The sequence below is a fragment of the Echeneis naucrates genome, chromosome 5, assembly GCF_900963305.1.
Source record: "Echeneis naucrates chromosome 5, fEcheNa1.1, whole genome shotgun sequence".
Classification (NCBI taxonomy): domain Eukaryota; kingdom Metazoa; phylum Chordata; class Actinopteri; order Carangiformes; family Echeneidae; genus Echeneis; species Echeneis naucrates.
In genome coordinates, this window is record NC_042515.1 from 9,775,464 (window position 1) to 10,063,821 (window position 288,358).

The following is a 288,358-nucleotide window of genomic DNA, read 5'->3' on the forward strand; positions in this document are numbered from 1 at the left end:
TGGTTACAGCAGATGGAGAAAATTGGGGGCCAACCCAGAGTCAGATTTAGTAAACAGTTACATGTCGGACATAAACATTAAACACAGTCAGATTTAGTAAACAGTTACATGTCGGACATAAACATTAAACATTAAACACAGTCAGATTTAGTAAACAGTTACATGTCGGACATAAACATTAAACATTAAACACAGTCAGATTTAGTAAATAGTTACATGTCGGACATAAACATTAAACACAGTCAGATTTAGTAAACAGTTACATGTCGGACTTAAACATTAAACACAGTCAGATTTAGTAAACAGTTACATGTCGGACATAAACATTAAACATTAAACACAGTCAGACTTAGTAAACAGTTACATGTCGGACATAAACATTAAACATTAAACACAGTCAGACTTAGTAAACAGTTACATGTCGGATATAAACATTAAACATTAAACACAGTCAGATTTAGTAAACAGTTACATGTCGGACATAAACATTAAACATTAAACACAGTCAGACTTAGTAAACAGTTACATGTCGGATATAAACATTAAGCACCCTCATTTATAATGATGATTGAATTAAGCTAATGTCATTAATCTCTCATTCAGTCCGGTAATAATGGATGTGCAGCCACAGCACCTCCAGGTAGAACACCTGTTGTGTTGTGTAGACAAGTTGTCTAATACGGTGTTTTGAATTTTATGGTTACAACTGTGTGTGTGTGTGTGTGTGTGAGAGAGAGAGAGAGAGAGAGAGAGTCAGGGCGACAACAGCAATGACTGTTAAAAACACTGATGTTTCGTTCTCTTTAATTGATTATTCTATTTCAAGTTTTTAGTTGGAAAAAATATATTAAAAAATTGCCTGTCCGATCCGATCCATAAACCCAAACTATCACATCGGTAATCAGTTTCCGTTACGGTTGCCGCAGTAACGGCAGCCAGTCGTGTGTTTGCACGACGTGCCGTAAAAAGAGTCGCAGGTGCAACTTGTGCGATGTAAACAGGAGCTCCGGACAATCGATTCAGTCAGCTGCGTGGAGATATTTTCCACGGAAAGAAAGCCGAGAAGAAATGTGTGTGTCAGGGCGGCAGCAAAACTGGACGTTTTATTCACACCTTAAGAAGGTATTGACCTGTTTCATGCAGCGGTTCACTGATGTTTGGAAAGATAAACCAGGTTTAAAACCTTTCTAGAAAAAAAAAATCAGTTCCCTAATAAGTTTTGAGATCTTGCGGGAGATATAATGTAATGTTTTCCTGAACCAAACAGGAAAAATTCCCCTTTACTTGCCATCCTCCTGTTAATTAGGTGTTAGTTCACTGACAGGTGGGTGGTGTCTGTAAACAACGTGAAGCCTTTCCTCCAGAAAAAAAGTTTACAGAATCACTAAGGCACATCTGAATTACTTCACAGTGTCTCATTAATATTGCAGCAGAGAAATTGAGAGAGCACTTCATACCTTACTGGACAAAACAGGGACTCTAAGACAGACTAGCTGCTGTAGTCTGTTGTTGAATTAGGTAATCAGCACCGGATTTAACCAGAAGCCATTTTCAAGAATAACTCCGAAACATACTCAATTGCTCATCTATGAAAAGATGGGTTGAACTAGCTGTGCTAAACCAGCAGATGGCACTATATACATGTGGAAACTTTATGTAGACGTTGAGTGTTAACTTAAGACAGAGATAATAGATGTATATGTATTGAATATTAAAAAAGATATATAAATAATGTCAATTTAGGCCAGATTATCATTATTAACATTATTTTTATTATCATCGTGAGCTTGGAAAGATAAGGCCATAAGGTGGTTGTCATATTCATAATCCAAATTACTTTTTTTAACATTTAACTTTTAAATGTGTACATCTGATCTCTCACATTCAGCATGCTGTAACACACTTTCATGCACTCATATACAGTAAATTTCACAAACAAACATCACACATCAATGTTATGCAGTTGAAGACTACATATTTTACTCTCAACATCACAACAGTTTTGTTACACCTGATACCTTTGTGTTTTTCTTTCTTGTCATGTTTCAATTATTTGATGCCTTCCCACTTAAAAGCCTGTGCTATGCCTTCCATCTTTGACATAAACCACACCATTTACATGTGAAATTAGCTTTCCTGTAATTTTGATTGTGGTCAAAAACTGACAAAGTTACACATACGGTTACTACCAAACAGGAAATATTTTAAACTGACTCTTGAGTACTGTTTTCTTATTATGTATATTTATTACAGATAAGGTCAGTGCACATATGCAGATGCACTAGAATACACAACACATACAGAGAAGAGAGGGGAAAAGCACACTCCTTAATTCTTGGTCCATGGGGCGAGCCCACAGCTGAGATCTGTGGGAACGTCTCCATCACACTGCTCATAGGGAAAAGGGTGTGGGTGGCTAATACACCAAAGTGAGCCTATACTTCCCTAACCCTGTTTATCTTGGTGACCATCCCAACCTGCTGGAGCCAAGCTGACAACGAAGGCCGACGATCATTACGCTGCTTTAACGTCATGATATCTAGATTTAGTTCTTATATCATCTAATATATATGAGAATCCTGCGACCCGGAAACGGAAAAACCAGTAGAAGATGGATGGATATATGAGAATGAAGGGGAAGTCGAGCCCTCTTAGCCCATTTCCTGCTGTCTTGAAACATTGCTGATGCTAAGGCTTCATTTTCATCACCACACTTTGATCTTTAATAGCTTGTTGCTCGCCTACTGTAAGACATGTCAGTACTACTCTTTAGCTCTTATGGAAAGTGTAGGAGAGTCTTGTAAAGACGCACTTTGACGATGAACATTTTCAGTTACCAGAGCTTCAGTCCCCTGAGACTCAAATGTATAAACAGTGAAAAATTATTTCTTCATTTTGTTTGTGACAGCAAAGCTCTCAAGGGATTCATTTGCATGGGGAGGACATGCACAGCAATAAAAAATATCCTGCATGTGAGAGACTGCGAGAGAGAGGAGGAAAATCTGTGTGTGTTTGTGAGAATAAGCAAAGTGTGCCAGCTTCCTTAGTTCACAGCATTGAGTTATGAAAGATCAAAGAATGATTTCTGTGCAGTGAAAGTAACATAACTAAACAGCATTTACATTTTGCTGCACTGAAAATGATCACAAGACTGTATGGGAACTTTCAAAACAGTGTGCAGGTGTGTTTCACATCTCCTGTGTTATATTTTTTACAGGTTGAAGAGAGTGAGACTTTAGCTTGGCCTTTGGGCAGGTGTGCGCTCTCTTGCATAGTCATCGTCATTTGTACTCAGAATTGAGCACTAATTTATTTTTTGTTTTTTTAACTACTTGAAATCTTAGATTGTTATATGAATTGCTGAAATTCAAAAGCTGGATTTTGTGTTCTTATTCAGTATGAATGACTTCACTTGGGGCAATTGAAATTACCTAATTCTCTTTCTATAGCAGACCGTAGAAGACCATTGATGTGGACCATATTTTTTCACAGTTAATCAGAAATGATGGCCTGCTTCTCTGAAAATAATGTTCTGTAGAACCCCAAATCCTTTCGCCTACATACCAACATCATTCAGCGTCATGTAGGAGCTTCGTGACTGGAGCAGACAGGTCAGAGTCTGGTCAAGTGACACAAACAGTAACATTTAGTTCTTCACAGACTTAACCATTTGGTTGTGGAGGCATTTCCTCAGAAGTAGTCAGCTGTCTATATTTGAAACCAAATCTAACTCAATTTTGCCATTTTGTTTTATATTTAACAAGATTTAGCTTTTGTTATGCCTCATCTTGTCTGTGCAGCCTTACAGCTTCATTCCCTTAATAAAAAACAAAGTGTCCAGAAATACAGTAAAACAGTAAATTTGGACATTTGAATTTGTGATCTTGAGAAAACCTATTTCTCTTTAGTTGATTAGAGGTTTGGGCTTGGTTACTATAAGGTGTAATGTCCAACAAAGTCTATCGAAATTCAACCTGGTTGCAAAGGGCTATTTATTGTGCATTTCATTTCCACTTCATGAGTTTGATGAGTTTTAATGGTTGAACAGTAGGTCGCATGTTAGCAGAATGTCTTCCTGATTCAAAAAACAAAAAAGACATTTTAATTTATCCACACACAGCCCTTAGATGGCTAAACTGTTTCTTGTGATTTTCACAACATTTGGTTTATTCAATTGTTGGAACTTCCAAATTGTCTCCCCTAGGACAATATATCTGGGGATGAATTCAATCAAACTTCATGCATCTAACCATGAGCTGTCTTCAGCAGAGGAAATCATCACCAATGTTAACTCGTCTTTCTCTGTCCCTTGCTGTCTTCCTCTGAAGTTAGCGTGCTAAAACGTCTAGACCCATACAGGATGGGGCTAGAAGTGATTACATCACTTTGAATAGTCAATCATTGTCTTCTTCAGTCTGCCCTCATTTTTCTTTAGCTGACAGATTCAAGACACGCCTCTGATAAGATCTCTTTTTTCGTCTAATTGTTTTTGTCTTAACTGGATAATTTACAAAACTACTAAAGTAAAAATGTGACACCTTGCTGTTTTAAGGTCACCCATTTCCACTCTTTAGCAAGCAATCATACAGAGTCAGGAAATTAATAAACCACAAAACATCGACTTTAATTAGATAAACTAGTGAGCTTTAACGAGATAAACTGGTGAACTTAAATTAAGTAAACTGATGAACTTTAATTAGACTGGTGAACTATAATGAAGTAAAGGGGTCTATTTGTGGATTTCTTTTTGGTATAATAGTTTATTTACAGCTCCCTCCGGAGGAAAATAGAAAGAGTGAGTGTACCTGCCAAAAGTTCAAACTTCCTTTAACCTGAATTAGAAATTCAAGAGTTGAACAGAAAACGAACAACCGAAGAAGTAATTGGGGTGGTTGGCTGTAAATTTCAGGGGAATGTGGAAAAGGAAGAAAATGAGCGCTGTGGAGGGTAATTTGATGCCTGTGTGTCCTCCGGAGCCGACAGGAGGAGGAGAGAGAGGCAGACCCGCCGACCACAGGGGGAGCCGCGGCAGCAGCGGGGCCGGGGCCGGGGAGCTCCGCGGCGAACGGACCTGCCCACATCCACCGACACTCCGCTCCGGTGGAGGCGACACGACTGGAAGGCGCCTACTGTTGTTGAAGGCCGGCACGGAAAACACGTTTTCACCGCCGAAGAAAAACGGCCGAGCTCCAGGGACGAAAGAGTGTCTGCTCCGCTGAAAACAGCTACCAGGTCAGTCACCTTCCGCCCGGCTCTGTGTGCGCTGTGTCCGGGGAGGGGGGGGGGCAATGTCCATGTATTAAAACAAATGGTTTGGATATACTTCTTTGAGGATTTATTATCATCATCATCAGTTAATTCTTCTAATTGATGGAAACTGTTTGACAAAGAGAAATGAAATGGGAAAGTTTGGTCGTCAGTTTGCCGCCTCCATCTTCCTGTGTGGCTTCATGTACAGGTGAACACCTTTACCGGTTTGATAGATTATCAGTGGGGTGTGTGTGTGTGTGTGTGTGTGTGTGTGTGTGTGTGTGTGTGTGTGTGTGTGTGTGTGTGTGGTGGGGGTGGGGGGTGCGGCCACAGGACTGTCAACTGGCACTCAGTCTGATGTTGGTGTTAGTGTGTCAGCAGACCACAGAGTGAGTGTGAGTGTGACATGCAAACACCAGGGAGAGATTTTCACCATCAAAGTGGTCACGACTTCTCAGGTGAGTCCAGCAGACCTTCAGTGCGTCTCTCAGTCCTCATGCTTCTCTCTGATCAACACAGATTTCTAGGAATAAGATTCACATATCTGGCGTGCATTTTTCTCCCGTGCCTTTACCTTCAGTGTCGTGTGAGGGATTTTTAGGTGCTGCTTAATGTTCAGGCTCTTTTCGTCTTTTAAAATGAATGGAAACACTTGGCCGTGACTCAGCAGTCAGTGGGCACAAGCTCAGGGGCCAACAGTGATTTATCGCTGGGATTGCTGTGAGGTGAAGAAAGGCTGAGTGTTGTTTTGTTATGATGCAACAATGGCACCTGAGAGGAGAACTTATCAGTTTATAGTACAAGGCTCGGACTGTCACTGCCAACACTGAGGTGGTTTGTTCACCCACTCTGCCTCTCCTTTCGTCCATAATCTGATAATACAGTGACCGAATAAAGAAAAGTTACAGAATTATTTTGATATTTCTAAAGATAAAAAATGTTTATCAGTGTTTTAGCATTTTGTGTATGTTTGTATGTAATCTTTAGTTTTTATATTTTGCATTAGAAGTTGTTACGTCTAATGTGACACATTCGCTTTTTTGCGATTAATTCGGTTAGTAGTGGTTTTGTCCGCTCATAGTGATTAATTTGGAATAATGTTATTCTTCCAATTAAAAATATCTTGTGGTCAGTATATTTGATTTTGATGTGTATTCCTTAGAGCTCTTTATTTTAGTTAGATTCTATGCGTTAAAAGTGCAGGCATAACTACATTGTCACACAATAATCAACCTAATTTCAAAATATACTGCAAAACATGATCCATTTCAGGCAAGAAAAGTTTATTTTTAAAGGGTATGCATTACAAAAACCAAACGCTGCTTCAAAGATGAGCAAGAGCCTACAAAATCAGTCACCCCGAAAGCTGAACTTTCGAGATAAATGGCAGAAAAAGTGAATTTGCTCACGTCTACTTAAAGAATGTTTTAAGGTCTCCACTGTGAATCCCATAATGATGAAGGGAAAGGAACATTCAGGCCATGAATCACCATCAAGGTCAGATTATTTTTGACAGTGAAATAGTAGGTGTTCAGTGTAGTAAATGTTAAAATGTCACCAATGATGTAACATGGTTATTTTAAAGTAGTAGAACTTATGATGAATTTGTGGTTGAGAAATAATCAGATATGAAGAAGGAGAACAATGCTCATCTGGATACATCACCATATGCGTTTCACATTTTAATGCTGTTTGATGAACTGTCTTGTTAATTTGGTAATAATTTGTCAAGAGGGTGTAGTTATATGATATATATTTGATATATATTTTGTATTGGATCGTTAATGTACGACATGTCAACAGTTGCAAAGTTAAATCAGTCACCGGAAAACACGTGTTGGTAAAACATTTTGTTGTCTCTGCTTGAGTCTGACCAACTATGGGGATATAGCTAGAGTCAGTAAGTTATTGCTTATGAAGTTATATAATTCCTGGAAAGTGTGTGTGTGTGTGTGTGTGTGTGTGTGAGTGAGTGACTGTGACAGATTTGGACTTTGTTCTGTTGTCATAAATGAAAGGAGTGTCTCAAGATAGCTTGCTATGTCTGTGTTTATGTTGTCACTTGAATTGCCTGGAAATCACTCTCTGTAGACAACAAACTTCACCACAAAGTTTTCTTCGAGTTGCTGTAAAGACATTGTTAGGTTTAAAAAGAAAACCTCTACAGATTCACCTCACTTTTTTTTGTCGTTGATGGTTTGTTTTTGTTTTTTTTTTTTCTTTCCACTGTGCTGCTGAAATACTTTAAGGAATCGTTGTTAGCATCTGTTGTGACAGTGGTTACAAAAAAGCATCGGTAAAACCTCTGTAAAAGCCAAACATAATCACTGCATGAAAGGAGAGAAAATACTCAACTGCACGTTATTATCTGTGTGAATATGCAGATAAAAAGAAAGTGACACGCTCCTGTTCAGCCCACAGAAAACCAACCACTTTTGCCTCTGCACCACTGACATCCTGGTTTGTTTACAATAATTTAGGTTTCCCCCGTGTTGCCGTTATATGAACCATTTTTCGAAAAGTTTAGATTTGATTTGGACTATCAGATGACTTCGATGTATTTGAGATTGAGGGTTATCCATTTGTTTGTTAAATTAGGGTGTAGTTATTAACTTCAAGTTCAATCTTTATGCAGTTTACTGCATTTTTGGCCGTGCAGTTAGATTTCTGCAGAGAAATACAGCACATACTGTACCCAGAGTGTTTACAGATGGCAAATTCCACCAGTTAATCTTGTGTCTCCTTGGCAATTTCTTACAACACAAAATATTGTGTGTTCTTTTTTAATGATAAACAATGAAGATCAGGGTTTTTTGAGTAAAATGTGGTCGGAAGAATAATTTTCATAAGATTATTTTGTGGTTTAGAGTTAGATTTCACTTACAGAAACTAATTTCAATTCTTCCCTCATGCTTCAGTAGAAGTTAAATTGGTTTTCATATCATATCATCCCTGGCCATGGCTGTGTGCTGCATGTCATCCTCCTTCTCCTCTCTCCTCCTATGTCTCTCCATCAAACACTAATAAAAAAGTAAAGATAAATTATGTGCAAAAAATTCAGTTGCCACGTGTTTTGTGATTTTATTTTTCTTTTTTATATCTCATCAACAAACATTTTACAAACCAATTGTGACTTAGAGACTACCAGCTCAACATGTAAGATTTCCATCCATTCAATGACGTTCTAATACAAGCGAACTAATAAACTTAACATGATGCATACGTCAATATAATGTGTGTATGATTATATGTAATCATACCAATAAACACATTGGATTTGAAACACACAGTAATCATTTTATATTGCTTAAAATTAATGGCTGAAATTCTGGTTTTCACAGCATTTTTTGGGTGAATGATGACAGTATTTTACTTTTGTTTTTGTGTTGTGTTGATATTTTCCAAATTTGTTGATGCAATTGTGATTGCTCCTGGGGGCATCACGGCAGCGTAGTGCTTAGCTGTTGTGGGTTTGGTTACCGGCCTGGGGCCTTTCTGTGCAGTTTGCATGTTCGCCCCGTGTTTGCGTGGGTTTCCTCCGGGTACACCAGTTTCCTCTCACCGTCCAAAGACATCATGTTTGGGTTGACTGGTGACTCTAAATTGTCTGTAGGTCTGAGTGTGAGTGGTTGTTGGTCTCTGTGTGTCTCCTGTGTGTTGGCCCTGTGATGGACTGGCAACCTGTCCAGCCTGGTACATTGGCTCAGGTTGGCTCCAGCACCCCCCGTGACCCAGAAACGGATAAGTAGAAGATGGATGGATGGATTACTACTGGCAGCACAATATTTGCCCCTGTGGGGACACAATAAAGTTGACCTGACCTGACTTGGCAGTGTGCAGAAAAACATTATTCTCATTTCCCAACTTCTTGCACTTTGTTTTTAAAACAGTCTCTGTCTGGATTAGACAAGAGCATATTTTAATGCAAGTTCCATCAAGCAGCATCATGGCTCTCAGGTCTTGCTCACATTTAAATTTGATTTGACTGAAATCTGATTTAATTTGAAAACACATCTGGTATATCTTTCTAACTGTTTCTCATTCCCACTTAATATAAGTGGTCTATTTGTTACTCCTTAATGGTGAAGAAGTTGCAGCAGCAAAAATAAAATTTTGTGTCTGGTTTCATTCTAGCACATTTCAACTTCCTTTTACTAACTTGCTCTTTTTGGACTGTAAAAAACTGTTTGAACTACAAGGGCATTTACTGTCATCAGTGGCCAACCTGCTGAAGATATTTTTGATTGATCGTTAATTAAATTAATTGCTTGTTTATAAATAGGTTATAATAAATTGAAAGAAGGCCATCGAAATGTCTTGAAAACAAAAGAAGTTGTACCCGGGCCATTTTTGGCTGAAGTGGGACAGCAGTGGCAGCCCAATAAGGTCAAAGGTCACTGACTGACTGATCACATTTCCACAACTGATTACCCAAATGCCATGTGACTGCACAGTGTATGAGCGCCAGCTGTGGGCTTAGGTTACCATCTCTTACTAACTGGTTACTGTACTGAGCTGCTCTCGTCTTCAAGCTACTGGAGGAGAAGTCAGGGATGTGACAGTTATGGATTTAGATGGTATGATTATAGTAAGAGAAATAATCATGGTTTCACAATTATTATGGATGTTGATGGTTTGATTCTCAATTGTCATTCATGCCTAATGATTTGAATAATTTGTAATAGTCATTTGTTAAATATGCACGCACACACACGCTCACCAGTTGTAAACCACATGGTGTTGTAGGGTCGTTAAACTGTTTACCTTTAATTGTGAGTGCCTCTCTGGATGGTGATCATATTGATATTGCACCAAACTGGATGTGTTGAACCTTTCTTTCACCGGGTCATTCAGATTGGGCGGTTGTCATCTTCAACAACCTCCTGGCTATCCTTTGTACAACCGCAACACGTCACACTAATGGTTTCACAATTTTTTTTATGAGAATAAAGATTGCTTGCTGCTTCTGAAATTGTTCTTGTAGCATAATTAGCTTTGAAGGCAATTTAGCTAGTTCACGTGTAGCAATTTAGCCGGCACGTACAGAAAAGTTAAACATAATTGTTGAACATAATCGCTTTGCTTTTTTTTTTTTTTAAATCTCAATATTACTTAGCCTCTATGGCTGAATAATTATGACATTTTAAATCTTGGTTAACTGTAAAACTGGTTAATGCTACCATCCCTACTTCCAATACACCAAGCTTTGCCTTTATTACAGCTAATAAACGTCTTTGTTAGGGTAGAAGGCAATAGGATGTGATGATGTCAGTTGTTAACTGCAGTTCCACAGCACTTTTTTTCCACTGAGCTTTTTTTTTTTCCTCAACTTAGAGAAACTATTAGTTTTTAAATAAGTTGCAGATTTATTTCCTGTCACTGTACAAGTTTCAGTTTTTTTCTGTGTGGATATAAAACACAAATAGAAGTTCAAGGAATAGGGGAAAGAATCATGTTAATCATTCTTCACAAACACACAAATAAGAATAATTTTCTTGCCAATGCTCTTTCACATAGATATTATTCAACAGACAGCCAAGATGTCCACCAAACTTTGCCCTGATTTCCCTTTTTGAAGATGTGGGGGCAAACAGCAGCTCTTTGGGTCAAAGCTTCTGTCTCTAGAGGAAACTGAAGATTGACTCAGACTGGGTGTGCACAAGCTTCTCCATGTATTCACTAGTTGGAGTACTGCTTGAGACATCACAAGTTCAGGTCCTTTCAAATGTTATAGGATGAATGAAATCCACCTCTTCAATTTAAAATTAGCAAATATTTCTTAAATGTCAAATGGCCATGGTGGTAAAACAGGAACTAAGTGTGTTAGTGACTAGCCCTGTCCAGAAGCTGTTGTTTTATTCTCTTTGTGTTGTTCAGGCTTCTTGTAGTTCCTTGTCTTTATTATAAGTGTGAATTAACAGTTTCAACAGTTTCCTAAGATGCACCACGTTTAGTTATCATTTTCATTTGTGTCAATTAATTGAATATAACATATGTACACTTTACAATGAGTATTTCAGTGGGATACCAACTTTGTTCTTCGTTTCAGATAAATTAGGCTTATAATTTGTAGCAACTGTCAACAGTATATTTATACTGTTGGCACAGAAGAAGGCCTTAGTAATGTAATGAAAAATGACTGAATGAATGAAAAATATAAGATTGCACTGATTTTTATTGTAAATGGGATTTTTATTATCAGTCTACTGTTGAGCTACGTGAACAAGCAGACGGATGTTATGCTTTTTTATTGTATCTATTTTTAAACATTTATGGCTTGAAGATGAGAGCGTTTTAAAGTGCAGGATAAAAATGTTTAAGGTGACCATCTCATGTATGGGTTTACTGGAGAATCAACTTCTTATTCCATTCCATAAGAGTAGAACAAAATTTCAACTTAACTCTGACAGCAGCCAAGATCAGCTTCCATAACAGCACAATACTACACAGTGGATGTTAATGGGACAACCTACCAACTAACTAACTAACTAAGGTTAGTTTGTGCTTAGAAGCACCAGAGTAGTTAGTTATCCAGCCAGGTCAGGGAGTCACTGATCGGTCAACTGCTGAACCAACTTTGACACTTATTTTGCTCATTTCCCAAACCTTTCTTTATCATATACAATTCTAGATCCGTTTCTTCTGCGTAAACCTTTCCCAGAACACATATTTCCAGTACGTTCTGTGAATGAGATTCACGTCATGTTTTGTTTTGTTATTGTTCACTCAACCTGCAGCTGAAGGCAGCACACTCCTAGCTTTTCCTCTTCACTTTGAGGAACAGGGTATGACCCTTCCCCACATTGTACCTCTCCTTCTTCCTACTGCATGCCCCCCCCTCCCTCCCCATATCTGTCAAAACACAAGTTTAGCTGTAAATCACTACCACTCACACCACAGAGTTTGTGCTAGCATAAAGAGATAATTAACCTGTGAAATGTTTGCATAACTGATAATTGTATTGACCCTACAATCTGTCATTTATCTGAGTCTACTCTCAGCTTTTCACCCTCATCTTGTTTATTACCCTTTCTTACTTTCTTCCCCAGTTTCATGCTCAGAATTGTGTATAGGGTATGACAAGTTGTTCAAGTGTGGGAGACAAGGATCAATGAATTTTGACACTCATCTCTTCTTATAAATGGAAGGAGTGCACCATCTTCGCTTTATTTATCCTTGGCACACGTGTCCTCACATAGATGTCTTTCAGTGCGAAAGATTGTGCATATATCTCTATTTGCACATGTGTGTGTTTGTGGATGGGGGGTGTGAGGCCTTGACAGTATGCACCACTCCTTTCTCTTATCCAGCAGGGAAGCACTTGAAGCTCAAGGGGGGCCATCAGCTATAAACTCAAAACTATTTAAAGGAATTAGGTGAAAGTTCGTGTCTTTAAACTCAGATTATTAGATTGTGAAAAGTGCACATTCCCAGATAGCAGCATATGGAGCAGACGTATGTATGCCATGGCGGTCAGTGTGCTCGTGTGTGTCCATGTTTTTTTATGTATCTCCATCTCCAATTAAATAGAGAGTCTTTATCTTTCAGGTGCATGCATGCCCTTTCATGTGAAAATATACGCAGCATAATTTGTGTTCCTTTGTTTGCATGAAAGGTTCCGATATCTTTCTCGACAATTCTCCAGAGTGTTGTTTAGCGGCCTCTTTAGTGACTATGTCCGCCTGTTAAACAAGGCCCAACTCACGTCCCAGTCGCATTATGATCCTGACAGCCATGTAGAACACATCCTGAATATCAGTGTTTGTGAATCTGGCAAGCTCACTCTTCTTAGAATCACAATGGATAATTAAATTTTTAGGCAATGACTAAAAGGCAAATTTGACTGATTGAATAGCTAGATTAGCCCCTTTTGTTTGAGCATTTTAGCATGCTACATGTATCAAATATACTTGGTGATTTCTAAATTACTACTGGGAGTTAGGAACAGCCTAAGGCAGAGACACCCATTACAGTTATTGAGCTAATTATAAATGTGACTAGAATGATGGTATGACAGCAATCTTTGTGACCAAGATCAGAAACATAGCCAGATGGTCATGATAAGGCTGTTCCACTCTGGGTGAGGAACTGTTGGCTGAGTGGTTTTAGGTGATACAGTGCTTTTATGTATTCAGCCTACCGCTTTCATGCCAATTTGAATATTAATAATGTCACATTGTCCAGTTGCCTGTGCAGTAGTGAGAGAATTACTGATGCTTTATCATTGATATCAGAAGGGACAAGAGCTCAACATTTTGGGTGCTATCCTCTCCTGAGTTTGATCAACGATTGATACCATTATCTTGTCTATGCCACCGCACACAGAGACAGCTGTTTTGGCAGAGCATGTTAATTTCTGAGCTTTAGATGAGCTGGTAGTACTATTTTTGGACTTCACACTGGCGAGGAAAGTTAGCTAAGCAAAAACATAGTTATGATAGTGGTATTGATGTTCTTGTCAAACTTTCAAAAAATGTAAAATGTTTATATTTTACAAAATGGCAAACAATTCCTTTTAGGTTTGCAGCCTCTTGGTGAACCTGTAAATAGCCCTTCTTATGTGCCTTTAGTGCGAGCACACCCAGTAAAGTCTCAAAGGCGCATGCATCTTGTGGTTCAAACCAGGTGTGCAAATGTTTTTTTTTTTTCACTTTGATCTAATGAAAACACTCTTGCCACTCAACGCTGACACTAGTCATAGGGTGTCAAATGTAGAGTACAAATCCTCATAGTTAAGCCGATACTAATCCTTTGAGGTGTGATTAGTTTCAATAACAATGAACAGAAACACAAAGAACTAGTCTCTTCACAGATGAAAAAAAAAAAATCATCTGATGAATAATTTTTCAGTTTTCCCCTACAACTGAGGTTTTTCAGATTCACTTTGCATCTGAGGTCTGTGGCACCACCTACAGCGCTGTGGTGTCTTCAGGCTGTTAAGCACAGTGCTACATTTGTTTTGCTGTGGGCAGCTCCAAGTGCAAACCTTTGTGTGGCCTTGATATACTGAAGTGCATGTGTTATTCCCAGAATTGCTCAGTGTTGGTTACATTCATTTCTATATAAAAGACAATAAGCTAAGGTTTTATCTCCATGCACATTTGTGGTGTTGGAGTGGAAGAGTGAAATCTTCTGCCAAGCTGACGTGATCACTTGACCGTACCTGTTCAACCCCGATCTTATCTGCCAAAACAACACAGTTGCAGGCGAATGATTGATGGCAACAGACAAGCCGAGGCTCTCTGTCTCCCAAGTCTACCTGACTTTTCCGTCTCGTTTCCTTTATTTCAGGGCCACTTTGGTCGTACATTTTGCTTTGTCAGTTTTTGTGTTTCCCCGCAGAGTCACATAACATAACTAGATATACAAATGAAAGTAGAAATATTCTATTGACACAGTCAAGAAACCACTTCTCTATTGTTTGTCATGGGAATTATGTGTCATTTATATGTGCTCTGCAAGATACGTTGCTGTGGAGAAATTCTTTAAATAATTTTTGAATGGAAGGTGCGCATTAATCATTATTGTTAAAGTATAATAATTAAATCAAGTTTTAAGTTTATTGAGTAAATAATTATTTATATTTGATGGTTAGAATTTTTAACCATGATAATGTTAAAAATAAAATCAGAGCACAAACAAGCTCATATTATGCTGGTATTGCATAAGGAGGGAGAAGTGAGTGTGTCACTGCTGTCACACAATGAGTGACTGGGCTGCTGGAGAGAAGTGCAACCAGAGAGGCATGATGAGGTCGCCTGTCAGAGTTAAGCAACAGGAAATCATCTGCATCTGATGTCTACCACCTAACACATACATGCACACACACACAAACGCACACACTTAGGTTCAAGGAAACCTTTCGAGACAGGAATTTGTAATTTGTAATTATGTAGAAACATAAAAAATGAGAAATGAAAAAGACCCACACAATTGCGCACAGTCATACTTGCACTCACACACAAACATGGACCACATGATAGTTAGCTGTCTGAACTTCTGCTGAGCCCAGACTGTTAGAAAGAGAAAATGTGTGTGTTGTTCCCTTTCTATGGGTCATCACTTCCTGAGGAAAAGCATGACTACACACATGGACACACAAGGGCACACACACACACACACACACTAGTCACTTTACTGCCATGGCCATTTACTTGCAGGTCAGTGAGCTGACACTGAACACTCGTTGAACACGGGAGAAACAGGGTGAGTGGGCTTTCCTGCACCCTTTGTGTGTGTGCTTGTTTAAGCATGTGTCAGTCAATCAGTGTGTGTCAGCAGTGTGTTTGTACAATGAAGCTGAGATCTGTCTACACTTTGCTCTGATGAAGAGCTTGAAGAGCTAAGTTGGCAGATGTTGTTAGAGCTGTACATTGAATCACAATGTTGGGTGTTTTCCTTTACGCTCTTAGTGCATTAGAACAGACATCAGCGCTTAACAGTGAGATATAGCAGGTCAGCTAGTTTTGTCTGATATGCAGCATGCCTTCTCTCAGACAGTTTTCAGTTTTTTCTTTCTTTGTGAGCTAGCTTGGGTTTGTGTTCAAAACAAATGTTTCATTTGGTGGCACCAGTGAGCTCAAAAACATGCAGGTGAAACATTTTCTCTCTTTTGTTGTGGCCAAATGAAAAAAAAAAAAAAATCAAGTGACTTAATAAAGTGAGGCAGCTCAATATTACCCTTATTCAGTCTTTGTCTTTTTCACTGAGTTCTTGAGCGTCTTGTTTTATGAAATGAAGACAGATGATTTAAGTTAAAAACAGAGACAAAATTGTTATTTATGAATTCAATAATATCCTTCACTGATGATTCAAGGCAAGGTCTGTGTGTGTCTGTGTGTGTGTGTGTGTGTGTATAATATTCAAAGATAACTTATCGCAATATTTTAGGTTTCTCCACCTCAGTTTGACCTCATGGTGACCTGAGCCTGATCTATTTTCCCAGATTTGGAAGTTGAAAGACAAAATAATAGCAAACTTACTTATTAATCATAGAAATCAGAGAGAGACTGTCTGGATGCTGTTTTACTCAGAGCTGTGCCTGGCAGACAGAGATTGAGGTTTGTAACCTCCAACTTTGTCAGTGTTTGAAGTTTCTTGAGTAAATTCAGTACTAACCAAGCAAGTGGGTTTTCAGACAGTGAGGAGACTCTCGTTTCTGTCGAGAGGACAATCCAGACCTCTGGCTGACACCTAGGGTGTGCTTAGTTTTCCATTGCTCTCCCTTTGATCATTTAGTTGCAGATGGGGGAAGACCCAAGCACCTAATTTTGCCCATAGTGGCTTTATACCACCACAGATAAGAAAAAGTGGCAGTTTACTGAAGCGTTAAAATATCCACTGCATGCAGGTTGTCGCTCCCTGTCATTCCTATGTCAAATGCTGGCCCATCATCACGTTTTTTACATTTTAATAAACCGCAATATTATCACAACAAGTGATCCAGTGCCCCACAGTTTCCTCATGCAGGACTACACACTTCACACATCATCATTTCAGAGAAATTGTGGGGGACTGTGAGGCAGACATGCAGGCGGGCAAATCTTTGTTTTAGTCACTGACACTGAACCACATGCCGTTTTGCATGAAGAGGTCAGGAAGTCACAGAGCTCTGAGCACTAACTCACACATACACACAGGGCAACTGTGTAATCATATAAATGGCTTACTGTGCAAAAAAAAAAGAAAAAGTGGGTATCTACAGGGGAGATACAACAGTTGTCAGGTTTTAAACTGAGCTAAATTAAGCTTATTTATACTTAACTGTTTGCAATTTCTGTCATTTAGTCTGGTTGCGTGAACGACCTAAACTGTATGCATTGTACCCAAAATGTCTGTCAGTGCTTCTGATGGCTCAGTGGTTCCCACCCTCAGAGCTTTTATTCAAACAGAGAAGATGAGGGTGTTAATGCCTTTGAATGCAGCAGGACAGGTTTTCTCTTCTGTTGCTCACATGACTACAATCGTGTCATAAACTACAGCTCAACTGGTGGGTTTTCTTTGCCTGACTCCTAAATGACTCCTGCTGTGTAGGAGTGTAGGAGAGATGATGACAGCGCTGGATATTGTCTGACTTCAGAGTGTAGTCATTGTCAACTTTTCAGCTCTCATGCTGTCTTTTTTTTTTGTTGTTGTTGTTGTTGTTGTTGAGCTGTATTTTCCTTCTTTTTGTATACAACCTGACAAAGAGCTTATTCATCAAAATCAATAAACGTCCACATTCAAAAGACTTCCAGCCTTCTCTGGGCAGAAACCTGATCCCCTGCCTTCACTTCAGTCCGCTTTCGACCAAGTCATTGCAGTTATGAGGAAATATGAACATTAAAAAACATTTAATTTGTTTTGCAACTTTGTCCCTGGAGGAAAAGATTTCACATCTCTTTGTTTGACCTCTTGAATTCATCTAATTTTCCAGAACTGCAGCTTTCACGTTGTGAGAACAGAATTATTACCACTCCCAAAGTTAACATAGTAATTTCATTTAATAATCCAGTTTTTGTGTCAGCTTGTACCGTTGCTCATGCTTTTTGTTTTGATGTTTATGCTGTTTCTTGTACATATAAGCCCCAGTGCAAGCCGGGCTCATACAGGTTACATTTGCTTGCCTGACCTGCTTGCCAGTTTTGACGTTAGCCTTTTGTTATTATGTCGTGAGTGAGGAAATAGATGACAGAAAGTACTCCTACACACTGGAAGACAAGTTCTCGCATGTGGAAATTTGAGCACTGGCAGGAGACACTGGCTAAACTGTCACACACATCTACACAAATACTTTCAAACACTCTACTCACTGGATAAAGCTTGCATTCATTTGTCACCTTTTATGAAGTCTGACAAGTTGTTTGCCCACACAGCACATAAAAATGTTGAATTCAGTAGCTTTTGCTTTGCAGCATCTCCATGGACACTCAACTACAAACCTGTTTCCCCTTCAATTACACCATAATTTAAGTACCGTGGTTTAACTGCCAGGCTGCTGCAGCCTTCCTTTTTTTTCTCTTCAAGAGGTGTTGAACGCAGAGCATGAGTTTCCTAAGATAAGGGGTTTTTCCCAAAACCTCTTGGGTGCCATTTAATGTCTTGAAACTGTCTGGGGACTCGCTCTAAGTCACCTCCCTCACTTCATCGCCCTCATTCTTCATCTGTGGAGCGCATTCTCCCACTAGCTATATTTCTCCATATGATTCAATGCCAACAAGGACACAAGTTGCTCCGATTGCTTTCTATTTTAGCTTCGTATCACCTGGCCAGTGGCCAACAAATGGAAAAATAGCCAGGTTTCTCTGGTTATTAATAGTCAGCATTTTTCCCCTCAGCTGCTTCCAGAGCGGGTGGAAGCTACAGCCTGCAGGGAAACACGCACATGCTTTCTCTCTCCTGTTCTGAAACAATGTCACAGACGGTGTGAATTTTAAGTGGATCCCCCGCTGATTTTTGTTGCCACATTCCAATCAAAAAAAAGGAAACAATGAGTAGTTGAGAAAAGAGGATGTTTGCTTCGTGGGGATGTTTTGGCAGATAATTTGGAATCATTTCAAGCAATTTTTATACCTGGTGCTGCTGTGCCATCTGAGTATTGCTATTTTAGTTATGTCCTGTTGCATAATCCAACACTTTTTTTTTTTTTCTTTCTTTTTTTGAGGTTGATTAGAGGGAGTTTATTTTGAGATTTGGTGTACGTTACAAAGGGTTGCTTGGCAGGCCATTAAGTTCAGTACACAGACCTTTTACTCTATTGATTATTTATAAATTGTTGCCACTGTGTCTTTTCCTTTTCATACTTTCTTTAGTTTAAATCAGGGTCAGAATTCAAGCATGGTTTCCTCCCTCTTGAAAAAAGAAAAAAGCGTGGGAAACTAAGTAGTTTCCAGCACTATTTTACAGCCTGATACACACATACAAACACTTACACATATTTACACACACACACACACACGTGTGTGTGTGTATATAAAAGTTTGGACACACCTTCTCATTCAAATGAATAGGAAAGTGTGTCCAAATTTTTGGCCTGTACATGTATATATATATATATATATATATATATATATATATATATATATATAAGGTCTGACAGATGATCAAAAGTTTTTCTCTAATTAATCACTAGGCAGCTGATTGATGATTAAGCATCATTCCTAAACTGAAGAATTTAAAAAAAATAAATTGTTGGGGCGGAAAAGGTAAGTGAAATATATAAATATATATTAAAAACTTTTTTCCAGGCTTACCCTCAAATATAATGAACTGATATGTATCAGTATTTTTTAGAATTTATTTTTAGAATAGCACCAAAATATATATATATATATATATTTATTTTTTTTTTTTGCCAAGTGCAGTTATTTATATTAATAAACGAAGAGACTAATTGGTACGTCACTGCATTTGTTCCGATTACATGATTACATGTTGCCTTCGATTTGTACGGTAGCAACCTCTGAAGACTGGACTTTGACCAACTCGGCTCACTTCTCCCCTCCAATATGTGCCCACCTGGGTTAGATGTTGAATTGACTGATGAGCATTCATACATTTTAAATCAATCCAGAGCTGAATTTCTGCAGTTTGTGAATGTTGATTAAGCTCAGTTTCTCCACAACTGGGATGCATTTTATGTGCTTTTCTGCTTCATAGATGACATGATTCATTACAGGAAGACTTTGATGAAAGGCAGTATTTTTCTTTGTGTCAACAAATCCCATAGGAAGGTGAAAACCAAGGAGCCAATACCTAGTATTGTCTGTGTGCTTGTTGCTTTACAGTGTACACTGGCACTAACATTTGCTAGAGCATCGAATCCACCACAAAAAATTGTTCCCATAAAAACGAAAATGCCCTTTTAGAAATAATTTGGCTTTCTTGTTTATCAAAAAGAATAAATATTAAAATCTAAATAAGGTTGGGAGACGCAGGGTGCCTGGTTTTAGTGTAACACATTTTAGCACTTAGAATGTGCAGGCCTTTTAACTCCAAGAGTCATTATACTGTACATCCTTGGCCTCATACAGACTGAGGCTCAAAGAGTCCTGCTTTCTGTGTCCTTTGGTTGGGCAATCACACAACCCAAACAGAAACAGAGTTAGACAGTGTTTTGAGCAAATGAAGCATTCTTTACTGCCAGAGTTCGTCGTGTACTCCTTGTGACACAATCTGCCTCCCTGTTTACTAGATAACAGATGAGCTGGAGGACCAGGGTTACCCATCCACCCACCGTGCTGTTTGCATGGGAGTGCATGTATCCACTGTTTATGTTATAGACTATTTTGAACTGATATATGTAATCATTAACAGCGTGTACTATGCCGAATGTGAACTTGTCTATGCACATTTTCATTGTTATCTTTCTCCCTTCCTGTTTTTCTCCTCCTCCCATTCTCTCTGTCCCTCCAACTTGCTTTTCCTCCCCTCCTCTGGCTAGTTTTTCTCTAGTTATTTTCTTTTAACAAGGACACATACAATCAACAAAGGATATTGCATCCACCAACTCCTCACTATTCCATCTCTCTCTCTACAGCAGATATGGTGGACACACAGCAGCTCCTAGCCTGGCCTGTCGGTTTCAGTCTGAATGCCATAGAGCTCTCCGAACTGGACGACAGCCCCCACTCCCTCAACATGAAGCATTTGTCTACACTAGACTATGCATCCATCTCTTCCAACTCCATCGCATCTTCACTGTCTCCCCCACTTGGATCCTCCATCTCTTCCGTTAGTGTGGCCTATGACCCCAGTCCAGCACAAAGCGAGGAACACCTGACTAACATGGACTATACAAACATTCATGGCTACAGGATGGAGCTGAACACACACAGTAAGTCCAGTCTGTTTGATGGTGTAAGCAGAGCTGAAGAGCATAATCTAAATTCTTTTTCTTTAGCTGAATAAGGTTAAGCCTGAATCATAAGGTGCTTGTTTGACAAGTTTGACAAAAATGTTAACATGGATCAGGTACACAACAGTAAGAGGAGGGCTGTTTAACATATTGATTTGTTCTTGTGCATCCCACCTGTCTGATCATTATCCTTTTCCTAGATTCAGTCAAGCTGGAGCCAGAGTCACCACCTCAGTACTCTGACAGTCCCGTGTTTTCAAAGCTCCAGGACGATACAGCTGCAGCATCACTGAACATCGAGTGCCGTGTGTGTGGGGACAAAGCCTCGGGATTTCACTATGGTGTCCATGCCTGTGAGGGCTGTAAGGTAGGACTGAAAGATATCATGAGTAAAGATGAAACTAAGACATATAAACAAAGTGGGGAGGGCAATGTCAGCAGTAACTAAAAAAAGCAAATTGCATCAAACTAGAGCTATAACTACATTTATTTCAATTATTTAAATTTGTATCAAGATGGTCCAACCAACATCTCATAATACAAAGATGTTTAATCTGCCATTACAAAAGACCAAGTAAAGAAACAAATCTTTAGAATTGGATGAGTAGATACATTATAACTGTCATCTGTTGTGATATCGTTTATTTTTCTGGCAAAAACATGTTTTTTCCCCTCTTTTTAGCTGAGGAATTTCTTGGCGTCCCGTGATCTGAAAATGCTTATGATGTCCTAAAAACCACTGCAGAACATTGGAAAATAATTGGCTGTCACTTTAACAAAGTAACACTCAAGAAAAAAAAATTGACAGTCATACCACCTTAGCCTCATGTCAGGAAATGGTAAATGTGTGTTCTAAGTTCTACTGCGAAGTTTGGTTTCTCTGCCAGCCTTTCTTTTTTTCACCATTTCTCACACTGAGGTAAAACATGTCAGCGGAATAAAAACCTGATAATGCATTGGAGAAAATGTTGCATTTTTTAAAAAACCTTTTTGATGTCTGTCACTCTAACCACAAGCCCCATTTTCCATCATGCAAAGGCTCAACAGAGGCTTGTGCTTTTACAAACACACAGACAGCTCTGTCTGTATAGGATATAAATAACTAATAGACTGAGGGGGAGGTTTCACATTTACTTCCATTTTCTTTGAAAGATTAAGACCTTATAAGAAGTGTAGCTATTCATTTTGGCATAGTTCTGCATAGACATGGCAGCTGTTCATTGTATCTATTCAGTCAGGTAGGTGCCAGGATGTCTTCAAAGGTCTGAAATTATTCCTGGGAATATATTCTGTCTCTAATACTTTAAGCAAATCTGTGAAGTGTTCCACATTAAATGAGGCACTATAAATGTTGTCATATCTGATACATAAAGACATCTACCATTTGAAAACTTGATCAGACAAGAGTACCTTATATTAATGTCAATGCATAGGTATTAAAAGTAAATTAAAATTATTGTAATTTTTTATTCAGTTTTCTTTAATTATTATTAATAAAATTAATATATGTTCCATCATAGAAAAACAAGCTTTAAAATTATGAAGAATCCACGAGTGGCCACAAAAACATAATCAGCTTAACAATGTCACAGGGAAATACTATAGACCTAACCTAAAGGATAAAAGTTATTCCATTATCAATAAAGCCTGTTAAAATAACAACACTATCTTAATTTTGTTAATTAGTGAAACAATCTTTATGTGTTTTCTGAGGCTGATATTATGCACCCTTCTATGTTGTAGAGCCACTTCATTGTCCCATCACGACTGAAACATATCAACATATTTCTTTATCACAATATACACATTTTTCTTGAGTTAGTGGTGCTTCAGTCTGAGTCATCGGATGTAGACTGTGGGTACAAGGCTGCGATTGCCTGCCACTTTTGCCGCTTAATGCTTTCTCCTACCCTCTGCTATCTGACTTTTACCGATAAAACCCTCTTTGCTACGGGAAACAACGTCTGACACCTATTTGGTGGGTTTTTATATAAGATTTGGATCATGCAGTTACAGTTGCCATGCGTGTTTGTTTTTTTTTTTTTTTTCAACTGGAAATAGACCATTTCAATGGAATTGTTCCAGCAGATTGTCAGGACTTGAATTTTCGCATCTTGGGCTCAGAGGCCTGCTTACCCTTTTCTGAGTAACAGTTTCATAAATCTACAGTTCCTACATATTTTATGTTTCAGTTTAAAAAAAAAATCCAAGTCCATGTTCATGATGATGAGAAAAAACCTGGTGGGCGTTGACATTTCTTATCATTAGAAAAATATGCCTTTTAAAATAATGTCAGCCATATTTACACATAGTAATAAAATGTAAAAAAAAAACCCTGCTAATTGGTTTCATGAACAAACCACTAGACTACTATTGTCATGACTGTTGTGAGTGGATCTACTACAATGCACAGGGTTTTTGTTTTTTTTTTTTTTTTCCCCCCGGTCTGCTCAGTCTTAATGGTAGTGTACCTTCAGAGGCTGAATGAAGCTAAGGTACAGCGGTCATTGTTCTGCCAAAGTCTCAGGGGAGGCTCACCAGAAGAGGTGGGTCAGCCAAGCAGGCAAACACTTAATTGTTTCAAAACAGAAAACATTCTTTATTGAGGTGGGGTCTTGACCCTCTTTGACTTCCTCCTTCTTTAAATAACCTTTGATTAAAAATAAAGTGCTGCCATGTATTGAAGTAATCCAAATGCACCAAGCCCCCAGCCACCTGTGTCCAGATGTTGAATTTTTGCGCTTTGAGTAGAGCTTAAGTACAGAACCTCTCCCCTTAATTGCTTTATTTTTCTGTCCTCTTCAATTTCCTTTCCATTAGCTTTAGTTAGTCATCTAAAACAAATACCACCACAGCTATCAGCAAGCTTTCATGAGTGTGTAGGAGCTTATGTTTGCAAGTTTGACCATGGCTGTGGAGTTTATAGCTGAGATAATCACAGGCCTTATGGCTCCTTTGGTCCCAAGGTTGAAAACATCAAAGCACAGATCCACCCTAAAATACAGTGCTTTTAAATCCAACTAAGGGAAGATACTTCCTCACAGATTAGAAACATAATCTGCAGTTATCAATCAATATACACTTTGCGCTGTATCATTAAATTGCACTTAAATAATGCAATGATACTTTTAAACATAAAATTATCTTTATGCTTTTCAGGAAAAAAAATTATCTAATCTGCACATACTTACTTATGAGTTCATCTTTTCTCTTTTCTGTAACAATCCTTAATCAACTATAACCACTCTTTTTTTGTTTATGAAATACACTACAAAGAACAGGAAAGCTTTTTCAAGTGTATTTTTATCCTATTTTTCCAGTAACGCCAATACTTTTGATTAAAGTATCTAGATTAAAACATATGGATGTATATTTTGAGAACATAAAATCTCCTAACAAGTCTTTGAAAGGAAGTATGATGAGCAGAGTATGAAAAAGAGGGTGTGTTTGCAGTGACAAAATCTGTGAGTAATCTATTTTTTTTTTTTTTCCTTTATCTTTCTTACAGGGTTTCTTCAGACGCACAATCAGGCTAAAGCTGGTGTATGACCATTGTGATCTTCACTGTCGTATTCACAAGAAGTCCCGCAACAAATGCCAATATTGTCGCTTTCAGAAGTGCCTCAATGTCGGCATGTCACACAATGGTAGGATATTGTCATGCACACCTATAGGAATAATGAGTGTATGATTATTCTATGTATCACCTACTTGATTGATCTGTCATTTATGTCCACTCTCTGTATCTATGTTTTCTCTTACCCGTTTTTCACCCATCGAAGAGTCATTAATTTTCCCTCACCATAAATGAGCAAGTGCAAGCTATCACTGTTTCTTCTTTGAAATTGTGACCCAAAAAGTGCCTTTTTGTGGACTAAATCCTAAGAATAGACTAAGTGACTAAGACTAAGTGCAGCTATGTACACCATTTATTTGTTGCCAGTTTCTTCTTCTGTGGTATCACAGCTTTTGGGTCATGTTTCAGTTTCCAGTGCACATACAAAAAAACCTACTTGCAACCCTGACAGCACTATTTCAAGATTCAACTGTGGTTGAAGAGTAACTTTTAACCCACCTCGCCACCTAGAAGCCGCGAATTTCTACCCAGCTTTTTTTCTGTCGATATTAGGCCTCCCAAGATTCATGTGGAATTAAAATGACGATTGGCAACACTGTGTTCACACAAATCTGAACCACAAAAATGCTCAAACTCCCATAGTTTCACAACTGTGTGACAAATACAAGACAAATAAAGGAAAGGATGATAGAATGTGCTCCGTCAGCTTGTCGGTGGAACATTTTGCATTGTACCCAGAGTGGAGTCAAAAAAGGTGTGTTTGTAAAAACAAAACTTCATTTCAACTTCACTTCACTTCAAACTTCATTGGGCTGCAAGTAAATCAGAATTTGAAGTTGTTCCATCTAAACTAGGTGTATTTTTGCAGCCAATATCTGGTTGTTATAAGTTCATCAAATATTTCATTATCCCCTTAAAAAGATTAAATTAAATGAAAACAGAAATCAGAGTTTTTTTATAAGCACACAGTAAGTGTTTTTTTTTGTTTGTTTACACCCAGATGACATTATTATAATTAGATGAAAATTAATTTATTTCATTTGACTGATAAAACACATTAGTCAATCCACATTTCCACATTTACAACCATTAAAAAAAACATCCATAAGTTTTCAAGAGCAGAAAAGGCATGAGGAACTTTTGAACCTCCTATGCCCTGCTCAGTTTTCTGCTACTCCTACTGTGACTGCTGTTCGATTCACAATGTGGCATCAGATAACAATGATTGGAGGTGATCTAGGGTGAGATTGGCTATGGCACTACATACCTTCTGTCCCCTGTTTTAAGCAATTGGAGTTATCTCTGAAATTCAAAGTAAAAGCTATCAGGTGACAGGCTCTTGTTAGCTCCACATCTTACAGGAGTAAATTATCTAGAGAAATTGTGTACTGTATTGTAAAATTCTTTTTTGGGTGGAAATCTTCACCCTCACCCAGTACTGTTCCTCTATAGAGTGGCTTTGTATTGTTAGCCTTTGTTGGTCACTGGACCGCGTCAGCTGGCACAGCTGTAGCCCTTTTCATATTGTCTTGCTCCACCTCCACAGGTGAGTTTCATCATGGCTTATGTGAATGCGTAGGTACGTAGCACTGGTTGTACCCAGCTGACATCACCCTGACTCTCCTGTTGGTTTTGTTGCACCTGTTAGGTTGAAACGACTTACAGCTCTAAAACTTTGACTGAAGAACTCTGATGATCTCTTTAAAGTCTCAGTCTGGTTACATTTACCATCTTCTACAAAAAAGACTGTGATGTTATCAGTAATTAATCTGGGCTGTTTTTGTGAACATCAGATTGTCAAGTGTAATATTGTGTAATATTGCACATAGTCCAGTAAGTCAAACACTTCAGCTGGCATCAGTGAGGGAGAGATGAAGTAAAAATATACGTACGCAGTGCCAATGTAATTGCACCTGTACCCTGTTATTATAAAAGATTATTTGGTAAGACTTATTTGGTGAAATGTGAGCGCATTTTACTAAATAAAGCTAGCGGCTAGAACCTGGTGGAGCTGTAAATTATACAACTCTTTGTCAAAGGTTGTATTGTCGTTATCTGTTATCATTGTGTGAGCACTTACTGTAGCCAAGAAGCCAAGAATCCTTTTTTTCTCTGCTGCCTGTATTATTTAGCCATACAGCTATGTAAAAGATCTAAAGTTGAAAATTGAGAAGTCAGTACTCCTTCCCCATCCAGTCAGCCATCTGGATCTGAGACACCATTGTGAATTTTTAGCAGCAAATTCTTCTCACATTACTACTTATTAAAATTAATAGTGAGAGAAATACAGGGTACTGCAGTATAAAAACAAATATCTGAAAGGTACCTGTGTCTATGTTCTACCTCAGGAGGTAGAGGTGAGTAGGTGGTTTGATCACTGGCCCCTCCAGTCTACATGTCAATGTTTCCATGGGCACAATATAATTGCCCCTGATGCCTCCTAGTATGTGGGTGAGACACATAAATGTGTGAGTGATTTTGTAATGAGTGATTGATTGGTCCCTTACTGTAAGTTAGGGTTTTTGCTTTTTTTTTTTTTTTGTTTGCTCGTTTGTTTGTTTTTATTCTGTCCCTCGATGGAGCATGTATAAATCAGGAATTCATATACACGTGAACCTTCAAAGTGTAGTGTGGTGTGACTTTATTTTTGCATGTGTAAATCAAAAATTTCTGAGGGCACTTCACACTCAAAATTTCGGCCAGTAATTTCAACAGTACTAGATATTAAGGAAACAGATTGTAGAGGTGCCCATAAAGTTGGTTGGTCCGCTAATGTGTTCAGCTTTCATGAGAATAGCTGGCACATGGTTGTATGAACAGGACTTTCTGATTACAGTTATAGTTTGGAAACTGTGCCAGGTAGATTTCCTGCCAGTGAGCTGTTGAGAGTGGATTCATCTTAATTAGAGCTGGGCAGACATATTGCATATTTTCATTCATTTTGTATCCATCAAGTGACCAGTAGGATAGGAGTTCTCACTCTGATCTCACACTGACAAGTGTATTCAAACTGTATTCAAACAAGATGCCCATACCCTCAACATTGTTGGCAGAGAGAGAGAAACTCAGCATTACGGTATGTATTTTTCCGATTCCAGACAAAAGATCTGGAGGGAAATTGAAGGATATGGAGCTGGATGCCAACAACATGGTCCTTCTACTCTGCACAGCTTAGTTCAAGTTCTGTTTGATATTGATACACTTAGCCAGTAAATTACAGGTGCAGGACTACATAAAAGTAAAGCTCTCTACCATTTTTATTTATTTATTTATTTTATATTATATATTTTAGATAACAGCCATGTCCCAAATTGGATCATGGGACTACTCAAACTGCAGACTGTCAGCCAGATAGACAACCAATTGTCACAGGTCCAGTTCATTGATAGTAGAAGGAGTTAATAAGAAGTTGTGCTTTCCCTCGACCTGCACATCAAACAGCAAAACAAATTGAGCCCTTCGATTTGGTTAGGGACCAGACTTCCAAGAATCGCCTTTTGTAGTTTGTTGAGTTATCATGCTTTGTGTTTGAGTATTATTTGGGTTGTTTGTTGTTTTTTTTTTTTTTTTTTTTTTTTTTGGGTTGTTGTTGTATGTATGTATATATATATCTTCTAGTTGAAAAGTTTAAAAGTTTTTTTTTGGTTTGTTTGTTTGTTTGTTTTTACTGTCCTGCCACTCTCCCTGCCTCATATCTCTACTATTATTTCTCAAGGTAAAGCCAGTGCTTTGAAAATCACCTCCGTGTTTTTACTTTGTCAATGATTGACATCTCAGAGTACAGAGACCTCAACTGATTTCTTCAATCTGCTGTGTCACTGCTGCAGGCTGGTTGCCCTGTTTGTGGTCAGGTCACTTTAGTTTGTATTCATTTGCTTAAGGTGTGTATTCATTGCACAGTCAGCTTTACACAAGCATACACACAGACATGCACACTACAATAAACACAGGGCACAGACTTCAATGTGGGGATAATTAATGACTTCCACTAACTGAAGAAGAAGGTTTAACCATTTCACCACTTGCATAAAACGTCAAGTGGAAGAAGACATTTTCATCAACTCAAAATAAAAGAACACAAATTTACCTTTGTCATGCATAGAAGAAAAATATTTTTTTATAATTTGACCCAGAAAAGAAATGAGAATAATAGTATAATAGGTATCCTGTTTCCCTAAGAACAGTAGAACCACTTCAGAAAATCTTTTTATTATTACTATGAGAATTATGAAAAATAAAAGCTAAACTGAAAAGGTAAATCCAATTCACAGCAGTATATGTAAAAAACAGGTTCAACATCAATAAATTTGGCAAACACATCCATAGTTTGTGGGGAAAAAAGTTAAATATTCAAGGTCACCAGAAAAACCTAAAATCTGGACAATCATGTAGCATTAAGCAAACCAATAATTACAATGTTCCTTTGTAAAGTATTTAACTGTCATATATATATATATATATATATATATATATATATATATATATATATATATATATATACACAATAACAACAGAAGAGGTGAGAGGAGTTTTTCAGGTTTTGAAGTGAGCTATGACAAAATCAATACAGCCTCACATGCAGTAAAATGTTGTAATTGCTTTGTGCGACACACCTCATAAAATCACACAATCAACACATCTTGCATGTTGTTGGATTTTCCCTTTCACTCAGGCTGTGTGAGTCATTAGCTGTCTGAGCTCTGTCATATCTGCAGGACAGAGCTATCTTTTAAAAATTAAAAAAAAAAGAAAGAAAAGAAATATTTTCAATAGCAAAGCTGGGAAGTTTTCCATTTTACAAATGTGGCTGTATTTCAAAATTATGTTTAATTTCTTGACATCTGGGTGCTTTAGAGACTTGTTACTAAATACTGGGATTGTGAAAAGACACATTTAGACAAGAGTCCCAAAAGTGTTCTTGAGCAACAGTTTAAGTTTTCACTCATCTGAACTGGATTGTCTGAGAGTTTGATGTCATTTATATTTCCATCTCATTTTGCTGCTGTCTTTAGAAACAAGGTCCTTATTAACTATTAATGAGCTATTAATCACACATTTTGTGATCACTGTCCAAGTATTACAGATAAACTATTAAATAAATTTAGAACCATGCTGTAAGCCTGGAGCAAAAATAAAAGCTTACAATAGAAGCTCACAACTAAACCTAATCTAAACTAAATGTTTAGCAATGAGTGTGCTAAGGGGTAACAAAACACACTAACGCAATACACTTATGCAGATAAATTATTTGTTGTTATATTATATTCACCGATTTTAATGATGCAACAACGCAAAAACTAAAATTCAAAGAAATCTCTTAACAGCATTGTCTTGCAGGACTTTTATGGAAGCGTGTTCAGGCCAATGCTGTACAGTATGAAATGGTTTTGAGCTGATGAACTTCCTCAGTGGCTTGATATGTTCCTGCATGAGCTGGTATTTTGGGGGTTGACATCCAGCAAAAACAAATAGATTTGGATTTGGCGCATCATTTAAGCTGACTCCACTGCTGCGTCAGAGGATTATAAAAATAAAAGGCGGGAAGCTTTCGAACCTTATTTCTCACTTGATGTGGTTTATGTTGCAAACTATGGTACTTTCTAGTATAAAAGGTTTATAATAAAAATCGGTGTGTATGTGACTGGTTGTTTAAATGCGTGTCTTCGTTGATCACTGTGATTATTCCTTCTTTCAGTCATCTGCCTGTGTGCTGCTGTGTATCTGCCTGCCTGGCAACTTATGTTTGTATCTCTCTGTGTGTACTAATGCATGTTTCTGTTTTCTTTCCCAGCTATTCGCTTTGGCCGAATGCCCCAGGCAGAAAAGGAGAAACTGCTGGCTGAGTTTTCGTCTGACATGGAGCACATGCACCCAGAGGCAGCAGATCTGAGGGCTCTGGCCCGGCATCTGTATGAGGCCTATCTGAAATACTTCCCTCTCACCAAGGCCAAGGCCAGGGCGATCCTTTCTGGGAAGACTGGAGACAACTCGGTAAGCAGCACCATCTTACTGCCTTCTACTTCACTTTATTTATATATGTGTCTTGCCTCTGTGAACTCTTTACCATTACTTAGTTATGTCACCAAATTTTCAATTTAATTTCACCATTAATAAAATTTACAGCAATTGGACTGATTGCAAGACTATTTTCAGAATGAGCCTGATTGAGATTAAAAATAAATATCTGTTAAAGATTATAGTATTATTGGAATAGTATAAATATTATATTCAGCATTTCAGCGGATCATTTCAGTTGTGCTTTCATATATTAGTCTTCAGGAGTTCGGTTCTCCTGTTACCTGATTTGACTTTCTGCATTCCCATGATAACCTATTTGCAGTGTGCATTTGGCCCTCAGTTATCTTTGAATTCCAGAGAGACATCAGCCATGTCATCAACATTTACTGTTCTTTACCTCGCACTGCTCAGATGCTGCTGGGCCGGTTGGCCCGTATCGCTTTCTCCACAACTGAAATGTAAATTTTTGTGTTTTTTGGTTTGGTTTATGCCACAGATAAAATATGTCCCAAACCCAAAGCAAATATAAGATTTATGTTTACATGTAATAATATCACAGTCTCACCAAACATGAACTGAGAAGATGTAGTATAAAGTAAAAAGTCTTCCTGGCTACGAAAATATCTGTATGTAGATTTAGATAAGCATTGAATCACAGACTGAATTATATATATATATATTATTATTATTTATTTTATTTTATTATTTTTTTTCAGCTTACAGTTAAAAAAAAAAAAAAAAAAAAAAAAAAAACATCCTTTAAGGAAAAACAAGTTTGAACTAAAGAAGAGGACCATCTTTAACTTGAAATAATTACAATTCTTGCACCACAGCATGTATTAATATTTCTTGCCTGGACTGTGTTTGCATAGCATTGCTGAGGTTAGGTCAAAGCTTTTCATACAGTTATTGCTGCTCTAGGAGAAGTGGATTGACTGGTTTCTACCTGTTGGCTGTTAGAAAATATCTCAGATTACAGTGGTCAAGGTATGAAACAGGATGAGTAGTTTCTCAGCAGTCTGAGAGACTAAGGGCTCCAACTTCCTCACTAAAAAAGTCACGTTAACTGATTGAAACCTTTTTTAATTTCCACAAGTGAGCTGTAGGAAAATGTTGGCTGCAAGAAGGAAAATGTGAGATATCACCTCTGTCCTTTTGAACTTGGGATTTTGAGATATTGGGTCTCAGTATTCAAAAGAGTTCAAAAGAGCTCCTCATTAGGAAATCTACATCAATTTAATTACAAGCAGCAGAAAAATCAAAGAAAACTCAAGTGCATATTCTAAATAATGTGTAGCTGTATATGAAATCTGTAGCGGAACATTGTACCACTTGAATGTTGGTTAACCAAGTTAGGATCAGCAGTGAACAAGTTCTCTGATTCTTTAGTTGAGTCCAGTAAAAACAGTAATTATACATAGTAGTTCTGCTTTGGCAAGACATTTTTGTGAAATTATCAAAAACAAAAATACTAATAATAAGTAATTTTCCTATTTAGACGTTTCTAAAATGTGATAAATCATGGTGATTGATACTTCAGGTGATGGATTTAGAAAGAATCATAAATTGGAAATACTTAAACTGCAAGTACCTGAAAATAACAAGCAAAACAGCATACAAGCAAATGTTTCCTCCTACAGCAGCATTCTGGCTTTCAATTGCCTTAATGTTTATCTGTCAATAATATTAACTTGCTCTGGAAATACCTTTAATATGTGTTAATCATCTCTTCTGAAAGTAAAACCTGCTGTAATTTTCATCACTTATATCTTATTAAAAGTCTAATTCACAAAAGGAGACAGTAATATTTGCAATTTGCAATTCATTGAAATTCATTATATCAAAGTGACAACAAAACTGAAAATGAGATGAAAGTTGAGGGAGTCCTAAACCACAGTGAGCCTCCTGCAAGAATATCAATTATAGCTGAGAATATCCTATAATATACATTTTCTGTTAAACATAAGAATATATAATATATACTAAAATTCATCTATTTTTGGGACATTCGGGACTTGTTAGTTTTTGATTTCTAAAAAGATGGTCCTGTGCTAATGGCGTTTCAGTCAGTTCAGGGTTGTGGGCCATAAACACACAACATAATACCTTTATAAACTTCTGTATAAAAGGCTGGCTTGACAGTTTGGATAGAATATACTAAGCAGTAATCTGGTCATTTATTTATGTATTTATTTATTTTTTGTTTCACTCTTTCAATTGCTAATGCACTTTTGAAAACCTGATTTTTGAAACTTTTGCTAACCTGTAGCCACTTTGGCTGAAATGGCTCAGTCTATTATACAGTCACCTCTAATTTAGATTTGCTGAGACTAGCTGGCATTAGCTGGTCAGAAAGTGAGGCTGGAGCAGCAAACCCCCAAGTGCAATAAGTAGAGCAGGGTTGGGTGCACTGGTCATGATTTACAAGACTGAATGTGATATTTATTCTTTTTACCTGTCCACTTTCATGGATTTACTTCGGATTGGTATTTGCAATGTCCATAATGCTTAAATACAAAGCAAAAAAGCAGGCATAGTTGTGCTAGCTACATTTTATTCTCTTCAGTCAAACAGGAAATTAAGCTGATTTCAGAACATGCATGTCCCTATAGGATGCCTCATTATTCATTTTACTGCAGTGAAAAGGAAGATTTCATTGTATGAATGCTTCTATTCATCTTTCAGGCCGCTGCATGTCTTTACTGTGTCTTAGTAAGCTCGACTTTGACTCAGTTAAGCTTCATTTAGCTGTATATGGTGTTTTTTGTCTGCCCCAGCTTGCAGCTAAGACTTATTTACTTTGCCCATCAGACATATGAGATGTGCAGCGTTTTTGCAGGTGATGAATGAGCCATGGCCAAAGTGGATAGACGGTACATGTGTTTGTATCTGTAGCTCATGAACCTATGAGTAGTTGACTGATTTTTCTTTATTTTTTTCTTCTTCCTCCCAACTTTCTCTGCCTCTTTGTCGCTCTGTAAAATCCTTCTTCTTCCATATTCTTTCCTCGTTACCGCTAGCCTTTTGTAATCCATGACATGAAGTCTTTAATGGAAGGAGAGCAGTTTATAAATTGCAAGCAGATACCCATCCAGGAGCACCAGCCACAGACCTCTCTCCTCTCAGCCGGACAAGGAGGTTAGTAGCACCAAAGCATTGTGTGAAATGGTAATCTTTGACTGATTGTTATTTATTTATTTTTCAAGTAAATCATTTTTACTTGCATTAAATATATTTTAAAACTTTCCACTGGTTGGTTAGTTTGCAGAGACAATTTTTTTCCTTTTTATATCTTGTTTGAATTCAGGGGTCATGGGAGTTCACATGGGTTCAGAGTATGGGGTTTTGGGAATGACGGGCGTCAGCGAACAGGGACCAACAGATGCTGTGGAGCTGCGTTTTTTCCAAAGCTGTCAGTCACGTTCGGCTGAAGCAGTAAGAGAAGTGACTGAATTTGCCAAGAGTATCCCTGGTTTTGTTGATCTGGATCTAAATGATCAGGTGAGAGTCAAAGATGCATCCTTTGCTCCACATTCATTTATGTTTGGCAATAAAGGATGAATGTTTTCGTATATTTTGGTGTTTCATGACCACGAAACCATTAAAGTAGACTGTACAATCCTGCACACATGCTTTGTTCTCAGGTAGCTTTATTTATTTATGTTTTTAACCTTAACATAAGGTAACCGTACTGTCTTGTTGTGTGAGATGGAGAAATCATTATATGGCTTAACAGCTTCATGAATTTTTTTCATTGCAATGTTACAGCAGTTATGTTATTTATGCAGTACCAGTCAAAAGTTTATACTGTTGGTGCCATAACCACTGCTACATAATAAGTACATGAGTACCTGTGTAATGCAGGTTCAAACGTGTTTTTCATCAGATCGAGATTATAATCTGAATCTGCACCAAATTCTAAAAACCCATAGATCTCAACACCATCAGACTGTGTGATGTTTTATATCAAGAGCAGTACAACAAAATAGCCCCAAAAAGCCCCTTTCTTACATAGCATTAGTCCATGTGCCATCCTCCAAGTTTTCATACAATCCTACTGATAAATAAACAAACCAACAAACAGCTAACCAGCTCTCATTCACCATCAACATCACCTCAACCCTGTTTCCTCTCCAAGGTCACTTTGTTGAAGTATGGTGTGATAGAAGTGTTGATCATCATGATGGCACCTTTGATGAACAAAGATGGGACCCTGATCTCATACGGACAGATCTTCATGACACGGGAGTTCCTCAAGAGTCTCAGGAAACCTTTCTGTCAAATGATGGAACCAAAGTTTGAGTTCTCTGTGAAGTTCAACACGCTGGAGCTGGATGACAGTGATATGGCTCTTTTTCTGGCTGTCATTATCCTCAGTGGGGGTGAGGCTCTTTTTGTTTTGTTTTTGCTTAACCATGTCAGCTTAATAATAATTATTATTATTATAAAATATTGTAAAAAATTATTTATGCAATCAGGCATCTCTTCAATTGTTTAGCAAGAAAGTGGTTTTATATATTTTCCCAAAACGTTTCTTAAACTTTTGCAGAGTGCTCTAAATGCAAAGCTTTACACAAGTGACTGGAAGGTCTTCATATTTATTTCATGAACATCTTACACTGTCATTGCAACAAAAATATTTTACAACAGAGACTTTGCCTCAGACTGTGAATATATTGAAAGAAAATATGTTGCAAGGTCAACTCACTGCAATTTACATGCAATTAAGTGCCAGGCTTGGCCTGTTTATCACTTATCACGGAGGAATAGGATATTGTTAGCAAGGAAGTAGAGCAGAACATGAATGAATCAACCTCACATGATGACAATAAACATCAACTGTGTTATGTAGTAAAAAAAAACAAAACAGCAGGAAGTATTTGGAGGAGGCTGTACATTACTCTAATGACTTAATAGTTTAAGTAAACAACTGGCTTGAAATCCAACTTTGAATGCTTGTGTAACAGCAAGCCAAACTCACCTCTGGATCCTTTGCTTCTCCCACTTTGATATTTCTTAACAGGTCCAAACCATTTGATCTAATATTGCTGTTTGCATGTGATAACTTCATAAAACTCTGGCCTTGGACCTGCTCGTAATTAAAATCAGATTTTTAAGTCAACTATTAACTTACATCACTAAGTTTATACCACTGTTTGGAATAAAGATAAGCAAACTTTTGTAAATAACAATAAGTCAGATAGGTCAGGCAATAAGGGACCTTTGAAATGAGCACCAGTGACTGACACCACCATATGATAGGTAGTATATGTTCAGTTATTTTCAGCTCTTATTCCCGTTTGAATTTTGAACATGTAAACTTTGTTATCCATTTCTTCTCAACTTTGTCTCTTATGAACTGGGATCAATTTTTTAAAATCTTTTATTCCTTTCTTCACATTCTTTTAATGTGTTTCTGTGTCTCTGTAACCGTCCAGACCGTCCAGGGCTTCTGAATGTGAAGCCCATCGAGCAGCTACAGGAGACAGTGCTTCATTCGTTGGAATTACAGTTGAAGTTAAATCACCCAGACTCTCTGCAGCTGTTTGCCAAACTGCTCCAGAAGATGACGGACCTGCGTCAGATCGTCACGGACCACGTCCACCTCATCCAGCTGTTGAAGAAGACCGAGATGGACATGTGCTTACATCCACTGCTGCAGGAGATTATGAAGGACTTGTATTAGAATTGAACATGAGCGGAAAAAAAGATACAAGAAAAATGTCAGAGAAAAATAAAAAGATTTTATTTTTAAAATCATGGGTTTAAGCACTTTGGGCCCCTGGTGTGTTGAAAAAAGGGAGGTGGCCAGCCAGACAGGCTGAGTGACTGACTGACTGAAGTTGAGAAAGACATGGGGGAAGAGCAGGGAAAGAGAATTTAAGGAAAAACAGAATCTGAGTCCGAGGTCTTGTCTAGACAGCAGCATGTGAATAACTTGTGGTGCATAGTCATTTAGCCACTGCTGAGCCTGGACATTTTGCTATGAGTGGCTGCCAACGTAAATATGAACTTATTGCACCAATCAGAATAAGGATCTATGAGAAACTGAAAGACTGGGGACTTTCTTATTGGCAAGCTCTAGCATGAACGCTAAACTCAGCCTGCTCAAAGTGCCTTAAGGAGAAACATATCACTGTGAATATTGTGCACATCGTGTCACATTGTTCAAGTGCATCTTATCTACATGTTGCATTAAAACAGTCATGTACAAATGCATGAATGCTCAAGCACGCGCGCACACACACACACACACACACAATGCACACAGTCAATTTTTATTTTGGGGTGAAGGTGCTATCTCTTTTTAATCAACTTTATCCAAAGACAGAAATCAGATTGTTGCCTGTAACATCAGTTAGTGTCAACTGTACAAACTACAAGAACATGTGAAGCCAACTAAAGGACATACCATATGATGACTTTAGGATTTGACGTTATATTTTATTTGAAGTGAATGCCATACAAACAATGTATTATCTATATTATACATATGTAATGTATAATATGTAAAGCTCAATGTATTTTTTCCATATGGATGTCTGTCAAAGTAAATTAGCTTAGTTTTTTTCATTTCAAATTGAGAAATCTGGTTGCTAAAAAATTTTTCTATGAAATTATGTTGTATCTATGCAAAGTGTCAACTATGTCTGACAAATCAGATGTTTTTTTGAGACAGGGTGAGGCTTTTGGCGGACAAAGGGATTGGATTAATACAATTTAAGGAAAAAAGTTGAAATTTGTTATAAATAAAATATTTTCTAACTTTTTTGAAACCTTTTGAAATCTGTCTCTTGCGTGGAGTCATATGAGTACACTTGTTCATGTGCTGCCATTACCAATCAATGTCCTCCTTGAAAGCATTATAGTCACCTAAACTCTTGGAACAGTGTTTTATAGTCATTACATCAATCGCCCTCAGTGTCTCTTCCCAAACACACACGTACACACACATACTCACACGCACACGCACACACACACACACACACACACCCCCGGAATGATTGCAACATGTGAACTCTGCTGAACTGCCAGAAGACTGAAGTCTGAAGTTACAGATTTGATCAGCAAGTAGGGAAGTGTGTTTTGTCTGTTTGTTTGTGGTTTACTTGAATGTTTTTTGCTCATAATGCTTGGGTTGTGTTTGTTAATGTTAATGTAACATTACCTTGCCCCTCTCTTTTTTTTTTTTCTAGAAATATAAGTTTACATTGAGACCTGAAAAAAACAACAGGATTGAATGGGCAAAGCGCAGGGATAACATGAGGACAGCACGGGGATAGCGTGCAACAGCAAGGTCAGTCAATTGATGACATCACACTTCAGCCCACTGAGACATTAGGTCAATGTAACACATGGCACAGGCTCACAGAGCTCTCCCGATTGTCTGGCTCTTTATGTGTTATATATAACACATAATATATATATTATATTTTGATCACTTAGCGTACATGCATGTACGTGCATGTGAAAAAAAAAAGCTAAATCCACCATGAAGGCAGAGGCTCTGAACTGAAGGGTAAGTTGATATTATATAGATGTCAGATGTTGGGGAGCCCAGCTCTGGGCCTTTCTGTGTGGAGTTAGGATGTTCTCCCCGTGCCTGTGTGGGTTTCCTCCCACCGTCCAAAAACATCATGTTTGATGTTAATCGGTGACTCCAAACTGTCCGTAGGTCTGAGTGTGAGTGGTTGTTGGTCTCTGTCTGTGTATGTTGGCCCTGTGATGGACTGGCAACCTGTCCAGGGTGACCCTGCCCTCGCACAGTGTGAGCTGGGATTGGCACATAGATCATACTATATCCATGTTATGTTCACTATGGGATGTATTTTATCCATGGGATACTTTGTGTGGCTCTGACATGCACCGTTTCTAGAGAGAGATCCATTAATATGTCTTAAAAAAAAACTCTTCCTAGGAATAAAAATGTTGACATTTTTTCAATTTTATTTTTGTGCTTTTCCTTTCTGCTGTTTTTGGTCATGAAACAGACAGCAATCACTGTCATTAGAAGCAGATATCAAAAAATATACGGATGATTCTGTAATGGCTTTCAAGAACACATTGTTTCATTGTAATGGCTCTAAACAGGTGAAACCTGATCAGGACAATCATTTTACATCATGATACTCTCCATTGCCTCATACATGGTATTGTCCTGACAAGTAGCTAATCTGCACTATAAGTGAACTGTTGGAGGAAGCGAAAAAAGGAAAGGAAAAAAAAAAAACATGAGAGGCTGACACGATCAGAACGATGACAGTTAATTAAAACAGGAGTTTCACAATAGTTACAATAAAAAAATTATTTAAAAGTTGCTATAGTGAGGTGAAATGGGTAAAAAATTGAGTCATCTCATTCATTTTGAATATAAAAATAGTGATTATAGCCACTTGAAATCATCAGTAATGTATGTAAGTACAGTACCAGTAAAAAATTTGGAAAACGCTTTCCTAATGATTTGAATGGGAACGTGTGTCCAAACTTTTGATTGGTGCTGCGTGTGTACAAATGCATGTTCATGCTTGTGTTGACTTAACGTGATTAACAATTGAATTTATCTTATCCTTCTCTCGCTCGGGATCCTGAGTGGGTGGACCCACCTAAAATGCAATATTATACTCCTTCAGCTGACTTATCAGAAACATATAATCAGATATTACGACACTCTGAAGCGGGGGAGGGTCAAAGAGGCTGTAAGACGCCTCAGAGAAAATCTCTGTCTCCACATGTGTATCTGCAGCCAGTAGAGTAACATAACTGAAACCCATTCATGCAATATAAGCTCAAGTTTGAAGTAGTTCTTGTTTTTGTAGTCATTTTATACTCATTACTGCATTTTTATGCATTTTATTCATATACTAGTTCCTTTATAAGTAAAAATATATGAATATAAAAGATAGGATGAGATGATCAAATATGAAACATATGAATCATCTGTATCTGTCTGTCAGTGCTTTTATTTGGAGTGATTCAGTTACTTCTGCCTTGAGTCACAAACTCTTGTTAACTGTAGATCTGTGTCATCGCTTCCGCCACCAATAACTGAGTGCTCTTTTGCTCGTGATATAAGGATGAAGAAAAGATTAGAGCAGCATGAAGACCTGATTGGGAATATGTGTGTGAGCTGTAAAAACAAGAGATGAGTGAGGACAGAGTCAGGCAGAAGTGCTGAGGGAATAGCTGGAGGGACGTGAGAAAGTAGCAGAGTAAAGGAGAAGTTTGGCCCCTAAAAATAAGCCTTTTAAATTGGCAGATGATAGTAGGGGGTTTCTGGCTCAGGGCCGGATGGTCCTCTTGGATGGCCGATGATGATGGTAATTAAATGTGTTCTTTATGTTGAGTCAGCATATCCTCACTTTGTTATGGCCGGTCTCTGCTGACCGAGCCCTGCCAAGATTCTTGAGCTAATCTGCCAAGTAATATTCAGAAAGTATATTTCTGCCGTTGTCTGTCCACACAGAGCCAAGTCCAAAGATACCGTTAGTGATTTACACAAGGAAGTTGTGTTTTTGTTTGAGTTCCTTCAGAAACAGCAGCTTTGTTTTTGATTCTTCTTTTGTTTTAGTATCAGAGAGGAATTTTACTCCCACCAGCTTTTGGATACCTGATATGTGTGTGTGTGTCCTTGTACAAACTTGAAGTGATACACCTGCCACTGTAAGAAGAATACAGCTTGCTAAAAGGGCCTTGTTTGATCTGGACAACACAACAGTTGAAGTTAAGGCCCTTTATGTTCTTGAGAGCAGTAAAAACTGCACAAGTTTCTATCATGAAAAAGTGTATAACTTAATAAAAACAGGGCATACGTCACTATAATTTCCTTTTTGCTTTACCCACTTGGTTCCTATTTCTTTTCTAAGATATTCACTCCTTGTTTTTCTTTGTCAGATTATAGTTTTGTGGGTTTTTGTAGTGTTTGGTCTTCTTGACTATTCAGAGGTTAGGATTGTTTTTGTGTATTCGTGTATCTCTTCTGAAGGATTGTTTGTGTTAATGTGTAACATTAAGTAAGTGTAATGGTCAGCCTCCACAGGGGCTGACAATTGAACACATCTACATATTTAACAGCACAATTTGTACATTTTGTCCTCGCTGACTAAATAAAGAGGAAGCGCCATTGGATTGAATTATGTGAGATTAGCCCACGCACGAGATGTCACTCCAGATTTCTGCCTGCCAATGTGTGGTAGACATTGTTTCAATTGAGTCAGTGATGCAGCTTGTAGTACATCACTTTACCTTTGTTAGTTGAATGTTTTTCAAGTGATTCACACATTCATTTGCATTTGTAACATGTAACATGAACTGAACTCTGGGTGGAAAGTTTGCGCAATGCTGTGAAATATGAACTGCTTCAATGCAGCATGCGCCGCAATGCGAACATGAACATACCTTCATCGTAACGTCACTAATCAGGTGACAGTGCTGATATTTTTAGTGTCACGTTTTTGTTCCGGTTTTCTTTTTTAATGTTGATGCCATTAAGCAACAGTTAACTGAGCTGAGCATAAAAAGTGTAAGCAAACCTGGCCTCGACAGAGAGGAACACTATCCACATTATTTTGTTTTGGTCAAGCTAACAATGAGTGACAATGAGTCGTTGGTGGGCAAACTTTGTGTTTGCACAGTGCCAGACGAGCTATTCCCTTGTTTCTTGTATTTCTGCTCAGAGAAATATGAATGTGCACTCAAGCTTCCCATATAAGTCTCAGAAATAAAAGTGAATGTGCTCATTCTCCAAAATAGCAAACTATTATTTTCAAAACATATTTTTTCATCCTGAATAAAATAAACCAAACCTAAGAAATATACAGGTTGTTTAATCCAATATCTGCACATTAATGTCATGTATGTTTCCAGCAAAGAGTTAAAAACTGAACAGATTTATTAGACTGGGCTCACCTGTTGGTAAAATCTCTTTGGGGAGGGCTTTAATCCATTTCTCAGGACCACCAATAATAGAAACCAAGTTTGACTGACAGGCGGGGGATTCAGTTTCGTGGTGCAGTATCTCCATCTGCAGGCTGATATAAGCAACTCAGCCCCATAGCAGAGGTAAGGGTTCGGGAGGGGGGGGGGGCGGGGGTCACTCTGCTGCTTACAGTACACCACAAATCAGCCCTGTAGTGTGATGACAGCTCAGGAATGAGACCAGTTTCAGGGGATAGGTCACAATCCGCTCACAGGAGTGAATGTCTTCACATCTATCTAATTATTGAGATTCTCGATAAACATCCATTTCTTTGGAGGAGTCGCACCACCTCAGTGGCTGTTGTATTGTTTCAGCTGGCTAAGCTAAAGAGGGAGAGAGACAATAGAGGCCAATAACAATAATGGAGCTGTCAGGGCTGTTAGGGAGGCAAGGTCAGTGAGGTGATACAGTAAACAGGCCAGCCCAATTCCTTCCCATGGCCTCCTGGTTCCACTCACTTATGATAAAGCGCAGTTAAAACGTACTGTACATGTCACAAAGTATAATAGTTATGATTTACACAGGAAAAAGTCCAAAAGTGAGGAGGTAAAATCATTTTTAACTGTAGTTTTACATTTATTCTCAAGCTTTATAGTAGAGCAAAGTCAATTAACTCCAAATTGACAGATAAGTCGATTCTATTAATATTAACATATTATGGCCTCATCCTCCATGTTGTTTCATGTCATTGTTGCTATGAAAACAAGATACTGATGGAAATCTTTCTGTATAATTTATGAATTGTTTATTTCATTTTATTTTCAGTTTTCAGTCATATATAACGAATGACAAATGTCTATAATGGACAGTATTATAATTTTGTGTTACATTTTCTGTCTGTATTTGTGTGTAAAAATCATTGTGAAATAAATTAAAACATTTTGTATGGAAGTACAACTTTGAAATTTCATAAAAGGAGCTTTAAAAACGCAAAACACAAAACACTAGTCGGCCTACTAATCCTATGATCACTCAGCTTTAACTGCTGCCCCACTGTATAAAAGTCCAAGGGACAAAACAGGAACTTTTTCCTTAGAGCTTTACTAGTTCACACATTTTTTCTGTTGATGTTTTAGTATTTTTATTTTCAATAAATCAGCTGAATGCTTCTTCCACTTCTGATAGAAATGGTGACAGAATATATATATTTTTAAAACCTTGAAATGTGAATGTCAAAAATGATCTAAAATGGTTGGCCTACACATTTATAACAGTTTTGGTCTTGAGCTTTTACCTCCAAATCTCCCCAGTCCTGGAAACTGTCTATTAGCCTACATGTACATAACATGAGGAAGATTTAGGAGGATCCTATGCACATTTGTAATGGAGGAAACATTTGTTAAAATGTGTCTTAAATGTTGGTAAAAATTTTAGACAAAATTTATTTGTGAGCTTGACAGATTTTTGATAATCTTATTAGAAACAATAAGATAAAAATATCCCACCAAAGGAACACGTTAGGGCAAGAGGACGTGTCTTTTTTATCATAACATCGAAAAACTGATTACGTTTTCCCGACGATAACTTTAATTTTGGTTTACAAAACAATGAAGAATACACTGGGACTTTCCATGTTTTTCTACTATAAAAAAAATGCCAAAGATTATAAAGTTAAATAGGTTTAACTTTTTAAAACGCCAATGAATTTCTTAATGAAGTGGTGAAATCAGTGTAGGAATAATCTGACATGTCCTTCACATGCAGCACCTGCCTCAGGGGGACAATCAGCTGTCCCACTGGACTGTCATTGTTTATGTGTTTGATTGCAGGGACTTTTTTCTCCACTGACGTAACCTCGTTGCTCAGCTGGCTTGTTTGTGCAGAAGGGTTGTTAGTTTGTACACTGCTCTCTGACTGTGTGTGGTCTTTGTCCTATATACCGTTAACTTTGTTTGGAAAAAATGACTCTATCATTTTTATTTTTGTACACAGCCTGTTGCATTAGTATTGCCATCAGTATAGAGTCATCCTGGATCATTCCTGCTTTTAGCTCTAAAAGAAGAATTACATTTCTTTGTCATGATGAAAGGAATTAAACAATACACGTAGACACTTTCAAATCCAAGATTTTTCACAACAGTCTCATCTTCTATTGTAACAGAATACAAACAAATAAAACAATGAAAGCAGCTCATAAAATTTCCACTTAAAAATGTGGACAGTTTTACACTTAAAATTGCCGATTGCAATTTTTCATTCCCTCAATCAAATTACATGCTTTAGTACATGTATGCAAAAGAAGTTCAACTGTCTACAAATATGCACAGAAACCATTTTTATGTGTTTCACTGAACAAAACTGAGTTGACTGAATATAATGAAATTGTCTCTTTACATCTTCTAAATATTCTTGCTGTGGCTACATGTTCATGGAAGGGGAAAAGAGGCTGAGGAAGAAGGTAAAGAATTTGACAGAGCCACACTTGTGTATCGTGTTGTAAACCAAGGTCTTTTAATGGAAGAAGCTGATTGAAGAGCGCAGCCTAATATAAGATCAAAAATAAACTTTCAATTGACAGTGCATGTTGCAATTTCAACACAAATAAATTAACTGTGTACACATCAAAGTATATATTAATGTTCTGTACTGTAATGTTGTGCATGCCTCGAAGTACAGTAAAAGTTTACCAGGAAAGTCAACTCTCAGTAAGCTTTGCCTACTTTTGAAATCTGAATCGAAAACCTTCAGTGCAATATATAACAACATTCAGCTACAGAAAACGTCGAGAAAAACAAAAATGCTTTTCACGTCACTGCCACTGGCCACTGACACAAAAACTAGGTTCTGAAATGTAAATGAAATGTTTTGGTTGAATTATTACCTTTACTCACATGCAGTAGAGTTTTGATGTGACAGTTGCACAAAGAGATGAGAAAATGTTAAGACTGATTTGAAAAATGTGTCAAAGCAACTGAAAAAAACCGTAATGCCACCTCTGCTTTTTTAATTGGATAGATAGATAGATCGATAGATAGATAGATAGATAGATAGATTGATTGATTGATTGATTGAATTGATAATTACATAAAAATGATAATCAATAAATTTTTAAAAACTGGACTTAAATAAATGTATAAAGAACATTAAAAATAAAGAGAAAGCATCAAGTCAAAGTAACTTTTTAATACACCCAAATACCACAAATTTGCCTCATCCTTGGTAAAAGAGAGTAAAATGTATAAAATATATCAAAAATATTGAAAAACACAAATATATAGAGGATGCACAGCAAAATAATCGATTTAAATAGGGTGATTTTTGAAGGAGCCAAAAAGCAGGATGTTCCGGAGACAACTAGGAGGGAGCGCTATCGCGACACTACGAAGAGGCAAAAACGCCGAAGAAGAACACATGCGGAAGTAGGACGTTTTTTTATGATGTATTTTTTTGTTTCGGTTTGTTTTTAACGTGGCGGGAAAGTTCACGGTAAATTTTAAACTCGCTGTCTTCTGTTATAAGTTAAGCGGTGTTGTTAACATAACTCTCGCTAACTCGACGGGAACTCGGTCCAAATATTGGCCTGTAATCCGGCTGTGTCCAGGAGAAAGGTGCTAACCAGATTAGCTGCCGTGAATCTCTCAGTTTGTCCGCGAGCAGAGAAACGTGTTTCATTACTTTTTCTGCAAGTGTGTCCGTATTTCCTGCTTAGTGGACCGCTCTTTTAGTTTAGTACTTAACCGTAATTCAACCTCTTGCAACTCTTAGTAATCATGTGCAGGTCCTTTGCTAAAGTAGCTGAAGTAGCATTAATACACGAAAAAAGTGCATGTAGATGTTTGGGCATGGAAACCACCAAAATCTAAACATAAAAAGTAAAAGTTCAGAATGCACCGTTAAATGTAAACTATAATAAATTAGTAATACATTGGTTTAAAAGCAGGATATTACTGTTTCTAGATTGGTTTAGCTGTTTTTGACTTTTGTATGTGATTACAATTAGTGTGGATGTTCATTATGGATTCATGTGGTAATAATTATTCCTTTAATCAATCAAAGCTCTGTCAAACTGCAGTGATGTTTATTTATGTTATGTTAATGAAAGACAACCATATCAACGCCTGTAACAAGAATGACACTTTGACACTTGGCCTTTTTTACTGGAAAAGCTGCGTATCTGTGATGAAATCAGCTAACAATTTATATGTTGTGGGCATTTTGCTTGCTATGTGCTCAGGGCACCATTTAGTATTGTGAGCGTGAAGGAAGGGCTGTTTTTCATTTCATCTCTTGCACCAGGATAGACGCTGACCATGTCCACCAAGCAGGAAGGGAGGAGCAAAGCTAATACCTCTTCAGTTCTCTTCATGACCGCGGATGGTGAACCAATGACTTTCTTCCTGCGACCCGGTCCTGTCAAACGAAAGCTCCAGCCGCTCATCACATCTGGAGGAGGGATGTTGTGCAATGTCCAACAGCCAGGTGCAATCCTCCTGATCGACCCAGAGGAAAGGGGGTCTATCTTTGAATCTACTGCTCACTGGTAGGCACTGCACCACGATGCTGTTCGAAAGTGATTGCATATTAAGACAAAAAGCAACCTGGAAGACTTGAAAGAAAGAAGATTGTTGTGCTTGTCTATGAGTCAGTCACATTTGAAATGTTTGCTTGTGTGCTTTAGAAGCATAATTTGGGACAGAGAATGACTTGTGAATTTGGGCTTGGAGCTATCAGTTTCAGGGTTTACATGTGAAAAATAATGACTTAGAACAAAATTTCATGTTCAGAATCGCCAAGAAGAACCTAAGTTACGCTATTACCATCATTTAGTTCTAAAAGTTAGGTTGACTGAATGCAGCTGGATTCTGATTTCAGTTTTTCAGGTTTGTTACTGTGCATCAGTGTTGATAACACCATTATAGACCATTGAAGGCAGTTTCTTTCTGTATGAGATCCTCTGTCAGGCCAAACATAGCTGATGTCATCAGTGCGTTTGTACACGCCTTCACAATATTCCTTAAATAATATACTGTCACTAATGTAGTCTGACTTGCAGCTTACTCCAGAATTCAGCTCGGTCATGCATTGAAATTTACATGTACATCATGAGGAAGATCATTTAATTTGGTGTAAGTTGTTAAATTAGAACAAAGATTCAAAGCAGAGAAATGAGCGACTGTCTGCTTTCTCCTAAGGTACGTGTCCACCAACTACATTTCCGACTGTACAGAAAGGAAGGAACGGTTAAATATCGAGGACTACAGGTTAAATCCTGAGGTGGTCCCAAGACACTCTACGAGACTGAAAAACAAAGGAAGCTCTTCTGTGTTAGGAGGTATGATGAACACTTTTCATTGGATTTTGTCAAAATTCATATAAACGACTGTTTAAATCCATCTTAATTACAGAATGTGAACGGTGACAATTGGAGTCACATCAGGAAAATATGCATTTATGCTTGCTCTAAATCTTATGGCAAAACTGCCTTCTGCCATTATATTAGGCAGGATTCCATACACGCCTGAAGACGATGCAGCCATTTTGAATTATGTCTGCAACCACAAGAATGATACAGGGGGAAACCAGCTGTGGCAAGCGATGGAGAAGGAGCATGTGACCAACCACAGCTGGCAGTCAATGAAATATCGTTATAGAGTGAAACTTGCTAAGAAACTATCTACAGCAAAGGAGGTGAAAATAGACAAAGAAACCAAGGTAATTTACACACCTGGGGGAGGTGTTGCCAGGTTTTTACAATCTAAGCAATTTCAATACATCAGTCCTGTATAAGGTCTGACACTTTAAATGGTTAGAATTCATTTAAGACACCTTTCAATATATTAATTGTCCTGTTAATGGTTTTCAACTGAGTTGTCTCAAGCTTTTAGATGAGGGCTGAAAACGAAAGTGATATGTGTTTTACCTGACATCTCATATAAACTGTAGGAGAGAGAGCATTTTTAGGTACAACCACTAGAGGGTAGCATCTGAAGAAAAAATCTGGTGTGTGAGCTGAATTTTACCATGATGACGACAACAAATAGAGATTTAACTTGAACCTTCATGTCTTTCCATTTCAGAAAGAAGGAAATCAAGAGACAGCTGTCCAAAAACCTCTCAGTGAAGATGCTTCTCCTCCTCAGACACATTTAGCAGAAACAGATCCCATACAGGTAAACTATTAAGCTGGCCTGCTGCTATTATAACGGATTCAAATATATAATGTTCATATTTGATAGGAGAATTGACAAAAATTCATGTTTGGTGTTTCTGCAGGTAGATGCTCAGCCCATACCAGCTGAAATCACACAACCTGAAAATGTAGAAGCTGGAACATCAAACTCCCATCAATCAGGGATGCTTTGTTTGGACCCACCGACACACGTTCACCCCGTTCCAGCTGAGAGCAAACAGACAGAAGCAGCAGAGCCGATAAAAACTACGTCTCCACAGGAAGAGACTGTATCGGACTACTCTCTGCAGTCCTGTCACTGCAGTTCAACTCCAGAAAATCACAAGCAGCCAAAGCAGAGTCCCTCTGCTGAGCTGGAACAACCACAGCGTCGATTAACACGCAGGCAGCTTGAGCATGAAATGTCCTCATTATCAGAACCTTACAGTAAAAAGCTCAGATCATCAACTTCTGTTGATAAACAGGTGCTGTCACCCCAGTCCACAAAGAAAACTAGACCACCTGTTGTAAAACAAACGATAGATTCACCGCCTCCAAAGAGACCCAGAGTAAACGGTGTGGCAGCAGTGGCAGCAGTGGCAGAGCGTCAACAAGATGAGAGTGAAGAAGCGGCCATTTTTGAAACTCCAGAAGCAGGTTCGTCATTCTTAAATGTACAGTAACTCATCGTAAACAAGCTTTCATACTACAGCAACGTAAGTAACTAATTCTTTTCTGCCTTCTTTACATGTTCTTCAGAACAACCTGAGGAGACAACAGCAGAGGAACTTAAGCTACTGCCACAGACAGTAGAGAAGAAAAAAGGAAAGAAAAAGCTGGGGATTCTGGAGTTGGCTACAAAGGAGTTTGAAGATGAAAGTGAGGTACAACTACACACAGTTTGATTCTCAATGTCAGACTGATCTCAATCAACTGAACTGAAGGATTCAAGTTGTCCTTATTCTTATTGGTTAGTAAATGTAGATTGTTTTATCAATGAATCTCATAAAATTTCAGAATAAAGCAGAAAACGCTCATTACTTTTCTGTTATGGTCTTAAACACAGGGCAGGTTCAAAGAGACATGTTTCAGTTTAGATTCATTCTCTTGTGTTGCTGTCTCTTAGTCGGCTGGGAGTGAAACTCAAGATCTGGAAAACCCAACTGAAACAGCAGCAGCACAGCTCACATCAACAGAGTCCCTCGTCCCTCCTACAGACCAAGCTGTTGGTCCGACCTCCACGCAGTCTGACCCCGCACCTGAGACCGGCTTCCAGGAGAAAGCACGACAGCCGCAGGCCTCCAGCAGTAACAGTGTGTCTGAGCCTGCAGCCACTGAGGCTGTCCATGTCAGCGGCAGGGCCCACAAGTTCATATTTGACCGTGAATCTCAGGAAGAATGCTCGCAGTCCCTCCTTGGCAGCACTAGCTCAGCTCTGTCCAACCCACAGCCACCAGTGGACAAGGATGTTGAATTTTCTCTGACTCAGGTCCAGTTAGAGGAAGACAAACGGCGAATCAGAGAGCTGATGGACCAGACAAACCAGGTAAGCATGTCTGTGTAATAGATACACCTTTATAAGTATTGATAGTTATTTTATGTTTGGTAAAAGAAATAAAACAGAAACTCACATAGGAGGAGTTATAATAAAAAAACTGAACTAACATATCTAAATCATAGTTGTTGTTGTTGTTTTTATTTATTTATTTCTGCTTGTTTATCACCCTCACCATCTATTTCAAAACACTTCTTTATCTAGGACTTGGCTAGTGTGACCAAAGCTCTGTTGAGGACAAGTGGAGATTTCTCAGCTGCGTTGGATGTGCTTCTGGATCCTTCCTCTATTTCTGGTCCATTTTGGAATCAACATGACGACAGTCTTTTGCGCTCTGCTGATCCAGTTCTTCTGCTCCAGCTGAAGGAGAAGTACAGCGAGGAGGAGGTAGCCAAAAGAACAGTGTTTCTTGAGGTGGGGAAATGAAAAAGGATTTAGATCTAAAGAGCACACAGCGTCATCAGAATTGGTGTGAAATCAGTGAACTACTCACCAGATATCTGTAGTTAGAATTTCCACATCCACTCTTTTTCTTCCTTGGTGTCTCCCACTCTTCCCACAGGAAAAATCCAATTTTTAAAAAAAAATTTTTATGCTTTTGTTTCTGTTAAAATACGATACATGTCTTGTTGTATTGTTAAATAAAATGACAGTTATTTTTGTGAATTTATGATGTCATTTATTCCATTGGGATGGGTTAAGATAAAATCTGTATGTGGCAGATTTCATTATGGAAATCTCTTTTTCAGAAATCTAACAGCCTTCCTACAGCTGCAACACAAAGGTTTCCACATTTTCTATATTAATTACAGGACCTACAGTATTGTGTGTGGTATCCTCCATGAAAGTATAAACTTTTATCTTCCACAATGAACACATGAAGTCAGTGAATCAAAATACAAAAGACGGAATCAAAAAGTAAATAGAAACAGGTTTGGTTTTTATCCAATCCACCATTTTATTTCATTTTACCCCGATATCAACTGAGTACATTCATAGTTTTAACCAATCTGCCCCAGACCCATGAATACATTGTATCAAGTGTAGTGTAAACAAAAGAAACAAAAGCAATTTAATTAACCAACCATTTATAATGGATCAACAGGATGTGACCTGCAAAAATGAAACACAAAGACCAGTATCCGTTAAAAGATTTTGGCCACGAGTATTGCTGCACTTTTTTTATCTGCCAGTTGTGTTTGTGAAACCCAAAGGGAACATGGTAATGACAGCCAGGTGAACATGTAAAACCGTATGTGGACAACACCTAACAACCATATAATCCCAGTGCAACACTGATAAAAACCACTCGTATAAAACCCTTTTAGTATGAAACATTCACATCCACCAGGACCTAATTTACATACACTTAGGTCACACACAGGTGGGGACCTGTTGAGTAAAGCCAAACATACCAGTTCTCAATGAAGTAACAGCACACCAAATATCCCTGGATTTAAAAAGCTACATTTTTTTCCTCAGCATTTACTTGTAAGGTGTTCAGAGGATGCCTCCAATCAAGCTACATTCAACAAGGAGGGTTGCTACCGTATTTCCAACCAATATTCCTGGAATCTGACCTGCTTCAAGTGATTAGATAATAGACTGAATGTCCAATAGTTCACAAGAATGAACGCTTCTGCAAACTTAACACATCTGGGTAGGCCTGTACAAATACTGACACTTAGTTAGGATTCATAGCTTGATTTACATCTTTGTCGTATTTTGTGGTACATACTTGCTTTGGTTGGCTGGTTAGTGTGATGGTCAGAGTTATGTGAAAGACGGCATATAATGTTTTTTTTTTTTTTGTTTGTCTTTTTGGGGAGGTGGTGTTACAGCCATACAATTAATGAATAAAGTTTGATGTCACCGCTGCAGTACAGTACCAATAAGAGAATGGCTCTTTGTTAATTATCACGCTGGTTTTACATCAACTCAAACAAAAAAAGCATGTGGCATTTTCTCTGTGGCTGTAACTCCGTAACTCGCTGTTGTTTGATATAATTGGTTTTCATAATGGAGAATCATATACGGCAGTTAAATGACCAAAGCATCTGGAAAAAATACACATTCCTTAAAACATACTAATAGCTGAATATGGTGACATTAACACACTTTTGGGTTAAAACAGAATGATTAAAAACTGTGGAAAATACATTTTCTGCCACAAATGCAATTAATAAATGATTAGGAGCCTTGAATTAGGAAACTTGATTAAAAACATAGCGTAGAGTCTGCATTGCAGCTATTAAGTAAAAAAAGAAATTATAACAAAAGACCCATCGCTCCTTTTCTCCAAAGAAAAATGTTGAAATGATAAAATGTCTGTATTTTGACATTCTGCTTCTGTAAATCTTCAAGATAGAAATAGCACTTATTCTTTGATCTGGCAAACCATACTTTCATTATATTACAAAGAGGTGAGAAGAAGATCACTTCTGCTTCCATGCACCCATCAGTTTCTACGCTAATCCAGTGGAAGCACTGAGAAGCGAAATTGTGAGCCATCTCAAACTGTTGCAAAAGACTAATATGAACAAAAAGGCCTCTGGGGTATACGATCACATGCCTACAGCTCCCTTTGTACAGTCTGAAGAAGCACACACCTGGAACAGAGTCCCCTGCAGGGCAGCGAACATAAACTTCTCTCCAAAAGACGAAGAATAAAGTGTGTATTGATTGAATGATCTGAATGTGGTTAAATGTGAAAACATTTTGAAATGAATCCTTTGGTTTTGCCTAAGAGGTCTCAGAGCCTTGTTTGACTTTGATTCCATTAGTTTGATTGATTTTCGTCATTAAAGTGAAGACATTTAGACATTTAAGCTGAAATGTTTTGATGTGCGCAAGCTAAACAGCACGTGATGAGAACATTGTTTCCCAACTTAAGTACGATTCAGAACCATTCACTACTTGCTTCCATAGAAAGTAGAATCTATGTTGTCATGAATGAAGAGGTTTTTCCCTTGTTAGGGGGGTGCTGTTCCAGTTTTTACTGTTGGTATCCACGGAAAAACAAATGCCCCATTCATATATATATTTTTTTTTTCACACAGTAACGCACAAACACACGCACACAAAATTCTCAAAATGATACATAGAAAACACCTGCTTTGCTTAAAGGCTAATTGAATTGGTTTCATGACAATTGATGACGAGTGTAAGCCAGTCTGAAAGTAAGGCCAGCTAAATTGCATAGAACTTCAGTAGTGCACTGATGCATCAAAAGGCTGTGCTCCTTTTCTCTGACAGCTTTGGCAACCCTGCAGCGTTCCCTCAGAAACCACCAGAACTCCAGCAACATTTGTCTCCACCTCTTGTTTCATCTCCTCGGCAGAAGACAATCTGCCTCGCAAAACAACCCCACCTTTAATAACACAAAAACAAAACACTTTTCCGAGCAAGGGGAACTGATTTTCTGCATTTAAAAACAATATTAAAACTCAAAGATGGATGTGTCTTATTTTCTCCATTAATGTAATAGTTGTTCATCGAACAAGAAGCACAATATGTACTATTTTCAATTCCTTTAGAAAAAAAGGACTTTAATAGGGTAAGAATTTATAGAAAATAGTTCTCGGCCTGTTTAAAACATTTGAGAATTTCTATTTCTCTCCCAAAAAATGATGTGAAGCTCTGGACATGAATCCAGCGAGGCAGCAGTGAGAAAGAAAGCACAGCTTGGACTCTATACGCACCCTTTTTCTCTTTCAGAAGCAAAAACACCCTATCCCCAAATCCTCACACCCCCACCACCATCACCACACTTACCACCACTTTCTAAACAACAGAAATAGTATAAAAGCACCAGTTCTGGGCCTGTGTCAGTCAGCATGGACATCACAACTTTAACAGGTCGAACAGGCCCAGGTTTGATTTGGTCCACCCCTCTAACAGCGTGGAGCTCTATACACATGTGACCCCTGTGAATATAAGGGCCGGTCGGGGGGAGACAGCACGAAGCCCTACTCCGCAGCTATCAACTAACGGAGACTTCGGCCTCTACGTCCTTGTCCGAAATTTCATCCTGGATCTCATCTGTGTTCCCTGAGTCGCTGCTGGCCACAGAGCTGAAAGAGGGAGAGTTCCTGCCACCTTTAATCATCCGTCGACAGGTCTCCATCTGCACGTCCAGGCCTCGCTTCATGCTGCACATCTCCATGTACTCGTGCAGATGTCGGTTCATGTCGCTCTTCGCTGTGGCCAGTTCCATCTAAAAGCATAAACAAAGAGCTTTATGCTACTTCCTGAAGAAATTGCTGCCGTTTAAGAGTATTGCTCTTACTGTAAATTGAGAAATTGCTCATTATTTTGATGGGAAAATATATGTCATAGATAAATAATTTTTCTACCACCTACATAGAATTTCCTTGAGTTCTTGAATTCGTTAATTTGAATTTGCATAAATGGGCATGTAATAAAAGTAATAACTCAAGCTTTATTGACATTTTAAATGAATCTTCCTGACTTTTAGTGAAATATCAGAAAAACCTGCCAGGTTAACATTTGTCCAAAATAACAGCTCTGTATTTTATAGATTTGTACTGCTTCCTATTCTCATGTTTCTATTTATTTTAAACATATTGAATGACATCTGTGTAAATCCAAACTCGATTTAAAAGATCCTTATTCAGCTAAACCCTTCCAAATGATCTTTCCCAATTCTCATATGACACCGGCGGAAAATGAAAGAAAAGATTACACAGACTTAAATCTAACTGTGAGATGTTGATGAAATCCCTTTTCTATGACTAAAAAACGTCTGAAATATGAATAAAATATGGAATGGGTGATAATTCAATATAAGATGATAACTTTTACTGCCTGGATTAAAGATTCAAAGCAATTTAGATTTTTTTTAAAAGAGGGAATCATTTGAGGTCTTTTTTTCACACACAAAGACACATACAGATTAGGGCTGGGACTTTAAGGCGCTTATTTCAATGAGTGAAGTAAAAAATGACTCATTGAAAAAAATGAAGGCGCTTTCATTTGCATGCGGAACCTTCGTCAGTGGAGGAGTTTCAGGCAGACAGATTACAGCGACGCACCGTCTGACATCATGCTGGATGGCTGAAGGGAAGTTTGTTTTGTACTTTATGTAGGAGGGAATGTCGGAGGCCGGTCGGACACCTTGTGGCGGCCTGGTCTGTGGAGTTTGGGGCAGGGATACTTACAGGAGCTTTTGGCTGAAACTGGATAGTTTTATTTCTCTGGTTTTTTCCGACACAATGTTTGAAAAAGTTGAAGTCTGTCAGTACTTTTGGTCAGAGTTTCCACTGTGTGCTGAGTTGAACCTAATGTATATGTTCATTCATCAAAAAAACTTAAATCTCCTTTTTTCTTGTGTCACCAAATGAAATGTGATTAATTTTGATTAATTAATTACAAATTCTCAAATTAACTAGATACATTTTTTTCTTTATCGAGTCCCACCACTAATATAGATTGTCTACCTCGATCTGGCCAATAGTCTCCTGGTACTCCTGCTCTCTGGTCTTAAATAGTGACTCCGTTTCATCAATGAGGCTGCCAAGACTTCCATCCTGGGAATCCTTAGAGAGCACAGACAGTGAATTCATTCATCATGCATGAGGAGATGTCTTACACAGCATCCATAGCAATGATCTACACTCTGACTCGCATGAGCCTGTAAACCATACGGTGAGCAGACGACCAGAAACGCAAGGAACACTCACCGGGTCAGCAGCTTCACCGTTGCCATCACATGGTGCAATGGCCGTGCAGGTTGTTGCAGTAATGGTGCAGGGCACGTTGTAGTTTGTGAAATCCTCCCACAGCAGGAGAGTCTCCTCATTTTCCTCCCATGTCAGACTGTCACAGTCATCGTCGATTTCGAATGTCTCGCGCCTGGCAACAAAGGAGTTATCTGAGCAATGTCTGTGTAGGACAAGGAATGGAAAGAAGAAGAGAAAGGGAGGAGGGGAAGGAGACGTATAACAGCCACCAGATTCAGCAAAGGTCATGCATTCATAAGGACAATGAAATGGCAGAAAGAAGATTTGATAGAAACTAAAAGCATTGGACCACACAGCAGGGTAAGCAGCTGAAAGCTTTTGAATAAAATAATTTAGGGGGCAGTGATTAGTAAATAGGATTAAAGCAGCCATTGTTTGTTAGAGAGAAACAGCTTCAAGAGAATGAAAACACAAGGATTGTGAAAAAAGCTGAGTATTTTCTGTAGAAATGCTGAGTTTTGCTAAAAGAGCAGTGTGTTAGATGCAACACTCGTTATAAACACCAGAGGGGGATGAGGGAATACACCGACCAATCCCATCACCACTTCACAGGAAATGGTGCTTGTATCGCGCAACTGCAGAGTATACTCTGTTTCATTCAAAGCAAAGAACGCTTGTTTTTGATGTCCTGAATTGCTAATGCGTTTGTGTGTGTGTGTGTGTGTGTGTGTGAGGTGATGCTTACAGCTGATTGAGCATGCGCTTCATTTCGTCTGTGATGTTGAGTGACCCGGGGACATCCTCCTCTGAAGGGCTGGGCTCTGCATCCATCTCTGAATTTTCCTCGTCTGATGCTGTTTTGCGCTCTTTCCTCCTGCAGCAGGCCGTGGCCCCCTGCAAAGACAATGAACACAGATCCAATGAACGACGAAACCAACATGCAAAGAAGAAAATCACGATAATTAATAATTCACCTTCCTAAGACAGGGGGGATTCTTGTAAATGCTGAAAATGCAGTATTTTTTTTTTGGTTTGTTTATTGAACTGGTAAAATGTCAATAAGAATAAATGGAGAAGTGTATGATGCACACTGTAGACACATAATTTAGTTCTCGTCACTGGTTCAGTATTTAAAATCAGGTTCAGGTGATTATAAGGCAGATATATGACAACATGTGACATAAGAGTTCGGATTGATACTTGCACTTCAGCCAACAATGTGCACATGATAACCTTGTGTGCAGCAAAGCTACAACATCTGCATTTCCCTTTTCCCTCCCCGCCCCTCTCTCTTTCTGCGAGTGTTTGTGTGTATGTGTGTTTTAGTGAGAGTCACTACTCTGAATGTGTATGTTTGACAATCTATTTGAAAACGTGCAGACATGCATTCCTGCACTTTTACAGGGGTCACTCAGTGCATGATGGTCAGTTGGGAGAAAGGGCAACAATACCCCGGCACACCATCAGACACTGGCGGCTCTGATTTCATTTACAGAGTGCTGACTGCTTCCTTCACAAAATAATTCATATTTTTTCTGCCGTTACAGTCAGCAGCTGATCCAAACCCACCTTCTCTGGGAGAGACCTGACTGGACTGACGTTGAACATCTTTGACATGTCCTCTGAGTTGCGTTGCTGAGCCACGTCACACAGTTTGGCCGTGATGTCGATCCTCCTGCAGATGTCCATGTCCACCCGCCTGGCTTTCTCTTGAATCTTCGTGTCCAGGTCAGACATTTGCTGCTTGGAGATAAATAGGGATTTCAAAATAACACAAATCCGCCAGCTGATTGTTTTAATCCACTAAGTGATCTTGTATGTAACTACATATTATTAAGCTAAATGATTACGTTTTATAAATGTAATCTCACATGTATTTATTATTTGCCATTCATGATGATTTCATCATCTTTTTTATCTTTAGTTTTTTGTTTTTGTTCTGTGTGTAATTTAATTGTTAGTCTACAGTGAGGAAGTGAAAATCCACTTTTGCATTATTTCATTATTTTATCAGTATAACAAATATTTCTAAACATTCAGTTTGGATTGGATTTGATAGGGCAGATATGGGCCGTGCCAGTGTTTTCAATAAATTATTTCTAACTTGGACAAAAAGACCATTAGTTCTTCTGAACAGTGGCAAGACAGAGACCACACTGAGAGACACAATCATAGCCACAAACTACAACAACTATTTAACAATTTCTAGACATTGAATAATCTACACGTCCTAAAAAAGCCACTGGTGCTGTGCCACTCACCTGTCTCTGGAGTCACACGTTGGGGTAAAGCACAGAAAATAACATGAAAAATCTACAATGTGCAAATGTCAAAGTGAAGATAAGCAAAATAAACACCAAGACCTTCCAAAAAAAAACCAAAACATCATCTGGCCATATTTATCCCTGAGCAAGCACAAGCTGTGACTGAGCCCACTGCAGTATATTACAGCTATACGTCACACTGGAGCATATCTGCCAGGGAACAATACAGGGCTGGACAGACCAGGAAATGGGCTTGATCTACAGCTGCTATTTGAGCTGTTTTCAATGAACACTCGATTTGGAGGCATTGTATTTTCCTGAATCCACATAAGGAAGGAAGGAAAGAAGGAAGGAAGGAAGGGCATGTGTGTTGTGTATCATACATCAGAACTGTGTGAGTGACAGGCTTCAAGCACGGGAGTCAACCCAGCATTTACAGCACAAAAAGCTTGGTCAGACTTAGGGAAGTCATGGTGATCACATCCCCTTGGCGCTGAATAAATACTTACATCACTCATCAGGCTCTTGAAGACCACGAGTTCAGCCTTCAGTCTGTCCACCTTCTCACTGAGCTCATCCTGGATCTCTGATGATTCCTGGGCACTCTGACGGAACAACATCCAGGGTCTTAATAAGGCATGTGCGGAGTGGCGGATCACATGTTTTCCAAGAAACATTTCTGACCTGCCTTAATTTGTACAACAAAAGTGTGTAACACCCATTCTCATCACTTTTAAGTGCAGGTTTATTGTCATCAATTCTAACATCATCAACAGTGCAACTTCTCCAGGGAGAGAAGGATCGTGTGACTTATTTCTACCATGGTCCGTGTTTTGGTCCCAGTTTTAGTCTCCATGTTCAACGTAAAGGCAGCAGTGAGCAAGGCTGAAGACAAGTAACTGATATGAATGAACGACTGATGAAATCTTTTCAGAGGGACAGAAAGTACAAATATCAAAATGAAATTAAAAGGAGTCACGTTGTCAAAGACATTGACTGCGTAACGTTGGTAACTACAGTCTCAGTAACTGAAAGAATAACCCTGGTTACGTTCTGATCAGGCCTATCTAAACAAATAAAGATTTTATACAGTTATACTGTTTTATATTACCATGTTTAACTGTTTTATGTGGTTACTGTTTGAGATGATAGCCACAGGTCATCATAAAGTCTCCTCTTTATATGTACTTATTGCAAATGTGGATATTTGCTGAAAGCATGACTTAATACAAAAGATGTTCTATAGCTGCAGCTACCTCAGCAAAGAGGAGGCACTGTACCCTAAATTTAACATAGAAGAAGGTAGCGCTTGTGCAAATGAGATCCAAAGGGTGGAAACATAAACGCACAGCGAGAAGATTGTTATGACCCTCATGTCTGCATCGTAGCACAAAGAAAAGGCATGGGGGGAAGCAGGTAGCCTGGCTCGATCCAAAGGCAAGACGTCCACTTACCAGGACGTCTAACTGAACTAATGTTGCACCTCATTTATTCAATCCATACAAAACAGTGTGAGGTGTAATAATATGACATTTTTGTTTTACTATATCAAAGTCATAACCTCTTCTCACTTTTGTGGCTAATCAACATAAACGGAAATAACTGCAGCCTGATTATGTAAACTTTAAAAAGAGCTTTTTTTTCTTACCTTTTAACATAAACCGTTTCCATTATTTCCCGCTGAATGGATGGCCTTTTACTGTCTTGTAAACGAGGCTGTGCAATGTTAAGGCACAAACACTAAAACGATGTGTAAAGCTGTTGACTTCTACCAGGTTTTGTTTTCTGTAGTATGTCACCACAAGGTAACAGTCCTCTGGCTACGGGCCCACAACAATAACTTTACTGTGTGAGCAGATTTCTTGATCTCCTTTACACAGCAACATCTGCTTGTGCGCTCTAAAAGGTTAAGGGCCCCTTGGGAGGATTGGCACACCACCTCTCCCTCTCTTGGATTTTGCTGACCCAGAATCCAAGACAATCACATAGCTGCCACTGATTGATTTGTGCAGTGGCAGATAGAGGGAAGGATGTCGACTAGATGAGATACTGACACCAGCTGTGATGACGTGCATGTTATGTTGCTGCCTCAAGGTGTGGTATTTTAAATAGATGTTCTCACTACATCTATTTTTGCTCGTCTTCTCTGCACAGAAACACAACGGGAGACTGCTGTGATACTCAATGTTTATATCTACATCTAGGCCAGCTGACTCCTCTTGATGGGTTCATAATGCGGTTTTTCTAATCTGACACACATCCGCCTCGAGTCCAGCTCTGCTGAGCCCACACTGCATAAAGTGCCACAAAGACCTGTGTTATATTTAAATGCTCTTACATCTGCTGTGGTGGCAATTTCCAAAATCTGCCTTTTCAGATTTAGTTTGTGCTCCTTCTCTGAAGGTGGTAAATCACCTTTGAACAGCCTGTGCATAAATATGTTAATGATATGTATTCTATTGTTTATGTTTCCAGACCTGCTGCAGGGAAACCACCGTGGACTCCAGCTGCTCCCGTTTGGACAGCTCCTCCTCCCATCTGCAACACAGAGCACAGAGATGGGTCAGTTACTGTTGGTCCTGGTCCCCTGGGGGGCCACTACACAGGGTAATGGTACTTTTGTGGGGATAATACTCCCAGCTCTGATTAGAAAATGCCCTTGACAGTGAGGGCTTACGCCCATTTCCCCTTATGCAATCATCTTTACAGCTCCACTGCCTAAATAAATACCCCTCCAAATCTGACAAACATTGCTCATGAATAGTTCCAACCTTTCACTGACTGCAGAGAGACATGTGAGCTTTAACACACCCAGAAGGGTGGAGTATCTCTGCTGCAGCCTGAATGCCTTCATGCTCACTGCCTCACATCCCATGTGGTCGCAGGTGCAGGAAGTATGTGCACAAGACCCTGCCAGTAACATTTCGCAGCACACAAAATCTCCCATTATGCTTTTGACAAAGGTACAGATAGAGTTAGCATGTGCTAGAGCCATTCATAGGAATCTCAGTGGATAAGATGAATTATTCATCCCGTCATAGTCGCCAGTTGGGCAGACAAATCGCACAGAGAAGCCAGAGTCTCACATTATTGCTTTAATACAACAGAACGTGATAATGAAGAGTCTCAAAGGTCTTTGCCAATGTTTATGTTTTGCATGTTAAACTATTGTCCTTAGTATGTTCTCGTTATTAGCATGCTAATCCTAGGTTTACCGTTGAGCTTGGTGTTCACACCATTAGTTTCAGAAGACAGTTTTTGCAAACAAAAGTACTGGACAGATTTTGACCAATATTACCATCCTAAAGCCGCACGGCTGGCTAAAAATAAGGCACCTGACCCTTTCACCGCCGATTGGCTCAGAGCTATGATTAGCAGCACTCTTCTATTTTCCTCTGCTGCTGGGTCATATCACGTCTCTGCACCATGGCAGCCATGTGTAAACAAAATTAGGAGCCGCTTAAATGGCACTGCAGCATGTATCACACACACGGCACAGAGGATTGGGTTTGGGCTGCATTCATCCCTTCAGAATGCTGCTAACACACACTCCGCTGCTTCTCTGGGAGATGAGATAAAAAGTGTGCTGAGTCACAGATGTGTCCCAGAGGACTGCATGAAATTCAGAATCGACAATCAACTCATTCAGGAAACGAAGTAGCTGCACAGATTTAGACACCCATGTGAGGATGAATCACATGCGTCACATGCACGGTGACAGTGACAATGAAAAGAGAGGAGGTTTTCTGTGTGTGAGTGAATGAATGAGTGAGAGAGACACTGGGTGAGCTGGTCTGTATTGGTGTGCGGAAGCGCATGTCTGAATATATATGTTTACTGGTAAGGGGAAAACTGACATCTGATGACCACTATTGACTTTGAGCTCATTGGGATTACCCTTAGCTTTTACCACGGAGAAACACAATCACAGCCAGAAATCACTCTGGTACCACAACAGGCATCACTAGAGACTTCATCTCCTGAACAGAACTTAGCTTGTTTCTATTCAGGACCCCTTGAATGTTCAACTGTCTAATTAGAAAGAAGTACTCCTTGGCAGGGCGCGTCAGCTCACATCGTGATTAAAGCCTCGTTCTGAAAATGCTGCCAGTGCTGCTTTACTGTGACCACAACACTCTGCCTGCCTGCGGCAGGACTCCCTAGTAAGGTTATTAGAGTTCATATTTACATCACGTCCTCTGCAGACACAGATCCATTTCTCACAGCAGCTGCAACACGTGAGTTGTCAGTTGTCAGCCATAACAGCTTTTTCTTTAATTGGGGTAACCGGATAAAATGATTCAATCGTCCCTCTGATGGAGGGAAAGCTTGTCCCTGTCAACGATATTTTAATGCTGTTGATGTCACCTACCAGAGGTAATGGAGTCAATGGGGAAGCAACTGCTTCTATGTTATTTTGAGCAGTTACGACTCAGCGGTCCATAAAAGCCAAATGGAAAATCACTCACTGTTTTCAAGAATGCAGATATGAAAAGCTAGTCCAAACATGGATGACACCACTGCACAGCAAAGGTATTCTGTCTGGCCCCTCTGCCATTGTTTTCCTGTACCTTTGGTGTGACTCAGTCAAATGAACACACCCGGAGTCTCCTTACAAGGACAAAGACAGCACAAGGGTTGGAGCCTGTGCGCACTCATAGACTTCTGTACACTGACATAACCTCTCAGATCCTGTTCTGATAACTCTAAAACTGTTAGCTCTGCCTACACACTCAACTGTCACAAAAAAACACACACACACACACACACAAAAAAAACCAAAACCGTTCAGTCACGTGATACGTGAAAGTATAAATCATCCAATTAATATCTTGTTCACAATATATCAAAGAAAATCTAATAATTACTAAGAACTAATTGGAACAAATAATTGCTTTCCTCATTCAGCATTGCTACTTAAGGAGCAATAGTGCTTATTTATGGTTACTCAAATTGAATCAGTGCAAAAGGAAAGGACTTTTACTTGTAAGTGGCTGTCACAAGATCACAACTTTCGTGATCTTCTGTGACAAATGAAGAAATCGAGATTTAACGGTATACTGTTGTGTATTCAAGTCTTTCATCAAACAGCCATTTTTTTAGCATTCCAACAGCGCATGCCAACTAACACTCCCTGTTTTGTGTGGTATGTCTGGGAGTTACGATTGCACGCAAGCAGCTTCAATTTTTATTCCTATCAGAGCACAGAGCAGGCGTGCAGCATGCACACATCTAAATCTCATCCACACGCGTGCCAAAGCTTGATTCTTTTCAACAGAAGAGGTCATTGTGACAGTTATATTGCTCTCCTTCAGGCGTGATTCATTTGTCAGAATTCAAGTGAGGAAAGTGACTATCAAATGATTACTAAGTACATAGCTGAAGTCTTACAGAGCGACCACTAAACTGTTATGAACAGACCGCACGAGCACACAGAGAAAACTGAGGTGTGGTTGGGGATCAATCCCCAAATCTTCTGTGGCTCAGAGCAGATCAGACAACACCCTCTTTAAAATATGTGATGCACTGGAAACATTTTGAGTGGAGTTCCTTGATAACTGCACACTTAAATTCTAAATTCAAAAACTCTTCCCGAAGATCATAGTGCACGCTTTTAATTCATTTACTAAATTAAAATACAGACTTAAAAGCCCCGCATGTCAAAAATGCTGAAGTTCCAAAGATTATGAAAATAACTTGTTATTGTGTTATAGTAAAAATATTCAAATCGCAATGATAAGCACATCTCACCATGAACGGCACTGGTGGTATAATATTAGTTTAACACATCTCTTACCAGATGTTTGACTGGAAATAAATATTCCTTTTTTATTCCATGCCAAAGTATTTATGAAATTTTTGTTGTGTACTGTCCTGAAGACACAAATAATTGGGTGTCTTTTCTGAAGCAAGATTGCGCATTTTTACTTCAGTACATTTTAATAGCACCATTACAATTAATTCTCTTGAGGGCAGGCAATAGTAAAACAGGAAGTGTTACATGACAACCGATAGAGGGATCAATATATTTAGCTACATGCAGGACAAACATGAAATGAGGTCACTGACAGCTTTGAAAAATCACGTCCAGAGTTACCAGAGTGCACACGAGTCCTCCCGTCTGAACTCTATAGGCGTCTATATGATGTCTCCTCTGTGACATGAGAAACCCACATCCTCTACATGCAATTATACAGTGCAGCAGCAGGCACCATCACTCACTTTCAGCACAGCCTGTTCTAATAATATTGTCCAAATAGGAGGAGTGGGATGGGAAGGGTGCATCTGTGGCACCGAGATGTGAGATAGTGAGTAATGTGATGGTTTCCTGGGAGAAAAAAGGAGGTATGACCACAGCAGGTCATCGATTGAATATCGTGATGCTCTGTAATATATAGCCTCCCCTGGCCCCACAGAGAGCGGTGCTAATGATGCTGCCATGTGAAATGGATTGGGCCGACAGGTAGAGCAGCTCAGTGGCTCACCGTCTGGTTTCTTGGGTGTCTCTGCTGATGAAACAGTACTCCACAGTCAGAAGCTCATTTTACTTTACTTTTACCTAAATCTCTACCTGCAGCACAATCACCCGCACACCAGGGCGAGCTGCCTCGTGTCGGTGGAAACGGTGCCATCAGCCGATCATGTAATCTGTGCGCAGTGATGTGTGCGCTGCTTGATGTTCGAAAGGCATGGTCAGTCTCTGATAAGCATCTAACAGGACACAGACTCCATTAGGCCAAAGGCGAGGACTGCTGGTGTTGCTGAGTAACCACAGGCATTTTCCCAAGCTACCATTATCATTAGACCAAATGTTGTCAGTCGCTAACTTAGACAGTGTTAAACACTGTATTATTGACGGCTCTAAATCTTATTTTCCATATTGAGAGACTTTAATTTTTTATAACCTCTTAAGTCATAGATTATAAAAGCTTTACAAATGAATCGACTTCTTGGAATGTATGTGTCATGAAATTATTGGTAAAAACATTCTAATCTGTCAATTATGTGGGTTACTGCAAAAAGGTCAGGAAATAGGAAAAAACATCTACAATGAATTCCTTGAGTCCCAAATGAATTGTTCAAATTGTTTGTCGCTCAATTCCAAAACATTATTAATTTGCACTGATGATAATAGAGCAAAACAGTAAGCGTCACATTGGGGAAGCTTGAACTACGTTTCTGTCGATGGACTAATCAATTCCTCAGCACATCCTTTCAGCTCTCGTTGCATCTTCGCCCTTGTCTGTGCCTCTCATGTAGAGCAGTATAGCATTAGCCTTTGGGTCACAAAGCTAAATCAGGGTTTCTCTTTAAGATAATTAAATGGTGAATTTGTAAAAACCCATGGTTGTTTAAAAACACTTAACACCGCTTGAAATGAATTTCCAGAATCCCCAAAGACCTGTCATCCATCTAACGGAAGAAAATATTTCACCCACCTAATGATGAATAAACATTTTGAACCCATTCCCTCCATTGCTTGTCCGCACCTTGAATGAATACTAATACAGGAGCTCTATAAACTGCGTGCGTGGGTACATACTATCTAAACAGTAAATCTCCAGTCAAGACATAACATACAGCTTGGTTAATTTCATGATTCGATATATGTTAAGGATAAAATGTAGCAAGAAAACCTGTGGCAAAGGGAGAAATCTGCTCTAAATGTGAACATGTATTTACGTCCACCTGTGTATGTAGGCATATTTTTACATTGCGTATATCGTGTGAATCTGTTTTGTTTATTTGAACTGTATTTGCAAACTATGCACCACGCTACAGCTCTTAACCTGCAACCTATATAGCTACCTTGTCGGCTGTCTATTTTTGTGCATGTGTGCTCATGTGTTTGTTTCTCATATCTGCTCTTCAAATGAACAAGGGGGATGGACGCCAGGCCTTCAGGTTATGAATTATAATAATTCTGACCAAAAAAGGTCAGCTTTCCTGGAAAATACAATGACTTCATCCGCACATTTCCTTGAACTTTCAGTCTGCAAAGCTTATCTAAGAAGCTTTTGGAAATTGTTGGCAATATCTTTCTCTGAGAATTTTCCAGTTATGAGATTGTTACTGCACACAGGGAGTACAGACAATTTGGATCAGAGTCTAGGAGGCTCAAGAGGAGAACATTCCTCGGGGTTATTCAACTCATTCATCTTTTACTTTTAGTTTTACTCTTGTCTTTTCTTCCCACAATGACCTTATTTTCAATGAAACACTCAGATGTTTAATAGCTGCAAGTACATGTAGTTATAATATCACACATTTTTATGTTTATGAAAATATTTAGTATTACTTTTAGTTTTTAATATTTAGTTTTAATGCCTGTATGCAACCATGACAATGGTGATATATTGATGTGTGCCGTGCAGTTATTCCTCATATACAATCTATAAAATTATTTTATTTACATATTTGTTATTTGTTGTTATTTTCATTTTTCTTGATGTTACTTCTTTCATTTCTATCTCAATAATTTGAGCATATGTTTACGTGTATATACAATATATATTCTGTATGTTACCACGATTATTAGCTTTTTTTTTTTTTTTTTGCGATAGTTAGTTATTCTCATATTTCTTCTCATAGTTTTATAACGAAAATTTTACTAACTATTACCCACAACCACACTTCCTCATAGTGTGCATCATTATATTGAATTGTAAAGTATTACAATATTACAGCAGAATGAGTGTAGCCTAGTTTGATATGATGCCATGGAGTTAATGTTTTAACACATAAGGAAGCTCAATGTCCAAGTGGCTTCATAAAATTCATGCACGTATCAGCGTTGAAGAGGAGGGGTTGTAGGCGCTGGGAAATGTAAACAGTGATTTTCATGAACATCCCGTGCCTTCTCACCAGCTGCCCAAAATTCACGGCAGGAAATTTCTGTGCACTCAAACACGGATAAAGCTTCTTTTAGTGTTGTATGTCTCTGGGGCGCTTCATGATTCGTCGGCAGGCAAAATCTGATATCGAATGTAATTTACTGTAAATCCTCAAAGTCTAAGTCTTATTTTTCCAGAATTCAACATTATGAGAGGCAAGTCTAGGCAGAACAAGAGAAAACAATAAACGAGAAATATCACTTGAATGATGTTCACGATGTTCTTTGGAACAAGGGTGAGTCATAACAAACTAATTAATACTGATCACAGTGTCAGTCTCAATAATGGATTTGTTACAAAAACCCCTGGAGGCTCCCTTCATGCTGATGTTTAGAGCTGCTGTTTTAACTTGTCTTAATAATCCACCCTAATGACTTGGCCTCACGCCGCTGCCACACAGACTTCTCCATCTATATGGGTGTGAGCTCAACGCTTCCTTTAATTCCTCAACTATCAAAGCCCGTCCTTGTCCTATTTTCTCTTGTCTAGGGGATGCTGCTGTCAGGTTGGCTGCAGACTGTTTGATGAGAGGGGTTGAACACGTTGGTGTTCATAAAAACCATTGATATTAAATATTGCTTTCAGAAGCAGTTATATAAGAGCTTGTGATGCTGAAGTCTTTGCAGAGACTTGCAAAGGTCTTGCCACTGTGAAAACACCCAACATAATCGTTTATCTATGAAACAACTAGAAGCTAAATGGCTGTTACTGGCAGAACAAGGAAAAGTGTTTCTGTCAACAAGAGTTTGCTTCGTAACTTAAGAAAGTTTTTTTTTGCATACACTATTTTAATAAGTCTCTAACTTCACGCAGAGGACCAAGGAGTAATTTATTGCTTGTTTGTGCACTTTTCAGGAATAAAGGGTGGGGGTCAGAGCATTGTGACTGAAAATCTGTTTTCCCTGCAGCCTTCGTCTAAAATGAATCTGACCCCACCCTATTTTACAAAGTAGACCCCTGTGCAGTTATGTCATTATGTTCCCACTGATTTTACTTACTGCAGTATGCATTGTATGGCTGTGATAAAAGCTCCAAGCTCCCGGCTTTGTTCAACATGCGGCATGATATCAGGCATTAGCTGTAGAAAACAGTGAAGACATCACTTGTAAGAGGTCGTCGCTGAAGAGCTTTGTGCCTAACCAATGATTATTATTATGACCAATCCCATAATGATTTTGACATTGGTGTTTTTCATGACAAGTGGATTTATTTCTTGTAAATGTAAGAATGCCAACAACAACCTGCGTGCCTAGGCCATGTTAGGGTGGAGCAGCACTGGGTGTGACAGCAGAAAAGAAAATAACAATGTTCAGTTCTGGCACAAATCCTTACAGTTTAGGGTGTGAATGATGTGACATGAAATAGAGCCATGAGACATTATCACTAGACAAATACCTTTTGTCTGATTACAGACAAAATTACACACACCTGTAGAATGAGCCCCACAAGTAAACGAAGAGTGAAATCACTGTATTAATAAGAAATCAGATTTCTTGGACATGATGTTGCAATTACTCATGTACAATAAAATGAAAGTACCAGCCTAAGGGCCAGATCCAGCTCCCAGGTTTTTCATAATGCCCCTTAGATGTTAAGAACGTGCTCATTTTTTTAACCAATTTCATCATTGGTAAATGGGTTGCATTCATAAAAAGGTTTCATCAAAGCTGCTTTTATCCTCATTCATTCAGCCCAACACAGATGACAGCTGGTGATCACACAAAGCGCTTATCTATCAGTTATGGTTCATTGTCTTGCTCTTTGAAGGTTAGTATAGTATTTCTTCAAAACTTTGAAACGCAACTCCATTAAATATGCAATCTGTACAATTTAAGCTATATTCTGCATTCATTTTTTAAATACTGCTTAAGTATATGCAGTATATGCATGTAACTTAAATATTATTTTTCCAACACTGTTGACCATGACTGAATTATCTCTGTACTAAGAGACTTTTGAGTATATTGAAAGGAACCAAAGAAAGTTCAGATCCTGTCTTGCTGCTTTTTGCTATGTGGATTTCTCTTTCAACATGATTATTCTTTTTGCTGTAAGAGCCATAATGACACCCCTAGACACTAGTGCACTTTACCTCTTAGGAGATAAAGACGTCCTGAGAAATCAAGGGAGCAACACACCTGGGTGAGTTTAAAGTTTCAGTCATGCCAGAGCTCAGAGGGAGATTTAATTCCCACATCTGGCACATGCCTGGCATTACACACTGTCCAAAGATACAGTATATATCTGTGAGTTTGTTTGTTCTTCATGCTGTCTGGCATTCCAGCCTTTCTGCTGGAATAGTACGCCGGATTACAGCATATGCTTTTCAAACAGAGCTGGTATGAACAGAAAGTCAGAGACACTTGTTAAATTTGATGGGTTTAAATGAGGATCAGGGCTGATTATTATGGAGTTAGCAGTGATATTCACCTGACTGCCTGACTACCTGACCTGAAAAACTCTGCATCTGAGGATTTGCAGCAGGCCACAACTGCTGCAAAGTGTAGCACTGCTTTTCCAAACCAGCCCATGAAACAAACCTCCCATCCAGCTGGTGCACTCTCCCTGTGCAGTCAGTGCAGGCAGGTGCATTCCTGCACTTTTTAATATGGCAGTGCACCACTGCTCTCAGCTGTATCGATACCCATGAATAATCAACCACAGCTGCAGCCCCAGACACAAGAGGCACAAAAGCACAAGTACAGTATCACAGAAATTTTCCTTCCAATGTGATCAATACAGAACCCAAATGGTATGCCTTTTTTGATGTTACCACAGTTGTTGACTTTTTCTTGTCTTGAAAATGTGAGAGGGAGAGAAAAGATACACATGTTGATGATGATAGGGTGGGATTTTTTCTCAATCTGGATTTTTGTCTTTGTTTACAAATCCTGATAAGACCCAAGCCACAAAGATCAGTTCAAAGTCTATTTGTTCCCACTGAATGTGAACAAATATACTGTTTCGGATTCAAAACATGCCAAGTAACTTCGTAAAACAGCTGGCCACTTTAGTTTTTCGTGAATTGTTTGAGACTATTTTCTGCTACAGATTTATACACATTGCATCGTGCAAGTGCTACACCCTTCAACCTTCGGTTTGGGCTGTTATTTCAGAAAACAGCGCCTTCTCCGTCACTACACCCAATTCCAAGAACCATATTTCTGTCAGCTGTAAACAGTTCAACCAAATAGTTTTGTTTCTCTGAGGAGCTAAAACTTTTCCATATTTCACACAAAAAGTCATGATTGGAGGAAATCCAGAAAATAACCATTTTATTTTGCAGAATTGTATTTTTCCCTTTTCTCTTATTTGCTGTTTATTTCAAGGTCTTGCAGATTTATCCTGTAAACCCTCTGACCCCCCAGAGTCATGCATGTGAGAGTATTTACACCAGTGAGACAGTTTATGCAATTATACCCCCCATGTCTTCCAAAACATTGTGGCATTGACATATCTTTCATTCTTGGACATCACTGTACGGCAGGAACAAGCTTTATCTGTGGCTGAGGACACTCCAAATTTGTAATGGTGATCTGGAATATATTCACTTTGTCTAATGGTCTAAATAAAACTTGAGTGTAATTTGCTACAAGAAAACATTCTATGAGTTTAACAGTGGAACGGCGCATAGACAGGAAGAGCAAAACAATGTAAACTCTAGACACTAGTGCTCAATCGTTTTAGCTCTCTCTCTCTCTCTCTCTCTCTCTCTCTCTCGTTGTGTCTCCGTAGCAGGACAGGTCCTCAGTTTGAGAGGCCTCCGTTCAGTACAGCGGCTGTGTGCCAGGTTGTGGTGCAGGGCCGGGTGGAGGTTGGAGCCTTGGTGCTAGGTGACGGCTTAACGAAAATCCCTTTCCTGAATAGACGGCCTGGATTATATAGAGGGCAGGTCAGCAGCAAAGGCAGAGAGAAGCTGAGGAGCTCATCAGTAAAGCGCATTGCACTTCATGGAGAAATATGATATTTGCAATACACAATGCAGCCTCCAGCTCTGGATTTACACTTTACTTCACCATGTAATTAGTTCTTTATTATGACTAGCCTGACTCACTTTCAAAAGAGATTCTCAACTCTGCTTTTCACTTCTCTTTAACACAGAAAGCGAGATCAAAGCTGCAGCAAAGAGTCTTTACTCAATTTTCAAAGCAATCATCCCCACGTAGCTAAATTCTGCTGTACGTGAATTTTTCATGTACAGGCAGAAAATGCCCAGGAGGCCAGAGATTGTTCTGGCTCTATAAAAGTCTTGTATCACGCACAACAGCCTGTTCCCAGTGATGGATGGTGATATAATGATGAAAACGTATTACTGAAGCACTGCAGTACTCATTGCACTGCCGTCATTTCAATACTAGCTACCATTCTTAGCATCTCCATTCCACAGGAATCCATATCAACTCCAGTGGCATCAGTTTACATCAACAAATAACTACCGGTATGTAGTACTAGTTCTGATCTCTCATATCCTTTTACGTCTTTTATCCTATTCCACCCGCTTGTGCAGTAATCTGCATAATGGGCGACGCTGTCGGCTACATCTCTGCACCTCAAGTATAAAATGTAAATATTAAACAAATGGGGACTTTGCCTTCCTGACCACATAAAGGTCACTGTCATAGGCACAAAGTAACAACAGTTTCTGGTCATAGTTAACATGCAGTGTGCTGATGACTATGAGATCTGTTTGTTAACGTCAGCCGCTGCGTTTATAGCCTCTTAAGCACTATTGCATGTCAGTGGCAGTTACTGGCGCAGCCTCACTGACCCCTGAGTGACACATTTCACAGTACTGCAGGACAGTGGGATGAAAACAGTACGGCTGTGGACACTGGCGTTGACCTTACCCATTTTCTTTTTGCGTGGTCGTTTGTTAGTGTGAAAGATATGTAACCTCACAGTCCAGTCAATGAGGCGCTAAATGGACATTCATTTAAGCCATCTGATTTATGAAGGCTGGCTGTAGTGCAAACAACACAACAGTGTTCTGAAAGTGAAAAAAAAAAGAGAAATTACTGAAGGAGCTGGATTAACTTATTTAGAGGGCTTTTCCAGAACAGGAAGTACACCCAACAACTTTGAAAGAGCAGTGTTGTTCTCAACCAAAAATGTAATCAGGGGGGAGCACCGGATTATGAAACATTCATTCATTCATTCATTCATCTTCTACTGCTTATCCATTTCCGGGTTGCGTGGGTGCTCGAGCCAGTCCCATCTCTGATTATGAAATATTTGGGAAAAATTACCAAAAACTGTAGAGGGAAATAACAGAAATAAGAGCATACAATAACCTAACCTAACCCTCTTTTTAGGATTACTTGGATTGGATCACTTTCATGTCGCTGTGGGGCAATTAAGTTTGGCTAGGGTGTGTATTAAATAATATGATAACTCCTCATGCAACTTCAAACTGCTTTAACGTTTTCTCTTTGTTATGAACTGGGTGCTGTATGACAATTATTACATTTTTTCCTCACACCACAGCCATCACCCCCCCCACACACACACTTTACTGCTGTGTGTTCAGAAGGATCATAATTATTACACATTTTAAGGTGACTCGAGGTGCATTAAGGACACCTTTAAACTTACTTCTAAGAAGTGAGGAAGCACAAAAGAAGGTGAAGGGTTCAAGAGTTTAATCTCTTCCTGAATTTCATACATTCTGAACTTTGTCCTGAGGAATATTTATGAATCTGGGCCCTCGTCATTTATATCTGCAGGTTTTTATACAGCATACTATCCAGCTGTATAATACTGGTGAGTACTGTTTGCCATTATGTTGTTGCCTTTATTTATTCTAACAATAAAAATAAATGAACTTCAGAAAGAAACTTCATAAGCCATTGTTACGAACCACAATGCGTGGCAAATCAAGCTGTTTTGCCTCATTCTGATCAATAGTCCATTGCAAAGAATAAGGTTTACTGTGAAATGATAAAAATGGAACTGTAAATGTATCTACTTTGTACTTTAGTGTAAGAGCTAGTGGCCAAGTCCGAAATGGGCAAGTTGGTCATCCATCTCCTTATGTGTGTGTCTGCACTCGTAAAGCTGTAATAAATCACCAGGGTGTGTGTGTGTGTGTGGGGGGGGCTCTGTCGGGATTGAGGATGCCTTACAAAGCAGTCTGCATGTCACAGGGAGGAGTGGTGCTGTGGGGGGTGGAGTGAAGGACGAAGGAATGGCTAAACACAAAGAGCACAGAATAGAGAAGCTATACAGGATGGGCTCAGGGATTGAATGCTGAAACGTGACTATAGTAAAGAGGATTTAGACCGCGAGACAGAAAGAAAACAACTGGGTTGAGAACTCAGTGGTGACGCAATTACTGTGCTCAGAGCAAAAGGGAAGAGAGTGGCAGAAAGATAACCATGATCAATGGCCAATAAATGCAAAGTAAGAATGTGTCTTATTCCGCAGATCTCTCCTTGTAAAGCCATTAAATTGAACACATCTGAAACTCTTTGATGAAAACATAATCATACAAACACAACATCCACAATGCCTATTAGTGGACACAAAATAAATTAATGGAACAGAAATGTTGCTCTACCTTTTTTGTTTACCAACAACTTAATAATAAGAACAGCTTACATTCGAATGACTAACTGATTGACTTCAACCCTTATTAAAAAGCAACTGAGATGGCTGTTTCAATAAGTTGTTAAGTCAAAAGCTCCTGCTTTTGACAAAGGGGATCCACATTTTGACTTAAGCTGCAGCAGTTTTTAATTTGGCTATTGTCCCAGTCACTGCTGTTCATCTTCTCAGGCCAAAGTGCACAAAAAGGGATATGCTGGTGACTAAGAATGACTGGACGGGATGTCCAGATTCCCAGAGGAGTGGGAGAGCACACACATTCTGTGTCACTGAGTCAGTGAACTCTGTGGAAGTTGGTATTCGTCATAGCCGACCTCACAGAGCAGACAGAGTCCTGTTAAAATGCCTCTCAGCTTGAGTCATGACAGCAAACAGAAGCAAGCGGTTGCTTGGCATGTCTCCTTCCAGTAGCTAGCCAAGCCGACCAGAAGGGATGTGGGTCAGCTGGGGATGCTGAGTCCTCAAGGAACTAGAAATAATATGACTAAAGAAGGAGAACAATTGGTGGATGATGAACTATGCAAAAGGATTTCCCCCCAAGTGTGTGAGAAACAGATTCAGTTCAATCCGGGAAAAATTCTGTGCTGAGCAGCCACTCAGTTCTGACATCCTTCATGCTAAATGCTGCCTCAAGTCCAACTCTAACGTGATATCTGCCATCTCTATCAGATGAGTTAGGAAACATTTGCCAGTCGAAGAACCCTAATAAGTGATAAGTGACTGATAAGTGGTAAAGTGATGGGTAGACAGTGTCATGATTACACTAATTGGGTGTTTCAGCTAACTCTGATCACTGGAAAAATGGTCATCATGGTTTCACAGATACATAATATACAGTCTAACCGGCCACATAACCTGAAAAGAAAAATAAGTCGTATTGTAGTTATGTTGGCATGCGTAGTGATTATGATGTGATTTTGGTTTGAATGACTGTTTTGAACTAAACATTTTATTTTTAAACAAAATTCTAAATTGTGTGCAGTTTGATGGGTCTGGCTGATCGTTGGGTGGCTTGTTTGTCTTTTCCATGAGTGTGTTTGTGCTTATTTTCATCCAGCTTTTGTGTAGCAGCAGTGATCGCAGTTAGGCCCATTGGCTGACAAGAAAACCGGGCCCCTCGTTGTGACTTCTGTTCAGGTCTGGCTATTCCAGTGCAAATGGTTTATACGTGGTCAAACGAGGAAGGACTGAGGCCTAAAGCTCCTCGTTTCTCCCACGAACGATGCATTTCTAAATTCCCAACTTCTGCAGAGCAGCACATACATGAGCAGTAGTTTCACACAAGCAATCAAAGGTCTGTAAAGCGAACTCACTTTCTCCTGTACTCGTCCCTCTCCCTCTTGACTTTGGCCAGCACGTTATACAGAGCCCTCAGCTCTGGGGTGATGGTGTCTATTTGGACCCCGACTCCGTCCGGGTGCGTCCACGTCACCCCGGGCCCGTGCACCGTCTCCAGCCGCTCCCCCTGTCTCCGGACGTGGGTGAAGCTCCAGATGGTTCCTGGCAGCCGGGACTCGGGACCGTCGGTCTGCACCGCGACTTCGCGGGCGTAAAGGTGCCGGTACTGCGGTCTCTGCACAGCCTGCTGCAGCTGGCTCTCCAGCAGTTTGTTTCGCCTCTCCAGCTCGTGGACTTTGGCGAGGAAGCAGCGGAAGCGCAGGTTGAGCGTCTTGAGCACATGGATGTTGGAGCCCAGGTCGTTTCTCAGGGCGCTGGTCGACCCGGTGGGGACGTTGCAGACCGGACCGGGCGGAGTGTCCGAGAAAAACATAGAGCTCATGTCGGTAAACAAACAACACCTTGTAATCCGACTATGGCTCTGTCTGGTCTGGATGCTAAAATAAAGATTTTTTTTTTTATGTTTAGTTTTATTTCTGCATTTCTCCTCCAGGACGAGTTTCTCCTCACAATGCAGATGCTGACAGTGACTGGGCGGCTGGAGAAGGGGTGGCCATCACTGTCCCTGCTGGATGTTTACCCCAAGATACTAACATGGACCCCCACCCACCCCCCCCTGCAGCATGGGGTGTTCACAAGAGACTAATAATAAACCCAGAAAGTCATTTAGGACGCACCGAGGGCATCATCTCCTGGAGCAGCGAGAGGTTTGACGCAGACCGCAGTGAGCACCGGCGTTACTTTCCGTCATCCTCATCTCCGCTCGCCTTTTCTTTGTGAGGAGCAGCTGATGCTGAGCGGGTTCATGTAGCCGGCCCACACAGGAAAACGGCCCACCTTCTCTCGTTGTAGAGATCCATTCAGTTTCCATGTGGTGCGGTGAAATGGCAGGACGCAGGACCGCAGAGCCCGGCCTCTCTGTGGCCTGAACGGATCATGTTGCAAAGTGCTAAACTAGGCACTATCACCTACATCAGCACCTCCCACCTCCCTCCCTCTGCCCCCCCCCCACTGAGGGACACGGGCCTGATTAATACAATGAGGTGGACTGTGACAACACATCCTTTCCACTTGATTTTGTTGTCATTGTATGGATTATTAAAATGAACTTTACAAAAACAACAACAAAAAAAAAAAAAACAAAACAATATGAAGGAGTATTCTTCTATTTCATAATATAAATAAGTACAAATACGACACATTATATATGTCACCTTAAGATCTATTATACACCACCACATATTTTGATAAGTTTGAATTTTATGTTCCTCAAAAATTTATCAGAAAAACTAGAGCAAATATATATATATATAAACAAAGTACAACGTTATAACATAATATACAACATATATAACATATGTGTGTGTTATAAAGAGCAATATTTTTTATTATTCATCTGATTTTTTTCTGCTGTTTTCAAACAACAATAAATACAACAGATGTGTCTCGATTTGATTCTGAAGAAGGGACTGAACGTTACTTTCACAATGACTTCCAGTCCACCTAAAATGGATCTGAGCAATTTGTGAATTGGCCTTACCTGTTGTATCTCGTAACCTACTTTTATGTTGTTGTTTTGACACAGGAGATCTCTGGTGGGTTAATCTGTTGATAAACCCTATTAGTGTAAACCAATGTCACATGGCTGTTCATGGCTTGTTCATCTAACATGAATTACTAGAAGCAGCAAATTCACAAGCATGTGGTGACAAATGAAATGTTCCCCAAAAGAAATACTAAAAAAAAGTAATATAATAGTATAGTATGGATTTTAATCACACATCTGCCTGAGGTTCAATATTGTTGATTAATCGGTATATTTTAGGCTGCCTTAGCTAATTACAGCTATCCTACAGGTCATGTAGAGACATGAGTTCATCAAAAGATTTTAAAGATGAATACAATTAGGTTGAAGTTATAACAACAGTTATAATACATTTAGACGAGCCTCGTCTAAATGTATTATATATCTATTTGTGCATTTATATTGAAGCAACCTATTTTATCATTAGCAGACACAGCGATGCGTTACAAATATTTCGGTTAAAAAGTCACGAGAACTATTTAATTTCATTCGATTTTTATTTTTTCTCAGGCACCACGTGGTCAGCCTCCGCAGACAGAAACATTTGGGGTCCTTTTACTTCACGTGTGCGTCTGCTGCTCCGCCGCGGTGAGAGGAAACCATGCCGAAATCACGGAGGGACAAGAAAAGTAAGAACCGTCCGGTTGTTGTTGTGTTACGGACCAACACATCAAGCTGATTGTTATGCCCTCCAGCAGCTTATTCGTTGCAGCGATTTACGATCGCCAGAAATGACCGTAAGCGAGGAAACAAGCTAACGTTAGCGTCTCCTGATGGGGGAGATGGTGAACATACATTTAACAGAAGTCAGTACAAAGTCACCGATTTACCGAAGCAGAGAATATTTTCAAACACATCAAGTCTCTTTGAAGTTATGTGATCCAGTTTTGTAAAGTTCAAGTATAGTTGTTTTTTACTTAGTTTTGGTGTGGATGGGATGCAAGCAGCAAAAGAGACCCTTTTGAATGTATCATTATTTTACTGCTTTCACTAACAATAATGATCATAAAAGTATGGGTGATTATTATTTTACTTAAGAAAATAGGTGTAACTCAGTGCTGTTAACATGATCTTTCCCCCAGTTTCATTAACGAAGACAGCCAAGAAGGGACTGGAGTTGAAACAGAAGTTAATTGAGGAAGTGAGTCTCTTTCTCTGTTTTTCTTTAGTTTACCAAAATTTTCTGAACCTGTTGTCCTGTATCTCACTACACTCTCCTCCTCGTTGTTGTTTGTAGTTGCGGAAATGTGTAGACACCTACAGGAACTTGTTCATATTCTCTGTGGCCAATATGAGGAATAACAAGCTAAAAGACATCAGGACAGCATGGAAACACAGCAGGTAATGGAACCATAACCAGCATGTTGGGTTGACATTTGAGTGAATTTAAAATGGTGCTCTTCAGACTGTAAATGCTGAGGCCAATTTACTCTAACTTTCTAAAGATAATCCTGATAAGGTCACAATTATCTTGAAGGAATTTGTCATATAGCTTTAGGGGGACACAAAGTCTGAGATGAGGGCTTTTAACAATCTTGCAGGATCTAATTTATATTGCTATGAAGTTGTATGGCATGATTTGCCGAATGTTTTAGCTATTGTAGTAGGTAAAAATAACACTTACACTCCTCCACTTCGATCATTTATTAATATTATTCTGTTCTCCCCACTGGACAATTGTTTATTGCTAAATGTAGGTGTACCTCTTGAACAGGTGTCATAAGAGAAAATTTAAGTGGACTCTTTTCTTTTCCAGATTCTTCTTCGGCAAAAATAAGGTCATGATGGTTGCCTTGGGTAAAGGAGAAACAGATGAATACAAAGATAATTTGCACAAGGTTTGCAAGATCTTAAAGAGTGGACGAGGAATAATGGAGGAATTAAGCTAGAAAATGTCACCATGATATAGTTGCTGATGTCTTCAATTTTGCATATACTTCATAATTCTTTTTGTCTTTTGATGTGTAGGTCTGCAAGTATCTACGAGGAGAAGTGGGTGTACTATTCACAAATAAAACACAGGATGAAGTACAAGAGTGAGTATAACTGTGGTGTCCTTGATGAATCCTGTTGCTCATAAATATTAATAAAATGGTTTCCTGTTGATAGGTATTTCAGTCATTTCAAAGAGACTGATTACGCACGGTCTGGCAACCAGGCGCAGATGGACATAACTCTGGATGAGGGACCCCTGGAACAGTTTCCTCACTCAATGGAGCCCCAGTTGAGGCAACTGGGGCTCCCCACTGCTCTCAAGAAAGGCAAGTACAAAAAGCATTTGAGTGGGGGGGGGCAACTTAGCAATGTTATTTTAACTGTCAGTGTTTCATATCAGCTGCAACAAATAACTTTTTTTAATACTGTCATTCCAGGAGTGGTAACACTGCTGAAGGACCATGCAGTCTGTAAAGAGGGAGATGTGCTGTCTCCTGAGCAGTGTCGTATTCTGGTGAGTTTCTGTTTCACTTTAGGAAATGCCCACAGTGATGCAGTGTTGTTTTTGCCTGACTTTCCAAACTGGCTTTTATTTGTCCACAGAAACTCTTTGGTATTGAGATGGCTGAATTCAAGGTGCAAATCAAATGTATGTGGAACTCAGAAACAGGCGAGTTTGAGAAGTTTGCTGGTGAAGAAGAGTCTGTGGAGAAGAATGAAGATGATGAAGATGACGATGATGATGTAGAATAAAACATCTGCATGAGTAGCAGTTTGTACACATTTTTTCAGTACATTTTTTGGCCAAGCTTACCATCAGAGGTACTTGCCCCTGGACTCCCATCAACTCTCATCTGTCACACTTTCACCCCAAAATATCAAGTTCTGTACTTCCCTTTTTAGCTTTGGACTGAACTGTAATTCAGGAAACACGAGTGACCTTAGTGAAGTCGCAGTCTTATTCATGTAATTATCTTGATGCAATTTGCTCTGTCAATATTTTTTTATTGTACTAAAAAAAATATTTGTATGGCATTCAAGTGCTTTGACATGTGGCCAAAACAAACAAGTAGTGGTGTATTTAGTGTTTATAAACAAAACAAAACAACACACATTTTGTTCTGAGGGAAATTTGTCTTCTTTAATCTAACAGTTTAATTTAACCTCCAGAAATAGTTTTTTCTCCTTGAAAATTTCATTTTTACATTTATACATTAACAATGAAATGCTATGACACATTATGGTTCCTAATTGATCTATAAAAGAGTGATACATTCTATGTGTAATTTTAGAAAGAGTATGAACTAGAAGAAAAGGGGCTTGTGATATTTGATTGGACTGTAGTGGAAATAGAGCCTCTAATTAAAAAAAAAAAACTCAAAATAGTGGGTCCTCATCGAAAGTAGTTTGGACACTCATGGGCTACGAGATTCCAGGCTTCATTGAAGGCAGTGACCACTCTCTCATCCAGAGGGCCCTCTTCTGCAGCAGCCAAGTTTTGCTGAAGTTGCTCCAAACTGGACATGCCGATGATGACTCCATCTCCACGCTCACCCTGTAACAACAGATGATGACGTAGTCAGGTAAAAGTAAGCTGTCATTCACAACATGGCTGTTGATGTTTCCTTTCAATCTGACACAATCCATTTTAGCATCCAATTCAACCTTTGTCTCTGGATTGTTGACCACAGATACACATTAACCACATGCTTTCACATGGTGAAGTTTTGTTATGTGGATTGTTTCGGTTATTCTGGAGTTAGCCAGTTGATGTGAGGTAATTATGTAAATCCTTAAAATTACAGTGAATATTCATACAAAGTGTGGAAAATGGAATATTGAATGATTCTGTTTTCATTTGAAGGATAGATTTTAAACACTGGTGCCAAATTTATGCAAAAGCAGATACCTCAGCTGAATACTAAAGAAGAGCTTCATATCTTGATTAAACATTAAATAATTGGCCATTTATTGTACAAAGGTTGGAGCTCAAGGTAAAGTATCAGTGTATTTGATGATGTTCTTTGCTTTACAACTGACTTAATGAATAGATGTTTCAAATGTATAAAGACAATGGTGCACGATAAAAATGCAGATTTTTGAAAGGTTTAGTCTGGTTAGCGAGTTACCACCTCTGTTCAGTAAATGCATAAAGTATCTCAGGAATAAGATATTGTCGCCAAAAGTTTAAAGTTTTGATAATGTTATATTGCAATCTCTTCCACATTAATAACTCAAAACATCTTTCTGTGCACAACAGGTACCTTTAGATGGGAGTGGTGGTACATCCATCGCATAGCAGCAGATGTCAGCGTGGGTTTTTCTTTGCCATATACTGTCTCAAGAGCCTTTTGAACCACCTCTATGGCATGGAAATGACTTTCTTTCCAGTACCTTACACAAGAGAGGTCAGTCACAGGGACCTGCTTAGCTTCAGCAACACACAAACGCAAACGTTTTAAACATGTGAGACTTCTAAAAAAAAACAAAAACCATTCTGCTTACCTGTCCCGATAAGCTGCGGCCCAGTTGTTGCCAAAGAACCGTCCAGCAGGCTGGGAACCATCTTTGTCTTCGTAATGATACTTTCCTGTCAGAAGTCCACCTGCCAGAAGTGATATTAGAATCCAGGTTACATATATGAACTATTTATTACCATTCACATGTTACAATAGTCAACTTGTTCTAAACAAACAAACAAAAAAAAAGTTAGTGGTGGGTGGGTGCTGATCTAGGCAATTAGATTTTTTTTTTATCTATTCAAAAAAAGTACTGGACTATTGACACTGAAGAGGTCATACAATATGCCTGATCAAATTCTAGTGATGTTGGGACATTTCATGGCACTACCAGAGCAGATTATGCAAAATCAAACTAGTGAACTGACAAAGTGACTGACTATCCACAGTGCCATCATGTTAGCATGGTATAAACAAGGACATTATGTGACATTAGATATCATTATAAATTGTAGATATGAATTTTTCCTTTTATTCAATCATTGTCCATCTTTTATCATATTTATCTGCCAGGGTTTGAATGCAGGACCTTTCTGTGAGGGGGCACCGGTGCTCACCACTACCCTGCCTTCTAAATAAAATGTATTACATGCTTTAAGGGCACCACTGAAAGCAGATGAACAGCACCTGCTAGAGGATTGTATGCGTAGAATCTCATTCCATAGTTTCTCAGACATGGCAGCAACTCTGTCTCAACCTGTCTTGTAGTGGCATTATACATCCCCTGTGAAAGGTGAGAGTCTAAGTCAGGATGCAAATAACAGATTAAATTAAAGTGAAGGATCCTGAGTTTTGCACTATGTAGGATGCTGCTGCAATTTCTAACACGCAGCTACTTGTACTGAAAGATGCAACAATACTCAGTATAGTAGGAATCTGCCTTACTCTTACATGATATGTGATTAGAGATGATCAGATGATACCTGGTAAACAGTGGGAGTGATCCAGTTGTTGTGTCTGCAGATGCACACAATTTCAGCCACTTCCCATGATGCATAGTTTGACAGTCCAAACTCCTTGAATTTTCCCTGAAATGCATATTTTATACATAGTATTATGTTTATTGAAATAACAAATAAGATATCAAAATGTAATAGGTACACTACCATTGACTGCATAATTTGGACCCAACAGAAAAAAGTGCTTCCAACATGTTAGGAGTTTAAACTATGGCCTCTTCACCTCTTTGTGGAGCTCATTGCAGGCCTTCAGGGTATCTTGGATGGGGTTTTGGTGGTCAGGGGCATGGAGGTAGAAAAGGTCCACACAGTCAGTCTGTAGCCTCTGAAGGGAGGTTTCCAGCTGCGAGCGCACACTTTCTGGCTTCAACGTCTTCCCATCCCAGGGGTTGGCCTTGGTTGCAATACTTACTGGCACACAAAAACAATGAAATAAAAAGATGATATAATAAAGGTATATTAAGGCTAACATATTTGGGTTATCTTATTTTGACAGTATATACCTGTCAGAAGAATATGAAGAGAATGCTGGAAGTAAGTAATGGCTTTTAGAGCATAGGTTTGGGATCAGCTTTGCTTCGTTTTTTAAAAAAGTATGTCATTTTAATTTATCCAACGTGTGTGATGTACTGTCATGCGACGGCATAACTTTGAGTTGGACATATGGGGGGGGTTGAGATTTCTGAGGCCCCTATCAGAGACGCTGCCCCTTTATACTGTTTTGTGTTCAAGTTTTTGTTTTTTTTGTTAGAGGCTGTAAGCTTTGAATATTTGATCAACTGTAATCAATACTGATAATATTATTATTTATGGATTCTGCTCTTTTTTGAGGAATTAAAAAAAAAAACGTAATCAAATTAGGAACATAAACTTAATTTTTTCCAACTAAAAAATTTAAATAGAATAATCAATTAAACAGAACGAAACGGCAGGGTTTAACAGTCATTGCTGTTTTCGCCCTAACTCTCTCACACACAGTCACACACACAGTCGTAACCATAAAATTCAAAACACCATATTAGAGAACTTTTACAGGTGTTCTACCTGGAGGTGCTGTGGCTGCACATCCACAGTGACCTGTTATTACCGGACTGAACGAGAGATTAATGACTAATTTAATCACTAATTCTGACCTCCATTTTTGCCGTCATCCTGCATCTATGACATGAAGTACTATCATAAAAGGAGGCAGATGAGAAACTGGACATGTAGCACACAGGAGTGTCTATTGATCAAGGTGAGACAGAGACAGCAACACAAGGTAACACACAGCACAGCCAGCAGAGACTGGAACCCCCACAGACCCCCAGAGTTTGAGACTTTTTATTGTGTCCATATAAAATATGTTTTGTACAGACCAGAGACTGGACCCATCCAAAGACTAGACCAGAGGTCTCCAAATCCAGTCCTCCAGGCCCTCCAGGACCGGAGCTGGAGACCTCTGGACTGGACCGGATCCCTCCACAGACCGGTTCTAGTCGGGCCTCTTTGACTGAAGGTATTTTTGAGCTATAAACATGTCTGTAGCAGAATCACATCAGTGTATTGTATAATGACAGTAAAGCTACTTTCCTGTATTTCCTGAGGTTTTTTTTTTTTTTTTTTTTTAACTTTTACTTAAGTAATATTTTCACAAAGCTACTTTTACTTGTATTGGAGTAATATTTGACAAGGAGTATCTGTACTTTTACTCAAGTAGTGAAGCTGTGTATTATGTCCCTCTGGTTGTTGGGCTTTCTTTTTTACTCCTGCCCTTTTCATCACACCGTGTCACCTCCAGGTCGCTGATGTTTACATGAGGGGAGAGACACAGGTCTGAGATGGGCTAAACCAAATCTGATGGGGAAGGGGGGGTCTCTATTCCTTCTTCCCTGCTAAATTGAGAGAATCTAGCGCATTGTGTTTTATAATAGATTTGTTATTGATCATTAAGATACGATATTGGAGGATTGTTGTGTGTGGTTTGCATTATTGGCTGGTTTTTCAACCCCCCCCCCCCCCCCCCCCCACACACACACATCCACATAAATTACGCCTGTGCTGTCATGCTTAATCATGGCTTGAGTCCTTTTAGTTTTACTGCTAATCTGTCAATATGTGCGTGTTTTAATTGTGATAACCTGGTGAAATGTATTAAATGGTAAAATTTAGGTTTCATATTCTTTAAGTACACAGCTTCCCAAAACAAACTAACTAAAACTATTTGGGGCCCTAAAAATCACGTAATGGCTACAAATCCACCAGGACCTCCCCCTGAGGTGTCCATCATCGTTTGGACCTGCTGTTGTTAGTGTGTTGTGTTTGTTTCATACTTGTGTTAACTTATGCCAATAAGTTACTTGAACAATGAATCAATTATGAAGAAGTAAAAAAAAAAACAAAACATAATTTGTTTGGAAGCTGTTTGGGATCATGTTGTTATTCTATTATTCCATCTGCAAACCACCAGGGAAGGAATCCGGTTTACCTGTTTTGGGGAGACCCATGGCTCCTATCACGGCCTCTGACTTCCCGTCCACGTACATGAAGGCTGTGTCCAGCTGCTCGTGTCCCCGGTCCAGGAAGGTCCGGACCATCTCCCGGCTCTGCTCGGCGTCAGCTCGTCCGCCAAACGCCATCGTCCCCAGCACGGAAACGGGCCGCTTCGCCTGAGACGACATGATGCGGTGAGACACAACCCCCGGAGCCCTGCTGACGGTGAGTGTCCTTCGGAGTGCGCACAGTCCTCCTCCGATAGCGCACCGCATGCTCCGGTCCTGCGCCGCACCGAGGTCAAAGGTCGTGTCGGAAGGGAGGTTCAGGGAGCCTCGTAAAGTCCGGTTTAAGACGGAGCGTGTGTTATAAAAAAAAACAAGCTGTCAGGCTTCTTTGTGTAGCTAAAACGGTGCAAGGTTCAATTTTTTTGGGACTACTTCCTGCTGTTTAAGGTCTGCAAGTTAATATTTGTTCGTTGTGTCACGTGTTTTGGTTGTTGTCAGAGTAAATGTGACGCGTAATTCAGATTTTGACCACAAGGTGTCAGCAAATCATCTTTTGAAAGGGCATTTTCACGCATCTCTCTTCATTCAGCAGTATGTTGACATGCTGACTACTTACATGTTACATCACAACTTAAATAGTGTAGTAGTATGTTCACTGGAATAGACTGAATGTTTTTCTGTCTCTGAGTTTGTGACAACATACCATATTATCAACTGATATAGCCCATGTGTTAAAACTGGGGGCCCCTCAGCTTAGAGGCTAATTCATAGGTGGTGTAAAAATGCAGGAGCTGTCTGGTGTTACCACATCACACCATTTTCACTTTATTTTGTTTTAGTATAACCTTATCAATAAAAAAAAAAAGTATTAAAAAAAGCCCAGATCTTTTGTCATTAAATCGAGACAACTTTTGAATGTTTGGACATAAAGAAGATGTTACTTTTATGGTTTATGGTTAAAGCTGTTATTGTAGTGTGTAATAGTGACTTGGAGATAATGAGATAGCTTTGATGCAAGACCTCTTAACATCCAGGCAAAACTGACTGCTGGCCCTGATGCCAAATCGCATCCATTAGTTTAATTTTTCTTAGTTTCTTACATACAGTTTGAAGCTGCACTCATAATGAAAATAACAACATATATTATTTTATATTAGTGCAAAATTAGGATTTTTTTTGCCCCAGAAATAAACACAAACAAAAAAAAAACTAAACATGTCATTACCTTATGGCACAGCTTTGGCCATTAAAGAAGGGCTCTTGTTCTGGGTCTCAACTTGTACAACACATATGTTGTATTAGGTCTGATATATCAGATGTAATAAAAACAACATGTCTTGCTGCACAGACAGCGCTGACCTGGGACTCTCTGGGGTCATGAACACACATGCGTGCAATGGAGGCATTGTTTGGAGAGCGGTCCTGGCGGCTGACCCTTTGACCGCACCATCAGCTGTTTGCCCTGCAGACACCCCCCCCCCCCCTCCCCCGACCCAGCCCCAGACATCCTCTGGTGCTTTTTCTGCGATTGTATATCACTCCATTTTCCAAAACGGTCCCTCCTACCGTCTGGCTTTTTCTTTTTCATCATTACCTGCTCACTGCCTCACAGGAGGCGCATATCACTATGTATTTATAAAAAAAAAATGGTTTAAATTACACAATCACTGGTGTCAAAGAAAACATTATGCCGGCTGTGTAATTAAATCTGAGCCCGTAGAAAACTTGTTGTCTTCACCCATCTTGGTTTGTCTGTGCACTTTCATCTGGCTGCAGGCTGTCCTGTGTGAACTCCAGAGGCTCTTCACACTCTGAATAATAGATGGCAGTCCCTGCAGCCCCCCACCCACCCCCCTCCAAACCCCCCATGCCATCATTACCAAGTGAATGGAGGGAGGCAGGAGCGCGCAGCCTCCGATTCTTTGCCCGTCAGTCTAACATCTGCAGTGAGGAAGCGGAGGTGAGCGGCAGTTGTTTTTTTTTTTTCCAGTCAGTGACGCGCATCGGCTCAGAGCAGGGAAACAAACAAACAAACAAACAAACACAAAAACGGCGTGTGATGGCTCTGCTGTTTTCGTTTAGTTTTGGCCAATTCTCTGCTGAAGACCCTTTACACGTTTTTTAAGCCAATTCAAGACGGTCTGGATTTCCTTTATTGGGTTGTTAAATTATTAGATGGTTATTGTTTCATAGACGTTTTATTGATACCAGTGAATTACTTTACCTTTGATTATTAAAAGTTGTATTCTAACCCCAAAAGAAGAAAATGGATATTTTTATTTTTCGTTTTTTCCTAATATTTATTAACGGGGTTCACACATTGCACAATAGCATCGCCAGCAACCTGCAACCTTATATGTGAGTAACCTCTTTCTTATGTTACTTTATCTTGCTTATATTTGGTTTAGTCTCCATCTTTACTCAGATGTTTTTACAGCCTCACATTTCCTTTGAAGTTTGAGAAAACTGCTGCTTCACCTACACATGCACAAACTTGTGCCAAACACTCAACCAGAGGCAGAAAACGGAGGCTTGTGAAGTATTTGTCTCCTGTTTCATATGTATCAAACAGCATGTGGGTAGTTTGATCCAATTTGTGGATAGATTTCAATTTGATGTTGTGCACCATCACTAAAGTCTGCAGCCATGTATGTTAGTAATACATGATTATATTTTGGCTCCATGTGGACGGTCTGGACTGCATTCCTAACTCTATCAGGGGCTGTTGGTTCTAACCCCCTTAAAATGGAGAGCCAGGCAATTATGGCAGGTATTTTAAGCTCCGTAATAAAAATAAACAATAAACTTTAATTATGCAAGAGTAGTCACACCACTGTTTTCTGCCACTAACAATAAGGTCTTTCATATACAATTATGTGTACAGGTGGAGGTGATGGTGATTACTATTGTTTATGAGATGAGCAGCTGTATGTTGTTTTAGGATTCACTCAGATCTCTATATGCCAGAGCTTTCCTGTCTGTCCCTGGAGAGTTACCAAAAAAAGAAAATGTTTCAGGGATCATGTTGCGCTCTTTTTTTTTTTTTTTTTTTGTCTGAGACTCCTCTGTGTGTAGTGGTAAATGGTGCAAAGACTTCAGTGGTACCTGAGTCTGTTAACCTGGACAGATTTTGTGTAAAGGGACATGACAGTAGATGACCGCAGAAGTTTACACCAGGATGAAAACGTTAACCGTCTCCTCTTTAAGCCAACATTCAGTCTTGTATACATAAAAGTGACACATGTATGTTCAATTGAAACGCTTTAAAGATTTCACGTGAACTGCCTGTGAAGTAGCAGCATGATTTTGTTTTAATCATTTTATTTTGAAAATATTGCACAGTGAAGTGGTAACTGGTTGCAGAGGTTTCAGTTCATATGTTTTTGTTTCCCAGCAAACATGGATCACATCTCAAAGATTTTGATCTTTTCTGGTTATTTTTTTTTATTATTTAGGTTTTTACTTTTGGATATTAAGAATTTTTTTCCACTTTCATATTCATGTGTGTTTTTCATGCTACCCACTAGAAGACTTTCTGGTAACACATTTCAGGTGAATCTAAAATTTAACTAAAGGCAGTCTCTTTGTAATTAGCTGTTCTGCAAGGGGGTGAAAAAGGAATTCCCCTTGAATCTTTGAAAAGTACCAAAACAAGTTAGCTTAAGCACGCTCACTTCTTACCACAGGTGAGGCCTTTGCTTACATTGGCGAAGCCGAAAAATTATGTGTTCAAGCTTTATTAATCTCTGCTTGCTGCACCGTATCTTCCAGATCTCATAAATCCCTGAACAACAAGAACAAAAAACACTTCAGGGTATTTTCTGGTTAAGTATTTTTACCATTGTTTTTGTAACAGGCCCAATGTGTGTGTGGAGAGGGAGGTGATGCTGGTCGCCCAGCGGCAGCCCTGTGTACAAGCCTTTACACGCATGGTTAAAGTGTGGAAGCAAGGCTGTGTGGGGCAGTCATGGTGCATGGGATATGAGCGGAGGTGAGTAACACATCTCATTTATGTCCTGTCTGCACTCAAAGCTTCTGGCTCTGTTCTTTTGCAAACACTCTGAACCTCACCTGCAGGGGATGCAATGCTTTGTTGATTAATCTTCGGCCAAAGCATGACATTAATTGATGGTTCTTAGTAGTTTCCATTGGTCATCTAACCCAAAGAATTTATCAGAGAGATGTTGACTCTTCATTAGGTACATCATTAAACAGCATCAAACAAGATCGGGGCTGAATCTTTGAACTCCTCCTTTCTCATCCCTCTTCATCTCCTTCATTCTCTTGTTCTGTAATTGCTGCTTTGAACCTCTCGCACAGATAAGTGCAAGGTGTACCCACATTTTACTGACGTTACCATCCATTTAACACACAGACATCCCTGCAGCCAACATTCTTTCAAAGGAGAGTGCTCTTAATGCTTCAGCAATTCTTTCTCTGAGTCAGCTGAAGGAGTTTGCCACTGTGCTACACACACTCGCTTTCTCACCAATACGTTATTTGCCCTGTTACCTAGCCAAAGCCTGCTTTGAAGGCAGTCAAGGCCACAATTATTCACTGTAAACAAAACGTGTTCCCACAATGTGTAATGATTGTGGAGCAATGAGAGGGGTCCCAAAATACAGGGATAGTCACCGTTCTCTGAAGTCGTCTGCCAGCCTCTCCCTTTAAAAAAACAGACTGCTTTAAGAGTCTGGGAAAAAGTTTGCTGAACATTATACAACTTGTTACATGAAAGATTTGGAGCTGTTTGAACAGATTACATGTTTTGTCTTTTTTTTTTCCTGATCTAGTGATTTACCATCACATGAAACTCTTTGAATGATATGTGCAAATAAAAAGTTGAATAATCCTTATATATATATATATATATATATATATATAAGGCCTCTCACATTCATATGCACCAACATTTAACAGTTTTAATTTTGTCATTTGACAGGACAGCATACTACACAGCATACAGACAAGTGTACAGACAGGATTATCATACTGTGTACAAGTGTTGCCCTGGATGGTCCCAGCTCAACGGCGAAGCTGGTTGTCTTTATCGTAAGTGTCCTCATTCTTTAAATTTTACCATATTACTTTAAAAGAAATTAATTTAGGAATTCATCAAGTGCTCAGCAATGTATTTGTGTGAAACAGGAAGAATGTGCAGGTAGGTGTGTTTTATAAAAGGTAAACATATCAGTTCCTGTCTCAGCAGAAGAAGGGATGCTTCAAAAATCACTTCACCATTGGTGCCGACCTCTGAATGAAAGATTCTCTGAAAGAAGTCAGATAGGTCAAGAGGTGCTTTTGCACATCCAGACTCCTCAACAGATGTTATCAGTCAGTGCCATGTCCACAGCACTTGTGTTGTTACAACAGTCCCATAAGGTTTAGATTTGGAGGTGGGGAAAATAATCTTCCAGTGCTGAAAGAATTTAAGAGTTCTCTCTTAAATTGGATTTGCATTGCAGGCTCTCGTTCTGCATGCAACAAAAAATAAGCACAATCTAAGTGAGGTCAGGGCTCTGGAGCACTCCTGGAGTTTGAGATGAATACCCTGTCTGGAAGTTGGTAATGACGCTAACTGGAAATCCATGTTTAAATTTTGCCTTTTATCCACATAGTCATGCCGGTTTCATTTATTCAGAGATGTGAAGTGGCAGTTCAGGTCAGAGGATTGAATTTGGGAAATCAAAAACCCATTCAGTGTTTGCCCCTGACCAATTACACCAACGCCCTCAAACCAATACTCATGAGCAGAATTAACCGAAACAAAAATTAATCTCCCACCATTTCTCTGACTTATAAAACCATGTACAGACAAGGGTCTCTGTTGGTCAGACTGAAGTTGCCAGGAGCTCATATCCTTGTGGATCAGCTTAGCTTCACACCGCTGGGACCAAGAAACCTCCTTTGATGGGATTTTACAGTCAGTGATCCAGATTGCATAGCCTGCTCACCGTTGAAAGACCCTTGGCAAAGCCTTCCTGTAAACAGTTTGTCCCCTGTCCAGTTAACTGACAAGTTAGTTGCCACTTCTATGTCCTCTGTGCCCTGCCTGGAAACAATCTCTGTTCTTAACACCCAGTTCCCAAAACCCTGGTATAGACATGTTGCTCTGTGGGACAGCCCTCCGATGGGATGTGAAGATCTAATGGATGCACCTTTCATCAATGTCTTATTATGGCATCAGTGCTCTCTTCAAAGAGCTCTTTGTATCCAGAAAGAAGGATAAAGTATTAAATTTTACAAGGAAGAGTTGCAGTGTCTGCTCTTTAGGGACTCTGGTTTGTTTTAAAACACTCATGGAGAAATGTCTTACAGAGACATGCCCCCTGCACTGCCCAGTGTCTCCCCTCACTTAAGTAACCTTGTTGGGGGGGCTGGTTTCACTTTTTTCGTGACAATGGCTGCTCTTTTTGACGTGAGGCAGGGCTTTTATCTCTGTAACCAAAGACGTGGCAGCACTTTGAGATGGGACAAACTAATCACCCTTTTCTCTGAGCCATTGAAGCAGGATAAAAGGAAGCTCACACTGCAATCCTCCCTCTCCCACTCCTGCGCACTTTACTATGCCCTATCAGTACTGTACCTCAGTCAGCACAATACAATCTGTGGAGCTGTTTTCAACAGCGCCTCTGACATCCCAATGGGAAAAAAAAAAAAAAAAATCTGCTTTGTAATATCTAAAGCTTGTGAAAATCCCCTGAAACCCCGCAAAATGAGGGTAAAATGAAAAGATAGGAATGCTTTGTGTGGAGTTAGTGATTTAGTGTCTGGCACTTGTTGTTGCCCTTCCTTTTTGCTCTCTGTGTGTTCCTAATAAAATGGCAGTGTAAGGAAATTAGGTTAATGACCTGTGCTTATTTGGAGGCAGCTGAGCAGAATAGAGGGTCAAATTGTGTTGTAGGTGCAGAACACACATTTTGCCCTCCCTTCAGTTCAGTTGGGTCCTTTTGTTTTTCACTTTGTAGCCACACATTGTGCAGATGTTGCGCAATCTGTACAATATTTCAATTTACAGACTTGGTTGCTGTGCTCGCCAAGTCAGGATAATTAGTCACATACTGGGAGAAATAATATACAACCATTCAGCAAATGTCTGGTTATTTTCAAATTTTATTCCCCTATTTTGATACCCTGCCTCTTGCTTTCCTTAATTCAGTCTCAGGCTACTATCATTTAATTATGAAGGTTTATGTGTTTTCCGGTCACACAATAGTTTGATATAGATTTCCTGTGTAGTTTGGAAATATTTAGGATTTTTTTTTTTCTGGCATTATTGCTCAAACTGCAGAGTCAAACTACAACTCTTGCAGCTCTTTCTTATAATAGATGAACTTGTGAAAATTAGTGCAGCAACTCAGGATTCACTAGATCCTCTGAATTACCTTCTTGGTGAGTCATTTAGTGTATAAAATGTCAGCCAAATGTATGAAAGGCACTTTGGTAATGTCAGGGTGATGATGGGCGAGGATGATGGTTTTGTTGAGTGGGGAGCGAGTTAGTGCGATGTTAATTTCTTGAGAACTTGATTTTGAAGAGCTACAGCATCACCGGCGCACCTGGTCAGATTTTCACCGTGAAGAATGGCCTTGAAAAACCTTTAATAAAAGGTACATTTTACTAGCTGAGAATGACATAAGAGATGAAGGGCTTTTAAAAGTTAATAAATTGGCATTTGCAAAATTTTGCTGGCCACTTTGCATCATGTAACATTACGTAGTTTAAGTTAGCTGGGTCGTCAGTTCAAGCTGATGGCGTTTTCAAATGAGCTAAATTGGTTTAAATTTCAAGTTCAGTTGGTTGTCAAGTGTGTACAAGACATGTAGCAAATCTTCCCTTTAGAGAATAAGAGGGTAGCTGACGTTTTTCCTCAAAAATGACAATCATCAATCGAAATGATCTTTCCTGTTTAAGATCCTTGCACTGCATCAGCTTTTTGATACATCTAGTGACTAAAGCTAATGTCTTGGTACCTGGTAATTTGTGGAGGCATAACATAACTGAGATGACTTTTGTGACTCCAATTGGCTCAGTGACTGTTTGGCTTGACCAAAGGTGAAGAACTCTTGACTTTGTGATGGCGACTTCCTCCTCTTAAAAGTTTGGAGGACCACTCAATCAGCAATTTAAACCTTTTACCTCAGTCAGTAGCCACGGGCCGGGTGAGGATGGATGGGGTTAGCCGGGAGTGGAAACAAGCAGTTATGTTGATTGATGGCAACAATAAGCTTTGTGACAGGGGCTGAGGAGCAGGGACAATGACTCCCCCAGTTTGTCGTCCTCGTTAACTGCTGAATAGGAACTGGAACTTTTGTGGTGGGACCAGGCGGGTAGGCTTTAGGTAGCTAAACGCGAAATAGGCCCAGTGGTCAGAAAAGAGGAAATGGTCCTCTGTATGTCCATGGGTGGTCTTTGTGTGTGTGTGTGTGTGTGTGTGTGTGTGTGTGTGTGTGTGTGTGTGTGTGTGTGTGTGTGTGTGTGTGTGTGTGTGTGTGTGTGTGTGTGTGTGTGTGTGTGTGTGCCATGGTGAACAGCAGCAACTGTGTCATTGGTCATGGGGACCTCATTGTGCACAACTGAAAACAAATAGATGCAGATCCAGAAATATACAGAAATCCAGACAGAAATGGAGACATAACATTTCACACCCAATTACAAGTGCAATTTCTGTCGTTTGTTCCATCAACAGATTGCCGCTATATACAGTACAGGCCAAAAGTTTGGACACACTTTCCCATTCATTTGAATGAGAAGGCGTGTCCAAACTTTTGGCCTGTACTCTACTTCGTCTCACATACTTCTTTTGATCTAATCAGTAATCTGTAGCTGGGAATTAACGTTAGCAGAGCTCTCAAAATGACATTACCACACTTTTTTTTTTTTTTTTTTTTTTTTGTGGAATTGAAGTCAGATATCAGACTGTGAGAAAATACAAGTTTACTCAGCAGCTTTGGCCTCTTTTGTTCCATTCATGCTCTGTGGGAGAACCTGTATCTAGTATCATTCTGGCCTTCAGTCCTCAGACCCCAAAGAATTTACACTATATACGTTTAAAGTATGAACCGATGCCTATTTTTCAAATCATTGTTCAGAATGAGTGCTCTGCATACTGTTGCTCCATCTAATTTTCATCCCCGGCTAATTGGACAGGGATATGTGTGGAAATGGATGAATCAATATTTAACCTCTCTAATGGGAAGTGAAGCTGCAATGAAGTCTGCTAGACGTGTTGGATGCAGGAGAAGCCACGGATACTGTAATTGCAGGCTTTTGCATACTAAAATATTTTTGATAAACATTGTTTCAACCCCTGACCCAATGTTTGACTCAAATGGTAATTAAATCTTTTCAAAGAAACCTGTGAGAGATGATCTGACATAGCTGACTCTGGTCTTCATAGGAACTCTTTGAAATGGCACATTCCTCTGCAAAGCAAAACATGATTTGCTGCCTTAAAGTACAGTTCTAGGCTTGATGCATACCAATTATGGAGCAGTGAGCGCAGGCTTTTGTGTGAGAATTGCCCTAAATGTGGTTTCCCCCTGGGTTGCACCCTAGGGTTAAACAGATCGACCGGGCCTAAACAAACACTGGGATGCCTCTGTGTTGATGTGGTCATCCCTTTCAGAAGCTGTAAAGATGAAGGATGACACCTGCTCGGTGGTTTTCAGTTTCTCGGCACGAGTCTCTGACCCCTACTCCGTCTGTCTCTTCTTTTTGTGGAAGCTGCTAATCCTCTCAGAGAAAGTGTCTTTGTAATAGAGTTGAGGCCTAACAGCAACAGATGAGAGTGAGTTCTATGCCACACTGCATGCCACATTAAGGAATTATTTCAGTGAAGATTAAGTTGGGGCTCAGGAGGGGGGCTGGCCCAAAAATGCCCTGGTTAGCTGCCAGGAATTCTGTGTGTCTCACATCTCAGAAAGGGGAATGTGGCATTCCCCTTGTTGTCTCTTAGCTGTGTTGCCCTGATGTGTCTCTGAGAGACATCTGACCTTTTACTTTGTTTCTGGTGAATTAGCTGATTTAAAGCCTTTTCACCACAATGCAGGCACGTCTCATTAATTTGATTTCTCATCGTGGTCATGTCATTGTCCTGAGGAAAATGAGTCACTACATGAAATGGTGCTACTAAACCTGACCATTCAGATTTTTCCACCCTCTCCATCTGTCGTCTGTTGCTTTCACCACATCAAAATTTCTTCACATTAGCTAATGACAGAGGTTTTTATGTTAGTTATGTTACTGTATGCTGAAGCAGCCACAGAGTCTTCAGGAACTGGAAGTCATCATGGGCAGATTAGTAGCAGTGATATGGCCGTCCTGTTGGAGCAGGATTTCAGTTGCTTGTCATATTGGGCAAAATATTGCATTGCTAATTATCGAGTCCAGCATATACTGACGATGTTTGCCGTGGTGGTTATTATATCTGCATTGTGTGGGAGACGGCATGAGAGGCACACTGGGTGGTGTTCGTACATTGCAGTGTGCGTATGTGTTATTTGTTGAAGACTTACTGGACGGACAAATTGTCGAGCAGGTGTCAGAGGACCGGGCCAGATGACGGGCGGATGTTTGGGCTGAGCGAGTTTTCCAAGGAGTGCTTTGAATCTGCTGAAAGACACGGATGAAATTACTTGAGCTCATCTGTGATTAGAAGAGATCACGTCTTACATTCTCCTTCTTGCTTGGAAATGTTATGCTATTTTCTGTGGCTGACATGATGCTTTTGAAGCCATTGCGAAACTTTGACTCTTTTCAAAAGAATTTGAAATGCACTTTTACATTGTCATGCCCATTGTTTTCACTGTCTGAGTCTGTGTCTGTAGCAAAGTGTGTTCCTGGTGACGCCAACTGCTTTGGCAGCTGTGTTGTTTATTTGTCTCGCTCTGTGGAAAGATTTTCATCCCTGCAGTAGAGTGAGAACTAAGTAAGACGAAGCCATAGAACTTCACAGGTATGTAGTTGAGATCAAATTGAAGGCTGTATTAAAAAAAATTGTGAACTGCTGAAGATTTGGCTCTACTATAGACTCTGAAAAACAAAACAGAGGACAATAAAAGGGCCATGTGATTTAAAAACAAAATCACATGATGAAAAAAGATGAAGTTCAAATCTGTTGTTCGGGACAAGCTGAAATTATAGTCTTTTCTGTCTGAGCTGTTCATGGTGCACTGAAATCATCACTATCACCATATATGGCTAATAAATGGCATCAGAACTGGCGGCACCTGGTTTGATGATTGGCCATGCTGCTTTTGGTTGGATTAGATGGGCTAAAAAATGCATGTTTGGCTTTCAGAAGACGTCTCCACAGTCTTATGAGGGCTGGCATTTAAATTCTTTTCATGATTAGCGGCACAGTGCTTTTTTCTCCTCTTGGTGTCCACATGTTGTCAGTCAGGAGCCCTCTGGGCCTGTTATCACTTCACACTCCACTCTGTTGTTCAAGAGAGTGCAAACATTAGGCCTCGCTCAAACAGCTGTCTTACTTCGCAGGGATGTTGGACTCATCCGATAAGCCCACCGGCATGCAAACTACAGTACAGATGTACTGTACATGTACACACACACTGTTGCAGGTGAAGTCATGATTAATGTGAGTGTATGGAATGTGACGGTACACCTCAGACATGGGTTCATCTAGTCTGAGCCACCTAATGGCTCTCACTGTTTTTTGTCCTGGATTCTTTGAATTTTATGTCTTGATGAGCAAGAGCAGTTTGACTTGCTGGGATTTATGGACGCAAGGCCGCTGGCTTCAAGAGATGTATGAGCCACACTCACCCTGCCACTCTCTAATTTTTACCACCCTGCTCAAACAGATGCATCTATATAATCACTGCTTGCGACAATGATCATAAGTTTCCATCAGCCCAGGTCATTCTCAGGTAGCATTCTTAAAAGGTGTGGGAAAGAGGCCACTTTCCCTTATACAGGCCATTACTGCCTGTCATGTCAAACACTTTAATGACAACCAAGTTGATACATTTCTGTCACTGAACCAAAAATCTGTCTCCAGTTTCCAAAAGAGACAAGCGGTGGATTCCTCCTTCATTGGTTAGTGTGAATGAAGGAGAATTAAGGGTCCTCTTTAGTGAGGAGTTAACAGGCTGATGATAAGGCCTTGATAGAAAGAGATTAGTGTTTGAAACCGGTCAGGTGACTCTGCTTTACTCACCTGTTTATTTTTTCTCTCTCTCTCTCTCTCTCTTTTCCCTCACCCAAATTGATACATGCAGCTGTGTGTAGCTATGGTGTGTGCTTCAATGGGGGCCAGTGTCGGGAAGGATCCACCCAGCTTTGCGATTGTCCCTCCGGGTTCAATGGACCCAGCTGCCAGTATGGTGAGTAATAGCATCTTCCTCCTGCGGCTCTATTTTGATACACCCTCTGAGCATTTTATCATTTTCATTTTCATCTCTGATCATTGTCAGTGGATGCCATTTGAAGTCTGAAAAATTTTCATAATAAAAGTATTAATTAAAAAAACTAATTCACAGACTGATTGAAACCAAAAACGGAAAGACATTTGATTGATAACTCAGCTTTTGGGTCTTTGCTGGAGCCTGCTTTACTCATTGGTTTCGTACAGCTCTTCAAGCGTCCTTTTTGAACTTTGAGTTATTGTCACTGCTTTCAGTGAGTGGGAATCTCCTTGCATCAGCAGTTGGCTTTCTTTGCCAGCAGCCCAACTATTTAATCAGCAAGTCCATTGTTGAATTTGAGCTGTTGAAGTAAAACAGTGGACGATTCTGTTGTTTCTCTGATAACACCCCACATCAGGAAATTCCTCTTGGTGTCAACTTCTTTCTGGAGTCATCCATCTGTCCTTTGACCAAAGCCCTGCCAAACAACACAGAAGTGCTGAGAAAGTCAAGTTCAACCTCTAGTGAAATGCTGCTCCCATTTTTGTAACCGTGGTTAGAACTGACCTCTGAGCTCATCTCTAAGCTAACCAACATCTCCCTCAGTGTTCAGGTTTCTCAGGAGATGCCTGGTACGGCGGATGTAGCTTCATGACGCATCTTAGCATAAAATGCATTCGCTCCCTGTTTGACTTTTACCAGCCTCATGATCAAGCCTTGGGAAATCAAGCGCTGACAACCCCTCCATACGATCAGAGCTCTCTGTGGCAGCTAAGCTGACCTGGCTTACGTCTGATTACTTCATGGTTGAGAGAAAGACTTAATCATAAAGACACAGGATCCCTGAACACACATGCAAAATGAAGTGCCGCTGAGCACAGGCAAAGAGCTGCTGGATGCCCAAGCAAGCAGGAGATGATTGGACCTGAGGGGAAACTTTCAGGAGAGTGAAACCATGTGGTGAACATGTTTACTGATTTTTATTGCCAAAAAACCCTATTTGCCCATATTGACATGTTTTGAAGCATCAAGTTCAGCCTGGATATTGAGGAACTGTACTACTGAGTATTAATCCTCCTCCTGCATTCTAAGTGGATGAATCTGAAGTACTTTCATGTACTGTATTTATGACGGGCTATCTGCACTCTGTATTCGCCACAGTGGCAGCTCATCAGTCACTGTGATCAGATCACTGCTGCATTCCTCCCTGACACATAATGATACATCATTGGATGGAGGGGTGAAGTGAGCGCCAGCGCACCCACTGGGAAACATTGCCCCTCATCCCTCACTCCTGGCCATGAGAAACAATGTTGAGAGCCTGACCTCTGCTCGACTATGAAAGATCTAAATCTTAACCGAATGTTCAACACTGACATGTTCAGCAAACCATTACGTCTTTATGGCATAACACATTCTTGCCATTACTCAGAGCACTTCTTCATCAGATTTGTGCTGATTCTATCCATTAGTCAACTTTCTGAGCAAGATTTATACTTATTACTCCAAAAATGAATTCTGTATTCAAATGAATACAGAGCTATTCTCTCTAGTTTTGCCTTTAGAAAGAACATGTTGCTGTTTAAACTGTCCTCCTCATTCTGTTTCTGTATTGTAGTACTTTTGTATAGTCTCATTTTGAAACGTCAGGCAGAACATAAATAACTGATATAAAAACATTGTCAGACACCTGTTGTGTTTCAAGGACAAGAGGCACAGTAGGGTTTTTGGCACAGCTACACCTTTTTACAAGGGCATGAAGAGGGGAAAGCAGCGTGCCAAAGATCAGCAACACTTATTCATAACTCTGAGACTGATGCATTTTGACTTGTCTCATTCATTCTGCATCATAATTCCAAAATATGTTTCCTCAATGCACCCATTTTACATCCCTTAACCACTGGGCTTCTTATACACCCTCATTCCCAACTACAGAAGTCTAGTTTTTCAATTTAAGTAAAAGCATTTGAATTCTGCTGATGTTCTTCATTTAAGTCTAATTATAGTTATTGCTATTGATGTATCTCATCACAACAAGACCCCATCCGCTTCAGTTGATGGTGCAGCCTCTAAACAACACTACGGGATGTCAGTGCAGACATCAGCTCTCCCCCTTGACTTTCACTGAGATCTGCCAGCATTGTTCTGCACTGTGAATGATAGTTGCCATCAATGGGCACCCAGGGGCCCTTGCTGGTGCTGAGCTATGCAGCAGACCCCCCCCCCCCACCCTGATCCTCCCTCTATTGGAGGCTATCAGTCCGTAAACAGCCTGGCAGCTTTATTACCTCATGATTGGCACTGAATGGTGCTGCAGGACGAAGGGTGTGTGCAACTAACTCCGCCTGAGCAGTGGCAACACTTAGCATGTCGGGAGTTGGAGGCAGACAGGAATACTTTCACGGTTGTCCTTTCCTGGGAGACCTGCATCTGCTGAACAGGTCACACTACAGCGAATAATCCTTAGGGAGGGAATAGTGGCAGGCTCAGTGTGAAGTGGCTCAATGGCAAAGGAGCAGTGGCATCACCTCCAGTGAATGACTGTTGACTGAGTGCTCTGATATATTGTTCAGGCACGATGATAAAATTCTGTGGTGGTCAGGTGCTTGTAATGCTGTCGACTTCTTGAGTGCTGGACAAATAACTATAGTGATGACTAGTATTGTATAGCTGGTGCGTAGATAACAGCACGTCGCTCAGACAAACTCCCGTTTTAATTCTGTTGCAGCTGTGGTCCAGATGCTTCACACAAATTTTAGTCACCGCTTGCTCTCTCTTGTCATGTTTACGCAAAAGCTGAGGCTATTGCGGAGGATGTGGCTGAGGATGAATGCACGTAGACACGCACTGAAAACACTCACTCATCATGTAATAACTTTAGATGGTTCTCAGCAGCGTTCCTTTGCATTCACATGTGGTGTCATCCCATTGAAGCCCTTTTGATGTGGTTTGTCCATGTTTATGTATGGCAACTTTTGTGTTTGTGGTGTACAAGGGGCTCAGTAAGTGGCCTCCTCGGAATAGTTGAATAGTTTTTTCTTTGGTTACATTTTTTTTTGTATCATAATTTCTCAGTGTTGACAATGTGGAAAGTAATTTCATATTTTTGTGCAATAACCCTGTAAGGATAAGAGGAGACTCCAGACCAAAGACGATAAATCCAAATTTCTTCAATTTTACAAGCCATGATATTATCAAGTCATATTAAAGTAACTCCCCTTTAAGAACTGTATAATTTAACACAACTGATGGAAACTTGAGTGTAAGTCATTGTGCTACTGTTGTGAAGGCAGCAGTTTTAACACAGATGGGATACATGTTGTGACAATTATCATTTCGTTAGCATAATTCTTTTAAGAGAGCTTTTCGTTATTTTTTGCTTGTTGGGATGTTGTCACTAGTTTGTGGTTGGGGCTCAGTTGTAAACAAGTGACATCATATAGCATTAATGTGATGACAGTGTTTGCTGTTGGGTCACTGTCAACCTTCTCAAGAATGCAATGCAATGCAAAGCAACAAAATTTCCCTCAAGAGGTCACTTCAATTTGGAACACACTCTGTCGTGTACTCGAACATGACCTCATTTAGATTTTGGAGCAGAATTTGCTGGTCGAAGGTCAAAGATCACTGTGGCTTAACTCCAGTTGGTGGAGGCATACAACTGTTTTAAGTTCAGAGTCGATCACATTTAGTTTAAAATATTTACTGCTATTCTGAAATATTTTAGATTAATTTTAAAACCATGTCTTATTTAGCTTTTAAACTGGCAACCATTTCTGAAGCTCCAGTCATCTGGGAATATAATGTTTAGCTCTGAGGACCTTTTTAAAACACTCCATCCTGTCTATATCCAGTGGGATTTAGTCACTTGGTGCCTGATGCACTCAGTATGCAGCCTGTCATCAGCAGACAAGTGGTATCTTCTGAGATCAACAGTTTCCAAGGCTTTTAGATCTCTGGCAGGGCAGATGTGTTCATACCAGCTAAAATCTGGGCTCAGCCACAAATACACAGACACACAAAGGAATGGCAGCCAGACTCTTTGCAACATGAAACTTAACTGTCTTTGTTCAAGTATCTTGAATTATCTTAATGCTGCCTCATATTCTGCTCTGAAGTGAAAAGGTGGAAAGGTAATCTAAAAAATGTAAAACAGATGGATGCATGAGTTATTTGACACTAATATTAGGAGTCAGTAATAATGAAATAGAATCTGTGATAGGAGAGGAAAAATGTTCCGAAAGGCTTAAAAGTATGTCCCCAAAGGATTAAAGAGTCCTGTCACACAGGTTTAACACGTTTAATAGGCTTTTGTTTGTGGATAAAATTAGAATCCCAAATGTTTTATTGAAAGAACTCTTTCACTCCTTTTTTGCCAACCTTGGAGCACAAGTGATGCCTTGACTGAGTTTGGGGTCTTTGCAATGCCAGGAGGGCCAACTGGTTTTAGACATCACTCAAGACAGACCCTCTACTGATGGCTATCACCCTTAACATTGTTCTGTAATGTTGTTGGGTTTTTGTTTTTTTTTTAAATGCTGAGCTTTGAAGTTATAAGTCAGTGCAAATGTTGTTATCTTAAAAGTTACTTGCATTCATCACTACATTGTGAATGTTGAATCAAATAAAGATCCTCAGTCTGCTTTAGACTACCTGTTTGTATAGATATAGGATAAAACTAACAAGTCTTATTGCGTACTGCTTGTCCAAAACACTAGAGGATACTAGAGGAAATAAAATATCTTTTTTGTTTCCCCCAACAGATCAGAGTGAAGGAACACTAACAGCGTTAATACCGATCTCTTTTCTGAAACTATGTTATTTCTGACATCAATAATCTATTTTTCTTAGGGCCGACCCCATCTTAGTTGAATGCAGAGATGGAAGTTGGATGCTGTTTTCCAATAAAGATTAAGAATGCCATTTTTGAGTATGTTTCCTTAGTTTCACTTGGGCTTATAAACAGTTGACCGAAACTCTAAATAATGAGGTCAGTTATGTCTGTGTAGCCTGTCAGAGCATGACGCGAGTCCTCCACAGTCTAGTGGCCAAAGTGCTGAGAAAAGACAGTGGGAACCCAATATTTTCACATAAGTAGAAAATATTTTGGTACGTTCACAGACGTATTCTCCAAAGTGTAGTTTAAAGGTACTTCTATTTTTAGTATTACTTCATAATTTTATTATTTTATTGTTTTAAAATTATATTAAGTTTTCACAGCTTCACTTGAAAGTATTTTCCTGACAAATGTACTTGTATAAAACATAATGCATTATTGAAGATGAACAACCCAACAATACAAAACAGTTTACATAGTTTTCATAGTTTAATTATTTCAACAATAAAATGGTTTAACAGGAATAACAGAAATTAATTACATCTGGGGCAACCTTTCATTATGAATAATGTCTCTCTTGATTCATCCGTATTGATCTGTATAGAAGTTCCTCCATAGTGCACTTCTACTTGTCCTTGATCTGCATTGTTAAGGTGGATGCTCATTAGCATTGTGGCAAGGTCAGGACAATAACTCTGGAGCTATTGTTGGAATTTATTCCTTGTTAAAGGACACTTGTGTAGCTGTAGACAACCTATGATGTACTCAGACTTGACTCGGGTAGTCTCTGGGCAAAGGACTAAATGTAAATGGAGTTTCCTGTCATGTGATCTGTAAGGAAAAAAATCATTAACTATCCTGTAGGTAATTTTTTGCAGGTCAAAATAATATGGATAGAGCAGTAGAATGAAGGCAGTTAGCTTATGGAGCCCTTTATTTATTATTTTTAATGATCATATCTGAAAGTTCACATCTGGCTTAATCACACCGTCATTATGTGCTTCAATTCATATGAAGTTGGCATGTTTAGTTGTAGTCACTGAGGGTGGTTTCAAATGTTGCTCTTTGTGGTTCCGCTGATCCTCCTCTAATAGCTTCTTTGCTCTGCAATTACTTTAAGTTCAACAGCGGTCTGTCCTCAGTCCAGTGGCCTGTTGTATCCTGCCTTTTTGTCAACTCTCCTCTCACCTCGCACACTTGTAGACATTGTAAATTTTCTTACAGCAGGTCATTTGTGAGGGTTTATCTTGATAAATGTCTCCTTTCTGCTCATAAACATGTTTTTTTGTTTGTCATGCATGCATAGTTTTCTTCTGATTAGTCATGGCAGCCACTGTAGCACATTAAGGCCAAATGTGACCAAAAATGTGGGTGGTTCTTGCCTTCCACATGTCAACTCGCAGTTAACACATTAGTGGCACTTTGGGCGGAGGTTGATTTAAGTGTTAAGTGTTTTTTGGATGAAACCATGCAATGATTTGTTGTCGGGTGATCTTTTTTTGCTAGTCAAAGTGGAGGATCACTAGTAATTATATTGCTGTTAGTGTAGCTGTGGGCTTAATTAAGATGATTTATGTGAGGGCAGTGACTTCTGTCGTCTCGTTATGTGCTGAAGATTGCAGGGAAGCAGAAAGTTCAGAAGTCAAGCTAGCGTGTGGACCCATCTGTGGCTTTTTTGCAGCAGGCTGGAGCATTCAGAGCTGGAGTCGCAGGATATGAACAGCAGGGATGTAACATGACATTGCTGTTGCTCATCAAGTCATTCAGTGACTGACAGCAACAGGAGGGCACAGCAGTGACACAGACGATCTCTGTCATGCTTCGGGGAAGAAGATCCACATGGGGTTATGTTGAAAGAGAGAACAGCCTTTTAGTGTATGGTGAACCTGTTTTACGCATGCTGTTCACTCTGGCAAGGGTACAAGTGTGACTGACAGCTGAATAGTGAGAGAACACTATTTAGATTTTTCTTTGGTTAAATATGTGGTAATATGTGCTCTCTCCATGTCTGAGGAATGTTATGAGTGAGGAGCTTTCAGTATGCCGAGCGCTGGACTCTCTCTATTGTAAAAATAAATCCCCGAACTGAGTGCCATTGCATGGCTTTTACTTGGGATCAAGAAAAACATTTGAGAAACCTTCACGCTGAACTTGCTGAGCACTTAAGTGAAGAAGTGCCCCAAGATTAAGCCCACATGCATGCAGTTTCTTTGCTTCAGCATTAATGTGGCTCATGGTTCTCTGTGGTGATTAGGCAGTGTAGCTGTTAAATTTATTCTGTCACCTTTATCACACTGAAGTACTTTTTGGTGTGTTCAGACAAAGTTCATGCTCCAAGAGGAGGAAGAGATCCAAATATACAAAAAAAAAAAAAAGAGAGAGGGAGAGAGCGAGAGAACGTGATATTTATCTTAGGGTGCTACATTTAGACAGGGATAGTATCATGCATTAAATATTTGATTTGCTTTAGTAAAAGAACCTGATTTAAAAATTAGCTGTGACCAGTGCAAATCTACTTTCCCCATGGCAGTTTCATTAGAGACTCCAGGAATAATACACCTGGCATTTTTTCCTTTGTACATTAGGACAAGTGTCAGCTGGGTTGACTTTAACATTCACTCATAATTCACACCATAACCTTTCGTTGTGGTCTGTTAGTAATAGCTAGATGTGAGCATGAAAGACTGTAAAAACCATGAAATTGAAAAGTGGTGAAATGGCCAGCTGCAGCAGTTTCTCAGTCATAACTGGTGAGTCCATCCTCCTCTAACTACTGAGGTCAAAGGCATTAGGTTATATAAGCCTTTTATAACGATTTCCACATTTGCTTTATCTGCTCAATATATAGCTATTAGAGTGATATAGGAAAAGTTGTAAAAGTCATATGGCTGATTATGGGACAGTAAATATCTACAAAGATCACAAACTGTCGAAACAATTTGTAAGAATTCCCTTTTCCTCTCTGATGGGTTTGACAGACCAGAGTTAGAACTATTGTGAATAGGTTGATGTCTGTTTTTTTTTTTTTTTTTTTTTTTTAACTTGTTCTTGGAAGAGAATTACAACGTCTTGGTTTCTAACTTAAAAAACACAACCAGAAAGTGAACTACAGTAAATGTAATGGGAGCTCTTTAAGGGGTGCTGAACAATGTCTGGAGGTGACTTAAACTTCCTATTCATAATTTTTTGTTTTAACCCTCCTTTTTTTTCTAAACACAATTTCTCCGATCAGCCATAAATTGGAGTTTAAATGGACCATTCAGAGGGTCAGTGACACGTTTTCTGTTTCTTGCCATTTGAAAGTTTAATCCCATTCTTTGACCATTGTTAGTAGCCAACATAGCGTGACTTCCAGAGCAGCTGAAATGAAGGAAGTCATGGAGATGTAGGCACTGCTGGGAAAACTAGAAGCTCCTAGCAAATATTTTCTCAAATATGCTCAGAGGTTTTGTCTCCAAGTAGCAAACTCAAAGACACGCTCTATCAAACTAAAGACATTCCTTTTGATTCTTTGTTTTGATTCTCATTTCTGTCATTTTTCTCACTTCTTCCTTCTCACCCTAAACTTTGCTCACTCAATAGTTGGTCTACTATTAATCCTGCAGTGGAAGGTTTTGTCCGTCTTATAAGGCAACAACTAATGATTTTCCCCATAAATAAATCTATTTAAATAGGTATGTGAAACAGAAAAAGATTTGGTGAAAAAGTTAAATGGAGATTCAGTGGAAATTGGGACAAACGGCAAATCCTCAGGAATCATTTGAGTCCTTAAATTGAAAGTCAATATGTGAATGGTGTCACTGCTACGAGCATAATAAGTAATTTAAGTGTTGTCATTATTTGATTGAGGAGAAATTGTCTAAAAAAACAAAGTTTATGTACCATTGAGGCAGGAAAGAGAAGGCTGACAAGGAGTGAGCGAAATGGAAAAGTAGCAGGAATGTGTTCTGTGAAATTAAGAAAGAATGAAGGATTTGTATTTCCCGTGTGTCAGATTTCAAGGATACACACAATGGAATTTATGTTCCGACATGAACAAGAAAACTACAAAATCTTCCTGTAATCATTCTCTATTGGTCAATTAATCGATTTGCTCATCATCTTATCAATAATACTGTTGAGGATACACTGTGCATGAAGAACGAACATTTGGAAAGCTACCAAAGAAGAACCAAGAAACAATGACATTGCAAAATTTGTCTTTTTTTTTTTTTTTTGTGTTGCAGTGTTGCAGCAGTTTGTGTTATTATAACCTTTCCAGAGTAACCCCACAGGGGAGAGAGCAGTCTTGTGCTGTGAAGTCAGGGAAGGCTTCTCTAATGACAGGGAGGATGCTGCAGTCAGAGGGTGAGGTACATCCTTGCCCACCTCCTTGCCTTTGCATCTTGCGTAGCACCGTAATCTCTTGTAATTGTACAGAATCTGGGCTCCCACCCTTTCTCATTAGGCAATTTACAACCTTCCCAATGAAAGGTTGCTCCTGGTCATGGTGGGGGAGGGGGGAGGGCCTCAAGTTTGGGAAAATTGGCAGTGACAAGCGTTTGAAAAATACAATTAGAGGAATAATCAGCGTGGACCAATCCCTTGAACTGCCAGAGGTATTCTGATTCTCCTTATCTTTGCTACCTGTGAGTTCACTAAACCTTCCATATCTTCCTCTAATTTCACTAAATCTGCCTTGTCTGCCTTTGTTCCTCCTTATCAGTGCCTTATGTACTTCACTGAGCCAAACACTTTGGTTCTAATCTGTTTTCTTAATCTCCTCTGTTGTGCATCATCTCCATATGGAAGCCACTTGGCCTCAGGGAACATCCAGTATAGGATGCTCCCTTTTTCTGTACGGAGTCTGCGTCTTACTGATGTCTGAGGTGTAAAAACCAGATGCTAATCAAAACAAAATCAAATGAGCCAGATTTATTCGACTTTCTCATGACAAAGTTATTGTTTTTTGTTTTAAATGACACTGCAGTTAAACGTTATTACTGTTTTATTCTGTCTCAGTTTTTTCTTTATTTCTTTACTTTATGGGCAGAAACTGCTCAGACAGCTGAAAGACTTCACTGTGGAAATGTGATCTTAAGTTTCAGGTTATGTGAGACTGACTGTAGCTGCACATATGTAAATGAAACAGGTGCCATGAGTGTGACTTGATTTCATTTTAATCCCTGGTTACAAACCCATGAGAGGGACTCACCTGTGGGACCACAATGAAGGATTGTACAATGATCAACAAGGCGAGGGAAATCGAGGAACGTTTGGGATTTGTGTGTTTTCTTGTTAAGGGCTTGAAACTTGTAGTGATAACTAGTATTTGATAATAGACTGTCAGCTTACTTCATAAAAGTTAGGAACCTTAATTAGTAGGATTTTAATGCTTCTGGGGCTTGGAAAGCACAGAGCACTTTTTATTTGCATTATTCACCTTTAATTTGCACCACAGTTGTGACCATAGTAAGACACCACATGTCCCACCACGTGGTGGGACTTGAGCTCGTCTATGCCAAGGTAGTAAATAGAGTCTACCCATACAGTGCGCATGCAATACCGGCAGGTATGTATTTGACTGTTCCGTTCAACTTTGAACAACTGTGAATCCATGTCTTGTCACATTTGAGCATGTGAAGCAACAATCAGAGCCTTCGTGCTTATTCCCTCTGTACACCTAAAGCATGGCAGTCTGTCATGTATCTGCCACCTTTTGCCCTGTAGGTAAACGGCTATGTGCAACTTTCCATGCACAAAGGCCTCGCACATACCTCTGCAACATATCTTACACATGTGACCAAGAGGGAGACAGGCTGTGAACCACAACAAGTAATTTTTGGATTCCTGCTGGCCTCTATATGTTGTCCCAGGCACTCAAAACTTGTGGGTCAAAGCTAGAAAAGACAGGCCCTAACAGGTAGTGCACAGATAGAGCACACGCAAAGTGTCAGAGGCCAGTCCCCTGAGGTTTTTCAGGCGTTTGTTCCTCCTGGTCGACTGCATAGATAATAAAATCTTATTTTGGAAACACGCGTAGGTTCCTGCAGCTGGCCTAGTTTTCCCTGAATTGCAGCTTGTAACTTTTATTGGCTACTCTGAGTGAAAATGACTGACAGACAGTTGAAACATTTGGCTAACCACAAGCTTCGTGAGGGAAAAGATGGATGGCTCTGTCAGACACCCATCACGAATCAAAACAGTGCCATCAAAGAAGTTTACAACATACAGCATTTAGAATTTCAGTCTGAGGTCTGTAATTGCTGGCAGGGCCAGATGACTGACATGCTTTTAGCTGGCTGTGAGTCGGAATGACGGTGTTTGGGCTGTCACATTCAGCTGAAGAGAAGAGAAAAAATTCAAGCTTACAGCAATAAGATGCAGCTAGCTCTTAGAATGGCGTATGCCAAGGTGCCGGTGGTGTGGTGGGTAGAGCTTCCTCACTGGCCACGCCACTTCAGTTCCACCTGGTGCCATTTGCTGCATGCCATTCCCCGCTCTTTCTGCCGCACTTCGTGTCACTCTTCAAGCTGTCCCATCAAACAAAACAGAGATTAGAGGTGTTTAAGATGCAGTAGAGCAGAATGTTCACTAAAATAACTCAAACAACAGATTTTTTTTTTTGTGTCTTTGTCAAACGTAATTTACTTTTTGGTCAAACATCCACAAATAATAGAACTTAAAGCTCAGTGGTCTGGCTAATAAGCAGACTCCTGTCGCATGATTGATATTTTTATCCGTCAGTTAAACAGCAGGCTCTCAGAGCTGCTCTCAGTGCAGCACTCTGTCGCTTGTCAACACCTGCTTAGAAAGAAGAGTTCACAATCTGTTTAAATAGGGGGATAAACAGAAGTTGGACTTTGCTATTCTGCATGTTCACGTAAGAAATGAACCACTGAAGGAAAGAACTTGAACAGGCTGCCACTTCTCTCAGGAAAGCAAAACACCCCAAGACATATTCATCTGTGTTTCTGTATTTGATGAAAATTTGTGTAAGACTTTGTTTCAAAAATCACTTCAATAATTCATGAACCCAAGCGTGCTGCCTGGCACTCAGAATTAGCGTAAGTTCACGAACGTTTGCTCTGTCCGAGAAATTCCAGCGGTTTCTGAAAACTGAGAAGTTGTGCCTCATAGCTAATATAGGATCATTACCAGAGGTGGGAATCGTTTACTATCTCACGATTCGATTCCAGTTTTGGGGGCTATGATTCGATTCAAAAACGATTTGATTCGTAATGATTTCTGCTTCCATCTGTAGGTGTGCAAAGGCTCCTCATGACCTACTCCAGTCTGCTTTGCAAGGCAGAATGACAAATGGAGACATTAAAGTGTCTTTCTCCGGACCAGACCAGACTAGACCAGAGACCGGACACCTGAAGAGAGTAGAGACTAGACCAGATCAGACCAGACTAGACGAGACACCGGACCCCCTCTTCAGAGATAGCCCCTCCCCCAAAGACTAGACCGGACCCCTCCAGAGACTAGACACTTCTGTTTTTGTTTCCGGAATAAAAAGGAACATATCTGTCGGGAAAATTTTCTAAGGTGGTCACTAATAATGCCCACCCCCCACCAGTGAAGCGGGGCTAAGTCACTCACTGAGCTCAACACAAAGAGGTTGACTATCATGTACTTCAGTGGCAATGTCAGTAATCTGTGGAAAACCGAAGAGCATGAAGATAAAAGAAATTAAAAAGTTTACAGTGGATTTGATATTTCCACCAAAGTTAGGGTTAGGGTTAGGCTTAAATGTGTGGAAGCATTAAAGTTTTCAGCTATAACTGAAGAAATTGTCTATGTTTCATTACTTAAAACTGTCTCAGGGTTAAATTTGCGTAAAATGTTAAAAATAGAATTCTCAAAAATTAAATTAACGTATGCCCAGCTTGGGCAAGGACATCTTTTAGACCATCCCTACTTAAGCTTCAACAATTACATTTTTGGTTTCTATCTAATTATAAGTGTCCTTTAAAAACAAAAAGCATATGCCCTTACCAGACGGAAAGACTCAGAACTTGAGACTGATCGTTAATGATTTCAAGGAAACATTAGAGATTGGTGAATTGAGGTGCAGATGTTTTCACTGTCAGTAGACCCACATCATCGACGTCAGTTTGTGATTACTTCTTTGTGATTAAATGGGACTGTTTTTAACTTCCATGGTTCCAGGAAAGCTACACCATGTCTGAATGATAGTGCCGCTCAGCAACTTAGCTGCCACGCTGACCACAATTACAGGGAAGGAAGGAAGAAACCCGTACTCAGAACTGGCCCCCTTCAGGCATCAGGTTGAGGGGAGGGAAATTATTGGATGTGTTATACAGCATGCATAGTTTTATGGTGTGGTCAACCAGATTGAAGTATGTTATTCAAGAGAGAACACTTTGACAAACGAATTGTGGCTTCTTTTGCCTTTTAACTGTGATATTGTTGCAGCTGTGTTTCAGTTGCAAGATGAATGAGAGCAGAGCTGATTCAAGCAGTGTCAACTTATTGGGCATCCAGCCGCCCTTCAGGAATATTGTTGATGTAGCAGCAGACTAACAGCAGGGGGCAATGTTTAACTTGAGCTGATTCCTCACAGAAGAGAAGGGAAAAAATGAGTATCCTGAATTTATTTTTTCCAATTTTTGTCACGTGACCTGCCAGTTATAAAAACAGCAGTTATAAAAATATTTATAGTCTGAATCTGTTTTGCATCATCTCAGTCATTCACATCTAAACAATCAGCCGGCAGTAAGTAATCACGCAAAAGGAAAAGTATATTATATATTTTACTTATTGATGCGAACAGTCAATATGTCCTGTGGTCTTCCTCCGAGTTCACCTGTCATGAAAGTGAGTAGGTGTTATTGTTCATCTGCAGTCTTGCTGTAAATGTTACATGGCAAATACAAGTCTGACAGAGGAAAAATATTACATGGAAACTTGAGAACTAAAGTGCTTGCACAACAATGACCCAGACTACAGAGGTAACGTTTGGATGAAACATTTTGAATATATATTTGCAATTCACATGAAATCTGACTCTAGGAGATGAATATCCACATGAAATCCACAGGAGGGTTACAGAGTCCATAAAATAACTTTTTATAACTTTTGAGAGCCTACGTGAGCATATTTCACCGCTTTATCTGTGTCACACAAACTTTTGGCAGAAAGCGATGTAATCCTGCCTATCAGACAAATAAAAGGGACGTGTCCTCCGTAAAACATTTAAGACAAATGTATACTGAGGGTTAAAGGTGAGGAGGAGTTGCCATGAAGATCCCACCGCTGGTTCAAGTTCAAATGCTTAATTTGTTCGTCTGTTAGTCAAGATATAATTGCACGTGTCTGACATGCTCCCATATGCGCATGAAAAGTCAGAGAAATTCTCTCCATCTCCTCAGTCATTGTCTAGATGAAACCTCTGACTCAAACATGTCTCATGGTGCCTCAAACCAATCCCTGACTTTATACCACCTGGTAAATGAAAGCAGCTGCGGGGATGCGAGGGAATGCAACAGTACCGAAGCACATAACACCAGGAGGCTTTTAGATCAGGCCTCTAAAAGGAAACAGGTCAGTGTTATCCTCAGTGCATGCCCCCTTCATTCCCCCACTGCACCCATCACTCCCAACCCCCTCCCCAGCCCTCAATAAATGCTGCAATTTTCCGGCCCACGACCCCCCTGAGATAATATCAGAGGTCTGGTGGTTTTTGTTGGCCCAGTCTCAGCCCCTTGCTGTCTGCCGAGACGTTGGAATCGTCCTCTTGGGAGCAGTGGCGGCCATCCTTATCGCAGGAAGTCACACAATACGGCAGAGGAATGTAAACCTAGAGCTTTGCTGCAGCTGAACTTGCAGACACGCAAACGTTTTCATTTTTGTATTTTCATTCTTTAACTGATTGCTTTGGAACAGTGTCCACTCCGAAGAAATAGGCAGTTTTACACGTTTTACAGATATTTTTGTTTCGGCTTATGAGAAGACATAATAAGGCTGCAAAATGGGGCTCTCCCTCATAACAATGTCACTGAGATCTTGTCCTCATAGAAAAATGTACCAATTACAGGAACTCTGCTTTTGTACATAGACTCCAGGAGGGAGAAATTAATTCGAAACATCAGCTAAGATTCTTAAAATAGTTAAGCCAATTTCTTGTGCAGCTGTGATCAAGACAATCCCGATGTTTATTGAGCAACTGTGGGCATGATGATCTCAACCGTATTCAATGTATTTACTGTATATGGCTTTTGTTGTGTGAAAAGAAAAAAAACAACCCTTTGCGATATTCTCTGGTTTCATTTCAGTAGTCATATTTTTTTAAGCCAGGGTGGTCTTGACTTCAGGCAAGGTGTCTCAACTTTGCTGTAATTCACAGCACTCACTTTACTCCAGTAAAATATAAAAGCTCTAATATTCTAAAAGGATGAATCAGCTTGTCGTTCCTCTGGTGTGCATAAATGGTCGAATAATGGATTAGTTGCTAAACATTTGTTAAGCAGTTATTGAAATTAAATTGGCAATTATTTGTTGTTTCCAGATTTTGTTTGTGGGCTGTGAGTTTGCTGAAAATCTAATGAAATTAAGATTTAATCTCTGGCTCTTGGAATATTTATTTGGAATTTTTGGATATTTGGAATATTTATTTGCTAAAATATTAGAACTATAATTGAACATTTTAGGGAAGCTGTCTTGCTCTGTCTACTGGTTGTAAAATTCACAAAAGCAGACTGACTGTCCCTTCACTGATGAATCAGAAGAATTTTATCGATTGTAAAAATAGCTGTTTAATTGAAGTCCTATACATTTCAACAGTATGACTGGAATGGGATATATGGCTAATGTGGAGGAGGAGGAGACCGTAGGATTGTTGGTAATAAACTGGTTACTCAATTCAGAATGGTTTATTGATGTTTCATAAAGGAATCTATGGACCTACAGTTTGTTTACCATTTTCCAGGAAGTGTCTTGTGCCTGATATATATCTGAACGTCCACCACATGGGAAAACAATCCAGTGTGATTCTCTCTCCATGAGTGCAACCTTGGTCTTTGACACTGACCTTGGACACAAATTGGACTGCACGCACACTACTTTGTTTTGGCATTTAATCTCTTTTTGTAAATTGTGAACGCCACAACCCCTGCTGCAAACACACAGGTCAGGGAGAAAAACCCTCTGCAATCTGATGTTCACATGAAGACCTGATCTTGAAAACATTCTTTATTTCAAGGAGCCAATAGCTCTTTGTTCGTGCCTCGAGTTTTGTCTGATCATCTTGCTGGAGGCTAACTCTGGTGATGAATTGTTGGACGGGTGAAGTTGATGTATGGTCAACTAATCTCATCATTGCCCCCTGCAGTCAAGTGAGGGTGTAGCCTCTGCTTCAACCCCTGGACTCATGCATGTCTTCAGAGGTCACTGAGTTTAGTGTTCAGGGAAAATTAGTTTTATGGCTGGCAATGTTATTTATTTTTTTTGAAAGCTTACATTAGTATAAACAGTGATGTCAGTGAGATACAGTGATTAGAATATAATTTAAGTACACATTTTCAGTAATCAGGTTTATCTCTTATTGGCAGAGTAACTATTGATTGTCAATGTGGTCCTCATTCTAAAAGAAATGAAAATCAAAAAATGCTATTTCACATGCTAATAGAATACAGACAACCATGGCAAAGATGAGTTTTTTTGCCTGGTTTTCCACAAAAGGAGTTTCTCCTGCAGTCTAAACACCATCCATCAGTAAACACAACAAACATGTCCTTTCATCAGAAGTTTCCACTTCTGTGTCACAGAGTCTCCTGACCTGTGACTGTTCAACATTCCTCTGAACTTATTGGGCAGAAAGACATGCAGAAAGATGAGCATGACACTGACCCCGGGCAGACCCCTCCTTGAGCTGCCACACAGGTGTGTGGCCTCAGGGGGAGATGGACATCCTCACACCCAGACACATACCCAACACAAACACACTCCTGCTCCAGATCTCCCTGCAGGATCCCTCAGGGTCTTTAATCCTGCCCTTGACTTCAGGTTGCACTCTGCTTCTTAGTGTGGATGTTTATGTGTGCTTTTCTTCAAATCTGCTGTTATTAAGATGTGTCTATTGGAAATGAATTGAGCCAACAGGTGGGGCACACTCTCTCACGACCTAGACTCATCAAATCAGGCTCTTATGGTGCAGTAACCAAATAAAAGTCAGTCAGCATCTCAAAGAAGACTTTTTAATGCAGGTTGTCTTGGTCTGCAAAAAAGGATTGGTGTAATAAATTGATCAGACAGACATTTTATAGTGTGATAAAATGGATTCTTGATGTTCAAAGTAACATATCATTACATGTTGTATGCAGTTAAGGATTTAGGACAATTTTTAACACTTGGCAATAGAAAAAGTGAAGTGTTGTTGTTGTGAACATTTCCAGATGTTATGAACTGAGAGGGAACTCGTTTAATGTGCTTGTTAGAAGCTGGCATCATTATGAACAGAAATGTGCTTGAAGGGGGAAAATGTTCTTTGCCTTCATCCTCCCTCTGTACAGTAACTCTCTTTTTTTATGGACATGGAGACAGTTTACAAGATGATGAGTGCCAAGTGAATGCTCCCTTCCTAATTTTCTCCATAGCTTTCAAATTTCAGTCCAGGATTCCTTCTACTGGCATGGCAAAGTAAACAACCCAATGCCATCGCATTTAAAACTGCACTATGAGTCTGATCTCACCTGACAAACTTGCATATGAACAAAATTCAGCATTACTGTACAGTAGGCTGCGTGTCTGTCCTGACACTGCAAAGAAAAGTCTGAACAACACACACATTCATTTCTTCTTCAATTTGAATATCTCCTCATTACACGGAATCTCTTCATCTTGTATTATGGTAAACCATGAACTGTCATCACCTGCATGTGACCCGAGTCATTATGTGTGGTCAGGGAACTGAAGGGAAAGATTTTATCTAGTTCAGCTGCTGACAGCTTTGGCAGCGTCTGTAGCTGATGGAAGGGAAATGGAAAAACTGTGACTCCTCGTGGAGGGCCTGCCGAAGAATGCTAGTTGGAATAAATTTACAAGTTGGACATACAGAGGACAACATGTATCTGCTGCATATTTTCATTTGTCCCACTCAATTAATCACTAGGTCTATTTTTATTCTGCTTTGGATGTATCATGTATCCCCCCCCCCCTTTTTTTCCTTGAAGTTGGTACTGAGGAGATGGGTTGATGGATGGAAAGTGCACACATCATTTCCCACAGTAATTCTCTTGAATTTCCAGGCACTTGATCATTTTCCACATTTTCAAAAGTTGGATAAAAATGAATTCATGGAGGACATTTAAACTACAAAGATGCAGTCTGTCTTCATCTTTGCTGCTCAAAAACAAAGCCACTTCTGTTTTTAACCAAAAGACAGAACACTTTGAACATGTTTTAATTCTCTTTGTTCTTCCTTATTTCTGGTTTAGGCTGTGGCTTTAATACTGGCAACACAATTAACGTTGTCCTCATCTCTCCCCGCTAGATGTGAATGAGTGTGAGGAGACTAACGGAGGCTGCGAGGTTCTGTGTTGTAACACCATTGGAAGTTTCTACTGCAGGTGTCCTCCAGGACTGAAGCTAAATGAAGATGGCAAAACATGCCAAGGTAAGGACTTCCTTTTTTTGTGGTTGAGCTGTTTATTAAATTAAAGGGGCACTTCATAAATTTTTGACTTTGGTGTGTCATAACTTCTGATGAGGATTTTTAAGTTCAGATCAACATCATCATTGTATCAGTTTTCTGTGTGTTAGAATTTCAGAAATTAGAGAACAACTTCACAATATTTATATTCACATTGCCTTTAGACAGGTTTGTCTAATTAAAATTGCTTTGTTGACTGAGAGAGAGATTCAAATGTAAAAGAAAAAGGGCAAAGTTAAAAAGTAACTTTAAAAAGAATAATACATAGATATCAATATTAAATGATACACTAAATCCATTTTAGTTATGTTTGCCTGTTATATCTTCAGGCTGCTTTAGCAGCTTGGACCGTAAAAATTTAAAGTCTGAATATAAGACTTGTAGTCAGTCATGGCATGGCTTGGGGGACTTCACTCCACCACCAGCAACACCTGCTTCCCTCCACCTGTTCATCCTTCTGCATCCTGTCTGCCCTTTGCTCCCCCCTTAATTCACCGATGTGCTGGTGTAGCACTGCCCTCTCTGCCACACAAATGTCATTTCACTCATTAAAGATCAACAAACCAGCTTCCAGGGAGGGCTGCTGATTGTCACACACGTGTCATAACTGTCATAACAATATTTAGCTGCAAGTAGGGCTGGGTGGTTTACCGTTTTTGTTTTTTTGTTTTTGCTGTAAATGTCATACATGTAGCTATGAAAAAGAAATCTGCACCTTCCACACCATCAGGTAAAACCGACAAAGCTAAAGGACAGATGAACGGACAGCCCTGGAGTTTCTTGCCTCAGACCGGCCCACTTTAGGTCCCTGCACTAACCGTGAGCGCGCACATCCATGGTGTCCATGAGCATGGACCTATTATGTTCCCATGGTTACATGCGCGACTGAAAGAAGAGGAACAAGAGGAACAAAAAAAAAAAAAAAAAAAAAAGCTGCCAGCAGAGGTGGCCCAGGGTCAGGGACAGTGACCTGTAGGAGCAACAAACGTGATATCGTTCAACCCAGTGCCATAAAATAAATAAAACTAAGTGAACACCAGCCCACCGGGAATTGTCCCAGTCCTCCCGCCTGTGCAGAATGCACAATAGTCACGACTATGGATTGGAATAGGCTTTTCTTTGCCAATATGCATTAAATCTTCTCTCAATCGGTGGAAAATGTGGTCAACACACAAGTCAAATACCATCAAATACCGTGAAACCAGAGTAATTCTGAAAAATACCTGATATAGAATTTTGATCATACCGCCCAGCACTAGCTGCAAGACTATAAGTGCATCTATCACACATGTGTCACACCCTATGGCGTTAATACCATAGGGCGGATAAATGCCGACCAAAAAAAAAAAAAAGATAAAGAAAAGGGAAAGTCTGCACTTTGGAACAGACAGACGTGACCTGGGAGAGTTGTCAATCATTGATCGGAAGAATATTAGATAAGTCTGATGTTGCAAGACCGTGAAGTGCTTTATCGACAAGAAAAAGAGGGGAACTGGGAAACAGACAGGCAGCCAGAATCAAGACTCATAAGAGGTGTATCTGCTCCTGCTCTTAGTCGGCACCCAGAGATCTGAAAGCATTACAAAAGACAAGCCTCCTGCATGTAAAAGCATGAGAACATTAGACTCTGTGTCACTCAGACAGTAATGGATCCACTGTAGTTCTATTTTTCATGATAATGAGTTGATTTGAAAAAGAACATATATATTGAAATACAATACATAATCAATGCCTCCATTGATTAAGAGATACAGCAGCAGATGCAGAGGGCTGTCACTTTTAATGTGGTGTGATGCTGCTTTTCTGCTCTTAGTTACTCTATTTCAGTATTGTTTCCTTTAAATGTTATGTGTATAAACATCTTGTAGAGATCCCCAGATATTGTCATACTGTTGAAAAATTATTTTGTGAAATGTTTTATTTTGACACTTTTGCGCAGATTGAATTGGCAGAATTAGATTTTACTTCCAGGTTTCACCTCACTTTGATCACAGTCACAAGACCAAGAGAATGATTTAGTCTGTATTTATTTGGTGATATTTGTCTTGCCATGAGTTAAGTTTTTGTGTTCATTTTTATTTGTGGCTTGTGACAGCTCCTGTACTCCCTAAACATCTGACCCAGGCCATCTTTAACTGAACTGAACCAGAACCAGACTTTTTAGTTTTACGCTGAAAATGATCAAATCCTCCTGGCTTCTGCTGTTCTCATAAATCAGACTGTCCGTGGAAACGTACTGTAACTAGGCTATCTAGAAGCCCTTTTAGCTACAGCTAAACCAAGACTGATCTTCTTCCCAAAATTTTCCCACAAGATTTCTTTTTGCTCTATCGTAGTTTGATGTTTCTGATTTGCAAGTGGTTGGGTTAATCAGAGTAATGATTCCTCTGTGGAGCGGCCAAGGCGAGAGCAGAGACGCTGGATCGTTCTATAGCAGCATGGATGTCTGCTAGAGGAACCAGTGAGAGAGCTGATCCAGGTCACGGATGTTAGGAGGGTGAAGCATTGTCACAGCTGGCTTTCATAGCTAACGTCCCCCTGCCACTGGTGTATATTGGAAGAAAACAGTAACCCACAGCAATAATGCCCTAATTATCTGTAAATGGCAGTTTTATCTGAGGTGAAAGAAGCTGGTCGCACTGTGTCTGTAGAGGGTGATCAGCTTTCCTTCCTTATGATGGCCTGAATCTGGAAGACCTGCGGCTCAAAGCGCATATTAGTCAAGGCAAAATCCATTCAGTTAGCTGTTAAAAAAAAAAAAAAAAAGAAAGCAAATGATTGAGGGGAGTTGGACAGCACACAACAACAGTAATACTTAGAGGTATTCCTGTCCTTGGCAATGTGCAATATTTTTTTTCAATGGAAGACATCTGCTGTCGGGTGTTAATATGCCGATGCTGCAAGAAATGAACAAATGCATCTTTTGTTCAGTGCAAAAAATAGAAAGCGAAAAGTTTACAGTTTAATCCCTTGCGGGGAGTTCTCCTACATATAAGCTTCTGGTCAGATTCCATCTTATTTGTGCATTTATATTCTAATATGAATAAGCTGCATTGATGTGCATGGCAGAGATCAGTGTAGAAGAGGCCAACATCAACTACTGTCATGCTGAGGGCAGTATAGTCGTGACAACATTTCGTCTGTCATGCCAAATGAACTTTGCAGCTCAGTTCAACACGACCGTGAAGGTGGTGGTGATGGTCTGCCAGTTCTTACCACTTATTGTAATGGTGAGGCATGTTTTCCAACCATGAAAGCAGGACAGGTTTAAAAAAAAAACAAAACATCTCATTGTGCTCATTGCTGAATTCTCAGATTTTTCTAGTGCTTATGGAGATTTTTTTTTTAGTTTTTTATTGTGAAGTATTTTCCATTCTTGGCTTTTGGGCTTATTGTCTGTTTTCCATGCTTCAGAGAGCTGCTGCTTTTCCTCACCTGGCTGGCATTATTGTCCTCGTAACTCTGGTGTCTGCACTAATATGCATTTTAATGTGTGATGTGTGCAAAACTGAATATCTTGGCATGTGGCATTACAGAAAGGATCCGTATCAGTTTCTGTCGGTCTGGTTCAGTTTGAGTAAACCTCAGATGTTTGTGGCCTGATGTAATGACACCGTGATTGTATGTTATACAAGCTCTAATGTTACAATATAAAGTGACAAAGTCGGAGGAGGTGGAACTCTTGAGTTACTGCTTGTTGCAGAGGTCGTGTCTGTTTAAACGAGCCAAGCGATTATTGCCATGAACATGCTATGCGCTTTAGAAGCTGTCTTGGTGTTGCTGCTGTGTTTGGATGTATGTTTTGGCAACAGATGAGAGAGCACAGTGTTCAGCTTCTGAATAGACGATTTCACTGCAAGGCTCATTCCTTTCTCAGATGTTTGGATTAAAAATACTCAATTTGACTTCTGGCACTTGACAAATTTGACGTTCCACTCGTGGCAGGTTTTTCTCTTCTTTCTTTTTTTTTTTTCTTTTTATGCATATCAATACGAAAAAATATGTCACACAGGAAATTCTTTGTTCTGTCACACCTGAATGATGTACAGTGATAAATTCAAACTTTTTTAAGCCATAGGAACACAACACAGCTGCCTGGTAAAATACAGAATTAACTAATTCTCTACCAATTCACAAATAGTTCAAATAGTTAATTTGCAGTTCCCCTACCTTTTAATATGAGAGTGGTTGGATGAGAAGAGGAGAAGAGAGAGAGGAGGGAGAGGAGGATCTGTCATGTGAGGGACATTTAGATTTGAAAGATGGGAGGGTGAAATGGAGCAGGAGATGGAGGAAGAGGGAAGAGAGGGAGACAGAAAAATCAGGAGGCAGAGTGAATAGGACCTAGCAGGAGTCTTTACCAGAGAGCTGGTCATTCATTTCTTTTTTGCAGTAGTAGGTTTTTAACCTAAAATTACACAAAAATTTGATTATTATTCATTATTCAGCCATGGCGTCATCAGGATGGTGGATTTTTCTCTTGTCGTTTGAATTGATGGCGTGTCTGACATCTGCTGCAAACTATCCACAAACTTATTACAGAAGGATTTGCTATAGGCCACACTGTTACCATGGGTACCATGGCTACAACCAGGCCTACCTGGAGGCAGGTAAGTGATGGTTTCACACCGGCACTGTGGGTCCATCTCCATGAGGTGGTGTAAAATAACTGGTCAAGCGCTGAAAAAGTGGTGCTGTCATTTTACTTACTTTACACATAGACTGAAAAGCTGAAAACTCCACTGATGTTGGGTCACATCTACAAGGTTTCTATGTTGAGTAGGATTTAGAGTAGTCATCGTGTTTGTATGTGATGGATCATGGCTCAGACAGACTGGTTAATCTATCCCTCTGCTATTGAGTCTTCTGTATGGACTGTCTGGCATTGTCCAGATAACTCGGTCTGTGATCAGAGCAGGGGAGGATTACTTTTATCAACACAGATTAGCACATGAAAACATTAACTACGAATCACGAGAGATATTTTGTAATGCCAACACAAACAGGGCTCCATACCGATACACTCTGAAAAGATTATGTCAATATTATTGTTACATGTTCAGCATGACTGAGGCAATTCGGGATAAATGATGAAACATGTTCTACATGTATTACTGTCATATCTCTGATCCATCTGCTCCTTTACCAAGATGCTATTCTTTGAGATGAATAATTTATTTTCTGCTAACAATGATTAAATTGTCTATTAGAAACCCAAAAATACAGTTTTCCACACAGATGGCACTGTGCTGTAGGTGGATGTGGGTGGGAATTAATGTGTCTTCTGTGAAAGGCAAATGGCTGCCGAGACTTTGGCTCCAAACTCGAGAGGGATCATGTTATAGAGTTAGAAACCACTGACTGTGCACTGCAATTGATGGAGGAACTGTGGCTCCGCGACGCTGGAGAGATTTCATGAAAAACCAAACCAAAGAACAGCAATGCAGCGAAGACGGAAAAATGAAAGGAGAGCTGCTGCCAGCTTTCTTGGATGAAGTGAAGCTGAAGTTTGGCAGCAGAGAGACAAAGAAAGAGGAAAGTTTTGAAGCTTTGTATCTGCCCCAAACATTGTCATGGATCACTTGCAGGATATTTCTTTATGCAACTGTATTAGACAGATTTCATTGTAGCCATTAAATGGTAGATTTTAATATTCATTTATGCCCATAAATTGCATTACTATCCTCATCTTGGTCCTTCTCCTTGTCCAATGCTTCATAAGACTTCATAATTTACAGCACCCCTCCATCCTTTTCCTGTACTATAACATTAGAGTTATGGGCTTTGGGGCCTTATAAAGATCTAATTTATGTGTACATCATAGGTCGCATACAGTTTATACATGCAGCAGGGGCAATGTGCAGGGGTCTAATATGCACAGTGAGGCGGCCATACTGCCTCCATCCCAATTATGCTATTGAGATTCTTATTCATCCACTGGCATGTTGGACTATATTTTATAGCAGCAATAAAACATACTGTATGCACTGGGAATGAGGTTGCACATGGTGACAAACCCGCAGTAAGAAAACAAACTCCTATAAAGCCACTGCATCCTGCCCATGAGCATCAAACAGCAGAGAGGCATGCAGAGACTAGCTTATGAACACAGCTGAATATTTAGTATCTGCCACGGCACATATTTCCCTCAGGAGATTATGGAGGCCAAGAGGAGGTAAAAATTAGACCTATACCCACCCGTATTCACACTTTATTTGCGAACGTTGCTCTGCATCTGATTAAGTAGATAAGAAACTCTGCTAAAAGCTCCGTAATGCAAACTTGTAAAACTAGAAAAGACAAAGCATTTGTTTATAATTAGCTGTTTAATCAATCCTTTACAACACAGAGCCCGAAGATGAGATATGTGTTCTCTGGTGATACGGTTAATCTCTCAAGTCAAATAAATATTCACCATATTACTCATTACTCATACCGTTTTTGCAGGAATACCTGTGAATTCTTGAAATGCTTGTTGCTGAAAAGAGCTGCCCAGAATCGAGACTCAACTGAAAACACATTTGCCAACCAGAAATTTAACTTGGCACTGACTAATAATCTTTAATGATGTGATAACAGTTTTTACAGCCAGATGTCATCCACATTCACCTGTTTAATGTGACACGGTATGTTTTTCAGTTAGCAGCATTTCCAATGACCCCTGCAAATGTCCTTTCAATGCTGATTATGATAGCGGCAGACGGGAGCCCAAACAATCAGCTCAGAGCTCACAGGGAGTCTGCTGTGGAGGTTGGAAAACAATTTATTAGTCTCTGACCCCTGAAATGAGAAATGGTGAGGTGAGGTGGCTTGTTTTGTCTGAGAGCCCAGCAGGATGGTCAAGTTTGACACACCACTACCTCCTCAAATGAAGAACCCCCTTCTTTTATTTGTTTATAATCTTGGCCCATGACTGAGAGGGATGTGTATGTTTCAAATCCCGTGATTGAAGTTTCCATATGTTTGCTGCTCCCAAGGGTCTCTGACAAGAAGTAAAGGAATTTAAATTTGGTTTTAAATGTTCAGTAGTTGTTACCACATGGGGGATTTGTTTGTTTGAGCTGCCATCAATTTACAGAGTACTTTCCCATCTCATCCATCATTCTCTTTCTCTTCAGGGTACATCTTTATCCAGAAGCCTGCATTAAATTCCTCTCTCAGCTTGGCAACTCATCTGGGCTTTATTCATGTGACCAATTTATTCCCCATAATGAAAAGATTTAAGCGAATTAGACAAATTTCTCTCCCATCTCTTTCTCTTTTTTCCCTTGCTCCCCACAGATATTGATGAATGCCTTGTCCACAACGGAGGCTGCCAGCACAGATGTATCAACACCAAAGGCTCCTACTACTGTGAATGCCACCGGGGCTCTCGCCTGCACGTGGATGGACGCACCTGCCTCTGTGAGTGGCATTCCTGCTTTGTGGTCGTACTTGGCCTGAGTCCTGATATTTTTGACCTGAGTCTACATGCTGACATTATTTATTTATTATAAAATATTGTGACTGCAGCAGCAACTTCAGCACTCTATTAGTCCCATGGGCTCCATCCAGATGAATACACACAGGGAAAAAATTGCAAATTATATATATATACAAAATCGCAGTAAAAGGATAATATGAACTAATGACTACAACATGATGATGGGGATAATTTGAGGTCTTGGATACTTCAATCAAGTGACACATACAACGAACCACTGTTTTGGAAGAAATTCTGGAAGGTTTTACTGCCATTATTTTTTGCTCATTATTTCATTGAAGCTCAGCCCCATATGCTACTTGACATGGACATCTAATCATATAAAACAAATTCACAATGTTGCAGTAGATGAGTGATTGTGATTCTGGGGGGAGGCCCTTTATGAGAGAGCTCAACATTTGCTTGTAAAGCCACACAGTTCATCCTGCCAGTGTGGAGTTTTGTAAAAGCTGTTTTTCAAGCTATGATTAAACCTCCTCATTTTTCTGCAGTACTTATATCGACTGAAGTAACATTTATTTTAATTATCAAATCCAGAATCTAAATCAAAAAGTACAAAGCCTAAACTTATTTATCAGTTCATGATCACATAGGACAAAGTAAAGCAGTAAAGCCTGAGAATGAAGAACTGGCTGGATACATTTAGAAAATTATTGAATGTCCAAGTAGTCAGGGATCAGGTCGCCGCTCTGTCACTGGTCGCTCATGTCTAGTTATAACAAAGGATAAAAGAAAGTGTCACATCTCTAACACCAGATGAACTGACTCATTGTTCCAGCTGTAGTTTGGACACCACACTTTTTAGTTTGGCAGCAACATCTGTAGAGTGAATACATCAGTCTGTCTTCACTGTTGGGAGGAGCACATTTTCTGTTTGATACATTTATGGCTTTCACTTGGTCTAAAAAGACATTTATAAATTTGTCCTTCAAAGCCACCAATCACCACCGCTACGTAATCCCCTCTTCATAAATTTAACATACATAGCATTTAATGGTGTGATCATGTCAAAACTCGAGCAATACTTGCAGTGTATAAATAATTGTGTTATGAGACACATTTCCATATATACATTTTTCCTCCTTCATGCAATTAAGGCTTATTTGAAGTTGTGCAAAAAACCTTTACTTTGCTTCAACATTGAAATAACTAAATGTACTACACTTCATTCTTTTCTGCTCTCTATACTGCTTATGCTGTGCCTGACATTGTGAGGGCCGACCTCGACAGGTCATCAGTCTTATTGTAGGGACACCATGCAGAGAATTATACAGTTATTATATTATTATATTATATTATTGCATCACACTTGTAATGTTATTCAGTTTAAATTTGTATAAATCAATTGTCAACTTTTCTGTTGTGCTGGTACATATCAGTTTCACCTCACAGCCCTCTGTGCAGAGGATTGCAGATTTGGACCAAATGGTGAGACTGGTTTCCTAGATAAATTCACCTTCAATCTCAATCTAACAAAGATATTTTTGACTGAGTTAAATGTCCCAGTGAAAGGTGCCAGGTTTCAACATTAGACAGTTTTAATTGCAACAAAGATAAAATCAAAAGCGAGAAAAAGTCTTTTGAAATTCACCATGTTTTTGTTACTATTAGATCAACAAGTCTTCAGGAAAAGCTCATAGAGGAAAAACCATGAGACTGGCAATGTTTTCTGCCGCCAGGAATGTATACAAAGTGTCCTGTCTGACATTTAGGGAAGAAATCAATGTGTATTTCTTGGCTGCATGTGATGAAGTAGATTAACTGGTACTCAACCGCCCCCTTATATGACAGCCAGTTCATGAAGAAGTGACTGATTTCATTAAAATCTCAATTCACTTCATCATTCATGGACTAATTAATTTGTGGACTCTTTCAGACTCACATCAAACTGTACACACGTGAGCTGCATGCAAATTTGTCCATGGTCACAATTGCATCAGCACTGAACCGATTTTGCACATTTTCACACCATTTATATTGTATAAGGTAAAGCGCATACCAACCGTCGCACAGTCTTCACAAGATAAAGAAGATATCCAGATGTTCTCAAATCAATTCAATTGCATCTCTGCTCCTCCTATCCTGCGCTTGATCTGCCAACAGAGGTCAGATCTATCCCACACACTTAGCATGTGGCTGCGTAATATTTGAGCTGGAAACCACTCTGTGGTTTGACATGATCTTGTGATGATGGATCTTGACTCCAACTTTCAAGTAAGAAAATCACCATCTTTGAGAATGACGGGCTCTACCTGTTGTTTTCTCTGACCAGATGTGCTCTAGCCCGTCTACCAGGGTTTTGAGGGAAACACAGATGATTGGGCTGACTCTGCCCTCGACCTTGTCAGTAGATGAGTGTGGTCCACCACAGAGGCCCTGCCATTCAAATCTGTCTGATTGTTGGCCCTCACGTGGTGGTGGATGTCTCAGAGGTTCTCTGTAGACAGCATCTGCCAGTCTGTCTCCTGGAAATGTGACAGTGCAGTCAATTCAAAATTCAGAAAGTCTTATGTGTAGCTTCAGTTTGGACATGAAAATTGTGTTTTTCCTTCAACACACTTTTTTTTTTAAACTCTTTGTGACTTTCTCTATTTATATTGCTACATCTCAATGCTTCTGTCTTTCTGGAATTTCACTTTGTTTCTCACTTTTATTTTTTCTTGTTGCCCTTTTAGCTGTCCTGTCATGTGCCCTCAGCAATGGAGGATGTGAACATTACTGCGTCCAGCAGTCTGCTGCTCATTTCCGCTGCCGCTGCAAACCCAATTACAAATTGGCAGAGGACGGCAAGCATTGTAAACGTGAGTGCCCTGTCTCCAAACTCTGAATGCACATCGAACCTGCACAAGACAGAAAAAGGACACGAAAAAATGGATGTGTGACTGAGGAAAGAGCACTAATAAACTGGACTGAGAGATTATGTGATGCCAAAGATTTGATAATCACTGGAAAAACATACTGCCTGTGTCTGCTGCCAGATGTAATTATTTTAAAAGGATGTCTGTACTGCAGCAGGATTAACTGTCTCTCACGGGGTTAAAACATTAGATTAAAACTATTGCAACAGTTTGGTCACAGTTTTTTTTCCAGATTAGTATTTTGACAGTCTTAGTTTTTGTTAATCTCTACAATCTCACAGGACATGTATGACTGTTTCTCTAATGAGTGGGAAATTATACATATATTTTCTTTTAATCACTGTCTTCTTGACTCTTTTACTTATTTATAAATGTTGGCAGTGAAAAGGTTCCCCTAATTTCTGCAGAGCTGAATGTTCTCATCCAAGATGCTGAACAAGCTTACACAAGTTAAGCACACAACTACGCAGGGAGCAAAGAGAACAATAGGGGGACAAGGTGGAGGTGAAGAGCGCTGGATTTAAAGCTCTTCACGTTACGATGTATAGCATCAGCTTTTTCAATTTTCTCCACTGCTGAGCCAAAACATTCCCTAAAGATTGACACCATGTGGGTTTTCTGTTCAAGTGTGTGCTTTTTGTATTACAGTGCAGAACCCCTGTGCAGATCAAAATGGAGGCTGTATGCACGAGTGTCGAGTTGATGGTGGCAAGGCCCACTGCGACTGTAAAGTCGGCTACATCTTGGCTGAAGACGGGAAAACCTGTAAAGGTAATTTCACCAGCAACAGCAGCATTAACTGTACAATTGTTACTAAAGGAGGCACAGCATTTGTAAGCCGTTTCCACTGTCAATGTCTAATACTGACTGAGAAGTGTGCTGAAAGATGGTTTTCATTTGTGAGAAGATGGAATGCTGGAAAATGCGAATGGAATTGTGCTCACCAGATGTATTTCTCCTCGTAATTCTCTTTTTTTTCTAAACACTTTTGTCACAGATATTGATGAGTGTGAGACAGAAGAAGCCAACTGTGCTCATGGCTGCCACAACACTCTGGGCTCTTATGCCTGTGTCTGTAACACGGCGTATGAGCTGGGATCTGATGGAAGACAATGTTACAGTCAGTTTAAATCCTCAGGATTATCTCAGTTTCTGTTTCTACATATATTAAGTTAGTACTTGATAGGTTGATCCTTTCATCAACATGTGGGCTTTTCTCACCGTCAACTTATGACAGGAATCGAGATGGAGATTGTGAACAGCTGTGAAAACAACAATGGCGGCTGTTCGCATCACTGCCAGCATTCAACAAATGGGCCAATCTGCTCCTGTAACCATGGTTACAGACTAGATGATGACCTTAAAACCTGTGTTGGTAAGAAGTCACAATGCAGTTATGAGAGCTAGTCTTGGCTTATGAAACCACGAGTTTTAAACTGTCCAATTTTCGTCAAACTCAGCTTTTTGTTTTCTCAGAGCAAAGGTCTGCCTTTATGCCTTTGAACAATGTCCAGCCACGATCGTGCAGTAGGTGATGTTCTTAGCACTTTGAACTTAGACTTTGAACAGGGTATCAGTCCTCACCTACGATATTTATCTGTATCTAAATATAGCTGAAAATATGTCATTCACAACCTCTGTGTTTTTATTGAAACTATTGACACTTAAAACACATTCAGGAACAATTCAAATGGATTTGGATTAAATAAACATTTTTGGGGCACATCATTGGTTTATATGATCAGATAGGAGAGCACAGAAAGACGGAGGGGACGGAGGGGACGGAGAGTCATGGAATGAAAGTAAATGTCCAGCCTGGCCAGGGACTGAACCAGGTGCTTATCTGCATCTACATGAAATGCATCAGGACCATTTGTTTATTGGGCCGTCCACCAATTAGAAAATGTAATTCAGGAATAATATTTAATTAAAATTATTTTTATGAATCCCATTCTACCTATGAGAAGATGCTGCAGACTAAATTTGCAAGTTGTAATTCCATGTCCCTCAACTTACAATCACTATAACTGCAGATAAGTGTCTAAAATAAATTATTTTAAAAAGTCCTCACACTGATGCTGCCATCCCTGCCCAGGACAGATCAGGCACAGAATTACTTTTACCCAAGCTAAAAACCCTATTGATCCTCTGATCAACCCTATTGAGCCTATTGAGCCTAAAACACAAACGCTTTTTAAATGACATTTTTTAAAGTGAAGTAAACTTTTGTGAATTTGTCAGAAATCAGAAATGTTAATTTTGGTCAGGAGATGGAGGACAGTAAATTCTAGTTAACACTGAGTTGAATCACAGTTTATGGAAAGGAAAAAGGACGTAACTCTGACTTTTTGTTGGTACAATTTACATTAACTCAAAAAAAGGTTTCTCTCAGTGAACAGGAGAACACATCATCATTTTTGCCTTCTTGCTTGTTGTGTTTGGCAGACGTGGATGAGTGTGGAGAACGGAGCTCCTGCTGTGAGCAGGACTGCACCAACTACCCTGGAGGTTATGAATGCTACTGCTCTGCAGGCTACAGGCTGAACTCAGATGGCTGCAGCTGTGATGGTATGCTAAGCTCCCAGTCCAACAGTGGATGGCAGTCCTGCTTCTCTGAGAGAGAATTTTTATTCCAGTTGAAGTGGGACCAGTTGAAGTTCCATGTATTCATATGACGTCAACACAAATATGCATAATGTTTTCTTTTTGCTTTAATACGTAAAATGAGCACAGTTCAGCTAAACAGTTTTGGCTTTTCTCAGTGTTGCCTCTTAATGAATGAAAAGCATGTGAGTCTGTGCTGTGTCTGTGTTGTTTAGATGTAGATGAGTGTCTGGCTGCGGACAACGGTTGTGATCACACTTGCCAAAACAGTGCTGGTTCCTTCCAGTGTTTCTGCCGGCGGGGTTTCCGTCTGGACGAGGACCGGCAGTCCTGTATCCGTAAGTATTTGGGAAATGTACCAGACACATGCCACGCCATGTTCCTGTCCAACTGCTAATGCATCCTACGTACTGAACCATTTGGTCTAAATTGTGAATGAAGTGAATTGTTGAGACTTGTGGTTGATATTGTGTTAAAGCTCAGATTGCAGTCGTTAACAGGAATTGTATCATTTGAAAAAGTCACTCTGAGATTACTCAACATTTGATCGTAGGTAATGTCCTTCCTTGCTCTGTTTTCTCCTTTCCACTGCTCCACAGCACTAGAAGATGCAATCGAGGCCCTCTCCAGCGGAGGCCCCATGGAGCTGCCTCTCGTTCGTCCCCAGCTCACCTTGCTGCAGGACTACAGCCAACCTCTGGAGCGTTACGACGACTATGAGGATGACGAGGGGGAACTGAGGGCTGAGAGCAACCTGGCAGAGAAGTTTGGTGGGTTTCTTGTACACCACGAACTAGTCATTATCATTAACAGGAACCACAACCTGTATCTGATTACCAGAGTGTGACTCCAGGAGGTGAAGCTGTCTGGCAGAATTATTTACTGCAGGCAGGAACAGCGCACACGGTTCTGCGGCTACATGCTGCTAACACCACAGCATCTCTGGCAGAATCAGTGAGGCTTCCATGTAGGCAGATAGCTGAGGTTTGAATCAGGACGTTATTCACTCTGTTTTGAGTCTAAACATAATGGATTGAGCACTTGAAGTTACTTCCCTTAACATGGCAGCGTCAACTCGACATTGATTCTAAATTTGTATCTGAAAGGACATTTGTGTTTTGCAGTGCTGCCTCCAGTGTACTTAAAAAATAAAACGGTGAGAATACGGTGTCTAGCTGAATAAAACACTGGTGATGGTTAACACTGTGTTTGTGATCATGTTTAGAATTGCAATGTGATAAAAGTGAAACATAAACTTGCTGGTGTTGAAATCTGTTGTGTGCAGTGTGCTTGGATGACACTTTTGGGAGCGACTGCAGCTTGACTTGTGATGACTGCTCTAATGGAGGAAAATGTAATGTATGGAAGAACGGCTGCGACTGCCCCAACGGATGGACAGGCATCCTCTGCAACCAGAGTGAGGAGTGGCTCACCGCCTGCTGTCACTTGTGTATCATGTCACTGCTGGTTCATTTTTACAGTGATGAACTCTTTTACCTTCTAATCTCGCAGCATGCCCTGAAGGCTATTTTGGTAAAAACTGCTCCTTTCACTGTAAGTGTAAAAATGGGGCCAGCTGTGATCCGGTCACTGGGAGCTGCCGCTGTCCTCCGGGAGTCAGTGGAGACTTGTGTCAGGACGGTGAGTAAGACAAAACATGTTTCCTGTTTTCTTTTTTCCTTTTTCCTTCCTTTTCAAACTTAAATGTTTTTCAATACCCGTGCAGGATGTCCAAAGGGTTTCTATGGAAAACTGTGCAACAAGAAGTGTAATTGTGCAAATAATGGACGCTGCCACCGAACCTATGGAGCCTGTCTGTGTGATCCTGGACTGTATGGACGCTTCTGTCACCTCCGTAAGTCCCATTCTTTTAACATCACCACTCTCACATATTTACTAGGATCAGTTATAAGAATATAAATAGTGATGCATTCATGTAAAATCAGCATTTTACAGTTTCATGTCATCAATTATAATTAATGATGATTCTCATCAAGGATTTATCTCCCTCTGATTATTTTCTTGATTATTTTTTGGATTATTAGATTCTAAAGTGACTTCTTCAGCTGACCCCCAGTTCATTAACCTCAAGAGGCCTTTATCTCACACCTGAACTCCTGCAGTGCCCTTCCTCCCTTCATGTGCAGTGAAATCATGTACAGATGGTTCAATGTATGGCAGCCTGTCTGGTCCTGCATCACTCTGCTACTCACTGACTTACTTTGGTTAAACACGGAGGCCCAAATCAATGACTTGTGGGCCATCACCAACTTAAGTGCGACCTTATTGGCTTATACCCACAAAAACATAAGAAATGTCATCTGGCATCGCCATCGCTGCTCACAGTTTAATCCCAGTCCAGATATGTTATCATCTGTGGTTACTAGATGGTTGAAAAAGCTGCTGAACTTGGTCAGAACTTGATTGTGGATATAACTAGTGAATATAACTCTTGTTGTGAAATTGTCCTTGCTTTGTCTTTTCCCTCTTCTCCTCCAGCGTGTCCCAAATGGACGTTCGGTCCAGGCTGCTCTGAGGAGTGTCATTGTGTCCAGCACAACACTCTGCAGTGTCACCGTCGCCATGGCACCTGTGTCTGCAAAGCTGGTTACCATGGTAACACCTGCAAGGAAGGTGAGCGCACCATCTGCTATTATCAAAATACACACACTCACTGAAGTGGTGGTGATAATGATGGAAATAGGTTCAAATATTAACTTGGATCAAAAGAGCAGGAATGTTGTGGCATATAAAATAAACACAACTTTCTTTTTAATTTATTATGTGTGTCAGGTAAGAATTGTTTATTAAAAAAGTCCAATTACCTGAATATAAAATCCAATCTTTGCTTCCCCCTTCATTGAAAAGTTTCAAAGGTTTACGTTGGCAGAATGAGAGAAACTGAAAGAACACTTCTTAATCCAGGTCACGCCTCATTAACAGTCTAAATTAGCTGCTTTTATTATATATATATTCTCATGGCTTCCCACTAAATGTATTATTCAAAGAATTGTTAGTTAATATTAAATTCTCATTTGCATCTGAAACCTGCATTACAGCAGTTTTCTGTGGGAGTCCTAATATATGTGAGGTTTATTTTTGTTCAGGTGTTCATGCTTGAGGTGAAACACGCTGATTGGTTGATCGTTGTGTACTGCCGGTTGTGTACTGCCGGTTGTGTACTGCTGGTTGTCTACTGCCGGTTGTGTACTTCAAATTGACAGACTCGCTTTGTCCTCCTCTGTCTCCAGAATGTATCTCAGGTACGTATGGAGCCGGCTGTAAGCAGCAGTGCTCCTGTCCACCTGGAGTGTCCTGCGATCATGTGACTGGAAAATGCCAAAGAAAGTGTCCTCCTGGTCTTCATGGGGAGAACTGTGATCAAGGTAGGCGGTCCTACAGAGGACTTGCTCTACTTTTGTTTTTGTCTCCTCATTTTAAGATGAGCTCTTTCTGTGTGTCTGGCATCAGACTGTCCAGAGGGAAGGTTTGGGACAGGCTGTGTTCATCCCTGCAACTGCACCAGTGCTCCGTGTGACAAAGTGACAGGACAATGCAAGTGTCCAGCTGGAACGTCAGGAAAGCACTGTGAGAACTGTGAGTGCCGGCACATCTTTAGCTGCACAGGAAAAATATCCACCCAGTTCATGAATCAATAAAACATGTGAAATGAATGTTTGGCAGTGTGTCAGGAGGAATTCTGGGGTCCAGGCTGCACAGAAACCTGCCCTGCTTGTGAAAATGGTGGCTCCTGTGATAAACACAATGGATCGTGTGTCTGTCCACCAGGATTCATGGGCACACTCTGCCAAAACTGTGAGTATCAGCTGTGTGCATTTTATTTTGGGGGGGGGGGTTAAGTTTCCATAGCAACAAGCATCAAAGAGTCATCCAGCTGAGACAGATGACGGCTCTGTGGAATATCGAACTCTTGCAGCCGTGCAGTTTCAGAAAAACATGCTAAAGAACAGAGGAGCAGTTTTTCTCAGTAGTTGTCACCTAAAATTCCTTGGACATACACTTGGACAAGAGATACATATGTCATTATAATTCCATTTAAGCCAACTGCTGGCTCTTAAAGCTTCACTTGACAGCTCAATCACAGAACAGAAACTGTCACAGTAACTTGCTGTGCTTCTCAATCGATCCGGTCGAGTTTCTTACGGTAGATTAGTCTTGACTCTAAATATTTCTTTCCCTGTGCAGTGTGCCCAAGTGGACATTTTGGTCAAGGATGCCAAAGGAAGTGTCTGTGTGAGAACAATGCTCACTGCGACCCAGTGAACGGGCGGTGCACCTGCGCTCCAGGCTGGACCGGACACAACTGCAGGAAAGGTAACAGTAAAAACATCTCTTACTGCTGCAGACCAAACCTAACCTACGATAAGCATCATCAGCATCTTAAATGGCACTGAAATATCTGTATTTGTGACTAGAAATATTTGACCTGATTGTGAAGCTCGTGTTGCAGCATGTGATGCAGGACACTGGGGAGCTGACTGTGCTGAAACCTGTGACTGTAGAAATGGAGACGGCAGCTGTGATGCTTTGACAGGCCAATGCAACTGTGAGGCTGGTTACACAGGGACACACTGTGATCAGAGTAAGTTGGTGTTTATGTTACAGACTTGAGAAGTTCATTTTTTATGGCTGAGGAATCTGTATGTAGTCATGATATCTGAAATGTGGATAGATGAGAAATGCTGTTGAACGTAGATGCAGTACATATGTAAAGACTTTGTCTTCCTGTCGTTCTGCTATCAGGTCGCACCAAAGTAAAGATTTCAAATGCTGCATATAGTGGCTGTAATATTTTTGCCTTTGATTTGCATATGATTCATCCAAACATTCATTCATCATTCCTCTTCATCTGCTCTATCTGTTTTCGGGTCAGGGGGTTGCTGGAGCCAATCCCAGCTCACTGTGGGTGAGGGTGGGGTCACCCCGCAAAGGTCGCCAGTTCATCGCAGGGCCACACCCAGAAACAAACAAACACACACTCAGACCTACAGACGATTTAGAGTCACCAATTAACCCAAACATGCATGTTATTAGGCAGTCAGAGGAAACCGGAGTGCCTGGAGGAAGACCATGCAGGCACGGGGAGAACATGCAAGAACCGAACCCGTGAACTTTTTGTTGTGGGGCAAGATTCTGCCGCGCTGCCCTTGTATCAAACATGACCTGACATGATCTTTCTGTTTTTAAGATACAAAACATTTGTGTGGTATTTTCTCAGAGTGTCCAGCAGGAATGTTTGGTCTTGGTTGTCGTCATCGATGTCAGTGTGACAACAAGGCATTGTGCGACCATGTGAGCGGAGCTTGTACCTGCCAAGTCGGATGGACAGGAACCTTCTGTGAAAAGCGTAAGAGAAATTCCCGAATCACAAAGACAGATTCAGCTACTGAGTGCTTCTATATGACGTTAACATTTGTGTCCCAGCGTGTCCTCAGGGTTTCTATGGGCTGGACTGCCAGGAGAAGTGTTTGTGTCTGAATGGCGGGAGCTGTGACCACGTCAGTGGAGTTTGCTCCTGTTCGTCTGGCTGGATCGGTCCATTCTGCAACCTTAGTGGGTGTCAAGTCCTCAGAAAGTCCTGATATATCTCTAGTTTTGTGAAACACGGTGATTATTCTGTTGAGGACATTTCTGGAAGCACGTTTTTAACACTGAATCAAACTGGAAGAGGAATGATGCGTTTCAGAGTTATTTGGGAAAGCCCAGCCCAGCTGCACATGAGAAAGTACCATCTTGATGGTCCCTCTGCTGTGGCCTGTATCACTTACCAGTGCCTGGAATTTCCACTTTTGATCAGCAGAGTTCACGGAGAGGTAGTGATATTGTTTGTCTCTCTACTGGCAGCGTGCCCCACTGGTTCCTTTGGTGAGGGCTGTAACCAAACCTGTAGCTGTCTTAATGACGGCATCTGCCACCCGGCCACCGGGCAGTGTGTGTGTACACCAGGCTGGACTGGACCTAAATGCGCAGAAGGTGAATGTACCACCGAGTACAGTGATCATCTATTCAACAGTTAAATAAGAGATCACAGGATGGCTTTACCTGTGTTTTTTCTCCCCAGAATGCCCAGCAGGTTTTTTTGGAGCAGACTGTCGGCAGCGCTGCTTGTGTCAGAACGGAGCCACCTGTGACAAGACCAGTGGAAAATGTTCATGTGCCAGTGGCTGGATGGGAACGGCCTGTGAACTGGGTAAGACCCAGAGATGGTGTGTGAGAGTCTCTGGGCAGTATGTGTTCCCACAAACCCCCCTTCAGATGGATCATCTCAAGGAAAAATCTCATTTGTTACAACTTGGGTTGTATTTTTTAATACTTTTGACTGCCATCTGTAACACTGTTGCACTCCAACCTGGGAACACTAACAGTGCTGTGCTAAAGGCCGACAGGGCAAGAACCACAAGATAATCAAACGGGTCATAAGCAGGCCAACGGTTACATCTGCACCTTTTCACCAGATGTTATCGGTTATATATATTTTTTTTTCTTCTGCTGTGTGCAACTGAATTGATGAATATGCTGTGAGACAGTACCCTTTTATCTGCTAACCTTACATCAAACAGCCAGGGGCTTTTAATGATATTGATTCCCGTCATTCCTCTCTTCCACTTTTACTGAAACTAAGTCTGGCTAATGTGTTTGTTTAAAACTTAAATCACAGTCTTTTCCCAGAATTCAGTAGTTGAAAGTCAAAGTGAAAAAAGGCTGAAAGTACAAAAATAAGATCCAGCTGGTACAAAATCCGTATTTCCCATGAACCCCTGCTTCAGTCTATTCGCTATGTGGCTCTTTCTATTATTTTGCCCAGATTAGTCCTGAAAAGGTTATTTTTTTCTCCTCATCCAAATCAAGGAGGTTGTCATACTTTGCATGGACTGAAAAGCTCGCTCAAAGCTTTCATGAAAAACACGGAACAAGTCAGTGTCTCTGCCTTTGCGCAATGTTCCTATGTAAAATTTCTCAATGTCAAACTCAGAGCTCATATTGAATTACTGATGCAAAGTTCTCACTGACCTAAGTTGACTCATATCACAATTTTCAGTAAAAGTCTACAAACTAAAAACAGCCAACCTGGAAAATACCGTAAACAGGAGAAAGAAATAATATGTTATAAGCATATCCATCTGGTTCGATATTGCAAAGCCATCATAATGTTGGTTGGTCTGGACAGGATGCAAAGGAATAACATCACCTGAACCCCGAAGTAAACATTTAAAACAGTGGCCTGGGGTTGTTTTTACTGTGCTCAGGATATGCATCAGTCTGACTTTAATCTGCTGCCTTAGCTCATTTGTTTTTGCCTGAAGTCTGGTTATTTGCTGACAGAATTTCATTTTTGCACCACAAGTCTGTAAAAGTCTCCCTGGACCCAGCAATGACATTCCAGCTCCCCATCACACACTATCCTCCCTCTGAGGCTCTTACAACCTTTCCCTGTCCATCCCTGCCAGGCCCAGCTCCCCCCCCCCCCGCCTGCTCAGGAAACCTCTAATCCTGTTCCTGGAATGTCTTTACCCTTTCTAGTAGCTTAGACTGCCAAATCTGTATTTGTAGTCGGACTGCGAGTGAAGACTACAACCTATTGTAGGGGAGAAAAAACACATGTTGCCGTCTTGAGTAGAAGTGACAGGGCAGGTTTCCCTGTCACATGCGTTTTGTCACATAATGCTGTCTGTTTTCTTTCTCGTGTTTTGTGTCACACACGTGTGCTTGCAGAGTGTACGGCGGGTTGGTTTGGAGCGGACTGCCAGCAGCAGTGTGAATGTGAGAATGATGGTCATTGTGACAGACAGACCGGGCGGTGCAGCTGCGGTGCCGGCTGGATTGGAGAGCGCTGTGAGAAAGGTGAGCTTCTGCTGTGTAAATCAAACAGAATTAATGAACCCGCTGCATCGTGGGTCTGGCCATACTGTGTATTTTTGTTCATTATAACCTCTGATTGGTACATTCCTGTGCTCAGCGTGTGGCACAGGCCTGTTTGGTGTTGGCTGTCAGGAGAGTTGTCAGTGTGCACACGGGGTTTCATGCCATCACGTCACTGGAGAGTGTTGGTGTCCTCCAGGCTGGAGAGGAAAACTCTGTGACAAAGGTACAAACTTGCAGTTTAAGACAATAACTTTTACATTCACTACAACTATTAAACGAAAAAAACTAAATTATTAACCAGAATTGAGTATTTGCTAAATCTGATCTGCTATTCACCCATTTACTTGATATTGTCATTCAGCTGCTCCACTTTGTAATTTTAGAGCTATTTCTGTTTATTTCCTGGACGAAAATTCTCTCTCACACTTCTCAATGTGTTTATCCTCTTTGAATTCCTTAAAAAATGGCTGTTTATTGATTGTTTGTGTCTCTGGTCAGTGAACTGGACAAATGATGATGCATTGTTGTTGTTTTCTTTTAGCATGTTTGCCGGGTATGTACGGGAAGGCCTGTACGCAGCGCTGCAGCTGTGCTCCAGGCACGTCCTGCCACCACGTCTCTGGAGAGTGTGGCTGTCCTCCTGGATTCACTGGAAACGGCTGTGAACAGAGTGAGTCCTGCAGGACTGAAATTTGGCTGCTAAATCCACAGCTGCCATCCACGCTGAGCGCTTCAGTGACATTACAGTCATTAATGTCAGCAAATTACTGATTGTGTAACATTTATGATAAAAAGCACTGAACGACAGCATTTCTCCGTCAGCTTGTCTCCCAGGAACATATGGGCAGAATTGTAACCGACTCTGTCAGTGCTCAGAGACAAACCAGCTCTGCCACCCAGTGTCCGGATCGTGTTACTGTGCTCCAGGTTTCCACGGTCCCAAGTGTGACCAAAGTGGGTTGAGAAACACATTCCTACCCAAACTTTACTTTAAAAGGAATGCAAAGCTTTCAGGTGATGTGACCCTTGTTTGTTCCTCATGTTCAGTCTGTGGAGAGCAGCGTTATGGCCCTAACTGTGAAAGGGAGTGCAAGTGTGAAAATGGAGGCACATGTGTTCCTTCCACTGGAGCCTGTAAATGTCCAGCAGGATTTATAGGAGCCCGCTGCAACATCAGTAAGTCCAGCAGAAGCTGCCGTAGTGGCAGTGAATATGGAGATGAGTATCACGGCAACAGGGAGACAATTGTCCTGTGTGTGTTTTGCTGTTGACAGCATGTCCAGCTGGGCGTTACGGAGTCGACTGTGCTCAGGTGGCGATGTGCGGAGAGGGAGCCCAGAATGACCCGGTTACAGGCCGGTGTGTGTGCAGCCCTGGAAGAAGAGGAGAGGACTGTGGACATGGTGAGTGTCACGACTGTTCATATCATTTCCCTTTTGCCTTGAAGTCTCATCTGTGGGTCTTCTCTGTGAACATGTGAGGAGGCTCGGATGTCTGAGATGGGCCCTCTGATCATTTCAGTCCAGACTCCTCTGGCATCACCCAGACTGTGGTTACTGTAATGAATTCAGTCGGGCAATTTTCATACCAGTCTAAATTGTTTTTCATGCTGAGGTGGAGAAAATGGCTTCTTCCAAAGAAGGAAAACAAAAGAGCTTTATAGAGACAACAGCAGGAATTGCTGAGACCAAAATAATAATTTTTAGTTTTCTTTTTAGTTTAGTTGTCTTGTTTTTGTCATTTGTTTCTTTTGCTAATGATCCTTCTATATTTATTTGGCAGATGTTTTCGATAGTTTGATTTGGTGTGTGTGTTTGGCCTCAGGCTGCGCTCCAGGCTGGTTCGGGGCAGACTGTGTTCAACGTTGTAACTGCAGTAATGGAGGAGTGTGCGATTCTGTTAGTGGGAAGTGTAGCTGTAGTCTGGGCTGGACTGGAGCTCACTGTGACAGAGGTGACAACACTCACACTTTGCATATACGACCTACTGGTGCATGCTGAACCTAAACATCAAGACGGGTCTTAGGCCACGAGCTTGACTCCTGTTTATTCATCTGTCTCCCAGAATGCCCCACGGGAAGATTTGGTGCCGACTGCCAGCTGAAATGTAACTGTCAAAATAACGGCACTTGTGACAGAGTGATGGGGACATGTCATTGTGGTGCAGGCTACTATGGACATCTGTGTGAACACGGTGAGGACTGAAACACAAAGATAAATCCAATTAAAGACCAACCAACAGTAAACTGACCCTCCTGGCACATCTCAGTGCAGCCAAACATCTCCACTGCTGCACGTGTTCTGAACAATATGTTCCTTCGTTATGCTGAACAGGAGCTGGAGTTTATTTTGAGCTGATCCCACATACAGTACAGCATCCTCTTGAGTACTTTATTGAAACTCTAATAGCACTCAAATGGTTCTGCAGATGCATCGACTAGATTTAGGAAAGATGAACTAATGAAGAATGAGAGTTATCGATTGACCTGATATGAGCTTTCTTCAGATAGTCTTTTTTTTTTTTTTTCCTGAAATCTGTAAATTTTCCTACAAATGAAATCTGAGCCTTTTCATGAAAAGGCCAAACATGTTGTAGAACTGGAAAGAAATGCACAATACACCTCTTAAAGAATGAGTGGATTAACATTATTGTGATGCAAAAACGCAAGATGGCAAATCCATAATGATCTGCAGGTGGGACTTATTACTGCAGCGAGAACATTTTAGATTCTAAGGGTTGACTTCAAACCTTTTCCATCTTTTCTCTGATCCTCAGCCTGTCCTCCTGGTCTCCACGGCCCGCTGTGTCAGCTGCAGTGCGACTGTAAGAACGGAGCGTCCTGTCATCCCATGTCAGGCCTCTGTATCTGTCCTGCTGGATATTACGGGGTCCACTGTCAAAAAGGTCGGTCCAGTCGTGTAAAATAACCAGATCACTGACAGTTTGGGGCTAATTCATCCTTTTCCTAAAAAAACCGTTTCATGTCTTGGAATGTCGCTCAGTGTGTGAGCAGGGTACCTTCGGTCTGGGCTGTGCCAAAGTGTGTGACTGTGATAAAGACAGTCCATGTGACCCTGTGACGGGACGATGCCTCTGCTCCTCCGGGAAGACTGGACCCAGATGTGACGCCGGTAAGTAAACTCACAGGAATACCTCAGTGAAGAAACTCGACTGTTACTGACCTCTGCAAACGTTAGAAACAGCCGAGGTGAGGCCAGGAATGTCTCAGAAACGCCTGCTGGACCGTTTCTACTTGAATAGTGTGACATCTGCAGTTTCTGTGTGCTGTGTTCAGTCTGCAGGGCGAACCGCTTCGGGCCGGACTGCACTGAGACCTGTGAGTGTGAGAACGGAGCCCAGTGCGACCGACGCAGCGGCCGCTGCAGCTGCCTGCACAGCTGGATCGGCCTCTCGTGTCAGGAAGGTACGTTGATGCCAGGACAATCCTTTCACATCGTTACATCCACGTGGGCTGCAGGTGACAAGCTCTGCTGACTCCTGTGAGATTTTCGCTGACTGTTTAATAAGTGCTGACAACATTCAGCTGGTGCCTTTGTTTGTGGGCAGAACTGCTGAAGCTGCACTTTCTCAGGAATTTGAATGTTTTTCAGCTTTTTGTGTGCTGTTCCTCAGGTGGACCTCCACAGCTCACCTACGGCAGCAGCAGAGCAGACTCACAGCACAACAACTCATTATAGCAGCTCTCGCTGCAGGACCGAACTGGGGCAGATCAGCAAGTGAGTGACAGCTTGTCAGGGAGTTGTAGCAGCTGGAGGATCTTCATGGAAACGGACTCACTGATGAGAAGTGGAATTCTGTGTTTGGACCTGTTCGAGCCAAAATGTCCTTAGATCTGAGTGAACTTGTGGCTTCAGCCTGAGCTGTCAGCAGTGCGGCGATCCTCACACTCACAGCGGACAACCGGCGTAAAAGAAAAATCACACACCAGCTTTAGTGTTCAGGGTAAGAAAAAAGCCTCATCCTCAGAGTGCAGCGTCACGACGTTGCTGCCTTTACTGCACTTTTGGTGTTTTGTTTCATGCTTTGTTCTCAGAAACCTTTTGCGGGTACTGTAGATAAATGAAACAGTGGGTGGTATTGCTGTATACGATGTAACCTCCGACACTGAGGCAACCTTACCACTCAGTCAATACAGAAATGAAGTACTAGCCTCAGTCCAGTGGTGCTAAAGTGCTTTCCTGTACTTTCTGGATTTTTTTTTTATAGTAAATATCACAGTGAAACACATTCCTTTTAAATAAAGCCTGGACAGATATCTATCACTTAGGATAACACAGCTAGCATTCATTGTGTGTAAAGTTCTTCTTTTGGGTTTTGTGTATAAATTGCTTTATATTTATATTTTACGCATGTACCATAAGTTTAAAATGCATCTTTTGTTTGTCCCTGGATAAAGGCCCAATCTACAACCCAGAATGAGTTTTTTTTTACATGTGAATAAAGACAGACACAAAGGTTTGTTTATCATTCTTATTTATCATTATTTCATTTTTGTTGAAGATTGAAGCTGTACATCCTGTCTAAATTTCAGATTCAAGCACAGTGCAGATAGCAACGCCTGCAAATGAAAAAAAAAAAAAAAAAATCAAAAAGAGAGAAAAGGCAAAGGTGATCACAACCAGAACTATATACAAAGGTCAAACTATGTACAAAAGATACCAGGCGCTCACTACGTCGTCTTCAGTATGAATTCAGTCCACCTTTCCGTTCACATCTGCGCATTTCTCATAATACACACACAACACAAAGAAATTGCTTCTTTTTGTCAGTCCTAAAACTGATACAACACCGACAGGAAAAATGTAACAAGATGAAAAAATAAAAATGGTTCTTTTAATTCTCTCTACAGCCTTAAAGGCCAAAACATAAAAATATAGTCTCTGTATTATCCAGAACCTTCTCTCAGATAAACTCGATCTGTGTTTCATTTCTGAACTAGTCATAAATATGTCAGGAACAGCAAATATATGATGAAACAAGGACCACTTAAAGCGCTAAAGACACTCCAGCCATACAACAATAAGAGTTATTTCCATACTGTGTGTTGACCTGCGAGCGTCAGTGAGGTCTTTGCTCGGCAGGTCAGCGCACACAGAGCAATGCACAGCAACAACAGTGAAAGGGGGAGTTCAGCATGCTAGAAATGTGCTTTCTAGGTGAGTTAGGAAAGACTGACACTCCCGTTTTCTTTGGGCAACACGCAGCCACCTCACTAAGCACAGTGTGAAACAGCCGGCCTGCTCGGTTAACGCATCAGCTTCCAAACGTAACTACAAATAAATCCTGTGATGAACCTGTTTTCTGTACAAACGGCTGTTCAGTGACATGAAAAACAAACAAAAAAAACCCTCCACCTCGCATCCATAACGTCATTTAGAACACCAAATGTTCTCAAACTCACGGGAATAGACAATACCATCGATTCTCACTGCATCAAAAAAGGAAAAAAAAATACCATTTTGAACACACGTAGCTCATAAAAACATTTCTAATTCCCAGAATAGACACAGCGAGCACTTTTCTTTTGGTTATAAATATCTCATGTTGAAACATAAATGAACAAAGACATCACTAATACTTGGCATATTATGTGGTAATTTAATATATTCAAACGTTGACTGGTATCTAGTTTCACTCAGCCTTTAACACCAGAGTGCATGCTGGGAGATTAGCTCGTTCCTGTAGGTTGTAGCAGCACATTGAAGAATTGTTTTACTTGGCCAATGTTATCTTTGGATGGAGCTAAACTGGCTGTTTCTGTGTTTCCAGTCAGAATGCTAAACTGAGCGAGCCAGCTGCTGGCCTTAGCTTCATGTTACAGACTGATTATGGGATGGTATCAGTCTTCCTTTCTAACTCGTACCAAGAAAGCAAATAACCAGATTTCCCAAACTGTTGAACCTTGCCCTTTTCAGTTTCACACTTCTTCTCTGTAGGTGATATTTGGTTACACAACTACACAGCTAAACTAAATGTTCTTTGCTTTCCTTCTTCTGAGTAAGCAGCATCAGCTTACACCAGGCCGAAACACTCTGACCTACAGTGTGAGACACGGCAACTCAAAATGTATACAAGACTCCAGCAACGCAATGGGCTAAAGCATAGGATTAGTTTTGTTGCCCCCCACCGGCCAAATATGTGCGCACACACACACGGTCAACAGCAGACACTGAATCACTTCACTGTTGTACTCCATTTAAACAGAAGAAGCTGCATCTCATTCACACCCTCATTTGCACCAATGCGAAGGCTTTCTTAATCTGTATTTGATTCGGCTAAGAATTCCGAGTTTGAGCTGTTAGCAAAGGTTGTTATCTACAAGTGTTAGTAAGGGCAGTAGCGGGACATTGCTTGTCCTGTAGGTGCTGTAGGCCAGGTGAAGAGTTTATGTTTTCAAGATGTATCACATGCTATCCACTTGTGCTTTAAATCACAGCAAGAGAGCACCCAAGAAGAAAGAATGACAACAAGGTGGCGTGAAATCCTGTAATACTTCTGATATGTCTCAAGTTGTAAGCTGCTTGAAACAAACCTTACTGTATGATCCTAAATTATTCTGTTGTACTAAGCATTCTGTATATAACTAGTATATGAACATGGTCAGTAAAGATCTATACGGAGTAACGTCTGTACCTTAGATAACAAGCTGGACGGCACATGCACCAAGATGATTTCTTTAATCTCGCAGGAAGTGAGTGAAACACTCAGGTGTGTCATCAATGAAAGAAGAGGAAGAAAATCTTTGGCTCAAGCCACACTGAAACGTCACTGATCCTCCTCAGTGTCCACACATGAGAGAAAGACAGACAGAGTAAATACAACCTCCTGACCACATGCACGCCCACACACACTAACACCACCATCTCCATTCCCTGAGCTGCTGCTACTCACCGATTACACGGAAACACCACCTCTTCCTCACGACAAACACTCCACCAGTCAGCATTCCCGTATAAACTGGGTACGAGCTATTCGTCCACACCAACGCCCACAGCACACAGCACAGTCTGGTGCAGCTCTAAATAAGGCAAAACACTTGAACAGAATTCGATCAAGGAGAAATTTCCATGAGATGTGAAGGCGGCATTGATATGACAGCCTGAGAAACAGAACCGGCTGAAACGGGACACTGCGTTTGATTTTACGCTGCGGCTCCTTTTGTTGGGGTGAATAAATAGCTAATAACTTCAGTGGCAGTTCCCTGACTCCTCATGAGAGACAGTTCACCGGTCAGGACGGAGGTGGAGGAGGCTCTCCTGTACCCCCCCAGTCCCTCAGCCCTATCAAACACACAACTTTACTTGTCATGTTCAGACAGCAGCAGTGTCAGAGCATCAGGCTGGACCAATGCACTGCCAATGAGAGAAAATATTAGGAGGCGTTATGATTTTAATAGTGCAATGGCTGAGATAAGACTGTAACAACCATCCCCCAACATCTACTGACAATACTAAAGTGCTGATTGTTAAAGCCCATGATGTGGCTCATACACTGATAACGTTGACAACAGATAAAATTGGTTCAGAGAGCCGTGACTTAGTCTTACAGTACACAGGTGTTTGTAAACAGAATGTCTAGGGAACAAATGCACAGCGATGGTATGTGCAACAGGGTAGTTCTTGTAAATTCATACAGCATGAACTTAATCTTCCTTGTAGTTGCATTCAGTTTTAGAAACAAAAACAAACAAAAGAACTAAGCCCGAAAAAATAAAAAGACTGCCAAGCAAGCGTGTGCTTATTTTTTTTTTAAAAAGTACTTTTCTCTACGGTTTTAAAATATGTTCAGCTGAATTGAATGTATCACTGATTTAAGTATGAGCGCATATCCCTCTTCCACTTTTGTCTTTCTTTGTCAATCCCTTCCTTTTCTGTGGAGGTGACTGTATTTTTTCCCCCTTTTCTTTTCTTATCCCTGTAACTAAATGAGGTGCCCTGGGTGGCCTTGGTGTGGCCAGACTCATGCGCCAGGGTCTCACTCAGTAAAAGCTCAAGCAAACAGAGGATCAGGCAAAGGTGGGGCACTGCGGCTGCAGGCCGGGTGCAGCCCTGCCGGGCGGGGCCATGCTGCGTGTTAGGAGCGGTAGTCCTTTTTACTGTACGGCTTGTTCCCCAGGATGCTGTCCACCTCGTGTGTGATGGAGGACGACAACTTTGGAAGGACCTGTGAGGGAGAGATGAAGAAATAATGAACATTCCTGTGTGTGCTTTTGTTCAGTGTCATTGTCCTCCAGAGGTGGTCGTTTACATTTTCACATCTCAGCCTCTAGATAGCGCTCAAGCGTGATTTCCAAGCAGCTTTTAACACAACAACCAACTTAAATCAGCATACATGATCAGCGGTCAGCGTCATATTGTTTATTATTGAAATTACACTTCAGTTGTTAATGCTGATTTTGAAGGAGTTCTTTCCCCTCAAACATTTAGTGGAGAGAGGCACACATCTAAAAATCTTTTTAAATATACTGTGGGTAGGAAATCATGATTCATGGGTAAATTCACATTGCCTGGAATTAAAAATCTACATTTAAGACTTCCTTTAAAGGAGAACAAATGTATGTTTTCTTATTTCATTTCAAACTAATCCCATTAAGGAAATATTAAATTATTTAATACTCTCTTCCCAAGAAGCAGAAATCAAAGAAATGATTTAAAAAAATATATATTATTTGGATATTCCTTTCAGCTCAGAGAACATTTCTTTTGTCGTGTCTGTGATGTAAAATTCTCTGGGAAACTGCAGAGCCCCGGGGAAATGTGAGCATTTCAAAACTGAAATATCAAATGTGCTGGGGAAGGGGAATGTATGGCGGGCGCACACAATGCTAATGTGTCTACATGTACATCAGAATAGAAGAGTGGAGCAATGCTCTTCACTGCAGGCCAGACATAATCTGAGGAGAGAGCGTACACCCCCAACGGTCTGAAAACCCCATTAAAAGAGTGTATCAAGAGCGAAGGAGCGGCCATAAGCTTTCCTCCAATCTCCCCGGCAACTGATGTGCTGCTGACCTTATTAACTCGGTACAGTAAAGCATCCAAGCATGCAGCAACAAACTGCCCACGAGGCCGAGCTCAACCGGGCAGATGAGGCTGCTGTTATGGTCTGTGAGGCACGGATCAAGGCCTGATGAAACAGGTCAGGTGATATTTTCCCAAGAAAGCAGACACACATACATTCACTTAGCCGCCTCACCTGTATCGCTCCTATGTTTTCCATCAGCTGGTCAGTGTTGGATGCCCCTAAAAGGACAGAGCTCACCCCCTCGTTCCGTAGGCACCATGCTGCGGGAAACCAGTAAAGAGCAATGACACCCGCGTGATGGCCGTCACACAAACACACAAAACATCCCTGAATCAGACACACACTTCACAACATCTCTAGAAGTAGAATTTTCTTTTCACATGCAAAATTACATTTCCTTTCCGAAGTCTGATAAAACACCAAAACCCCTGCAGAATTTCATGTCCAACATTAAAGCTTGCCAAAAGCCTTCAATGTAAAAGCTTTAAGTTTGAAAGAAACATTTAGATTCTTAGCTACTAAAAGTAGCACTAGCACGACATAAGAACGTAAAAGTGAAAAGTAATATCAGAAAGATGAACTTAAAATGTCTAAGTACGAGCCATCATTGTGAAGCTTAATGTTCATTTACCAGGCCTACAACTAACAATATAACTACTGATTCATTTGTTGATTATTTCTTTGATTAATTGTCTGTAAAATGTCCAATGTCCATGAAAAGCTTATGCATCTGCGAAAATGACACTCCAGAATGATTTGACCAAATTGAAATATGTTTGGTTGATTATTCAATTATATAGAGTGGAAACTATTGATTAAAAATAAAATCACTTAAAAAAATTACCATTGCAGTTACAGATCCTATTGATAAACATTACTTGTGAATGAATTTGTCTCCTGCATTTTTGCATTCTTTGCAAGAAAAAATTATGTAAATACAGAGTTAAAAAATTGTGATATTTAAGTTGCTAAGGAACTGTTGACAAACATGTCTGACACCAACACTGTAATCTGTTAATATTATGCAGCAAAAGTGCTTCTTTTGGTGATCTCTCTCAAGAAACTGACAAAAAGAAATGTCTGTTTTCTATTTGATGTGTTATTATAATTGAGAGTTGTCTTACGCAATATGACTGATTGCTTTTGCAATCAGGAAGAATGCACTATAAACAGATCATAGCATAAAGAGATGGAGAATTTGATGCTGGGAATTATGGGTCCAAACACGAGCATGAGCATATGGCCAAAAAAGAGTAGATCTTCCGTCTGACACGCTCACAGCATTCACAAACTCTCCCTGAATTTCACGCTTACAGCAGCGGCACCAGGCCTCAGCATCAAGCCTACGGCAGAGAAGAGCCTTATGCTGTTTTCATTCAAAACATGAGTGCCACAATGTGTTGTAAAGGACTACACTGTAGATATAAATCTCTAGTGTTGCCTTCAGGAGTGGCAGAAAGATTTATGGTAATTGGGAGAGATGGGGGTATCCACTAATGGACCGAGAAAACTAATCTATGACACTGCATTACTGCGAGGGTGAAAAATCGGCTGTGATCTGTGCACAGATATGAGACCGAGCCCTAGATTTATTCGCTGTGTCCCACAAGACTGAGAGTTTAACAGCCCTCACGGGAGCGTGCATCTTTGGGGTTTGCACATTCTCACTTTCCTGCACAGCAGTGAATCAATATTGGTCTGCTTGGATTTATATCTGGGATGCTTTTTAAATGCTGACACAGAAGACTGTTAAATACATATTAACATCAGGGAACGCCATAGGCCTGCGTACACAAATACATACAACTGCATTCCATATGTTGATATTTAGATATCATTGTTTTTTAGTGTTGTACATCCATGTTGTTGCTTTTGCTGTTAGATCTTAATAGACAGCTGCCACATGTCTTTTTCAAATGCATTGTTTCTTATTTTCTTATTACTCATTCCATTTTTATCTATATGCAGTAGTGACAGCACAGACTCACACAACACACTGACAGTCACACCAGACAGCAGCAAGCATGCTGACATCAGACCATCCGAGGTAGAGGGACGGACAGACAGACAGAAAGAGAGAGAGCGGCAGAGTGTATCTGCGTACCGATGGCGAGTTGGGGCAGAGTGCAGCCCAGCCGCTCCGCGATTGCCTGCAGCTCTTTCAACTTCGCCTGCTGACGCCGGCCCTCCTCACTCAAGATCTTGTCCTTCAACCACTGGTAACCCTGTCAAAAACACAGCACACCTGCTCAAAAACACAGCCCTGCTCACACAGCTGCACTGCAGTGCCTGTGTAACCAGGGCCTGTTTTTAAACACGTGGCTGTCTCCTGCTGTCTACACCTCAGCCACGGAAACTTCTTCAGCTATGCTTTCTGAATTACTTAACATTGAGTTCATTATGTCAGAAACATAAAGATACAATAAAAAATTCTGTATGTAAAAAAAAATCCAGTACTGTACTTGTTAAAATTAAGTAGCATGGGTTTCTAATATCAAAATCTCCAAGTATTCATATCATCAACATAAATTGCTGTTACTAGCACATTAGGACCAGTTGGATTAGTCACTGAGTTAATGAACCAAGTATCACAAACATCCACAGGCAACACTGAACCAAACAGCTAAACATTCCATACAAGTTGCCAAAGATACTGTGCAACACCGAAATGGAGAGCAAGTGGTCTTGTCGACAGCCACAGACACACAAGCCACAGATACACAACATGCCACTCCACCAAAGGGACAGATCACTGCATTATCAGATGTTAGCTCGGAGACTCAGTCGTCATGAGAAATGCCAAAATCTTGTTTTCAAGAAAATAAAGTCAAATTAACATAATAGGGAAAAAAGTGGTTGTTGCTGATGAAACTATATTTCTGTACACTTTCTAAAATCATCTGTCACTTTAAAGAGAATGTTCCACTGGCTCTCTGAGTGCTCAATGAGCTAAATCGGGGAAAGTGTTTCTCTTCCTCATGTTTGGTTAATGTGACAGTTCTCCCTTATGCTTAGGGCAAAAAAGCCACATTTGAGTTGTGGAATACCATATTGGCCTGCTTTGATGATTTTGATCATCACTGATTCATTTAAAAAGTGCTGCTGTCCATTGTGGCAAATCAACATTTTGTTGGTGTGCGAACATGCTGTACATGGTTCTGTGTGAATACATAGTTGTGCACATGTATCGTGTGGCTCATGTGCGTTAAGCTGACACCAGCTGGCAACCAGTGTTGAATGCACTGCTTGTGAAGAGATGCACAGTGCATGGCGTCAACATGGCACTGAAAACACACAGATACATGTGATGTTGCACAGTTACAGAACCTGAAAGACACAAACACACGATAAGCAAACAACCAGCAACCAGTCAGAAAAAACTACAACAGCGAGACCAGCACAAATGATCAAGGTGGGATAGAGACAGAAAACATCTAGCGCGTCTCGTCTACCTTCAGAGAGGCTCGAGAGTACGGAGGCACCCTGCCGTCGTACTTCCCTGAGATGATCCCACAGGCCAGTGGTGACCACGTCATGGCCCCCACACCTGGAAACACAAACATCATCAGCATCCTTTCAACCTTTCCATTGGATTATAAAATATAATTGAGTCAAGAGAAGCAAAAGTAACACTACATTCCTGCTGCACAACTTTAATCCATTTGTTCAGATTCTTCCTTTTGAATTGGATTTTAAAATGGACTTTGCTAGACTGAGCAGAGCAGCTGCCTACAGACAATCTGAAATGTCTGAGCCCATCTTCTCTCATCTGGCAGTCAAGCATCAGACTGCCAATTGTTTGTGACATCTTCTATATCAAAAGTGGTGAAAGTCAGCCCATGTTTTTTTTTTTTTTTGGACAGTGACATAATGTCACAGCCAGTGAGAATTTACAGCATGAAAACAAAAGTTTTTATACAGTTACTTGTTGAAAACTCTGCTGCTGTTATTTAAGGAGATTTGGGTAGCCTATTACTGTAATGAAGCCTGTAACATAAAATTTACTGATGTTGTGGGCTCAGTCTTTTTTGGACTAATTTCTCATTCCTCTTCCAACGCTTCCGTTTCAGGGTGGTGGGGGGAATTATTTCTCGTCAAACAGAATTTGCGTCCAATATTTTGCAGTCTAATAATTTCTGTTCAGCTACAGCACTCGAAAGAAAACTTCCATCTAATAATCTATGCAAAGGTACAAGTCCATGACTGCTCACCTATCTTGTGGAAAAGCTCAGGTAACTGCACCTCCACCTTCTCCCTTTGGAACATGTGGTACTCAGCCTGCTCACAGATGGGAGGAATCTGGTTGAACTGTCGAGCCACAGAATATGCTTCCTGCAGGAAGCCATGAAAGAAAGACATATACAGGAGCATTTAAGATAAAACAAGGTAGAAATTCCAAGCTTTGTGATACTAGGAGAAACATCCTAATGCTGTATTAGGAATTTCCTAAAACCTCTTGTGTATTGCAGTCATCAATACCGATAATTTAAATCTTTACCATTATCTCCATTGGGCTCCAGCGGGATGTTCCCCAGTACATGGCCATGCCTTGATTAATCACATGGGTCATTGCTCGAACCGTTTCTGTCAAATAAATAAATTAATATTAGACAAAAATTGCACAAACAGCTTCAATCACAGTTTCAACCTGCTGTGTTTACAGACCTTCCAGTACTCTTTTATTATTTTCAACAGGGCAGATACAGAGAGCCTTGTTTGTGTCCGATATTTTTGTTCTTATGATGTGCGCTATCATTTGCAATCCAAATAGACTGGGCCATTCACCAGAGATGTGGAAAAGCCAATTATGTGACTCATAATGGTGAATGATTCATGTTATCTATCTAAAACAAGGGACACATGAGTGACAGTAATGTTAAAATCAACACGATGCTACAGTGAAATAAATTGGCGATGACAGACCTGTTTGTGCCAGTTCAAATCTTAGTTTAAAACTGGACTACATCTTCTGTACTTTGCAACATGTTCTTTCTTCGATGAAGCCATCAGATAGGGATTTTATTTTACAGCAATATCTGACTATGTGATAGCAAAATAATTCTCACACCATCTGACTGTAATTTCCGTCCTTTTGTAGGTTGAGGTTACCATCTGTCAGGGACCACTGGCCAAAATAACAAATATATTACAGTAGATACTGATCACAGTGTCGCCTACAAGACCAGGACCAGGAGAGCATAAAAACAGGGGTATGTCAACTCTCAGTAATCCCCTGTCCATCTAGCCAATGCTGCTGATGTGCCGTTTCTGAAAACTCGTTGGCTTAACAAACCAGCCCTCTTATCATCCAGTGGGTTCTTGCCTTAAGAGGGTTTCTCTGTAAAGTGAAAGAACAGCAGTTCACCTCGTTTTACCCTGTATGCTTCCCTTTAGCTATAGCCAGAAAAAAAAAGGTACCAGATGGTTTAACCACTGTAGATTGAAAGCATAGACTCGATGCTGTCCACGTGATCTGTGCTCAATCTTTAAAAGGGCAGATGGGAAAAAGAACCATGTGGATTTTTACAGTGACACCTCCTACTTCTGGCTAACAAGACACTAAAGTATCGTGAAAGAGCCTGAGCTAGTGAGGCATCAAACTGAAGGGAAGAGGGTGACCTGTGACCAAACTTTAACCCAAAGACAAACTCTGATATTGATAGAGTATGACCAGCTGAACCCACGCAGTTAGCCCACTGCCATTTAAAGGTCTCCAGCATCACCATCTAGTCATCTATCTTCATTCTGACTGTGGAGGTGGAAGCACCAGGACAACACGCAGCATTTAATAATAGATATTTCAGTAACTAGAGGTTTATAAATCCCAGTCTTCACTTTCCAGTAGCCATAGAGACAGAAAAGAAGTGCAATACAACAATACACAGTGGAAAGAATGGTGAAGAGCATGTGAGAGGGTAAGAAACAACATTTAGCAATTCCAAGTAAAAAGAAGCAATGAATCATTACCTTCCATTGGTGTATTAGGATCTGGTCTGTTGGCAAAAACCACATCCACATAGTCCAGTTGCAGTCTTTCTAGGGAAGCCTTTAACCCTACAAATACCAATTGCAGTAAGTAAGTGGTAGTGAGTGTCTGCTGTACTACACCATTAAATTCTTCATAAACATCCAAATGATTGGTGAATAAGATTTTTAGACTTTATTTTTTACAGGGTTATTGACTCAAAAAGTTTTGGTGGAAACTTCATTAAATCCAAGAGTATGCCAATTATTAAAATTTAGCTTCGGTCCCTTGAGCCAAAACAACTAATTAGGGAGTATTTTGTTGTGGTTGTGTCAGCATTTAATCCAATAATCTGCAGCGCCGGTATTTACCTTCTATAATGTGTTTTCGGGATAAACCCCTTTCAGTCTCCGCTCTGGGGGACAAACAAAAAAACAAACAAACAAACAAACAAAAAAACAAAACAAAAAACCCACAAACAAACAAAAAACAAAACAACAACAACAACAACAAACAAAAACCCCAACCAACCAAAACAATACTCAGTTTAAGAGCAAGTATTTGAAATGTAAAGCAACCAACCTCTCTTGGATGACAATAAAGCCAAATATTAAAATATGATGTAATATGTTTTAGCTTTACTGAAAGTACCAGCCATCAGACCAGTTTTGATGTAAGATGATGCCCTTACTGGGGGCACCAAACAAGTGAAGAAAATATATGCTTTTTCATTTGGAAGCAACCAAATGAGACTTACTTTCCACCCCAAAAGATCTTAGTTGTTATCACCAGACTTGAACGTCTGAAAGTAGGAAAACAAAACACATTAATTATAACAGCTGCCAAACACACAGGAAAGCCTCAAGTGTTGGCGCTGTCGAAACCTGAGATCAGTGGAAACACATTATTATATGTATAAACAGGATGTAAATCTCAGACTCAGGTATCTTGCCTTTCTATCTTACTCCCTCAATGTCACACTCACCCACAGTCAACGTGACTGTGCCAGAACTCAGCCAGCACCAATCAGTGAATAGGTGTATAATGTGACAAAGTTATACAAATGCCAATCCAGGAAAGATAAAATGACAAGGCACTATAAGTTCATCCATTATTCAGCATTTTCGTGGAAGGACACAGGAGTCCCACAGCGCGGCATGGTTGCCTGCATTAATCTTTCATCTGCCTACCTTACCGTTCCAGTTCACAACACACAGCCTCCCAATATACGCAAGGATTGAGATAGTACAAGATTAGAGAGGCTGGCTGAGACGGAAATTAAAAAAAACACCAAACCAAATTAAGTGTGAATCATACCTCCATCCTTTCTTTTTTATGATGTTGCCGAGCACCACCTCCGCCCTGCAAAACAGATGGGGAGAAAGAACGATTGCTTAAAATGGGCTTGAAATTATAAGATTGTTTACATCCAATCGTCTGAAGGATAATTTGAATCCTTAGATTAAAAACTGTCTGACTCTGCACAGATAACAATGGTAACAGTGAAATAATAAAGAGGGAAGCTTTTGCTGAAGAGTGCACCTTTTTAGGACTGCTGTCAGGTCAGAGACAGCGGGGCCTGGGCACAGCTGTGATGTGGAGCCACCACCATGCCAATCATTAGCAGCCACGGGGGTGCTAATGAGTGGCATTAACTCCAACATGGGGCTCATTAAGGCAGGGCAGAAACCTGTCGGTAGGATGTGTCTTTAGTCCTCTCACTATACCAGATAATGAGGCACTGCCTTGTAACATAATTCCAATAAAATGTACTTTGGCAATACACAGGTAAGAAATCACCACTACTAGGATTTAGTTTGAATTCTTTGAAGCTGATGAATAAAGATAGCTGCTCAAACTGATGCAGTTTAAATGACCACGTCATCTCATTTATGAATTGGCATTATTGCAGTGTGTCAGTACATTTTAAAGAGAGGTTTGTTTTTGGAGTAACCAGCTAAAACTCAGCTAAACTAGAAAACACAAATTTATGGTCACCACTGACAATGTGACATTAATAAATTTAAAATTCACATATATTTAACCTGGGTTTCATTCTCACAATTCATGCTCTTCTATCAGTATTAGTCTATCACAATACATTTATCTATTTGATACATTTTTTTGAAAAACCAAATTAGTGCAGCTCTTGACAGACTCTTTCTCATTCAACTACAAACTCATTTCCCCCCAAAATTACAGATTTCTCTCTGAACTGACAACAGCTCTAATGACATTGATGAAATGAAATGATAACATTTAGAGTGATAAACCAGGCAGCCAATATAAAATCAGGTTTTGAAGCAGAACTTGCATGTATTGATACCTAGGGCAGATACTCAAAACCCAAATTTGGGGAATACATTAATTTGACCTGTGCTTTCAAAAACACATTTAATTCCTTTATATGAAGCATTAGTTTATGTTTTGAAAAATGCCTGATTGTTGCCCTTTGCATCTTGATGTATTTGTAAAGGGTAAGTGATGAAGAATGAAGATAATACCTAATATAAATTCATATGACTTTTTAAAGGAAATTTTCAATATTTTTGTGTATCTGTTATCATTATGTGCTGTTGGTCCTGCTTTAATATAAAAGCCATGAATATGTTTTCTTTACTGAATTCCTCAAGGATTCAACTGCTGTGACCTGCCAGCTGAACCCACACCTTTTTAAACAACCAGTGCTCTTATGCAAGCAATAATGTGTAAATAACAGTATGTGAATGTGTTGCCCTTTTGAAATGTGAGTCATTTTAGCCAAGACGCAGTGTGCCTTGAGCAGGTTAACTTTCTTCATCCATTAATTAGTTCTTATCCCAGTGCTGAGTCGTTATGACTTACAGCAAAAGCAGTGCTGAAAAGCTGCAATTTTCATGGATTTAATACATTACTTTTAGATTGCTCTGTAATTATGCTACAAATTTGTCACTGCTCTTACACAATATCATGTGATTACTATGCATCTAGAGCACAATGTTTAAGTCTGAAAGAAAATGAAGATGGGATTTCTATTCTACCAATTACTCACACATTTTCAAATGCTTTGAAGCTACATGTGTTCACTGATAACGGCAGCAAAAGGGGATTAGCAGTATATGTAAATTTGCACAATTGTACACATATATGAGAAATAGTAGCCTGTATATGGGGATGGACATGCTAAATATCACAATCAATATTTAAATATCTCTATATGTTGAATGTTTGTATTTGAGAGTTTTATAAATCTAAGGCAGAACAAACAGCCAGAAACTGCCAAGCGCTGTGCTTGAGTAGGGTGTTTACCTGTCTACTATCACTGCACAGAATCAACAATACAGCTGCCAACAAGAGACACCAACAACTACTTCATGTTCGCCGAGTCTAACACAGTAAGCCACAACCAAGGATTTCAAATGAAAGCCTTCTCGATTCTGATTAGCCAAGTATAAGATTTGTTCTATGCTTGCGCGTGCATGCGTGTGTGTTTGTGTGTAATATAAGCTCCTCTGCGCTGGTTCGTGCTGAAAGCTGTCAGATGGATTAACACCTTTGCAGCACATACTGAGCGATGTGACATGCTGTCGCAAACATTTGCACGTGCCACACTGATTTGTGTTTTCAGTTGAATTGTGGTTTGGTTCCTGGGCACATGATGATTAAAGTCAGAATTGGTAATATTTATGTTTCAAAGATCAAATTTGTGGCTAAAAATGACAAATCTATTGTTCAGAACTCTTCAGAACAAGGAAACGTATAGTTATGGCAGTAGGACAAGAGCTGCTGAGGAATTTGTCCTGAAATTGAAAGAGCCACAGAGACCTATTGCATGTTTTCACAGCAGTAGCACTCTTGACACATCTCAGCAAACAAAGACAAAACTGAAATATTCTTGGCAGGATTAAAAAAGGACCTGGTTCTGTTAATCACAGATACTGTTTGAAAGGGATAATCCCTTAGATTATTTCAAAGCACCCAAGTTACCACAAAACCAGATTAATCCATGCTGGAACTTGAACCATCATTACACACAGCTATAACACATCAGGGAGCTGCTTTCAGATGTTAAAAATATCAGCAGCTAGCTACCCTGTAAATTCAGACCAAGTCTATGAATATCTGAACCCTCATAAATGTCACTGCAACAATGAGAGACAAAAGTCACTCAGAGAGATAAAGCAGAGAAAGCGACATCTTTCAGTAGAGGGCTACAACAGTAAATTCCTTTTGCACATGTTGTCAATTATGACAAAATGGTCAGTGTAACCTGACTACTTGGTTAATATAAATAGATTATTTTAGTAGCATTTGTACATGAATGCATGATTCTGAGGTAAGGCTTTGATCATTGTAAGCAGTTTCCACTGTAATAAAATAAATTTAGTGTTTTGATGTATCTGTTCATGTTTTTACCAAGATTATACCTGAGCCATGTCTTACAATAATGAAGAAATTAGAGTAGTAGTATACATTTGATTTAGCTGTTTTTTTTTTTTTTTTTTTTAAACACACTGATATCAGCTTATTACTCGGTATTGACTTATACAGGTGTTGGTAAGGAAAAAAGCATATCCAAAAATCTATGAAAACAGATATTCTATTTTGAAAATTAATATACGTATAAAAGAGGAGCACCACCACGGCTGTCTGCCATGGCGTGGCTTGCGTGGGCTTGACAGCTGCACTGACAATACTACTTGATGGGCAGGAGTCATGAAATGTTATTTTTAATGACAAAGACAAGTAGGGCAAGATGAAAACAAGCTAATTATTGTGTGATTATGTAAATAATCCTGGCAGCAAGTCCTCCAGCACCACAATTGTCAGGACTTTTATTCTGAAACAATGCAATACTGATGAGTGACAATATTTCTAATGCTTGGAGTAGAGCGAAGAGAAATGCAATCACACTCATTGTTTGGGTTGGCTTCTGCACTGAAGATACCGTATTGGCTTTATAATATTAGGTGTTATTCCTGACTGATGAGAGACCTGTGGCACAGGATATACTTACTTCCCAGCAGCGTAGACCTCTGCTGTGTCAAACAGATTGATGCCATTTTCATAAGCCAGAGTCATCAGCTGCTCCGCCATCTGTTGAGAGAACAGGGGGGAAGGAAGAGGGAGAGCAAACTGGGGGATGAGGGATCACTAATGCGCAGTGCTCGGGCTTCTGAATAATTAAAATTTCCTTCACAGGACAAAGGAAGATCATCCTTTAGCATGTTTATCCTGTGTTGGCCCTTTCTTGTAATACGTTGTCCCTTAAAGTAAAAATATGTTTCTTGAGCAATCCAAGATAGGCCCGGTCATATAGAGGGTTTCCATTCCCAACCTCTGACTGATGGAAGATGACAAAATACATCTGCTCTCACCTCATCTGTTATCTGTCCACCAAATGTCACCCATGTTCCTAAAAAGGGTGACAGGAAGTCGAATGTCAATACACCACCACATGTGTACATAGATCAGGTGTTGATACATCTACTGTTCAAGAAACACGATGCAGCCATTTTATGATACTAAGACAAATTTACTAAAACATGTTATAGAATATTCTCCCTCACTTTTCTCAAGTTCAAGGACCTTGGGGTTGTCAGTTCAAAAGTCTTTGAGATGCTGAAAATTTCTCAACAATCACTTACCTAATCCAAGGCAGGACACCCGCAGGCCTGACTTTCCAAGGTTTCTGTCAAGAGAATCAGATAAGCATTAATGAAGGATTCATTAGCTGTAGCTGTGACCATTAGAGGACTTTCGCCCTTTGATTCATAAATATCCCCAAGCCCATCAAACTTTTGTAGTGCAGGAAAAGTCTGTTCTTTGGTTCTTTACTCTATTGGAAGCTTACAGCCATGAAAGCTGAGAAGATCAGTGCTTTGTGTGGATTTGAATCCAGTCTGCATCTAATGTAGAACTGACACATTGAGTGGATTTGTAAGGAAGGACAGTAACACGTGGTGAAAAGGAGTGCGTTTGAGTGTACATGCTAGATATAAAGTGAGGAGAGAATAGCAGGGAGGAAATGGGACTTAAACAGGCCCACCCTGGCATTCTCTAAAAAGTCTCAACGCATCAGGATCCCTCAGCCGCAATCTGAGTAAAATCCCTTGAAGCTACATGGAAGCTTGAAAACTCATAACAACTTGCTGCTAAAGCTGGCATCTCTGAGCCTATCACAGTGCAGACAGACCCCTCTGCTGACAATCACAGCTTTGGTCAGGTCTTTGATCCTGTTGTACAAGCTTTTAAAGTTTTCTGACACACCAATTTTCTCTGGTTAAAAGGCAACAACGTATATTTGTTATTATTAACGAAATCAATCTTTTTTTTTATTTTTATTTTCAGTGTTTCTTCGAATTAATGGCTACCTTAAGACCTCAATAGTTCCATTTTAACAGAAATTTGTGATCATTCATAAAGAGGTGTATGAGATTAGGCCACCTTCTTTCAAGAAAAGACTGGCAGCGTAAAAAGATAAAAGAAACTGTGGCATCGGAAATTATGTAACATGAGAAGGAGTCAGAGTGAGTGTCTGGGAGGACATCTAATACATTTTCATGAGACCGCCTGAATAGAAATGCAGTTGAAATAAAGTTTGTATTTAGGTCTATGTATGCATGTATGTGTGTTTGTAGATGTACATTACATGACTATGCTTGTGACAGAGTGGTGTTCTGCGTGTGCGGGTGTTTTGTGAAGCCTTGATAGCACTGCTGAATTGCTGGAATGACTAACAAAACGTCTCTTCCATTGTAATCTAAACACCAAGTCCAAAAACACTGACTAAACTGTTTAAAATAAATATGAAAATCTCAACAGAATCATATCCCCCCTTAGGTAGGCTAAGCTGGATATATTTGCATTGTAGTTGCAAAGCAACATCTTCAAATGCTTGAAGTTTCTTTTTGATTTATCTCCCTATACTTGCTATTTTAAAGAGTTAATCCAGTTAAATGTTCAAAACATCATCAAATACAATTAGTTCCACTCTTACCCCCCTAAATCACCATGGTTGCTCAGTGTCTCTCCATTCATATTCATATCACAGGAAAAATCTACAATTTTCTGAGCTGTCTGAGGTTTTAGTAAAACTAATTGATACTGAAAAATAAGGAAATCATATCCACTTTTTATATAAGTAAAGTGTTTGTGTCCGACTTATTCTCTACAAAGAGCTTCATTAAAAAGATCTGATATGGTCAGCGAAGTCTATAATCGAGTTACAGTTTGAATCCAAGAGCTTGATGACGTCATGTATAGAAACTGACTTAGTAATAAGCAAAGACAGTGTCCCATGCAGTCATGAGGGAAAAGAGTGAGCAGGGAATGTAATGGGACTTTGTGCCTTTGTGTTGAACTGCAGGAACAAGGTTGACACAAGCCAAACCACTGGAGCTGAGCTACAATTAACTGCCTCTTAAATGCATTAGTAAAATATCCCACCGAGAGGCTGCAGCTGAGCATCCTAAACAGAGATAACTGAAACCAAAAGCAGTTTGCCAAACAAAATAGTTGGTGGGGAGTGCTGGTGTGTTTATAATGACGAACATCTGTTGAATAGTAGTGACAAACAATGTCTGCACTCAATAATACTAATGTCTTCAAACAAACTTCTTCTGGACAGTATGGTCCATTAAATAGGTCGAAAACAGTGTGTTCTGTTTAGACAGCATAGAAAATGTTCTAAATGCTTCACTGTTCCAGATTTAAAACACCTAATGCGATTTAAGAAATTAATTTTATTAATGCATGCCGCACAAGCATGCTGTGCACCAATGGCATGTAGAGATAATCTGTCTAATTAGATAGCTCCACAATCCACTATTTTCAAGAGTGTATTTTAGGGTTATTCCAAAGTAAAGCATGCTGTGTAAGTAAGCTGTGACGACAGCACACTCTGGTTCCAGTGTGTTTAAGCACTTTCCCAAACCCAAATATAGGTAAGGGGTATCAGAATACACAGCTTTGACCTTGCCATTGTTGTCATTGTAAGGATGTCGCTTTGTCAGCACATTGTTGTATTCAAATTTTATTTGACTGGCCTTGAATACTTCATTGTGCAGTGCTGCAATGACACTGTCAGCCCCTGTAAACACTCAGAGGTCAGGTTCCTGCTGGGCCTCAGTAGACTGAACCACAACCTTAAATTCACCTCTCTTACAGCCTCCTAAATAATGAAGGAGATAGGCACAGTACAGGACAGCAACACCCCTGCAACAGGATCAAAGCCAGGTGGGATCCGGTGAACAGGACATGTAGTGACCATACCACATGTCCAGAGCATTTGTTCACCTTGAAATATTGGGGTAAACATTTCCCTCAGGTTTCTACTAACATCACCACCTGAGCCAATCACCACAAAGCTCAAGGGAGCAAGACAAGGGTTTTCATTAAGGCCCGCCAGTTTATTTGATTACAGGTGGCTTATATTTCTATTTGGAGCTTTGTTTACACACAGATTGCATTACGCTATTTCTCTTGACACAATAAATTCTACATGTTCATTCAGCTCTACTGCTAACTCTAGAAAATAGTGGAGCTGCAATGCTTTCTTTCTGATGAGGTCAGCATAACAGAGCGACGAGTAGAGGTCTGTTTTGTAATTTATTATTGATCAATAGATTGCTTATTATTGAACTTTTGTCTCTTAAAATGTGAAATAGAAATGAAAGAGGGCATGAACTCTACCATTTCTCTATACTGTTTAATAGTTCTCAGCTGCTGGTATGACTACTGGGAGCTAAACCTGCATCGATAATTCTGCACACGTTATCTTGACATTCAAATGTTGTTTGCATTACACCCTAACCCAAAACACAATTCAATAATAACAATAAAAACATCACCACCACCAACAAAGTAACTGAAAGAACGAGTAATTAATAAAATTTGAAAAAAATATTTTTATCTGTGATGCATGGTTAGACCAATGCGAATTTGAGTAAAACTGAAAAACATAACTAGCTGGTTAATCAAATATTTGACATTTGTATTTGATATGCATTTTGTTCAGGTAAACACTTTAATACACAAGCTTTGAAATGAAAGCTCCCAATAAGCAATTAAAAAAAAAAAACTAAGAGTAACAATAGTTTGCCACATATGTTACATTTGCCATTTATCAATATGTAGTTTTCTATGAATGAAACTCTTGTGTTAGATAAATCAATTCTCTAATCTCCTCTTGAGGAGACACTGTTTTAACCCCTTTTGAGATCTTATGCAATCCTCACATTCATGTATTTTAATCCCATAATATACCTTTTGTCCTAAAAACCCGTTCTGTTGCCTCCTGATATAAGAAAGCCAGGCATCAACTTCATTATGTTTATGTCACAGGTTTGCTGTAAACATTTTATTTAACATATTGAAGGGTTGGTCTTAGGCAGTTTCACAAATCTGATTATTTCCATATCCAAAATAAATAAAAAAAAATAAAATCATATATTGGTGTAATATAAGCACATACAGTGGTGGGTTAGAGTTGAGTAGGAGGACTGAGTGGGAGAAAGGCTTAAAGTCAGGGTGAAGTCAGCGGACAGGACAGGGTGATGAACGAGCAAACAAGGTCACAGAGCTGAAAAGAGAAACACGTTGAGAGATATGTTCACTGAGCTGAACTATTAATACCGCTTCACCCATAGCTTCAACTTGGTAAAAATGCACAGACCAAATTCCACTAACGCGTGCTTGCTGCAGGTGGCTTCCTCCTCTGTTTATGTAACATCTGTTCAACTAAAGCAATAGGGGGAGGAATAGAAAACTTAAGATATTGGATTAAAATTGTCCTGATGAGGCAATAAGAAAGAAGAAACAGCATAACCCTAACCCTAACCTGTAAAGTTACTTACATTCTCACATTCAAGGAACATTTCAAGCCAGACTTGCTTTTCTGTATTTTTTTGAAACTTTACACTCCTACAGTACACGATCCTTGTGACCTCCTATGTACCACAGCATTCAACTCATCGGTTGAAACATGAACGAGTCTGCTTTTTAGAAAGTCACTGAAGTCTCCATTGGTTCCCTGCCAAGTTATACTGAAAAGCTGCTGGAGCAGGCTTTATATTGAACTCTCATGTATGAGGGTGGAATCAACCCTCTCATCAAATGACCAAATTTCTCAAAATGCAGAAATGTTCTTACAAATAATTTTAACATAGCATAAAAAGTTAATTGTGTAATTACAGTAAACAGAGCTTATGGTATGCACATGTTATGCATACAAATCAGGGACATTGTTTTTCTGTGATTGGGAGATGTCTGATCTAAGTGTCCTAGTTGCTATAATTGCTATGATTAAGATGACAATAGAGCTAAATTGCAGATGCGTTCTCACACGCAAAACAAAGCCAGTTTGGGTAAAAAAAAAAAAAAAAAAAAAAAAAAAAATCACACCTTTTCTTTTCATTATCTACAGTGGAAGCCTTTATACAAAGACACGCTCAGTTATGCACTATATTCGTTGTTTGATTGTAGCATTGTATGTAACAGCAGCTGAGAACACAATGTCAAATATAATTTAATTTTGCGTATAGAAACAACTTAAAGCACACAACTGCCAGGAACAGCCATTGGCATTGGCACTTTAAGACAGTTGTCAGTTGTCATTTTTTTTTTTTTTTTTTTTTTTAAACTCTCAGACAGATTGTTGGCTCAGAGGGCTTTCCTCTGGTGGAATTTGTTTTTCCTCTAACTTGGCCGTTTTCAGAGACTCTTATCTGGAGATAAATCTGCCAATGCCCACAGCGATGGAAAATCTTCTGCTATATGTTGGAGAGGAGTGAGGGGGCGACTTACTAACACCTGACATCCTTTTACACCGAGTGTTGTAGCTCAAGGACGCTGACAGCGTATTCACTGATAATAACAGACTGAATTATTATAAATTCAATGGGAAGATTTCTTTAAAAGGTAAAAAACAACCTCAACTCAACACACTAAAAGATGGCTGTAAAAATTCACTTTCAATTCTCCAGTGCCAGTTTTTTCCACATTTTAGTATTCTGTGGTTTTCGTAGTCTTCTATGATTACAAACTAAATATCTTAGATAATCTTAGACTTTTGAGACACACGTAAATGTCATCTTGGTGGCAAAGAATTGTGATTTGACATTTTTCATTGTTTTCTAGAGTTTTATGGGCCAAACAGTTTTCATCAATGATTAAAATAGTTGTCTTTTGCAAACTTAGTCATAAATAAATAAAGGTCAACAGTGTACGAAGAGCCTTTGAGAGGACATCTTGACACTTGAGCACTTCGCATAATGCTTTGGGGTAGAAAAGAGATTTGTCTACTTGACCTGTGCTCTAATATTTACTGAAGAAAAGTAAAGCATCACTTCTATTTCTCTTACATCAGTGACTTAAAAATTACATAACACTCAGTCCTAATGCCTCTCATACAATAAAAGTTAAACACAAATTTTGTTTCAAGGTCTGTTAATTCAGTGGTCAGCTACAGACCAAAACCCTCTGTTTGGTGAAGTCAGATTAACAGTCTAGTTTGGTTGTTTTCAATAAACTTTTCTTGAGCTTTTGGGCACAAATGTCTGATAATGCTACATAAAGCCCCATTAATTATATCTAACCCTCAGGGAAAATGAAATGCAATGTAAGTCTTCAAGTTAAACTCTCGCATGAAACTTACTTTGTTACAACACAGAACATGGATCTTTTTAGAAGTGTATGACAAAATGTATAAATGTAGGCTATCTATAGAGAATTTAAGAAAGTAGCACGAAAGTAGAAATGACAGGTGTTAAGACCCTCCCCCTCCCCACACACACACATACATACATACATACACAAACACAGGCACTAATTCAACTATCAGTGAGGCACAAGAAGAACAGCTGTCTTCATGTGTCTCTCACGTGGAGCCACACTTATAGACACACAGGCAAAATAATACACAACAATCCCCCTCATTTAACTTGCTTGCTTGTATAGCAACACAGACAAAACCTTAGTGCATACAGAGAAACATAAGCCTACGTCAATAAATGGACCATCCCACTGTTTGGCAAGTTTTCTCCACATGCCCAGAGCAAACAGATGGTGAATGTTCTGTGCACATTTAAGATCGTACCTTAAGTAGTTACTGTGGCCTGAAATCTCTGCTATGTATGAGTCTTACTATTTACATCACAGTGGCCAAACTGTTCAGCTGTATATGTGTTCTGTTCAACTATCCTTGTCTATTTATGATTCATATTGCAAGGGGGAGTGAAGGCTGTGGAAAGCTGGCTCTCTTCATGAAGAAAGCCCTCAGAATGCAGAAGATCGTCCCAGCATGCTCCCACGCTCACGGCGCCCCAAATCTCACACCCACAGCTTTTTGTCACCCAAGCCTGGACGATGCATGATTTTGCATTTGTGGGACCGAGTATTGGAAAAAACAATGTTCATCTACCAGAGAGAGAGGGGAAAGGAAAAAAAAAAAAAGATTCCTATAGTTAAGCAGCACCAATTCCCTGCTCATTCTGCATTTATAGCAAATAACATAGCAAGCAAGCTCTAAACATGAACACTGATAAATGTTGGGTAAATGTTCACACTTCACTCTTTGTTATTTCTACCATCTGTTACACCAACCGACTTCAGGGTGTACTAAAACAAAGAACTGAAAAGGGTGGGCTTTTTTTTTTTTTTTTTTTTTTTTGTCTCAGCCATTGATAATGACACGTCATAACCTCCGTCTGTTGTGAGGCAGCCCGCTAAGAACTTCCGCATCCCGCCACACCTTGAAGAGACGCTTGCTTTGATGATTTCTTTCACCCTGCGCATAAGGTCACATGATGGGTTCCATCTTGCATCCTTGTCTACCAACACAAGACTGACAGTCTTGAGTCAATATCAAGGTTGTCATTCAAAGAAAGAAAGCAGAGTGAATGCAAATGAGGCTGATCTCAATTTCACTCTGCAGTGTGGAAATCCTGAGTGGATAAGACGGCTTAAACTGAATTCTTATGGGGCACAGCTACAAAACCACTAACCTCTTCAACTGTCAAAAGGGCAAAATGACAATTTCAAACAATATTTATCAGAAAACTAAATCTTGAGCTCAAGGATTAGAAGAGAAAAACGTTGACATGTTACCATGGTAGAGATAGCAATATTCAACTACACATTTGAAACATAGTGACATGAACACAGATCCTTGCAGCCCACTGTACTTCCTCTTGGGCATAAAGCACACAGCAGCATTAACCTCTGCACTCTCCCTTTCTGTCTTTCACTCTCTCCTTCCTGCCTTTTCATTCCCGTTCTTAAAAACCACAGACACTGTGTTGTACCCTCAGTGCATGAATCATTGAGTCTCATGCTACATTAGGAGCTGAAATACCTTCAGTTTGCATCAGATACAGCCCTGGTTCACAAACACAGAGCCTGTTATGTACTTTGACCACACAGCAGAAGTGAAGAGCACAAACAGCCGCTGGCCCTGAGCTGAAAATGATTTTACTCATTCAATATCATTAGCTTCAATAATGACAGTGCGCCAACATGGTGAGCCTGCCGCTAGCAAATCAGCTGTAGAGGATTGCTGTCTGCTTTCATACAACAGCACTGATGACGGGTGACTTGTGTTTCCTTAGAATGACCACACTGTTAGTTTCCCAGTAAAGAATCATCATGCCATTAATTTTCATCATCAGAAATTATTTTCAAAAGGCATGCCAATCTGGACCTTTTTTCCTTTGACCTGACATGGACCTTTCAAAAACTAAACGGTTGATTTGAAAATTGAGAAATTCTACTAAAAAATAAATTAAAAAAATTATATATACATAAAAATACAATAATTAGCCACTTGGCATGAAAATCCCCAAATTTTAGACAGCACACTTTTTAACACTACTACTCCCCACAATACGCCAACCAAGGTGAGAAACATGGATGAGTGTAACAATACTAATCCATATTTTTAGATATCAGACAAGATTTTTATCATTAAAAAGGTTATTGTAAACATCTCCATACCAATGGCTGGAGCTTTGCAGGTGGTGTCTTTGGTGAAAAACAAACTATAGGTCAACTACAGATATTTATTGAAAAATCTCTAAACCTCACACGTTGAATAAAGCCTGCAAAGCAAAGAAGATGCATTAAATTAATAGTTGCAGATTATAATGTTCCCTTACAACAAGGTAAAATAATAGACAAACACTTTTCCAAACTGACAATGCCCACATATATTGCTTTAAAAATATTCCACTTGATAATCCTCTTTTGCTCCTTTTCCACCACTGGTAAAAAAAAAAATAAATAAAAAATTAATAACTTGAATAATTCAACACATGATTAGATGAAATTAGCATTTATAAATGCCTTTTTGCACGTAAACCTCCTAAGTTTTAAATGTGGGCTATGTTAGATTAAGATTTCATTAGTTGTCATGTCCCTTCGGGTTTCTACAAACAGGCACACAATATGATTTCTCAAAAATTTTGAAGATGTCTGATAAAGACGCACTGCAGCATCACGTCAACACATGTCGTTGGCAAAACCTTTCCATTCAGAGACGCTTTGTAATATGGCAAAAATGAAGATTCAGTGACTGGAACAGCTAATCTGAGTATTTCTACTATATGTTATAATAGAACTGCACTTATAACTATAAACACTCGTAATAAGAAATTTAAACATCACAGTATCTACTTAACTTTTAGGTTAGATGATACTTGGAAAATATTAATTACTTTCCCCTTTTAATATGAATTTCATATTTGCTGTTTATTCCTGTTTATTCTTCTGAATTCCCTGTGTATATCACTTGCATGCAAAGGATTAGACATCAATTGTCATGAACTAAATCCTAATTACATGCCAACGACTTAGTGATACTATTCAAATACAAAGATAAGATGAAATGATGATCTGCAGAGCTTTAATTCCTTGGCCAAGCCATTTAAGGAGGTGGATTAATCAGTCATCCTAATACTAATGCTGTCATGATGCAGCACTTTTGTTACTGCGATCAATCTTAAACTGCTGGAGGTTGGCACATTTGACAGGAAGGAAGGAAGATAAATGGGCTTTAAACAGTCTATGCCAAGTGCAAAAACAGACTGTCTTCTCTGTTATTTATTGTTTCATGGGCCAAAAGATGATGTTCATCTGTTAAATTACATTATAACATGAAGTGGCAAAACTTCACGTTTAACTTTCCATGTAAACGTTAATATTGGTCAGAAAGTTTTGGGGCCCAATTTATAGACATTAGTGAACATTATTTCACTTGCCCTACCGATATTTCATGCCAGTCTTCATGCTTTGCTCGCTGGAGGAAGGCACGCTCTGAACAGAGAGTTGTCCAAGACTGCGAGCCACCATTGCTACAGCCCTGAACTTGCTGCGGGTGCCTGTGTTGGGGCTGTTGGCGTTCTGTCGGTTCAGCCGATCCTCCGTGTTGCGGCTCACTCCCCCACGATGGTCTGTGCACACCAATGACACCTGCATCCTGGATTTTCACTGTCTGTCCCACCAGCAAATAGTCCCAAAGGTGTAAAGTCTGAGGATCCAATGGAGGATTTGGGACTGTTTAGTCCGTAGGATGCAATTATTCTGAATCCAGCGTCATTCACTGCGTCTGTGATAGAAATCACTGCATATCTGCTGAAGTGACTGACCAGCTCACAATGCTTAGAGAAAAAATTAAAAAAATAATAAAAAAATAGAGAAACAGGGCAACAGTGTTGGTCAGCAGATCAGAATGTATTCAAAAGTAGGACTGCTGATCAGGTGAAAACTAAATCCTTTTTAAGGAAGTCAACACTATTTCACAGGATTTCCGCATCAGCTATTCTGACCAACAAATCTGCGATCACTGCAAGCTTCAGATACTTACACATACTTATCACAGTTCCATTCCAAGAAAATGTGAAAAATAAATGAGGAATCAAAGTCTTTTACACAACAGTGTCCAAAAAAGCAGGGCTCGCTGTACGGCTTTCCCTCTGCAAGTTTTTTCTTGTTTCATCCGAGTGTTCTCTTCTTGTTTTATCTATTAAGACAAGCTCATCAGAGGCTGACAGGCAGATTTAGAGTCTTGCAATTTCCTTTCAAAGCTGAGCTAAGTGCCAGAGATAACACCTCTGGCTTCCAAGCTTTAACAGTGGAATAGAATAGATCCACACAAAGAGATGGAGAGAATAAAAACACGGTAGACAGTTCCAGGAGGTTTTCATCTCCCTCTCTGAGCCAACCCTGACAGTTGCACTGGCTCCTAAATACTACAGCATGTTAGCAAAAGGGCAACCTCATATTCACTTCCCAGCTCTGTCTGTTGCCCGGATTAAACTTACATCTGTATGCCTTGTGCTCAGCATAAAGCAGCACAGTGCACACAGCAAGAGATGAGATGAGAGAGAGAGAGAGAGAGAGAGAGAGAGAGAGCGTGAGCGGGAGAGAATGAGGGAATGTGGTGGGAGGGATATGATGAGACACTATGAGCACGAATATTCAGGGAGCTACAGCAGCGTGAGAGAACAAGGCATAGAAATCTGTTGTGTTTACAGGCAGTAGTGCATTTTCTTTTTGTTTGCTCTGTTATTCTGCAGAGTGGTTGAACATAGTTTATTCTGCCATCAGAAAAGGGGGAGGCTGTGTGCTCGCATCTAGGACCTTACAATAGCCTATGCCCCCAGAAAAGGGGACTCTCACGTGGGTCTGTTCAACTACCCATGAAATATTTATTATGTAACTTTATCTGCGACAATATATGTCAAAGGCTGACACAGACATATCTGAGATGCTTTAGATCTTTGTTGTTGGACTAAATTACTAAAAGTGACTGAAAGAAAGAATTGAATCTTGCATGTTGTAAATCAAGCAAGTCTGTGTGATCAAAACATTTAATGAGATATAATGAAAGTGTCAAAATAGCCAACTACAGTACATCTGCTTTAGCTGTTACAAATTAGTCTGATGAACAATAAACGCATTCTTGGGTGGCCACATTTGGTGTGTGTAACGGTAAAAATATGGTAATGGCTGGAGGCTGACAGTAAACACCATAGTAATTGGACTCAACGCAACACTGGATACATATTGAAGAGGCTGTATAGAGGAGACACCCTCTCACAGTAATATAATACTGAAGCTTATCTGAGTGGACCAGCTAGTGTGCCAAGAAGATAATTGAAAGAGATGCCATCAGGAGTAGTCACGTAGAGTAAAGCAGTCAGTGAAGCAACCTCCATCAAAGGAAAACCATAAACAGGTTGTTGCTAACTGACAGCCCTATTCTTGGAGCTATGACCTTTTGGTCTCTGGACTTAAATAGAGCCCTGAGGGAAAGGTGGTTTAATTCAACTGAAATCTGATTTAACTTTCACAATGTGTGCAAAGTGCAGACAAGCCAAGCTCAAGAGGGCCTTTAAATGCTTGGTTTAAATTTAATTTAAACCAAGCAAGACAGAGTGATGAGTTCAGAAGGGAGGCTGTCACACCAACACTACATTGGCTTGATGATTGTATTATCGCAACATCACCATCAAATGATATCTGTAAACATTAGGTGTGTAATGGTACACTAAGTTCATGGTTCGGTATGCATCTCAGTTTTGAATTCACGGTTTGGTTTTTGGTACAGAAAAATGTTGATCTTGTTTTATTGTCAAATTGAAAACAGAACACATAAAAAAGCTAAATATTTGGGTCTAGGTAGGAAAATAAAAATAAGTAATAAAATAAGGATCAATCAAGGTGTGGCATGTAGAAAATACTGTAAACATTTTGTGTCAAGGTGCTGGAGAAAAGATTTTTATCTTCTTGTCTTGAGTGAGTCTTTCTAAGATAAGCAATGGTCCATGCACTCACCACCACTGCCATGGAAAAGTGATGCCACAATGCAATCCCCTCTGATCCAGGCCCCCTCAGAGGTCACAATAAAGGGAAGGTAGTGATATGTTGGAGAGGCCAGAAACAGCTCAGGCTACATATAACATACCTGACAACAATACTACAGCCCCAGGCGGATATGAAGACACCCGGCCTTAAACATGCCCAATGACATTGGTATTATGGAAGCATTTCCAGCACATTTTTTAGTTTTCACTAACCTGCCTTGGCTTTTAATGGCAATTGAAACCATGTGGGAACTGTCTTGTCATTATCACACCACATAACTCCTTTGTTGACCCTTGATTTATCTCCTTTTGAAAATCTACACATTTATTGACTGGTGTCCAATGCAAGGTACAGTTATCAATATAAGCAGACATCATCCAAGACTGCTGGTCCATCACCAAAATGAACCACTTTTTACATATTGCACCATGAGATGAACATTCAAACTGCAGCAGTCTACTTATCGCTTCTTCGAAGCTTGACACTTCAAAATCCTGTGAAAATATCTAAAATAAACGCTACACAACGCACGCAGCAATGCCTTATAGTTAATAAATACAGAGGGAGCTATAAACGGCTACAAAAATATTCCAGAGTGAGCAACAGATGTACACAATCCAAAAACCCATTCCTGTCACACTATGATTTAATAATTCACCAAAGGCACAGGCCATCTTCCTTCAAATTGACAGCATGTATTTCATACCCTTTGACTTTATCTATAAAACAAAAAGAGGGGCCAAAAGACGAGATAAACAGCAGAGACAATCCCTGAAAATCAAATCCTATCATCCTATCAGACAAGATGACAAGACACCTTGTTAATGCGTGATGACATGTAGTTCTCTTGAAAACATCCCAATGTCAGCAGGTGTTACTGCGAACAGTCTACACATACGGCTGTCACGAGGAAAGATGCGTGGTGAAATTTCTTTTGTTGGAAACCTGTGACCTTGTTCTACACGTGCTCACAGGTCACACCCCGGCAGCATGCTTATGACACAGCTGAAGGGGAGGTGTTTCATCTCCATGCTACATAATAAACTATCTCTACTTTTATGTCACAACTTAAGTTTTAACTAGAAAGACATGGGGCACTGCAGAGGACACGCTGCCGTCTGGCCTGCTTCTCAACCCAGAATCAAAACCAGTCTGAATAAATGCTTATACACTTTCATTCTTTCTTTTCGCAAATCTATTATCAAGTAAATGTTCATTAGGAATGAACCAATATTCAAAGTCACTTATATATGATGCAGAACTAAAATTAAGAAAGCCTGATCTTTGGAGCATGCTTAAATGCGTTGCTCTTACATAGCTAATTAATGACACAGTATTAATGATGAAGACAGAAGGTGACTCAAAATGTGCTCATATTTTTGTATTATTGCAGAGGGAAACAGCAAAACAATACCTGAAAATCAAATCCTATCAGGTCCCACTGTTGATGAAGGATTCAGTATTTGGTTGTTAGAAAGCAGTTCTGAGCAAAAAGAAATCCATCTCCTCCCACACCACATATTATCACAATGTCCTCCTTTGAGCTGTGGCCTTCTCCTTACTTTGATTAAGTGCCTGATTTTTAGTTATCCAAAAATCGACTGAGCTGCTAAAATCCCTCTCAGACACTCAATCACTGTGAGGAAATGCAAGGCACTGATAGGGCCCTGCACCTCATGCAATGTGCGGGGGAGGAAGGGAAGAGGAACGCTGTATATATAATGAAAGATGTGTGCCTCACTGATCACGACTGTAGCTTAGTAAAATTCATACCAACAGCAGTAGCAGGATTTTTTCCACAATTGTGCAGATGGAAAGGAGGAAAAAGAAAGAAAGAAGGACAACAATATTCAGCAAGTAACCCAACTAGGCAAGTAGCTGGGAAAAACAAGCCATGGACGTGCGCGCACGCACACAAAATTAAAATTACAGTTTTTACTTGAGTCATTCTCAAAGGCAATAAGTCCTACCATAATGAAGCCTCTGGAGTTTGTCTTTGTATTATAGGAGCTTCTACTCAGACATCAACAACTGACCTCAACCAAACTACAGCCCACACACTGCAGCTAGGGAACACAGTGGCAGAACGGGGAAGACAACAGCTCTAATCGGAAGAGTGTTTGAAACTTCTGACCACATAGGTGCTGAGGGGTACTGTCATGAGCTGTGATCCTTCACCAGCACACCACCATTATCTCTAAAAATAAACTCTGGCGTTTTCCAATCAATTCTATGCAGCGAGTCAGCAAGCAACTAAAAGGAAGAAAGGGCTTCCAAAACTGACATTTGCCACCACATTAAGTGTCTAATGAGGTTTTTCTTTATTTTATTCTCAGAACAATCTGAGGACTTCCTCATGTGCCAGTTGAGCTGGGATTGGCACATGAACTGACATCCATCATTCCCTGCAGGGTGGTGGGCCGGATCTGTCCAAGCTAGTACATGAGGAACTGGTTTCCTGCAGCCCTCCGCAGAGGGACTAGTGCAGACTCAGCAGCATATTCCCCTCAAAACTGCAATTAAATAGAGCTATTAAATCTCAAAGCAAAGACTCATTCAAACTGGGCTAACAGGATAAGATATATCCATGAATATGAAGTCACAGATAGTTCAGCTACTTATTTTTATTCCAATTCAGCCTTTGTCTATGTGCATCTCTTAAGCAAACCTCTCCTGGGGCAATGGTGCAGGAGAAGGTCATTTATGGCAGGCAGTAATTGTTAATCTTGCATAGTCGCACAGACTGAACACAATCGTATCGTGTGTAATTGTTGAGCAGCTATTGGATAGAAGTTTGAGTTTGACTTACTGTGAGTTTCATTGAACAGCATTAGTGACGATTTGAGTAGCCAAGCGAAAAGGATAGCATCTGTGAGATGGGGGTTGGGAAGGCGTGTGTGTGTGTGTGTGGGTGTGTCGGCATTTGTATAAGTGAGTGAATGGGCTTGAAATACTTAATGGAAAGTGAAGTGAGGTCAGACAGATTAAGTGTTGATCGTCAGATGTAGTAATGCTTTTCTAGCAGTTTAATACATCCTGAGGATGTTTCTAAATAGTTGTAATGGCTGACTGTTTCAGGGTTATAATGATGTAATTAACTGAAGCAAAAAAACAACTTCATAAGGTTGTTTATGGGTTATCTTGGCATAAAGACTGTTGTTCTTCAGTCAAATAGCAAATCTATTTCTAATCCTGATCGAAATTATTTCAATTGAGCACTGAATGTTTTTAAAATGCTGGTGTGCTGATACAAATAAAGTAATAAATACGGTTAGACTGAGGCTAAATACCATTTCTGGGAATTCATGAGGAAGCAGAAGAGTGAGGAGACGCAGGTCACATCTGTGAGCAGCAAGCGCTCCAATTCTTAATTCTCCATGGAACATGACAGATTCCCTGTTGACAGCTGGGCTCAGGAGGAGTTGTCATTTCAATTTTCCCTTCTGACACATCTAACTATGCAGGAGAGCTGAGACAATCAAAAAATGGAGGACAGGGAAACCCTGCTCTTATGTAATACAATGTCATAATTATGCCTTTTGGCTGAAGTGAAGTCACTCTAGAGTAAGTATATTTAAAAATGAGAAAATGGTGACTATACAGACCATATCTGCAATGTTCAACCATATATATATTATTTCTATCAGCACATCGATCGATAGATAGATAGATAGAGGAACAGAAGGAACTAGTATAGACAGATAGAGAGAGATGCCAGTGTGTGTTTCAGTCAACATCTTGAAGATTATTAAACAGCAATTATCTAACAGCCATGTAGGGATTTCAGCATCACAGCTTGTATAGTAAAGTGTACTCAAACCAAACACTGTTGAGTTACACAGTCCCACGGAGCAGGTTCACTAATCTGAAGAAAAAGAGTGAATAGAAAAAGGAGAATAATCTGTCCTGCTCAACAAAAGATTCTCCGCCTGCCTGTGCCTTTTGTTATACTTAAAGGAATGTACATACAGAGAAGCATTGCAAGGCAGAAATTCTTTCTAATGCATAAACGTCAGTAGAAAGACATGGATGCTGGCACTTTGCACCCTAGCATGCTATGTCCAGACTGCTTTAAGAAAATATTTTGCTACCACAGTGTTGCCAATTTCTGTGACCCTGTATGGCCTGTGTGGAACATATAGAAATATAATTTGGTCATGCAGCTGTTCATATATCCCTGGCATCACTATGCTGAGCAACTGAAACAGCTCCAACTCTTTTCCTGTGGTGCCTGGTTTTCCCAAATTTCTGCAAGACCAGTCAAGTGTCAAACAGAATAAATGCCCCTGCATTAAATTTGCTAGGGTGGCAACAAAACTGCAGAAATGTACAAAAAAAAGTTCATCAGGATAGCCTTAGTTAGCCCTGTGAATTAGAAAGCATTAATACTTTGTTCCCTCATCCTACATTGAAACGTGACACTTTATTCCTTATGTTAAGCCTTACATACAACATATTCCCACTTTCCTCAACGGCTGCTGCAATTTATTATGAAAATGTGATTAGAGGCAAAGTAAAACAATCAAGATCTAACATATTTAACACATAGTTTAACACTGATATAGCAATTATGGTGTTTAATGAGATGCTTAGGAGAGAGGGAGAGCCATGCTCATGGCCCTAGGAGAACTTTTAAACAAACAAAACTTCACAGAGATGGAACTTGACAGTGTAGGAAATATGTGCTGAATGTTGTTAAGTAACAGTTTTTAGGGAATACAAAGTGACAACCACACAGTTCTAAAGCCTGAGTGTCTAAAGGGCTAAGGACAGCAGAGGGAGCCTCCTAAGTGCTGTCACTAGTGGGTATTCATACCCAGGGCAAAGCAACCCTCTTGCAGCCATTGGGACAGACTAAGATCCACACAGAAAAACATGCTTTAAGACAAATAAAAATCTCATGGTTATTCCAGAAAGGCATGAGCATTGACAAATGTAAAGCATGCAAGTCATTCCTAGCTAAATAGGACATTTTCTTCCATAGTGCTTCCAACAAACATTTACTAGTGTGATGAAGGTAAAAGTACGCTTTGATAAACGTTGAAATTCATGTCAGGCCAAGTGTTACATGTTGAGGATCAAGAATTTATAAATTGAGTAGCAATCAATACCTGATTATATCCAGATGATCCTGGATATAATCATCATTTGAACAGCAATCCAACAAATGGTGATATTGATTCAAGGTAGAAAAATTGTGTCACAGAAGGAACTGGAACTGTGGCCTAATGCAACCAAATACAAAGGCTTAGGCTGCTTAATATGTTGTGGTATAATCAAAGGTGGAAATTCAGAGATCTCCAAAATAAACAAATTAAAAAAAATAAATAAATAAATACAAAGTCTTAGACTATACCCATGATGATATGTAGTTGCACTGTCATTACTATGAGACGTTGAAACAACAACTAATACAACAAAGAATTGTGTAATATCTGGCATTCCTACCTCTTCTGCCCACACTATTTCTGACTAGAACATTTTGACAGGCTGTCAGACTAGGCCAGCCAAAGATACTTCAATGAGGAACAGGAGAGGCCACCACTGGAAACCAAATTTACAGCAATCCAAATACCTACACATCATCTCCCGCAGTGGCAGCAGCCTTTTCTGCTGTTCTCATCAAATTAGTAACATTGTGAGGCAATAGGCTCCAGATAAAACTGCGGATGAACAGGTTAAGCTGCAGCCCATCCAACTGCATCCAGCTACAGCTGTGGATAAGAGTTTGTTGCTAAATTTAGCTCCTGCGTAAGGGATTGCCTCAAGAAAAACATCACAGCAGTCCTGGCTGCATCGTTGTTGAGCTTTAGAAATAAAGCATTTGATGCAAATGCATGTCTTAACATAAAGGTTTGCATGCATTTCTTAAGAAAGGAGAAAGACATTTTGTGATGGTAAGAAAAGGAAGGCATTCAAAACGCAATGTTTGAACGTGGCTTTAATACAAAGACCTTATAAGAAACCAAGAGACACTGCCCCATACTGCCACCTTGTGACAGGCAGCTTTCTGAAGTGGATTTAGTCGTCCCATGCTCATATTTCAATACCTGCTCCAAAGAAAGTGATGAATATTGAAACTAGCTGGAAAGGATAGTCATCACTGTGGCAATGCTAAGAATGATGTATTTGCAATGTGTAATGGTTTGTGTCATCTTTGCTGCTTACGTGGAACACCTTCACCATCTAGTGGAGATCAGCTGCTATGAACAGATAACTCAAAGGGCCCTCTGCCTTCTATTACTTTAACTAAGGATTAGTTCTACAACAATTATTTATTTGACTGTTTTAAGCTATTGCAGATAACAGTGAAAAAATTAAGCCTGTAATAATTCCTAGCTAATAAATGTTTTTTGTTTGCAAATGCCACCTTTCTTTTACTATAGTCACCTTTGTATGATAATGTATTAAATACATTTGAGAATCTGTAACCAAGATATTTGACATTTTTACTTAGATGAATACAACAATTTAATTTGTACCATATATAGATATATATATATATATATAGAGAGAGAGAGAGAGTTATTAAAATAAATAAGATTTTGATTAACTGATTGATTAACTTTATTTAATATATTAGATTTTTGGGCTGTTGGATTAGCTGAGCCAAAGCAGTTCTAATAAACATTCAAAACAAAAAAAAAAACAAAAAAAACCTCTAGATAAATCCATTGCACAATTAACCAGTACCAGATGACAGTGTCAACTAACTAAACTAAAACATTTTCAAGTTGAGAAAAACAGAATAATTTTCACTTTCATTCATTTAAAAGCAATTTTTCCTTTCCTTTCCTTTCATCTGCATACATATGGAAGATTTTTGAACCCATGATGTGTTGAAGTTGCTTGTTTTACTGTTTTTCTGCCCCCAAGTGGCACCACCTGGAGTAATTCATCTGTACTAAGACCTAAACACTAAGAGACCATCTAACAAATTATATCAAGAACATTGTCCTAACTAACATAATTATCCTAACATAATTCATCACACATAAATGAAACATAACATTTTTAAGTGTTCCACAATGACCAGTTCATTACCATATTCATTAGGGTTAAAGGCACTCTATAGGTCTATACTCCCTTGGTCACGGACCATATAGTTCTCACATGAGACAAGCCTTCCCGTCTCACCTGACTAAACTCTAGCTGGTTCCTTTGTGCACAGCTTGTCTTGTTCGGTCAGTGGTCATTGGCAGTGGTGAGAGTTTTCCAGTGTCCAAATGGGGTTGCTGAGTGGGCATATTTTGTTTCAAGGGTAACATAATAGAAATGGAGTAATCGCTTACCTTTGTTTACATAATATTTATAACTTGAACTCCCTCATAATCAAGAACGTGGACATTTCTAAAATGAAATGACACCTACTACCTACAGCAATCATTCACTGCCTTGAAATTGAGTATTAATAGAAATACCATCCATGACGTATTACTGAGGGGCTGTAAAATAAAATCAAATTATATTGCTTTATTACTGGTGATAGTCTAATAAAGCAACAGCAACCCATTAGAGTATTTTAGAAGGTCTGTGTGGATATTTCCTGAAGCTGTCTCAGTAAGTCTGTGTGCCAAGCAATGAGTCAGAGAGAAAAGAAGACTTTGGCAAATTCATTAAACTCTGGCTTTCTATGAATGCTGTCCTGCCTTCCTGACCAAACACATGAAATAATGATGAGTTTGAGTTAGAGGTTGCATGTACTTGCTGACCCAGTTGCAGCACTAATTACAATACTGCAGTCGATCATGATACAAGAAACAGCCGATCCTGGCAGGATTTCTGCTGTTGGATGAGCTACTCGTGTGGTAAACCAATAGCTGTCTCCCAATACCAATAGGAGAAATAGCTATGCTTAAATAGAACACCACAAAGAAATATGTTAAAATCACACTTCAATGTGTTAATAAAGCATTTAGATTGAACAGCCACAACACAATAAGTGTAATCAAAGACAGCTTTGGCGTGACAGATGGTGTTAGTGTTGATAGTTGATGTAGGAGACTCAAAGGTTTGAAGAACAAATACATACTTTCATGCCCACTTTAAAAGTTGCACCGAAGCTGGTCCTTGGCCACTGACTGAGTTTTAGACACCATAGTGGTAACAATGGACAAAGGTAGCATGCCAGCAATGGTGACACACAACACCACCACAGTAAGACTTCACCCTGGATGTGGTAACGGCAGCCAACTATACCTGGGTTGTAGTCACTGGTCTTAGCCAAAAACAACAGCAGCCATGCCTGTGTTTGATGAAAGCTATTCCATGTCCATGACAATAACAACATCAGCTTAATAGGCCTCAAGAGTCAACACAGCAGCCAATGAGCTGGCTGCACTGTCTTAACAGCAACAGTCCAGAAAATAGGCTGTCGCTGGGTTGATGTGCACACAAAAGGGGCAAATGTTTCTCTTGTCTCGCGTCAGAGTTTTCTATGTATTCAGAATGCATCTATAATCTGTCAGTTTGAATATACAAATAATTATTGAAGACATGTCTCGCTGCAACAATAAATTTAAAATATCACACAATTGGCAAAATAACTTGATAGAAGTCCTTTTAGCTTTAAGATGAAGCTTTTTTTTTTTTTTTTTTGGGGGAGGACACTTAATCTGGTTATCTAAACAGGTCTTATACAAGATTATTAAGAAGCTATTTATTCCTTCAGTAACAATTTAAATTTAAATATAAAATTTAATATAAAAATGAATACCATTCTCATCAAACCAACACTTAAGCCTAAAGTACAGCATCACACAGTCAACATTATCATCATACTGTACTATAATATTGTGATTTTTTTTCTAGAATCTTTATTGCGCCTTTAGTTAGACTAGCTTTGTTTTGATGGGGTAGAGTTTGATGAACAGTGAATACAAAAGCACAGCCAGAGAAGGAGGGAGAGTACATGGTCAACGGGAAAAGGAAGGAAAAGTCGGAGTGAGATTTTAAGCGGCCAGGTAAATCCTTACGGAGCAGTTTGTCCTTCCCATTTAGTTGGGCAAATATGTCACTGACCTAGATGATTAAAATAAAACCTGCGCCCCAGTACCTTTGCATCAGTACAGGCTGACCAGAGGACAGAGCGAGACAGTGAGGATATTATCAAAGAGGCAGATAAGCATGTTCCTAAATCTGTTTCTGATGCCAGCAATTATCTACATGAAACACGGCAAAGCCACAAAGTAGCAATTTCTCAGGTCACCAAAAAAAGAAAACACCGCCCATCAACAAAAACCACTACATCATCCTTTACAACTGTTCAGTGGAACTTTGGGAGTCCTATCACAAAGCCACTCTGAGTTTCAGCACCCACCATAGTCTGAATCTTCAGTGAGTTCTACACAAGTTTTGGCCCTCTCTTACCTGTATTTCATGCCTGTCTGATAAGACACACACTCCTCCAGGGCCAAGCCATTCATCTTCAGGAAGTCTTCCATGTTCTTAATCTGAGCGGCGATTCTCTGTTCGCGGAGTCTCTGTAGCTCTGCCTGGTCAGTGGGCCTGGCAGGGGGCTGATTCAGCCCCTGGTCTGAGTGGTACCGGTTGATCCCACTCCGGATGCTCTCACTGTATGACATAGACAGCATCTTGCCGCTGCCGCTGCTGCTGCTCTTTTGAACACCACTGCCTGGTGCTGCTTGTTTAGGGATCTGCAGGTTTTCAGGAGGACAGTAACTGGACTTGCACCTGTCAGAAGCCCCCCGGGGGCCACCAGCATAACCTCCTGCAAACATGTCCCCCTCCAACCCCTCCTAATCCTCTTTATGATGTTGAGACAACCCGTGCAGTGAAGAATAAATTAGGGACACTGTCGAAGTGAAGAGCCAACAGGGCACAGCCACCTACTTTAACAGAACCTGCTCCCATAAAAAAAGCTCTCCTGCTTGAAGCAGCATACGGCCATGCATCCTGTAATCAGAGTCGGCCAACATAGCCAGCACCACCCTCCCCTGACAGGTAAACGATGGCAGGGTTACACTGATAGGGAACATTCAGGTGACTTACTGGTGATTAAGGAGCAGGACCGAAGAGGGCACATGCTGTCTGCAAAGGGGAAACATTCAAACATGCACCTAGCTACAGGAGGGGTCAACTTTCCTGGTCTCACTTTTGATTCAGATTTGACTAAAAGAGACAACCAAGCAACAAACTTTCTGAAAATAATCCCCAATATATTTTAATGCGCATCTCCTAAAAAGCTCTAAAATAATTCTGACACAACTTGATGGTGTACACTTGCTATGGGCCTTTGATGTAAAGGCTATACATATGATTAGATAAATTAAACCATGTCTCTTTTTCCTTTCAAAGAGTACATGTTATTTCCATGCCTTCCCTCCCCTTTTAAATGCACATTTATTTATGTTTAAAATAAGTGAGTCCTCAAATGGTGTTGTTCTGAGTTTTATCAGTAGGGGGAAGCACTTCCACCATGACTACAAGAATTCAGTTTATGGCTAAATGCACCAGTGAACACAGATCACTAGCCTCTAATTTGGTAAGGGCCATGTTAATATTGTTACTGAGATTTTACATCCGTACATCATTAATTATACTCTTCTATAATACTCAGACTTGCAAATATATAGGTCCCACTATTAATGTTACACATACAATACAAACAGTACCCTATACATGTTAAATGTACATAGATTCTTTATTAATACATATACATATTCCATATTACACATACTCCACATTTATATTAAGTTTTATGCATGAGTTTGCATTCATTATTAAATTGTCATCTTATGTAATCTGATATTAACACACGACAGATAAAGCAAAAATTGCTTGTGTGAAGTGTAAGAAATATTACATTTCTGTTTAAGGTCAATCATCAAACCCTTCTTAGTAACTGCTAGGGAATAAGGAAAATATATTTTAAAACTACTTTGAAATATCTCATTAAGTTTTTCATTTGTCTATACACAAAATGGTTCACAGAGGCTAACAACAGACATCAAAACCCCTTTAAGGTTTGATGAAACTGCAAAATACCAAAAAATCTAGCACAATTACAACTATATACAAACTGTAAGTAAGACCTAGTAATTTGTTCGGAACTTATAATATGGAACAACAAATTTTTCCAACCCTTTTTATGATGGCTCACATCTCTCTCCCAGAAACTCCCTATCAATTTGACAAATCAAAGTTATTCCAAGCAGCCTCGCATAGAGACCAAAGACATAAATAAAGGAGGAGGCTCCGAGTTAGGCAGCATGCACCCACACCCACCCATACATCTACGCACGCGCACGCGCACGCACACGCACACACACACACACACACACACACACACACACACACACACACACACACACACACACACACAAACCAGCGCTCTGTTAACCCCTCACACACAAAAGTTGCAGACAAACACACTTCTGATGTTATCCTGAGTGAAAAGTCTTTCAAACTCACCCGATTTCGTGGGGGTCGGCTCATGAGCGAGATTGCGGGGTGCCAGTCTGCTCTTATAAACACACACTGCTGACAGTCATGAAGTAGGCCCACCCAAACTGGGAGTGTCTTACTAAGAAACGTCTAAACCAATTAGTGAATGAGAGAGTGCATCCCTACCCCTCCCCTCACCACTTGGACCATACTCTATCACCACAACCAACACCTCTCCTCCTCCCCTCCCTGTGAGATCTCGTGGAAGAAATCCATTTATGTCATTTAGTTGCCCGTCTTGTTTCTGCTAACCGCAGCAAATAACATCAGCTCTGAATTATTCACCAAAGCTTTTGCACTAAAAGCCTTTGAGATTGTTGTTCCACAGGAAAGAATACTAAGAGCTGGACAATAATGAGCGCTGTGTGCACATGATATACACAAACATACAGTGTCAAGCAAACATATGCTGTATGTATACACACACGTAGAAAACCACCAGGCATGTTCAAGTACTCTCAAACCAAGGCATTATGAAAAGCACACTGGTTAAAGCATGCCTGTAGGTCAAGGTCAGAATCAGAAAGCATCACATAATAATGACTTGAAATGCTGAATTGTTAGACACCTGAATAAGCTGCTGGAGTTACTCTACATTGGAGTTAGTTGGTAGACCCTTTTTGTTTATAGGTTCATAATGTCTCCTGACAGTGCAGTTAGGATACAAGAAAATATATAACTGCCTATAATAAGTAAATATGCAACACTTTCTTTGTTTCAAATATATATTTTTTTATACTAGGCCTTCAGAAAACTTAATTCATCAGCAGAGTCATCATCTGCAGACATCCAGCTGTCTGTACCACCCAGACAACTCACACCACCACCCTACATTTCATAAATTTCATTTTGCTCAATCACTTTGCACATAGCATGGAATATGCATACTTATGGCTGTAGTGGGTGAGTGTGGAAAAGCTGCCAATGGCCAAGTGCACACGACCTACTGGCTTTGAGTCACTCATTACAATAGCAGAAATTAAGAGGGATCCTTAAAAAAAAAAAAAAAAAAACCAAAGACAGACTGGAAATGGAGTTATAAAGAAATTTTTACTCTTAAAATATATTTTTCAAGAATAATGAGAAGGAGCTGAACTTTGAGCCATATACACTATTGTGTAGATATATCTGCAAAACTCTAACCATATCTTTTAAATGCTCAGTTTTTCCTTCACCTATTCAGAAGAGACATATAGTACAGTGATAAAAAGTCAACGACCCCTGCTGTCTCAAAAGCACTCAGCCCACTGAAAACTATAAAATGCTTTAATGACAGCAAGAACCGGAAACACTTCACAAGAGGCTCTAAACAAGTCACTAAATATAAATAAAACATAATCAAAATTGACAACAAAGTAGTATAATCCCTGTTATGTCAGGACAGAGGTGAGACAGAGTTTATTCATGGGAAAAGGTTTGTCGCCCATCATGGTTGCAGTATTTATGCTTTTGAGTTGACATGACTGAAAAGAATAAAACTTCCTTCCCAGCATCAGGCTGTCGACAGTGATAGACAGCCAGAGATAAGGGACTTAAATCGATCCTCCCACACATAGGTCAGGGGAACAGCTCCTGGGACGGTTTGCGCTTTAACAGGACAGAAATGTGCCAGGCGCCAAGATAAAAATCCAATAGTGAGCTCACTAAAGGCACATCCTCACAGTCAGGAATTTTTATAACTGAATCAGCAGAATAAGGCCTGATATGAGATCATGAAATATGATCTCATTCTAAAGCAGCAGAAAGAAGACCATCTAAAAGCTTGCTACTGATGGACTGAGTACCACCTTCCATAAGAGAGAACATCATCTATGCTGATCTAAATATCTCTCTGCCTTTAAAAACGATAAAGTCCCAAGAGGTCAAAAAAAGATGCTCTTGAACGGGGGCAAAAGATGAACAGAGAAAATTACTATCTGCTTAATCAAGACAAAGTAAAAGAAATGTCTACAAATCAATTCATCTTAGGCACAAAGTTTGATAAGAATGACAGCATCTGTCTCAGATGTCAGTGCTGGAAAAAAAATTACTGACAGAAGAAGAAGAAAAAAACCAAAACAAAGCCCTTTCCCTCGACTGTTATTGTTGATTCAAGGGTTTTGTGTCCAACCTTGCAACAAAATCCCTATTGGGTTTAAGCTGGATATTGCATTGACAGCTAAACAGTAGATGATAAGTGTTATCCCTGCTGCGGAGGTTTACTAATGGATGTATGGCTTTAAATGACAGAAGAGCAAGTCTCTATAGCAAGGTCATTAAGTAACTTAAATATAGAATGGTTTAAATAAGATGTGCACAACACATACAAATACACACAGCACACAAAAATTACTAAATTTTAATAACCCTGCTCTGCGACAACAAACAGTGTCAGAAACAGACAGGTACCTGTAGAACTGCAGCTGACGTTTGGGGCTCCCATAACGAGCGCTGAAGTTGACAAGGGAGAGGAGGAAAAAGGAGCTTGGGTTAATGAAAGCAAGAATGGGAATATGTTAGCAGTGGCGCAAATGTAGATGCAGAAGCATAGGTGGAAAGGATATTGACCTGAAAAGTAGTAAATGAGGAGGAAATAGCATCACTGCATTAAAAGTGAAGAGAGTCCACATTTGTGTACATTTGAAACCATCAAATGCATCAATACATCGCAAATGTTTGAGATGTTTTTTTGGGGTGGTCTGAAAGGAAAAAATCTTTTACCATCCATTCTGACTTCCTGAATCTACATTACAGAAAGGTATCTGCTCTCAGAGTCTACGCAGGATTTATACTGATGGAAGCATTTTCTGATCGAACCTAATGTGGATTATAAAATGTATTCATTATTTTATGAATTTATATGAATTGCAAAGCATCTGAAAACTTTTTTTCTTGAAATATATGTCACAAATAAGTTATGATCATTGCACTAATTTAGTATTAGACAAATTCCCTTTCAATGAAATGTTTAATGTAATTTCAAATATACAATACAGTTTATGTCAGTCTATGAAATGACATAAAAAAATTTGTATAAAAAGACACGCACACATGCATGGCTTGGGAATGAACAAAAATTGGCCCATAACAGGGAGTTTAAAAAGATCCATGGAGCCTCTAATGTATTACAGATCAACAATACTGAGGGCCAATGTGTATTATAAAATCAATGTTTTAATAATTTATTGTAAGTAAATACAGAAAAGATGCCATGAAAGCTGAAAGAAAAACTGTGAAACCGTGTTGGATGCTCAATAGTACCATGGAAATCCTGAGCTGTGTTGATACTGTAGCAGGCTAATATATCATGTCTAAAATCAAAACCCACTCACATTGGCATATTACTCAAGTCTATAGAAGACAGCTGTCCAATAGTTTCAGTTGAGTATCACCAAGCCCATAGCTGACACCAAAGACACCCCATCTGGCCACAATTGGAGGCAATATGTAATGCAGCCATAAAGCTGAAAAGCTTGAAAAGAGGTGGAACAGATGCTTTCTCATGATGCAAGCTGATGAGGCTTTAGCGCAAAATGTTGGTAAAACATTATAGTGTAAGATTTTCTAACAAAAAAATATACATGATAAACACGAACCACTTAATGCATCGACACGTGAACATACAAAACTACAGTCTTCCGTTATAGATGTGTTTACGGTTTATGTCCATCAACTCACCTGTAGATCATGCCAGGTGAGCCAGTCTGTCGGAGGGAGAGGCGAGCAGGGGAGTCTGTGGTAGATTCAGGATACATGGAGGCAGGATGGAGGGGGTGTGGCCAGCCTGCCAAGGATGGTGCACTTCAAACAGAACCACAGGGCACAATCTATCCCTAATCAGAACCTCTGGAAGGGAAAGCAAGGGAGAGAAAGAGCGACATGCATGTCAGTGATGGATTTTTTTATCTCTTTAACAATATAGCCTGAATGTTTTCTTGCATTTGGGATATAGTTGGGCAATCACACTTAGACCACCAAAGTACTGTTTTTATACCTTTTACAGCATATATGGCTACATTATATGCTCTACTATAGAAATATCCAGCGCTCCAATTCTAACTTGTGACACCAGTTAAAAGGTCAGAAGAACTATTGAAGATATACTGTCCATCCTGTTAATCATTCTCACATGGTTTCTGTAAATAAAATAAAATGGCTGTTAAGATGTTGCAGGGGTATCCTAACCTGACTGTTTAGGGTGTTTATCAAGTGTTTGTTGTAATTTAAATTTTGGTAGAAGATATTAAATATGTTGCTAGCTGTTATGCTGAGTGAATTTGTCGGAAATCACTGGCAAGAACTGTCAAGTATCAAAGATATAATTTCTACAAGTTAAATCTCCTAAGTGACAGATCTTATAAATCATAGGGACAGATTGTGTAGACTGGATAAAACATATATACTGAGCACAAGCCCATTTTACTGCTGGCAACAGAAACAAGCTAAGCATGACTGAGCAGTACCCATGAAAAGATCAAGTGTATTGGCTAAAAATCAACATGTTCCAGACGAGGTCAGGTGCACGAGGGAATAATTACACAACTTTTTTTTTCCTGACTACCATTATTTCAAATGATTTAGAAATAAAATGAGCAAAGACATGAATGAAATTTGAATCTTTGTCACTTTAGCTCTGGTCTGTTTTACACACGAGTGTAATTTAATGAAAAACTGAGGGCAATTGAGTCCATTTGACACTATCTTCTCTTTCATAGACCTGCTACAAATTTTCACCACTAGATGGAGTGATAGCCTCATTCTACAGACGAGCTGAAAGAATAAACTATCAGGAAAATGTAGAATCTAGTTTCCAGCATCAGTGAGTTAGGATTTTAACATATTCACAGTAAAGGATATTTATACCAGCCTGAAATGATCAACACCTAAAAATAAAAATCAATGCACAAAGCCAGTGGACACAAAATGCAGTAAACAATAATCCACGATAAAGACTGATACATTATCCCATCACTGCTGTATATTGTGCATGTTAGCATTACAGAAAACTGTGGTCGATCCACACTGCTAAGAGAGACTCGATTCCATGAATAATTCAACTGTCTGCCCTAGAAGAAGACCACTGCTGTAGAGAGTGCTGGAACAAAAAAAAGGGTGGGCATCAGCGAGGGTTTGGGTGGTGGGTAGATATACACAGGTTTCAGTGACATTGAGTTCAAGTTAAATACCTCATTGGAACATTTCAAATCAACACTATGGGTGAGGAGGGAGGGCAGCGGCACTGCAGATGTTCTTGCCCACTTTAGTGTGGTGTGTGCAATAAAATGAGCAACAGTGGAGAGATTGGCATCTATGTCTGACAGAGCTGCAAGATGAGCAGCCTGTGCTACCCTGTTTGACTAGTGGCTGCACTCACAAGAGTCATGGCTCATAACCAAGATTGTACTGGTAACATGAAGGTGACTTTCTCCTCCCATCAATTTTCCAAGCAGCAAATAAGGAGTCCCATGTTCCCAAGGGCTCATTTTACGCTCTCTGCCCTTTCATTTCAATCTTGCCAGGATGGGACACAGGTCACCCCTGCTTTCTGGTGATGTAGATGGCATGACCCTAATGGGTAAAAGGCATGATAGTAGATCTACTACACAGCATAGCCAAGTCGTCCTGGATCATTTGTTGCTGATATGGATTAGTGGACATGGCTGGCTGGCTGGGGTTAAAGAAACTATAATTTCTTCTTAAAAGCTTCTTACAACCATGAGGGTATTTTGACTGATACCATCCTATCAACACCATCTGTGTCCTATATGCCTCTGTGAGTTTCCTCACCATTCCTTGCAATGGCCTGGACATAAAATCCTTTGCTTCATCTGCCAGCAAATTGAACATCTTTAGTTTTTGATTTGACAATTTGACCATAATCAGCATGTATGTATGTATGAGATCATCATGACACTCTGATGTAAATATGAGCAAGAACTATATTCCATTGATTTCAGTATAGCATAGAGATGATTAACCTTCAGAAAGGGAGTGACCATATTTGTTAGAAATAAGCTTGAATCTCAAGTAAAATACAACACAAAATACAAATTTGAAAATAATACTTAAAAAACTGAAAATTGAGCAGGCAGGACATGGACAATGTAAAATAACAGTAATTTCACAATAAATTCACAATAACAGTAACTTTACACTAATTGAGGTCACAAGCTTGGTTCATCGTGACAACTTACCTAATTCACAAGCAAAAGTTGCTTGATTGACAGCACCACTAACAGTATAAAAAGAAAACCATTGAGGGAGACAATACAAGTAGCTAAGTTTTACACAGCAAAGCTGTGATACCAATCCCAATTAAAGACTTAAAAGACATCAGCAGCTTTAATGTATCAGACACAAAAAAATTCACCTACACAATAAGCACATAAACCTGGGAGTGAGTGGTCAACACCCCAAATTGCAAGTTATGGAAACACCAGCTATATTACTTCACAAAAACAATATCCGACAATGAAACCTATTCCTATTTATAGTGACACTGGAACCTGACCTGTCCAATTAATGTACAGTTCCATTAATTAAAGAACTACCACATGCCAACTTGAGGTTTGCCCCTTCTTTTGTTTAATGTAGTTGGTCATCAGCTGTTTTATTCTCTTTACTGCAAATAAAATTTGCATCTACACCTGAAGAGTGGCCGCAGCATATTGTAGAGCAATGCACCAGTCCCAAAGAGACACCTATAGTGAGCTGCAGTTTGAGAGGATGCTGCTGCTGACTGCAGCAATGCGGTACACTACAAAATCATCCTGGCTCAACTTAGAGAGCTCAGATTTACTGCACTAATGGACCAAGGTGCACTTCGCAGATTAAAACTGCAGACAGCGAGAGAAAGAGAGGAAGAACACAGAAAATCATCAATCATCCTGTGTCCTACTGTTTACATCTGGATGTAAACGAATGAAAAAGAAAGCAAAGAATATGATAACACTTTACAGTTACAGTTAGGATGACCCTCCAAAATGGACTTCCTGGTCTGTACAATACCCTCTCATCAGTGGCCTGCAGCACACACGCCCACATCAGTGGGGATTCATGTGTTTGTTGATTCAAACAGCCTGGCACAGGAAGACTTGTGTATGTTTACATGTAGGTGGTTTTCACGGTCGAAAACACGGGACAGGGGCTTTCCTATGTGGAGTTTGCCTGTTCTCCCTCCAAGTATTAATTATAAATTAAAAGCACATTTTCTGTCAGGTTATTGGTGAGTCTAAAACTGCCTGACTGTGATTGTGAATGGTTGTTTGTCTAGACTGGCAAAAAACAACCAATATCTTAATCAGATAAAATAATTAGGATCATTTTGCTTAATCATTTGGCACTGATGAGGATTATCACATTGTCATTAGACCCAGAAGCTTTATACAGATGTTTCTCTAGTGACGTAAATCATATTTTGACTTTTAATCTAAATTATTATTTGTTTGCTTATACTTGGAAAAAGCAGTGGTTCCAAATTGTGTTGAACTTATCTGCTATATTAAACAGAGTACTAAACTGACAATGTTTGAATTGTGCAGCTGTATACAGTATGGCATAGTGTATTCCAAAATCCAAATGTACAATTTTTGATAAATCATTGCTCACATGCGTAAATGTAGTGTAAATTTCAGTACATTATTTTATTTCAGTATCACCTTCAAAAATAAATTCAGATTACAAAATAAAATATATAATGACCATTAGGCAAGCTAGAAAGGAGGAGGCGGCACTGGTCCAACAGCAAAGATTAGCTACAATGGGAGTGGTGGTGCCATGTTTTCTCGGACCAACTGTCATGGAAAAATGAAAATCTCCATAGCTTTGTTCAACTTGTCTCATACACCTGAGTCACTTCGGAACAAAATGCAAAATTGAGTCACAAAAGGTTGTTCTTCATACTCTCTCTCCATAAATCCACCTACACCCAGCCTTAGTGAATTCCCTCTCGAGACAGGGCTTACGTGAGCAATGCGAGCAGGCAGCCAGTGCTGGCCTGCAAAGCACAGCACAGTGTTGTGTAGTATGTTGGCAGCTGCAGAAAACACACATGGACCCGAGCAGATGGCTGCGGAAGAGGGAGACAGGCTAACAGACGAGAACTGCCGGGGATCTCCTACATGTGAGTTCATTCAGGCAGAGAGGGAGAAAAGCTAGCTGTGTTCTCCGTCAGGCTACAAAGAGGATTCAGACGGAATCTCCTCTATTTTACAATGACAATCATCAAAGGATCAAAGCCCAAACCATGTAAAGATTTGAAACCATGTCAGTGTACTGCCTTTCCTCTCTCATCAGAGACAGTTTGTGGTTTTATAAATGGTCTCCCTCTCTGTTAAGCTGTGGAGGGCCCTTGATTACAGAAGCTGTACAGGTCACTGACTGCCAGCAGAGGGAAAAAAAAAAAGCTAACAGCAATTTGCATAAATAGCCTATTTATACAGCAAAGTTCTGATACAAGCCCCACCCCCCACTTAAAAGAAGTTAAAAGTGCAACTGAGAGCTCTGCTGTCAGATATCATTAAATTCTAGGACAGCTGCAGATGTTTTACACACAGGGTTTTGCCACATATTATAATCAAACTTTAAGCCATGTCTATCATCTGCTGTCATAATGGAGTCTACATGGATTACAGTCTAGCAGTAAAGGTCTCGTGCTAGGCAATATACACTGAAGAACTAATACGCATGTCTCTTGCTTTTGAATGAAAAAGATATGAGAAGTATGGCCTGTAAGTCGAGCACATATCTCCGTTTACTTGGCAAGTATACGGTACAAGATGTATGGTCTTAGGATGCCTGCATCACTGAGAACATGAAGAACATGAATCAGCACCCTCTGTGCCCTTGGCCAACATTTAGTTTCTGCTCTTCTGCTGACTTGTATTCCATTCCCAAAATTAAATAATTTACTGACCACCTGGAAATACAAAAATGATATTCAAAACAAAGGGAATTAATTAAATATTACAAACTGGTTGAAATGGGACTGTAAAAGTGACTCGGGCCTATGAAGGCGAAATGAAGCCTTTGTGAGCACTGCAGGGAGACAACATGCTGCAGTGAACCAAGAGCACCGAGCAGCACACTGCAGTAGAAATATGAAACCATCTTTCTTTTCATTCTAGTTGCATCCTAGTTCTCCCTCTTCATGCCACAGACCAATAAAGACAATGTAATATTCACTGTCTTTATGGAGAAGCAGGTGTGATTTGAAGAAGTGTTTTTCTCTCATGCTGGTTTCATATTCTTCAAAATGGCACATGGTATTTGGTAGTGGTAGAAATAGTGGTATTTCACTATTTGACAAAGACTGTGGTTTAGGCTAGGTCCTTTTGTTAGGCTGACCTTTTTCTATATGCTTAAACCAATTAACCTGTTGAGGTTTTAGACCGCACCCAACATGCACTTTATAACAGCAATATGTTCAAATGAACTTCACACCCTTAACCTTTCTTGCAACAGAGATGTTACATTTTGTTATCGTAAAGTGACTTCAGCATAGCTGCTAAATTCCTCCCACTACATGAATGACTTTGTCCATGTTTAGCATTTCAGGAGTTATCATTTCATGAAGCATAACTTACCATTTTTTTTTTTTTACATTGTTGAGGTAATACATACCAGTGCTATCTGCATCACTGAACATCTCATGACACATGGGCATGGGCAGGTTGTGCTGAACAGTTCACTTTTTAGTTCTGCATAGGTGAGCAGAAACCATTAGGTTGGCAAAAACAAAGCTGGGCAGAGGAACACAGAGTGGCAGAAGCGATCAATACATCTAAATCCAGACAGTCATTAGGGAGGACAGCAGTAGATAAGTGAAAACTGCATAATGCCACTAGTTTAATTTGGTGCAACTTATCCGGTAACTTTACTATGCGTCTTAATTTACAGCCAATTACAATATTTCTGTCTACATCAGATATACAAGACCTAAATACCTGGCATTTCACTGCTGTAACCAGGCTAAGCACCAATATTTTTTCCAACTTGATTCTGCCATCAGTTTTATCAGGATGGAGTGGCGATTTCATGTTTCTGAACTAAAGGTTCTGGAATGACCTGGTTAGAAAATAGGCCTCTGATGTTTTGTTACTGCCAAACAGTCACAGCTTGACTCAAAAACTAAGCCTGTGAAAGTAGTAAGCCTACCCAGCTCCATATCTGAAGGGGATGTGTACTATATTTCACAGGAATGTTATTGGGTTGATGCAACAATAACTATAAACACACACATTATAGTCAGTGGTGGTGTTTAAGCTATCTGTTGCATTAAGCTTTTGTGTTGTCAGCTAGGCATTCCTTGGAGTCTGTGCAGATGGGCAGAGAGCAATTGTAGCATAAGATGAGACCTTCCATTCTCACCTTTTGCTGCTGCTTTTCTATTTGTACATTTACACTGATCTAATCACTTATATAGATTGTTCAATAATACAAGATTTTATTTATTTTTTTTTTTATGAACCAGCCTTATGTCCTCATATACAAGCCCATGATATCTCTATTATTTTATTTTCCATCTACACAAGATTCAATCTGTTCCCTCAGGGTGTTGCCTTGTTCCTCTGACAGATGCTGTTTCTAACTATCAGAGAAACTACTGAGACTATGGTAGAGTTCCTCTTGAAATCTGGCAAAAATGCAGCAAATGGTTGCTGGCTCTTTGAACAGAGTCTGATTGACCCTGGAAGAAGCCCGCAGCAGCTACCAACCGATATAAAGGATTGGGGAGAAAAACTTTGGGGCAAAGAAAGTGGAGAGAGTGAAATGAAAACTGCAGCAAAGTTTCTTAGGGAAAATGCTGAGAAAGCACTCAAAAGCAGTCTGATCCAGTGAGGCACTGTGGCTGAAAACAGCCATTTACGCATCACTTCTCTCACGTAGGTCTCCATTTGAAACCTTTTCTAAAAACCTCCATTTTCTTATCTTTGATGGTTATGCTGGACACATGTTGGTAAAAACCCTCCATTCAAATATGGCTGTCACAAAACGTGATCAGAAAACAAATATTCTGCCTTATATTAAGCTTACTGTAACAGTAAACTTGGAAGTACAGACAATGCTGTTTATTTGGAAGCATCACTCAATACAACTGCAAGTAAATTTGTTTGGTCCATGTCTTGGTGTAGTAATGTGATGGTCTCTTTGCTTCAATAAGGCAAACTTTTCCTATTCCTCTGTGTCCTCTTAACTACAAAGTGTAACAGAGAGGTGTTGTTTGGTGGCATTATCTCACACTTATTTTTTCCATTTCATCCTGCTGCAAATGTGCTTTCACACATTACATTTCAAGTCTTGACATGGTGTTAGTAAGGTCGGGCATAGCACAGGAAGGAAGACACCCCCTCTGACAGCTGTGATGTCTAGCCTCCACTCAGCATCAGCAACACCAACACCCATCTCTGATCTCAAGGTTTCAAGTTTGAAATTCAAGATGCTGATTTTATCATCACAACATCCCCTGACTGGAAAGTTTTGTTGATTGTCAGCGTCTCCCTTTCATACTTTCTCTCCACATTTCTGAGATCTAGGTCTTAATCTTGTCTGCTTAATTCCATTCCTGTTCACAGCATTTGACGTCTATCTGAATATATAAGAAACACTTATATAGACAAATCCAAGGAGATGAAAGAGACACATTAATTAAGTCATGCATTGACTGAATTATGAGGTTTCTGATTGAACTTTATTAGAGGAATAATTACTCTAATCTGTTAGCCCCCAATGGCCTATGAAATTTGTTTATTTAGATACATATTAGAAAAAAAGAAAAACAAAGCAGTTCAAAATAAACCAAGATTTAAACAAGTCACAGGTTTCCTCTTCTGGCCACTGTACCAAAGAATCTTGTATGTTGGCTGTCAATACTTCACACAATTAAAGTGAAATGATGACAAACTGGCAAATTACACATACAGCACAGCCACCCACTTGACCACACTCTTCAGCCCATGCTGTGTTGCCCACTCCGTGTGGTAATGTTGACAAGGATGACCAATACACTCAGTCACACCAAGGGCATACTGTACATGTGACAACATGCATTCAGTCAAATTTTTTGTATACTGATTAGATTGAGCCGCTTTGTGTGTTGGTAAATTTATAGCCACCGAGTTCTGTATAGGCGTAAAATTTTTATTTAGATTTTGTAAAATAACTTAACCTCATATCTAGCTGATGCCATCGTTTATAAGGGGAAGATGTTTCATGAGCTGTGAAAAAAATAATGAATTTCTTCCAACTGGTCCAACTGTTACATTGGTCTGACATCTGATTTTAAATAAAAATATTAAATATATTAAGCTATAGAAATGTAGACACTTTGCCAGGTACATCAGTTTATACCTATGAAGTGTCAGATTTGAAAATTCCTAAATTTGGTGTCATCTGGGATCAATATCAGAAATGATCCTGTGCCAAGGTAAGCTGCCATATCCCTTCTACAGTTTGCCCCAAAAGCAATCAAACGCCTAACAATCTTATTATGGTAAAAAATATGTTTTCTGAGGTCACAGTGACCTTCATCTTTCATTCCACCAAATTCTGATCAACTCATCCTTGAATCTAAGTGAATTTCTGTGCCTGTAGTAATAAAATTAACTTTCACTTCGTTGCATCATCATGAATCAATGGCTCAATCAAACCCATCAAAATGACAATGAATCCCATTGAACTTTTCTTGTTAAGGGAAAAACCACTTTGCAGTGATCACAGTTAGCGTGTTTATCAGCCGCTTAAATTGCAGTTTGTGGAGGTTGCGGCCTTTACAGTGGTTATCAGCTGTGAGACAATGACAGTCTGCAGCATTATATCCTGTTTAAGTCACATGCACAGTTTTGTTATTGTGAGGACATTTATTGACACTATGTCCCTAGCCCCTAACCCTAAAAGCAAGTCTTGACCTTTTGAAGCCATTAGAACTGGCTATGAATCCATACCTTTAAAAAAAAAAAAATTCTCAGCAGGGTCTGTAACTCAAACCTGGTCCTCACAAAGACAGATCAGTACAAGTAGACATACACTAATATCACCTCAGGACACTAATTCAGCTACATTTTTATTTAAACACACTACTACTTATAGTGTCTCCAGGTTGCATACATTATTTACTTATTTGTGCAACTCCAGTGGGCACTACAATAATCGCTTGATAAGGTTACGGTACATGCAGTGTACTACGACTGAATAGGTTTATTGTAAACACCAATCTCATAGCAGAGAGATCTCAAGCAGCCGGTCACTGGTTTGTTTTGATGTGTTATGAAAGCACAGAATTTCCATCCAACAGATTCTAAATAACAACAGGGGAGCTGAAGAGCAGCAACCATACAAAAGATATATATAGACTTCAATTGAAAATAGGACAAACTTAATGGCTATATGTAAGTGTCCACACAATAACTGCGTGGTAGCGTATGGATTCATCCAAGCATGCTATAAAATTCTAGCTAGTTGAGTTTCTATAGGAAGACAAAGGAAAGATTGACACCAATTGTCCATCGCCCTCTTCATTTTCCAGTACAAACACAAATACACACATTACATCACACAACCTACACTAACCTTTAGTACTTGCATGGTCAAGCATGAGAACAGCGCCAGGATTTCCTGAAGCATAAAGGGTTAACATCATGCTACTTCTTCATGTCCACATGTATGCTGCTGGCCTGCCCATAGCCTGTGTCACAGACGATAACAGCAAAGATTCAAGTGTTTGTTTTCCGATAGATTTCTGTGTCCCAGAGGCAACAGCAGCTACAGTCAATGCTTCTATGTGTGGTAAGTTAATAGCACTTGTTCTGATCCTGTGTGCCAGTGCAATGTGTGCAGGTGTCCAATCAATTTGACATCTGCACTGTTGCATTAACCTAGGTAACCTGCAAGTCTAACAGCAAAGAATGGGCAGGATTGCGTTTGCTTCATGTCAGTAGTTTTTATTCTATTATTTCACTGTGCTTGTAACTATAATGACTATTTGAATGGAGAGATTCATTTGGTTAAAAACACTGTTCATTTCTGAAAAACATTTTTGTTCAATTGCAACAGGCATGCTATACAAGTCCCGGTAGACAAAACACAATTCGGTTCTAAAAAAGAAGAAGTGAAAAAGAAAAAAAAAAAAATCGACTTAATTTTCATTTTACACTTAGAAACCATTTATCCGAGAAGAACTTTGGCAGCTTGTCACATTTCATGACTCAATCAGTCACCAGAAAATGAGAAGACAATGAAATCGATAAATTCTTTTTCAAAGAAATCTTGTGATTTCAGTTATTCATGCAATACAAATATGATTGAAAGAGCTTCCAAAAATCCCAAATTATAATAGGTTTCACTATTGAAGATCAGATAAACTCAGATTATTCTGCAACTGTGACACAGTATGTTTTAACTAATTTCTGATATCAAGTCGCTTCATTTTATTCAAACTGAGCAAAAAGAGTCTACACTGGTGCTGTGAAATGTTTACCACTGATTAGGATACAAATACAACCTAATGAGCTTCCACAAGTCACAATAAAGTAAATTGAACAATTGATAGGAAAAGACTAATTCAGTTGAGTGGTTTGATTATTGAAGATCAGATAAACTTCAGGTTTCAATTTGCTGTTAATGTGCTGGAGAGGAGCCGACAAGCAAGGGGAACACATCAGATATGGCTGCCATCTGATGCAGTTTACCTCCACAGAAAAAATCTGAGATTTTGAAGATCAGACACCATAAAAGTTTAAGCCAGCCCGTCTCTTTTCATATTCTTTATCATGGCTGAAACACTTTTGCTACAATCTCTTTACACAAAAATAAGCTAATCAGCCTATTTTGCAGTTGTAGATTAAAGATATTAATACTTAGAAATATTTGATTGTGATGTCATGTTTCTTGTTTGTATATGAAGGTTGAAAACAAAACATTTTAATATCTAAAATATTATATTTAAGTTTCATAAAGTTGGCAAAACCACTTTTTATGAAGTTTGTATATACAGAAATCTGTTGTGGACATTCTTGGCAGTCTTTGTATTTTATAATGTTCATATTGATATCACAATTACACCATACCGTAAGATTTTTTTTATTTAATCAAGACATAAATTTAGTTTATCATCTGATAACCTGCTCAAAACTCATCTTAGGCACATTTACAGATAACATACAGCATCATTAGGCTTGATCTGCCATATGTTTATTTCGTTCAATTGAAGTCCTGTTTCACGCCAAAGCTTTCATTTGTCTTCATCTTTTTCAGTATATAAATATCAATAGTGTTTCTGTGTCAACAGTAGACAGTCTCTCTGCCTCCTACAGTGCTGTCCATCTGTCTTTCAACCTGTTTCAAATACCCCATCCCTGTACATATCATTCTGCCTCTGCAACGTCAGAGTTATGTAGCTCATTTTACATGGTATTTAGTGAATTACATTCATGATGTAGCGTGATCCATTTTTTTTTTTACAAACAATTTCTGTCATTGCTGACAGAAATGTAGAAAAGTGAGTATGCTTAATGTTATTGCACTGTTACTCTCTAAAATGTGCTACTTTGCAGTGAAAAAATAAACAAATATTAATGTGTGCACACTATGCCTTCTATCATTGAGCCTGCTATCATCATAGCAACCATCAAATTGACAACATGACCCATGTGCCCGAGCTCCAAATTGTAATACATAATCCATAATCATACATAATCCTGATATTGCAGAAAAGCTTCTATGGGTCCATTTGACAAGTTTTGACAAATAATATGCCTACTGTCAAGTTTGTCTCTTCTCCAAGCGCTCTTTTTCCCCCTGCATTCCTCTTTCCATCAATCTATTTTCACCATTTCCCACTTGGTCTGAGAGCTGTTTGCCCAGTAAGCCCTCTGCTCTCACTACAGCACACACCTCAACAGAGGGATTTGATTAATTTATTTGTGGGGTTTTTTTGTTATTTCAAAACGGCAAGTTTGCTTGATCTTATTAGTTATGTGTTCACTCATTTCATACTTAGCGACTGAGAATCAATGACCTTGGGTTTCTCTCAACCTCTTTTCCTGTGCTATGTACTCTGTATCTACCTCTTGGAGATGGGCCATAAACCCTTTTTCAGTTAGCAGCTGGTGCAACCCACATTGGCTGTGGCAAACTGTCGGGCCCTTGAACAAACCAGACAGAGAGAATAGCCTAAATCTGGGTGACCATGCAGTGACACCATCCAAAGCATCTGCTCTCCTACAACTTCCCCTAATGTCCCAAAGACTGAGAGACAGAGCATACACACAAAATTTATATGTGCACATTACACTGACCTAAACCAAGAGTGTTGGCCTTAAGTGTATCATGATGGCATAAAATAAACAGTTAATACAATGTAGGAGACATCAGTGATTAATGCTAAGTTGGGAATGTACAAATAAGAAAAATAAAAAAAAACCCAGTCATCAGACTGCAGACATAGGCTTTCTAATCAATCTTCAGCATTTACAGCAAATACAGACATGACCCCAATAACTCAGCCATCACAAACAACATCTCAAAAGTCACGAAAAAAAAAAAACATCAACCACAAGAGTGTAGAATAAATCATTATTCACACTTGCAATATTGTTGCTGTAATTCACATGGACTGTCTATTAAGTGTTGCAGTATACCATGATTAACGTGATCTGGACACAAAGGACACATACACATTACATAAACGTAAGTCCATAAAAACAAACTTTGAAACTTGCACTGTACCAATTGTACCATGACTCTTCGTAAGATCAAAGAACATCAGAAAAAACATCCAGAGGAAAAACAGCACCACAGACTTGTCCCATCTAAAAGTAGCTTGAACGTGTGAAATTTTGTACTGCGCTATTTGACCTGTGATGTTTGATATGACTGATATCACACTTATCTCACTCATGCGTTAATTTGAAGATGCAAAAATGGATTTGTCTCCATAAAGATCCAAAAAAGGAGAAATGAAGCCAGACAGGTCACAAAGTCTCTAATGCAGATGATAATTATCGAGCTCAAATTAGGAAACACCTCCGTTGGAGAATTCAGAACCCCAAGCTACAAACACTGAAAATCCTTTATGAATGTACTGCAGATAATGGCAACTTGCAGCTCTCACTGTAAAGCCAAGAACTCACTGAGCTTGGCACCCATGCTAGCTGGTTCAAGCAGAAACACTGCCTGTGCAGCATGGGAGCTTCTTTGGCTGTCAATACTAAATCTGAATAACAGACCATACCAGTTCAGCAGCATCATGTGGAAAGAGGGATTTTGGTGATATTTTTAAAAAAATATTTAGCCAAAATGATTATAAAATTATAAAATAAAAAGAAATCCCACATTAAAGTTGCCTGCCAACTCTATGTATAAAGATAAAACTGGTAGTAGCAGCATGCAGCAGAGCACAGCCGGTGCGAAGACACATGGATTCTTCTTCGCAGCAGGTCAGCAAAAGCACACGTCATGCACACCAAACACAGGCAGAGTGTTCTCAGGATTATGCTGCTGAAACATTGCTTTTACCTTGTGGCCATTGTAGACAAGAGCTGTGTACCAATTCTGGCGTTGCGTACACAACCTGACAACATGCCGCTTTCTTTTTTGGTAAGAACTCAAGATGTAAAGGATCATTTTGGAGTGTTTGTTGCCCCGGAAAAGGAGGACATTTTTCTTGGCCACTTTTGAAAGTGCCTTCAAAATGGGACAGCCTTATCCTGCAACTGTGACACAATCTGTCTTAACACATTTCTGATATTTACCTGTCACTGACTGGTGCTCATTACAGAGTGCTGGTGTCACTTCATTTTATTCAAACTGAGCAAAAAGAGTCTACATTGGTGCTGTGAAATGAGCTTCCACAAGTCACAATAAAGTAAACTGAACAGTTGATAGGAAAAGACTAATTCAGTGGAGCGGTTTGATTATCAAATCTCAGATAAACTTCAGGTTTCAGTGTGTTGCAAAATATGCTGGGAAGGAGCCAACTCGCAGAAGGAACACATCAAATCTGGCCATCATCTGAAGCAGTTCACTGCCACAGAATAATCTGAGAGTTTATAAATGCATAGAAGTTTATGCTAGTCTGTCCTTGTATTTTTATTGTTGCGCACTCTGTTTCTCTGTATTCTGATCGCAAAAATCGAAGGACTGTTCATATTCTAGCCAAGGTTTTTCTTCATTTGACATTGATTTCATGTTTCTTGTTTGTTTAAGAAGGCTGAATAGAAATAAAAGCTGAACAGTGATTAACATGTACTGTTTTTCTGTCTACAATATCATATACTTTTATAGGAGAAGGTTTCGTAGACATGGCAAACAAATTTTTCTGAAGTTTGTAGTTGGAGACCACCATTATGAACATTCTAAGTGTTAACATCAATTTTTGAATTGTAGTGTATCAACAGAAATAAAGAAAAAATTGCAATATCAATTTTGGCCATATTATCCAGCGATACTCTGAAGGATGCTGCCTGTGGAGAAGAAAGACCCACAATTACTGGACTCTGTAGATGTTTTATAGTTGACTTGGATCACCAACGCCAAGGACTAGGGCTGAAGATAGGGCATTAGTGAAACCAAAAGTAAACCAAGTCATAGGAGGAAATGAGTAGAACTGCCTTTCTATCAGTAACATGTCATAAAAATTTTGATGTTGTGAAATGCTACCTGTTAGCTTAGTTAGGCTAAGTGCACACAATTTCAGTAGGCTAAAATGACAACAGTTCAATCCAATTAAATATAACCTCAATTTCATAAATGAATATCATCATTGTGTGAGAATGTGTATTTTTTTACTGCATTACTAAAATTGGTATTGTGAGTATTGGTGTAGGTACTTAATACAAAAATTTTGGTATCATGACTGAAGAATAATCTAGTTCTTAACTTTTGTTAAAAGCTGCATCCTGTTTGTTTGTTATAACAAGTATGAGGAATGAAATCCTATTAAAATATCTGAAATTCATCATTAATCAGCCATTCCTGATGCAGCATACTGTGACATACTGTTGTATTATTGGTGCTTCTGAATGAAGTACAAGGTAACGAATACAAGCTAATGAGAAAACTAACTATTCTAGCACTATAATACCAGTGTCCGTTTGGTAATAAACATTTAAACCCTATAGATTAGGCTAGATTCATAATAGAACTTTCAAGGATCAATTTAATGCAGGCAATTGAGAAAAAGCCAGCCTTCTTCATAATATAAATGTACCAGCCAAGTAAAAGGACACACCAGCAAAAGAATCTGCCTTTCTCTGCTTCTTCCAGAGCATTCAACAGCTTACTGCACCAAACTGAACCCCTGCAGCCTGCTTTTCTCTTGGACCAGAGCCCATAGTTGGGCAGGAAAATATACAGTATGCAAAAATACACACAAAGACACAAAGTAACACACACACAAATATATTGGCCCATAAGGATCACCTATCATGAACACCCACACACAAACTATTAAATGACATGATAAGACATTCAGCCAGGCAAACATAAAAGTCAGAAGTGTCAGTAACATACAGCACAACAAAAAGGTGCAGCTAAGTCTTGTATTAGGGTGTTTCTGACTGTGGCAACTGCAACAGATGGAACTGCAGCTGCATTGGTGCAGGTAAGGTGGAAAAAAAAAAAAAAAAAAAAAAAAAAAATCAAACCTCCTGCGTGAATGGACGTGTGTTAATTTTTTTTTTGTGAGCCTCCACCTATGTGCTTTAGCCTGGCTATTTTAAGGTAGTCCTTTATAAATCCTACAGCACATTCAAGTCTCTGGCAGGAATTCAAAAGGACAGGGCATGAATAAAACATGACAGACATTCAGACAGAGGAGAGTAATGGAGTGGAGACAGACAAGAGAGTGCCAAATACATGCCAGTATAATAAGGTATGCAAAGACAGTTTTCAATGCAGCAGCGGCACTATCAAGTGCACTGACAGCCGGGAATGTTCAGGGAGATCTGGAGAGGTAGATATGCTACCCTGCTAGCATAGTGTGTGACAATGTTAAATGCTGCTGCATAGATACAGTCTCCACTACCATGTAGGAACATACAAGCATGGTCATCCCGACTCTCAATGACAGAGCAAAGTGAGGAGAGGGGTTAGAAAGAGCAAGAGAGGGAGGGAGAGAAAAAGAGAGAGAGAGAGAGAGAGAGAGAGAGAGAGAGTGAGAGATGGAGACTCAGACCTAACGATGATGTTCTTTAAAACACCCACCTCAGTCTGCTGCTGACTCCTGACGCAGTGAACAGAACCAGGGAGAAAAGGCAGAATACAGTGGCTGTGATGCAGCAGAAGGAGCCAAAATCCAAGAGATTGAGGAAAATAACAGCAAGAGGAAAGAAGAAGAGGAAGATGTGGAATGATATGAGACTAGTGGATGTGAGATCCTGTGCGATAAAGATTATGTGTCCAAGTGAGAAGAGCAAGTATGTCTGACACGAGAAAGAAAAAAAAATATGAAAAGACCAAAATTTGACAAAAAAACAAACAAACAAACCCAAAGAGAACAGGAATGGTAACACGAGGTAAGAAAGAAACAGAGAGAAGAGACTGAATAAATGTGTGAGCTTGGAGAATCACTGAGCAGAGCAGATGCATTAAAAAGGAAATGCCCCTCCCTCTTTCCTACACACACACACACACACACACACACACACCATTTGCACTGTCAGCATACGAGTAAGCATGCATTCAGTGAATCAGAGTGAGCAGTAAATGGTGAAGGAATAGATGGGTGTGCCAGAAGAAACCAAGTACCATCAGTTCATTTTAAAATCAGCAGCCTGACACTCAAATGAAGAGATCCATGGTTTTCACAGAAAGTGGTTCAAAGTTTTTGGCAGCATAGCAAGTGAACACAGGTCAGAAAGCTGGCTATGTCTGAGATAGGCGGAGTTACATGGTGTTGCCAAGCTCTAAGAAAGCATCAAAGGAAGCCCCCTGTAGGTCCTCTTGTCTTATTTTGGAACAAGAGCACAATTTGGCATGTGCCTTTTTTGAAGCTTTCCAGTAAGTAGCAACCAGTATTCCCCCAGTACTATCCGATCAAAACCAAGTCTATTAACAGCTAAGCACTCTAAATATTTACGCACAGCGGTTACTTTGTGGGGGGAAAAAAAATAAAAAATCTATAATTTGTTACATAATGCATAACTGTACATGAAATACAGTTCACTTGTGTATACATAAGCTGCCTATTTTACTCTCCTGAATACAGTTTGAATGAAGACCTTTTTAAATGGGCATTTTCAAGATTTAAGATGCCAATCTCTTTGCCTGCTAAACAGTTCCTCGGGTGCCATGCCTTTGCAAGTAATCCCAGCACAAATCAATGTGCTATAAAACCACCCAAAATCAAAAAGCAGAGATGGAATAGCACTTAGTGTTATTGGAATTTAAACAATATTTTTTTACATTGACAGCCTGACTACACTTAGGAAAATGGATAAAGATTGAGAGCATAAGACAAAGTAAGAGCAGCTGGCAAAAAAATTCCATTGTGGTTATTGTTCACAGCCAAAGTTGACCAGCATTAGTGGTAGCATAAAGGCTATTTCAGTTGCTCAAGAAAAATCCCAATTTACTAAAACAGGTTTTTTGTTCGTTTGCTGTTTTTTTTTTCTAGACATCAGATAACTGAACATGAGACCCGAGCAGGTAGCTGGGCTCAGAGGTGACGTCTTAAGTGGAACCCATCCCAAGTCCCAGTTTGTTACTAGCCTCAGCCAAGGGAATATTTAACAGCGTGGTTAGTGTTAATGGATTTACGTATGTAAATCCATTAACACAGCTCTTCGTATGTATGTTTGTGCATGTGTGTACATTTCTCAAAATCTGGGGGGACAGTAACAGCTTTGTCGCATATCAATGTCTCTGGCATTTCTTTCTGAGTTAAGCCCATCTCACTCCGCATCTCACTCCTCCCCAGTAATGATGGATGGATGGTGTACTACCTACCAGACAGTCTAATGGGGCAACTGCATGAGCTGTTCACCCACAGCAGCAACAAGAACCCTAACCCTTCCAATGCAAACTCCATGCAGTTTGATACAAAAAAAACAATAATATATTTTACAAAATTAATTCAGTTATGTGGGTGGCAGCAAAAAAAATTAATTAACTAACTAATTAATAAATAAAAATACTATGAGGGTTCAAAATCCCATGGACACATTCACAAATATGACCTTCCAAACTTTCCTACCTACAACTTCACATTCATACAAAAAAGTGAGAAGTGAAAAGGTTGCCTCTGTGTTGTATATGGTTGGTGCCGTAAGCCTGCAGTTTTCATGTGACACTTTACCAGAAAGTTGCATACGAGAAAGCTACTGCTCTTGTGACCCTGCAAGTTTTCAGTGTTCATCCTCATCAATAATAACTGCTGGGTGGTTCAACAAACAATCGCTCCATTAACGTTAGACGTTTTTGCTCCAATTCTGAGGAATTGGATGAGACTCCAAAAAAATTCCTATTTTACCATTATGAACAGAAAAACCATCCTTCCATTTATACACTAACTGGTGTCTATTCAAGGTCAAGACAATCAATGCTAATTAAAATGACCCAAACAAATCTGCTGGGCAGCTCTTGGGGCAGATTAAAGTATTTTTAATGGACTACTATGAAGAGTGATCCATTGCTGATACTTACATAATTGTAACCCACTGTGTTCCAGGTAGACCTGCTGTACTAACAGATGCCAGCAGATCAATTAATGATATCCACACCGACTGCAAGCTGCGTCAGTGAGCAGATGGAAATATCTTTGTCTAGTCAGACTTTGCATTAGCACGTGCCTTCAGTGATCCCATTACGAGTAGTTCAAATATATCAGTTCATACCTGGCACTGGAAATTGTTTGCATATGTCTCAAGTGACCACTTGAGATTCAGTCATCTTATTGTCCCAAATTTTACTATCTCACTTCCCAGCTCTAAGTGCAAATAAATAAAGTGTTGTTTTCGCCAGCCCTACTGTGACAAGTCTGTTGTGAATGTTTTTGTGTGTTTGAGAGTGAGCGAGTAAAAGTTACAGTCACAAGTCAAGTCAACAAGGTTAAACAAATCAATATGCTTCATTGAAATAGTAAAATATTGTTGTTACATTATGAAATTAATTCTTGCAGCATATGACCGCATTTGGTGTTAAGGTCGAAAATGCCTTCTCAATATGACTTGGATGCAATCACAGCCACATTTAGAGCCATCCATTTGTAACGGGATCACCTCACACAAATGTTAATGCTAGGTCTCAACCGGGCCTCTGTTTCATGTCACTGGTGGGCCTATAAATGTGCTGCAGACTCAAATGTAAAAAGCTAAAGCTTTATATTTTGTTCATTGAAGATATAAAAAGTTCAAATCTTTCCACTACAAGTTAAACTGTTTTTAGTTCAAAGGTGGCTACTTTCAAAGATTTCACCAAGACCTTCCTTCTTTTTCTTTGAGGCCTTAACAGTCTAAAAAGTTGTTTGAGCACTAAAACAAGGCGGAAACTACAATAATGGAGGAAAGAGATTAAACCAGCCCCGTCGGTCGAGATTTGGACTCATCCGGTGTCTCATCTAATCTGGTCTGGTCTGGTCTAGTCTCTACAGGGGTGCCGTCACCCATCTAGTATGGTCTGGTCCGGTCTAGGACATGGGGGGGGGGGAATATTGGTGTTCCTTGCGGTAGCCCAGTCCATTACTCATCAACAATTAATCAATTAACTTAGATATGTTCAGGTGCCCCTACCAGGAATCGAACTGTGCCCTTATTGTGGGGTGACAGCGTTAACCACTGTTCCACTGTGCTGCTCAGGTCACTGCATACATTTACATCAAGTCACCAATTAACTGGGAATTGAACCACGCCCACTACTGTCAAGTCACCAAATTTATTCATCTGTTCATGGGTAGGGGGGCGGGCATGATTAGTGACCCCCCTTGGAGCATTTTCCCAATAGATACGTACTTTTCATTCCAGGAGAGAAAGAGAGCGAGAGAGAGAGAAAAACCAAAGAAACTTGTATGTAAAATGTCGGCCAGTTCCGTGTTTATAATGATTTGCCGATTTTATAGGGCTCTATTTACCAAATGCCCAGAAGACCGAGCTTGACATGAGCTTCAGTGTGCAAGGTTTGCAAAATGAGGATTAAGCACTTCAAACCCATGTTTAACTGAACTTTTTTTTTTATAAAAGAGATACTTTTATTTTTGTTACAAAAGCAATATGTGATATTGCTTTTATGCAACGATTCCATCTAACCATGGATAATTGTTTAAAACTTAAATGTGAAAGACATTTTAATGTCTCCAGTTGTCATTCTGCCTTGCAAAGCAGACTGGAGTAGATCATGAGGATCCTTTGCACACCTACAGATGGAAGCAGAAATCATTATGAATCAAATTATTTTGAATCGAATCATGAGCTAGTAAAAGATTCCCACCCCCACTATTTTGCAGCTATGTTATTATTAGAAATGTTTTCAGAACCTCTAACTATAAAAATAGCTATTCGCAAATATTAGGGGTAAATGAATGCCCCAAAAATTACTTTAACTTTGTATACAACATTTAACTGTTGATAGTTTGTATTCTTTCAACCTCGCCTCACATTGAGTTGACTCTGGGGTCCTTTGGGGGTTGCTGAGGAGAAAGCCATTAGCCCTTCAATATTACAGTCTCTGTGTGGCCTCACTGGAATTAATACAGACAGCAGAGTGACAGGCAATAAGAAAACAAAATTGCAGTTGCTGAGGAATTATTCTGTAACTTCTGACACGATACAGAATCCACATAATCATCAATCAGCTCCTCTCCTGGTAGATGGTAGATGAGAGTGTAAAGATGTACAGATGTTTCTGACCGACACAGGAGAGGGTGATGATGCCATGCTACTACTACAGGGATGTTGTTAAAGGGATTACTCCATGGAATTATAATCTACATATGGTTTTTCGTGACAGCAGTGTATAAATAATGAGATTACCAGCTATTACAGGATTGAAGACCTTCAGTTTAAGTTAAAAACTTGACAATTGATATTGAGCAGGTCACCATGGGACAGTGCATTTGCTAAACTTCACTAACATAGAGGAGAGCAATAACTGCAGCTCTTCCCTACAAGAAATACAATGAATAAGGTGACCATCTTGTTTTGGTTTGGGATTCTGTGCCTCATGTCAGACCTGTTTACTTCTGCTAATTTCTCTTGACCAATCTGATTTGCATCGGTTACATTACATATGCACAATTCTTCATTACACTATATTAATAATAATAAATGTGTCACATGTAAGTAAAGGCTTCTATGCTTATCTTCAAAACCTTTAGAGTCTTGATTTGTTTACGGAAACACTAATAACTGCAAAGGAGCTAACCTAATATCAGAGTTCTAGGTGACTTTGGACAGGTGAGTTCAGCATTTGTCATTATCTCTTGTATTTGAAAATGACAGAGAAAAGTGTATCTATGCAAGTACCTCGTAGTGCGCTCTAAAATAAACTAAAACAAATTAAGTCTATATTTAAAGATGCCATTCACATAGCTAAAGTAGCTGGGAAAGAGAATATCCTAAACAAGCCGTCAAAAATTTACTACCTCATATTGTATTTGGTGGAACACAGGGATTTTCCCGTATATTAAATTATGAGGAGCTTGGTTCCAGCAAATTTCATACCACCCCCAGCTCTCGAAACTCTGACGTCATGACTATTTTCTGACGAGCTGTGCACAAGGAGGGTGTTATTTGCAATTGCAGTATTAAGCCAACTTAGCAGCACTGAATCAGTAAAAGTGCCCTGGAGGTTGCTGCTAAAACAGCAAATGAGGAAGAAAAGGCCCTAGAGTTTCCTAAAATTTCCTAACAGATTTGCTTCTCTACCTCAAATGTCTTGGGTGGTATTTCATGGATACGGTATTAAAGCAATTCTAGTTTCTTAGAAAAAAAGTCTACTTAATGTGCATTGCAACCTCTCAGTGTAACGCTCATGTTTTTAGCTTTGTAGAGATGCCAGATGAATACTTTATAAGGCGAGTTTGCAATGAGGGGTCATGAGTGCATGTGGAATAGCAAAGCCAATTAATTACAAGCAGCAAAAAAAAAAAAAAAAAAATTTAATTAATTTAAAAAAAAAAAGAACAATTCATCTTACTGACAAGATGCTGTAAATTTGTCAAGTCTGAAAGTAGTTTGCAGCCTCAAGAAATGAGATGGACCCCGACTGAAATATTTTTTTGTGAGATATCATAGCCTTGGATATGTCAATCATTAGCAGCAACATCAATTTTGATGCATTATTAGTTTTTGTGCTAAAATGCTTTCAAAGCAGATCAATACAGACTATTAGTATCTATGAAAACACACACACACAGATTTTGTAAATGAACAGTTTGGTCCATTAATGACTTAAAGGGGTGGTAAATTAGAATGATTCCGCAAAGTCACAATTCCTATAATACAAAATACATTGCTTGTAAGAAATGTTAATTGAGTTGAAGGCCTAGCATACATGCACTTGCGTGGATGATCAGAATGGTACCATCTCTGCCTCAAGGAAAAACCCTGGTACTGTGAATATGTGGAGAGAGTTACAATTAAAGATTTTACCACATAAGCCAAAGTAAAATTTATTTTTATTCAATAGTTAAGACTAAGAATTGCTGACCTAAAGTGGACCCATATTTTACAATAACTAAAACTTAAAATTCCACATTGGATGAAGCGCCACACGTTAAAAAATATATTAATACCTTACCAATGGTACTAACAAATAGACATTGGATATAATCCCAATTACTTTCAAACTATTAACCTCTGAATTTTATTTGCTGAAGCAACTCATGCAATCAAATTTAGGCTTCATTGTCTGTAAGCCAGTGTATGTAGGGGATCTAATCAGGAGATGCAAAGTGCAGCACTGTAATTGCATCATTAGCTAAACCAATGACTCAGTCACAGTGACTACAGCCTCACCCTCCCCCCAACCCCTCCCTCTTCTGCCCCATCCAGAAATAGGGAATCAAGCCTCAAGCTCTTTGCTGTACAGCTGCTCGAGCAGAATAATTCTAACATGTTATGTGCAACAACGCAAAATGTTAACATTCCAGAAATATCCAACTGAAAAACATAGCATTAATGAGACTATCATATACAACTGTCATTGAGACACAATGTGAGCACCAGTGTTTGTCTTCCAGGTAATGGAAGATGATGATCAAGCAGAGATATAAAACATTTTGTCTCAGGCACTAGTGATGTTGGTTCAACATGACAGACACAGCCCTATCCAAAATTTTGAAGACGATCATAGGACAAACAATTAGTCTGACCCTTTTTCAGAGTCCAGATAAACAATGCACAGGTACATATTAGTGGTTTAGTTGATTTGGATTTGGATGTGATGTGCCATGTTGACGTGTTGCAATGGGCACATAGCCTCACAGCCTTATTTGGCTCACTTTTGTTTAGTTGTACCACTTTGGATTAAAAAAAAACAAAAAACACTTGAGTTGCCCTCCTACAGCTTTTTGAAGACCTCTGACTTGCTGTGGTTTCTGCACGCTTTACAAAGCATGACTAAGAGGCGGTTTCCCAGCAATAGAAAACTCAGCCTGCCAGAATAGAACTTGCACTGTGTTTCCTGCCTATACAAAGTGAGAGATGACGACACTTGCAGTCCTTCCTGTTAAGAGTTCCAATAAAAATGAGGTGTACGATCTTGACAGGCCTTGCAACGTCAACGAAAATCTCTCTATGGTAAAGTCAGCGTTAATGTTGCTCCATGCCTCTGATCCAGAGACAGGCTCCTCTCGGGCATTTGTTTCAATTAATAAGCCATACCATGCATGCGTTTGTAAAACTAAGTTATTTCAAGGACAGCTATAATCGAGATCGAAGAGCCCATAACATCGACATGACGATATTCCCAGAAGTTATGCTTATTTGAGAGTGACTAAAAAAGGTCCGTCTGACTTAGATGCAGGTGCACGTGTTCTGCGGCGCTTTTTCTGTGTCACGGATGTGTTTCTCGGGCTAATGGACGAATTAACCCGGCCTCTGCCGCACCGTGTTAGCTCCAGTCAGTGAATGCAGCTCAATCTGACTGCGGCTGCTGTTGCTGAGGAGGATGGAGAGCTTCTGGAGCTGACGTCTCCATGTCGGGCCACATCTGCAGAAAGATCTCCAAGTGATAAAGACGCGGTTTTCAGCCCCGACCCCGCTGTGTTTCATGGGTGTGCTCATTCTCAACGCTCCCCTGAGCAGTGAGCGTTACCTTCGGCTGACGTTACAACTCTGCCCGGTCAATCCGAGGCGCCGATCCATCCATCATGTCATGAATTGCAGTGAACTTGCAGCTCGCCTCTCACCACACTTAGCAAGCTAATGACGGTTTGACAAAAAAAAAAAACCAAAAAACCAAAAAAACACACCCACTCAACAAAAACGATGCAACTAACTCCTGTCCTTGTTGCCGCCGTGTTAAATTTCGACGGTTACGTTACGACGTCTTGTATATTTCGGTGCTAGTTACCGTGATTCAACGTTGCGTAAACTGTTCTGCCAACAGTTAACAGCAGATGAAACCAAACGTAAACGCTTTAAAACCAGTTTCGGAGCCACCATTTGGCGGACTGAGGCTCTTGCAGTCTCTTACCTTGGTTGAAATCCGGCTCTTCCTTTTGGGCTGAGTAGACCTTCTGGATTTTGTTGCTCTGACACAACTACCACGCGCTGCAGCGAAGCCCCGCCCTTCTGCATGCGGGCGGGCCGTCATTGGTCATTCGGAACACCACCGCAGAAAGGTCGAGGCTTCTCATTGGCTGGTGCACCTGCCAATCTATTCGGATTCTGCTTCCCGCGTTCTCGGCAGGGCTCACAATACATTACATTATACAGCCTATATTTAGGCGTCAACAACCACTGCAGACATGTGAAACCAAGTCACGGTGACCTCTAGTATTAATATACAGCAGAGTAAGACGAACACTGGGTCTCCACATCAATCTTTTAATGGCAAATGATACAGTAAAAGCAGTCACAATGAAGAGCAGGTCATTGGTGGAAGAGTGACAATGGAACAAATCAATTTCATCTCATTTTGAGAAACCTGTGAAGTGACTGTCTATATTGTATTTCACTGGTAAGTAACTCAGGGGTGCCTTTGCCTTTCCTTGCCTACTAAGATTAGACACTAACCTGTCGGAACAGAAACATCCTTTTGTCCCCTGAGGAGAATTATTTGTCACTCGCAACTTTGAGTCTTTGTGGCAGCTTTAGCAGAGTAGCTGTCTCAGTAATGACAGGCTTGTGTAGTGGTCAGTGCTGCTTGCAGGATCTACGTGTGCACAGCTACGTTCAGTCCTTCATAATAAGGGGGGCCTTGACTTGAGCTGCGACCTCAGCCCCCATAAGTTCCTCTACAATTGTCAGAGCAAACTCGAAGCTGGTTCCTGGCCCACGGCTGGTGATGTAATGTCCATCCTTCTGCACTCGAGCTTCTGAATATTTATAGTGATCTGAAAAAAATGGGAAGAAAAACTGACTATAAGGATCATCACAATATGAGAGCTTCAGGCCAAAAGCTGAAAGCCAATCATGTTACAAACCACTGTTGACTATAAGCACTTCCACTTAGATAATATATCACAATTTCAGTTGACCCAGTTCTAGCATGTTCTGTCAAATTCCTGCATCCACTTTCGCCTCTGAGTGGTGCGCACGCCTATATTGTATAGTGAGATTATTTTCTAAAGCAAGACTGAGCTTGTACAGCACCATCTGCTGCAATTCACAGCTAACTGCAATTCCTTCTATTCAAATTTAAAAGCAAAATAATATGTTAAGGCTATTGGTTGTACATTTCAACATTTTCTCAACTCTATTGTTTAAACAAACTAAATTTTTCTTACCCCCAGTCATCATCTTGTCCTTCATGGCAGGATGAGTAGTGACTGTGCTGCCATAGCCAATGCCATGTGCGAGAAGAGCAGTGGGACCTGCAGAGGGGCAAAGCTGTGTAAGGTTCATCTAAGCTTTCTCTATAAAGTGATACTTTGTGTTCTGTTTCTCTCCTTTCAAGTTTTCATCTTGGTGCAAATGCGTAACGAAAGGTTACAGAGTCAAGGTCAAAGCACTGTGTCCTCAAACTCAAACCCCCCCCACTTGATATATTCATTTATTTGTTGCCTGCATGTTAGAAATGACATCGGACAAAAAATATTTGTTGACAGCACTATGGCTTCTTTGTTTCTAAGAATAAAGACATGCAGTATACAGTTTCAGCATCTCTCCAAAGACTTTGCACCACACTGAAAGGAGAAAAAAGGAGAGGCTGAAGATATTGACTCCTGCTGCTGCTTCTGCTGCTGCATTAACTTTGGCAGCATCCTAGCACTGCAGTGAGTTCCTCCAAAAACTGTTAATAAATAGAAAGGTATCGATTATGCTCCTTGGCTGTGTTCCCATAAAGTCTAGTGATTACACTTTCCCCTGGCAAGAACAGCAGTCTGCCAGTTAAAGCCAAGCTACTCCTGTTACAGCAAGTCCCCACCCAAAGGACGCTAGTCTGGCAGAGACAGCGGGAACGAGAGAGACAGTGTGGCAGACGTGGAGAGAAGGGTAATGATAATAACCATCTTTCTCTCATCTGATGAATCCTTCAAATGATGCATTTGTGTTTTGTTATGACCTCACATACATGTAACAGGTAATATATAAAAAAAGAGAACTACAAAATGGTTAGCTTACCCTGCCATTTTTTACACTTATCATTAACCAGGATTTCAATCAATTTCTTTTTGGAGAGACCTTTTTCACGTCACAATAAGAATTTTCATGTTACAAAGGAATAATCAGTCTTGCTGCTGGTTCTCTCGCTGGCAGGTTCATTAAACCATATATTCCTGTGAGGATTTCAGTAATTTTCTAGGACACCCTTCAATCCACTTTGCCGCATTGGTCCCCTGTCCTATTCAAAATGTCCTTCCAATGTCCTTTCTCTGCATATAAAATGTCAGTGTTCATGGGTTCAGTCAGGGACAGTTATTAATCAAACTCCTGTCTATTCATTTCAAATGCCAAATGGGGGTCATAAATGCCCATAAATTAATGAAGCACATTGTTTGTTTTTTTTAAATCAGTGTATATTTTTCAATATGCATCAAAAGTGTGTCCTTACCTCTCTTAGGTGCACATCCAGTTACTAAAATACAAGAAAATCCCCCTGATTTAGTGCCATGTGCATTAAAAAAAATGGCACATTTTTTCTGTTCAATACCTTTAACTCCAGTAGTGAGTAAATCCAAATCCCATTTACTGGCACAACAGTCATTTGATGTGTTTAAAACCAGAATATCACACCTTTAGCCTCGTTTCTGGGTAAAAATGTTCACAGTTCACATGGCAATTTAAACCCCTAATTTTTCAAAGTGGTTTGATTTATATGGAAAACATGAGAAGTATTTATCACTCAATTAGTTATGACAATGCTATTTTACACTGCACCAGAATAAACTTCATTGTGTAGGGCTGTATTTTTCCATCTAGTTGATTAAAGGCACAACATGGTGGTCAAATTTGAGGTCACAGCATATTTAATCCTTAACCCATAGAAAGGCATCACTATCAGATGCTACTCTACGCTACTCAGATGACTTAGGCTTGTTTTCACAAACTGCACCTGCACAGATGGCTGCAATCAGGCCTTTTCTGCCATCTTGATCCTTCAGCACCTCTTTCACAGCAGGAGACTACAAGAGAGCACAAAAACCAGATGTACTGTGAGCCATCTGCAGGCCATGTGATTGCACGCACTAAGCTATTACCATAAAGAAAAGCTGGCAAAGATTTAAGACATCAAAATAGCCCATTACTGTTTCCAACCACAGATTTATAAAACAAAAACAATATTTTACTTGAGTGTTGACTGTACTTGAGTTTTCTGTGACAAATCTCCCTCAGAGGGCTATAAACATCATAATAGGACATTTCTATTATACTTAGAGTAAAATCTCAATTCAGTTTACCAAAATGTAAATTTGAAAAACAATACAATAAAATAAAGATAAAATGAAATCAACTACATTTGTGTTTCCAAAAGGGGATATTATGACAGGGAAAGTTCAGGTCCAGTCCACTGAAACCCTCAAAACATGAGGAGACTGATCCATTTAGATGCAGTTTGTCTGAGTGTTTCTCACCTCTGCCAGATTCTGGGCCCCTGGCATACCTCCTGGCAGAAGCACCACATCATAGGGGCCCTGGGAAACAGACCATAACAGATGGAGACTGACAAGCTTTAATATTGTGTAACACTAGTCATCATCTATTTGGTTGATGGAGCAAAGTAATCGAAACATACAAATTCAATTCTTTTCTGTCTTTTTTTTTTTTTAAACATTGTACCATTGTCCTACATGGTTTATGATTTTAAATCGTAAACCATGTAATGGCAGTTTTTTATAAATTTTGTTGATTTTTACAGTAAAAATCTGCAAAATTAAGCCCTGCAACAAACAGACATTTAAAAAATATCCTTAATTAAAATGTAAATGATCTGTTACTTATTATTATGTTAAGTTAAATTCAGAGCAGAAAACAGCAAAGGAACATGCCCAAATGCTAAATAAATATTTTGTGCTCCCCCCTCTTTGGCAAATATCACAAATGCCCTTTCTGGCCAGCTTCAATTTAGCTCTTTCTATTCTTGATTTATGAATTTTCACCAACACTTCCACAAAATCCCAGATATTTTTAGGATGTCTTGCACATGCAGCGTGTTTTAGACCAGCACACTGATTTTCAGTGACGATCAGGTAACTCTGAGGGTTCCTCCACAAGTTCCAGTTTGTGTGTTTTTTTTTTTTTTTGGTTTTGTTTTGTTTTGTTTGTTTGTTTGTTTTGGATTTTTTTGTGGTTAGGTGGTTATTATTGTGGTTATTTTGTTACAGAAACCAGCCTTGTTACTTAATATTCAGTAGAATCCATCCTTACCCCTCGACTATGCAATGTTTCCAGTACCACTGGCAGCCTAATAACCAGAATATTTTTACCCCCCATATTTAAGTTAGTGCATGCTTCCTCAGGGATTCAACTTTGAACATAATACACAATCACTATTAACTGTCTTCCCAAACTACAGATCCATAAAATAAAAAGGAAGAGGAGTGTATTGAATTGTTCTTAAAAAAAAAAAAAAAAAAACCTCATCAAAACTTTCACTTTGCCCAAACCTTTGCATCCCACTGCAGCTCCTGTTCCTGACCTGTTTGCTGGCATCCTCCAGACTGGCATCAGGACAGATGACGACGTTTCTGCTGCACTGGACCGGCTCTTTGCCCGAAAGTCCTGCAACCGTCACTGCTATCTAAAGGTTTGGTGGACGATGATGAAAAAGGAGGCCCAGAGTTAACGTGATTACAAGACATCCAATCCTGGAATCAGCATATGACTGACTGAGACTGTTATTTTGAAAGATATCAAATGACGAAGAGTTGCAACGACGTTGGACTTTGACATTTCAACCCATCCAGCCAGTTAGCTCAACAGTTAGCAGGCTCAGATTCACGTTGATATTAGCTCGTTAAAAAATACAACATATTTTTTTATCATTGACACGGTGGAAGATGGCGACCTCAACCAAACAGTAAGATGAACACGTTAATGTGCGCTGCAGCTGGCTAAATATAAACAAAGCTAGCTGGCTCGGTTTGCGCTAGCATGCTGTTAGCATGCATGCTAACAGAAGTCAGTTACCGACCCCAGCTCTGCGCATGATGTCCACAGGAATAACAGTCTCCATCTCCTCTGCGCCTTTAGACAGGATCACTAAGGCTCTCTTCGCCGCCATGCTCACTGTGTGCTTTTGTGTGAAGCTGGTGCAAAAACGACAACTCCAGTGTGTAAGTTGCAGCAGGAACTGTCACAGTTCGCACTGCGAAGGGACTCTGACAGCAGCGTGGTTGCCAGGTTGGCTCCTTTATCCCCCTTTCAAAGACGGCTCGCCATCCTTCAGACTTCTCTGCCCCTTCACACCCAGGCCAACACATCACAAGGATGTTCTGTTAGTTTATTATCATCAGTTTCTTATGAATACATTTATAAAGACAAAAAAAAAACAAAAAAACAAAACAAAACAGCAAGCATACAAAATTAATTACACTGACATTTACTTGCTACTAACACCAAATGCAATGCTATATCTATTACAGTCTCTTATCACAGCCAGTAGAGAACAAACTTTTCCCTCACCAATAATTTAATGTAATTAACCTTCGTGGAATAAGCTTCTAAAACGATTTAGTGTTTCATAAGAACAAAAAGAAGAGTAGAAAATATAATGTTCTGGTTATCACTGCACTTTTGTCTCACCAGCTCTTTCTGTCCTTCTGACCTGGCCAGTAGCCAGTGAATAGTTTCCAGTATGAAAGGGAACTCCGATTGGTGCGATTTAACATAATTATAAGGCTATAAAAGTACTCCATCAATAGTTTACAGTCATTGATCAGCTGTGAACAGGCATGAATGCCCTGATAACACGCAGTACGTCCTTTATTCCAGTAGGTGGTAGCATTACCCCAAGATTCAGCAAGGGATCTTATAGGAAACAAGAAAAAGGACATTATCTTAAATATAAATGTTAAAAACGTCTTGAATCTAAAGTGTAATTTTGACATTGTGTAAAATATATAAAATTTATATTTCAACCCTAATATCTGATCACTGTTTTAAAGGTTAAAGGAGTTTACATTGAATCAATTGTGTAATCAGTGTTTTTGTTTATTTAAAAACCAGACAGCAAGTCACAAAGGCCACCAAGTTCTGCAGAGAACTTCTGCAGCAAACACTTCAGACAGTTAGGGAATCATATCCCAGTGTAAATCCTAGTCTTAATGTGTGGGGCTTTAGTGTGCAGGCACCTATCCTAGTTAATGTGCCTCTGTGCATTCTGCTGCTGAGATTCACTTTCATATTTGTGCATCAAACTAGAGCCCAGTGAAACGGCAGATTAGACAAAAGCGTAGGGGGTGCTGGCAGCAGGTTGTTTATTGCGTGCCTGTGAGTGAATCCAAGAGGCAGCGGTGATTACCAACATATGCAGCTGGGGATCAACTGCACCAGACCCCGCAGTGGCACTCAGGCTAATTTCCATACATTAATTCACTTATATTAATTTATAAATTTATTTCAATATGTAACCATGTGCATGATCACACTCAGGAAATGTTTTAAAGTGAGTTGTCACACAACAGTATCATCATTTCAGTGACACTGAACACAAAAGGTTTGCCCTACAACAGACAAATGACATCTGTGTGCAGATTTCATCTTCCAATCGTAAACAAAATTCAAATCAATGATAGTAGCAAATTGATTCCAATGTATTTCTTTTGTTCTTGTCAGCAATCCTTACAAACTCAATAAACTGATCCTATTAAGAATGTTGCCTTGCAAGTCGAGGTGGCCCCATATACACTGCGGTGTTAAATTTATTAAAACCTACAGGCAATGCTGTTTTAGAAATGTCTTTCTCCCTCTCAGGTTGGGGAAAAATTGACTTGGGGCTGAGAATCACAGATGGGATAAGGAGGTTCAAACATGTTTGGAAACTAACAAACAATACCATTTTGTTCTTAATAGGATTTTCTAATAGAAAAGAACATATAGAATAACCCCCCCCCCTCACAAAAAAAAAAAAAAAGTCCAACCAATCTAGGAATAAACTTGTCTTTATGAATGTCTAAAACACTACGGCATTAGTCTTACACACAGATTTGAGGAAGTTTGAAGTAAGTTGCAACTGGTAATATCCCTAAATGTGGCACAGCAACAAATGATTTGTGTTAGTGCATGTTCTACAACTTGTGAGAGTGGCCTGTGGAGTGAAAAGGCTGCTCATCAGTGGATTCCTTTGCATGTTATTATTTCTCTTGTGCTCATTCTTGCCTTGCACTCCTTTATCTGGCCATTCACAGAGGTCCGCTCAAAAACCTGAAGGGTTTCTGGAATCAAACCTCTGGGGAGACAAGAATACAGAAACTTTTTTTTTTTTTTGGTAAGATGGGGACAGAGGAAAAAGAAAATCCCCAAACTGAAATGAGGGAATTCCACAAATTACCGTTTGTCACAAAGTAATCCTGTTACTATTGCAAAGAATATGAAACGGTGTAAACATGGAAATAAACTGCCAATATGGATGTAGCTTACAAGCAGAGGCTCTGTTCAGTTGAGATATACAGCTGCAAACCCTGTTTCAGACTCCCAGTAAGGAAGAGTGGTACAATATTCAAAGGGGTTACAGAAAATTTGCTTCTACAGGAGGAGATTAAAAATTTAAGATGTTTTTTTCCCCCTTTCTATTTATTCCTTACATTTTGTACATTTCCAACTTATTTTTTCCAACCTTTTGCTAACCAGTTACTCTTCCCAACCATCAAATGACAGCATTCAGGGCTGGAATTGCTGCAGAGAACTGATGAATATTTAGGAGCATTTTATCTTCCCATCTGTGCACAGGCTTTATCTTGTGTCTGTTTCACACATTGTAAGCCACTGAGTGCATGAGGTGAGTGACAAGCATGTAATCTTGATTGCATCTTGATGCTATTACCTTATGCTGCCAAGTGCTCAGGTGACAGCTGGGGGACAGCGAGGAGGTCTGGGGAGAAAAGGTGACATTGAATTTTATGCACCTGTGTTGGCAGCCGGCAGCCGGCAGCCATTCACAGACACAAGATGGCGCCAGCTGAGTGAGTTCAACTTTTTGTGGGGTGGTTGAAAAGCAGGGCCATCTGTGTAGAGAAATTTTCAACAACAATCTCTGCAAATAATAAAAAGAAAATACCATAAAAGTTCACTTTGTAAAGCTGCAGCAAAGGCAATCTTCTGAATTTTCACAACCAAAACTGTTCAGATGTAAAGTAGCATGTATGGCTAAATAAACAGATAAACTGAACAAAGATATGTTTGGATGTATGTCTCAGCATACGTTTAACAATTTGTTTTAAATGCTTTTATCCAAAATGAGATTCTACAAATCCAATGCATGACAAATTGTTTTCAACCACAGAGGCAGTATTACAAATTAAGGCAGCACATTAATGTGTTGTTTAGATTATTGAGTATGTGTAACAACATGAACCAGAATTGCCTCACAGTCATTTCTGGTTGAAATAATCTGTCTATCCTCAAATTATGCCCCTACCCATATTATACTACAGGGAGGGGGAGGCAAAAGTGACTCTCCTTTTTCTTTATTCTCCCTCTCTGTCTCAGTGAGTATCAGTTTGTTTTGCTCTCAGCTTGCGTCTATTAGAGGCCTTAATGCCGTACAGCGTGGCCTATCTTCAAACAGGAATGCTGATGATGCTGGCCCTGCAGCGGTGCTACACTTCCCACCCCAGCCCCCCTACAGCCCCAGCCCCGGCTTGCTCCTCTACACAGAGGGCAATAAAGACACAAGGAGGATTAGTGTTGTGTGCCTAACAAAGTGGTTGCCAGAGAGTGAGAGGGCCATGCCCATGGGCTCAACCACAACCCTGTGCAGCTTCGCTCAGCTCTGTTGAGGTCCCCCCTGCTTGGGCTTCCCTAAGGTCCGCGCTCTCTCAGGGAGCTCTGTGGATGTGTGATAGACTCTGAGTGGGTGAATTCATGTTGATGCTAAAGAGGCAGAGGACGCAGACAGATAATCCATGGCTTAAGCAGTGCTGTAGTAACTTTCCCCCCTTAAACAAGGGAGCATAAGTGCAAACAGTTAAATTTAATTCAATCACATACTCAAACTGTGCATATTTTTCACTAAAGACTTTCCCACAGTGAACTCAGACAATATTTCCAACTCTTGACTAGTAGGCGCTGGAAAATTACCATCCATAAGCTCCAATCATGTAGTATAGCCTACACAGCGACCTGAAGGTTCACAACAAGGGTAGCTCAGCGTCTTCCCATGTTGATTACTCCCACTCACTGTCCAGTGGGAAAACATGGTTTTATACAGAGCCCGGACTGTTCACTTGTTTATGGATATCTCTCTTACTGTAGCCGCTGTGCTTATACAAATGGAACACCATATAATTGTACAAGTCCGATGATAAACAGAGGGGCCGTGGTCTTGTAAACGTTGTCACATTAGATAGGAGTGTTACATCTGAGATTACTGTGAAGGAGCAGGTCTGTGTGCACAGGACTGCGAGGACAGTAGCCTCTGGTTTGATGGAGAGCCGTGTACAGGACAGGACAGGTGAACCAAACAGCTGCTACCCCTGTTTTTCCTTAAAAACCCCAGCGTGACAGATCAGGCCATGGCTCTCACACATAACGGCCTGCTTTTCAAACGGTAGCTGTCTCAGGCCACGTTACACACGTCTTTTAGGTGCTCCATTTTGTGTGTGTTTGGTAATGAAATTTGCACTGGAGACCCCCAGAATATGCAGACATATGGTGGCTATTAATGCTCCCTTCTCCCTTTTCAACTGCAGCCCTCTGCCCAACAGTACAGTTCCTTCCCGCCTGTCCATTTTGTGTCCTCTTCACTCCTCAAAGCTGTTTGCCTTTTACCTCTGTCACGCCAACCAGGATTCACACAGCAGCATGAACTACTGTGTCTAGAAGAAAGGCCAAGTTCTGTTAATACTTGGCTAAGTTTACATGTTCATTCACACTTGATTATGGGGGAAATGCCTGAGTTGTGAATGGTTTCAGTATGACAGATAGGCAGAAAAAGGAACAGTCTTTCCTTTAAACAGTCAATACACAATACAGAACAAGGCAGAAAAATATGTTAAAATTATTTCCAAGATATTATTGCTCAAGAAAAAATATTTCCGGTGTAAAAGAGCAGCTCAGATAGCTGTTGTTTATTTTTTTAAGAAATAACTTCTCATTTATAAACTTATCATCAGTTGTATTTTTACTGTGTATTTGCAATTCAGCATAATTGGTGCAACAAATGTGAAAAAAAAAAAAAATTCAAATTCTGTTCAGGTTTTTCTCGCTCAGGCCTCTGCAAGGATGCCGGCTGTGTGCCTCATTCTTGCAACAATGTAGCAAAGCCATGCTGAAAACTGATGGTAAAATATCCTTTTTCCATTCCTTGGTAATGGAAATGAATGCTCAATAGTCTCCCTCTGCAAAGTATTATGGTGCTAAAAAGGCATGCAGGTGTAGTCTATTTTTACCTGCATAAGCCTTTATAGATTAACACAGTTTACCAGTCGCTGCTCAGCTTTTGGTTCACTATCCTAACTCTGAAATTAACCGGATTCCGCTCACTTAATCCCTTACTTTTTACAAAAATGCATACTACATTATCTGACTTAATGTCTGAGACGTCCCCAAACAATTTTCCTTTGAAACTTCTTCAAATTGGTATGAAAACATTCCCACGAAAATGATGGTTCCTTTATTGTTGTGGAAGGGGATATTTGCAGCTTGGAGTATAATTTTTCCGGGTTTTGGAGGAGACAAACTACCTATAAATAAATCCTATGCAATCTCAATTATGTCTGTTTTTTGCCTCACTATTCCCACACTTTTGATTTCCACTTTAAAAGCAGAGTGATATACTCCTATGATTGGAAATGTTCGATGCACTTCTGGAAGAGGGTGCACTGTCCTGTGCAGATAAGGTTGCGAATGCAAGATCTGTCTCTCTGAAATAGAAGCCTGACAAACAGTGCTGTCTCTCCCAGACACAGTGGGAGAGAAGTGTGCTCGTATGGGAGCCTTTGAGACCAGCCTTTTTAATATCGGCGCCGCTGTAACATCAGTAAGGTGACATTTCGGCAGTACCATCAAGATCCAACAGTGGCCATGCTGCTTCGACAATCAATTATCCATGCATAACATCCCACCAGTGTGTGCGACATGAATCAGTCCTGGACCAGGCTTCTCCTTTGCCTTGATTCTCAAGAAAAGAGAGACCTTTCATTCGACCCTTAAGAAAAACAGAAATGCTCTGTGTGCTGATAAGGGAATGAAGAGAGGAAAGTTATGAAAAAAAAAAAAAAAGGCAAATCAGGGTTGATATTTATTTGCATTATCTTGAAAGAAGCTCAAATTGGTTTCATTCCGGTGACTGTGAATTGTGATCCAGAGAGCACAATGGCCATCTCCAAGCAGAAGCCAACATTGCGATTGAACAGGCAGAATGCACTCTTTGTATTGCCTGGTGGACTGCAGGGAAGAATGCATATTATCTGTTGCCGAAGGAGAAGGAAATACATTTCACAGCACATATTGCTCATATCACTTTTTGAGACAAGTTTAGTTGTTATATGATTGTTATCAATGTAGTAGCTGTATGTAATTTATTTCCACAAATAACTGACATGAATGACATCTCCTCAGCAGACCTTTCTTTTTTTTTTTTTTTTTTTTTATGTGTACCCTTCCTCGCCCAGAATAGGTTTTTCAAAATAGAGTGGAGGAGGGAATTTGAGGGAGAAAATAAATTGCGGTGCATTCATGAGGAGGCCCTGTAGGCCAAAAACCCCTGGCATTGTACCGTTAGACGTTAGCTTATACTCAAGTGTTTCTCCTCTTTAATGGAGCAAATAGAACTGTAAGGAAAACGTGCTGTCATGCAACAAGCATGGAGTTAAAAGTGGGATTTCCATTCCTCCTTTCCTTTTTCTCACTCCAATGACTGTGCAACATATATATCTTATTGGAATCAGATCATATTGAGTTTTGAGTTCTGCCTCCATCTAAAATGTGCTAAGTATAAGATTTCAGGTGCTGAAAGCTCAAAGTAAGTGTAGCCAGAGTCAGAGGACCTGGTTTAGCACAGCAGTCTACTCCCCGAACCCACAAGCTCTCCCCAGTGTTTGACAAACAGCACCATTCCCCTACTTGCCTTCATTTCCATCTGTATACTATCACTTGGCTGTCAGCTGCCAGATTGGCCTGTAGTTCGCAGGATGAAAGGGAGGGAGATCCTGTTGAGTGAATAATCTCGCCAGTTTACAGAAGAGAGTGGATGTCAACTTGACAGACTGTGAGTAGCACACAGATTTGGGATTCATGGGCAATCCCATAGTCCCTTTAAATCCGGACGTGTGAATGTGAAATCAATAGTACATCCATACAACAGTTTGTTTGCTGGACCCTGGAATGTTTTGTTATGAAAATAGGAGTCATGGATCGTCACCTTACGGATTGAGGACAGAGAAAAGGGGGACTTTAAACATGGGATTTCAGCCTGAAAATCCAGATTTTTTTTAATTACAGTAAATAAAAGCAGACTATTTAAATGCATCCATTCATCAGTGAAATGTAGTTTAAAAACAAGAAGCCAGTACAAATGAGAATGTACAGTGTTTGTGTTGATATAAAATCTCTTGTGTGTAACATTTTAAATTACATTCTCTGTGAATAGGATTGTTTTAATTACCATATTCACCTGAGCTGCCTCAAATCAAAAGTGTCACATGCTGAAGGTAAAGCTCGCCAATTGAAACATCCTCTCTGTATACTCCATATACAAGCCACTTCAAATCTCCGACACAATGTCACCATGATCAGTATCACAGGAGATATTCAATAGACTTCAGTGGCACCTTAAAAGACATATATGCATCCCCGTGCCCATACAACATAGCTGTCTGGGTTGGCATCGTCATCATGCCCTGCTGTTTATTTGATATGCAAAGGAGTGCTGTGGAGCAGCTCCACGGTCTCTGCTAAAGTACTTTACTCCTCACATAACCCAAAGTGGCAGCAGGAGCATCAGGATGAGCTCCAAGAGCGAGGTGGCTCCCTCTCAGTAATTTATAATACACTTAACTCCTCTACCCTGTTGATTGTCTGCATTACCAAGAATCAAAAACGATGCAAAACAAATAAAAAATGCCACTTTTTATTCAGGTTTAACATCGTCGAAAGCACAAATCTTTCATTACGTTCCCGCTCATTCACATCAGGGTGTGTGTGGAGAAGAGACAGGGATTATGGCAAAGAAAAACCACTTCAAACTGCTCCCACAAACACCATCAAAGAAAAAGCCTTGGAGAAAAAGAATGAAGAGGGGAAAATAAACATAAAATGTGTCAGTAAAAGTGTGGCTGAATTCAACAAAGTTCTGAAAGAAGCCAAAAAATATCGTTATTGAAAAGACTGCTGCCCTGTTAGATTTCTGCAACAGACACTACAGGGAACCCAACCACACCCTTCATGCCACCACGGCAGGCCTCAGCCTTCCCAGAATATTGTGCTGGCGCTCCAAGCAAAGACTCCAACCTGCAGTCCCTATGACTGCCCATCGCTCAGGGTGGAGACCATTATTAAATATAGTCTGTGGAGGGCCTGCAGGTAGCTCCCAGGATCAGACACAGGGAGAGCAAGAGGGGGCTGTTTGGCTTAAGTGTTTTTTATTAGGATAGATGGAGGCCTAAGCACCGTAACAGAGCTTCAGCCCTCTCTCCCAGACGGGAACCCACTTTCCCTTTTCACTCCACGCAGGCCCATATGAAAACAGTGGCCCCTCACAGACATGCCATGCAAAAATGGTATGCTCTCTCTTTCTTTTCTTTTCTTTTTTTTTTTTTTAACTTGGCTCAGTTTTCTCTTTGTCAAAATACAAACACTCCCTGGCGGAATTCTGCAATTTCCTTTATCATCTGCAACAAGGCCATTTTACAACTATTAAATCTGTAATTATAGTCACTGAAAATAAAGCATGTGCAGGGAGGATTGAGAGGGAGACCAGAAGAGCCAATGAGAGTCTATTCAGTCTAAAATGAATGACATACTTATGAGAACCTGTTAATGTTGTCCATTGTGTGTCTGAACGCTGAAACCAAAGCAAGAAATGTTGTATGCAATTCAGCCAAATTTGAATTTTGGCTCCACCCTCGCTCTGTATTTTTCACACAAATGCTGCAGCTCATATTAGAGCCAGCTGGCCCGATGACATAACTTCCTCCTGCAGTTGTAGTGATATGGTGACATGAACATGTGTAAGTCTACTTTTACACTGCCCATCACTGACACCAGAACAATCTGAACATCTGTTCTGAGCAAGGACAGCAAGTCGGGGAAGAAATCTGCCCACAAACACCTTAATTTGGTGATCAGGAGAGCTTGTTAAAAAAAAAAAAACAAGAGAGCGTCTTTGATGGAAAAACTTAAAGTGAACAACAGAATAACTTCAGCATATGTGGAACAGCATTTTTCTTTATGTATTATCCATATCTGTGTTATGAGGGGGAACATTTCTTTCTCTATCCATAAAATGCAATCAAAAGTATGAAGAAGTATTTTATAGAGGATTTTACCTTGTGCTGACCCTGCTGTTGTCATCAGAGGAATGCTGTGAACCCAGAAAAAAACATTCCCATCTGGCTTGCCATCACTCCAACTGCTGCTGCTATTCGTGTGGGAACTGCAATGGTCTCCACTGGGCACGAAGAAGGAGGAAAAGGAGAGAAGGACGGATTCAGTTGAAAGATCCAGCTGTTAGACCATCCGAACCCTGGGAAAGTCTGATATTGTTTTTAATATATGTGTGAGCCTATCAGCCTGACTTATAAAGCCTCTTAAAAAAATGTAGGGAACAGGTGGAGGGGGAAGTTTGGCAAAGGGTGAAAAAGGCCGAATGCCAGGTCAGTTCTCACTGCCAACATTACGGGCTGCTTTGAACCCTTTTGAACTTCCTGCAATGCAGTAAATCACTTTTATCTTGTTAGGTTTTCCATGTTCTCTTTTTAAAAGCTATTCTTTTCCCCGCTTATTTCTCCACCATAAATTTCTCCATACCGCTCACGTGCTCTGTAACTGGTATGCAGTAGTTTGTGCTAGTATAGGCAGGTAGATATAAAAGAGGAGAAAATATCAGAAAAAAAGTTCCAAAGCTTTAATGTGGTGCAATGCGGGTGAGGACTGTACAGCAGTGTGTATATTGACTTCTCTGTTTCTGTAATGTTTCATTGAATAAAACAAACAGACAGCCCCTCAATCCAGTTTTATCCATAACCTCTGAAATGAGACTTTATGTTTCATACAAACGGCATCTCGGTTACATCAATAATCCTGCAAATGAAATCGATTTCCCCTCCCGCTCTTCCAATTCTGATCACAGCTGGGTTCCCCATATGGAGTATTAATGGGGTGGAGCACCCTGAGCCTGATCTAAAGCTGGAGAATTCTGGGCACACCACAACATCAAATCCCACTGTAATTACCTTCATGCAAACACAGGGGCCCTCTCCAAGACAATATGGGTTGAAGAAATGGGATTTGTGTGCATTGTTTTTGATGCTGGAATTGATCTTGAAAATTGTTTGGTGCAATTTACCAAGATACTTAAGAAAATTGAGGAGTACTGACTGTGCGCCATCCAAATGCCTTGTTGTGATGAGCACAATATGCAAGCTCTAGGTGACTCATCTACATTTTTGACAGCTATGACTTTCTGGTGCAACACAAGAATAGCTCATCATTGTGTTTTCCATAAATTCGAATTAGAGAGATCATGGATCTTGACAATCGTCACTCATCTTTTTTACTTTTCAGAAGAAATTCTCCAAATCAAAATTAAAACAATTTTACCCCTGCAGATGGCTAAGCAGCTGGTTCTTCTCAATTAGCTTACACATGTATTTGAGCCCAGTTTTGGCACGGGAAATGGAATGCCATTTTGTCACTAGATTATGCTATCTGACATAAGGCTATTGTCTTAATTCCCCTAGGCTGTGGTGTAGAAAAATCACTAAACATACAGAGGGCCAGGCTATATCCTGTCTTACAGACATCCCTATCCCATCATGCACACCCCAGCCTTCTCTCTCCAGCAGGTGGGGGTGGTCATGCACCACGCAACACAGTTATGGGTTTAAGTCTGAAATCTACATACTGAAATGACTTCAGCTCTCATGCACAATGCCAAACTTGCTGGAAGTCTGATGAGTTTATTTAATCAATTCCAGAAATGCTGCAGAGAAAGAGAGAGAGGGAGAGGGAGAGAGAGAGAGGGACATCGAGAGAAAGCAAGATGGGCCGAGTGCGAGGGAGAGAGTCTATTTCTACATACAATAGCCTGTGTCCATCATCCTCTGTGTGTGTGTGCGTGTATGTGTGCTTGTGTATATGTGCACTTATATCCCCTGTGCATAGATAGATGTGTGTGTGTGCAAGTAAGTTTGATGTGAATCCGCGCTGCCCTCTGAGTAGCACAGTGACTGCTGTCCATCTGCTCCAGGGTCTCAGGTGTGTGTTATCTCTTCCCGTGCCCCTGGGAACTTTCAACAGATATGCCAGTCAGCCTGAGCTGAACTGCTCTTGTAAATTACTCACTAAACAGCCCTGCCCTGGATTCTGCATTCAGGGGAAAATCAATTATTTGACCCCCCCCCCACATTTCACAGTCCATTTTCAGCATGCTGGGGCCAATTACACCCAGCAGAAAGACTACTCTTTATGTCATTCCCACGATGACCTCCATCTTGCAGCTCCACATGGAGCACTGTTAATGCACCAACTACAAGCACTTGTGCCACGAAGGAGCGTGCTAATGCACTGGTTACCCACACTTTAGCCACACCAAGCACACAAATACAGCAGCTGAGAGGCAGCGCCACAGCCACACGCAGCCAGCTGTAGTGTCTCTCAAATGGGAGGTGATCATCCCGTGTCCAGCGCACTGAGCGAGCGCCACTGACGGTTTGACAGCCCTAATGAAAGCTGATTACCAGGAGGCATCTATTAATTTGTCCTTAATCATGACAAAGAGAGTGTGTGGCTAACAGCTGTGAAATGGCAGCCACCACGCGGAAATGAGGCTCAGGGAAAGGCCGGGGACAAGGGGTTAGGCCCTGCGCTGTCATTAACCGTCTGCCATTGTGTGTGCTCGCTCAGAGCTTAGCTACAGGTAACTCAATAAGATAACACGGAGCACGCTCTGCCCTGGTCTTTGTGAAAAGCTATTGCTGTGAATCCTGGGCGGCTGAGCGAAGAATAGGAGGGTATTGGTTTGCATGCTCAGAGCAGGAGTTCTTATGATCCAGGTGAGAAGCTGACAGTAACAGGTTTAAGCTCTATTCCTTCATCTGCTGCAGGGCTGCGAAGGGAAAAGTAAATCAGCGACTGAACAGGTTGCTGAATAAGGAACTGAGATGGCTTTTCAAAGGGGCACAGTGCAACAAATGTAAGCTCAATCAAGCCTTAATTTTTGAGTTTTACAACCTGAAGGTATAAATGACAAGTCTGTCTTGTGTTTGAATGGCACCACAAGTAAAGCAAAAGCAAATGCTGACTCCAATAGCCTCAGATTTCATGCTACAGGCATACGTGATAATGAAATCCTCATATTCGAATATTTACAGCTGAATCAAATCCTGGATGATTTGTTGAATTGGTGAAGTGACGATCAGAGGAGGCCTCTGAAACAAGTGAAATAAGTGATCTGGCTGGCTAGAGGAGCCAATGTGGTTTATAGGACCCCTGGGAGACATTGGGAGGGGACATAATTATAGTGGCTATCACAGGATTAGTAATAACAACACCACTACATTTTCAAGCCACACAATGATCAATCACAAGACTAATGATCTATGAATCTGTGTTCGCATAGTTAACACAACAGGAACATGTGCATTAGGATGTGAGACAACGCCTTCACTCCATCTGAGGCACCTGATCTTCACAAAGCCACTTCCTGGTCCTCACATGTGGGGTCGATAAAAGCACATTAAATAGAACAATATTTCGGTGGAAAATTGTTTGAAAAGCGTCACTTTCCCATTTTTTGACTACATCACCTTTGAGGGAATCTGATCTAAATGGCCTGGGTTTGATCTGCTGCTGTTGTGTTGTCGTAATCGATGGCTGGACACTGAAACGCACCTCATTCATTCAGTCTTCTTCTGCTGATCCGTTTCCGGGTCACGGGGGGTGCTGGGGCCAATCCCAGCTCACACCGGGTGAGGGCGGGGTCACCCTGGACGGGTCACCTGTCCATCACAGGGCCAACACAAAGAGACACAAAGAGACACACAAAGACCAACAACCACTCACGCTCACACCTACGGACGGTTCAGAGTCACCAGTCAACCCAAACATGATGTGTTTGGACGGAGGGAGGAAACCCATGCAGACACGGGGAGAACACACAACACAACAACACAACACACAAAGGCTCCAGGCCGGGAATCGAACTCTCGACATTCTTGTTGAGGGGCAACAGCGCTAAGATATGCCGTGATGCATCGGCAGCACGGCGGTGTAGATGTTATGTTCAATAATATGAGGGATGTTCTGTGGCTTTTTAATCCACACTAAGCACCGAAATGATACACACGGACACATTCTGCCTGCACAGATACAAACAATATGAATATATTTGACGCTAGTCTGCAAAATTGCGGAAGAGAAATTGTAACGTTTGCACCTACCTAAATCCTGCAGGAGTGTTTCTACTCCTTTTCAACATAAATGCTGATGATTTGTGTTCAGAGCTAAGAGTCCTTGAGATCCATTCACTTCTCATACAATTTTGCTGCCATGAATGTGTAAAATGATGAATGTTGATGACATGAATCATGGGCTGCAACTGTGGGCCAGATATTTCTGTTTTATGTGTATTTGCTGCAACTATAAAACAAACCTCTGATTTCATCAGTCTCCTTATATCTCATTTTGCGATATTTGAATTTAGATACAAAGATGATGTACGCACATAATGCAGGGAAATGTATTACTCTACAATTAAACTTTCTGATTCTTCTGATTAGAAATCTCGTTAATTATTATCATCATTATTGCTCTTTATTTGTGTATATTTTTTGACTGTATTTCATTATTTTTTCTCTCGTCTGGAAACATCCTGCCTGATAGGGGAAAGACTGCAGGGCTTGGATGTAACGTGACAAACAAGGCAGAACATTTCGTTTGGCTTCGTATGAATTAATCAGTGGAAATGGGCAGACATGTCGAGCAAACAGTCATTTAAGACTGCTGAGAGACTGATGGAAGCCATGATTCAATTAGATTCTCAGCTCTTAAAGATGCAACAAGTCTTTTCTCAGGAATTAGGACAACAACCACAGCTGCTTTCAAAAGACACTGACGCTGACTGAGACTCCGGCTCCTGTAAAGCTCCTGGTCAGATGAGAAGACAGAACAGCTGCAGAGGTTTAGTGATATTTGGAAATGCTGTGAATTGAATCATTCAGGGAAATTCAGGAGTGATATTGTAGGAAAATGGTAAAATTATTTTGGTTTAACACTGGGTGGGGGGTTTTCTGGGAGAACTTGAACACATCTGGAACATGTGTCCACAAGCGAAAACTTCAGCTTCACCAGAGTTTTTTTCATCAATTTTCTATTCTATGTTTTATCCCATCATATTTTATAGCTTGTTAAAGTTCCATTGCATTATCGTTTCATTTGCATCAGAGCACTAACTGTCTTGCTAGAAGAACATTAACTAATAAGAAAGTTTATACTCAATTACAAGCAACTAAATTATTGCCGAATTGTTAATATGTTACATATTGAAACTGTATGGAAACATATCTATTAAATATGAGCACAACAAAACAAACAAAATAACCTAAACAAAAACAAACAAACAAAAAAAGCCATTATGGCTGACTGTCATAGGGAACCATAGGACAATCAGATTCAAACTGCAACAGCAGTAAGAAAGAATCCAGAGAAGATGGTGTCATTGTTTCAGTTGTGGCACTGAAGTGCACCATCAGAGACATCAAGTGTTTTCACTGTGGCCTGCACCCTCTCAAGAAAACTTTATGCCAGCTACTTTAATCAAACAATTGGAAAAGTATTCTTCCCTCTAACTTAAGTGCTTATTTTCACTGCCTATAAACCGGCGACAGCAGCTACGTGATCAAGTAGCATTTTTTCAATGAAAAAAAAAAAAAAAAAGACCAAGTACAGTTTCATTGTGTCTTTTAATGAGAACAATATTTTTTATTATTATTATTATTTTTGCATTTTATCGGCATTTGCATTTGTATTAGCATTTGAATATTATGGACTTGGACTTTGACTGCACTGTATTTTTGTTTGTTATTTTGTGGGTGTTGTCAGTTAAGGGTTGGGCCAGCGGGGAGCTGAGAGGCACCGCTGGTTTCATGCTGAGTTTCCTGGTGCTGCCCCCTCTCATCTATGAGAAGAGTCTCTTCTCCCCTGCTAAGTTTGCAAAGTCCAATTTTCAGCTAATATGGAGGTCGCAACAGCAAGCGCAGAGGGCGTAGTAGGACATAATGGCTATGGGATTGTAAATATTGGGTTTTAGAGAGACACAATTGGAGGGCAAGCGGAGAGAAATTTCCATAGAGTATGTGCTAGCACCATTGGAGGCCTTGGTGCGGCAGAATAGATTTTCCATTCTAGTGTGTCACATTAGATTTTCGGAGGTGCTCAGTGGCAGGTACATGTCATTAGTAACACTTTAGCACAGTAATGAACCTTTTTATTTATCCGGTGATTCTCTCATGAATGAATAAGGAGCTGCTATCCAACTGTGCCCAGCCGTGAGGAGCAGACAGAGGAGGCAGAGAGAGAGAGAGAGAATGAGAGCGAGAGAGAAAGCTGGGGGAGGGGAGGGGGGGGGGGGGTACTGGATGTTGGGGGGCTTGAAGCAATATGAAGTCGAAAGGGGATCGTGGAGCCGTGGGGAATGCTGAGGAGGGTTAAATGATCATTATGGTGACACTCGCATGCACACACATATGTGTCAGTGGACAAAAGAGCACAAAGAGCACACACACACACACACACACACTCCCCACCTCCACTCCCTGGGGTCCTGATCTGACACTCTATTTACACACACATTTACACAGTCTACTCCCTCCTTTATAAAGCTGACAGGTACTTAAGCGGTACATTACTCCGAGGAGCTCAAGCCTCACGGCGGTGTAACCAAACTGTCCATTCACTGCTAGCCTTGTCTCAGTGTTCATTCAATAATGGCCTGTGAGAAATGCAGCAGTAATGAGCCGTTGTAACTGGGCAGGCAGGCAGGCCGGCAGTCTGACGCTAAGCATCAGGACAAGACGGTCCAGGTTCTTTGGTGGAAAAGAGAAAATCTGTCAGGGTTCAGTAGCTCGTAGAGCCTCAGTGGATGCTCAGCCACATGGGAGCTGAGCACTGAGCACTGCAGACCTGCTCAGAGTGGGTTTGCTTGATGTATGTTTGCCGTCTGTTACTTTTTCTGTCTTATTTATCAGGGCTGGAAAATCACAGAAAAGGTGGGCAACTTTAGCTATTGTTATACAGGTGGCAAACTTCAATCTTAGCACCTCCTCCGCGGCTCCTCTCACAGTTCAGCCTGTGCAGTGAAGCGGTTAGAGTGGCAATGGCTGGTGTGGTCAGGGCCCCCATGTCACCCCCAGCATCCTCAGTGTTCATTTCCCTTTCATCTTGAGTGTGAAATCGCTGCCGGTGCAGCACTGACCTCTGCATTAGGAGGTCAACTATTGAAATCTGATGTGCGCCTTTCTGGCTGAGGGACTTCAACAGATGGAGGGAAAGAGAGGGAAGGTAAGAAATGGAAGGGGAGAGGAGGTGTTTGAAAAAGAATCACCTTAACAAGATATGCATTATAGCTCTGAGCCTTAAAAAGTTACTTTGTTCAACATAAGTTAGGGAATATCAGAAGTGTTACCACTGAGAAACATCGGATTGTTGACGCGATGATTTGCTTGTCCTGGTTTGTTTCAGTTTGGGAATTTTATTCTTGAATACAAAGTTCTAAAAAGACACGTGTGTGCTGTTAAAAAAACATTTTTGTGAAGAGCTGAACATGTCTAAGCTTTTATTTGACTACTGTGAGGGTTAAAAGTCATGAGAAGATTTGATGATGAATTTGAATAATAGAAATAAGATTGATGTCCATTTCAATACTGCCGTACATGGTTCTCATCTTAAAACCCACAGTGTCGTATTAATACATTATTATTTGTGCTCCAGGTGTCATTTCACATCTTTCCATTATTCTCTAGAAACATTCAGTTTTGCTCTCATATTTCTCCGCCCTTTTCAGAAGGGCAGTTTTATATTTGAGTGGAGGACCTCCAAAAAACTCTAAAACTCTAAACTTTGCAGCTTTTGGCAGCTTTCTGCAGAGTACATGCCAGAACTTCCTGTCTCCATGTGTTTCAAACATTAGGTTCTGCATTTAAAGTCAATTCGACACCTCATCTCAGTATGAATCCCCTCCAAAAGCATATGTGATATGAAGCATCAGAGAAGTTTGAGGTCTTGTCTCATATTTCCCATCGGCTACACTTTCATCCCTCTCTCTGCAGCAGACCACCCCTAGCAACCCTGCCCAAATAAGGTGTTCTGCCTTCAGTACTCTCCTCTCTGAAGAATCTGAAGAGTTCAGAATCTGCCGAAACTTTGGATCTCAAACACAAACATCTTTTATTCAAAGGGTGTCTGTAATCACAAATAAATAGCATTTCTGGCGATGAGCACAAGGCACAAGAGAGAGAGGAGCCTATCTCAGGAGCAGATAACTAGTAGATATGATTCCTTAGATAAGGAGCAGTAATTTGGCTTTTAGAGATAGCTCCGGGGGCTGCTGTGCTGAGCTGCGCTGATTTACTGTGTGTATGGGAGGTTGTTTTTTTCCACATTTTTTATCTCTCCTGTTGAAGAGCTTTTCATCTCTGATGATTTTCTCTCTTTTTTATGTATTTCCCCCAGAAGGTGAGATCACAAACCCACAGAAGGCAGAGTGGCATGTTTTAAAGCGATGGACAAAATACAAATATTTGAAAATGTATTTCATGGTAATTATGTCAGGTTTCATGGCCTTGGCACAGTACTGAGGCACAGCCTGGATGCCTTAATTTGTATAGAAATTGTAATCATTTGTTCATTTCAAGGTGAAAATTGCATTTTTTAATTTAAATTGTATCCTGCGTGATAGGCTATTATCTAGAAAAATTGTCTCTGTGCATGGCGGTCTATGCCCTGCCGTCATGCTTGTTTAGAGCCCACTTCTCCTGAGAAAGGGCTTATATATGAATCTCCTGACTGAATGCACCCAGCTTGTTCTTCACTTAGGGCCGCCACTGCACTCATTTCCATTTTTGTTATTAATATTAATTAGTTTGAGAGCACAGCTCAGATTTTAAATGTAAATCAAGCTTGGCTTCACAGTGATTTTTATCTCACTCTGATTTCTTAGATTTACAACTTTACTTGGACTTTTTTCCTTCTCCTTTCATTATTTAAAAAACTGCTCTAAGGGAGGTGTGCGCTGGTGTGTGCATGTGTGTGTGTTTGTGTGTCTGTGCATCAATGGGCACATGTGCATTTGTAATATCAGACTAATAGGTCAAGTCCTTTCCTATGAGCTAAATATAAACTAATCAAATGCTACGTGAGTAAAAGATACGATAAATCAGACAGAGTTTCTGGTAAATCACACAACTCTAAGCTATGACAATACCCTGTTTGAGCTCCTGCTTTTTACTTATACATGACAGATTATCAATCTATAATACCTAAGAGGGGTAACCGTGAAATTCAGAATACCAAAAACGCTCTAAAATTAAGATTTTCTCCCTATGCAAAACACACATTTGGGAAGAAGATATATGCACACCAAGCTGTGCGTCTGTGTCAGTAGGATCCTTGAGGTGACGAGCACAAAGCTGAGGCTCAGGTACACGGCGTATGCTGGCATAATTACAGGATTTGGGGGATTATTATACTGTAAGTGCTTTCATGGCGACAGCTGGGAGCTTTTTACTCCCTGTGACACATAATCTCGAAGAATAAAACCAAGACCCCCAGAGCATCTCTTAATCATTTCTTAGCATACCTGCACACGACTCTGAACTCAGTTTCTGAAGACAGATTTGTAAAATTAGAATATAATTATCATATCTGGTAAAAATCATTCTCAAGTCATGTTTTCAAATACATTTTCTTTTAAACAGAAACATTTTTGGCCTATATTTTTCTTCACTTGGGGGCCTCATTTTTTTTTTTTTTTTTTTTTTTTGTTCTACCCCCTTTTTCTTTTCATGGCTTTCCTGGCTCCTTGGAAGCGAGCTATTTATCACAGCATGGTCAGGTTGAGGGAGCCTGGTCCTAAATTAGATCTGAATCAGAGCCTCTATTCCCATGGCTCATTCTGAGAGTGAGTATGACCAGGCTGAGGTTGTGACTTCTCTATCGCTGCCTCCTGAGCGATAGGGCCTCCTGGTTTCTACAGTGAGGCTCAGGAGTTTCATTTCCATCCCTGTGATCTAAACAAACCCATTACCGCTAGCCATTCATGCACAGGGACAGTGCGGAAGCCCTGGGCCTGAGGACACAGCCCACAGCTAAGCTACCGTGGTACAGAGCCACCTTCAGTGGCCGTACGTCCACACAGAGAGTGGAGAGGAGGAATGGAAAGCTTGGGCCTCTGCACTTTATCTAAACCACTCCAGAGAGGCGAGTGGAATTGGCTCTTGTGGGCTCTGTTTATCCTCTGCTCCTGTAGTCAATCAATTAGGGGATCAAAGGAGGAGATGAGGGAAGTGTCACAAAGCTCTCCCACACAGCGCCGCCTGGGCTGCCACCTTGTCCAGTCTGAGTGACAGCAGGCTGCGGGGAGACAAAACTCCCTGGCCGGCACCTCAGGAGACAATCTGGAGCAAAGGGGACAACCATGGGACAAGCCAAGGTCTAATCTGGACAACCAGAACACAAACTTTTAGAGGAATATATGAAGGATGACACATGGCAGGCAAAGAGCCACCTAACATTGCAGATTAAAAGTGTTGAGAGAATGCAGTGAAATTCCTTTAGTCTCCTCAGACTGAGCTGGGATAGAAAATATGCTCCGAGCCCGTTTGATAATTGACCGTATTCCTGCCTCATTGGCATGCCTCTCCAGAGCCCGCCCTACAAAACACACGTGTGTTTTGTAATTAGACATTGAAGAGCATTTTCCATTTGCATCAAATTAAACTGAGCCTTGATGATGATATAACATAATGATAACACTGCAGTTAGTAGGCAGTCTGTAAATCTAAAGGGAATACTAAATATTCTGCATCTATTTATACTCGCTGAGCTGTTTAAATCTTAAATCTCTCAAATATTTAACAAAGTATGAAATATGAATGATGGTAACCTCGCAATAACAGAGTCTAAATGGAAGTTTATTCAGATCAGTACTTACTTTTAGCATCAAATTTATCTCCTAATACAATTTGATGTTAATGATGTTAATAATTGTGATTAGTGATGCCTTTAATTAGTTTCATTTAATTGCAAATGAACAGTAAAGTACTAGTTTGTTATTTTGCGGTATGTAAAATGTAAACACAACGCTCACAACGCAAATTTGGCACAATTTGCTAATTTACACACAATTATGCATAGACACTTTGTAGCAACAGTCACTCGCAGACATATCCAACATTTTTGAAATGTGTTTAAAATGTGTCAGGGCTGAAAGAACATACCTCAGATGTGTTTGACATACCTCCAACAGTGTTGAGGGTGAGAAACTGAATGAGCTCCACTGTTCTGACGTGAAGCCTCTAAAGCACAGCGGATGCTTCTGTACCACACTGGTTGGTTCCCCTGCGTTCACACCATACCACAGAGATTTGCAGACAGCATTCCCCGGCCAGCGCTGCTGGTCAGTGGGCAGAATGAATGACTTCCTACAGCTGCAAACACACTCTCAGTCTGTCTCACTCTCATCACCGTCACTGGTGGCCCTCTGACTCACTTATACACACATGGAAGACACATACAAAAGCTGTGTGCTAATATTCATACATATGTGCACGGATATGCTCAAAAACTAATAATAGTCTTTTAAAAGTAATATAAAATTAACTGTCTAACTTTTTGCTTTTATTTGATCATCACATTTTTAAGATCAGAAAATAAATTTTTAAAAATGCCCAAAAGAAGAGACATAATTTCGACAACTCGTTCTTACATTTGTGTGGCTGGCAGCCCCAAAGTCACAGATATTCAATTCAAAAGTACATAAAACCAGTAAAAACATGAAATTTTTAGGTTTGAGGAGCTGAAAATTTGCTCAGCAAATAACGCAATAGTAGGTGATTAATTTTCTATCAACCCTATTTCAAACAAGAAATCACACCAAATATATTAAAAAAGGTGCGAAGGACTTGACACACACAAACACACACACACACACACACACACACACACACACAGATTTAAATAAAAAAAATAGGTGAATGTCAGAAATAATTTTTGGATCTTTAATTGATAACAGTTACGCCAGTGTTACAGTAAACACACCAACAGGCTGAAGGTAGTAAATACCAATACAAGTTTCCCACTATTCTAATACTTCATACAGCAGAATAAATTATACCATGATAATATACACACATGCGGAACAGAAAAAAGACTAAAGCAAAGCACAGATGTCAGAAAGCAACTAAACAGGTTAAGGGTCAAACAGACAGGAGGGGGATAAGGAGGTTGTATGCTTTAAATATCCAAATGTTTATTGACGCAAGTGTTAGAAATGGGTTTGATACACTAAAGACAATTCTAAAATTCTTCCTTTTTAAAATATACACGAGTGAGGCGTCTAAGCGGAGCAGTTGGAGCTGCTGCAATTCAGTGCGGAGTCAATGTTACTTTGACTTTCTCCTCCTGAAGTCTTATTGGTCCACAAATCAAACAAGATTCATTTTCCCAGAGCAAAGAGGCTGTCTTCTCCAGCTTCATCATCATTAGTCATCATCGTCGTCATTGTCACGATGAACCTGCTGGCAGAGTCTCCCACACCAAAGGCTCGGGAGTTCTGGTGTGTTAGGTCCGTGGTCCAGTCAAGTCTGGTCTGCACTAATAATTGGTCTACGAGATCAGGTGGTCTAAAGACGCTTCCTCCACCCACCTGTTCAAATATACAGTGGTCCCGTGGTCCAGGTAGTCTGTCTGTCACCAAGCCTTCATTTTCCATTGAGCTCAGTTTGATCTTCTTTTGTACAATTCTAAATTCAACATTTTCATGAAATTTATATTTTACGAATTTATACAAATTCATTCCAACCTGGGCCCAAAACAAACCAACCTTTTGGTCAAACAGGTTAAACCAGTTAAATACTATTAAAAAAAGAAAAGCAACAGAAAAGAAACCAGTTAAGGAAACTCAAATCAAACTTCAAACTTCCACAGATCTCTTGCTTACTGACCACTCAACATAGTTTTGTTTTAGTATAAAACATACTCTTTATAAACAAACAATACACAATCCGCTTCAGCCACTTTACAGTTTTCTGTTTTTAAAGGTGGCAAAGGACCAAATTTTGTCTCATGATAAAGTTAACAATTCTGTGTACATCAATATCACACTGATGCCAATGACATAAAAAAAAAATAATAATAAATCACACACATCTCAAGGGGAACAGCTGGTGCTGGATCGTGTGAAGTCAACTATGAGTGCTACACAAATGTCTCATATTTACTATTCTTTAATTTTTTTTTTCTTTTTTGTACATTTCAGTGAGTATGTCAAAGTGAAGGATTAGAGGGGGCTCTGGTCCAAACCAGGGAGGGGGGCCAATCAGTGGTTTTACCTGTGCCCTTTCACGACTGACTGGATTATGTGATTTTTCCAGAGTGCTTGTGAATGGCACAGCTTGCGTGCTTTTTAATCTCATAACAGAAAGCACAGGAATGCTTATGTTCGTAAATGGAGCCTCAGGAATGTTTCAAAGGAATGCTTATTTAGTCTGAAAGTGGAAACTGACTGAAGGTGCATTTACAAAATGTGCTAATTACTCTATAAAACAGAAATACTAGCTGGTAATGGGAAGGGTCACTGTGAATTAGCTTTGACATTATATTTGTGTGATTTAATCTGCTTTACACTGTTTAAATCACATAGAATTCCCTGGCAGATGGGGATTTTGGGGGGTGTGGGGGGGGTTAGCCCTCTTTGGCAAGGTCCATATTTCTAAACAAAATACATTAATTTCCCCAATCCTGTTTTTGCAAACAATGCCCCCTTCCCCACGGACTGCGGCTAAGGATGAGATGGAGGTTAGAAGGGGAAAGCTATTGGCCGCCAAAACACTGCTTTAATTCCCTGCAGAATCCATCCAGCCAGACTTCCCACAGAGTGGCCAAGTTCTTAAGGAATGTCAGGATGAATATGAAAGTGGGAAGGTCAAATCGCTCATGAACATTAGAGCTCAGGGAACAGGCAGAGGAACAGCAGCTTGGAAAACAATCATCCTCTCTTGTGAGACTGTGCTGACACGCAAACATGCACACACAACACTCATTCCCAAATTGCCTCAGTCATCCACTGTGTTTGACAGACCAACATCTAACAGAGAAAAGAGATACAAATGGAATCAAAGAACAACATAAATCACATCAACCATAATCATATAACAGCAACAATAATCTTAACAATATCAAAAAGGAACAAGAATAAGAGTCGCTCAAATGATATCGGCTTTGTTAACTACTATGAACAGCAAGGTCAAAGTACATGTTGTTGATGGCTCTGAATGTGTGCTGGACTGCAGCCATGACAAAGAGAAACCTGGCCCAGTGCAGCCGACCACTGTTGGGGTCGTCTGGGGTCCTGTCTGGTCCTCTGAGCAAAAACAAAACGGGGTTTGGGGCAGGGGTACGAGTACAGGGAGAAGGCAGGTGTGCCCAAAGAGGGAGGAGAGGGTGCAGAGCTGCCTGGTGGTTGACAATGGTGTGAAAAGTTTAGTTCCATTCCCAGAAGAGCCTTGTCACACCCGCAAGCGTCACTTTCTCTGATACACAGCGAGGCTGCGTTGCGTGTCCGTGCGCTGATGTCACGGCCGGGCTGCAGATCGAGCAGCAGAGAGGCTGGAGCTGGAGCTGGAGTCCAGACTTAATGGAGCATGGAGGAGTGGGTGGCAGAGGGTGGAGGAGAGACGTCTAGCTAGGCTGTGTCCTGAAGGCTTAGTAGGCCTGTCCTGTCTCCACCTGCAGAAGTCCAAGCACGGCTGAGTGGTCTCCAAGTTTCATCCTCCTCTGGGTGGATAAGCTCACATTCTTAGCTAGGTAGTCTACAGCAGCTGCACAGAAACAAAAAGAAACAGCAAACACGTCAGACAGGTGGTTGATTCCTCAGACATATGTCCCATTCACTCTCATTTCATTCCTCTGATTAAGGTTGAAATAAGTTGTGGCAGAAGCCAGTGAGTCAAATGAAAAACTATTCACTGAGAGAGAGTGAAAGATAAAAACCCCTCCCTGTCCCTTGTCTGAGGTTGGCACGCTGCTGGCACAGAGCATGTGCATCCTGGTAAAGTCTCCATGCTGTCACTCAGATAGGTCCCCCTGTGTGTTCTATGTGCCAGTCTTCATTACACTTGGCATCTCTGATTTCATGCCCTCCACACTCCACATGGCCGATCATTTTCATCCTCAGACAGCAGCTCTCTCCTCTCTCCTCCATTCATTACCCATCTACTGTGCTCAATCACCATCTTAATTAACCTCACATCAGCTCACATCCGCACAGCCATCAGTTTCTTGCTGCTGACAAAACACTGGTGTGCGCACACAGAATCTGATGGATTGGTACACGCTCACATGCATTCATGCACCACAATGCAAGCACATAAAAAAAAAAAAAAAAAAGCTCAACAAACCAGCTACACTATGAGATCCTGCATATAAATACAAACAAATGTCAGCTAACTGGCACTGGCTGGTTGGGAAGTGTGCTTCATTTTACCTTTTCTGAATGGCTATGACAGCATTAGTCAATTATGCTAATCTAATAAAGCTAACTCTTTCCTGCCCTGAGGGTGTGTGTGCATGTGTATGTGTGTGTGTGTGTGATGGAGTTGAGAGAAAGAAGGAAAAAGAGAGGTGGGCAAGAGGACACTGTGGCCCCTGAGGCTGCGCCATTCTTTGAAGTGGCCCTCTCCTCTTACCCATCCAAGTGCAGTGGGGTGTGACTGAAGCAGTTCTCTAAGAGGATGGTGCTGGAAATGGTGTTGGTGTTGGAGTGGGGTAGGGGGGCTTTATCAAGAGCACGTGTATGTCCCCACCAACCAGGGTGCAAAGGTCAAGAGGCTCTCTTGCCTGGGAGGGAGGCATCACTTCAGAGGCTTTTTTTTTTTTTTTTTATATTTTGTAAACTCAAGAGAGAAACAAATGAGCTGCTGTCTTTTGACACACAAAAAGACAAAAGCGCTCAGTGTATAAATATCAATGCAGGGTTTACTTACTCTGGCCGTACTGGCTGTACTGGTAGCCTGCAGTGACGGGGTCCACGCTGTAGCTGGTGGCGCTGTAGGTTGGGGGGCAGTATGACTGGGAGGAGGCCAGGCTGTCCACACTCTTGATAGTGTCAGAGCGCTGGCTGCAGCTGGCTGAGATGGGGTTGGAGCTCTCCAGGCTGCTGTGCAGGGGGGAAATGGAAAAGTCGTGCTGGGGCTGGGAGGGTACGGCGCTGGGGTTACTCAGGATACTCATCACCTGGGGGGGTGGAGCAAGGGAGAACGGATGTTGTTAAAATTTGGAAAATTGAGGATCAAAGCATTGACGAAGTTGAGGGAAAGTACTTTATCCTGCAAATATAGTGCCATCCTATTACTTCATGGTAAAGATGGCTGATAGAAATACACCATTTCAACTTTGAAATAGGGAAAAACTTACCCATCTTTTTTTTTAGGAGTAGGGCAAAGGATACAAGTAGGATGATGAGGTTAAAAAAAAGGGGGAGAAAGGGAACAAGGGAAAGAGTTTCCATTAGCTGCTGGTGCCAGTAAGTGTTCTGCTGTGGGACAGAAGGGTCCCAGGGTGATAATAGACCCACCATCCATGCCAGACAGCCCCTGTCCCGGAGCCTGAGGCCTGAGCCTGAGCCTGCAGCACAACAAGCACCAAGGGAGTCCCTAATCCCTCGCCCCTAGCCTACCCATCTCATGAATAGTAATGGAGTTGGAACTGGTAAATGATCCCCTCAGATCCCCACACAAAGTAGACTCCACAAACCTTACTGAGGGGTCTGCTGATACTGCAGGTTGGAGCTCGCCTGAATATTACAGTGTGTATATTATTCACAGTGCATAAAAGCTTCCAATTCAATATTCTAGATTAATGTAATAGCATGTGACATTCGTCAGAAGAGGGTCTCAAAATATGTTAAAATGGAAGAGATTACCTCAAGTGCTACCCCAGTCTGAAGCATAGCGGCCCAGAACTGGAATTTTGTTTTCTTTTGCTGCAAGTTTCTTTAAGTGAAAAAGGGAAGCGGCAAGTGTGTGTGTGTGTGTGTATTTGGGTGTGGGAGGGGTTGGTGAAAAGAGAATTGTCCCACACATGCTTCCTCCTATTGCAGGGAAACCTTCCCTTCAACATCAGGTTCATGTTGAGTTTCGCTATGCTGCACTGGCCTTTGGCCCTTTGGCTGCTAAACCAATTAGCCCATCATGGAGGTGGTTACACACGGGTGATACACAAACGCACATATGTTTGCATGCACACACGTATATGACACATCCATACAGGCAAGGCGGGGGCAAGCCAAACAGTGCACAAATTATGCACTTAGCCAAGAATATCCCACAGAGGGAAAAATAACCATGTTCTGGAAATTAATCATATCTTTAGAAAAAGGCCTCCCAGGAAATTTGAAGCACTCGAATCACATCAGAAACATAAAGGCCAGTTAGTCATTTCCACATGTTAATTCTATCAGTAAGGAAACCCCCATCGTCTCCTCCACATCTGCAGACAAAGGATGTGACATGTATCCATAAGAAAGAGATTCATGGCCCCCTTTATGCTGGACACATGCGCCCTCACATATGGAGCTGAGCTGCACAATCTGAGGAAGACGAGGAGCATGAGTCCTGATGGTTTGCGATGGATGGAACTGAAACAGAGATGTGCGGAGTCAGGGGGGAAGGGCTTTGTTAAGTGTCCTGAGAGAGACAGCTGGAGGATAAGAGTCCATTTTAGTCATTGGTTAATTGAAGCTCGATTACATCGCTTCCTTATGAAACAGAGCAGCCAGCAAACGGCTTGATTATTCTTCATGCTCATGTAAGTTCTTCAAAAGAAAATGACTTCTTATCATTGACATTGTTGCAGTTTTGCTATTTTAGTAATTCAGAAGGGATCAGCCACTTATGAGTCTGACAAGTCTTGTCATCTGTGAGGATGTAGCTATCTTTTCCTGTAAAATAAAAATAAAAAAGGGGATCCTGTCTTATTGATTAAGATTTATGAGAGAGAAAATGGTGAGGTCTTCTGTAGCTATGAGATTTTTCTCAGCTTCGTGCCAGTTGTATTATCGGCAGATGCCGTAAATAAAAATCTGACTTCCAATCCTCTCAGTGACGAAGGCACAGATAGAGGTGAGCTCATCTTTTAGGTGCCAAGTCAGACTTAAGTTAGAGTCACGTTAGCCTCCGAACACGGCTCAAAAATTCTTATGATCACAACTCTTATGTTATCCTTGGGTCAGTTTTAATTGCTACTTTGATGTCTCCATAAAGTTCTTTTAGTTCACATTCAAAAGCTCACTCTGCTTAGTCACATTACTTCAGTCGCATTAACTCGTAAAAAACATTTGCTGCTGGATACCTTCACACATTTCTGTTGCTACACACCATGTAAAACAAAACTTTTATAGACATTCAATTCTGGCATCTGGCATTCACTCCTTTACTCTGAGGATTTAAGCCTATAAAATAAACCGAGCTAGACGTTAAGATGATGGGATTTTGGATCGAACAGGTTACAGTTGATAGAGTATTTGATGCTGTTTCACTGAATGAGGTGTGGTGCGCCCGGTTGTAGCTCAGGTTTTAAAATTACACATCACACAGGTACATTAAAGAGAACCTGTGGAGTTTAAATTGGTGTCGAGTTTTAGAGCTGAGGAAAAGTAAGCTGTATTACATTTTTATTACGTTATTTTTCCTATCACACTTTTGTTTCTTCCCTCACATCTCTGCACCCCTCTCTGCTAACCTCCCTCCCACTTCTCTCCCCCACCCCTTGCCACCTCCCTCTCTTTTCTTGCATACAGCGTCCTCGGCAGCCTAGAGTTCGTTTGTTGTTTGACGTTGTGTGAGTGCTGGTTTGGGAGATAATGTGAGCCAGGACCTAGTTTAAAGGACAATGCTTCAGGGTGTTCCCTGCCTCTCACACACCCCTCCCCTCACCCTCTCCTTTTTCTGCTCCCTCTCTACAGATAGATTACTTTATAAATAATAATAAAAAAGTAATTAATTCTCTCAACTTCTGAGCCCTCCAGCCTGTGGCGAAGTGAATGGGGAAGTGTAAATTGATACAATGTGCATCCTTTCAGATAAATAAATGGTGCACTTGAGACACAAAAAGAGGCTCTTTCATACCTCCTTAATTTCTTCAACAGTCAAATTGCATTTTTTTTGTCTGTGCGAATGTTCGACAAGTTGTTCTTTGTGCGATTTCCTCCCAGAGTAAAACAATGAGATGGAGACTGAACTCAGACAAACACTGAGAGTGAGACAAAAAATAAAGATAAAAAAGGGGGAACAAAGTCACTAAAGAAACAGGAGGCAGCTGTGTCACAAGACCACTATTTTGATAAATTATTGGTGCTATTGCACTTCTATTATTTTACATTTTTATTTTTGCAGCACTGAAATGGAGAAGGAACCATTTCTTTTATACTTGCGTGTGTTAGATCTGCCACTGACAAAAGCCATGTTGCAATTGTGTGTCCCCATTCAAGCTCCAGACAAAAATAATAACGGGGTGCACGGACTGTTGTGGACTGTTGTGGACACAGCATGAACGCAAATGTGAAGAGAGCAAAACGATCAGTGAAAATATGAGAGCCTATAGAAAGAGGGTAAGGGGGGCAGAGGAGAGAGGAGAAAGTGATATAGACTGAGTGAGGGGAAAAGTGGAGGCTTTGGGAAGTACAAAGACTCCTGTAGGACTGCACTGGCCTGAGGGCTAGCCTGCCTGGAGAGCTGATAGGAGCCCCTTCTGTTCCATTCCCGGCGCCAGCGCCAACACACTCCACTCCACAAATACTCTTAATCTGCGCAAGACTGGATTAGTTCTTCTGTCACCGATAGCTCTCCGTTCTGCCCAAATCAAAATGCCCCCAAGATGTACCTTTAAGTTAGGCAGAGGTCACCGGGGCAGACAGGGAAAAATGAGCACTCCAAACGCCTGTAAGTTATCTGAGTGGTGCAGAATAGCATCTTGCACCTTAGCAGATCTGTTCGGCTGATACTCGCTTCAGCAGAGAATGATTAAAGATCCACAGTGATGGCACTGAATTTCAGATCAATATTTGAAGGCCAGTCCTGAGGGTGTGATTACAGGAAGAGAATGGTGTTTAATTCAGTGACCCAGGAGTCGCAGATCCAGTAACTGACTCACTGACTCTGACTTTGAGAACAGCCAAAATACCACCGACTCTTGTAAGTACATATATTGAGGCACACACCGATACATATAGGTGTTTAGGTGTTTGTGCAATTCAGGCTTAATTTTTGATAAAATATCAAAATCAAACACCTACTAAGCTGAATCTAAGCAAAATAAGAGTGGTAAATAAAATAACAAATGAAAATATCAGGGTATCCCCTAAGTCAGTCGACTCCTGCTCCCGTGATGTCCCACCCTTCCCCCATCCTTCACATGTGAGGGCCAGCCCAGCAGGCAGTAAGGCCCCTCATCTGAGCAGACAAAATGACTATTTAAAAATAACAGTGATGGCATAAATTGAATTAAAGCGTTTTGGTCACGGTGGAGGTGGCGCGAGGGGTGGCGTGGGGCCGCAGCAGACAGCCGAGATGGTGGCAGGCAGCAGATGACGGGCTCTGGCCTGCATGCCACTGCGTTAATTGGCTGCGGCACATTAATAAAAACTGAAAAGTGTCTTCCAACATAGGATGAAGAGACAGATAGAGAATGAGAGGTAGAATGAGAGGATGGGTCTGGGGCTGTGAGGGGGTTGGTGCTGGAGGGAGAAAAACCGGCCTTTGAAGAAAATGGTTCATATGGGGGGTTGGGGTGGGGTGCTAATTGTGTTCAATTAAGAGCCTGATTGGCACTGACAGAATCTGGGCATTGACAAGTCAGGCCCAGATGAGGACGATTAGCGGGCACTGGAACAAGCTGTCACTCCTCACAACGTGTTAGCTGTCCTGTGCCTGTGTCTCCTCTCCCTGTGATCCATGAAGCCGTTCACCCATACAAAGGAAACTAAAACAAGTAGATATGGAACAGAATTCAAATCTATTTTAAGGTTATCTACATGCCTCTTTCATTTAGATAAATCCTTTCTAGCCCTCTTTAACTCGTGTTATAGCCTCAATATTGAAGAAAGCACAGCTGCACAGGCTGGAGGAAGGTTTGCCCTCCCTCCTAACCATCTCACAGTATAAGCCATAAACTTGGCTCGGCACTAACCAGAGGTTAATATGCCGTCTATTGGACTGCAATTGGAGAACGTGTGGGGAGCAATCCTCTATTCTCTGCTAGTGATATGCTTGAGTAACTATGGGATGGATTCAGCCACTGGGAACAAGAGAGGCCCCTTCAAAGCACACACAGCTGTGTGCACACACACACACACACACACACACTTCAACTCTGTGTACCTTGCACCAACGCCTCCTCTAAATTAAACGGCAGATTTTCTGATTCCAGAAGAATGATTTCAGCGAGGCAGGACCTGTGTGTATCTGAAGGAGCAGCTCCAGGAAAGCGAGGCGGATCGAGGGACTGGAGGAGAAGAAAGGGGTGGAGGGGAAGGGGGATGGTGGAGGAGGAGAGGGGTGGGGGTTGTTTGCTAAAAACAGCAGGGGCCAGGTCTAGTGAAAAATGTCAGGTCAAATTGTTCTTGACAGTGTTAATATCTGCACCTCATAGCTATAATTACATGTAAATAAATAGTGAAATAGCTCTCAGCTGGAGACTGAGGAGAGAGAGCTGCTGCATAAGACAACCAGCTGAGGACTGAACCACCTCCCATATTCTCAATTTATTGTCAGGAGGAAGAAAAAGGGAGAGAGGAAGAGACATATGAAATAAAGCATGCTGGCAGTAGATGCTTTTATTATTGGTTTTTTTTGTTGTTGTTGTTTTCTGTGAGCGTTAGACCAACTTGGTTTAGAAGTCACCAGTAAGAGTTGATGGTGACCGAGAGGGTAAGTGGAGAAAGTGAAGAACCCAGCGACATGCAGGGAGAGACAGAAGGAATGAGGGACATGATGAGAAAACATGGATGAGAAGAGAGAGAGTCAGAGAGTATTAATCACAGCTATGCACCTGTCAGAGTGGCATCTGGAACTAACGGGAGCCACATGCAGCTACAACATCCCAAACCTCCAGTGAGCAGGCAGGTTCACAGTCCTATAACTCTGCACCGTGATCCTTGACCTCATATAGATAGGTCAGGCAGCGTATGGCTGCAGACACTTCACCTGTCCAGTACAAATACCTATTATTATTATTATTATTATTATTATTATTACTTTTTTGTAGTAGTAGTAGTATCATTATTTCAGTGCAAGTCATCTTTGAATTGTGTGTGCATGCAAATGGAAATAAGGATGAGTATATGACACACTGTATACCTGAGTGTAATAGGTATTTTAGATAGGATCAACGTCTGTGCCTATACTTTAATAAAGGCAGTAACACTTTCCACCTTATAGGCATTTCAACTGCGTGGGACACACAGCATGTGAATCAGTCTCAGTCACTTTCCTCCTTAAATCCCCATCTTCTAGGATTTACTGAAATTCATATTGGCTGCCTCTGCAAGATAAATGTAAATCACATTCCCTTATATTTACTATTTATCAGGATGCAGCAGCTCACTTTCAGCAGGAAATATCTCTCACCCGCACACAAACACCCTTGCATTTAAATAGCATTTTTATTGTCCGCCATAGCCTTTCATCTGGGCGTAGGGAGAAGAGCTGCCTCTCCAGGGGAGAGAGTTGGAGCAAAAGAGGAAGGTGGGGAGAGAGAGAAAGGGAGACACATGGAGAGCAAGTGAGAGAGAGAGCAACGCACTATTGGCAAAGCATCATGGGATGACAAAAAGCCAAATGGAGGGAAGGAAGGTTGGTAGGTGAAAAATAGATGATGAATACACAAAGCTCCAACCAAAAATATTTTGGAATGAAAAAGAAAATGGCTTCACTTGTGTGCTCAAGAGATGCAGTTAGCAACAAATGGCTCAGGTACACAGAGGTGGTGTGAATGTAAAGCAACGACTACGGCCGCAATGTGCTCTACAAGTGGCACAGCGCTTTGATTTGACACAGAAAAAAGATCTCTTAGTTACATCATGCTTCACCAAACCTATGCATAAGCATAACTCTGTACAAACTGCAGAGACAAGTAGATGCATAGGTGGTCATGTGGAGGGCGAAGGCCGACGCAGCACACTAGCCAGAGCGCATGCAGAGGTGCACTTCCAGTGTCACAGATGGAAAATCTTTCCTCAGAGTTCAAAAGTGTTGCAAAACAACAGCAAACATTAATAATCTGTTCAGAAACAGTATAGCCAGTGGATATGATTTACAGTCCCTGGATTTTCTTGGCAGCTGCCAACAGCAGGTCTCTTTTTTCTGAAAGCCTCTTACATCTTTTTTTATACTTGCCAAATTGAAACAGTATTTGTTTTAATGGGAGTTCTAATTAACCAGTATGTATTCCCCCTCTTGCACCACGAGTGGCTGAGCTATGAATGCAGGCTATGTGCTCATCCCCTTTGATTTGTTGTCAGTGGAGCCTGCCAGCTGACACAGTGCCCGGTGAGAGGCTTAATGCCCAAGTTTTAATAATGTGGGGGACTACATGAATCTCCCCCTCTCATTGGTATTCAGGTGCAGAATGTCTTGTTAGAAGTCAGAGAGGGAGGCGGAATGAAGCCAGAGCTCCAGATTGTTCCGTAAATTTTCCCCTCTCCATTTTTTTTTTTTTTTTTTTTGGCAACAGCAGAGCTTGCTTCTTAAAAATAATTCATCCCGTTTTTAAAAGAAGCGTCTGCGCTAGCTAATGGAAGAGCAGCAGCACAGTTTGGAGTCTCCCCTGGCTTATCTCTCTCAGACAGTTGTGGGGAGTCGCTGGTGAGCATGGTGTCAGCGTGCGTGGTACGGTGCAGCGCAGCGCGGGCAGGCAGGCCTGGGGACACAGATCAAAGGGAGGCAGGGGTGAGAGCCGCTCTGCCTCTGATCCCGTGTACGTGTGTGTGTGTGTGTGTGTGTGTGTGTGTGTGTGGAGGCCCGGCCCACTCACACAGCCCAAAGGCCCTTCTCAGACACACACACACATCCTTGTCATTCCAAAACACACAACACTTTCATAAAACTGCAAAACTGAAAAAAAGTTCCTCACAAAACTTCGCAAACTTCCTTCATCAAAACGGCAATAAAATTTCTGTCCAACATACCTATGGAGTTCACTGACTTCCAGCTGTTTCTATCATTTCGAATCATCTCTGGACGCCCAACAGCATCACTGCATGCGTTCAACAGCGCGTTAACAACTTTCAGTCAGCAAGAGAAATGCCTTTGTTTGTTTTATTCCCTTTTGTCTTTTCTGGAAATTTCTGAGGAGTCAAACCCAAGCCCTGCCACTGAGCTCCTCGTGCTATGGCTTCAACTTTCCAGTGCAGTTCAGTTGTTTTCTTTCCTCTCCCAGCAGGTGTCCCTGTCATGCAGTAATGAGGAATTCAGCCCAAACATCTCCCCACAAATGCCATGCCCATGAACACTGCTTCAAAGAATCATTTTAAAAGTACTATGGAAAAGGCTTTTTTGCCAGTTTCATATTCTGGTCTGGTTTTGTTGAAAATAATAATATAGGATGACTGTGTTTTGGTTATCAAAGCGTGACCTCTTCAGTGAAAGCAATGCTATCTATCCAAAGCATATACCATTTATTTGTGTTCTGGTCAAGAGTGTGCAAAATTCAAATTTGAAGAATCATGATAAAAAGGTCAATGCGTGAGCCTGTTTCAAGTGAATTACATAAAAAATAGCACATTGAAAAGGCAGAAATAGGCTTAAATCTTCAGGTAAAGATGGCTGAAAAAGACTGAAATCCCTGTCCTCCATGCCCTCGCCTTCCCCTCTTTCAAACACCTGCTGTGTCGCTAAATGAAACAAGACCAACAACAAAACACACTTCTGGTTTCATACCTTTTGCCCAGCCATGCACAGCTTCAGTCTCACCACCTCTAATACACTGTCTCCCTCAACCAACCAACTGCACTGTATATCCCACAATGACAGCAACCAGTTTGAGGGGGGATAGCTTTTCCACCGCCTGTAATGGGAAAATGTGTGCTGTCGGGACAGGTTATGGGATTGGGATGGACGCGAGCTCCTGTCGGGACTGCTGAACGCTGCAGGATTCCATTACAGACTTGGCACTTGGCCACCACAGCCCATTTACTGGGAATCAGAGAATTTTTGTCAATCTTTACAGCAACTGCTAGGCCATCAATGCCAGACACTTGAAGAAATCGCTCACACATACCACTGCACAAGCATATCTCCTGCAAACAGATGCTGTCTGTAACATACAATATCAAATTCTCATTTCCATCTTGATACAGAATCTGTTTGTGTTCCTTTTTTCCATTAGAGAGGGGGGAAAACAGCAGAGGGAAAAACATGCTTAAAATTACGAAAAATAAACTGCTATGTGTGGGATGTGTGTTGATAATTTTCCAAAACTGAAACTGATTAACTGAGTAAAAATGTATTTAAATTCAAGAAAAGACAAACCAGGGTCTGACCTAGACATGGTAAACTGAGTGTTGATTGGGTGAACTGTGTTATGGATAGCTGCATGTTTGTAAAGTGATAGAGAGAGCGAGAGGAAGAGCGAGAGGTGTCCAGCCCTGCAGGACGCTGCGCCACAAACTGAACTCTGATTCCGCTGTCAGTGGGAACATTCATCTCCATGCTGAGATACTGATAGGAATGCATTCAATTCAATTCTGTGCAGTGCAAACATGGTGTGACACATCAAAACATCCCTTCACCATGCATATGCCCCTTAAAATGAGCGGGGGAAAAAGAAAGAGAGAAAATAATAATAAAAAATAAAAAAAATTTTGAAAAATGACATAAAAAAATAATAAAATGCGTTTCAGGTGGGTTTTGATAAAGACTTGCATCAATCCCACTTGATAGAGTAATTGAATACTGAAAATCCATGCTGTACAGTTGCCCAAAGGTTCTAATCCTCACTATGACAGGAAATGTTTAATATCCCAACACATTCTTGAATGCCTGTGCAGAGGGAGAGAAAGCGACAGTATACCCCATGCCAGTATTAGAGAGAGCCATTAATGAAAAAAAAAAAAAAAACACTCCATGTTCCTGGTGTTTTTGTGCAGGTTTGCTGTGAGAGCATTAGCCGTTAAAGCCCCTGTGCCACGATTAACAATCAAACACGCTGTGAGCCTGCATGTTATCCTTCGTCGCTCCAGCAGGAGAGAAAATCTCTTTTTTGTCACAAAATCCTTAATTCTTTCTTCTCTGAAGAAAGAGGGTAATACCAAGAATGTTTCCAATCTGCTTTCAGAAATATTTGAAGAAAAAAAAAAAAAAAACTCCCAATAAAACACGTGTGAACGACGGGGTAATTGTGGACAAATGCAGCATTGAAATTCATTTTCAACTCTTTACACACCATTTCAATCTTATTTTCTGCCTGTTAACCACATCTTGTTGGTGAGGGTGGGCAAGACTGGCCAGTATTGATGGGTAATTGTATATAATTCACTCCGTACACACGATGTGCATCAATACAAATCATTTTTCATTCCGCACTACTTAAAGCTCAACCCTTCCCACATTTAAATGCTCATTAAGGAAGGTGTCCAAAGAGGTTAACATGTGGAATCCAACTCTCTGCGGGCAACGTGACAAACAAACCTGTACATGCAGTGTCAAGAAATAAGATGGCACCAAAATAAATATATTATCGGTTGTTGTACAGATTTTAACTACAATTAGGAAAATCTTGGAACCAAAGATGGAGTGCATGGGAGCAGGAGAATGACCAGCAGGAGTGAAAGACCGGACATGTGGCAAGCACCCTGCCTCCGTCACTCCGTACACTGAGTGGCGTGGAAATCATACAGTGAAGATAAGAAGAAAAAAAATATCACACATAGCACTGGAGTTCCACACTTCCAGCTGCAGACAATTATGTGAAAAAGATTATGGGACTACATTTATAAGCTTTGGCTAATTATTTCATCTGCATGTGTTCTCACTGTGCAACGCAAGGATTTAGATGTCCCAGGAAAGTCGAAAACCTCTGTTTGGAGCAGCTTGAGTACTTGCGGTACTATCAAGATGAATTTTAATTTGTTGATGTTAATCCAATTGTTTTACAAATGTAGCAATTTAGAATAACGAGAATAAATCCAAGGCTTTGGAAGGCGAACATAAAAGCCCACACTGGCGATTATTTTGCTGAACATGCTGTTTCTGAATTTTAATTTCAGTCAAATACAATTACATATTCTGAACAGTTAGAGGAGGAGGAGAAGGAGGAGGTAGAGGAGGAAGAATATTAACATTACCTATAGGAGAACATATAGAGACGTGGTTCATGGAGGTAATTTCTGGTGGACTAACCTGCGGGGAGAGCCCGTTGCCAACAGGGTTCATGTGGTTGCTGGATGCTGAGGGGCTCATGAAAGTGTCGGAGTAGCTGGAGAAGCTGTGGCGATTGGATGACAGGCCGTATGCAGAGCTGCTGTCAGCACTCAGGCCTCCCTGGTGCATGGAAGATGGAGGCAGAGGCTGGGGTCTGTGCAATGTGCTGCTGCCCTCTGACACCAAAAAACAACACAAAAAGGGCACAGTAAGAACAAATACTGAAAAATATGTTCATAATTTGGAGTTGAAACTCGACAGAAAACCTCAATCGTACTTTCAGGGAGTCAAAAGTCAACCTGTGAATGTCTTTCCTGGAAATTCTTTACTAACAAATACATTTTATTCATTAAATGTGTTGCAAAGCATAAATATGATGTGAAAGCTTGTTTCTGTCCCCCATTAACAAAGCTGTCGTTGTAAACATAATTACTTGCTGCATGGATATGATATGCAGCAAATGCTTTATATGTCATTTAGAATCCTGTTAAAATTAAAATATGGATGAAATACCCAAAATAAACAGCACTAATTGTGATCTACCAAAATTAGATGAAACTCAGAACACAGGCTGTGTGTCAGATGGAAGTCTTTTCCATGATCTTACCCTGTGATAGCGTGGTGCTGGGGTAGCTGGACTCCGGTAGCTGGTATGTGGGTAAAGTTGGCATTCCTGTGGGCGGGAATCCTCCTGGAAGCAGGTGGTTGAAGGCTGCTAGCTGATTGGCCCCGGCCTGTTTACGCCACCGAGCTCTCCTGTTGCTGAACCACACCTAAAGAAGATATTTAATTTAATAACATTTTATTTTATACTTTTTTTTTTTGCTCATTTTACTTTTCTGTGTTGAACTCCTGCAGGTTTCAAATTGGATTTAGTTTTATCTTGTCCTCACTAAAACTCAATTTACGCTCATGCAGTGAGCATTTGACTGCAGACGACCCTCTGCAGAGTTGTCTGGCTCTTGCCACCTGTGATTAATCTGCAGGCTAATGTGAGTGTTGGTGCTGGTGGTAGCTGAGAGTCACCGGTCCCAGTGGGAGCTCTCTTAGAGGCTCATTGGTCTGCCCCTGTTGTTCTTAAGTGGCTGAAGCTGTGATCTGTGTAAACAGGGTGCCCTAAGCCTCGTTCAGAGGGAAGAAGTCATTTAAAGGTCAGAGGTAGGCCACCAGCCTCAACATCACACACCTCAGCTATGTTTTTGAAATTATTAGATCCTTCATGAGAGGCCATCAACTCTGTGGAGATACAGCTGGTAGTCTCCAACAGGGCTCTTTCAATTTGGTTGTTTTAAAGCTTTAAAAGTCAATTTAAAGAAAGTGTTTTAACTTTATAGTGGAGACACAGAATTCTAAGGCTGAAAATAGCAAAATGCTTGCAAAATGAGCAGCACTAAAGTGCAGACACACAATGTCAATTGCCTGAATGAAAGGGGGAAAAATAGGGCTCTTTTGAACTGCAAAGATTTACACATTTTAAAAAGGCTTCTGCTTCAACAAAACACGAATATAATCAGGGCCTTTTGAAAAGAGCCAGCAACCTGTTCCATTTAACCAAGACAAGGCCCAGGCTTCACTGTGTGCTAAGGGTTGGAGGACATTGATCTATGCCTCGCACAGGCAATTCATCAGAGCTTAATACACTGTCAGTGCAGTTCATCTACTGTTGTGTTTCAAACAGCCTGGGCTATTGTGAGAACACATGAAAGAAGGGGGACAAAAGCCCCTCCATACGCCACAGAGAACAGTGGGCACAAAGAAGGGGCGTCCCTTTTAAACAGGTCTTAAAGAGGGACACTTTCAAGGGGACTTACACAGCAACGTACTCACTGCTTTTCGGGGCTGCCTCTTTTTTTTGTACACACAAACATACATATAAACTCGTACAGGTCTACAAGGGATCTCAGCCCAGTGGAGATCTTAATCTGAATGTGTTTCTTTTCCCACATAGCCACTGCCTCTGAAAATGACCTGCTGATTTTTTATTTATCTATTTTCAACGTTAAACGTTCAGCTTAGTTATAAGCTCTTAGCAAAATGGGATGCAACAGGCGACAACTATGTCAAGCAACCCTCAGCTATGCAACTCAAACAGCAACAGGAAATCTTTAACTCAAACTCAGTGGGCTCCAAAGAGCCCGTCTGAATCCCTCAATCAGATATTCCAAAACAAATGAGGTGTGTGGCTCCAGTGAAATTTCTGCTATTGGGATGTAGTGGAGCGTGGTCCAAGGTCTGAACTAAGCTCCTACTGGGCCAGACAAACAGCTGCCTGACCAAGGGGAGGGGGCATGGGAGGCACACCCCTTCCTACCACACACTCCCCATCACCCCACCCCACACTGCCACTTCACCTCCGACCTCATCCACTTACCCCACCCCTCTTTTATGTTCACTTTCACTTCCTTCCCCCTTTGTCATCCAAGCTTAGGAAGGAGGTGTTCCATCATGGCAGACACAAAACACTTAGACATTGAAATCTCAGTACATATATTTATTTACTTGTGGCTGTTCCACTACAATGTTTGGCCTTTGCAAAAGTAATTGGGCATCCCACTGTAGATTTAGTATGAACTGGTGTTAAAATTGATCGGAATCATTATGCTTATTCAGTTGCAAGCTTTTCTTCCAGTGAAGGTAAAAGGAAGATTTTTCTTCAGTATTAGCAGTATTGGATTTGATAGGTATACATACTGATATTGTTTCTTTATAATTATAAAATGGAAAAAGGCAAGTGACAAGGCTGTCACCATCCATTCAGATGAGTCACTCCTCCCAATTTGTAAGAACTGACAGCTTTTTAGGCTCCGAAGAAGCTATGGTTATACCCCAATTCTACCTTCACTGCAGAGATACTGCATAAAGATAACATTGTTCTCCAACAATCGTCAGGCTGTCAGCACAGACCAAAACATGTGATATTGGTCATGCACATGCGCTCACGTGCCCATATGCCATCATAAACATGCATATATTATGAACACAAACTTGAACATAAACACTTGCACTCTCACACAAACTAACACACACCCTGAAGCTGAGGATTTGAAGCTCTGCTCTGGAACCTGATCACAAAGTCACCTTGGACCACAGATTCTCTTCTGCTTTCCCCCAATCCGGTTTAAGTCTCTGCTGCACAGAGAGCTGCAGTGCTCCTCCACGTCTCCCTCTCTACCTACAAATGCGCGGCTGAATTCATGTGGCTCACTTCTGTGTCATTGTCACGGACTAAAAGGCTTCTCTGCATCCAGTACACTTGGACACATCCGCACCACATCTCTGAATCGTTGAGGAGAAAGTTCGGGGAGGAAAGGAGGATAGAAGAGCACATAACCAATCTTATAGAAGCCGAGCTTAGCCCCTGTCTCTGAAACAAAAGAGAAGGGTTTGAAAGAAGACACAGCTGGATGAGGACAAAGGGTGAAGGTTTTCTACAGCACAACCAGGGGAGGTTTTAGATGCAAACCCGCAATCGGATAACAAACCTGCAACAGCAACATTCTGTATAATTCAGTGCAGTGACACATTTTAGTCTACAGTTCAAGTTTGGCTGCTTGCATCGGTTCATTGCTGTTAATTTTGCATTCACTCTCAGCCAACAGAATCGACTGCTAGCGATCTAGAGGCATTTTGCCTTTTCTTATCGCTGATCGGTGATAATACTTGCTCCAAACATTGGAAACGCGTGACACTGCACTGCAGTAAAAACCACTCTATGTTGTTTCTCTTAAATAGGATCACTCATATTTTAGAATTCCCTGTTCAGACAATCCTCCATGAATTATTTTGTCAAAGAGAAGTACTGAATATGTGATGCCTTTCAGGAGCCAATTTGCAACATACGGTAGATGAATACCAAGAGCCGAGATAATGACAAAACAAAATGTGCTGCTGACTTCATATCAACAAAAACACAGAGGGGTGATGCAACCAGCCTCAACATACAAATCCTCCTCTGTCTCATACCACGCAATACCCCCCTCCTCCATCCCTCACACCTCCTCCTTCTGCTCTCTTCTTCCCCTCTTCTTTTCCCCCTCTCTTACTCTCTCTTTTTCACTCTCTTTCTCTCTGATTCCCTCCCTGCTTGCCTTCCAGACTGGCACTATGCTAATTAAAGTAGCTAGGAGTGTGAATATGAGAGGAGAGTGGGATTAGCTTGATAAGTATCAGGAGTACAGAAGAACTGTACCAAAGTCATTTAAATTCTAATAATAAGAAACTGTTAGAACATTCACACTGATGCATTGCAACAATTTCTCCCCTACAATCTACACAAATCCTATTTATTCTTTTATGAAACATAAACCCATACTGGCGGGAATACAGTTGCCTGTTGGGTTTGGTTGTCACCACTCAGCTCCATTGTAATTTTCTCTCTTGCTGCTGGTACTTGACTGATATTCTAACAATCGGGAAACTGTGTATTTCCTCCTGATACCTCCCCATGGGATTGTACTTTCCCAAGCTAAGTTGAAATAAGAGCATGAACATGATTTTGAATTCGGCTGTACCAGTCTTTCCTATGAAGCTACAAAGGCCAGTTCAGATTCCATGTAGGTGTTTTTCCTGCACTTATTTCATGCATCAACGGGCCAGCACAAGCCACAGATAAGGAGAGAAACTTCGAACCAAATTGATTTTCACGCTTTGTAAAAACTAATGCTTATCCCTTATTAGATTCCACTAACTATAATAGCTACATGCAGAATGTTTATTGGCAATGAAAGAGGATCTATGTGACAGATCTGGTAGAGTGAGCCGGCGGCAGCATGATGAACCTCAGCCGAGACTCAGGAGTCAGTCTCTTTAAAAACTTCAGTCTAAAAAGAGGAGAATGTAATTTGTTTCTCTGATCATTGATTTACATCAGTCTGCTGCGTATTGCTTGCACACACACACACACACACACATACACTTCTCCTCAGTGCACCCCCCACCTGGTCCACTCCTCAGAGGGAGCAGACAAATACCACTCTCTTCTGTAATAGCTAATGGAATGGCTTTGCCACCTGCTCCTGCTAAAACTGAGGGGCTATCAGCTGGAAAGTGGCAGCGCACACTGCATCAGCAGAGCATATACTGAAGGTAGTCTTGGCAGTATCCCCTCCCACTGAGACAGCCTGGAACTAATTGTTGAGAGATATGGATCATATCCCACAATTTGTCAGTTCGGATGATAAAACCATTGCAAAGCCTTGTGGTAGTGAAGGAACGCTGGTAACTGAAAGGGGCAGCGGGCTGATAAAGATGGATGGCGAAAGGGTCTTAAAATGGCAGGCCAGGGCACACACCAGGGAGTTAGCTGTGTTTATGAGTTTAGGTTGTGAGTCAGTGCTAAGCCAAACACTCATCACTTCCACAAGAATCGAGCAGTTTAATTTACAACACAGCTTTGGGCTTTGATGGTTAAGTGGCAGGGCAGCCATGCTCGCACCCCACCAGTATGCTTTACCTTTGCACCCATCCTAAAAAAAACTTTCCACATTATCACAATGCTTACTGATAAATGGGTAGCAGTGAACCATGACCGTAAACACAAATTCAAGTTAACATATGAGTGTGTCAGACCCCTCCAACACCCCCTGCCCACAGCTTCTTTCTCAGCCCAAACACTGGTTAGTCTCTGAAAGACATCTGGAAGATGCGTCATTGCAGCTGTGCTGGAGCAGCTTCGCTCTCAGGCCAAAGGGTCTCCTTCTCCTGCCCTGTCATGGGCCATTTGGGCACCTATGTGAAAGTCCAGCTGGCGGACATTTTCATAAAACACACAAACAGCACATACCTATGTGCATAGAAGAAAATTGCCATTTAAACCAAAATTACACATAGTTTATCTAAATATTTATTAAAGGTTAAAAGTTAAAATGTAAAAAAAAAAAAAAAAAAAAAAAGTTAAAAATGTTTTTCTGTAAGCATAAGAAGTTGAAATGCAATAACACTTTTTGAGATGGATTTGGAGAAATGTTTCTACACGTCGAAAAGATTCATAAACTTACAGCTATAAATCTATTTCTTCTCGTAAATATGCTCCACAAACTGCTGGGCAGCTCTGGGCATTTATTTTTGGCGACCGGTGGCTCTTTCTTCATAACCTTCTCAGAAAATTAAGTTTGAGTTGACCTTTTGAGATGTTCAAAGGCCTTTAAGAATTAGATTAAGAGAAAAACAGCATTAACAAATTATAGCCAGGCCTCGAATTCCTCAGATTTTCACATGACATCCTTTAAGTCTATTATCTAAAAGCAAAGACACAGCAGTCACTCCACCACTTCTTTCACTTCTTGCTTTCGTGATTAGATATTTTTGTCAGTCTACATAAATAAGGCTGCATGAATGCTTAAACAGGGGTATATTATTATTTCAAACCTGACTTTCTGTCCTCTATGATTACTTTGAATTGGACTAGAATGATGCATTTTCATATGTCACTTAACATAGAAAATTTGTTTGTGTAGTTGTAAGTTAAACCATATTAGGATAGTTGGATCTCAAGCTACAAAATGTTAAATTCAATTTATTTTTAAAACAATATAATCAAAAGGTGTTAGACTTGATTTTCAATAAAAATTGTTGTGGCTTTTAATTTTCCCATTTCTTGTCCACATTTTCCTCCTTCATAGCCCCCAAAACTAATAAATTAACGCCATAACAGACAAGAGATAAATTTCCCCTCCCTTGAGTGAGGCATTAAACACTCAGACATATAGGACATCCTTGCGTGTTGGGAGGCTTCAAGATGGACAAAGACATGTGTGGAATCAGTTACCCCAACTGCATGTTTGCAGTGTGATGAACAGTTAGCATGCAGCGATGAGTTTGTGGGGGTTCAGAGGGAGTGTGAACAACTGTGGTAAGAGGAGAGTGGTGCCCCAGAGCTTTTTCTTTTTCTTTTTCTTTTTTTTTACTAGCGGTTGATTGATTAATGTTGTTGTCGGGGCATAGGTTCCCTAGAGAGGATGAGAAACCCTGTGTGATATGTGGAGGGTTTTACAAGCAGCGGTGAGCTTGAAAGTGATGGGATGAGATCCTGGCCAAAGGCCGAAATGAGAAATCCATCAGGAATGCATTCCCTTTCTCTCCCTGTCTCTCTCTTTTTTTTTTTCTCCCCCATTCTCCGTCTTTGGAGGAACAGCTGTTGCTGTAACTCTACTGTACATATCTTCCTTCAATCTTACATATAACTGCAGGGCACCCAGGCTGTCAGACAGATTCCTGGGTGTGAGGTGTAAAGATGGGGAGAATCACTGTCAAAACACCAAACCATAATGGCTAATGGTAGGCAGCAGACTTCTTTGCATTCACTGCATAATGCAGGATGAGAGTTGCAGAAGTAATTTGTCTTCTTGATGGATGAGTACAAAATGACTGTAGGTGAAATAATTTTATTTTCATGAGGAACACCAACTGAGTTCAGTCGGGTGTCACACTATTTAGAGTGTTTAGAATTACAGTATTTGCTGCTAGTGTCGTGCAGAGTCCTGTGAGGCCTGGACAAGGTGTGAGCCACTACAACAGGCTGCATCTGTCTCTGTGAATCTCAGGACTGACCTGTTCCAGCACACTGATACTGACAGGTGGAGTCTTTAAAGTTAGCAGAGCTAACGTCTGCATACAGGTACTCTGAAAATTCTAGGAAACATTTCCTCAGTCCAGTCCCAGCAGTTTCTAGGAAAGCAGATAGTTTTTTCAATGCTGACAGATGTTCAACTCTCTTTCATGAAGGTAAAAATGATTTGTCTGCCATGTATAGGGCTCTGACATTTTTTGGGGGTTTTTTTATAGATCACTGTCCCATTGATAGTCTGATCTCACAGTCAACACATTTGATTGGCGCTACACTGAACCAACAAACCCAATATTCAGATTCTCTGCAGCATCTGGTTCTGGGTAATGTTTAATTTTTTAAATGTCATATTGTTCATCTTTGAACATAGAAAAGTAAAGCAAAAGTTTACTTTTTGAAAAAAAAAAAAAAAAAATGTGTTCACATGAAGGCCTGCTGCAGAACAATATGTGTTCTCATTCATCTGCGTCCTAATGCTCTACTCTGAGTCTGACCTGTACTCTCGCCTCTGTGAGTTTTGTCCTCTGAGCCAGCTCCTCTCTGGTGTAGATGTCTGGGTAATGTGTCCTTTCAAAAGCCTTCTCCAGCTCTTCCAGCTGCTCAGCAGTGAAGGTTGTGCGACTTCGCCTCTGCTTCCTCTTCAGGGGTAAGTCAGGCTCCGAATCTACATCTGAACCGTCATCTGTGCGGTTACCTGAGGTGAGAAGAAAGGGAAAGAGGGCCATCTGTGTGTGATCATGAAATGAAAACAAGTAAAGAAGTCCTTTGAGTGAATTAACTGAGGGGTGTTTGTAGAAAATAGCATCAACTGTGAAGTGAAACTGATCATAAACTAGCCCTAACAGCATTATCTGCATTTTGGAGTCTCTTTTGTTGCGGAGGCAAGAGGGACTGGAATCATAGAGGATTCAAATGACAGCCTCTCCTCTCTCAATATACAACTGGGAGAATATTATCTTAATCTGTGGATATTTATTTAATATAGAAGAGGCCCTGATATACAATCCTGCCTCTGAAAGGGGCCCCAGAGGCTGTAAAGGCAGAGGGCTGAGGGGGAGTGGGGGTGTTCGTGGGTAGAGGGGTTAATCTGCACAGGCCACCTTGCTGCTCCTCACCCTGCTTTTCTCTCTCATTGGCCCAGGGCACACTGCTCATACACAGCGCAGCCAAAGTGTATAAAATAGAACACAATATCACACCGAAACCATTCAGTCCCATGTGTTTCCATCTGCTGTCATTAAATGAATTAGAACATATTTTACATTACTTTTTAGGCATTCAACTAAGCTGAATTTTTGCTCGAGGAATATAGATACAGCACAAAGCTGTACAATCCAGGCCGACAGGGAAATTTTTGACAGCAAATACGCATTACCATTGCACATTACCGTTATAACTGAATTTAGAAAATTGCATCATTTTCACCTCCTCTGCATGTCTATTCAAACTACATGGCCCTTTTCATTTCATGTCATAAAATTCACATTTTCATAATTTCCTCATTGAGACATTGACAAGACGGCTTGATGTGCCAGTGTTGCTCCAGGCCTAGTTGGATTGCATCATGCACAGTCCAGAAAGTGTGGGAGAGGAAAATAAAGGGAGATATTGAAGAAGAGGGTGTATGAAGAGATTTCTGCTTCTGACAGTGGCCCTCTGCTATTCAGCTCAAAAGCAAACTATAATGCTCACCTGAATGTCTCGCCTGAGTGAGTTCCTGTCGTCTAATTTGTTGTTTAACTGCTCTGATGCTTGTTTAAAGCTTACTCCAGTCAAATCTTTCAACATAAGTGGACAAAAGAATACTCAAACCTAGCCTCCAAATAACAACTGTGAGAACAAAAGAGCAACAGAGCTGGTGGAGTCTCAAGGCCAGCTCCAGAGTTTAATTAAACAAGGAATTATGGGATTATATGGAGACTATCATTACAGGCCACTCCATGAGTCTTCTACGAACATTTTTTGTCCCCCTGAGCTCATGCTCAATGATTCTCTGTGGATTACATGTGGCCGCAGGACATGAGGCCGCATTCATTAAATCAATTCTTCAGTCTTATCCTTTTTAATAAAGATTGATTCTTGAAGCACAGGCTCACTCTGCTGCAGAACACCCTTGAACATACAAAGTTGAATATGTACATACACCACATATCCCTTTGTTGGTTTTCATGAGGATGCGTATATCCATTTGCCCGATAACTTGCCATGACGACACTTGAGACCAGCCCAGCAGTGTACAGATCACTTTCCAAAGTCACCTCTGTTTCCTACAGGGGCCAGAGTCGACTCGTACTCAAGGGGCCCTGAGAAAGACACCAAAGTCTTTCCCTCCTCAAATTATTTTCATTTCCTCCCCTTTGTTTGACGTCCTTCCACACACTTTATTTTGTGAGTAAACCGCTGTGCCAATCTGTGTCACATTTAGCATGCTATCAGGCTAATGACTGATAACCAGACAAGGGCTTGTACTGCTGCTCTCAATTAAGCCCCACAGAGAAAACACATCTGCTCTTGTACATGGACCAGAAGTGCAAGGTCAACAGCCCTGTCTGTAATGAGTGAGAGGGAATGGAAAGCGGCACATGCTATGTGAGGCCAACTATGTACTGTGTAGACAACAGAAAAAATCTTGAAACACGACTCACATCCATGTTAATATAGGGCAGTGCCTCACACTGACCTCTGGTTAATATATAGTGTTAAAGGAGTAATGCCTCCACAGACACATCTGAATACATATCAATATACACAAACAGCAAAGCAGCCCCTTTTTAGTCCATTTTGTGGACAAATAAATGGGAAAACTGTAAATTCCATGATTCATGTTTCGTTGTCTTTCTCATCATCCCATTACAAAATAAGCAAAAGTGAAAAGAAAATCCCTGCAAGGCCGTCAAGGTCAGCTCTTTAAGGATCTGATTGGCACAAAAAGGTCTGATTAACCCTTGCATAATACAACAGCTGTAATTTCCATTCAAAGGTTCATGGGATATTGATAAACCACTCGTGCCATGTCTCATTAGTTATTGTCCAATTAGAATCTAATTAAATGCCATCCAGTGGGCATGATTACTGCTGTGTACTCTCCTCCAGGGGCCCTCTGAGCATTCGTCCCAATATTGATTTAAAATTGTGCCCATAAAGACGAATTAAGCAGGTTTACACATTGCTTTGGCTCAGTAAGTGTTGATTAAGACTGAGGTTAACAATGACTATTGTTAAAGTAAAAACTACATTTACCTAAATTGTAATTCATGCCACAACTTATGAAAGAGATGAATTCAGTGCAGGATCAATTATTGATCAGTCTGCTATGTTTCGATTTTTTATTTTAAATAAAGAGAAAATGTATCATTGTTGCAGTGAACAGAGCGACGGCAGAGAAACGCCACAGATATGGAGATCCACCTGGCGTCCTTTCACCCTGGTGTAACTTTAATTCTGACCAGACCTTTTAAATAGAACAGCCCTCATACTTTTGAAGGACTTGAACTGCTAGTTAATAGTTTTAAGGTTACTGTGAGGTTTAAAGCATGCTCTCTCCCCTTACACTCCATTGCTGACCTCGCAGGCAGAGTCCTCACACTACAGGCAGATGGGATCCTCATCATCACCCCGTTTCCTCAAACCCCTCCTGATATTGACCCACTTCTCCACCTACCGTTTCAGCCCTCCCTTTGCCTCTCCTGTAGTCCTCAACATTTACCCAGGCAGCTGTCCATTCAATACCCGCTGTTAACCAGGTGATCTGTAGGGTTACAGATTTATGCTGCATAACAAAAGCAAGGAACGTCACGTCTACCGTGTTGTTTAAGTCAGAAGTAAAACGCAAGATTAAAAAAAAAAAAACATTTTAAGTGTTTTAATCGTTCATCTGTGTTTACCAGTGAGCCGTATTACCTTAAAGTAAAGTAGTGCTCATCCTAGTCAGACTGCCTCTGATATCATAACCCATGGCCTCAATATCAGCCATACCTTTGCAAACTATCCAAGACAGAGGGACAAAAACAGACAGAGCTTTGGCAGTGCAGCATTAGCTCATAATGGCTCATTTTGTAAAGCATATTAGTTCCAGCATAATCACAATCAGTCCTCACGCTCTGTGTTTTGCAGGCATTCACAGGACCAGCCTCTGAGCACCAAGTCACACTAGTTGACTGTGACTGACAGCAGATTTAGTTAAAAATGGTGTTTTTTCCTCCCTCTTTTTTTCCCACAGGACAAAAATAACACCGCATCTTTTCTCCCTATTTATGTTGACTTGTTTATTTTGTGCCTACCTTTTGTCGTAGTTGATACTGCAATTATACTTTTTGTCAGTCAGAGGGGGTGAATATCAAAAGGCCTAATTATGCAAACAGGCCTGTGATAAGAGGCATCTGCCTGAGATGGGATCTGCTATCTCTGACATGCATCTGTCTCTGTGCTGTCTTTGCTGCTCCAGGCCTGCATATAAACAGCCCTGCCTGTCCCCAGGACTGCGTGCAATTCAACCACCAACACTGGAGTGGAGGGATGTTTCGGTGGGGGGATTGTGCAGCAACATCAAATAACTAACAACTTCCCAATTAGCATTTTTCTGAGAATGGTGCGGCATCTCTGCTTCATGCACATCCCAAAGGGATGTGATTCAAGGCATTTACTAAAGGATGTATCTGAGATAGGAACCTTATGTGAGTACAAGATGGACGACATCGATAACTAGAATGGTTTTAAGACACATTCTCTATGAATACATATTTCCTGTAGCGGCAAACAAAAACAAAACTCTAAAAGTGAATAGTGTCAGCAAGGTGGGGATTTACTTATATATATTAAATATACTTAGGTCAACATACCAAACAATTTTGAAAAAAAAAAAAAGACTGTGCCAAAATCAGGTTAACCGTTTACTCAGTTTGGTAACATGCCAAAATGTATAATCAATTTCCTCTGGTTGTCAGTGACCTTCTCTGGGCAGTAATTTGACATTTAGCTGAAATTGAATCTGAATGAAATGTGTCACTATACATAAGGACATTAAAAATCCTCCTATCTAAAATAAAATCATTTTCAGCTCACCTTTATGGACAGATGTCATGGGATTCAGCTTTGTCTCATGCCTATCATGTCATTACCAGTTTAGAGCAGAGCCAAGGGCAGAATTTATCCACTGATATAGGACAAGTGAGAAGAAAATGGGGGAAGTGAAAAGAGCACTGATATTTCTGCACATCATATAACACAATTACACTTTCAAAAACTTCAACATAAGAGGCAACTGTTCAAAACTTCCGACAGACTCTACCTGACCAAAGGGTTGAAGAAGGCTACCCTGAGTTTGCTCCCAAACACACAACCTCTCACTGCTGGTGTCAGAGTTTAAGACTCTTTCACATCAGCATTCCTCAAGAAAATTCCAATACTTTTCTTCCCTTGTCTCTCCAACAGAATCACACTCTTTAGAAAAGGAGTAGGGGGCTTGAAAAAAAAGAAAAAAACTGCAAAGGAGGAAGAAAGATGGGAGGCTCTATAATCTTTGGCTCTCACAACAAACAATTAGCCCCCTTTTCTCTGTTCGAGGTGGGGAAAGAAAGTGGGAGAGTGAGGAAGGGGGGCTGCCACAAGAGAAAGCAGAGGAGACACAGAGGGAGCAGCAGCGAGAGCGATGCTCTTTTATGGCTCTTGTCATATGGATGAAGGCGCGGCGCGTCCATGAGAGCGCACGCTCACCTTCAACAACAGGGCGTCCACTGGGCCTCCCGGCCTTTTCAACCAGCAGAGACGAGCTCCTCAGGGGGCCATTAGAGCATGAATAGGGGCCTGACAGCCCTGTGCAGCTCCGCAGGGCATCCATAAACGCTGACATATTGACTCCCCATGCCTCTGCACTGCCTCAGTGTGAAAGCGTGAAGCGTTTGAAGGGTGTGATTCTTTTTCTTTAATATACTACTGACTAAAACTAGTAATTTAGTGACAACATGATTGGTTGCTTTTGGCTTTTACACATAATTTTGCTACGTGAGACAAATACTGTTATTTTTCATCCTACTGTTCAAGATTTAATGTCATTTAATTAATTCATTTTTTTTAACTATGTGTTTTGAAAGAGTATTGATGCAGATATGATGAAAAGTAGAAAATAGAAAATATATTATTTATCACAACTCAGATAAAGAGAAAATCCCACATTTACGTACATATGAGCAAATGTGAATTTACTTGCTAAATCATCCTATTTTCTTCCACTGTAGCAGTTTTAAGAACAAAGCCAGATTACAGAGGATCTAACAGAGCCACATGGACCCATAAAGACTTCAGAGAATACAAAACGTGAACCTTTTTAGGAAAGCTGTTGCCACCTCTCACTTCCCCACGAAGACAGAGCTTAATACCAGGTTTCCTCTTCTTGTGCAGAGCAAAATGTCACCGCCTGAGTTCCAGTCTTTGCTAATTGAGGTCACAGCAAAAGTAATGAAATTAACAGAGAGCACAAGAAAGTAAAAAGAAACCCATGGGGGTCTCTGCCAAATGGCACTGGAGCCGGAGCCCCAGTCCCCCAGCAAAAAGCTCTAAAAACCTACGCAGGAAATCAAACAGTAAAGTCTCAGGGCTATGAGCCGAGGTCTCCTGGAGGAACAAATCATTTTCTCAACAAAGCCAAAGAGAGATTACTGGGCACAGTATAGGAATGCACAGCGGACATTTTTAGGTGCCCAGGGGAAAGTTTCCTAATTTTCTGGACAAGGCTGGGCAGCAAATATTGTGAAAAAGTTTGAGTGATATAGAGGACACTGGTAAGTAAAGAAGAGTTATAAAGAATGATGAAAACTTTTCTAAAAACTCAAGACTCATGTAGTCAAAGGAAAAAACTGAGATATTTAAGCAATAGACATTAAAAAGTAAAGCATAGTTAGTGTCGTTCTCCCTATGTGATGTGTGAAATCATTTAGTATAGGCCTATTATAAAAAATAACATAGTATTTCACTGTATTATGGTACACTTACTTTAGTGGATTGTAAGTAAACAAACTGCCGTCAAAGACTCATTTTATGTTTGAAAATTAAATGAATATTTCCTGTAAAGAGCTTTTTTTTCTGGGCACAGTGGCGAATTACTGTGTTTGGCATTAATTTCTGAGATCCCTCCGTATTGAGAAGTTGTAATGTGGCACAGTAGCAAAGCTTTTTATACCAGACTACATATTCCCCAAGGACAGAATGACTGACGATGCAGAAATAAGCCCATTAGTTGAAAATAGGGGACAACATTTGAAGTTGTTATTTTGTCAGCTAGGACAGGAGCTCCACCCCACTGTTTGGACAACTGCTTTCACATTTTAACTTGGTGGGAGAAAAACACATTTCTGATTTGCAACACTTAGGGAACATGTTTATTGTCTTTGTATTTATGTAAAAAAAAAAAACATGCACAATTAAAACAAATGAATATTTCAGCGGCGAAGCAGATCAAGAGCATAAAATCTGAAATGTTCTGGCGTTAAGTAGCATAGGCTAATGGTGATTCTTAAACTAGCAGACCATGGTCAGTGTCTCTCATTCATCACTGAGGGGGAGCACAGGCGTACTGTGCTAAACGTAATTACTGTTGCACATTATGTGGGCTATTCCTGTATTGTAATAAAATTAACCATAAATGCTTTTTGTCTTTTCTAATGCAGCTCCATGGTAACCAGTGGATGGTCATAATGCAACACACTGTCCCCATCTGTGCCAGCTGTCAGAGTTTGACAACCCTAGCTGGCAAAGCGAATTGGAGGAAACTACATTTCTTTCAATAAATTGTTTGGTTCTGACCTGCTCAACCATTGCGCAATTTAACATGGTCATAATAAAGCTTGAGATGTACTCTATACTCATTTTTGTGAGCTTTAATGTTTGGCAGAATAACAATGACTTAATCACTGAGACAAAAATCTACTTCTGCCAAAAGTCCAGTTTATTATTGTCCATCTCCAAATTTTCCCTGAGATTAACTCAGGCAGGCAGAGAATTCAATATTCTCCATTTGTAAATATGAACAGGAACCTCTTCAAAAATAAGAAAATATAAATGCTGTGCAGACAACATTTAGTTAAAATTACTTCTTACTGAATCCACGATAATTAACTACATCAAGCAATATTCCTGAAATACATGACTGACATACTGTAAAACATTTTGAATTAGGAGTCTATATTTTGGGGAGAAATTTCTAAGAAATGAAATCAGCAGGCTTCTCCATTGATGACTATGTGCTGCCTAGATATACTGCACAATTAAAGGTGGACTGTTCACATAGATTTAAAGGGCTTTGTCATGATCTGACATTAACAGTGAACCAGCCGTTTGGTGGATAACTTATTACGCAAAATGACTACAATTAATGACATTATATGTTTAACTAAATGTTGCTTACAACAGAAATCCCTCTGTCCTATTCCAGATACAACAAAAATTTGCATTTGAAAAACAAATGATGTAAGCAATCTGTTCAGTCTGTTTGGGACTTATTTTCTATGTTGTGTGATGCTGTGATGCTATTATTACTCATAATCAGTTTATTGCTTGTTAACAGCGTTAATGGATCTTTCTGACAATAGCCACCATTGGCTGAAAAGGTCATGAGGTGAGTTAATTACGCTTGTTTATTGCAGCAAAGTGAGGGCAGCTTCTCTAATGGTTTGTGCAGAACAACTGCAACGAGAGGTTTTGCTTCAGCAGATGTCACCTGAATTGAACATTTTTTTTCTTTTCCAGAAGCTAAGCAGCAAAACTTCAAGAGAACTCTTTAACGCAATTAGATGAGACATCAGTTTGATCAGAAATACTCTAGGTTTTCCCATTAAAACCTTTAAAACGAATCTCCCCAACTGAGAACACTTGTCTCTCCTTGTGGCATGGCAAGGAATCAGCAGTGAGAGATAAATAAATGGCCTTTAAAAAAACATTGGCCCTCTTGTCAAGACACATACCTGCTTGAGAACAGCAACAGTCCACATGTCAACCCATTCTCTTCCCATTTCCTTTACTCTCGTTGCTAAGACACTTCTGTCTAATGAAGTAGAGGGACTGAAATCCCATAGGAATGTAGAGCCCTGTCATCCTTGAGTGTTGTTTTCCCCCTGGACAGCCCAGTCATTGTCCACTATTAAAGGTAATACTCACCTATCTGGATTCATTACAACCCCAAATCTATGAATGTACTGGCCACCACAACCACAAACACACAACTGCCTGGGAGAAGAAAAAGACCTCCCAGGGACCCTCTTCAGACTAAATTGGATTGCCAATGCAGCCCACAGATATTCGAGAAGTCGAGAAAAACAATGGAGCAGAAAATAAATACTCCAAAGCCACAATGATGACTCCACTTGGTAAACTAACACAATATTGATCGTCTTCTTTTTTTGTTTGTTTAGAAAAGCCTCATCCCTGCTAATAGCTGTCTGAGAGTGTAATCTCTCCCTTGTCCTCCCCCTCCTCTCCTCCCCTCCACATTCCCTATTATGTGGTTTCTTTCAGTGTGCCTCAAATAGTTTAGGTTCAGTGTCGCACTGGGGTATGGGGCATGGGACTGGGGACCAATTGTTTGCTAATGTTGACACCTGCCAGAGTAGGCTTGGTCTATTTGGGGCCCGCCAAGCTGCAAACTGGATGCTCCCCCTCTTTAGCGAGATTAAGTATGGGTTGCTGGGGTCACAAATCACTGGACTCCCTCTGATGTTGTGAGGCACAGAGCCAGAGACTGAGAGGACTAAAAAAGAAAGCGAGAGGGTAGAACAGAGGAGGGAAGAGGGATAAAGAGTGACAGTCTATTGTTTACTGAAAAGGAAGGGAATAATGTATCTTCTTGAGTGCGCGTAACCATTGTGTTCCATCCAAAGAAATATATCAACAGTGAATCCACAAGCATACAACAGATTTGTGCCTCGCTTTGGTGATCAGGAACATTTGAAATCTTTTTGTTTAAAATTCGACATTAACGGGAAAACACCAATTGTCACACTCTGCACATAACAGCTTGTGCAATTTCCACACTCAAAATATAGCATTAGTAGTAGAAAAAAAAAAAAAAGATACAGCGCTTTAAGCCATCTGCTTTCATGATGATTCCCTGGACAGACTTTGTTGAGTTTGAATTTTCTTCAAATAACCTATGTTCTTTGAGAATAAATGAAAATATGCTGTATTTATACTGTGCGCTTATACTCCAATTCTTCAGAAAACTGTTTAACAAAGTGCTTATTGACCCAAACATGTATTTATACCTCTCTCTTTTAGGTTTATTTAAACACGCATATAGTGTAAAGCCCAAGGGAAAACCAGCGTGACCACTGCAGACAGTGTCCAGCTCCTCCTCCTCCTCCCCCTTCCTTTGCAGATGTACATTAATTCTGAGCTACTGCAGAAGCACCCTCTCTCCCTTTAAAACTGCTGCTGTCCAGCCTGATCGTGTCAGTTTGAAGGCCCCTATTGAAAAGTATTCATGCATCTGCCTTTGAGGCACAATAGCAGCTAGTTTATAAACTGTCTGCCCAGGCACCCAAAGGCTTTAGTTCTTATTGTTTTGCAGCCCCTTAATAAACTTTTTGGAGGAGTTCATCAACTTGCCTGAATAGGCTATGCAGCAAGTCTCAAGACAGAAAATAACAGAAGGGCCTTTTCTCCTCCCTCTTCTTTCCCTCGTCCTTTTCTAGTGGCTGTTCATCTAACAATGGTGAGAGTAGGCTGTCAGACATCACAGGGCTTTTTGTACTAACACAAGGAAAAAAGTGTTCAATAAAAAGAGAAAGCGACATCTAAAAATGGCTATCGACGACAATTGTATTTTCACATTTGCACAGAAGGTAAAGACAACTCCAACAGCACAATTAGAAGTGTTAACAAACCTATGGTTGTGTGTGTGTGTGTGTGTGTATATACACACACAAAACACACACATATATATATATATATATAAGATATTATTAAAACGTTTGCATTTAAATTTTGAATATTTGAATTTGTGAACAGTAAAATACTGGGGGTGAAAAGCAGAAAAATCTATGGCAAAATGTTACTTTTCTGCTCAGTCAGAGATTGCCTGACACCTGTTCAACAGGGAGAAGAGTAGAAATGATGGGATGCAATAAAATGTAATTTTGGCTGTAAGCCATTAATCCACTGTTATACCTTTAAACTCTGTGGAAAAAAAATTATCCAAATTTAAAAGTCTTTAATAGATGTCTGCTCTAATTAATTTCATACCTAATTAAAACAAGGCTACAGTTCATGCAGGCTGGCCTGTTTAGCCTGCTGGATGGTCATAATTGAAGTAATAGCGGAAAAAGAAGCCTGCCTAGAAATAAAAGCCCGCAGCGGTCCAATTCAACAACACCACCACCCAACCACGCTGCGCCCCCCCCCCCCCCCCCTCACACACACACACACACACACACACACACACACACACACACACACCACCCCTCCACCATCTGACCCAAAAAGGCCTGATTGGCTGCCCCGGCCTTGCCACCTACTGTTTCCCACCGATGCACTCGGTGCGTTTTAACACCCTAATTAGATGTGACAAGTTCAACGAGCTGGTTTCAGAGCAGGAAAAGCTGGTCAGGTTATGATTTCCGAGTCAGACTCGCAGGGGAATCTCTGGACAGCTGATTCCTGTCAGCCTCATTCATCTTCTTCCAGCCAATTAAACATTACCGCTAACAAAGCGCTGGTAATTTGGGCAATCGGCCTACATTAAACGCTTAATGGGGAAATGTAAATGTCCGATGTCGGTAGGTTGACAGCCTTAATAATAATAATAATAATAATAATAATAATAATAATAATAATAGAATACATGTAATGGCAAAAACTGCAAACACAATTATTACTGTCTTCAGTGTATGAAGTATATAAAAAGTTGACATTGACAATTGCCACAGGCACAAAAAGGAGATAGCCTGCATGAAATAATCGGTCTATAGTATTTAAGCAGCATCTCCGCGAATAACTGCAAATTTTATTTGGTACAATATTAACCCAACAACAACAACAAAATTACCAAATTACCTGATACCACAAAAATAATTTATCTCTACATAATTAGATTACACTGTTACTGAAGAGCGGACTTCTTTTAACGATACATTAGCTACTTTAAATGCCTCACGTCCTATTAACATAAAATGCACATTGAGCAAATAGTACAATAAATGAAACAAATGAGATGAAAATTTAGGAATGAAGTTTATACATTACTAACACCACACCTGTTGGCATGAATTTGTGACGCTGATTTTAAAGCTCCATCTGCATGTGTTTATGTGGAGAGAGAGATAGAAAGAGAGAGAGAGAGAGAGAGAGAGAGAGAGAGAGAGAAGTTGAAATTGAGCAAAAACAGAAGATGGAAATTGAGATTCTCTATTTATTTAGGACCGCAGCCCTGCAGGCACATCGTATGAGCCCCATAGTGAAAATTGGCGGAATAAAACACAGACAGAAATGGGAGACGCGCTGAAGCACCCTACTGTTGTGACAGGATACCTGGAGGGCAACACTTCCTCTTTAATTTGTCTCGTATGGTTTGAGACCCCCAACCAGACATTCAATCCTCAGAGTCTGCATAAGCCTACTGAATTTAATTCTCGATGGTTAAATTATATGCTATAATTAAATATCATATCATTTTAAAATGCTCTGTGGCAGAGGCATCTTATCAACTTGGTCTTCCTCGGCTTCTTCGTTGTTATCACATTAACAGTAACAACATCTCAAATGGGCCTATCACTATTTGTGAGGAAATTTGCAGGCAAAACAAATGGCACCTATGGGGGCTTACATCTTATATTCCGATATTTTTGAGCAGGAAATGTTAACCTTGAAATGCTACTATCTGCGTCTAACAATGTGTGATCATAACCCCATAAATGAGGGGAGAAATTGAATCCTTTTAAGTTATTAAGCAGGAAAGGATTATAAACTCGTCTTTATAAATGAGCTAGAAATCCCCATGTCTTCCTCTGTACACGTTTAAATTTCCCACAAGAAGCTGGAGAGGAAAGATTGCCCCTTTTCAAGAGCCCCACAAGAGATGGAAAAACCATTTTTGTGCCCAGATAGGGAGTCTTCCCACATGGTAAGCGCCACTTTAATTAATAGACAGCCTTGAGAGGTATCACTGTCAGCATGGATAATGGTGGCAGAGCCAGTGTTTGTGCTTCCATGAATATTTCTGATGTGATCAAAGTCAAATGCCAGCACAGAATGAATTTAAGCCTACTCCATTTTTTTTTTTTTTAAACTTAGCCTAATGCTGTCGACACTTAAAGCTCCTGACACTGAAATGTCTCTCCGGTTTGGTAGGCCTACAAGCTTAAACTGCACTCCTTAAAATTGATGCATTACTCATTACTCATAAGCAATGGGGTTCGTGTTATTGTGTTGCACGGTTTGCTCATGTTACCTTGCTTTAACCAGCAGGCTCATTTGTTACACTGGTCCTAGCTCCTGTCATCAAATATCGTGATAGGTCATTAAGGGCAAATAACAGCCCATACACACGATTTTTGAAATCTAAAACCTACATTCAGAATTGAAAAAAGGAAAAATACGGTCTATATATTAATATGTGTATGTGTGTGTGTGTGTGTGTGTGTGTGTGTGTGTGTGTGTGTGTGTGTGTGTTTTATCTTACACACACACATACACGTATACATAGAGTGCAGTGAGTGTTGTAGCAGACCAAACAAAATAAATGAAATCAAAAATTAAATAAAATTAGCACAAGTTAAACTAATACAGAAATTCTCCACACCATTTCAGGTGTATTGATCAAGTTAATCATTACTAAACAAAGCTTCAGGCCTACCTGAAAAGCAAAGGACAAAGCTTTCTAGCTAGCTACACTGAGTAAATGCAATGTCTGAAATTAGACTGAATAAAAAAAAATAGCACGTACACGTATAAAGTAGACTCGGGTGTTTTCCTTTTGTCTTATTTTCCTCACAAGCGCGTAAGTAATGAAAGCGTGTCAAAATAAAGCTAAGACAGGTAAAAAGGCAGTTTTAGCTTAATACTGAATGAGTCTCCAAAACTGACCGAGAACCCGTTAAGACGCTGCTGTTACTTGTTACTAGGCAACGCTTTACTTAGTAGGCCGCTAAGTTATCTAAGCTAGTTGAGGAGTTAATGTGTTTTAAAATTTATGCATTTGACGTGTTATTGTAAATGTTTAGTATTACTGAGTGGTTGTTAAAGACCCAATCATAAATCATCCGATGGACATGCCAACCTGTCACTGTCATAACTCACTTGACTCCCTATATAGCTTTTCTTAGGGGTAGCTAATTTCCCCAAATTAGAGCATTAGATTCACACTGTTTACTGTATGCAAATAGACTTGTTGATCTGTTAAACAAAGGGCATTAGTGTTTAGTTTTACGAGTTAAAAATGTGAATCTGGAAAATTAAATTCTCGTTTCAATATTGAATAAGCATTATTTTGCCAGATGTATAAAATCTGATTCGTTCATAATACGTCTAGCCCAGAAAACGATTAGAAATGTATCTTATTATTCTTGTTTTTATTTTGTTTTGTCTTATTTTATTTTATTTTATTTTATTATCGATCGTATCCTGTCTTTCAGCTCCTGCCCCCTTTATAAAAAAATTGTAGGCCTACAGATGTAAATTCCAGTGAAATGTGGCTTGAGTGGCTGCGGGGACAGGGGAGGTTAATCCGAGTTTAATGCAGTGAAGCACAGCGCAGGGTCTGGGCTATGATGGGTATGTTATCTCTGCCCAACATTTGGGTCTCCCTCAATTTCCACCCAGCCAAATAGCTGCGAGAAAGTGCAGATGGAGTCACTCTCAATGCCTGAGGAAAAAACGTTATTAATAGCTAAATAACTTCCCCATACTTTCACTGAATCTCTCTCACACACTGTTCCAGATGGATTTGTTTGAAGTGGTCTCTCGCTTCATTCCCCTGTCCTTCTCATTCAGCACGGCTTTAGACCCGAAATATAGCTACATTATATTACCATACACTTAGAGACTGGATGTGTGCGCGCGTCCGTGCGGTCCAATGCCCCGCACGCGTGTTGGTGACGCGGAAAAAGCACGGAGGGGGCATCTTTTCACACTTTTCATCACTGGAGGCCAGTTTATCGTTAATAGCAGCAGAAATGATTCCTTTTGTATATTTTTGTTTCTGCAGAAAAAAAAACACAACAAAACAAAACATGGCTGTAGCTACCCGGGAATTGAGGGGAAATCTGAGGAGCACTGCGTGATGCATAACCTCAATCGTCAAATATTTACAGGCCTACTTTAGAGCACAATTGGAAACGGGCGTAATCTACAGACAATGCTGCTCTGCAGATCTGTTAGAGGGGAAGTTTTGGTCACAGTGCAGTAACTGCCCCCCCCCCCCATTCGAAGATCCCCTAACCTGGATCTTTAGGTTGAGTGACTCCCTCACACGTCTGCGCCGGCCTGTCACTTTCTCTCCGCGAGGTTCGGATATAATCCCACGTGGCGTCTGTCTAATTAGATTGGGGACCTCAGGTAATCCTGCGATTTGCTGAAGTGTCCATCGCCTGTCTCCACTTCGTCTGACGGTCAGTCTGGATGCATCAGTGTGGCAGATTGGACGCCGGACAGCTGATTCACCTTCACTCTCTGACCGCTGTGGCGCAAAACAAGGCTGTCCAAAATTTGCTCAGATGTAGGGCAACCTTTGCTCCAGCCCTTGCGCATAATTAAACTTTGCCACCACGGATGGGCAATTTGTTTCTGCGCAAACAAATGGTGGGAGGACTGGGATCACCGCTTTGAGATCAGCAGACGGTTAGAAACAGTTTTCAGATATCCACAAAGGTATGTAAGGTGGAGCTATTTTCGGCGCATTGAAATGAGTTTTACTCGGTTTAACTTCCCCCTACGTCCTTCTGATAAATAATAGTGCGCCTTCATGCAGCAAAATGAAATGTACAAATATTTTAATGTGGTTAACAGTTTAAATACACGTTCAATAAAGCTAGATTAAAGCTGGGATAAATCCGTGATGTAACCTCTGAGAAAATCAAATACACAGACCAAATAAACAACTAGATAAATAAATAAAGTCTTAAAATCTGGATAAGTAAACGAAAAAAAAAAAAAAATCTCATGAATTTTGTGCCCTGGGCGAGCCACTGTGAGCTCCGCTCTGAGATGAAAGTGAAAAGAAATAAAAGGCTCTATTTAATCTGCTTTAAAACCCCTCTCCACATAAGGGCTGTGCTTCAAACTCGGAGAGTGAGGGGCTGATTGGGGATAAATACATTTCTTACCATGCCTGTGAGCTATTACACCCGGCACGAACACAGCTACCTATTCAGCAACCATCTTTTCCAGTGCTTACTCTAATAAGTATTAACATTATTAAATGCCATCCGGATGCCGGTAGTCTAAACTGCATTACGCAGAGGGGTGCGTCTCTTTTTATAGCAATGTAATTCAGTCCCAATTTAAAACATAAGCAGCGCTTTGGAAAAAAAAAAAGTAGAACCAGGAACATTATGTGGATATTTTGCAGACTGCCATCAGTAGAAAGTCAATAATAATGCAACGGTAATGTAGTGAACGCCTTAACAGTCAAACTATCACATTAGCCGGTTGTGCGTAATGGAAAAAGCTCTCCCAAAACGCTGGTCACTCGCAGCCAGAAGGATTCACAAACCGTCCACATGGACACTGGGGATATTTGCAACAAAATGGTGATATTTTTCACGTAACATTAATGCGTGGTGTCACTGAAAAAAAGGAGACCGTTTTCACGCTATCAACTGATTCTCTTCCAACGCCATTATATAAAATTACAAAACTATCTACCAGCGGGGCGTACTGAATAATTCATCTCCTTTTATGTCTCTCCTTGCCCTTTGTCCAAAGTTTTCTCTCTCTTTTACCCGATGTTTGAATGAGAATGGACGGGCCCATACTCTCCTTTTCGCTGCCCTGCTTTCCAGGATTTGCTTTTGTACCTCGGACTCTTCACTTTAGAAAACCGTCAATAGAGGGGAGGTTTTGCTCGTGAAGTCCATCCTCAAGTTTGAAAAATCTTTGGCAGTGTCTTTTTTGAAGAAAAAAAAAGGGGGGAGGAGACGGGGGTCTTTTTCAGACTCTTATCTAAACCCCATTCACACGTTTGATCATCAAAAGGGCCAACCTTTATATCTCTGGGAGGATGCGCGTTTTTCACTCCCCATGACCAAGAAAACCAGGAAAACCAGGAAAACTCTCCACTCAATAAAATATGACAGTAAAATCACAAGTTTCTATTGCCAACTGTCAAACAATCCAAATTCCCCTCCTTTAAAAACACCTAAGTCAACTCAGAAAAATAGGATGCTCACTTTTCAGAATTTACAATCTAAATGCACATTTCGTGTTATATTATAGAGTATTTATATTTAAAAAAATATATATATACAATTGGCCGAAAAAAATCTAAACCCCACCAATGCATTTTAAGGTAATTAAAAGTTTATAAAATCTATTGACAAACAAGAACAGCGAATACCTGAATCAAAGTTTTATTTTTATTTTTCCCTTCCGTCGCAGCGTTACTAATAGAGCACACAATATTATAAACATCGAGTTCCTCGTTAACTGACAAGTGGTGAAATGTCAGTGAAGTGACATCGATTGTGAAATGGGTCAACTGTCAGCTGCCGTTTAGAGGTCGTTAAATGAGTGAATGAATGAGGGGGAATTCGCTACACAAATTAATTTTCTGCTGTTAAATACCTTCTGCCAAGGCTCTCATAAATAATTGAGTAAATGAACAACTGCTGGCTCGGAGTTAAAGGCTGGAATAAATTCTGTGTTTAGCTGGAGCTCGGATGTGGGACAATTTCCCAAGAGGACGTAAAGTAGGAAGTCTGTTTAAAACACTTGCTTCCTGCTTACAAGTCTGCAATTTACCCTGACTAAAAATAATATGTATTGGTATAATCATAATAATGATAATTTCTTATTTCAGACATGTACAAACGGGCCATATACTTTCTGCTGTTAACTTACATTTATCACCGAGGATGCCATCGATGCTATGCTTTGTTTTCTTTTCTCCATCTTCATCCTTCTTATCACAGTCATCCTCGTCATCTTTTTTGCCAAATCGGGCCCTCAAAACGCGGCTGATGGAGCTCACTAATGGCAACAAAAAGGTAAATGGGTGATTAGCCCTAAAACCCATAAAAGAACCATAATAATCCTATCATACATTTGTTTTTTTTTTTTTTTATGAAACCATAACAAAAATAGCACAGGTAAAGTTTTACATGAAGCAGCTGCGTTGAGAAAGTGTTTCAAAGAAAATGGCAAAAAAAAAAAAAAAAAAAGAAGCAAAATTACACTAAAAATACAACAACAATTTCAGTACTGAGGACCACAGGCACATTTTTTCCTAACAAGATGACTGCTTGTGGGTCAGTCAGGTGTAGTAGGTGTGCTTCCTGCTTACACTGGAACAGTTTATTATCAGTCAGTGGGGGCTTAAAACAGGTTGAATTCAAAGTGATGCTCATTCAGAGGTGATGCTGCAGTGTTCGCTGGTAATAAGGGAAAAAAAAGTGCAGCTTACCAGATGAAGCCTCACCTGAAGGAACTGTGCTTCTGTCGCACACCCCGTCCTTCAGCAGCTTATCCCGGATCTCCCAGCTGAACATACCCGGGTTTTCCCTCTTGTACTCCTCGATCCGCTTCTCCACGTCAGGAGTTGCCACCTGCTTTAGGTTTGAAATGGCGCGAATGTGAGGAAAAATAGAAAAGATGGGGTAAAAGAAAAAATAAAAATGTTATTTTTAATTTTGGTTTTAATTGAGGAACAAATAAAGATATACAAAATACGAAAAAAACAGCCTGAAATCATGCACAAATCTGTAGTCTAAAGAGTTCATAATTTAAATGCAATTTAATGTAATGGACCATTGACTTAACTGTGCAGAGGAGATAAAGAAATAGACCAGGATTTAATAGCTATATAAACTAAATATTTAATAATATTCAAAACCTCCTACATACATAATAACAAACGTGATGTATTGGAAAAAGATAAAACTTGACTATGGTGAAATCGTCAAATTCGTGAATACTGTAGGCTACAATCCACTGCTATAAAAACATAAAAAAAATGTTAGGACCAGCCCTCTTTAAGTTTCATTTTCAACTTCTAGAGATATTTTGGGTTTTTTTTCGTTCTTTATTTTCTTTATCATCAGTACTATATTTGATATTTATGAGAAACTAATTTGTTATGACCCATCCAGAGAATTTGATAAAGGCATTTATATGACACATTGTTAAAATACAAATGTTTCTGGTTAGCCACACAGTATTCTTCCTCTTATTATTATTATTATTATTATTATTATTATTATTATTAAACAAACAAAGAATACCATAAGAGAGGACGAACACATTTTTATTATCTTTATCTTTCCACACTATCAGGCTCTTTTGGTAACACAACCTCAGATGTGGGCTCACTCAGGTGTCATGCTCCTCATGCCCCACCCAACATAACGCCCATCCTGGCGCTGTCGGGACCCACACACTCAGTTCAGGATCTCCACTCACCCTGGGTTTGCTGCCCCCTATGGCCCCCGGACGGATCGAGCCGGTCTCTTGGTACCGGCACAGGATCTTGGACACACAACCGTGAGAAACTCGCAGTTGTCGGGAGATTACGCATGGTCGGATGCCGTGGTGGGCCATCTCCACTATCTTGTGTCGGATGTGATTTGGCAGGGGCCTCCCGTTGATGAACACTCCGCCAAGCTGGTTCACCCTACCCTGGCCCAGAGGGGTGGACACTGCGCCGCAATAAACAATGATAGTCTTAGAAACACCCAAAACAACAACACATCATGCTCCCTAAAAGCTGCCAGAGCTTCACCTCTGAGGATGAAATTTAGGATGAGCTGTAGTCGAAATGTTTTACTGCGTTGCTGACTATTTATGGGACGCAGTTTACGCATATTATCATATTCTACATTTTCAAGAGCGCGTTGTGCCAAATTCATCTAGCTCCGGTCTGGCTGACAGGATGTATCTGAGGCCACTTCAGGATCCAATTTCACATTCAAGAGACACTAAACACGGTGACACGTCCCACCTTGATTATTCCTAGTCATGCTGTACAAATATTGATGTGATCCTTTGAGCCGCCTCTTTGCTGTGTGTATTATTGCCATTTCCAGCAGCAGGACACTTGAACAAATCCCGGAGCTCGAGTAACTTGTGAGCTACGTGGTTTTCGTAAAATTCAGTCCAGGGCACTTGAGCACGAACTGGGTGTAATGGGAAAACTGTTTCCATAAATGCATGCAAATACAAAGTGATCTTTTTTCCGCCCATATGTTCCCATATACTTGAGTGTGGTAGGCATAGGAGTTAAAAAATTACCAATTAAATTGCATTTTTCTGTATGTGTGTGTGTGTGTGTGTCTGCGTGTGTGAGATAGGTCGAGGAAGCACCTGCATATCTGATCCTTAAAATGTCATTAAAATATACATTACTCTGTCATGTAAATTATTATAAGGACGAATTATTGATGGATTATTTTCTGTGTAATTTAAAAAATTAAATGTCTCCCCCTTTTGTAAAGTATATTAATGATCGAAATATAATTTGAAGGTCGAGATCAAAAACATAAAAAACTATTAATTTGAATATATTTTTGTAAATATATTTTACGTAGGGAAATAGACTTTAATTATAATAAAAAGGAATTATTCAGTGAGTTCAAACTCAAATGAAATTAATTACTATTAAATTCAAGTCGAAGTCATAAATTCGTAAAAAAAAAAAAAAAAAAAAGTATTCATTAAACAAAACACATCATTACAAAAAGCTGTGATTTGAGTTTTAACGCTCCAGCTGCTGGTTTTCTGTAACTGGCCTTCAGTTTTGTTTCATTCAGGTTGTAAACTTTAATCATCACTGACTGGAGGTCTCATTTGTTCACCCTCCGTTTTATTTCCCAGCATATCGCCGGTAACGAACAACAATCAGGCTACAGGCTGACAGCCCAGAGTCCGGTCCACAGTCCAGAGCTCTGCCTCAGCACAAATCCAGACAACAAACACATGCTTGTCACTGTTTTGTTTTTTGTTGCTCTTGTATTTTCTCTTACCTTCCAGGGGGAAGCCGGTTCGGGGGTAATTCTGGCCTGGCGCAGGGCGCACCATCCGAGGCACTGTTCCTGGTAAAGTAGCCATCCTGCAGCTACTCAGACAAACCAAACCGGACTCTTCAAACCTGCTACTCTCACAAAGTCCAAGGACGTCTTCAAAATGTTCAAAAAGATGTTTTCTCTGCTGTCAAATCCCAATCCCAGGCGGAGAAACTGGACAAGCCCTGCTTCCACCGGGGGAAAAAATTTAAAGTGATGCTCTCCTCTGGTGCGATGAATATGCCAAAATATGGGGGGGGAAAATGAAGACAGCAACAAATAAAATGAAAACAACTTTTTAAGAAGGGAAGTCTGCAAATTGGAGGAGCAGCACCGAAAGTTGTGTGTCTGAATAGGAAAAAAATGGAGTGTTATTCTTTTCCCTTAGTGTAGTTTGGGTTCAGTATAATGTCTGCTGGCTGGCTGGAAGTAGTTTAAGTGGCCAACTTTCGTGCATGTCGTAGGAGGAGACAGCGGCGCGCTCCCATAGGCTCCCCGGCCTTTCTTTTATGGATGAAAGGGAGAGGGCTTATCCAAGAACCGGCCGACCAATCAGAGCAGCACATTCCACTTTTAATTCACTGCTGCCTCCTTCATCAGACCCAGTACACCAAACCCGGTGTACTGTTATTACATCTGAATGTTATTCTAAATCCCGTCTTTTCAAAAGCGTGCCTGCCTCCATGATATTCAGCTGATAAAGCCCGAGGAATATCAACGATTTTTAAAATGATAGCTTTCCTCCTCTCTCTCTTTCTTCATTTCTACAAAGAAAGAGACTTTTGTTGCAGCACCACGGCGTAAAACAATAAAAGTCGTTTAAAATTGTTTCGTGCTCATACTGTCTGCGTGCGAACATTTAGATTCTGAGTGAATTATCGTATTTGGAAAAATTATTTGAATTCAGTATAATCTATTTTCGATATAATTTCGGGCGTCAAAAGATCTGAATCCAAAGTTAATTTTCCTGACATGCATGCGGCGATTCAGGTGAATGGGGGAAAAATACACACACACACACACACACACACACATACATATATATATACGGCCTAAAATAATTGAGTCAGACATTTGTGATGCTGCATCAGAGTGGACCAAAGTGCGCTGAAGCAGGCTGCTCGGTGCAGATCGGGCTATAAGATGCTTTGGGCTTGTTAACCTTTCAATTAAGTAAATGTGCGCAGCATGAACATCTAAATCGCTCCTATAGCTCTCTGTGGTAATTACAACATTTGGATCGACCCGCTATTGATGACAACAGGTTGACTTGCCCCGGAGAACACATGGGAGTAATTGCTTAAAGGTAATTGTTGGGGGGGGGACGCCACTATTAAACTCTAATAAAAAAAAGAGCACATATGGGAGAAAAGAAGAGGTGCATGTGTCAACTCTGTAGGCCCACCGTGCATATAAAATTGTGTGACAATTGCCGTGGAAAACACTCCTGGTGGAAGGCAATTTCACAAATAATTTTAGCAACAATTAGGGAGTGTGGAGGGGTGAAATGGCGATTTCACATGCAGATGTGCCGGTGGGAAGGATCTGGTACCCTGCCGAATAGCTATGACCCTCACTCTCCCGCTTTGGTTTGCTTCACATGGGACAGAAAAGCACAAAGAAACCGCCTCAACCTCCTGGGAAGGCGCAAAGAGAACTAGATTAAGTCAAGCATCAATCATGTGAAATCCAAACAATAGCAAAAATCTCTTAGGGGAACCATGTTTCTTCTACCATTAGTCCACTTTCCTGTTGGTTTCACAGGCTAGAACAGGTAGGCCCATGTTCCTTTGTTTATTTCTTTATTTTTTATTTAAAGTTTAGAATGTCACTGACAAGGGAATCAAGCTAAGAATCCCTTATCCTTGCATATATCATTGTGGAAACCTCCACCAGGTCTTGCCTGTTATTCTAATCATTATTACCCTGATATTCATTTGTTATGCAGCTGCTGATAATTACAGCCAAAAGAAAGGCTTTCAGACCGTGCGGGGAAATCTGCATCACTAGCAATGATTTTTATTTATTTATTTGTATTTTTTGGAAACATACAAGTGTTTTCTCACCTATAGCTCAACACTCTGGGACCCTGACATCTCTCTGCCTTGTGGTGTGTTTTTTATTTAGTATTTGGTCTACAATGTGCTGCTACATTTACATCCAAATAAAAAAAGTTAAGCAGGCTCTTCAGGATACGGTCCCCCAATTTCACAATTTACGAGTTCCTTTTTGGACAGACATGCAAGAGGTGGACAGAACAGAAAACCATCTGAACAACAACCGTTTAACCCTTCAAAAAGAGCTTCTTTAGGGTTGAATAAAAGCAGACACGTAAAGTTAAAGTAAAATTGCAGAGCTCGAATTGCACCTTATTGCAGTTACAGTCACTTTTTCTTTATATAATGATGCTTTAATAGCTATTTCGACTGGTTTAAAACCATAATGCCTGATTACATTTGGAATAATCAGGGGATTAGAGATGCTGTCAAGAAAAACGTAATTACAGCCTTCTTATTAAAAGTTTTTGTAGTTATCACAGATTATTAGACCTTTGTAATGGCATAAAGCCAACATTATGCACTTTTCTGCAAGCTCTCTGTTACTCCAGACAACAATTTTGTGAACCTAATGTATGTATGAATGCGTAATGTTTCTGTACTATACGACCATAACTGGCATCTGAATCACACTCGCCCTCGTCACACCCTTAACTGCATTTATCCTGGTTGTTTCTGCGGGGTTCAGCTCAGCGTCTGGTGCTTGTAAGTAACTCTGTCACTTAAGTTTCCTCTCAACGGCAGCAGACAGAAAAACACTTCCTTTCTCTCATGATACTGTCTCCAATCTTATCTTAATCAGGGCCGCTCTTCAAACACTTTCCTGCATAGCCTCTCATTATTTGTGTTATGGTAATTACCAAAGTTTCTTTTTGCTTGTAGGTGAACACCCACCCCCTCTACTACCCCCCTGCCCCCCCCCCCCCCACACACACACGCACACCACCACCACCCATCTACATGTATTTTTTTTTCCTACACAAAATCATCTGCTGTTCACATTGAGGAGCACAAAAGAGAAGACACCTTTTCCGAGAGGCATTGCCAATTGAGGCATTATCTTTTCTCAAGCTGAACAAAGGCGAGAAACAAATAGAAGTAGAGGAATTAAGTAAATGTAAACATTACTTTTTATTGTAATTATAACAGTTCTTTGTCTTCCTGTAGGTGAGGGTCGAGTGTTTTAGCCATACAAACAGCGCTCTGTCTTTAGTAAATGTTGTGTAGGATATATTTATGTATATCAATGTTTTTCATTTCTGCAAGATGCCATTTGGAGCTGATAAACCTCTACCTCGGCACTGTCCATGTAAAATGATCAACCTCCACAGAATTAAAAAGGAATACGCTTAGGTTTTAGTTTTTTGGGGTTTATAGCCCAAAACACAATAAACATCAAGACAAATTCCTGGTCTCCTGAAGTTTTCCAATCCCTCCTGGCTTGCACTGGGAAAATAAAAGAAATACACAAATCTAATTTGGTTGTTTCCTGCAGCTTTTTTCCATTTCATCATAATATTAATGCTGAGGGCAATCTCTGTCTTTGTTGACAAGAAGACAGATGTTTTTCGAAAAATTCTTTCATCGGCACAATTCCTCCATACACTAACCATGAGCTGCTTCTATCTCATGACGGAGAGCCACCTAATGATTTTAAAGAAGAGTTTGTCAGTCAGTGCTAAAAGCCAAAAAAGACTGAACAATTGGTGACAGCACAACAATGACAACTATTGGAAATTTTTACTATCACCTTACGTCCATTCATAGTTTCAAATCCACTTCCAGGCTCAAAGCTCTGGAGACTTTCTATGATGCTGCGGTAAACCACTTCAGCAGTGACAAGGTCTGCACTTCCACCACTGTCTTGTTAACTTGTTGAGACATTTGCACATCTGCTTAGAATTATCCAAATGTGTAATCACTTCCTTATGGGAATTATTTTATCACAACAGAAAGATACAGTGTACAAAAAAACATCTAGGAGGAAGATACTTGTAAACAAATTATTTTGTGTTCTAGCGTTCATTGAAAAAAGATTTTAAGTATTCATTTTCTTATGTCTGCCACAGAGAAAGGCTACAGGCAACTGGTGTGTAGTCTGACGAGGTGGTGTTTGGTTAATAAGGAGTGCAAGGAATTCCTTACACTCATTTGGAACAAGTTAGCCTTATATGTGAACCTTGACTGAACTCCCACTGGTCAACCTCCACCTAGCTGGCTTTATTCAGTACATATAGGAAACACAGAGGTATTATAAAAGAAAGTGAGGCAAAAGGCTAGACATTAAAGGTTTGGAAATTTTGATAAATTCTAAAAAGAACAACCAAGAAGGTCATTTCATATATCCATAAAGAACCTGTGTAGTGCAGAGTTAAAATTTTTAGATAGTGGTTCCCAACCCAAGTTGGTTCCAATGACATGGAAGAAAAATCTGTTCCTTTCAATTTGTTTTTATATCTCTCATTAAATCCTGACATCAAAAAAATTGTCAAATAAAAAAAATCAGAGGAGAGAGTCATTCTTTGGAAGAACTGCTCTCAACTCACGTTTGAAATCCTAACAAGATCTAATTTTAATTTGAGATACCTAAAGAAAATAGTGCTGGGAATCATCACTTTAGCGCAAGACTTCCCATTCTCTTTCCTACTTTCCTATCATCTATTCACGCACAATGTGTGGCAGGCTAGCAGGAAAACAACATATTTTATGTTGACATCTGAGTCTGGTGTCTGAGTTATGAGTCATGGAGACGTCTATAACTCAACCAGTGATCAAACACAGCCAAAGGCCACAAAGCATGAGGACAGCTCTCCCTGGATTTTCCAAAGAGATCAGAGGTATCAGAGGAAGGACAAACTGGACAAGGACACGTGAGAAACGTAAGGAAACTGGGTTGTAAAATAAGAGGACAATACAGTCATATTGAGCCAAACCTTTCAGCTAAGAGTGAATGTTGCTGCTTGTTGCAACACCATCAACAGACCGATCAGTTCTGCAGAAATGAGTGGGGCGTGTGGGTGACATCACACAAACAGGCAGACTCAGCTGGATGGGTGCAGAGGTGGCAGCAGGAGCAGGCTGGGGGGGGTTGATCTAGAGGCAGAGTGGGTGACATCCTGTCACTGCTCATTATAGTGTGAATTCCGTGTATCCTCAATTACACCTTCCCTTGGCTCAAACACTACAAACTAGTGTTGTGACACTGGAAGTAGAGGTCTGGGGAAGAAGGGAAGGCAGTGCAAATCCAGTTTGATCCCCAAGAAACAGGTGGAAGATAGTGGAGATGGAGGACAATGGGCAGCACAAAGACAGACACTCTGAAGTCTGCAAATGCGAGTGAATTTCTGCTTTGAATTCAGGGAGTAAGTGGTAAACAAATAAGTGGAAAATACAAGGCACATGACAAAGTAAAGCTGATGACTGTTGTTCTCTCAGCGTCTTGGGATATTTCAACACTGCTCTTCTATCCCCCTTAAACAATGTTCAGAAACCTGTTGTCTGTATGTCCCAAGGCTCTTATCACCCCGCAGCAGAGCTCACCTGTCCTCTTCTGTTTAACGCAAAAGCACACCAATAAAGCGCCCCTTTCTCTTTCAGTGTCACATGAAATCACACTTCCACTTCAAACGCAACACCAGTTTGTTCAGTGTTTGTTTATGTAAGGATGGCGTTGGACGGTCGTGAGAGTTTAACGCGATGCCTGCTACTCTGAGTTCCGGATAAACAAGGTACCATGTCATAGCCAACTGCTGATCTCGTGTCTTTGATGATTCGCCTCAGACGGGCACAGACGAAATGAGATAATGCAAAAATTTTAAATGATGTATAACCTGTCATGGCCGCCTACGATGTCCCCAAGATAAGGCTGCTTTTGGTTTAGTGTCAGTTACTTCAAAAAAAAAAAAAAAAAAAAGTGGGGGGAGGGGGGGCATGATTACAGTTACACAAGCAGTAATCTTGATGTTGCTACTGGCTGTTCAATAAACAGGTTACACTGAACACCCAAATGTGAGAGATCACAGATGAACAGATTTCCCCGAAGTGTGCACAAACATCTCTGAGACTAAATCAGTGAATGAGCAAATTGGAAGAATTTGCACTTGATATTTGTCACTTGCTTGAAAATCCCTTCAAAGGTTTCACTAAAACAACCACAGGACTTTTTCTGGTGAGCCAAGTGCTGTTTACTGGTAAAAACTAAACAAAACAAACATTTTTAAACATTTGTCAAATTTAAATTAATTCCTGGTCTGTCCGCTGAGATGAACATAAAGAAATTCAAGCATGGCTGCACTACTGCTCCCGAATCTTAGTGGAGGAGACGGACAAGTTATTAAAACGTCTCTCAAAAAATAATGTTGTTAGATTACTTTTTTTTTTTTCTCCTTTTTGCAGTAACAACAACGCTGGACACACAGTGGACTGAAACCTTTAGTGAGTTTGGCTGTAAAGGACTACTGTGAGTTGCTGGCATCATTTCATTACAGTGGCCAGTGTTACAATCCATTTTACACGACCAAGAATGGTCTGTGTGTGTGTTGCACTTGTGTGTGAGTGTGAGTGTGTGTGGCATGTGATAGGACCAGAATGCTTGTGTATCACGCTCTGATGTGCATGCCAAATCCACTTGTCCTCTCACACAACCTACCAGTGTGGCTCTGCGGCTTCAGCTTTGCCAGCAGAGGTCTGAGGAGAGCAGCAGCATGGGAAGCAGGTCACACCCTCAAATAGCAGAAATCACAACTTGATGCGGACTGAATTTGACCAAATATATCCTTCAACCAGCTTCAGTCACCATGTCTGTGTTCACTAAATGTTAATTGTTTGATAATTTGGTAAGAGTGTAAAATGTTGACATCTGTATTCACAATTAAAGGATATATTTTACAGTTTTAGCCGTGATGCTATTCCATACCTGTATGGTACACTGAAGGAAAAAAAGCTAAACCAAAAAAAAAAAAAAAAAAAAGTGTGTCCAATGTAGAGGAGGAAAGAGTATGAGCATTGAAGAAGTATTTTTTTGGTCTTTTGGTACAATATGACTATGACTTCTTTGCAAATAATAACTAAATAACTCAAAAGTATTAAATAGTAAAGTTTCACTTTACAGCCCAGCTGCCCAGTTAAATAAATGTATGCATACATATATAAAACTGAACGATGATAATTACTGATGTAGAAACAGATAGTTGAGTTCATTTAAATACTTTTATACTTTTGGTAGTTTATTTCATTAGACTTCAAGAGACGCAGTGAAGTATAAAGAGAGCGGACAATGGCGTGAATTCGGTATAGCTTTCTTTCTTTTTTTTTTTTTTTAAAGGTAGGTATTCTAGATTTAAAAAAAACAGATGGGTTAATTCAACTGCTGCTGCTAATTGAGAAACAGTCATTATTGCAGCTATGTATGATGAGGTTGTGAAATGTAGCTTTTATGTGATGTTTGAAGACTGAAGACACTAAAGGAAGCAATTAGTCTGGCAAAGCTTGAGATTCTGCCCTGTAAAATGTACACGGCCCAATTTGTATTGGTAAATTATCACTTATCACTGTAGAGTACGACAGCTCAAAGTGCATTATACACAACAACATTCACTTCCTTGACTAAGACAAGCAACCACATGCCCAAAGAAGACGGGACATTTGTGCTTTACTCAGAGGCTGCAGGAGTAGACAAATCCAAAATAAAATAAAATTAAAAAATTAAAAAAAAAACAGAAAAAAAGAAGGTCTCTTTGTTAATGAAGATAAAAGAAATGCATCCATTTTGCATGCTATCACAATTAGTCTCAGCACAATCATCTGAAAGATCTTTCCAGAGAAGGGAGATCACTTGACCCAAGCTGTGACTGAATCCTGTCTTTCCATTAGGTGCTCTTCCCAACCATAACATCTATCTCTTCAGCTGGACACAGATGCTTAAAAAAAGCAGAGGGCATCACAAAGAGCTCACAGACTAGAAGTCACACGGCACTTTTAGTAGAAAAGGCCCATTATTCTGACTAGCGGAACTGGGGAATCATATGAATGTGCACAAACTTTGTTCTTATAACACAAACTTAAAACAACATAAACCTACCATTTGGTGGAAAAATTCAAAAGTCTAAAATACCATTCCTGATGCTAATTTACATGGAAGCACGGAGCAGCGTACACTGGCATGAGTTTAAATGAACACCTGCAATACAGCATGAAAATACTTCAATTTGACTTACATTTAATGAAATGAAAATTCCTATTCTCTTAAAGTTGTTTAAAATTTCCAAATTAACTGAAACATCAGCTCTCCCATTCTATAAGGTTAAAGCAATAATATATACATTAAGTCAGTCATTCATTCATCTTCTACCACTTCTCAGTTTCGGGGTCTTGGGGGGTGCTGGAGCCAATTGTAGCTCAGATTGGATGAGGGTGGCTCAACTACCACTCATACTCAGCCCGAACGGACAATTTAGAGTCACCACTTAAACTGAACATGCATGTCTTTGGATGGTGGAGGAAACCTACGCAGGCATGGAGAGAAAATGCTAATTCCACACAGAGGGCCCAGGAATCAAACCCATGACCTTCTTGTTGTGAGGCAACAGTGCTAACCACTATATTATGTTTAAGTCATGTAAGATAAAGATAATTAGCAAAAGGGGAAACAGAACGATGCTGGTTGTCGTCAGTCTAAAAATGCTGTTTATTTTCTTGATAATTTAGCTTAGAAAATGTATTATTTGGTGGTTGGAAGTAAGTAGCATAAAATAGTGCAAGCCCTCAAAGAGGTTGGGGTGACACAGTGATTCAGCGGTTACCACCACACCCAGGTTTTTTCACTGCTGGGTTATTTCACTATTCCACAGACAAAAGCATGAACATTTAACTCTACTTGCTGAGGACCTTTCTGGACAATGACGGTGTCAGGACGTTTGTGCCACGTTAGCAGGGGGATGATTGTGATTGCATGCTCTCCCAGAGCTCTCAGGGCCGCTCATGTGGACTCATATGACTTCATCCTTCATTGTCAAAGGCATTAAAATGAACTGGCAATTTAACGTTGCTCACACTGCAATGATTGATAACTGTATAATGTGATACAGTATTTCTGCGTTCCTGTCCATTATGTCCTCATATTATCTCTGTGTGCTTTAAATGGCTCAAAGCTTGAAAATACACTGTTAGAAAAAGGGGCCGACGCAGTTTCTGTTTTAGATTTTGTCTAGATTAAGATTATTTAATATGGTTGAATGCATATTAAGAGACAGGTTGGACCAACATTATTATATTTAACAGCCTGTGACATGATGTTTGAT

At 40.2% G+C, this 288,358-nt stretch overlaps 9 protein-coding genes across 23 annotated transcripts; 4 read left to right on the forward strand and 5 right to left on the reverse strand.

Annotated features, from left to right (window-relative positions):
• The first annotated feature begins 4,983 nt into the window (after nucleotides 1-4,983).
• Nucleotides 4,984-37,450, forward strand: pparg (peroxisome proliferator-activated receptor gamma). Of its 5 annotated transcripts, none has more exons than XM_029503272.1 (9): nucleotides 4,984-5,232; nucleotides 20,768-21,064; nucleotides 21,286-21,452; nucleotides 24,594-24,732; nucleotides 30,454-30,653; nucleotides 33,701-33,818; nucleotides 33,988-34,181; nucleotides 34,819-35,062; nucleotides 36,119-36,366. In XM_029503272.1, exons 2-9 carry the CDS (start codon nucleotides 20,773-20,775, stop codon nucleotides 36,364-36,366), a joined length of 1,602 nt encoding a protein of 533 aa, XP_029359132.1. In that variant the 5' UTR covers nucleotides 4,984-5,232; nucleotides 20,768-20,772. The 5 variants fall into 5 exon arrangements, with proteins under 5 accessions (XP_029359132.1, XP_029359133.1, XP_029359129.1 ...); XM_029503273.1 differs by having other exon boundaries at nucleotides 20,771-21,064; XM_029503269.1 differs by lacking the exon at nucleotides 4,984-5,232 and adding an exon at nucleotides 5,575-5,708 and having other exon boundaries at nucleotides 36,119-37,450.
• A 7,545-nt stretch (nucleotides 37,451-44,995) lies between these two features.
• terf2ip (telomeric repeat binding factor 2, interacting protein) lies at nucleotides 44,996-49,985 on the forward strand. Of its 5 annotated transcripts, none has more exons than XM_029502554.1 (9): nucleotides 44,996-45,014; nucleotides 45,892-46,135; nucleotides 46,788-46,927; nucleotides 47,096-47,307; nucleotides 47,673-47,765; nucleotides 47,869-48,421; nucleotides 48,524-48,648; nucleotides 48,891-49,310; nucleotides 49,524-49,985. In XM_029502554.1, exons 2-9 carry the CDS (start codon nucleotides 45,906-45,908, stop codon nucleotides 49,743-49,745), a joined length of 1,995 nt encoding a protein of 664 aa, XP_029358414.1. In that variant the 5' UTR covers nucleotides 44,996-45,014; nucleotides 45,892-45,905; the 3' UTR covers nucleotides 49,746-49,985. The 5 variants fall into 5 exon arrangements, with proteins under 5 accessions (XP_029358414.1, XP_029358413.1, XP_029358411.1 ...); XM_029502553.1 differs by having other exon boundaries at nucleotides 45,001-45,081; nucleotides 45,897-46,135; XM_029502551.1 differs by having other exon boundaries at nucleotides 45,009-45,081.
• A 1,062-nt stretch (nucleotides 49,986-51,047) lies between these two features.
• On the reverse strand, nucleotides 51,048-75,102 carry iffo2b (intermediate filament family orphan 2b). Of its 2 annotated transcripts, none has more exons than XM_029501405.1 (8): nucleotides 74,096-75,102; nucleotides 59,763-59,823; nucleotides 57,795-57,890; nucleotides 56,591-56,761; nucleotides 55,767-55,915; nucleotides 55,022-55,193; nucleotides 54,779-54,877; nucleotides 51,048-53,535 (listed from the first exon to the last, which is right to left on the reverse strand). In XM_029501405.1, exons 1-8 carry the CDS (start codon nucleotides 74,560-74,562, stop codon nucleotides 53,302-53,304), a joined length of 1,449 nt encoding a protein of 482 aa, XP_029357265.1. In that variant the 5' UTR covers nucleotides 74,563-75,102; the 3' UTR covers nucleotides 51,048-53,301. The 2 variants fall into 2 exon arrangements, with proteins under 2 accessions (XP_029357265.1, XP_029357264.1); XM_029501404.1 differs by having other exon boundaries at nucleotides 56,591-56,764.
• Nucleotides 75,103-76,303: 1,201 nt separating this feature from the next.
• On the forward strand, nucleotides 76,304-79,029 carry mrto4 (MRT4 homolog, ribosome maturation factor). The gene is made up of 8 exons (XM_029501407.1): nucleotides 76,304-76,394; nucleotides 76,848-76,906; nucleotides 77,003-77,106; nucleotides 77,522-77,603; nucleotides 77,734-77,801; nucleotides 77,875-78,026; nucleotides 78,138-78,214; nucleotides 78,304-79,029. The coding sequence occupies exons 1-8, from the start codon at nucleotides 76,367-76,369 to the stop codon at nucleotides 78,451-78,453; spliced, it is 720 nt and encodes a 239-aa protein (XP_029357267.1). The 5' UTR covers nucleotides 76,304-76,366; the 3' UTR covers nucleotides 78,454-79,029.
• On the reverse strand, nucleotides 78,720-84,108 carry akr7a3 (aldo-keto reductase family 7, member A3 (aflatoxin aldehyde reductase)). The gene is made up of 7 exons (XM_029501406.1): nucleotides 83,646-84,108; nucleotides 81,402-81,589; nucleotides 81,143-81,247; nucleotides 80,847-80,943; nucleotides 80,206-80,305; nucleotides 79,965-80,094; nucleotides 78,720-79,255 (listed from the first exon to the last, which is right to left on the reverse strand). Exons 1-7 carry the CDS (start codon nucleotides 83,923-83,925, stop codon nucleotides 79,094-79,096), a joined length of 1,062 nt encoding a protein of 353 aa, XP_029357266.1. The 5' UTR covers nucleotides 83,926-84,108; the 3' UTR covers nucleotides 78,720-79,093.
• Nucleotides 84,109-85,708: 1,600 nt separating this feature from the next.
• Nucleotides 85,709-139,809, forward strand: megf6b (multiple EGF-like-domains 6b). Its single transcript, XM_029501222.1, has 38 exons — nucleotides 85,709-86,016; nucleotides 87,515-87,649; nucleotides 88,601-88,710; nucleotides 95,901-96,005; nucleotides 114,359-114,481; nucleotides 121,799-121,921; nucleotides 124,676-124,801; nucleotides 125,507-125,629; nucleotides 125,856-125,978; nucleotides 126,096-126,233; nucleotides 127,304-127,426; nucleotides 127,678-127,800; nucleotides 128,062-128,232; nucleotides 128,748-128,879; nucleotides 128,975-129,103; nucleotides 129,189-129,317; nucleotides 129,962-130,096; nucleotides 130,714-130,848; nucleotides 130,934-131,059; nucleotides 131,147-131,278; nucleotides 131,669-131,797; nucleotides 131,934-132,065; nucleotides 132,702-132,830; nucleotides 132,908-133,036; nucleotides 133,328-133,456; nucleotides 133,545-133,673; nucleotides 135,197-135,325; nucleotides 135,441-135,569; nucleotides 135,888-136,016; nucleotides 136,169-136,300; nucleotides 136,394-136,522; nucleotides 136,621-136,749; nucleotides 137,171-137,299; nucleotides 137,411-137,539; nucleotides 138,122-138,250; nucleotides 138,349-138,477; nucleotides 138,642-138,770; nucleotides 138,980-139,809. Exons 1-38 carry the CDS (start codon nucleotides 85,925-85,927, stop codon nucleotides 139,042-139,044), a joined length of 4,797 nt encoding a protein of 1,598 aa, XP_029357082.1. The 5' UTR covers nucleotides 85,709-85,924; the 3' UTR covers nucleotides 139,045-139,809.
• A 59-nt stretch (nucleotides 139,810-139,868) lies between these two features.
• Nucleotides 139,869-208,336, reverse strand: kcnab2a (potassium voltage-gated channel subfamily A regulatory beta subunit 2a). 4 transcript variants are annotated; one of them, XM_029501225.1, is made up of 17 exons: nucleotides 208,269-208,302; nucleotides 193,209-193,323; nucleotides 183,321-183,488; nucleotides 182,052-182,093; nucleotides 155,984-156,027; nucleotides 155,714-155,751; nucleotides 155,353-155,432; nucleotides 151,674-151,718; nucleotides 151,114-151,158; nucleotides 150,728-150,771; nucleotides 150,359-150,445; nucleotides 148,890-148,975; nucleotides 148,603-148,723; nucleotides 147,844-147,938; nucleotides 146,496-146,616; nucleotides 144,563-144,651; nucleotides 139,869-143,530 (listed from the first exon to the last, which is right to left on the reverse strand). In XM_029501225.1, exons 3-17 carry the CDS (start codon nucleotides 183,395-183,397, stop codon nucleotides 143,441-143,443), a joined length of 1,104 nt encoding a protein of 367 aa, XP_029357085.1. In that variant the 5' UTR covers nucleotides 183,398-183,488; nucleotides 193,209-193,323; nucleotides 208,269-208,302; the 3' UTR covers nucleotides 139,869-143,440. The 4 variants fall into 4 exon arrangements, with proteins under 4 accessions (XP_029357085.1, XP_029357086.1, XP_029357083.1 ...); XM_029501226.1 differs by lacking the exons at nucleotides 182,052-182,093; nucleotides 193,209-193,323 and having other exon boundaries at nucleotides 208,269-208,336; XM_029501223.1 differs by lacking the exons at nucleotides 182,052-182,093; nucleotides 183,321-183,488; nucleotides 193,209-193,323; nucleotides 208,269-208,302 and adding an exon at nucleotides 165,595-166,069.
• A 269-nt stretch (nucleotides 208,337-208,605) lies between these two features.
• park7 (parkinson protein 7) lies at nucleotides 208,606-213,582 on the reverse strand. Its single transcript, XM_029502255.1, has 6 exons — nucleotides 213,372-213,582; nucleotides 212,877-212,978; nucleotides 211,813-211,872; nucleotides 211,293-211,362; nucleotides 209,524-209,610; nucleotides 208,606-209,130 (listed from the first exon to the last, which is right to left on the reverse strand). The coding sequence occupies exons 1-6, from the start codon at nucleotides 213,459-213,461 to the stop codon at nucleotides 208,970-208,972; spliced, it is 570 nt and encodes a 189-aa protein (XP_029358115.1). The 5' UTR covers nucleotides 213,462-213,582; the 3' UTR covers nucleotides 208,606-208,969.
• A 23,953-nt stretch (nucleotides 213,583-237,535) lies between these two features.
• On the reverse strand, nucleotides 237,536-279,049 carry pax7a (paired box 7a). Of its 3 annotated transcripts, none has more exons than XM_029501235.1 (9): nucleotides 278,965-279,049; nucleotides 277,406-277,641; nucleotides 276,426-276,555; nucleotides 275,849-275,977; nucleotides 258,304-258,491; nucleotides 250,853-251,018; nucleotides 250,225-250,421; nucleotides 238,816-239,065; nucleotides 237,536-237,651 (listed from the first exon to the last, which is right to left on the reverse strand). In XM_029501235.1, exons 1-9 carry the CDS (start codon nucleotides 279,047-279,049, stop codon nucleotides 237,536-237,538), a joined length of 1,497 nt encoding a protein of 498 aa, XP_029357095.1. The 3 variants fall into 3 exon arrangements, with proteins under 3 accessions (XP_029357095.1, XP_029357094.1, XP_029357093.1); XM_029501234.1 differs by having other exon boundaries at nucleotides 258,304-258,503; XM_029501233.1 differs by having other exon boundaries at nucleotides 258,304-258,503; nucleotides 276,411-276,555.
• Between the last annotated feature and the right edge of the window lie 9,309 nt (nucleotides 279,050-288,358).

Coding starts and splice junctions, on each gene's coding strand:
- pparg (XM_029503269.1), top strand. CDS start 5,657: ATGCAAACACCAGGGAGAGATTTTCACCATCAAAGTGGTCACGACTTC. Junction 5,709..20,767: donor AAGTGGTCACGACTTCTCAG/GTGAGTCCAGCA, acceptor CTCTCTCTACAG/CAGATATGGTGGACACACAG. Junction 30,654..33,700: donor GGAAGACTGGAGACAACTCG/GTAAGCAGCACC, acceptor CGTTACCGCTAG/CCTTTTGTAATCCATGACAT.
- terf2ip (XM_029502554.1), top strand. CDS start 45,906: ATGTCCACCAAGCAGGAAGGGAGGAGCAAAGCTAATACCTCTTCAGTT. Junction 46,928..47,095: donor AAGCTCTTCTGTGTTAGGAG/GTATGATGAACA, acceptor CCATTATATTAG/GCAGGATTCCATACACGCCT. Junction 47,308..47,672: donor AAATAGACAAAGAAACCAAG/GTAATTTACACA, acceptor TTTCCATTTCAG/AAAGAAGGAAATCAAGAGAC.
- iffo2b (XM_029501404.1), bottom strand. CDS start 74,562: ATGAGCTCTATGTTTTTCTCGGACACTCCGCCCGGTCCGGTCTGCAAC. Junction 55,194..55,766: donor AAGCGCATGCTCAATCAGCT/GTAAGCATCACC, acceptor CTTTGTTGCCAG/GCGCGAGACATTCGAAATCG. Junction 54,878..55,021: donor ACGGTGAAGCTGCTGACCCG/GTGAGTGTTCCT, acceptor GTGCTCTCTAAG/GATTCCCAGGATGGAAGTCT.
- mrto4 (XM_029501407.1), top strand. CDS start 76,367: ATGCCGAAATCACGGAGGGACAAGAAAA. Junction 76,907..77,002: donor AACAGAAGTTAATTGAGGAA/GTGAGTCTCTTT, acceptor TGTTGTTTGTAG/TTGCGGAAATGTGTAGACAC. Junction 77,604..77,733: donor ACAAAGATAATTTGCACAAG/GTTTGCAAGATC, acceptor TTTGATGTGTAG/GTCTGCAAGTATCTACGAGG.
- akr7a3 (XM_029501406.1), bottom strand. CDS start 83,925: ATGCGGTGCGCTATCGGAGGAGGACTGTGCGCACTCCGAAGGACACTC. Junction 80,944..81,142: donor TCACTCCCACTGTTTACCAG/GTATCATCTGAT, acceptor CACCTTTCACAG/GGGATGTATAATGCCACTAC. Junction 80,306..80,846: donor CGCATACAATCCTCTAGCAG/GTGCTGTTCATC, acceptor CACTTCTGGCAG/GTGGACTTCTGACAGGAAAG.
- megf6b (XM_029501222.1), top strand. CDS start 85,925: ATGGATATTTTTATTTTTCGTTTTTTCCTAATATTTATTAACGGGGTT. Junction 135,570..135,887: donor AGGAAAACTCTGTGACAAAG/GTACAAACTTGC, acceptor GTTTTCTTTTAG/CATGTTTGCCGGGTATGTAC. Junction 136,017..136,168: donor TGGAAACGGCTGTGAACAGA/GTGAGTCCTGCA, acceptor TTTCTCCGTCAG/CTTGTCTCCCAGGAACATAT.
- kcnab2a (XM_029501223.1), bottom strand. CDS start 165,806: ATGCAGGTGTCATTGGTGTGCACAGACCATCGTGGGGGAGTGAGCCGC. Junction 155,752..155,983: donor GGTGTCCTGCCTTGGATTAG/GTAAGTGATTGT, acceptor CACCCTTTTTAG/GAACATGGGTGACATTTGGT. Junction 150,446..150,727: donor CCGAAAACACATTATAGAAG/GTAAATACCGGC, acceptor TGGTATTTGTAG/GGTTAAAGGCTTCCCTAGAA.
- park7 (XM_029502255.1), bottom strand. CDS start 213,461: ATGGCGGCGAAGAGAGCCTTAGTGATCCTGTCTAAAGGCGCAGAGGAG. Junction 212,979..213,371: donor ACATCATGCGCAGAGCTGGG/GTCGGTAACTGA, acceptor CCAAACCTTTAG/ATAGCAGTGACGGTTGCAGG. Junction 209,131..209,523: donor GGACAAGATGATGACTGGGG/GTAAGAAAAATT, acceptor CATTTTTTTCAG/ATCACTATAAATATTCAGAA.
- pax7a (XM_029501233.1), bottom strand. CDS start 279,049: ATGGCTACTTTACCAGGAACAGTGCCTCGGATGGTGCGCCCTGCGCCA. Junction 277,642..278,964: donor AACCGGCTTCCCCCTGGAAG/GTAAGAGAAAAT, acceptor ATTGCGGCGCAG/TGTCCACCCCTCTGGGCCAG. Junction 275,978..276,410: donor TTCAGGTGAGGCTTCATCTG/GTAAGCTGCACT, acceptor TGTTGCCATTAG/TGAGCTCCATCAGCCGCGTT.